At 46.5% G+C, this 263,952-nt stretch overlaps 3 protein-coding genes across 4 annotated transcripts; 1 reads left to right on the top strand and 2 right to left on the bottom strand.

Annotated features, from left to right (window-relative positions):
• Positions 1-13,634: 13,634 nt before the first annotated feature.
• EPOR (erythropoietin receptor) lies at positions 13,635-61,641 on the bottom strand. The gene is made up of 8 exons (XM_040346531.1): positions 61,406-61,641; positions 44,330-44,462; positions 35,146-35,318; positions 34,868-35,040; positions 25,934-26,081; positions 16,102-16,189; positions 15,934-16,021; positions 13,635-14,675 (listed from the first exon to the last, which is right to left on the bottom strand). The coding sequence occupies exons 1-8, from the start codon at positions 61,614-61,616 to the stop codon at positions 14,022-14,024; spliced, it is 1,668 nt and encodes a 555-aa protein (XP_040202465.1). The 5' UTR covers positions 61,617-61,641; the 3' UTR covers positions 13,635-14,021.
• A 17,363-nt stretch (positions 61,642-79,004) lies between these two features.
• Positions 79,005-84,893, top strand: SWSAP1 (SWIM-type zinc finger 7 associated protein 1). Its single transcript, XM_040342059.1, has 2 exons — positions 79,005-79,335; positions 84,342-84,893. Exons 1-2 carry the CDS (start codon positions 79,060-79,062, stop codon positions 84,792-84,794), a joined length of 729 nt encoding a protein of 242 aa, XP_040197993.1. The 5' UTR covers positions 79,005-79,059; the 3' UTR covers positions 84,795-84,893.
• Positions 84,894-98,090: 13,197 nt separating this feature from the next.
• On the bottom strand, positions 98,091-256,004 carry RGL3 (ral guanine nucleotide dissociation stimulator like 3). 2 transcript variants are annotated; one of them, XM_040346529.1, is made up of 19 exons: positions 255,766-256,004; positions 238,740-238,867; positions 182,285-182,383; positions 180,241-180,446; positions 176,977-177,051; positions 168,328-168,509; positions 168,137-168,252; positions 148,811-149,026; positions 147,664-147,767; positions 147,459-147,543; positions 140,917-141,000; positions 118,294-118,380; positions 114,725-114,757; positions 114,525-114,646; positions 110,233-110,322; positions 104,528-104,663; positions 104,254-104,445; positions 101,494-101,608; positions 98,091-98,625 (listed from the first exon to the last, which is right to left on the bottom strand). In XM_040346529.1, the coding sequence occupies exons 2-19, from the start codon at positions 238,857-238,859 to the stop codon at positions 98,531-98,533; spliced, it is 2,157 nt and encodes a 718-aa protein (XP_040202463.1). In that variant the 5' UTR covers positions 238,860-238,867; positions 255,766-256,004; the 3' UTR covers positions 98,091-98,530. The 2 variants fall into 2 exon arrangements, with proteins under 2 accessions (XP_040202463.1, XP_040202464.1); XM_040346530.1 differs by lacking the exons at positions 238,740-238,867; positions 255,766-256,004 and adding an exon at positions 219,856-220,116.
• Between the last annotated feature and the right edge of the window lie 7,948 nt (positions 256,005-263,952).

Genomic DNA, 263,952 nt, shown 5'->3' with positions numbered 1-263,952 from the left:
GGCAACATAATGTGAGATGTTTTCCAGACTTTGACACCAAATTCTCACAGATCAAAAGTGATTTCATCATAGTAGTGTTATTTACCACGCTCGCCATTCGTATGTGTGCGTTCATACCTTCATTTTTGCAACATAAGGAGCACCTATGACCTTCCTCTGTTTCCTTACAGATGTTCAGTTGCAGCAATTCTGTATATAAAACGTAGGGCCTATTTATATATGAAATCCCTTGTGGGTGATCATCAATTCCCGCAGCTTCGGCTGTTTTTTTGAGCTGTTTGGTGATAATTGGTCACAAATTTTTACTGTATTTTAAAAAATATGGTTCAGTGAAATCTATTTTGTAGCTAACAGAAATGTATATAGGCCCCAAGGGGGCAGTCAGCAGAAAAAAAAAAAAAAATCATAGAATCAATTATACAAAAAATACAAAATGTATTGATACATAAACAGTATTAGGTAGATTCAGGTAGAGTTAGGCCGACTTATCAGTAGATAAGCCGGCCTAACTCAGAATCTACGCCGACTTATGTTTAAGCGTATGCTCAAACAGAGATACGCTTAAACATATCTAAGATACGACGTCCTATCTTAGATTGCAATATTTTGGATGGCCGCTAGGTGGCGCTTCCATCGCGGTCGGCGTAGAATATGTAAATGAGGAGATACGCCGATTCACGAACGTACGCCCGGCCGACACAGTACTTTTACGCCGTTTGCGTAAGAGATAGGCCGCGTAAAGTTAGAGCTAGACCCTAGTGGAATAGTAATGTTAAGTATGGCCGCCGTTCCCGCCGCGAAATTCGAAATTTTTACGTCGTTTGCGTAAGTCGTCCGCGAATCGGGATTTACGTAGTTTACTTCCACGTCAAAATCAATAAGCCCGTGCGGCGTACTTAGCCGCAATGCACACTGGGAAATGTAGGCGCCCGGCGCATGCGCTGTTTAAGAAAATGTAAAAAACGTAAGGTCAAGCCTTATTACCATTAAACACGCCCCCCTAACACAGATTTGAATTTGGCGCCCTTACGCCCGCCCGCTTTAGGCTACGCCGCCGTATATTAGCAGGCAAGTACATTGAGAATCATTACTTGCCTAGCTAACTTACGGCGGCGTAGCCTAAACACGCTAAGCTACGCCGCCGTAACTTTATTCCATTCTACCTGAATCTACCTATAAAAAAATACTTATACAATTAGGGCTATAGATAGCCCAATGGTCATATTACAAAAGAATAGTTGCCTCTACATGTTTCACCAAAAACATGGCTTCTTCTGGAGCTTTTGTAGGACCTTTATTTTAAAACATTACCACCTGTTGGCTGTGGCCACTTAGCCTGCTGTCGGTGAGGCTCAATACTAATTTCCCCAAAAGGTTTAATCCCTTGGGACAGATCAAATTTCTTTGATCCTCCCTGGGTATATGGGGCCAGATTCACAAAGGGGATACGTCGTCGTATCTCAGTTTCTATCTATGCGACTGATTCATAGAATCAGTTACGCATAGATAGCCCTAAGATCCGACAGGTGTAATTGTTTTACACTGTCGGATCTTAGGATGCAGTACCGCGGCCGCCGCTGGGGGGAGTTTGCGTCGTAAACCAGCGTCGGGTATGCAAATTAGGAGTTACGGCAATCCACGACGGATTTTCGCGGTCGCTACGTCGCCGCTAGTCTAGTTTCCCGTCGCAAATTTAGTCGTCGTTTTGGGTGCCCTAACTTTAGTCAGCAATCGTATTGCTGTCTAAAGTATGGCCGTCGTTCCCGCGTCGAAATTTAAAATTTAACGTCGTTTGCGTAACACGTCCGGGAATACGGAAGTACGCTACGCGCGTCGCCGTTCGAAAAAATGACGTCACGGTGCGCAAAGCACGACGGGAATTGCGAAACGGAGCATGCTCAGTAGGTCCGGTGCGGGAGCGCGCCTAATTTAAATGGCATACGTCCATTTGAATTGGCCCGGAGGCCGCCGGCGTAGTTTTCATCGCAAGTGCTTTGTGAATCAGGCACTTGCGATGAAAACTTGCGGCGGTGTAACGTATCTACGATATGTTACGCCGCCACGATTCTACGTGAATCTGGCCCATGGTGTCATTCTCAGACACTGAGTCAAGCAACGGTGGCAAAGTGAAATAAAGAAAATGTTTGGAGGGTACAAGCACCTTGAAGTATGCTGGTAATGGATGAAGTCTGTTTATGGGGAAAGATTAAATATTGATCGATCGATTTGCCAAAACTTCTTGTAACTATAGGGCAACTGTTTTCCTTTCACTCTTGTGGCACAGACGTCCCCCATTGGACCTCTTGGTGGGTCTTGGGGAGTATCCGGAATCGTGACCATTCAACAGGTGGTAATGTTTTAAAATAAAGGTCCTACAAAAGCTCCAGAAGAAGCCACGTTTGTGGTGAAACATGTAGAGGCAACCATTCTTTTGTATAATGACCATTGGTCTATCTATAGCCCTAAGTGTATAAGTAGTTTTATACTGTTTATGTATCAATAAATTTAGTTTTTTATGTATAATTGATTCTTTTGCACCTTGGGGCCTATATACTTTTTTGTAATACTTTATAGGAGGTGGTGCATTTAATCTCTGGGCTTCATGAATAATTTGTCAAACTATTTTGTAGCTAACTTTCTTCAGTCTGCAAAACCTTCTGGCCAGTTTTATTTTACTGAAATTGTCAAAAATGTTCCCCACCCTAAACCTGTTCTAATCCATATTTATCCAAAGTCTTCATTGGTTTAAGTATATCTACCCAATCTTGTAGATGTGGATAAAAAAGCAGATGGAATTTCACAGAGAATCATAAAATAAGTTATTGAATAGGACCCCTAGTCTCCTTAAAGTGTACCTGTCAGTATGCAAAAGAAGATGATAGGAGAGGGTCGGAACTACCCTCTTTTTTTTTTTTTCCATTTATGAAGGTTTTAGAGTATTTTGAAAGTCAGAATGTTAAAGTGGACCTGACCCAGACTTAAGCTGTGTTTTTTTACAAATTGATCCTTGTGTCCCTGTGAAGCCCCCTGGATCCTAGGGCCAGATTGTACTCCGCATTTACTCTGCATGACCAGACTGTCATTCCACTGAAAGATACCAGAATGTCAGTGGAGAGTAGAGGCTTTGGCATCTGATAGTTGAATGCTGAGACTCACAGTAAAACTTAATTAAAAAAATGTAAAAAAAAAAAAAACACATACTGCATAGGAGAGAATGTCACAAATTCAACTCTTTAACTGGTATAAAAGTGGCTTTTGTGCCTCTACTGCTTTAGCTTTAATTTTCTCCTGGAGTTCCTTGACTTTGCACCTTAGCTTCATCAGCTGATACCCTCTTGTCTTTATTTCTTTATTTATTATAGGTACTTATATAGCGTTGTCTGTCAATTTACACAGCGCTTTATACAGTACAGGCATATCCCACTTTTAGGTACACAATGGGACCAGAGCATGTATGTAAAATGAAAACGTACTTAAAGTGAACCAATACATTTTTCCACTTCTCAATGCTTGTAAGTACACAAGCTCTTTTGGAAATCTTGGTCAGCTTGACATGGCACAGCTCCCGAAACCATAAGTGACAGGGACACCAAACTTGGGGAGCACTGAGAGGGGACCTAGCACTACAACATGGTAGATTACCTAGGCAAGCTGGTCGGCCCTAAAATAAGATATGCTGTAGTCCTTGGTTCCCTCTCAGTGCTCCCCAAGTTTGGTGTCCCTGTCACTTATGGTTCAGGAGCAGTGCCATGTCAAGCTGACCAAGATTTAACATGGACGTCAATGGTAAATACAGAGAACAGTGCCATGTCAAGCTGACCAAGATTTAACATAGACGTCAATGGTAAATGCAGAGAACAGTGCCATGTCAAGCTGACCAAGATTTAACATAGACGTCAATGGTAAATACCGAGAACAGTGCCATGTCAAGCTGACCAAGATTAAACGTAGACACCAAAGTTAAAAACTGTGAGCAGTGCCATGTCAAGCTGACCAAGATTTTCCCTAGAAGGCGGTACTCACGAGTGTACGTAAAGTGAGGTATGCCTGTATATATATTGTACATTCACATCAGTCCGTTCTCTCAAGGGCATTACAATGTAAGGTCCCTAACTCACATTCATACATACACATATTAGGGCCAATTTAGACAGAAGCTATTTAACCTATCAGCATGTCTTTGGAGTATGAGAGGAAAAAAGGAGTACCTGGAGAAAACCCAAGCACAGGGAGATCATGCAAACTTCAGTCAAATAGTGCAGTGATTGGGATTCAAACCAATTGCTGTCTTTTGAGAAGTTTTCTGGCCACTAGTGAACCTCCCTGTACAATGGAATGGTAAAGGGTGAAGCTTAGCTATGAAGTCAGAAGAAGATCTTTCCTCACATCAACTGCCTATTAGAAGTTGCAACATGATTTTTCCAGGGTTGATCCTACCATAAGGGGAAGAGGTTTGTTCTATGTGGTGTCTTCTAAGAGCAGAGTGGAGGATGTTCTTTCACTTCTTTATGACCCTTACCCCCAGACAGAGACGGCTCTAGGCTTTGCAAGGCCTTAGGCAAAACTTGACATGGGGCCCCACTCTCGCCCATGATGGGAAAAATAATTCAAGGACAAATGCCTCTTCCCCACAACCCTGGCCAGTGGTTGTGGGGGGCTTATCGGAATCTGAAAGTCCTCCCAGATCCTGCTCTTTAATAACTAAGGAGTGGGGGCCACCCAGTGATTTCACCTGGTGAACCTGTCCCCTTGTGACATCATTGACTGAGGGCATGCTGGGTCATTGACGTCACAAGGGGTTGCGTCACCGATATTCACTGGTTGTTAGGGACACTGGCGGCCCCACTCCTGAGTCAGGGCTCTTAATGCTGCCTGAGCACAGCAGCAGTAAGGTCCCCTGTCCCTCAAAACTGGGGTAATGCATTGGGTAAGTTAGGCGACCGCGAGTCCCCTGTAAGTGCGAGGCCTTAGCCGGCGCCTAATTTGCCTAATTAAAGAGTTGCCTCTGCCCCCAGATAACAGATTCAGAATCTGCTGGATTTTTTTTCTAGCCCAGTAAGACCTAATTCATGTGGACCTCAAAAGAGGATGTTTGGGGGGCATTTTTAGTGCTTTCCAACTGCCAAATGGCTCTGTATGTCACCTTTACTAGGCTTTGCTTTGCACTTTAACAACCCAACCATTGCATGCAACATTCGGGCCACATTTTTCTATTCATTTTCATTGTCTCCCTTTAGTTGGGAAACGTTGACAGGGTGAGCCAATAGTACCTGCATGGGTGTGCTAGTTTCCCATTTATATCCATGGTCTGCATGAACTTAACCTAACAGCAACTACCTTCATCAAGGTTGGTTGAATGAGCTAGGGCAGGGATATGCAATTAGCGGACCTACAGCTGTTGCAAAACTACAAGTCCCATCATGCCTCTGCCTCTGGGTGTCATGCTTGTGACTGTCAGAGTCTTGCTAAGCATCATGGGAGTTGTAGTTCTGCAACAGCTGGAGGTCCACTAATTGCATATCCCTGAGCTAGGGCATTATTTCATGTGTAGGAAAGCTCCTGCACCTAACTCACCTAACCTAACATTCTAACACTGCCACAGAGGAGTTTAATGGTGTGGTTGGGCAGGGCAGAACTTCTGTCAAATACACTAAAACCTTCAACTTGATTACAACAAAAGCAGAACCAGCCTTCTCCGCTTCTTGGCAGCTTGCTGTATGCTGCAATGTAATAGGTGTACATTGAGGTTAAGCGGCACTGGGGGTCTCTGTGGGACTCCCCAAGCCTCATCTTGTGTGATGTTGCACGAATAGCTATCACAGTGCAAATCCCACTGCATGTGTACCAACCAGGCCGGCTGCAGCCTAACCAAGCTCAATTGCTGCATTTGTATTTCCCCTCTCATTGGTGATATCAGACCACTCATTGACTTCTGCCCATGTAGCTGCACCTTTCATGAAATAACTACCTTTCCAACAACAAAGAGCATTGTAAGGGTCCTTCAGACCGTTGCATTGTGTTACCATTTTGAATGGACCATCAACGAACCTACATAGTGGTACCATTTGGAATGGACCATCAATGGACCTACATAGTGGTACAATTTTGAAAGGGACTCCAATGAAGTTTCACAGTGGAACTATTTTGATTGGAATTCACAGTGTGCCAGATTCACGTAGAACTGCGGCGGCGTAACGTATCGTAGATACGTTACACCGCCGCAAGTTTTCATCGCAAGTGCCTGATTCACAAAGCACTTGCAATGAAAACCTACGCTGACGGCCTCCGGCGTAAGCCCGCATAATTTAAAGGGGCGTGTGCCCTTTAAATTAGGCGCGCTCCCGCGCCGGACCTACTGCGCATGCTCCGTTTCGAAATTCCTGCCGTGCTTCGCGCAAACTGACGTCATTTGTTCGATCGGCGACGTGTGTAGCATACTTCCGTATTCCCGGACGTCTTACGCAAACAACGTGAATTTTTAAAATTCGACGCGGGAACGACGGCCATACTTTATACAGCACATACGTGTGCTGTGTAAAGTTAAGGCACCAAAAACGACGACTAACTTTGCGACGGGAAACTAGACTAGCGGCGACGTAGCGAACGCGAAAAACCGTTGTGGATCGCCGTAACTCCTAATTTGCATACCCGACGCTGGTTTACGACGCAAACTCCCCCCAGCGGCGGCCGCGGTATTGCATCCTAAGATCCGACAGTGTAAAACAATTACACCTGTCGGATCTTAGGGATATCTATGCGTAACTGATTCTATGAATCAGTCGCATAGATACTCTGAAGCCTCGTACACACGGCCGAGGAACTCGACGTGCCAAACACATCGAGTTCCTCGGCCAGTTCAGCACTGAAGCCGCCGAGGAGCTCGGCGGGACGAGAGCTCCCATAGAACAACGAGGAAATAGAGAACATGTTCTCTATTTCCTCGTCGAGCTCCTCGTCGGCTTCCTCGGCCGAAAGTGTACACACGACCAGTTTCCTCGGCAGAATTCAGCCAGAAACTCGGTCGGAAGCTGAATTCTGCCGAGGAAACTGGTCGTGTGTACGAGGCCTGAGAGATACGACGGAGTATCTGAGGCTGTGAATCTGGCCCAATGAACCTAATCAGTGGTACCATTTTGAATGGCACTCCAATAAAGTTTCACAGTGGAACTATTTTGAATGGCACTTCAATGACCTACGCAGTGGTACCATTTTGAGTGGAACAGTGCACCGCAACACATATCCATTTCAGCCGCCCTACAATGCACAGATGGTTCATATCTGTGCATTATGGTACGAAGCTTTGGGAAAAAAGTGCAGATCTGGTAAATCCTGCATTGCCATCTGTTGACAACCCATTTAAAATGAAAAAGATGAAGGTGGTAGCACATTGCATCATGTGATCAGTGGAGCTGAAGGAGAGATGTACTTAAAAAACAGTGACTTCCAGGCCCAGATGCTTTTAATCAGAGAAAAAAGTTTCTACTAAAAGAGCTTTTTTCAGGTGGAAAGCTTAAAGTAGGCCTTGTGGCATATATAATTTTAAGTGCACGCATGTTACAAAATGTGCACGCTTTATACTTACAGGTATTTTTTTTACCTCTTGCGCCCTGATGCGTTTTGTCTAAAGAGACGTCATCTCTCTAGGACCCTGTTATATTGTACTCTTCTGTACCTTGTTATCTTGTACCCTATTGTCCCCTTCTGTTCTTGGCATGAAAAACTGGACTAAACTTTTCAGGTATGCACCCAATCCAGGTGGTACATACAAGTGTAAGTTCTCTGTATATTCCAATGAAATAGCTATTAAAGGATGACTGGTGCACAAGTTCTGTCTCCTAGGCCCTTAGTGGGTTCTCCATAGGAATACAAAGAAAACATAAAGGCTGATGCTATATTCTATACATAGTTTAGAATATTCTATACCTAGGTTAGAATATCCTTGGACCTCAGCAGCAAGGCAATTGTTTTGGCATTCTTACCCTCATATACTGCACAAAACTGTAGCCCAGTATCCCAAGTGAATATCAGCAGTTGATGGGCGTGAAGATGATTGCCTGAAGTCCAAAGATGATCTCTGTACAGAAATATACAGAGAATTTACATTTGTATGTACCACCTGAATTGGGTGCATACCTGGAAAGCTCAGCCTAGGTTTTCATAGCCATGTCAAGGACATATGAAGACAACAGGGTACAAAAGTGCTATGTCAGGGTCAGGGTACATGTCAGGGTACAAGAGAGCCGTGAAGATCCTGATGGGGAAGAATTCTGTTTCACCCGACCTAAACTGTCAAAAAAAAAATGTATTAAATGAATATTAGCATTTGGGATCCTGACGGGAGTCACTTCTGGTTTACCAGCCTGTAGCCGTTAGGTGATGCCTCCACGGAGATAAACTTTGATATCCCACCAGTAGAGGGAGCATGCTGACTGTGGATAAGCAAATGACTGTTATTTACACCTTAGGCTCCCCTCCTCTCTGATCCACCTATGAGCTTTGAGCAGTATTTCCCTTTAATTTAACACTTGAGATGGTGCAGCCTTCACAACAGGCAGCTATGAATGCAGACATGTAGCTGTATCACTTTCTTACGTTGTGATTTATATTATTTGTACATTTTTGTATGTGCTGCACACAATGATGGCTTCTATTAAAATTGATACTGTCTTGTAATATTTAAGTTTACATGATTTCATTTTTGTCCTGATACATTCCCCCCCCCCCTTTTCTTTTTTTGTGGGGTGAGATATGCCTTGTGTCAATGCAGTCTTAAAAAAGATGCTTTTTTGTGAATATGGGGCTCGTCCATCGGACGAGCCCCATATTCACATGGATGAGTGTACCCATATCGCATATCTGAGAGACTGATATCGCCTTATAGGCATATCTATGGTCACATACATACCGTGTTTCCCTGAAAATAAGCCTGGGTCTTATATTAATTTTGGCAACAAAAGACACAGTAGGGCTTATTTTCGGGGTAGGTCTTACCATGTAATGTGCTGTCTTCTCTCCCTCTCTCTCCCTGCCTGTTACGAATCCCCAGTGTGAACTGAGTTAAAATGCTTGTAAAATCCTATAATCCACTCTATTACAGTAGTATATAATGTACAATGTGTGTGTTTCTGTAATTTAATTGTGTCAAATACCTTTGTATAGCGCCGTTCTGTGCTTCTGTGACCCGTCGGAGCTCTCTTCCCCGCAATTATATTACAGAAACACACACATTGTACATTATATACTACTGTAATAGAGTGGGTTATAGGATTTAAGCATTTTAAACTAGGGCTTATTTTCGGGGTAGGGCTTATATTGCAGCCCTCCTGGAAAATAACGCTAGGTCTTACTTTCGGGGTAGGTCTTATTTTCGGGGAAACACGGTACCTTTTACGATCTACAATATAAGCCTTAGACAAGTGGCATTTGGTGCTCAGGGCAGAGCATCCTCGTCTAGTTTTATTTATTCGATGCCACAGTGAAGGTCATTAATAAATAATAACACAGGCATTTGTATATTTGTCTTGTGATAATGCTTTGCAGTTGTTTCTGAGTGCACCTTTAGGCTGGGTTCACACCTATGCGATTTGAAAGCAGGTTTCCCTGCATCCAATTTGCATAGCAGGATAATGTGACTCTATGGTGCCGGTTCACATATTTCCGCAGCAGGTGCGTTTTGCAGGAAAAATGTGTGCTTTTTTGGTCCGTTTCAGGTCAGAATTCAGCCCAAAATTTGAGCTGAAATCGGACCTGAAACGGTGAACCAGGACGCACCAGACCCCTACTGCGCGACGAACCCGCCTTAGGTGTGAACCCAACCTAACCATGTGGATATAACAGGACACAGAGAGGAAAAATATTACAATTTTGGGATTCTCTAATGCCTAGTACACACGATTTTCCCGGCGGTCAAAAGTCCACCGGGAAAACCCAGAACCTGCTCGGTTGCTTTTCCCCGTGTACACACGGCCGGTTTTCCCAACAGGAAAACTCCCATGACAGCTTTGGTCGGGAAAACCGGGCGTGTGTATGCTCCACTGCAGTGTTTCCCATAGGAAAACTGCCGAGCAAAAAAACGCAGAGAATCGCGGCGGGAAAAAAGAGAACAAGTTCTCATTTTTTTTGCTCGCAGTTTTCCTGTCGGGAAAACTGCTGTGGAGCATACACACGGCCAGTTTTCCTGCTCAAAAGCAAAAATGGCAGTTTTCCCGTCGGGAAAACCGGTCGTGTGTACGAGGCATAATTAATACAGGCAAATTAGCAAAATAAGGGACTGAACCACACAGTGAACCACACTGAGCACCAGATTTGCCTGTGCTGTTATAGGTCAAGAAACCTATGCCTGTCCTGTTAATGCACATCTGACCAGGGCGTAAAAAAATAAAATAATTCTGCAACATCTGGGCTTGCTAAAGGATTTTTAAAGGGCTTTTTACAGGCTGCATACATTCCTAAAGGCCACCATTTTGTAACGTTAGGCTGCGTATGCTGCATGCATCTTGAATGTATCTCAGAGTGTGCCTTTAGGGCTAAACATTCAAATATATTCCTCAATAGCTACAAATGATAAAAATCCACTTTGTGTTCACCAAATGCAACCTCAGACCTTGCAAAAGTAGTGGAGAGATCATCACTGTGCTGTACACTGGCGGCCTGTCCATTAGGGGCGCACAGGCGGTGCTACCCCATCCATGCGCCCGGCCCCTAATCTACATGCAGGGCGCCGGATGCATGGATTCTAATGGGGGGGGAGTTTTTTTTTTTGAAGGACGTGATTAGAGCCAGCTTCAAAAAAGTATGGGCTCGGGGTGCAGAGCACTGCACATGAAAGCCCACCCAGTTGTGTGACAATGGCGAATGAAAATTCGCTATTTTAACACTGATTCTCCTCCCAGCCAATCAAGAAGCAGATTGGCTGAAAAGGAGAAGCAATCTTATTGGCCAAGTGGGAAGACCGGCCGACCCACCAGCCGCTACGTTGGCTCAGCCATCCAGCACTCCCCGCCTCGGACAAGGGAGGGAGGAGAAGGGGAGATCGGAGTCATCCCGGGCAGGACATCTGCCTCCTAGGGTAAGAAGGCCATCCGTCTCCCGCGTGGGGGGGTGTTCCCCACATTCATGTCTGTCTCCAGGGGGTGGCGTTGGATTGACCCCCCCCCAAAAAAATTATCGAGCACCAGCCGCCACTGGTGCTGTACATATCCTGTGCAGAGAGTAGAGCTGTGGGAGGGAGCCAGTACAACCACCCACTACAGGCTGCCTGGATAAAACTACAGGAGGGGGCGGAGACAAGACCAGTCCCCCTGCACAGGGAAAGAAAGCAGCAGTGACTGGTCTTTATTACAGGAAAATCCTACTGAGAAGTGAGCGGTTTGCTCCTGGATTACTGCACAGATCTGGAAGAATTACACAGAAGACAAGATTAAGTCAAGCTCTGTGTATCGCCAATGTTTGTTATACTGTATTTCAGCTTTAACACCCCCCCCCCCCCCCCCCCCCCGTTTGCCCACCTGTGTCATCCCTTTAACTGGGTCTTTATGCTGGGGGAGAGGGGCTGCTTGATCACATGACCACCGTGATTGACTGTCACAGTGGGCACATGATTGGGAGCCAAATCCTGACGCCTCCTCATCATTACTAGAGACTGTAAGCTGTCAAACTAACAGCTTGATCACTGTGTTGGGAGCACATAGTGAGTGCGCTCTCAGCACAGAAACCTCGGCCATCCATTGATGCATATGTGCAGTGTGAGGGCATTAAAGACCCCCATCTTCTTTTTAACAGAAAAGAAAGACCACCCTCTTTACCACAGCACATATGCATTACATGGACAGTAAAAGGTTAAATAAATTAGTACACACAGGATTTTTTTTTTTAAAACATTTATTATAAAAAGTATAAACACAAATTTCAAACATTTAGCTATAAAACAAAATAACTGGCTGAGGGGAAATATTTACACCAGGGGGTTCTATGTACAAAATACAGAATAAAAAGTGGAACAGGAAGGAATCAATTGATTTATAGTTGGGTTGTCCATCTCTGTCCTTGAGGTCATTCCACCAAGATATCTCTGTCTTTCAGGTCATTCCACCAAGACATCTCTGTCTTTCAGGTCAATCCATCAAGACATCTCTGTCCTTCAGGTCAGTCCATCAAGACACAACGGTGGATCCAGGGGGGGGCAACAGGGCAATTGCCCCCCCCCCCCCCGAGACAACCATGTCACATTGGCTTTTTTAAAAAAAGTCTCTCACTCTCTCTCTCTCATCACCAGGGCCGGACTGGCACAGCCCGGTAGGCTGCCTGTCCTGAGGCTGCTTTGAGCTGTAGCTGACTGCAGCGCTCCGCCTCTCTCCTGCGTGTATGACACCGGGCATCTCTCGCTGTGTGTGAGAGCTGGGTCTGTGTTCATATACAAAAGTGGGACTGCATTCATATACAAAAGTGGGGCTGTATTTATATATACAGTGGGGCTGCATTTATATACAAAAGTGGGACTGCATTTACAGTATATACAATTTTATTTTTATTAAAGGGCCCAGAGGTCCCGGATGGCAACCCCCCTTTTTTTGTAATTTATTTTTATAAAAAAATTAAAATAAAGGGCCCAGAGGTCCCCAGATGGCAACCCCCCTTTTTAAAAATAAATAAATATATATTTTTTATATATATATATTATTTCTTTTTATTAAATGGCCCAGAGGTCCCCAGGGCCCCGGATGGCTACCCCCCTTTTTTTTTATATATATTTTTCTCTATTTCTTCTTTTTTTTGTAAAGGGCCCCCCGCTTCTCAATTTGCGGCACCCCGCGGCATACGTATTCTTCTACATATTTTTCGTAAAAAAAAAAATTGCAATGAGCGTTTATTGATTGGTTTCCGCAAAAGTTATAGCGTTTACAAAATAGGGGGTAGTTTTATGGCATTTTTATTAATATTTTTTTTTTACTAGTAATGACGGCGATCAGCGTTTTTTTTTTCGGTACCACGACATTATGGCGGACACTTTTGACACATTTTTGGGACCATTGACATTTTTATAGCGATCAGTGCTATAAAAATGCCACTGGCAGGGAAGGGGTTAACACTAGGGGGTGGAGAAGGGGTTAAGTATGTTCCCTGGGTGTGTTCTAACTGTAGGGGGGGTGGACTCACTAGGGGAAATGACTGATTGCTGTTCATACATTGTATGAACAGACCGGGAGCTGTGTGTTTACACACACACAGCTCCCAGGTTCTTGCTCTGCAACGAGCGATCGCGGGTGCCCGGCGGTGATCGCGACCACTGGGCACGCGCGCGGGAGTCACGCGCGCCCCTATTGGCTGCTGGGAGAGATGACGTATAGCTACGTGCTCTCGCCCAGCAGAGCCGACCTGCCGCCGTATAACTGCGGCGGCTGGTCGGCAAGCAGGTAATCAAAGTTTGATTTGAAAATCGAACGACCCTAAAGCTAAAGATTTTGAATCAAATTCTAATAGTGTATAGCCAGCTTAAGCCAGCAAAGATTATTTCTGCACAGAGGCCACTGACATCAGGAATTTCACCATTTCAGGTCCTATTTCAGCCCAAATTATGGGCTGAATTCGGACCTCAAACAGACCAGAAGATGCACAGGACTCCTTTGCAATTCGCACCGGAGCCGCTTCGGAAATGTGTGAACCGGCTTCGCACCCAATTCGCAATAGTGTGAACCCAGCCTAAGCTGTTTTTTTAAGATAATCCTCTGCGTTATGCAAGCCAAGGAGAGAACAGGCAAACAGAGACCCCATTGTATTGATGAAGCAGGTAGATGTAGATGTGTCAGTAAACATAAGGCACCAGTGAAGGACTCAACCATCCAGGGTGCTTCCATAACTAAAATGCCTATTACAAGTGACCTGATCCATTACTGTCCTCATATGCAGTGGTTCACTTTACTTCCTTTGTTTTATATTATTGTCAGAGTTACATCTTTCTCAGTTGAGGAAGACTTTTTCTTGGCCACATGCAAGTCCACATCTTCCATCATAAGGACCAGTTTCTAGCACTGGGAGTAAACAGGGGCTGGAAATTGACCACAGAAGCTGTTCTGGTAAATGTTCGGTGAGGGAGGAGGACTTTCCTCCCCAGATTCAGACATCAGAAGGTAGGCATATTTCAGAGGCTGGCGAGGAGGAATTGAGCGGGTTCTGGGGCTTAAAAGTCCCTCACACGTCTCTAAAACGGTGTACTCAAAACTGGATGCAGGGCTGTGCTTCCCCTGCTCTGAATTTAGAGAGTCCTCTCTGAGAATGGCCCTACAGCTAGGCAAACCTTTCAGTGTCATTATCTCAGTGCCATTTGTGACTGGCTCCTCTGCAGTAGTCAGCTGCCTGGCCTCCTCTGACTCCACTGGACTTCCCTCTGCCTCTTGTGGCATTCCCTCGCTCCTGATGATCTTCCCCTCATCTGCTGGGTTGGACTGAGCTCTCAGTGCATTGTCTTGTCTCGAAAATACCATCCATGACATCAAAGGGGGTAAAATATGCTCATCCAAAGCAACATAGCTGTCTTTCGGTGGCAGTGGTACAGGAGGCAAGAAGGATGGAGGAGCGTTAGGAAGTTCTGATAATACTTCCAGAGTCGTGATGGGACCTTCATGAAAAATATTTCTTGAGATCCACGTAAGGTATGAGTCCGTATGGCCTAGCCAGGTCTGCAAATGAATAACAAAGCAAATGCCTAGTTAATATCCAACTGAAGAAAACAAAAACATTCAACATTATTAAAATTTCTGAAAAAAAAAAAAAAATCTATTGACTTTCATGGATCAATTTCCTTCTTTGCTCTTCCATACCGCTATTAGGAGCGTGGAGAACTCCTGATCCTTCACAGCTCTCATTCCAGCATTCTAGATTTGGTTGTTATACATTCTCCCTGTCTGTCCACCTGCAAGGTGATTGATGTTGTCAGTCTCTGGGTGGAGACCAAATCTGATTTAAGCCAGCCAAGCCTGCAGTCTCATGCCTGTGATATTGTGCTTGTTACACATGTTACAAGCTCCCAGTTTGTTTGCCCTGTTCTTCTAGATTGGATTCCCTTGTTGATGACCTCAGATCAGATATTGACTATTCTGAACCTTGCCTATTTGCCAACCACAAGTACCTGTTTGCTTTGTTTCATTTTCACATGCCCTGGCATGGTAGCCAAGCACTACAGCATTGTGCATAAGTCCTGGGGGCAAACGAGTACCAGTAGGCCTGCTTGCTTTACGGGAAAGGGCGCTGCTATAGGCGAAGAACATATAGTCCAATTTTGGTGTCTGACCACCTGTGTAAGGCCCCATACACACGATAGAATCCATCCGCAGATAAATCCCAGCAAATGGGTTTCTGCGGATAGATCCTATTGTGTGTACACGCCAGCGGATCTGTTTCCGCGGAGAAATCTCCTTTGGGATGGATTCCAGCAGATCGGATATTTGCTGACATGCACAACAAATCCATCTGCTGGAATCCATTCCAACGGATGGATCCGCTCGTCTGTACAGACTCACCGGATACATCCGTCCAAAGGGATTCCCCGCACGCGTCGTAATGATTTGACGCATGCGTGGAATTCTTTATATGACAGCGTCGCGCCCGTCGCCGCGTCATAATCGCGGCGACGGCGCGACACGTCATCGCCAGAGGATTTCCGTGCGGATTTCAATGCGATGTTGTGTACACTCCATCGCATCGAAATCTGCGGAAATCTTTGAGAGGATTTATCCGTGGAAACGGTCCGCTGGACCGTATCCGCGGATAAATTCTCTCGTGTGTATGGGGCCTTAGAGGTAAGCGTGACAACCACACTGGGGAGAAGAAAGGGAGTAATATGATTGTTTTCTAACAGTATAAAGCAAAATAATTCCTGTAATTGAGACTTACACTAAAAAGGCCTTACTTTATTATAACACTCTACAGTATGGTTACCTTGAAATTCCCTTTATGCGTGGTGTAAAGTTCCTTAAAGTGGTGTTCTGGAGTCGGAATATCTGGCCACATCTTACTCTTGAGGAACCTACAAGGACAGACATGAGTCAGTTAAATAGCACCCAGCATGCAGGTATCATACACTACTTCTTTAATGGTTTCATTTACCTTCTTTGATAAGCAGCCACCAAAATGATGGCAATTAGTGCCACAATACCGGCCAAAACAAACAACACGATGTGAATGTCATCAAACCCTTGGGGAAAAAAAATCCAAAATTAATAATTATTCACTTAGTTCGTCTTTTTTTGTGTTTAATACTAAATACCTATTCTAGGATTACATCAAAAGCTAGACTAAAGCCCAACTCCAGCAAATATTATTTGAAGTCTTGACTAGATTGGGAGAGGGCTCTGTCAAGTTTTTCTTGCTGTCTATGTCCCTGTTTCGGTGAAGTTGGTCTTACATGGGATGTAACATTAACCACTTAAGGACCGCCTCCTGCAGATATACGTCGGCAGAATGGCACGGCTGGGCATAAGCACGTACCTGTACGTCCTCTTTAAGTGCCCAGCGGTTCGAAGCTCCGCGCCCGCGGATCCCGATCGCGGCCAGAGTCCCACGATCGGTCCCCGGAGCTGAAGAACGGGGAGAGCTGTGTGTAAACACAGCTTCCCCGTTCTTCACACTGGCAGCTTCATTGATAGTGTGTTTCCTAATATAGGGAAACACGATCAATGACGTCACACGTCCAGCCCCGCCCCCCTGCAGTTAGAAAAACATATGAGGTCACACAACCCCTACAACGCCCCCTAGTGGTTAACTCTCAAACTGCAATTGTCATTTTCACAGTAAACAATGCAATTTTATAGCATTTTTTGCTGTGAAAATTACAATGGTCCCTAAAATTTGTCAAAATTGTCCGATGTGTCCGCCATAATGTCGCAGTCATGAAAAAAATCGCTGGTCGTCGCCATTAGTAGTAAAAAATTTTTTTTTATAAAAATACAAATAAAACTATCTCCTATTTTGTAAACGCTATAAATTTTGCGCAAACCAATCGATAAATTGTCACTCTATTTTTGTTTATAGCGCAAAAAATAAAAACTGCAGAGGTGATCAAATACCACCAAAAGAAAGCTCCAGGAGTTGTCAGTTAAAGCGACGCAGTGCCGAATCGCTAAAACTGGCCAGGTCCTTTTCTGTGCATAAAGGCCGGGGTCTTAAGTGGTTAAGCCTCTTCCTAATTGTTCTGTGGCTCAATATGAAAATGTTGACTCAAAGAGCTTTGACTTAACCCCAATGACCCACTCTGTAACCTATGCTTGTAATTGACATTCTCTGGACTTCGCCTTCTCATACACTGGACTGGAGAGTCTGGACTCTCTTACTTCATACACTATATGCTGGAAGCTCCACTCCATACACTGTGATGAAAGAACGTGTTGCTGTACATGACATAATCCAGACTACCCCACTCCACACACTGGGAGAGATTTATTAAAACAGGAGCACACTGAATTTAGTGCAGCTCTGCATAGAAACCAATCAGCTTCCAGGTTTTATTGTCAAAGTTTAATTGAACAGGCTAAAGATAGAAGCTGATTGGTTACTATTAGACATGTGCAATGGAAAAATAGTTTCCAAAAGATTTGTTATGTTACTAATTTCATTTTTGATAGATTCATTATGTTACTAATTTTGTTTCATTGATTCGTTTCGGAATTCGTTTTATTTTGTTTTCATTAAATTTAATTTTCCCTTATTAATTTTCTACCGAATTCCAAATTTTCGTAACGATTTGAATTTGGAATGGTTGAAAAATTATTGACTGATTCGAATCCTGTGTGAAGAATAGCCTGCATGCGTTCAGGAGCCGCCGATAATGGCACGTCAGCTGAAGCAACAGCACGAACGAGCCGTTGGTTCAGTGCGCATGTGCCATTGACGTCAGCACATGCTGATACAGGGGATATCTCCTAAACCGTGGTAGCTACAGGTAAGCCTTTTTATAGGCTTACCTGTAGTAAAAAGTGTATTGTAAGGGTTTAGAACCACTTTAAGCAGTGGGCCAGTAAGCTAAAATGTAAACAAAAGAATGCTGGCAATAGATAATTTCTAAAAAGTGTGGTCCCCTCAAATCCATACCAGGCACTTTAGGTCTGGTATGCATCTTAAGGTGAACCCCCACACAAAAAAAAAATGTCCCCCCCCCAATCCATACCAGACCCTTATCTAAGCATGCAGCTAGGCAGGTCATTAAAGGGGGGGGACGAGCAAGCGCCCCCCTAAACCATGTCAGGCCACATACCCTCAACATAGGGGGTGCTTTTGGGTAGACATTTCTTAAGAAATTTTATTTTTGCTGCAGCAGGTTCTATACATGGTACAAATGCTCCACTTTGTAGGCAGGCTAATGCTGGTCATACACCAGACGAAAAATCGTCCAAAAACGGTCATTTGGACAGTTTGTTTGTTTGTCGGCCAGTTAATGGGCACAAAACATTAATCATTTAGTGAGTTTTTTTAGCCAAACCAAGGACACGTTTGGAAACATTTTTCTGTATGAACGACAAATCGTCAAATTAATGTTATTTTCGGGCGGCAATAAATCGCTGTGTGTAATGCGCGTGACGTAAAGAAGTACCCTGAAGTTCAGTTCCTTTGCACGAATGTTCATTCCCAAAATCATCAACTATCCTCAAAACATGAGCAAAGTCATGAGCAAACACAGCATGAGAAAGATAACCAAACCAAAAAAAGAACATCAATTACTGCAATAATAAAACTTTAATAAAACTTTATTGCAAAGGAGAGTCCAGCAACATAGCAGAAGATTTTACATTTCAAAAAAGGTTTACAAAATGATATTGTTTTGGAAAAGTAGTATTACAAAATACCAACATACATATATCTTTGTTAAAGTTATCACTGATTTTTGTGTTCAAAACAGACCTTGCAATGATTTTTACTGTAATGTTTGTTCCCAAAAATATTAGCAATGATTTCCATAATAATAGCTTTCTTTAAAACAAAAAATAAATAGTATGCCTGCCTTTTTGTTATTGTGATGAAAAATGAGAACCAGTGGTTCATGCGCCGCAGATATTTTGAAAGGTGGCACATGCATTGAGATATGAGCCCTGGAGCCACATATCTACATGTGCAAATATTGGATGTCATACAAAAGTGACAAATGGCAAGTGCAAAACTTCAATAAAGTTTACCTTAAAAAAAAAAAAGCCATGGATCATAAAACATAAAACACTCTTCAATAAAGCCAAAAAAGGATCATTAACATATTTAAACTTTAGCAAGGGTATCAAGAACATCCACTAAAGTTTGAATTACAGAGCACACATGATCCTTAATTTTTTCCAAGTCAGCTTTGCATTTTAAAATGGCAGAAGATAACATCTGTGCGGTGGACCTATCCATAGTGTTCTCTTCCGAGGGTGGATTGACTGTAAAAAATAAATAAAAAATGGACTGTAAATAAAGCTGCAAAAATTCAAAGTGGTATGCATGTACTGTGTGTTTTTGCAGACATACCTGTGCCGCTAGTAATCTCCCTGGACAATGCTATAGGATCTTGTCCCTCCAAATCACGTTCAGTTGTTGGCAAAGCTAGGGCATCTCTGTTGTCATCATGCAGTGGAATGACATCAAACTTTTCAGTCTCGGGAACAGAAGCCAAAGCAGATTTCCTTTGTCTCTGAGTTTAAAAAAAGAATAATAATAATAATAATAATAATAATAAATCCACAGCAATATCCAATTTTAAATCACAATAATACAAAGTAAAAAAAAAAAAAATTAGCGCCTGGTTACTTTTCATAACCGGTGCTAGTTACATTTAGAGGGGGTCAGAGAGTTAAGTGACTCTGACCATTGTGAATTGGTCCAAATTTGGGTCTCTGTTTCAGCTGGGCTCTGCCGTGGGCTCGTTCTGTTGTTGCTGGGGTGTTATACCACTCCGGGGCGACAGGTGGCGCCAGTGGAGTCCAGGTTTGGGTGCCTCTTGCCAGCAGCCAATCAGGAGGGAGTTTCTCTCGCTGGGCATGCTGGGAAAGGGTACTTATGAGCAGACGCCATTTTAGGTGGGGTCTTCTTCCTGTGTGGCGCCCACCTTTAGGGTGGCCACACCACAGCGCTCAGTGTTATGGCCTACCTGGCCGGAGCGATCGTGCTAAGCGGTGTTCCTGGCTTCGGGCCTAAGTTGGTCCGGAGCATTCAAGCAGGACGGGGACTCAGTAATTGACTGGGTTCCCACTTTTGAAGATCCCAAGCAAGTGTAGCTGTTCGGTAGGGAGTCCATCTGAGGGGCGCCAATGAGAGACTGGCGGTCCAATAGGATTCTGGCGAACCACTGGGGATCGAGGTGACCGGACACTGAAGGATTGACTCCTCTTTCAGTTGGTACCTGTGACGACGTTACAAAGAAGATTCAGGCGCAACTTTATTGAAAGAGGGGGGTTCTCTCCGTATCCACAATTCTAGTCAGGTCTGTGGCAGAGACCATTGAAACATACAATTTCTTCAGGTCTGTGGCAGAGACCATTGAAACAATTCCATTTCTCCAAGTCTGTGGCAGAGACTTTGTCTTAAAGAGGTTCGAGCGGGGTCCCGGCTGCAAGGTCAGTGAGAGAGGCCTATCCGGGCACGCTAAATCCACTCATGTAGGAGTGGTAAAGAAAGTGTTAAAGTATTACGCATTGGGAACAGGACTGTTCCAGATACTACGCCTGAATCTGCTGTTCTCCTCCTCATCTCTATCCCTTTCATCACTTGTTAACTGTTTTTTACCCGGCTGGGTAATAAAGAGCACATAAAAGACATTTAGTCGTGGACATTCCTTTGCTGCTGCTGCATACATCATTCACCCCTAGACGTACGGAAAGAGCTATGAGGTAAATCAGCCATCCCATCTATTCTCAGCGGTTCCTCCGGGGGGGGGGGGGGGGGAGCGCTACAAAAAGATAAAAAGTTCTGTTATGCAAAAGAAGGTAGGATATGTATAGCTAGGGAAATATGTCCAGACATTACCTACCAAGTGTGATCTGAAAAAATTAGAACATATAAGTGCAGGAAACAAGCTACAGCATGAGCATGCACAAGCACATCTCAATGCAACATAGCATTGAGATGCAAGACCTCTAATTAAAGATATTCTGACTCAGAAAGCATTGCGCCATAATTAAATAGACGTTAATTACCTTTTTTTAATGATTTTTGGATTCTGTGAAGTTGTCCATGCTCTCTCCGCTTTAGGTTTGGCCACCTTTCCCTTGGAACGGTTGGGTGTCGGCTCTCCCTCTCCCTTAAGCATGCAGGTAGCAGCTGTCTGCACACAGGGTTCTTTAATCGGCTGGATGTGTGTCTATCGCTCTGAAGCTCATAGAAGTGTGGACTCGCTTTTTGAGATTGGAAATACTGACCACCTGGCTTCATCACCAAACTGACTCAGGACCATCTTCAGTCTGGACTATGTCGGTGAAGTGATTTTCTGCACTATACAGTGGTCCCACTGATCCAAGTTCCCATTTGGGGTTATAGCCATATTCTATCATCACACAGTCCCCGTCTCTTCCAACCTCATCCTGGGGAAATCTCTGCAGGTCTGTTCCGAGTGTTCACATCGGGCTGAGTGTCAGGGAACAACAACACATGGCCCGATGATGCATGTTAAGCATAAGCTTCACGATATGATTTATCACTCAAAAATTTGGAAAGTTTTATATACTGTATATTGAAGACACCTCTGAAGAAGGAGTCCCGAAACGTGTTAGTGGCTGTATCTAATCTTTCCAACATTCATGTATGGCTGTCTTACACCATTTTCACTTGATGTTTTGTATATGTACAGTTTGTAATACAATTTGATATTTTTCAATTTTTTACTACCTCTTTGTCTTCAATCTACCAGTGTCACTATAGTCCCACCCCTTGAGGAATTTCTCAATTTCCTTTGAATGTTGTACATCATGTTTACTGTACAGGGACTCCACCACCTTCTGCATAATTCTGTCTTTTTATGGTATTTGGCTTTGGATAATTTGCCAATCTGCCATCATAATCCTTTATTTCCAAAATATCTTCACCATGGTGACCATCTCTTCAAAAAACATAGCTGTGGCTTAAAAAATCCAAAAAATCTGGAGCAGGTGCAGATGAAATCTATGTTCCAGATGATGCAAGACCCTCAGTTTCCAGTTTGATGTCAACTGAATCCATGTCACCTGAGCTTGAGGTCGTGAGCACAGAGCAAAACACAGACAGTCAGGTACACTAATTTACTTTATTATAATACATTTTAGTTTTCCTTGTGTTGTAGGAATATGCAGGACTTTAAATTCACATGAAACTATGAATGTCAAAAATAAATATATTTGTATAATTAATGGCAACATCACATAAAAATCTAGTGTTATGAACATACAGGCTTTATTTCTTATGCAACTACATAAACTTTATATATATTCAGCATTAACAACAGCATTATACATTTATCTAAAATGATTAAATATTGTTCTGCCATTCAACAGCTCCACGTCCAAAAAATGAGTCCATGTAGTCCCTCCGTGTCATTTCTCCACTCCCCAAGTGTGACATTTCCTGCAACAGTATCTTCCCTGTCAAGATGAGTCTGTGGCATGTAGGAGGCACTAGTGTACAATCGTATCAATTTTGTGAATACAAAGGTTGATTGCCATGTAAAAAAATCGAAATCGATTAGACATGATTCCAAAAACGTTCTCAAAGACACGCCTTGTGCTGAATAGTCTGTAATTGAAGATTGTTTGCTCCCTTGAGAGGTTCTTTAGGGAAAAAGGTTTCAAAATATGCTCCCCCAGAGCAAATGCATCATCTGCCACGAATATGAAGCTCAAACCTTCGAACGTCTACTCTTTTGTGGGTAGATGTAATGTTCCTTTTCTCAAACGGGTGTGGAATTCAGTTTTGTCAATTACTCCTCTATCAGAAGTTCTTCCATTTTTGCCAATAACAAGAATAGGAATTCATATTTGGCATTGACTAGAGCCATTAGAATTATACTGATAAATTCATTGTAGTTGTAGTAATAAGATACCAAATTTGCAGGAGGTAGGATCCTTACATGTTTGCCATGTAGGGCTCATCCACAGTTTGGGATCCTGGAATTGCTTGGCTATTATTTTATATTCACTGGATGATGATGGGAACTGTAAAAGGAAAATAAATACAGGATCTATTTTTAATCTTCTAGTTTTAATCTTTGCTTTATTACACAGGATATGACAAATACAACTTCACCAAGCATCCTTCCTGCATCAGCAACAACACCAAGTTATAGGAAAAAAAGGTCATACCAAGACTCAAACAATTTATTTTTACAAGCACCTGCTGCTCTTAATCAGAAGAGAGATGAATACGATGATTTGAATGGCCTAACCGCTAACATTCTTTGCAGGATGTCAGATGACCAGAAACATCTTCTTGAGCCAATATTAATTCAGCTACTTAATAAGGGACTGAAGGGTGAATTAACCAAGAATACACACTTGGCTGAGTGCAACACCTCTTATAGCAATCCTCCAGTACAACCTCAGCACCAAAATCAGTGGCATGCTCCATTAGCGCAAGAACATCTGCAAAGCAGCTGGATGCCAGAATATCATTACACATCCTTGTAAAATATGTTTGGGTATTGAGGTTTATTTTTACAATAAAATAAAACATGCCACGTTTCTTTTTGTACACATTTTCACTATATCATGTTTAAAATATTTGGTTATTGAGATTAGATTGTCCATGATGACATATGACAAACTGTTCTGGTTTTAATTGACATCTTATTGAATTTATGTGCGCAGTTGAACTATTGCATGGTTCAAAATTTAACTAACTAACTAACTATCTATCAATATACTGTTGTCAGGCTGTGGTGGGGACTAAACCACATTTGTTCTGTCTAGTTTTATTTCCAATAAACAAATAATGAAAACAATTTTTTACCTTCAAATATTAATTTTCAACATATTTATGATGGCTTCACAGGTTTCAGGAATTATGCATCCCAATGACTATGCAGAGATCCATGTGCTGAACTTTAGGTCCTCCAAACTCCTACCAATGGCTAGGAAACGGAAGGTTGTGATGAGTCCTGGGGTTATGGAGCGTCTCAAAACTTGTGTCTTGTTTGGTTATTAGTGGTGACACCAATCTGGCTCACGTAGATAGTTCTTAAAGTCATCAGGATTATTTTCCTTCAATTCCTTTTAGTAATTTCATGTGGGGAAAACGCTCTGTTTCTTAGCCAATCCTTGCTCCATATTCTTCTCCTTTTATGTTGCTCTTTCTCCGTGCAAACGACCACGATGGAAAATGTCCTGCTACCACAAACTATCGACCGCCCCCACTGGAAATGTTCGGGTGTGAATGTTAAATCGTGACATAGTATGGCACTCAAACAGTTTATCGGTTCAAATTTCGAAACTGCATGATGATAGAGTCATTAGCTCTAAACAACCGATTTATCGTTTATACTGAACTTAACCGGCCGATTTTTCGTCTAGTGTATGGCCAGCATAAGGGGATTTTTATTGTTTTTTTTTTGCATTTTTGTACTGCCGGAATTGTTTTGTTTACATTTCAGCTCTCAGTGGGAAAGCCCGCTGGCAGCTGATGAGTCATAAGTTGTTAAGGACGCGGCGGCTGGCTTCCCAGGCCGCTGCTTAACAACCAGCTATTCGTCACACAGAATTCAAATTGGTTTAACATTTTGGGGGTCTGCCGATGGGGGGCTTATCGGAATCTGGAAGCCACCTTTAAAAAGGGGGCCCCATATCCCAGCCCCCCCCCCTATATGAATCAGTATGGGGTACATCATACCCTTTAACCATTCACCAAAAAAAAGTTGTGTAGTGTGAAAAAATACAGTAGACAGTTTTTGACAAGTCTTTTATTAATATCTTCTTCCTCTGGTCTTCCCACATTTTCCCCCTCCAGGGGTTCTCCCACTTCTTCTTCTTCTGCTGCCGCTCCCGCCGCCAATCCTCCTCCGAAGGTGTGTCACGCTGATCTGTCCACGCTGATATCAAGCATTTCTTAGATAACGATGGGGGCGTGGACACCGGATGACGTCATCTGATGTCCACGACCCCATCATTATCTAAGCTTTCCAGGCTGCATGCTCGGATAAGGGTCTAGTATAAATTTTGAGGGGGACCCCACGCCATTTTTTAAAACAATTTTGGTGTGGGGGTCCCCTCTGAATCCATACTAGACCCAAGGGCCTGGTATGGACCTGGGAGGGGGACCTCACGCTGTTTTTTTCACAATTTTTTTTTAGCCAGCAATTATTATTTTTTTACATTCAGCTGTCAGCAGGGAAGCCGGCTGACAGCTGATGACCCATCGGTTGCTAAGGACGTGGCGGCCGGCTTCCTGGCCCCCCCTTAGCAACAAGCTATATACAGTGTAAAAAACAAAATGCATGTCCCAAAACACGCCAAGCACTGCAGAAAAGCTCAACAGCAACATGCATAGATGTGAATCGAGCCTTAAATAAAGCTTTCTTTTTTTTTTACATTTTTAGAAAGTCAGACACCACACCGGACTGTGACACATCTTACCTTGAAAAGTAGGAGTTGCTTTACAAACAACATGATTCTCTTACATTGATGTGGATTTAGGCTCTTATGCAGGTTTGATGATGCGCATGCATTTTGGTGCATCTTGCTTACGTATGAAAATTGCACCTTGCAAGCACATGTTTTTAAAATAGCGACACACTGAAATTCATGGCTCTTTGTTACACTGCGTGATTTCACATGCAAGGTGCGTTGGGGTGCTATTGGAATTGAATGGCACACCACGTGCATGCAAAAGGGATGCATGCTTTTTATTCACTGTGGGAATGCACGCAATTTTGCATGCATTCCTACAAATGTGAACCTAGCCTTGGAACACATAAAAGAGGATTAGAGAAAATATGGCCCATGTATTGGGACAAACTCACCATTGGATGTCTGATAAGTAGTAACAGCCCAATCGCTCCAATATCCATCAAATGGATCGTCTGCTTTCGCTCTCACACTAATTGTATACTCAGCTTCCCTTTTAATGTCATCAAGAAAAAGCGTCACAAAACCATTCTCTGAATTCACCTAAAATGAAGAAATTATACTGTTTATAAAATTATACTAATATACAGGCTGTGTAGATCTACTGTATACCAAATGTACTGTTATGCCCCGTACACACGATCGGATTTTCCGACAGCAAAAGTCCGATGTGAGCTTCTGAACGGAAATTCCGACCGTGTGTATGCTCCATCGGACTTTTGCTGTCGGAATTTCTACCAACAAAAGATTGAGAGCTGGTTCTCAATTTTTCAGACGGAAAAAATTCCTATTGGAAAATCCGGTCGTCTGTAGCGATTCCGATGCGCAAAATTCTGATGCATGCTCGGAAGTATTGAACTTCATTTTCTCGGCTCGTTGTTGTAATATTAATACATCACCGCGTGTGTATGCAAGCCAAGCTTTAGCGTAATTCCGTCGGAAAAAACATACAAGGTTTTTCTGACGAAAAATCTGATCGTGTGTACGGGGCATAAGATATGGTATTTGTATGTGTAGGGCCGGATTCAGATACATTGGCGTATCTGTCCGGCCCGCGTAACGTATCTCCGATACGTTACGCCGTTCTAACTTTGGGCGCAAGTTCTTTATTCACAAAGAACTTGCGCCCTTAGTTAGAGCGGCGTAGCGTATGTGTTGCGGCGTAAGGCCACGTAATTCAAATGAGGATGTAGGGGGCGTGTTTTATTTAAATTTCCCTTGACTCCGCGTTTTTACGTTTTACTTGAACGACGTAAAAATTTCAAAACTCAGCGCGGGAACGACGGCCATACTTAACATTGGCTGCGCCTCATAGACTCAGGGGTAACTATACGCCGGAAAAAGCCGAACGCAAACGACGTAAAAAAAAAGCGCCGGGCAGTCGTTAGTTTCTGAATCGGCGTAACTCCTCATTTGCATATTCATCGCGTAATAATACGGAAGCGCCTCCTAGCGGCCGGCCTGGAATTGCAGCCTAAGATCCGACGGTGTAAGACACTTACACCTGTCAGATCTTAGGGATATCTATGCGTAACCTGATTCTATGAATCAGACGCATAGATACGACCGTCGGAACTCGGAGATACGACGGCGTATCAGGAGATACGCCGTCGTATCTCTTTCTGAATCCGGCCCAACATGTTTTAGTAAATAGTTTTTAATAAAATAATGTAGTTTCCATATGTGATAGAGCAGTGGTTCTCCCACCTCAATCCTCAAGTACCTCCAACAGGCCACGTTTTCAGGTTTTCCTTTACTTTGCACAGCTGCTTTAAATCAATATCAATTACATTGTATTGATAAGAGCTATTTTATCTAAGGGAAGTTCCCAAAACATGGTCCATTGGGAGTCCTTGAGGATTGAAGTTGAGAACCACTGTGATAGACAGGCCCGTCGGAACAAGACAGGCAAAGGAGGCAATTGCTTGGGGCCTCGAGCTGGCCAGGGGCCCCAGCATCCAGCGGCACAGGCAGCAGGATTTTTGTATCTTTAATGGGGATAATAACAACACTGACTGTACTCTGTACACACAACAAAATGCAGCTTCACCGAGCCGCCGATCCGCCGCGTCCTATGCTGCATCCCACGCCGCGCGGTACTGGAGATTCAGTTTGTTGTACCCGGCCGTACTGCAGATTGACAGGAAGTGCACACACTGAGTGCTCTGCCTCTGTGCTCACTTCCTTTCAGTCCGGCCGGCCAGGAACAACAAACTGAATCTCCTGCCGGCTGCCGCGCGGTATGCGGTACTGTAGCCTGTAGGGAGGGGGGTTAAAAAGAACAGGGGGGGGGGGGGGACTGCCATTACAAAAATATGTTAGCCGACAGACAGTGATCATAATTAATAACCCCACTTATGTATTATAAACAAAACAATTACGGTACCACCATAGATTTCTTTCCATTATATTTACCATCCCATTTCCATCTTATAGCTTCTATTTTGAATCAGGTCATATTTATTAAAGCTTTTTGCAAAAATGTACAAAGCAGAGAAAAGACTCTGCTTTGTAAATTTTTGCAAAAATCTTTAATAAATATGACCTGATTCAAAAAAGAAGCTATAAGATGGAAATGGCATGGTATAAAAATGGAAAGAAATCTATGGTAATTGTTTTGTATATATTACCGGATTAAAAAAAGAAGCAATAAGACCCCTTTCACACTGGAGCGTATTGCAGGCGCTATAAGATTAAGGGTGGTTTGCAGGCGCTATTTTTAATCTTATAGCGCCTGTAATACGCTCCAGTGTAAAAGGGGTCTTATTGCTTCTTTTTTAAATCAGGTAATATATACAAAACAATTACCATAGATTTCTTTCCATTTTCTTTACCATCCCATTTCCATCTAAGAGTCCTTTCACACTGAGCCGCTCATAGCGTCGGCGGTAAAACTCTGCTATTTTTACTGCCAACGCTATGGGCGGATTTGCTAGCGCCCGAGGAAGGGTTAAAACCGCCCGCAATGCGCTGCTGCAGCAACGCATTGCCAGCGGTATAGCTGCGCTGTCCCATTGATTTCAATGGGCAGCAGCGGTGAAGGAGCGGTAAATACACCGCTCCTTCTCCGCTCCAAAGATGTGGCTAGCAGGACTTTTTTTTTTACACTTTTTTTTACCATCCTGCTGGCACAATTCTCCAGTGTGAAAGCCAGAGGGCTTTCACACTGGAGACAATTGAGCAGCTTCTTAAAAATAGCACCTGCAAAACGCCCTTAAGAAGCTGCTCAATTGTCTCCAGTGTGAAAGCCCTCGGGCTCCCACTGGAGCATTGCGCCAGCAGGACGGTAAAAAAGTCCTGCTAGCCGCATTTTTGGAGCGGAGAAGGGGCGGTGTATTTTACCGCTCCTTCACCGCTGCTGAGCATTGAAATCAATGGGACAGCGCAGCTATACCGCTGGCAATGCGCTGCTGCAGCAGCGCATTGCGGGCGGTTTTAACCCTTCCTTGGGCACTAGCAAATCCGCCCATAGCGTTGGCGGTAAAAATAGCGGAGTTTTACCGCCGACGCTATGAGCGGCTCAGTGTGAAAGGACTCTTAGATGGAAATGGGATGGTAAAGAAAGAAAACGCAAAGAAAGCTATGGTAATTGTTTCTATGGTAAAGCTATGGTAAATCTTTTTTTTTTTTGCTCTCCTCATTAGATGTCATTAGATATACTGTGTCCACTGTACAAGATGTTTATCCTAGTATCCATAATTCTTGTAGGCTTTGTGTGCGTGCATGGGGGGGGGGGGCCTCCATGTCCATTTTGCTTGGGGCCCCCAAATTCCTTCAAACGGCCCTGGTGATAGAGGAACAGTCATGAATGTAGTAGTTCCACCTGTCACTCTGCCCAGCCTGGCATTTCCTTCAAACACTCTCCAGACAATGAATAGTCCATCAGCTTTATTCTTGTATTTTTATTGAGGGATTAAACTTGGATGGGGTGAGGGAATTATGGGATGCCCAGAATCAATAGTAGAAATCGATAATTGGAACCTCTATTCACATACTCTAAAGCTCCAGCCTCTTCCAGCACAACGCAAATAAGCTAGACTGTTACTTTCCCCCCCTTCCTGCCCAGGACAATTTTCAGCTTGCAGCGCTGTTGCACTTTGAATGACAATTGCGCCGTCATGCAACACTGTACCCAAACAACATTTTTATAATTTTCTTCGCACAAATAGAGCTTTCTTTTGGTTGTATTTGCTGCCGATTGGCTCTCCCTGTCAGCGCTTACTGAGGAAAGCCGTTTACCGGCACTTCCTGGTTCACGCTGTGATCAGCTGTGATTGGTCACAGCTGATCATGGGGTAAGGAGCCTCTGTCAGCGGCTCCTTACTATAATCGGAGATGTAGTGTGTCAGAGTGACACACAGCCAGGGGAGGGCTGGCAGGGGGGGCAGGGTGGAAATCTCCCCCCGGGCTGGTGACACTATGCACAGCCACCGGCCGCCACTACCAAATGCTGTTTTTACAGAGCAGGAATATGCCTGCTGGAGCTCTGTTAACACAGGTCACGGCCGCTGCTCACCTCCCATTGTGCATCCGTGCCTGTGTCAGCTCCGAGGTAGATGGCTGCAGAGCTGAGCTATGTCTCGTCTCACACATAGCTCAGCCTCAGCGCACACCAGCGCTGACATCACCTTCTCTCTCTGCACAGACACGAAGAGAGATAGAGCTCCTCCTTCTGAGTCTGCTCTGCCCACACTCCCCGGGCATGTGTGGGCACTGGACAGGAAGTTTGAACCCAAAAAAGCATCAGACAGCCTGCCTGCGCCTCAGCCTCCATCCTGGTAAGCTCACACTCTCTAGTCTCTCCTGCCTCCCAGTGTATAAAAAGGGGTACTCTGTGGACTTTGTTAAAGGGGAGGGGGGGCAGGCTTTGGTGAGCAGAGACCCTCTTTACACAATAGTCCACAGCATGCACCCTTAAATCAAGTTTCCCAGAACACCCCTTACATCAGATCTGATGTATATGGGGTCTGTGCAGACTCTGATGAAAGGGGGGCCTCTGTGTGGACTCTGATGTAGGGGGGGGCCTCTGTGCGGACTTTGATGTAGGGGGGGCCTCTGTGCGGACTTTGATGTAGGGGGGGCCTCTGTGCGGACTTTGACGTAAGGGGAGGCTCTGTGCGGACTCTGACGTAAGGGGAGGCTCTGTGCGGACTCTGACGTAAGGGGAGGCTCTGTGCGGACTCTGACGTAAGGGGAGGCTCTGTGCGGACTCTGACGTAAGGGGAGGCTCTGTGCGGACTCTGACGTAAGGGGAGGCTCTGTGCGGACTCTGACGTAAGGGGAGGCTCTGTGCGGACTCTGACGTAAGGGGAGGCTCTGTGCGGACTCTGACGTAAGGGGAGGCTCTGTGCGGACTCTGACGTAAGGGGAGGCTCTGTGCGGACTCTGACGTAAGGGGAGGCTCTGTGCGGACTCTGATGTAAGGGGGGCTCTGTGCGGACTCTGATGTAAGGGGAGCCTCTGTGCGGACTCTTGTGATCATGAAAAATCTTAGACTGTTTTCCTCGATCCATCACTTTTCCACGCTCTATGGGCCACTTGACTGGACTTGCCCCCCAGGCCTAAGGCTGCCAGCCCTCCCCTGCACACAGCACCACTGATCGCCGCTCTGTGTGCACCGGCATGTTATCCTGCTGGAGGTCATATGACGCCCAGTCAGGATAACTGAACCACCACCCAGCCGTCATTCTACTATAGGCTGAGCGGGAAGTGGTTAAGGGGGTCTGCCCCCCCAAGTTGGAGATTGGTCAGGGTTGCTTAGAACACCCCAGCTCCAACTCCACCTCTCTTCCCCTCCTCTTTTCTAGGGAGCCAGATGGAGGTAACCAAAAGGTGATACTATCTGTGAGTCACCAGCCTACTCTGAGCCACTCCCAGCCCCACAGATCTAGCTTTCAGCTAGGCCTGCTTAAATTTCCCTGCACTGGTCAAAAATCTAACTCTAACACCTACCTAAAGTAGAGGGTGCTACACAAGTGTAGCGAGTGCCGCTCAGCCTGCCCGCAGCCCCGCACCCCCTGCCAGATAAAAAGGAACACAAGCAGGCAGCCAGGGACATTCCCCCCCTCCCTTTCCTCTTCACTCTACAGTATGTGAGTCGCACTGGTACAAGCAGCCGCCTGCTCTGTGTCCCCCCCCCCCCCCGGTTCCTCATTGGCAGGGGGAGCGAGCCTATCGCCAGTCAGAGCTGCAAGAGCAGAAAAGGATCTATAGACATGTAGTCTCCAATACAGACAGCCTCATAACAATCCCTAGGGGGCACAACTACACACCTCAGCATGCCCTGGCAAGACAGAAGAAATAAACACCAGGAGGCTGCCTGGAAGCTGGGCACAGACCACAAGGCGAGGGAGAAGAGCGGATTCAAGAGAGAGGTGTTGCCTTCCTGGGTCAGTGTGCCCGTTTCCATCCCCAGATCCACGGCCGGTTGGGAACATCCTGCCTGAGAGGGGGATTTCCAGGTGCCTCTCCAGATGCACCTGTACAGATGGTACATAAGAGCTCTGGTTGTGGGGTAGCCAGTTGGGCAGGACATCACCTTTGGGGCCTCGGTAACAGGATTTTTGAGCGGGCACTTGCCCAATCCTTCATAAGATAGAACACTGCATGCAGACACCGGTGTTGTCTCTCATCTACTGGGAGGATTTGTGCCCCACTTACATTCTGCTGGGCAGTCACAGTACCTGCCTTGCTTACCTGAGTACTGCCAGCACACTGTACACCACTCCTGCCAAACAGGAAACCCAAGTGCACCAACATAACTACCTGAAGATTCAAGGCCTTCTTTCGTCCAATGGACTACAACCCATTTCCCCTCAAGGGATTAAAGTCAATGGTGCCATACGGGCCCAAACATACACCCAGGGCTCAGGATATATGGTAAATGAGCGGGGTAATCTGGCTTGGAAATTACATTATTGAACTGAACTAGGTACAGTCTTTGTGGTTCTCTGTGATTGTAGTGTCAGGGGACAGAAGAGAGAGGTCTGACATAAGGGTCATTCCTCTGCCCTCCTCCTGCCTGGACTCATAGAGCCCAACTTAAAGCGGGGGTTCACCCTATCGACGAAAAAAAAAAGTTTTTTTTTCTTTTACCATAAAATCAGGCATTGTAGCGCGAGCTACAGTATGCCTGTCCCGAATTTTTTACCCCCGTACTCACCTTGTACGCGTAGATCGAAGATACCGGGGAATGGGCGTGCCTATGGAGACGGAGGATGATTGACGGCCGGCTCTGGCGCGTCACGCTTCTCCGGAAATAGCCGAAATAGGCTTGGTCTTCACGACGCGTGCGCATAGCCTGTGCGCAGGCGCCGTGAAGAGCCGAGACCTACTCCGGCTGTCTTCGGGGAGAGTGACGTGCCAGGGCCGGCCGTCAATCATCCTCCCTCTCCATAGGCACGCCCATTCCCCGCGGGAGCCGAAAAATACGATCTCCGATTACAAGGTGAGTCCGGGGTTAAAAAAATCGGGACAGGCATACTGTAGCTCGCGCTACAATGCCTGTCTCGATGGTAAAATCGTGTCGGGGGGGGGGGGTGAACTACCGCTTTAAGCAGTGCTGGCGATTATCCTATTGAAGTATTATTGTTCATACTGCAATTTGTCATTTGTGTGGGGTTACCTCTGCTTTTGGGGTTATTCGCATTGAGGAGTCTCCTGAAAGCAACCAGACAGTATCATTGAGTTTATTGCTCAAAGCTTCAGTCATATTCACTTAGTTGATTCGCTTATATTTGTCTAATATTCAGTTATACTGCTACTATTTTGTTCTATTCCTAAGAAATTTCACAGCAAAGATAATTTTGGTGTTGTGCTACAATGCATTTCATAGCATTCAGCTATCTATAAGCATTGAGTGAGTGTGAAACGTGTTAGCTGCTCTCTACCTTGTCTGTAGAATTATGATTGTACTCATGTGATTCTTAATTAAGAAGATTTTAGCCGTGCGGCCAACCAGATTTGCTCTACTTATCTATGAAGACAGCTTCGAGCTGAGCTGGCACCTATCATTGTGGTAGCAGAGGAGGATCAATAAACTGACCTTGATTAGTGCTTATCCTTCCTTTGCATAGCAATGGGGTGATTCAGACAAATGTTTAGACATTAGACAAAATCTCATATCTATGGATGCCTACAGACACCTTCAAAAAAGTCTTGGAGGAGAAAATAGAACGTAGATAAAAAAATGTATTGTTTTAGGTGATACTAGGGGCTACTTTACACATATGGCAATGGTTGCCTCTCCTCTGAAAAGTGATCTAAATTTGGATCACTTTTCACAGGCATTTGACAGATGGTGAGGAAGCTATATTTTGCCTACTCACTGCTTTTGTTAACACACTACATGCCGCCAGTGTTGCCAACTGTCAGTATTTTTACTTACAGCCAGTAAGAAACTGGCACTTTTCTCCTCCCAGTACAGGAAAATGTGACCAGCTAAAAATGCGGCTGTGACACTCTGCGCAGTTCTGATCCAGAGCCAGCCGAGACCATCCCAGTGCCTGCTACAGCGTGTCCAGGCAGCGCCAGAGGGGGCGGGTCTGGTGGAGGTGGTGCCATAGCCTGTTGTGTGATGTCATGGTGCAGGGAAGTCGAGAGTAGCAGGCGGAGCCTCGTGTGGGGGTCTGTAGGATGGATCAAGGCAAGCCGGGTGCGGGACTCTCAGTGCTGTTTGGACTGGAGTGGACTGAAATGACTACCTGGTGTGGCGAGACACTGTCACTGATTTAGGAGGGAACATATCATGTCAGTGAGGTGTCATCATCACCATCTGTGCTGCGGCACACAGTGTCACAGTGTCACTATGAGAGTCAATTTCATGTGTGTGCGCGCCGCCCATTCAAATTTCTTGCCCCCCTGAGTCCTTTCCCTGAGCTACTTTCTTACTATATTGAAAATAAAATATGTTTTTTTGCCTCAATATCTACCTTAAACCACATTGCTAATTGCATATTGTACTTGTTTGTACCCTAAATACTAAAATTTCCACTTACAACTGGTAATTTTGTAACATTTGGAAATGTCTGTGCCAGTAAACTGGTGGGTTGGCTGGATGCCGCACTACCATACAGCAACTGCGTGGATTGCATGCTGTTGTGGAGTGGTTGCACCTTGGACCCTTTTTAAATGGGTCAGGGTTGGTGGGACTTGGAAGTTGGCAGTGGCACTGGCAGTGTCTACTCCAGCTTCTACGGATCCCACAGGTTTGGTATATACAAATGTTACAATGGCCCACCTGGACCAATGTAACTATGCAAAAATATCCATACCTGGAATTATTTAGTTAACACACTGAAAGTTAAACTAAAGATAAATGAATGAAGTACCTTGTCCTTGTTAAATGTCATGAAATTATTCCCTTTGGGGCTTGTATAATCAACTTGATACATAATACAATCTCTGAGAGTCTGGTCCATCTCTGGGTTCGTGAAGTTGATCAGCAATCCAATTGGGCTTTTCTGTTCTTCCACTGCGATACTGGTTGGGGGCTCTACATAGACTAAAAACAGAGGGCCGAGTGAGACCTTTGAACTGGAACTTTTACTAGAAAAATTTCTAAACTCTACACCATTCTAACCATGAAGAGAACTGTGAAATGTCTTACCGACATGCTCTTGGGTGAGATTTCGTCTGTATAAAGTGGTATTATTCTCGTTGTCCCACACAGATATGATGTAGGGTTTTAGACCAAAAATACTGACGTAGTCCTGTGGAAACTGACACAAGTGCCACCAGGATTCTTCTGCGGCATTCACTGTTGATAATTTGCATGTCACCCTGTGGGATTAAACAATGATTTTAGCAAACTTCAACAGTTTCTGTAATTGTGCAAGCAAACTTTATTAGATAATAGTACACCTTGTTCTCAGCTCCTACTGTACCAAAGTGCAGAGTGCCCACCCTCTATTGGACCACAGTGCACAGTATATCCACCTTCTATTGGACCACAGTGCACAGTATATCCACCTTCTATTGGACCACAGTGCACAGTATATCCACCTTCTATTGGACCACAGTGTATCCACCTTCTATTGGACCACAGTGCACAGTGTATCCACCTTCTATTGGACCACAGTGCACAGTGTATCCACCTTCTATTGGACCACAGTATATCCACCTTCTATTGGACCACAGTGCACAGTATATCCACCTTCTATTGGACCACAGTATATCCACCTTCTATTGGACCACAGTGCACAGTATATCCACCTTCTATTGGATCACAGTGTATCCACCTTCTATTGGACCACAGTGTATCCACCTTCTATTGGACCACAGTGCACAGTGTACCCACCTTCTATTGGACCACAGTGTATCCACCTTCTATTGGACCACAGTGCACAGTGTATCCACCTTCTATTGGACCACAGTGCACAGTGTATCCACCTTCTATTGGACCACAGTGCACAGTATATCCACCTTCTATTGGACCACAGTATATCCACCTTCTATTGGACCACAGTGCACAGTATATCCACCTTCTATTGGATCACAGTGTATCCACCTTCTATTGGACCACAGTGTATCCACCTTCTATTGGACCACAGTGTATCCACCTTCTATTGGACCACAGTGCACAGTGTATCCACCTTCTATTGGACCACAGTGTATCCACCTTCTATTGGACCACAGTGTATCCACCTTCTATTGGACCACAGTGTATCCACCTTCTATTGGACCACAGTGCACAGTGTATCCACCTTCTATTGGACCACAGTGCACAGTGTATCCACCTTCTATTGGACCACAGTGCACAGTATATCCACCTTATATTGGATAATGCACAGTGCACAAGGTGTCAACCTTCTATAGGACAACAGTTCCTCGTACATCCACTCTATGTTTGGATTACAGTGCACAAGGTGTCCACCTTCTATTGGACCATAGTGCACAGTACAACCCACTTTCTATTGGACCACAGTGCACAGTAAATCCATTTTCTATTGGACCACAGTGCACAGTAAATCCATTTTCTATTAGACCACAATGCACAGTATATCCACTTTGTATTGGACCACAATGCACATTATATCCACTTTGTATTGGACCACAATGCACAGTATATCCACTTTGCATTGGACTATAGTGCACAGTATATCCACTTTCTATTGGACCACAGCACACAGTATATCCACCTTCTATTGAACTACAGTGCACAGTGCATCCACCTTCTATTGGTCCACAGTGAGTGCACAATGTGCTAACCTTCTGTTGTAACACAGTGCATACTGTATCCACCTTTTATTAGACCACAGTACACAACGTGCTAACCTTCTATTGGACCACACAGTACAGTGCACTTTTATTTGGACCACAGTGCACAGTACATCCAGCTTATATTGGACCACAGTGCACTTCTATTGGACCACAGTGCACAGAACATCCAGCTTATATTGGACCACAGTGCACTTCTATCGGACCACAATGCACAGTACTTTCACCTTCTATTGGACCACAGTGCACAGTAAATCCACGTTCCTTTGGACCACAGAGCATGGTGTATCCACTTTATATTGGTACATTGTGCACAGTATATCTATTTTGTATTGGACCAGAGTGCACAGTATATCCACTGTGTATTGGACCACAGTGCACAAGGTGTCCACCTTCTATTGGTCCACAGTGCACGATGTGCTAACCTTCTGTTGTACCACAGTGCACACTGCATCCACCTTCTATCAGACCACAATGCACAGTACATACACCTTTTATTTAATTAAAGCGCACAGTACATCCACCTTCTATTGGACTAAAGTGCACTATAAATCCACCTTCTATTGGGCTATAGTACATCCACCTTCAGTTGTATTAAAGCGCATGTGACGGTATTGGTATGATATCCCCGTCAATGTTCCCTTCTTCCCATAACGAAAATCACCCCAATATTCCACGAGGAGGGATATCCCTGGAATCGCCCAGAAAGCCACACATGCCAAGCTTACTGCTAGAACAAGACAGACTTTAATGGTTTTTCTTCTCAGCTTTTTATACAGTCCAAGACATTGAAGCAACAATGAAATCTCCACCCCCCCAATCACACACTAAGGCTAATTACTAAAACATTCCAGACAGGTCGGCACCGACCGACAATTATCATGTCTAATCACTGCACATTCCTTAAACAACAAACCATCTTCACACACTGAGTTTCCTAAGCAGACGTTTCGTCTGCTTCCAGTTTGACACCTATTAACACCTCTGAGAATCACTAGGTTGTAGACAGGGTTATCACACAATTAAAGGCCTTTCACAAGCTAGCCTTATTTAACATATGAACAGTCCTTACAGAGAGAGATGAATCACACATGAAACACCTGTTACCTGTAACCCACAGCATTAAATTAGCAGGGAGAGCATTAGACTGAAGCATATAGGCAATTGCATCACAATGGCCCCCCCTTTTCTCCCTGCTACGGCAAACCCGGTTGGACCTTCCCTGGTCCAGTAGGGTTGACGGGTTCAGAGCTTTTAGTCCGAGGTTAACTCCGTTTGGCGTAACTGACCTCCCTTGGCAACTGCTTCAGACTCAGGTATGCCACCGGGTCGTCAGATCACACGCCGTTCAGTCCCCAAGTCTTTGTGCGATCTGCAGAGTCACCAGAAGTCAGTGTGAAGACGGCGAATGGGTCTGTGCGCCGCCATCTAGGTGTCCCGCTATGGGAGGGGCAGGTTATGGCTCTGAAGTGACAGTCACAGGAGATTCATAAAAAGAAAAAGTTATATTTGTTGAAATGCTGTAGCACTGGTGCTCAGAGTCCGGGGGGGGGGAGGGGACTCAGAGCCCCATAAGGTCAGCCACCCCCTGCTCCCTCCGCAGCCGCCGGTTCTCCTCTTTGAGCTTCTCCAGCTCCATCTCCAGTTCATGGAGCCTGGGGGGGTCAGCCCGCTGTGACCTCAGGTGGTTGTTCTCCTCCTCCATGCGGCTTATGCACTCCTCCAGCTCTATGTACTCACGGATCAGATCCTGCTTGCTCATGTCCTGCAGGCTTTCCACGTGGTCCTTCATCATCAGGAACTGGGTGGTGGTGTAAGGGGCCACCGGTGGGCCCTTGGCGAACATCTCGGCCCGCATCTGGGGCGCCCGCTGCGATTCCATCTCCTCCAGTCGCTTCTTCTCCTCCCAGGTCCGCTGGTTATATGACTTCCAGGACCTCTTCTTCTTGGAGGGTAGCTGGCGGTGCCTCTTTCTGCCCAGCTCCCTCCAAGGCCCCTCCGGCTCATGGCTGTCGCCCATGAAGAGCTGACAATGGTGTTCCCTGTTGTCCGTAATAACAGATTGTACCATGAGGGCTTCGTAAGGGGTGCCCAATGGTTCTTCCTGACCCAGCTCCTGGGGATCCCAAGCCGAGTCTACACAATGGGCTGCTGCTGGTGGGCGGTACCCAGGTTGAGACCAATTTGACCTGGTGTTGTCATTCATGGGGCAATTCTGCTTGAAGTGACCCAACTGTTTGCACCGGAAGCAGCGTTGTTCGTTGTCCTCCTGGCGTGGGTAGCGAGGGCTATATGTCATCGGTCTGTTAGGCGGTTGGTATCTAGCGGCTGGTGGGTGTGAGGGCGCCGTTGGTTGTGGGGGTTGTACCCGTGGTGTGACCTGGTTTGTCTTGCGAGTATCCGCATATTCATCCGCCAACTTCGCAGCCTCTGGTAGAGTCATGGGCCTGCGATCTCTCACCCAATCTTTGACGTCCGTCTGGATGCGATTGTAAAATTGCTCCAGGAGCATTAGTTGCAAAATGTCCTCTGCGGTGGTGGCCTGGCTGCTGTTAACCCAGTTAGAGGCCGACAGGGACAACTGGCATGCCCATTCCGCGTAAGAGTCTTTCGTGGTTTTGCGTGAGTCCCTGAACTTCTGTCGGTGGGACTCTGGGGTTACCGCATAACGAGCCAGGAGCACTTCTTTAACCCTGGCGTAGCTATGGATATCCTGATCTGGCACGGTCCGGAAAGCATCAGAAGCTTTGCCTGACAGTTTGCCTGACAATATTGCAACCCACTCTCTTCTAGCTATTCGGTGCAGGTTACATTGTCGCTCAAAATCCGCCAGGTAGTTATCAATCTCACAGTCCTTTTCATCAAAAGCTTTAAAAGCGCTAAACGGAATCTTCCTTGCGTCTGCTGTGCTGTACTCACTGTTCGGAGAAGGTGCGGCTGCTTGTTGGACTACTGCCAGTTTTAACTGTAGTTCTGCGTCCCTTATTTGTTTATCCTCCTTCGCTAACAGGTCCATCACTCTCAGCACCACATCTGCCGTTGGGTTCGGGCCGAACCACGCTAGCTTCTCTCTCATTAGCTTGTTGGCTGGCGATTCCTCCTCCTGAATCACTGGTGTCTCCATCTCTTGTACTGCTGGCGTTGCTGCAATCCCGTCTTCCTGGTCTATCTCCATTGATTCTGCTATGATGACCCGCTTGGTTTTGTTGCTAGCAATCCTTCCACGAACTTCCAGTAGTTCTTCCAGTGTCTGCTTGGAATCCGGGTGTGAAGGGGAATAGAAGGGAAAAATCCCACCGCTGCCAACCAATTGTGACGGTATTGGTATGATATCCCCGTCAATGTTCCCTTCTTCCCATAACGAAAATCACCCCAATATTCCACGAGGAGGGATATCCCTGGAATCGCCCAGAAAGCCACACATGCCAAGCTTACTGCTAGAACAAGACAGACTTTAATGGTTTTTCTTCTCAGCTTTTTATACAGTCCAAGACATTGAAGCAACAATGAAATCTCCACCCCCCCAATCACACACTAAGGCTAATTACTAAAACATTCCAGACAGGTCGGCACCGACCGACAATTATCATGTCTAATCACTGCACATTCCTTAAACAACAAACCATCTTCACACACTGAGTTTCCTAAGCAGACGTTTCGTCTGCTTCCAGTTTGACACCTATTAACACCTCTGAGAATCACTAGGTTGTAGACAGGGTTATCACACAATTAAAGGCCTTTCACAAGCTAGCCTTATTTAACATATGAACAGTCCTTACAGAGAGAGATGAATCACACATGAAACACCTGTTACCTGTAACCCACAGCATTAAATTAGCAGGGAGAGCATTAGACTGAAGCATATAGGCAATTGCATCACAGCGCACATCTCATCTAACTTCTCACTTGGGCAATGGTGCACAATTTACTCATCTTCTAATGGACTGCGGTGCTCAATGTACCCACCTTCTGTTGGGTCACTGCGCACAATGTACCCACCTTCTGTTGGGCCACAGTGCATCAACATACATTAGACATTAGTGCACAGTGTATTCGCCTTGTATTTTGCCATAGGACACATCTAAACACTAATAAACCATTAGCATCCTCTAGTTAGATAGGTGCTAGAGTGAGTTTTTTTTTAGAGAGTAAGAAAATGTAGGCAGGCCTAGCTGGTGGCTAGGCCTGTTTGTTTTCATTCTGGGCTGGGAGTGGCCTAGGGCAGGGCTGGGTGACTCACAGGTTGCATCACTGTTGCCTCCCTCTTCTTTCTAGAAGATGCTAGGAGGAAAAGAGGAGAGGAGCGGTCAGGCTGCCTGGGGTGTTTTGAGGAGCCTTGACCAATCCCCAACTTGGATTGGCAGGGGCCAGGCCTCATACCTGGGGTTGGCCCTGTTGGGGAGGAGTTGTCGGGTGGAAGACCTGCTGTGAGAGTGTGGAGGTTTTCAGGGCCCACGGGAGCTCCCCAGTCTGGGGGGGGGGGGGATTAGCTGGGACTGGTAATTTTGCATCATTTTTGTACATGTGCTGTTTAACCCCTTCAATACAGGACTTTTATACCACTTCCATACCGGGCCTATTCTGACACTCCTCTCCTACATGTAGAAATCATCATTCTTTTGCTGAGAAAATTACTCAGAACCCCCAAACATTATATATGTTTTTTTTAGCAGACACCCTAGGGAATAAAATGACGGCCATTGGAACTTTTTATCATGCACGGTATTTGCGCAATCATTTTTCAAACGCCTTTTTTGTGGAAAAAAATTGTTTCATGGACTGTATACAGTGCTGGGATGGGGAAAAGGCTCTGCCAAGTGACCTGCCAGGGGTCCCTGTCCTCTGATTCTCAAGCGGTGAGCCCTGTCCTCTGATTCTCAAGCGGTGATCCCTAAACCTCTGATTCTCAAGCAGTGATCCCTGTCCTCTGATTCTCAAGCAGTGTTTCCTGTTCTCTGATTCTCAAGCGGTGATCCCTGTCCTCTGATTCTCAAGCGGTGATCCCTAAACCTCTGATTCTCAAGCAGTGATCCCTGTCCTCTGATTCTCAAGCAGTGTTTCCTGTTCTCTGATTCTCAAGCGGTGATCCCTGTCCTCTGATTCTCAAGTTGTGATCCCTGTCCTCTGATTCTCAAGTTGTGATCCCTGTCCTCAGATTCTCAAGTTGTGATCCCTGTCCTCAGATTCTCAAGTTGTGATCCCTGTCCTCAGATTCTCAAGCTGTGATCCCTGTCCTCTGATTCTCAAGCGGTGATCCCTGTCCTCTGATTCTCAAGCGGTGATCCCTGTCCTCTGATTCTCAAGCGGTGATCCCTGTCCTCTGATTCTCAAGTGGTGATCCCTGTCCTCTGATTCTCAAGTGGTGATCCCTGTCCTCTGATTCTCAAGTGGTGATCCCTGTCCTCTGATTCTCAAGTGGTGATCCCTGTCCTCTGATTCTCAAGTGGTGATCCCTGTCCTCTGATTCTCAAGTGGTGATCCCTGTCCTCTGATTCTCAAGTGGTGATCCCTGTCCTCTGATTCTCAAGTGGTGATCCCTGTCCTCTGATTCTCAAGTGGTGATCCCTGTCCTCTGATTCTCAAGTGGTGATCCCTGTCCTCTGATTCTCAAGTGGTGATCCCTGTCCTCTGATTCTCAAGTGGTGATCCCTGTCCTCTGATTCTCAAGTGGTGATCCCTGTCCTCTGATTCTCAAGTGGTGATCCCTGTCCTCTGATTCTCAAGTGGTGATCCCTGTCCTCTGATTCTCAAGTGGTGATCCCTGTCCTCTGATTCTCAAGTGGTGATCCCTGTCCTCTGATTCTCAAGTGGTGATCCCTGTCCTCTGATTCTCAAGCGGTGATCCCTGTCCTCTGATTCTCAAGCGGTGATCCCTGTCCTCTGATTCTCAAGCGGTGATCCCTGTCCTCTGATTCTCAAGCGGTGAGCCCTGTCCTCTGATTCTCAAGCGGTGAGCCCTGTCCTCTGATTCTCAAGCGGTGAGCCCTGTCCTCTGATTCTCAAGCGGTGAGCCCTGTCCTCTGATTCTCAAGCGGTGAGCCCTGTCCTCTGATTCTCAAGCGGTGAGCCCTGACCTCTGATTCTCAAGCGGTGATCCCTGTCCTCTGATTCTCAAGCGGTGAGCCCTGTCCTCTGATTCTCAAGCGGTGAGCCCTGTCCTCTGATTTTCAAGCGGTGAGCCCTGACCTCTGATTCTCAAGCGGTGATCCCTGACCTCTGATTCTCAAGCGGTGATCCCTGTCCTCTGATTCTCAAGCGGTGATCCCTGTCCTCTGATTCTCAAGCGGTGAGCCCTGTCCTCTGATTCTCAAGCGGTGAGCCCTGTCCTCTGATTTTCAAGCAGTGAGCCCTGACCTCTGATTCTCAAGCGGTGATCCCTGTCATCTGATTTTTAAGCGGTGAGCCCTGACCTCTGATTCTCAAGCGGTGAGCCCTGACCTCTGATTCTCAAGTGGTGATCCCTGTCCTCGGATTCTCAAGTGGTGATCCCTGTCCTCTGATTCTCAAGCAGTGTTTCCTTTCCTCTGATTCTCAAGCGGTGATCCATGTCCTCTGATTCTCAAGTGGTGATCCCTGTCCTCTGATTCTCAAGTGGTGATCCCTATCCTCTAATTCTCAAGCAGTGTTTCCTTTCCTCTGATTCTCAAGCGGTGATCCATGTCCTCTGATTCTCAAGTGGTGATCCCTGTCCTCTGATTCTCAAGTGGTGATCCCTATCCTCTAATTCTCAAGTGGTGATCCCTGTCCTCTGATTCTCAAGCGGTGAGCCCTGTCCTCTGATTCTCAAGCGGTGAGCCCTGTCCTCTGATTTTCAAGCGGTGAGCCCTGACCTCTGATTCTCAAGCGGTGAGCCCTGACCTCTGATTCTCAAGCGGTGATCCCTGTCCTCTGATTCTCAAGCGGTGAGCCCTGTCCTCTGATTTTCAAGCAGTGAGCCCTGACCTCTGATTCTCAAGCGGTGATCCCTGTCATCTGATTTTTAAGCGGTGAGCCCTGACCTCTGATTCTCAAGCGGTGAGCCCTGACCTCTGATTCTCAAGCGGTGAGCCCTGACCTCTGATTCTCAAGTGGTGATCCCTGTCCTCGGATTCTCAAGTGGTGATCCCTGTCCTCGGATTCTCAAGTGGTGATCCCTGTCCTCTGATTCTCAAGCAGTGTTTCCTTTCCTCTGATTCTCAAGTGGTGATCCCTGTCCTCTGATTCTCAAGTGGTGATCCCTGTCCTCTGATTCTCAAGTGGTGAGCCCTGTCCTCTGATTCTCAAGCGGTGAGCCCTGTCCTCTGATTCTCAAGCGGTGAGCCCTGTCCTCTGATTCTCAAGCGGTGAGCCCTGTCCTCTGATTCTCAAGTGGTGATCCCTGTCCTCTGATGTAAAGGGGAACTCAAAACTCTTAAGCCACTTTGAGTATCTTGGCTTGCTGTGGGTGTATCTGCACACGGTGGAGTGGAAATGGAGGGTGGCCCAGGTCAACTTTTGCATCGGGGGCCCACAAGCTTCAAGCTACGCCTCTGGTGGTAGCAGAGCAGATCAGACTTTGAGAGGGACGAAGTGCACAGACTCAGTTTTATACTCACTCAGAGTCAAGTGTGATATTCAGGGTGAATTTGGAGGCATCAGATGTGTTGCTTTCCCAGAAACAAAAAACATTCTGTAAGCCCCTTGTGAAACAGAAAGGCATCACTTCCTTGTTGTCGATGGACCTGTACACTGAAAGGAAAAAAAAAAATAAGTTAGTAAATGATAGTATTTAGTATATCAATTCCTTTTTCCATAGTTGCCAACATTTGAAAAAAAATTCCAGGGACACTTTGCAGCACAGCTATTAATTACCACACTCACTTCCCCGAAGCTCCACCCACTCCGCATAATCTTCGCCTAACCCTGCATCACTAGACCCCTTTACATTACACAGAACACTGCACCTCTGGGCCCCTTTACATTACACTGCACCCCCTTTACATTACACAGCACCCTGCACCTCTGGACCCTCTTTACATTACACAGCACCCTGCACCTCTGGGCCCCTTTACATTACACAGCACCCTGCACCCCCTTTACATTACACAGAACACTGCACCTCTGGGCCCCTTTACATTACACAGCACCCTGCACCTCTGGACCCCCTTTACATTACACAGCACCCTGCACCTCTGGGCCCCTTTACATTACACAGCACCCTGCACCCCCTTTACATTACACAGAACACTGCACCTCTGGGCCCCTTTACATTACACAGCACCCTGCACCCCCTTTACATTACACAGAACACTGCACCTCTGGGCCCCTTTACATTACACAGCACCCTGCACCTCTGGACCCCCTTTACATTACACAGCACCCTGCACCTCTGGGCCCCTTTACATTACACAGCACCCTGCACCCCCTTTACATTACACAGAACACTGCACCTCTGGGCCCCTTTACATTACACAGCACCCTGCACCTCTGGACCCCCTTTACATTACACAGCACCCTGCACCTCTGGGCCCCTTTACATTACACAGCACCCTGCACCCCCTTTACATTACACAGCACCCTGCACCTCTGGGCCCCTTTACATTACACAGCACCCTGAACCTCTGGACCCCTTTACATTACACAGCACCCTGCACCTCTGGACCCCTTTACATTACATAGCACCGCACCTCTGGGCCCCTTTACATTACACAGCACCCTGCACCTCTGGGCCCCTTAAAATTACACAGCACCCTGCACCTCTGGACCCCCTTTACATTACACAGCACCCTGCACCTCTGGACCCCCTTTACATTACACAGCACCCTGCACCTCTGGGCCCCTTTACATTACACAGCACCCTGCACCCCCTTTACATTACACAGAACACTGCACCTCTGGGCCCCTTTACATTACACAGCACCCTGCACCTCTGGACCCCCTTTACATTACACAGCACCCTGCACCTCTGGGCCCCTTTACATTACACAGCACCCTGCACCTCTGGACCCCCTTTACATTACACAGCACCCTGCACCTCTGGGCCCCTTTACATTACACAGCACCCTGCACCTCTGAACCCCCTTTACATTACACAGCACCCTGCACCTCTGGACCCCTTTACATTACACAGCACCCTGCACCTCTGGACCCCTTTACATTACACAGCACCCTGCACCTCTGGACCCCTTTACTTTACACAGCACCCTGCACCTCTGAACCCCCTTTACATTACACAGCACCCTGCACCTCTGGACCCCTTTACATTACACAGCACCCTGCACCTCTGGACCCCTTTACATTACACAGCACCCTGCACCTCTGGACCCCTTTACATTACACAGCACCCTGCACCTCTGGACCCCTTTACTTTACACAGCACCCTGCACCCCTGGACCCCCTTTACTTTACACAGCACCCTGCACCCCTGGACCCCTTTACATTACACAGCACCCTGTATCACTGGCCCCTTTACATTACACTGCACTTCTGGACCCCTTTACACTAGACTGCACCTCTGGACAGTGCAGACCCCTCCCTACAATACAGACCCCCCTACAATACAGACCCACCACTACCGTGCAGACCCCCCTACAATACAGAAGACCCCCCTACAATACAGACCCAACAACAATACAGAACCCCCCCATATACAGAACCCCCCTATACAGATACCACCCCCTACAATACAGAACCCCCCTACAGTGCAGACCCCCTACAATACAGAACACCCCCCCTACAATACAGACCCAACAATACAGAACCCCCCCCCCTAATACAGAACCCCCCTACAGTTCAGACCCCCCTACAATACAGAACACCCTCCTATACAGATACCACTCCCCTACCCTACAATACAGAACCCCCCCTCATATACAGAACACCCCCCACAATACAGAACACCCCCCCACATACAGAACACCCCCCCCCCCAAATACAGAACCCTCCCTCATATACAGAACACCCCCCCACAATACAGAACCCTCCCTCATATACAGAACACCCCCCCCCCCCACATACAGAACCCCCCCACAATACAGAACCCCCCCTCATATACAGAACACCCCCCCCATACAGAACACCCCCCCCCCCCACAATACAGAACCCCCCCCTCATATACAGAACCCCCCCCCCCCACACAAAGAACACCCCCCCCCACATACAGAACACCCCCCCCACACACAATACAGAACCCCCCCCCTCATATACAGAACCCCCCCCCACATACAGAACACCCCCCCCACACACAATACAGAACCCCCCCTCATATACAGAACCCCCCCTCATATACAGAACACCCCCCCCCCCCACAATACAGAAACCCCCCTCATATACAGAACACCCCCCCCTTTACTATAGTGCAGACAGGCACCCCCCTTGCCTTCAGTCCCGTAATGCTGATGTAATGATCAGCGCGCCGCATGTCACACAGAGCACTTGTAAGTTGTACGGAGGAGGAGGGAGAGGCGGCCGTAGCTTCACGCTGCTGGGCTGTGTGACTGTCAGACTCAGACAGTCACACAGCCGATAGTTTCAGAGCCGCGGCGCTGCGCTTCCACGAAGGGGATCATTGCGGCCGGCCCGGGTCCCGGGTATCACTCGGCACGCACCCCCCCCCCCCCCCCAATAGCCAGGCTGACAGTGTTACCTTACCTAGTATGCCGCTGCGCTGGAGGCGTGGCGCTGCCATGCTTTCCCCCCCCATGCTTTAGTCGCGGAGGGGGTGCGTTGGCCTGACACCCCCCCCCCCAGTGTGCTTAGTCCGCCGTTGCAACGTGCAGTAATGTAATCCCACCCCAGGCGGCGGGGAACAAATGTGATGTGCGCTCAGCTCTGCACTAGCCGGGACAAGTCCCGGCAGGCTAAATTAGCCGGGACTAGGTCCTATTTGACGGGACTGTCCCGTTAAAAACGGGACAGTTGGCAAGTATGTTTTTCTTTTCTTTTTTTTAGTTCACATTGGCTTTTAAATCCAGCTTTTGACAAAAAGTAGTAAATGCAGTAACAGTAATATTATGACCAATGTGCATTGACAACTTTTTTTTTTGTTGCATTGAAGCCTGCAGAGCATTGCACTAATGAGGCACGGATTACGCATGCAGGCTTCGGTGCTAGAAAGTCATTGGTTATACCCAGCCTCAGGTTGATATGGAGGTACTGACCTGCTGTTATGAGGCTGGAGAAAGTGTGGCTGGACTACAAGGGGGTGAGTGAGTTGGGATCGCAAGCGCAGCTCTGTACAGTCCTTCTACTGATATGGTACATGGGACATGTAGTCATTTTTTGGAAGCAATCCCAGTACATGAATGACACGGCTGTGTGGGCGGAGCCATGCACAGTCACGCTGTATAACCAAAAAAAATCAAAATTTTTGGGGGGGCGCAAACGAAAATAAAAATAAAAATTGCAGCCTCACTGTGCCTATCAAATGCAGCCACTGTGCCATCAATTGTCACCACTGTGCCATGCCATCAAACGCAGCCGCTGTGCCATCAATTGTCACCACTGTGCCATGCCATCAAACGCAGTCGCTGTGCCATCAATTGCCACCACTGTGCCATGCCATCAAACGCAGCCGCTGTGCCATCAATTGTCACCACTGTGCCATGCCATCAAACGCAGCCACTGTGCCATCAATTGTCACCACTGTGCCATGCCATCAAACGAAGCCCCTGTGCCATCAATTGTCACCACTGTGCCATGCCATCAATTGTCGACACTTTGCCATGCCATCAAACGCAGCCACTGTGCCAATTGTCACCACTGTGCCCATTGTTGCCACTGTGCATGTCACTGTGCTGTGCCCTTTAATTGTTGCCACTGTGCCCATTGTTGTCACTGTGCTGAAGGCACCCGCTAGAAGGCAAGGACGTATATATACGTCCTTCTGCCTGTACGTGCCATTTTGTGGACGTATATAGTCGTGCGGCGTGCGTTAAGGGGTTAACAGCATTTAACAGCGTCTCGCGTGCACGGGGCCTTAGCAGACATACTGTACAATATATTGTACTTTTTTCTGAACAAATAGATACAATAAAACCTTGGTTTGCGAGCATAATTCGTTCCAGGCACATGCTTGTAATCCAAAGCACTTGTATATCAAAGCATTTTTTTTACAGGGTATAAAAGAGAAGAGAGGCGCCTCTAAGTAGCAATAAGTTGCTAAATGTTGTACCTTCATTAAATGTAACCATATTGCTACACTTAGAGGCGCCTCTCTTCTTTTTTATACTCAGTTGTGACATGACGCTACTCTTATATCAAGACATCGCTTGTATATCAAGGCAAAATGTATGAAAACATGTTGCTTGTCTTGTAAAACACTCTCAAACCAAGTTACTCTCAAACCAAGGTTTTACTGTATTGTACTTTGTAGCTCCAGAATCGTTTTATTGAATCCTGTGTTATGTAATATAGTACTAGAGAATTGTAAGAGGAGGAAGTCCATGCCATATAAGTACATATTTTCCAGAACATTCTGTACCTAAATAGTAGGCATGGCCCTCGCAGCACCCCCCTCGCCCAGCATCTGGTGCGCCTGATAAGCAACGACTTTCTCAGGACACGCTCCTCGCCACCTTAAAAATATGTTTTTCTGCCTTCCTTACAAATGTTTTTGTTTTTCATTTAACTGAATTTTTTTTCAGGCCTGGTTCAAAATTGTACCCTTACATTCTGGTCAATCTATACATTTTTTTAATCATTTAAGGTTCCATTCACATCAGTGCGTCTCCAAAGCGGACTTTCGGCGCACGAGTTTGATGCAATTTACACTCAGTGGGCCGGATTCAGATACCTGATAGTGTTGAGCAGAATACGCCATATTCGATTTCGCGATATATCACGAATATATAGCCGAATATTCGAGAAATATTCGCTAAAATCGAATATTCGTGATATTTTTGTGAAATTTCGCTATTGCGAATGCGAAAATAATTGCGAAATTTCGACAAGTGCGGTAGGAGAACTCTGATTGGCTCATGCTGAAATCGAATATTCGTGATATATTATCGAAATTTCGCAAATGCGAATGCGAAATTGATTGCGGAATTTCGACAACTGTGGTAGGAGAACTCTGATTGGCTCCGATGCAAAAGAAGGGCGGAGAAAGTATTCGCTAATATTCTGAAATCGAATATTCGTGACATTTTATCCAAAAAACAATATTGCGAAATTGCGCTAATGCGGATGCGAAAATGATAGCGAAATTTTAACAACTGTGGTAGGAGAACTCTGATGCAAAAGAAGGGCGGAGAAAATAATCGCGCAATATTCCTATTGCCGAATATTCGCATTGCGAATATTCGGCAATATAAAATGATCGCTTCTGAATCGGCGTAAATGCTAATTTGCATATTCCTCGCGTAAACATACGGAAGCACTACCTAGCGGCCAGCTAGAAAATGCAGCCTAAGATACGACGGTGTAAGACACTCTGAATCAGGCGCATAGATACGACCTCCCGCACTCAGAGATACAACGGCGTATCAGGAGATACGCCGTCGTATCTTGTATCTGAATCTGGCCCAGTGGATCTAAAAGCCCATACACACAATCTGACTTTTTGACAACAAACCTCCGACGGACCTGTTTTAGCAGACAATCCGACCGTGTGTACGCTCCATCGGACAAACTTTTTCATCGGACAAGAACATGCAAACTTTCCGGCAACAAATGTCCTACATCGGCTAATCCGATCGTATGTACACAAGTCCATCGGACTAAAGTCCAAAGTACAAACACGCATGCTCCAAACCAATGCTAAAGATCAGACAACAATAGCAGAAGTTGCCCAAAGGCAAAAAAAACACGTAGTGCATCTAATACATCACTACATTCGTGTTTGTTGGCTGAAAAAGTCCTGCCTTGTGTATGTGTAGCACTACCCCCGAAGGAGCTGCTGGTTTGATTTGGGTGGCATGCTACCTCTATTTTCTCCGCCGTCTAGGGTACTAGATAAGAGCTGTAAGAAAGTCAATGTCCACACTGTAGGTATCTTTTCTCTGTGCTTTATTACCCAACGGGGTAAAAATGGTAAAAGTAGTAGTAGGCAGTGACGGTGCGTCTATAGAGGGCGCTGGAGTGCCACCCCCTCTGGCTCTCGCACCGCCACTGATTACAATAACATAGATTCATGCATTGCATGAATCTATGTTAATGTTGCCGGCCGCTGCCGCCGACTATTCAGATGGCCGCAAGGTGAACACCGGCCACCTGAATAAAGGCAGCTGGTTGGCAGTGCGGAAGTGCCTATCAGAACCGCTGGCTCTGATAGGCTTTCCGAGTACAGCCCTCGGCTCCCGGAAACATATTTAAGGGATGTACGGGTGGTGCGTTCCTTAGATAAGACTGACAGGCGTCTCAGCCAATCAGGTTCACCGGTTCTGGTTACCGGTAACCTGATTGGCTGAAGCGTCATCGAGGGCGGGAGAGGACATCGAGGGACGTGGAAGGAGGATGGCTGACCCCCAGAAAGGTAAGTGCCGGGCGGGTGGGAGGGGCATTATACAGGGCACAGTGACATCAATGGGCACAGTGGCAACAAAGGGCACAGTGGCGACAATTGACACAGTGGCTGCGTTTGATGGCATGGCACAGTGGCTGCATTTGATTGCATGGCACAGTGGTGACAATTGATGGCACAGTGGCTGCGTTTGATGGCATGGCACAGTGGTGACAATTGATGGCACAGAGGCTGCGTTTGATGGCATGGCACAGTGGTTGCGTTTGATGGCATGGCACAGTGGCTGCATTTGATGGCATGGCACAGTGGCTGCATTTGATGGCATGGCACAGTGGTGACAATTAATGGCACAGTGGCTGCATTTGATGGCATGGCACAGTGGTGACAATTGATGGCACAGTGGCTGTGTTTGATGGCATGGCACAGTGACTGCGTTTTATGTAATGGCACAGTGGTGACAATTTATGGCACAGTGGCTGTGTTTGATGGCATGGCACAGTGACTGCGTTTTATGTAATGGCAGAGTGGTGACAATTGATGGCACAGTGGCTGCGTTTGATGGCATGGCACAGTGGCTGCGTTTGATGGCATGGCACAGTGGTGACAATTAATGGCACAGTGGCTGCGTTTGATGGCATGGCACAGTGGTGACAATTGATGGCACAGTGGCTGTGTTTGATGGCATGGCACAGTGACTGCGTTTTATGTAATGGCACAGTGGTGACAATTGATGGCACAGTGGCTGTGTTTGATGGCATGGCACAGTGACTGCGTTTTATGTAATGGCAGAGTGGTGACAATTGATGGCACAGTGGCTGCGTTTGATGGCATGGCACAGTGGCTGCGTTTGATGGCATGGCACAGTGGTGACAATTAATGGCACAGTGGCTGCGTTTGATGGCATGGCACAGTGGTGACAATTGATGGCACAGTGGCTGTGTTTGATGGCATGGCACAGTGACTGCGTTTTATGTAATGGCACAGTGGTGACAATTGATGGCACAGTGGCTGTGTTTGATGGCATGGCACAGTGACTGCGTTTTATGTAATGGCACAGTGGTGACAATTGATGGCACAGTGGCTGCGTTTGATGGCATGGCACAGTGACTGCATTTGATGGCAAGGCACAGTGGTGACAATTGATGGCACAGTGGCTGCGTTTGATGGCATGGAACAGTGGTGACAATTGATGGCACAGTGGCTGCATTTGATGGGCCCAGGGAAAGGAAGTAACCGCTCCAGGTGGGTATGTTAAACAATCAGCAACAGTTCAGGAAATCAAGGGTGCCGGCAATGCACAAAGCAATCGGCAGAGGAAAAAAAGGATGGACAGCCACACTTTTTGTAGTGCATTTTTCCATTTTTATATTAAAGACAACCTTATGGTTTTTCGGAGAGCGGCTGTCCATCCTTTATTCCTCTGCCGATTTGATGGGCCCAGTGGCTGCATTTGATGGGCGCAGTGGCTGCATTTGATGGGCGCAGTGGCTGCATTTGATGGGCACAGTGGCTGCATTTGATGGGCACAGTGAGGCTGCAATTGTTTTTTTTTACGTTTGCGCCCCCCCCCAAATATTTTGAGCACCAGCCGCCACTGGTAGTAGGTGAGAAGATAGAAGAGGTGGTAGGTAATGGATTCAGGCGTATAACTGTGTTTCGGAAACAGTCCTGCTTCCAACGACAACTTTCGTCGCCACTCTAGCCAGAGTGGGTATAGTGCATCTGGATAGGCCGCTCTCACCGGACTAGCAGCCAGGGTGTCACTTGCAGCTTTAGCAAAGTCTCTGCCACAGACTTTCCCAAAGCTGGAGATATTCTCGGTCCAAAATCCTTCTCAACTCTGGATTAAGCACCCGGATCTCCCCTGAACAGCTTGTTTGATTTCAGGACTGATAGGCGACCACCGTCCAGCCTCTCAGCAACGATGTGTGCTTTGATGAAGCAGTAGGCCTCTCCTGAGATACCAGCTTCTTGTTCTGTATTCCCCCAGACAGGTTCTTCATTGGTCGGCTTCCTCCCTCGGGACGGACAGCACAAGACAACTCTGCAACCGCAGACTCCGTCTACCCACTGAGCCCACATGGTAGACTATCTGCTGGTCCCGGAGCCAGGCAAACTGAAACACACACACCCCGGCCAGGAGGGCCACACATGGAGGGGGTGGTGGGACTACTGCCCAGGCGGATGGCGGCAACGACGACCCCGAACCAATGGCGTCTGCTCTCTAAATACCCCTCCCCAGCATGCACAGTGAGGCGATCAACCCTCCTGATTGGCTGCCGAGGAGAAATATCCACGCTGCCCTGACTCTACTGCTGCCACCTGTCGGTCTGGGGTGGGACCAACTCCTCAGACAACGCCAGTGTACACACACAGTACAGCCAAAGCTGGAACAGAGGGCCAGATTCACAAAGCAGATACAACAGCGTATCTCCTGATACTCCGTCGTATCTCTGTTTCTATCTATGCGACTGATTCATAGAATCAGTTACGCATAGATATCCCTAAGATCCGACAGGTGTAATAGTTTTACACTGTCGGATCTTAAGATGCAATACCGCGGCCGCCGCTGGGGGGAGTTCGCGTCGTAAACCAGCGTCGGGTATGCAAATTAGGAGTTACGGCGATCCACGACGGTTTTTCGCGTTCGCTACATCGCCGCTAGTCTAGTTTCCCGTCGCAAAGTTACACTTTTTTTTTGGTGCCTTAACTTTAGTCAGCAAGTGTATTGCTGTCTAAAGTATGGCCGTCGTTCGAAATTTAAAAATCAACGTCGTTTGCGTAAGCCGTCCGGGAATACGGAATTACGCTACGCGCGTCGCCGTTCAAAAAAATGACGTCACGGCGCGCAAAGCACAGCGGTAGTTCGGAAACCGAGCATGCGCGGTAGGTCCGGCGCGGGCGCGCGCCTAATTTAAATGACACACGCCCATTTAAATTGGCCCGCCTTACGCCGGAGGCCGCCAACGTAGGTTTTCATCGCAAGTGCTTGGTGAATCAGGCACTTGCGATGAAAACTTGCGGCGGTGTAACGTATCTACGATACGTTACGCCGCCGCAATTATTTGTGAATCTGGCCCAGAGGCCCTAATTTTGGCCAAATAAACACAATCAGAGGCAACTAACTCTCTGACCACCCTCTATATTTACAGCAGCACTGGCTATGAACAGTAGCCGGGCGCTACACATGCATACCAAGTTCATGGACAATGCCCTTCGGAGCAAAAACAACAAAAAAGTCTGTTGGAAGTCCGATCGTGTGTATGAGGCTTTTAGTCGCATCAAAAGTCTTTAGGGCGCACCGATTTGAACGGATGCCATTAAAAAAGAATGGGGGTGTGACTTGTAATGCGACTTTGTTGTCCAAACTCGCATGACAAATCGCACGCGTGTAAATGGAGCCTAATGGCCGTACACACGATCCGAATATCTCACGACAGATCGTACTACTTTTTCCGCTTATTAGTCGCAATTAGAAATGAAATAGGGTAATAAAGTCCCGAAAATTTTCGGACGACAGAAAAAAAAAAACGGAAGTGATGTCATGTAGAGCTGGGCAATTTTGGCCAAAAAAAATCTGCGATTTAAAAAAAAAACATTGGTTCACGATTCGAATCGAGTTTTTTTTTCCTGATGAACACCGCACCAGCAGGAGTTTTTAGGCGAGGCCGCGGCTTAGGCCTGGTCCGCCGCGATCCTGGGAAAAGGCCGTGGACTAGGCCGAAGCCGCGGCCGAGCCTAAAAACTCCTGCCCATGGCCTTTTCCCAGGATCGTGGCGAGCTGCGGGCAGGATTTTTTAGGCGAGGCCGCGGCTTCGGCCTAGTCCGCGCCTAGCGCCGGTCTTATGAAAAAAATTTGATTCGGTCAAAATCTGATTCGATTTGCCCTTGCAACTCGAATCAGATTTTAAAGCGGGAGTTCACCCATGTATTAAATTTTTTTTTTTCTCCCCTTAGATTCCTGCTCGTTTTATCTAGGGGAATTGGCTATTTGTATTAAAATATGAGCAGTACTTACCCGTTTTCGAGCTGCATCTTCTTCCGTCGCTTCCGGGTATGGGTCTTCGGGAATGGGCGTTCCTTCTTGATTGACAGTCTTCCGAGAGGCTTCCGACGGTCGCATCCATCGCGTCACTCGTAGCCGAAAGAAGCCGAACGTCGGTGCGGCTCTATACTGCGCCTGCGCACCGACGTTCGACTTCTTTCGGAAAATCGTGACGCGATGGATGCGACCGTCGGAAGCCTCTCGGAAGACTGTCAATCAAGAAGGAACGCCCATTCCCGCAGCCCATACCCGGAAGCGACGGAGAGGATGCATCTCGTAAACGGGTAAGTACTGCACATATTTTAAAACAAATAAGGGGAAAAAGTGCCCTCTAAGGGTGAACCCCCGCTTTAAACCTATTTTTTCCCCAGCCCTAATGTCATGTGTTGTAATGTATTTGTATTGTATTTTAGGACGACAACTATACTGACTAAACGAAAATAATACGATCTGGTATTGTACGAGGACAATTTTCGTGCTGGTCCGATCGAATAATAATCGGATGAACTTTCGTGATGGGCTCTCGAACGTAGTGTACACACGATCCGAAAATCGTACGATTCTTCCTCGGACTAACGTTTTCGACGTAGCGATAGCGATAAGCGTAGCGATAAGTAGCAACACCAATCAAGTACATTAGTCCCTAACACCTGCGAGGCTCACAGTTTAATATCCTGACCACAGTCTTGCAGAGATTATTAGCTAGATTCAGGTAGCTTTACGCCGGCGTATCAGTAGATACGCCGACGTAACTCTGAATCTACGCCGTCCTTAATTTAAGCGTATACTGGAAACCAGATATGCTTAAATTAGGCTAAGATACGAGCGGCGTAAGTCTCCTACGCCGTCGTATCTTAGGGTGCAATATTTACGCTGGCCGCTAGGTGGCGCTTCCGTTGAGTTCGGCGTAGAATATGCAAATGACTAGATACGCCGATTCAGAATTTTTTTTTATGTTGTTTACGTACGGCTTTTTCCGGCGTAAAGTTAGTCGAACAAATAGCTGGCCTAGTCAATGTTAAGTATGGCCGTCGTTCCCGCGTCGAAATTTGAAATTTGAAATCCTGTACATCTACCCAGCCGTGGGTCGCGGGCGCGCGCTCGCGCACGCAACCCGGTTTCGAATCTCCGGGACCGTGGGACCCGAGGACCCGATCGCCGCTGGGGTCCCGCGATCGGTCCTCGGAACTGAAGAACGGGGAGAGCCGCGTGTAAACACGGCTTCCCCGTGCTTCACTGTGGCGGCTACATCGATCGTGTCATCCGCTTTATAGGGAGACTCAATCGATGACGTCACTCCTACAGCCACACCCCCCTACAGTTGTAAACACACACTAGGTGAAACATAACCCCTTCAGCGCCCCCTGTGGTTAAGTCCCAAACTGCAATTGTCATGTCCACAATAAAGAATGCATTTTTTTGCTGTGAAAATGACAATGGTCCCAAAAATGTGTCAAAATTGTCCGAAGTGTCCGCCATAATGTCGCAGTCACGAAAAAAATCGCTGATCGCCGCCACTAGTAGTAAAAAAAAAATAATGAATAAAAATGCAATAAAACTATGCCCTATTTTGTAAACGCTATAAATTTTGAGCAAACCAACCGATAAACGCTTATTGCGATTTTTTTTACCAAAAATAGTTAGAAGAATACGTATCGGCCTAAACTGAGGATTTTTTTTTTATATATATATGTTTTTGGGGGATATTTATTATAGCAAAAAGTAAAAAATATAGATTTTTTTTCAAAATTGTCGCTCTATTTTTGTTTATAGCGCAAAAAATAACAACCGCAGAGATGATCAAATACCACCAAAAGAAAGCTCTATTTGTGGGGAAAAAAGGACGCTAATTTTGTTTGGGAGCCACGTTGCACGACCGCGCAATTGTCTGTTAAAGCGACGCAGTCCCGAATCGCAAAAAGGGGCCTGGTCCTTTACCTGCATTTTGGTCCGGAGCTTAAGTGGTTAAAGTGGATGTAAACCCAAATTTATTTATTTATTTATTTTTTGATGTCACACTGTACAGTGTAAGATTTCCTATCATCTGTGCCCAGTCTTGCCACACAGAGTTAATTCAGATCTGAGCAATCCTCTTTTATTGTTAAGTGAAATAAAACGGACTTGCAGAGAAAAACCTTAGTCCGTTCCGCCCCCTTGCTGTGAGTGACAGGTTATTTACATATCTCATGTACTAGCGTGGAGACAGGCATTATTTTTAAATTCCCACCCCCACTCCTTTTCTAAAGTCATGTGGTTACTTTTCTGGATTTTGACTGGATGTTAGTGATCATAGCAGAATTCAGTGTAAGGAACACACAGGAAAAAATGCATGTTGACAAGGGGAGTGTAGAGGAGGGCGGGGAGTCTACTGACATCACGACTCCACCCACTGAACTCCAGACAACAGATCCACCCACAGAATCTGCAGTTTTTCAATTCTTATAACAGACAGAGGGGAGACATTTGACAGGTAAGGATACATGCAGGAGGCATCTATATCCCTATAGATCAGCACTATGGCAGTAGTTTAGAAAGGATGAGAGTGGAGTTACATCCACTTTAACCACTTAGTAACCGCCCTATAGCCGAAATATGGCTACAAGGCGGTTCCCTTACTCTGGGAGGGCATCAATATACGTCCTCCCGGAGAATCAGACCCGCGCGCCCGAGCGGGCGCGCACACGCGATCACCGGCGCTCGCGGGGTCCACGGGACCCGCAGAGACAAGGATCGCGGTAAGGAGCCAATGGAAGCGGCTCCTTACCACGTGATCGCGCCGTCCAATGACGGCGCGATCGCTTGTAAACAAACCCAGGCACACGCCCTTCGGACAAAAGTCAGTCGCTTTGCGGAAAATCCGATTGTGTGTACGAGGCTTAACTGTATACAAGACCTAGGAAACCAGATTTGGACTGACACTTTAAAGTGATTGTAAAGCTTTGTACACACGATCGGATTTTCCGCAGACAAAGCATCGGACTTTTGTCTGAAGGGCGTTAGCCAAAAACATGTCTTGCATACAAACGCCACACAATTGTCAGCCAACAAACACAAACGTAGTTACGTACTACGTGAATTTTCAGCTCTTGAGCACCACCCTTTTGGACACCTTCTGCTAATGTTGTGTTTGGTGAGCATTGCTTCCAAGCATGCATGTTTGTACTTTTTGTTGTCCGTGGAAAATTTTAAAGCCTGCCATCCAACGGAAAATCCGACAACCATTGTCCGATGGAGCGTACAAACAGTCGGATTTTAGGCCAACAGTCTGTCATCACACAATTTCCCTTGGGAAAATCGGATCGTGTGTATGAGGCTTTAGGCCCCATGCACACGAGACGCAGATGCAAACTCATCTAAACACACGTTTTCAAAAGCAAAAACCGGCGTTTAAAACGCCCGTTTTTGCCACGAATTTCGCTGTGTTTTACGCCGTTTGTGTTTATAAGCGTTTAGTTAAGAAACATCATAAGACCCTCCCTAAGCTCAAAAACAGTATTATGTAACCATTTCAGCCATTTTGTGAGACCAGAGTAAGTAGCAGCTGAGAGAGCAGCAGTGTACTTGTATTTAGCGTGTCACTTGCCACATCACCTGCCACAAGTTGTGAATTGTCCACTTGCCACGTCATCTGCCACATCACCTGGCCACGTCACCTGCCACAAGTTGTGCATTGTTCACTTGCCACGTCACCTGGCCACGTCACCTGTCACATCACCTGGCCACGCCACCTGCCACAAGTTGTGGATTGTCCACTGGCCACGTCACCTGCCACGTCAACTGACCACGTCACCTGCCACAAGTTGTGGATTGTCCACTGGCCACGTCACCTGGACACGTCACCTGCCACAAGTTGTGCATTATCTACTTGCCACGTCACCTGCTACAAGTTGTGGATTGTCCACTTGCCACATCACCTGCTCACATCACCTGACCACGTCACCTGCCACAAGTTGTGGATTGTCCACTTGCCACGTCACCAGGCCATGTCACCTGGCCACATCACCTGCCACGTCACCTGGCCACGTTACCTGCCACAAGTTGTGGATTGCCACTTGCCACGTCACCTGGCCACATCACCTGCCACAAGTTGTGGATTGTCCACTTGCCACATGACCTGGCCACGTCACCTGCCACGTCACCTGGCCATGTCAACTGCCACAAGTTGTGGATTGTCCACTGGCCACGTGACCTGCCACATCACCTGGCCACGTCACCTACCACAAGTTGTGGATTGTCCACTTGCCACATGACCTGGCCACGTCACCTGCCACATCACGTGGCCACGTCACCTACCACAAGTTGTGGATTGTCCACTTGCCACGTCACCTGGCCATGTCACCTGCCACAAGTTGTGGATTGTCCACTGGCCACATCACCTGCCACAAGTTGTTGATTGTCCACAATGCAATGCAAGCAATTATATTTTTTTTATGTTTTTTTATGAGATTTTTAATGTAAAAAAAATATGGCACCTTTAAAAACGCCTATAAACAAAATCGCGGCAAAACGGCGGTACCGCGTTTTTGCCGCGATTTGTCGCGTTTTGCGTCTGAAACGCGAAAACTTTTGCGTCTGAACCCATTTATTTGCTTCTGAAAAAACGAGCATAAACACAACTGCCGAAAAACGCAGAAAAACGTGACTGTGTGCATGGACACATAGGATAACATTGAATGTGTTCAGGGGCAGTTGAAAAAGCTTTCCAAATGCCTCTGAACTCGCGTTTACCAGCGTCTCGTGTGCATGGGGCCTTAGGCTTAGTTGTTGGCGGAATGTCCGATCGATTATGTAAGATTAGAGTTACAGAGGAGGTCTTGTGCTAGAATTATTGCTCTCACGCTGACGATCGCGACGATACCTCACATGTGTGATTTGAACACAGTTTACACGTGCGTGACTTACTTACGTATGTGTTTTCTTTGCTGCACGAGCATGCGGGGAGGGGGGCACTTTAAAAAAAATATATATATACATTGGGCCGGATTCACAGACGACTTACACCGACGTATCTATTGATACGCGCCGTAAGTTCTGAGATGCGCCGTCGTATCTATGCGCCCTATTCTGGGAACAAGATACGCCTGAATTTTGCCAAGATACGACCGACGTAAGCCTCCTACGCCGTCGTATTTTGGGTGCATATTTACGCTGGCCGCTAGGGGCGCTTCCGTAGATTTACGCATCGTATATGCAAATGACCTAGATACGCCGATTTACAAACGTACTTGCGCCCGCTACGCCGTTTACGTAAGGCTTACGTGCGGCGGAAAGTTACCACTGCTATATGAGGCGCAGGTAATGCTGCAGCGAGCAGCGAGCGATGCTGCGGGAGTACGGGTGGGTGCAGAGAACCTGGCCGGACAGGCTAATGTGGCTAATTCCCCCCTCACTGTCCCCAATGAAGGGGCACAATTCCTACCAATGACACCAATTATGGGGCAAAATTCCTTCCACTGATACCAACAATGGGGCATAATTCCCCCCTCACTGTCCCCAATGAAGGGGCACAATTCCTACCAATGACACCAATTATGGGGCAAAATTCCTTCCACTGATACCAACAATGGGACATAATTCCCCCCGCACTGTCCCCAATGAAGGGGCACAATTCCTACCAATGATGTGGCAAAATTCCTTCCACTGATACCAACAATGGGACATATTTCCCCCCTCACTGTCCCCAATGAAGGGGCACAATTCCTACCAATGATGTGGCAAAATTCCTTCCACTGATACCAACAATGGGGCATAATTCCCCCCTCACTGTTCCCAATGAAGGGGCACAATTCCTACCAATGACACCAATTATGGGGCAAAATTCCTTCCACTGATACCAACAATGGGGCATAATTCCCCCCGCACTGTCCCCAATGAAGGGGCACAATTCCTTCCAATGACACCAGTGATAAAGCACAATTCCTCCCAATGACACCAAAGATGGGGCATTGTATTTTTTCCACTGACATCAGGACCTTTTCTACTACCATTGGCCATAGTCCAGCCCCCCAAAAGTCTTAAGGACAGTAAACTGGCCTTTTGTTTAGAAAGTTTGGCAATCCCTGTCCTAGGGCAAGAAAGTTAATACAGTCGCTCTTCAATAATTTTGTGCACATGTCCCCCATGGGGACCATTAAGAAACAGTCGATGTAGACAAGGTAAAATAAAAATAAAAATAAAAAAACATACCGCTGTGAATAAATTCAGAGGTCATTTGATGCTTCTCAGGTCTGCAAGGCATCAGGCTCATGGCCAGTAGTAAAGAACACCAATGAAGGGTAATGGATAAGGTGGGTACCATGGTGGAGAATGGGCCCTTGCCAGCCTCTGTCCCTGTGCTCTGTCCCTGTGCTCTGTCCCTGTGCTCTGTCCCTGGGTGTATGTAAAAGTCTCTTGTCATATCTTAGTGTACACTTCTCGCCTGTCGGTGTGTTTCTTTATCTATACCCTTCAAGCTCCGCCTGCTCTATCTCTCCTATTCTCTATGCTGAGACAAGAATTTACCATACTTTCTTACTTGCAATGCCAGATAAGAAGGAAAATGAGAAATAAATATGTGAAACGTGTTATGTACATTTGTATAGCGCCCCCCTGAGTCAATACTTTGTAGAACCCCCCCCCCCCCCTGCTTTTTAACTTTTTTTTCTTTATATTTTTGGCAAAAATATCGGCCGCGACTCATCGCCCCCCCTGCTTTTTAACCTTTTTTTCCTTTATATTTTCGGGGGGAAATAGCGGCCGCGACTCACAATCCCCCCTCCCCGCTTATTAACTTTTTTTTTCTTTATATTTTCGGCAAAAATAGCGGCCGCGACTCGGCTAATCCCCCACCCTTTAATTAACTATTTTTTTTTATTTAAATATTTGTTGAAAATATTCCCTTTTTTTTTTTACTAAAATGTTTAGTGAAAATAGCGGCCATCCCGCCCACCCCCCGCCCGGATATTAAGATTTTTTTTTGAATTTTTTTGGAATTGCGGCCGCTATTTTGGGGGGCCAAAATAGCGGCCGCAAGGCCCCCCCAAGTCTTCCCACCCCCCCACCCCCTGCTTATTAACAATTTATCTTTTATATTTAAATTACCTGGTTATCTAAATTATCTGGTAATCTCATGCAGTAAATCACAGTCTCTGGTAATCTTGTGCAGAATGCAGGGTGCAGGGTGCAGGGGGGTACAGAGGGCAGGGTTCAGGGGAGTGCAGGGTGCAGGTGGGTACAGAGTGCAGGTAGGTGGTGGGTGCAAGTTGGTACAGAGTGCAGGGTGCAGGTGGGTTCAGGGTGCAGGTGAGTACAGAGTGCAGGGTGCAGGTGGATGCAGGGTGCAGGTGGGTGGTGGGTGCAGGGTACAGAGTGCAGGTGGGTGCAGGCAGTGGCGTCACTAGGGTTGGTGTCACCTGGTGCGGTAAAATATGGTGTCAACCCCCCCCCCCCCAATAACATTTTTCAAATATTTTTTACCCTACTGTTTGCTCTCTGTTCTCCTTTCTTCCCCTTTTCTCTCCCTATCCATCTTTCTTGTTCCTTCTATCCCTTCTTCTTTCTCTCCATTTTTCATTGTCCCCTCCCCCCACCTCTCTTTCTCCAGAACCGGAATTCACATCTCAGGAGCCTATAGGCCAGGGGCGTACCTAGAGCATTTGGCACCCAGGGCGGATCCAATATCTGGCACCCCCCCCCCCCACACGTTAAAATGTAAAAACACCCCACTGTGCCCCCTGCATACCTCTGCATCCTTCAATATCTTTTTGTTACTACTGTGTACCCCTCTCCACAACTGCACCTCTGGACCACTTTACATTGCACAGCACCCTGCACCTCTGGACCCCTTTACATTACACAGCCCCCTGCATCACTGGACCCCTTTACATTACACAGCACCGCACCTCTGGACCTCTTTACATTACACAGCACCCTGCACCACTGGACCCCTTTACATTACACAGCCCCCTGCATCACTGGACCCCTTTACATTACACAGCACCCTGCACCTCTGGACCCCTTTACATTACACAGCCCCCTGCATCACTGGACCCCTTTACATTACACAGCACCCTGCACCTCTGGACCCCTTTACATTACACAGCCCCCTGCATCACTGGACCCCTTTACATTACACAGCACCCTGCACCTCTGGACCTCTTTACATTACACAGCCCCCTGCATCACTGGACCCCTTTACATCACATAGCCCCCTGCATCACTGGACCCCTTTAAATTTACACAGTACCCTGCATCACTGCACCCCTTTACATTACACAACACCCTGCATCACTGGACCCCTTTACATTACACAGCCCCCTGCATCACTGGACCCCTTTAAATTTACACAGTACCCTGCATCACTGCACCCCTTTACATTACACAACACCCTGCACCACTGGACCCCTTTACATTACACAGCCCCCTGCACCTCTGGACCCTTTTACATTACACAGCCCCCTGCACCACTGGACCCCTTTACATCACATAGCCCCCTGCACCTCTGGACCCCTTTACATTACACAGCACCCTGCATCACTGGACCCCTTTACATTACACAGCACCCTGCACCTCTGGACCTCTTTACATTACACAGTACCCTGCATCACTGGACCCCTTTAAAATTACACAGCACCCTGCATCACTGGACCCCTTTACATCTCAAAGCCCCCTTCACCTCTGGACCCTTTTACATTACACAGCACCCTGCACCTCTGGGCCCCTTTACATTACACAGCACCCTGCACCTCTTTACATTACACAGCCCCTGCACCACTGGACCCCTTTACATCACATAGCCCCCTGCACCTCTGGACCTCTTTACATTACACAGCACCCTGCACCTCTGGACCCCTTAACATTACACAGCACCCTGCATCACTGGACCCCTTTACATTACACAGCACCCTGCATCACTGGACCCCTTTACATCTCATAGCACCCTGCATCTCTGGACCATTTTACATTACACAGCACCCTGCATCACTGCACCCCTTTTACATTACACAGCCGCCTGCACCTCTGGACCCCTTTACATCACATAGCCCCCTGCACCTCTGGACCCTTTTACACTACACAGCCCTCTGCACCCCTTTACATTACACAGCACCCTGCACCTCTGGACCCTTTTACATTACACAGCACCCTGCACCTCTGGACCCCTTTACATTACACAGCACCCTGCATCACTGGCCCCCTTTACATCTCATAGCCCCCTGCACCTCTGGACCCTTTTACATTACACAGCACCCTGCATCACTGCACCCCTTTTACATTACACAGCCACCTGCACCTCTGGACCCCTGCATGTTACACAGACCCCCTTCAGTGCAGACACCCCCTCAGTGCAGACACCCCCCCCCCCCTTGTGCAACCCCCCCTCAGTGCAAATCCCCCCCTCAGTGCAAACCCCCTTGGCCGCCCCCCCCCCCCCCCCCGCACGTGTCAGCTAAAAAAAAATATATATATATATTTTTTTTTTAAATCGGGATGGTGTCTAGTGGGTGTCACCCGGTGCGGCCCGCACCCCCCGCACCCCCCTAGCAACGCCTCTGGGTGCAGGGTGAAGAATGCAGGTGAGTACAGAGTGCAGATGGGTTCAGAGTGCAGGTGGGTGGTGGGTGCAGGGTACAGAGTGCAGGGTGCAGGTGGGTACAGAGTGCAGGGTGCAGGTGGTACAGAGGAGTGCAGGTGGGTGCAGGACACGCCCTGGTTGACAAAGGATGGCTTACATCAAGTGTCAAACACAAGGCCCACACGCCGAATCCGGCCCGCCAGGCCACACTTCTCCTGCAGCTGCGGCGCCCCTCTCAACTCCGCCCCACCTTGTCTCAGCAGTGGGTAGCAGAGAAAAAGTTAGAACTCTTCCACGAGATCCTGCACTTCTCCATGCAGCCACGGAGAGGCTCGTCTCTGCCCCCAATCCCCCCATCTCAGCAGTTGGCAGCAGAGAGAAGGACAGAATTCCTCCTTTAAATCCTGTGCCTGTCTGAGCAGCCGTGGCACCCCTTCCATCTCTGCCATCCCCTGGTCTCAGCATTCAGCAGACTCCAGCCCTCCTCAGGTCCTCCTCCAGACCCTGCACTTTCTGCTTCTCAGCACCACCCTAACTTCATCCTGGCAGCAGAACAAGGTAAGAGGAGGTGCACGGTGATGTAAGGGAGTATGGGGGACGCTTGATTTCTGATGGTGATCTTCCAGATACAACTGGACCTTTGAGGGGAACCATAATGTTAATGTGGCCCGCAATGAAATTGGGTTTTGACACCCCTGGTTTAGATTATCTCTTCCTGTGTGTAGCATTATCCCCGGAGGAGCTGCTGGATTTTTGGGCGGCACATTACCTCACGGCTCCTCCGAATCCCTAGGGGTGAATGATGTGTATTGCATATAGTAGAAGTAAAGGAATGTCCACGACAGGTGCTCTTTGCTGTGCTCTTTATTACCCAGCCGGGTAAAAACAGTAAACTTGTGGTAAGGAAAGTACAGTTGAAGAAGAAAGGAGAATAGCAGATTCAGGCGTAATGATAGGAAACAGTCCTGCTCCCAAACGTAACACTTCTCTGCGCCACTCCCGCCGGAATGGGTTTAGTGTACCCGGACAGGCCTCTCTCACTGACCTGGCAGCCGGAGTATCACTCGGACAATTATAGGAATAAGTCTCTGCCACAGACCCTCCTTGGTGAACTTGAGGAAAAGTCTCTGCCACAGACCCTCCTTGGTGAACTTGAACTTGAGGAAAAGTCTCTGCCACAGACCCTCCTTGGTGAACTTGAGGAAAAGTCTCTGCCACAGACCCCTCTCAATGAGCCTCAGAAAGATACCTCTGCCACAGGCCCTCTCTAGATTGAATTCTTGTAGATATCCCTCCTTGGATAAGTTATGCCTGGATCTCCTTCAACTTGTCGCCCAGGTGCCGACTGACAGGTGGTTAGTTCCTCAGTGTCCGGCTACCTTGATCCCCGGTGGTTTGTCCAGGCCCTTTTGGACCGCCAGCCTCACAATGGCGCTCCTCAGACTGACTCCCCACCGAACTGCAGTACAGCTTGGGATCCTTAGAAGTGGAAACCCAGTCACTCACTGGGTCCCTGTCGCTGTTCATATGTTCCCGGGCCAGCATGGTCCCGGAAGCAGGAACACAGCGTGGCACGCACGCCCCAGCCAGGTAGGCCGTGATGTGGTCACCCTAAAGGGGTGCCACACTCGATGAAGAAGACCCCGAACCAATGGCGTCTATCCTATAAATACCCCTCCCCAGCATGCACAGCAAGGACAAACCCTCCTGATTCGCCGCTGGGAAAGAGCACCCAAACCTTGACTCCACTGCTGCCACCTGCAGCACCGGGGCTGGAAGAACACCCCAGTAAAACAGAATAAGCCCACAGCACAGCCAAGCTGAGACAGAGACCCTGTTTTGCACTTAACAATCTGGATCAGAGTTTAACCACTTCCCGCCCGGCCTATGGCCGATTTACGTCCGGGAAGTGGTTGTGAAATCCTGACAGGATGTCCATGGATGTCCTGCAGGATTTCATGCCGCGCGCGCGATCGGTGATGCGGGGTGTCAGTCTGACACCCTGCATCACCGATCTCGGTAAAGAGCCTCCGGCGGAGACTCTTTACCACGTGATCAGCCGTGTCCAATCACGGCTGATCACGATGTAAACAGGAAGAGCCGTTGATGGCTCTTCCTCACTCGCGTCTGACAGACGCGAGTAGAGGAGAGCCGATCGGCGGCTCTCCTGACAGGGGGGGTTCGCGCTGATTGTTTATCAGCGCAGCCCCCCCTCGGATCGCCACATGGACCACCAGGGAAGCCCACCCTGGAACACCAGGGTGGGTCTAAAAAAAAAAAAAGCATGAAAAAAAAAAAGTCTTAAAAAAAAAAAAGCTTTTTTTAAAAAAAAAAAAGATGCCAATCAGTGCCCACAAATGGGCACTGACTGGCAACATGGGTAGATCAGTGCTGCCCCACAATGTCCATAAGTGCCACCCCAAGTGTCCATCAGTGCCACCCCACAGTGTCCATCAGTGCCACCCCACAGTGCCCATCCATGCCCAGTGCCCACCTATCAGTGCCCATCTGTGCCATCCATAAGTATCCATCAGTGCCACCCATAAGTGCCGCCCATGAGTGCCCATCTGTGCCGCCTATGAGTGCCCAGTGCCGCCCATGAGTGCCCATCAGTGCCGCCTATGTGTGCCCATCAGTGCCGCCTATGTGTGCCCATCAGTGCCGCCTATGTGTGCCCATCAGTGCCGCATACCAGCGCCGCCAATCAGTGCCACCTCATCTGTGCCCGTCAGTACTACCTCATCGATGTCCATCAGTGCCATCTCATCGGTGCCCATCAGTGCCGCCATATCAGTGCCCGTAATTGAAAGAGAAAACGTACTTATTTACAAAAAAATTAACAGAAAAAAATAAAAACATATTTTTTTTTCAAAATTTTCAGTCTTTTTTTAGTTTTTACGCAAAAAAAAATCGCAGAGGTGATCAAATACCAGCAAAAGAAAGCTCTATTTGTGGGGAAAAAAGGACGCCAATTTTGTTTGGGACCACGTCGCAGGACCACGCAATTGTCATTCAAAGTGCGACAGTGCTGAAAGCTGAAAATTGGCTTGGGCGGGAAGGTGCGTAAGTGCCTGGTATGGAAGTGGTTAACTACACTCTGATCTCCCTCTAAATGTAACTAGCACCGGTACTATAAAGTACACAGGCGCTACATGTGTATAAAGTGTGCTAGTGGAGGTGCGTTCAGGTACATTAGATGGATGAATAGTTCATAAGCGAGCTGTGACATGGCTTTGTGGAGTGAATGAAATACAGCCGTCTCCGGTGTACACACCACTACACCACAAACATCCAGTAGTGCTGGCAGAGAAGACGTCCAGATAAACAGACTTAATAAACTCTCCGCTTATCTAGGAAGGCAGATGCATCACCTTCCAAGGCTCACATCCAGTACACAGCCAGCACCGCCATGCTTCCCGCCATTAACAACGTGTGCCTTTAACCTTGTAGGAGTGATCTATGAAAAAAACATTTTCCTTTACAACTCCTTTAACCACTTCATTACTGGGCACTTAAACCCCCTTCGTGCCCAGACCAATTTTCAGCTTTCAGCGCTGACGCATTTTCAATGACAATAGCGCGGTCATACAACACTGTACCCAAATTATATTTTTATAATTTTTTCCCCACACATAGAGCTTTCTTTTGGTGGTATTTGATCATCTCTGCGATTTTTATTTTTTGCGCTATAAACAGAAAAAGACAGAACATTTTGAAAAAAAAACACAATGGGGTAGATTCAGGTACATTTGCGCAGTTCTTACGGAGGCGCAGCGCACCGTTTTGCCGCTGCGCCTCCGTAAATTACCTGCGCTACGCTTGATTCACGGAGCAGTAGCTCCGTAAATTGCGTGGGCGCTCCTGAAAAATGCCCGGCGTAAGAGCGCGCAATTTAAATGATCCGATAGGGGGCGTGGATCATTTAAATTAGGCGCGTTCCCGCCGTGCATTGCGGTAAATGACGTCGCAAGGACGTCATTTGCTTCAAAGTGAACGTGAATGGCGTCTAGCGCCATTCACGATTCACTTACGCAAACGACGTAATTTTTCAAAAACGCAACGCGGGAACGACGGGTATACGTAGCATTGGCTGCCCCTGCTAATAGCAGGGGCAGCCTTACGCAAAAACCGACGTACGCAAACGACGTAAACTGCGTACGCAGGGCTCGCGTAGGGTTGTGAATCGGCGTTAGTATGCAATTTGCATACTATACGCTGACCACTACGGGAACGCCCCCTAGCGGCCATCGTAAGAATGCAGCCTACGATATGACTGGCATAAGAGCCTTATGCCAGTCATATCTTAGGCTGCAGTCGGCGTAACGAGGTTCCTGAATCAGGAGCATTCGAAACGCCGGCGCAAGTAAGCAATTGTGCTGCGTAACTATGGTTACGCAGATGCAATTGCTACCTGAATCTACCTCAATATTTTTTATTTTTGTTCTAATAATATCCCATTTAAAAAAAAAAAAATGTTCCTCAGTTTAGGCCGATACGTATTCTTCTACATATTTTTGTTAAAAAAATCGCAATAAGCGTTTATTGATTGGTTTGCGCAAAAGTTATAGCGCCTACAAAATAGGGGATAGATTTATGATTTATTTTCTATTTTTAATTTTTTACTAGTAATGGAGGCGATCTGCGATTTTTTTTGTCAGGCCTGCGATATTGCGATATTGCGGCGGACATATCAGACACTTTTGACACAATTTTGGGACCATTCACATTTATACAGCGAGCAGTGCTATAAAAATGCACTAATTACTGTATAAATGTGACTGGCAGTGAAGGGGTTAACACTAGGGGGTGAGGAAGGGGTTAAATGTATTCCCTGGGTGTGTTCTTACTGTGTGGGGGGAGGGGGGTGACTGGGGGAGGTAACCGATGCTGTGTCTCTATGTACAAGGGACACAGATCGGTCTCCTCTCCTCTGACAGCACGTGGAGCTCTGTGTTTACACACAGAGCTCCACGTCCCTGCTGTGTTCCTGCCGATCGCGTGTACCCGGCGGACATCGCGGTTGCCATGTACACGCATCGGCTTCCCAATGATGCGCCGGGACAGTGTTTACCCGCTGCGCGCCCCCCCCCCCCCCCAGCGGCGCGCGCGGGTAATGCAAACAATAGGACGTCTAAAGACGTCCACTCGGCACTTCAGGTCCGCGCTGCAGACGTCTTTTGTCTATAGCGCGGATCTGTAGTGGTTAAGTAAAATAAAAAATAAAGTATATATATATTTTTTTTAAGTGCCCCTGTCCCCGATAGCTCGTGCTCAGAAGCGAACACGCATGTAAGTCCCACCCACATATGTAAACGCCGTTCATGTAAACCTCCTCTGTAACTCAAAAATAGTAACCTGTAAAACAATGTAAAGTGTCGCCTATGGAGCTTTTTAAGTACTGAAGTTTGTTGCCATTCCATGAGTGTGCGCAATTTTAAAGCGTGACATGTTAGGTATCTATTTACTCGACGTAACATCATCTTTCACATTATACTAAAAAATTGGGCTAACTTTAGTGGCCCAGATTCAGTAAGCAATTGCGCCTGCGTAACCATAGTTACGCAGCGCAACTGCTGACTTGCGCCGGCGTAACAAGTTCTCCTGATTCAGAGAACTTGTTACGCCGACTGCAGCCTAAAATCTGAGTGGCATAAGGCTCTTATGCCACGCAGATTTTAGGCTGCATTCTTGCGATGACCGCTAGGGGGCGTTCCCATTGTGGTCAGCGTATAGTATGCAAATTGCATACTTCCGCCGATTCACAATGTTGCGCGCCCCCTGCGTACGCAAGTTACGTCGTTTCCGTACGGCGTGTTTAGCGTAAGGCTGCCCCTTCTAATAGCAGGGGCAGCCAATGCTAAACTATACCCGGCGTTCCCGCGTCGCGACGTTCGAATTTTACGTCGTTTGCGTAAGTGAATGGTGCTGGACGCCATTCACGTTCACTTTGAAGCAAATGACGTCCTTGCGACATCATTTGCCGCAATGCACGTCGGGAAAGTTTCCCGACGGAGCATGCGCTCTACGCTCGGCGCGCCTAATTTAAATGATTCCCGCCCCCGGCGGGATTATTTACATTGCGCGCGCTTACACCGGGCAATTTTGCCGGCGCGCCCTCGCAATTTACGTAGCTACTGCTCCGTGAATCGAGGGCAGCGCAAAATATTTGCGGGGGCGCAGGGCAAAATCGTTGCCCTGCGCCTCCGCAAATAGAGCGCAATTCTTTCTGAATCCGGGCCATTGTTTTGTTATTTTTTAATTCATTTATGGCGTTTGAAAAATTATTGTGCAATTATTGTGCGAGATAAAAAATGTATTCCCTAGGGTGTCTGCTAAAATATATATATATGTTTGGGAGTTCTGACTAATTTTCTAGCAAAAAAATTATGATTTTTAAATGGAGAGAAGTGCCAGAATAGGCCTGGTATTAAAGTGGTTAAAGGATTAAGGCTCCATTCACACCTAGGCGTTTTCACACCCGACGCCCGACGCTATTGCAGCCTGCAATACGCTGGAGGGGTGATTTAACATTGTCGGCTATGAAGATGGTTCACATCTCCACGCCGAACGCCGAAACGCCGTACGCCTAAAGCTCAAAACAAGTCCCGGACCCTTTTTTCAGGCGGCTTTCGGCGTTCGGCATAGCCGACAATGTTAATCACCCCTCCGGCGTATGTAAAGGCTAAAAAACGCAGCATTTTGTCGCGGCAAATCGCGGGACAAAACGCCGCAATTTGTCACGGCAAATCGCGGTAAAATACGCCGCGTTCAGGTGTGAATGCAGCCTTAAAGAGTAAAGGACCTCAGGATCAGTGGGAAGGTTGCTTGTAAGATGGTTTCTTGCATAGGGGCTCTCAGGTTCTAGTTATGTCTCTGGATGGAGTTAAACCATCTTGGCACCTGTCTTCATTCCCGGGAACTGTTATGCCGTGTACACACGATCATTTTTCGGCATGAAAGAAAACAACGTTTTTCATCATGCTAAAAAACTACGTTTTTCCAACTTCATCATTAAAAACGACGTTGCCCACACACCATTGTTTTTTCAAAATGCTCTAGCAAAGCGTGGTGACGTACAACACGTACGACGGCACTTTAAAGGGAAAGTTCCATTCGCCTTTGGGCTGCTTTAGCTGATTCCGTGTTAGTAAAAGACGATTTGCGCTTTTCTGTCTGTTACAGCGTGATGAATGTGCTTACTCCATTATGAATGGTAGTTTTACCAGAACGAGCGCTCCCGTCTCATAACTTGCTTCTGAGCATGTGCGGGTTTTTAACGTTGTTTTAGCCCACACACGATTGTTTTTTACAACCCGAAAAACGACATTAAAAAATGCAGCATGTTCGAATTTTTTTTTTTGTCGTTTTTCAGAAGATGAAAAATGATGTGCAGCCCACACACGATCATTTTAAATGACGTTTTTTAACCACATCCATACCGCGTCATTGTAAAATGACGGCGGCAGGAACCCCTCCTCGATCCGGGTGGACGTCATATGACGTCCTGTGTTCCCGGCGAACTAGGGCGCGCGCGCGACGACGCTCGTGACCCGGCGCGGGTCCCCGGCGGCTAAGATTGCCGCCGGGTGCCCGCGATTGTCGGTAATCATGGCAGGAGTGTGGATCTGTGTGTGTAAACACACGGATCCACCTCCTGTCAGCGGTGAGGAGACCAGTACAGAGGAACACACATCAGTCTCCTCCCATTGTAAGTCCCCTCCCCCCTACAGTTAGAACACATCTTAGGGAACATATTGACCCCTTCAACGCCCCCTAGTGGTTAACCCCTTCCCTGCCAGTCACATTTACACAGTAATCAATGCATATTTATAGCACTAATCGCTGTATAAATGTGAATGGTCCCAAAAACGTGTCAAACGTGTCCGATGTGTTCGCCGTAATGTCACGGTGACAGTAAAAAATCGCAAATCACTGCCAATACTAGTAAAAAAATTAATAAAATAAAAATGCCATAAATCTATCACCTATTTTGTAGACGCTATAACTTTTGCGCAAACCAATCAATATATGATTATTGCGATTTTTTTTTAACCAAAAATATGTAGAAGAATATGTATCGGCCTAAACTGAGGAAAATTTTTATTTTATTTTTTAAATTGTCATATTTATTAAATAAAAAAGTAAAAAATATTGTGTTTTTTTTTAAATTGTCGCTCTTCTTTTGTTTTTTTCATGGTGAAAAATTATCGTGTGTACGCGGCATAAGATGCCAGGACTGTACACTGTACTACACATGAGCCACAAACAAGTGTAATATCTTCTCTCCTGACGCAGGGGGGGGCGCCTGTGGCCTGGACACGTTTTGTTTTTTTTTTAACTAATTTCAAAAAGGCGTGGTCTGAGGCTGCGAGTAGAGAGGCCGGAGAGCGGGAGATGGGTTAAGGATAAATGTTACTATGGTTTGTTTACCAACTTCCCACCAGAAAGCCATCCAGACTGTACAGACACTGCGTGCAGCGTGCTATCTATTAGATCCAGAGCCTATTTCAGGCTTAAAGGGACACGGACATTATTATTTTTATATTTATTATTTTGTTTTCATTTTGTAATTTTATGTTTTTGTATCAATATATATACTGTATATATAAAAACATGAAATCTAAATGCATCTTAAAGGGGTTGTAAAGGTCCAATTTTATTTTCCTAAATAGCTTCCTTTACCTCAGTGCAGTCCTCCTTCACTTACCTCATCCTTCCATTTTGCTTTTAAATGTCCTTATTTCTTCTGAGAAATCCTCACTTCCTGTTCTTCTGTCTGTAACTACACACAGTAATGTGAGGCTTTCTCCCTGGTGTGGAGTGTCGTGCTCGCCCCCTCCCTTGGACTACGGGAGAGTCAGGACGCTCTCTACATTGCAGATAGAGAAAGGAGCTGCAGTTTGTCGCCATTCCAGTCCACGGGCATGTGTGATTTTAAAGTGCAACACGTGTTGTATCTATTTACTTGGCGTAACCTAAACTTTTATATTTTACAAGAAATTGTGTTTGTGTTCACCAAAATTCATTAACCACTTAAGCCCCGGACCATTATGCAGCTAAAGGACCATGCCCCTTTTTGCGATTCGGCACTGTGTCGATTTAACTTACAATTGCGCGGTCGTGCGATGTGGCTCCCAAACAAAATTGGCAGCCTTTTTTCTCCACAAATAGAGCTTTCTTTTGGTGGTATTTGATCACCTCTGCGGTTTTTATTTTTTGCGCTATAAACAAAAATAGAGCGACAATTTTGAAAAAAATTCTATATTTTTAACTTTTTCCTATAGCAAATATCCCCCAAAAATATATATAAAAAAACTTTTTTTTTCCTCAGTTTAGGCCGATACGTATTCTTCTACATATTTTTGGTTTGCGCAATTATTGATTGGTTTGTGCAAAAGTTATAGCGTTTACAAAATAGGAGATAGTTTTATGCCATTTTTATTAATATTTTTTTTTTTACTAGTAATGGCGTCGATCTGCGATTTTTTTCGTGACTGTATCATTATGGCGGACACTTCAGACACTTTTGACATTTTTAGACCATTGTAATTTTTACAGCGACCAGTGCTATAAAAATGCACTGATTACTGTGAAAATGACACTGGCAGTGAAGTGGTTAACCTGTAGGGGCGCTAAAGGGGTTAAGTGTTCCCTAATGTGTTTTTCTTACTGTAGGGGGCATGGCTGAGTGTGTGATATCACTGATCGTCGTTCCCTATGACAGGGAACAGACGATCAGTGACAGTCTCACTAGGAAGCACGGGGAAAGGTTTATTTACACTTACCTCTCCCTGTTCTTCCTCTCTGTGACCCACGGCTGGGCTTCTTAACCGCTTAAGGACCGCCTCCTGCACATATACGTTGGCAGAATGGCACGGCTGGGCACAGGCACGTACAGGTACGTCCTCTTTAAGTGCCCAGCCGTGGGTCGCGGGCGCGCGCCCACGGTGCGCTCCCGCGACCCGTTCCAAAAGCTCCGTGGCCACGGGACCCGCAGACCTGATCGCCGCTGGAGTCCCGCGATCGGTCCCCGGAGCTGAAGAACGGGGAGAGCTGTGTGTAAACACAGCTTCCCCGTTCTTCACTGTGGCGCCATCATCGGTCGTGTGTTCCCTTATATAGGGAATCACAATCAATGACGTCACACCTACAGCCACACCCCCCCTACAGTTAGAAACAGATGAGGTCATACATAACATCTTCAGCGCCCCCTGTGGTTAACTCCCAAACTGCAATTGTCATTTTCACAATAAACAATGCATTTTAAATGCATTTTTTGCTGTGAAAATTACAATGGTCCCAAAAATGTGTCAAAATTGTTGGAAGTGTCCACTGTAATGTCGCAGTCATGAAAAAAAAAACGCTAATCGCCGCCATTAGTAAAAAAAAAAATATATGCAATAAAACTATCCCCTATTTTGTAAACGCTATAAATTTTGCGCAAACCAATCGGTAAACGCTTATTGTGTTTTTTTTACCAAACATAGGTAGAAGAATACGTATCGTCCTAAACTGAGGAAAACATTTTTTTTTATATATTTTTAGGGGATATTTATTATAGTAAAAAGTAAAAAATATTGCATTTTTTTCAAAATTGTCGCTCTATTTTTGTTTATAGCGCAAAAAATAAAAACCGCAGAGGCGATCAAATACCACCAAAAGAAAGCTCTATATGTGGGGAAAAAGGACATCAATTTAGTTTGGGAGCCACGTCGCACGACCGCGCAATTGTCAGTTACAGCTACGCAGTGCCGAATCGCAAAAAGAGGCAAGGTCCTTTAGCTGCATTTTGGTCCGGGTCTTAAGTGGTTAAGCCTATTTTAAGGCTTACCTGTAGCTACCCAAGATATCTCCTAAACCTGCACGGTTTAGGAGATATCCCCTGTAATTGCATGTGCCGATGTCATTGGCACATGCACACTGAAGCAACGGCATGTATGTCCCATTGCTTCAGTGAGTGTGCCTATAGCGTTGGTTCCCGCGGAGTGACGTCATCGCGGCTATGGCCAATCAAAGCGGCGGAGCCCGCGATACCCGTAAACAACTCCGGGAGAGATGTCGCCGTCCGGAGTGTGGTACGAGGACCGCTGCGGGGGCTTCGATGTAAGGTAAGTCATTCATAATGAGCTAAAATGCTGCGCATACTAGCTCATTATGCCTTTGTCTTGCAGTGTTTTTTTTTTTGTTTACAACCACTTTAAAGGGGTTGTAAAGGTAAAAGTTCCGACAATACTGGCCTCCCCAGCCCCCCCATTTACTTACCTGACCCCGTGAACGCGCTGGCATCTTGTTCGGCTTCCCGGCTCATTCATTGGTCGATTGAAGCAGCGCAGCCATTGGCTTGCGCTGCTGTCAATCACAACCAATGACGCAGTGCGCCGAGGGGCGGGCCGAGTGATACAGTCGGCGGCTGTATCACGGGAGCGCGCCCGCAAGGACTCCACACAATGCAAGCTCGCTCTCGTGAATGTGTGGAGCTCTTGCGGGGAGGACCAGAGACAGCCGCCGAGGGACCCCAGAAGACATGAATCAGGGCCACTCTGTGCAAAACGAGCTGCACAGTGGAGGTAAGTATAACATGTTTGTTATTTTAAAAAAATAAAAAAAATTCCTTTAGTGTTCCTTTAACCGCTTAAGGACCGCCTCTTGCACATATACGTCGGCAGAATGGCACGGCTGGGCACAAGCATGTACCTGTACATCCTCTTTAAGTGCCCATCCATGGGTCGCGGGCCCGTGGCGCGCTCCCGCGATCCCGTCCGAAGCTCCGTGACCGCGGGACGCGCTGACCCGATCGCCGCTGGAGTCCCGTGATCGCTCCCTGGAGCTGAAGAACGAGGAGAGGTGTGTGTAAACACAGCTTCCCCGTTCTTCACTGTGGCGCCGTCATTGATCGTGTGTTCCCTTATATAGGGAATCACAATCAATAACGTCACACCTACAACCACACCCCTCTACAGTTAGAAACACAAATGAGGTCACACATAACCCCTTCAGCGCCCCCTTGTGGTTAACTCCCAAACTGCAATTGTCATTTTCACAGTAAACAATGCATTTTAAATGCATTTTTTGCTGTGAAAATGACAATGGTCCCAAAAATGTGTCAAAATTGTCCGAAGTGTCCGCCATAATGTCGCAGTCACTAAAAAAATGCTGGTCGCCGCCATTAGTAGTAAAAAAATATTTTTTTATAAAAATGCAATAAAACTATCCCCTATTTTGTAAACGCTATAAATTTTGCGCAAACCAATCGATAAACGCTTATTGCGATTTTTTTTTACCAAAAATATGTAGAAGAATACGTATCGGCCTAAACTGAGGAAAACATTTTTTTTTTATATATTTTTGGGGGATATTTATTATAGCAAAAAGTAAAAAATATTGCATTTTTTTTCAAAATTGTCGTTCTATTTTTGTTTATAGCGCAAAAAATAAAAACCGCAGAGGTGATCAAATACCACCAAAAGAAAGCTCTATTTATGGGAAAAAAAGGACGCCAATTTTGTTTGGGAGCCACGTCGCACGACCGCGCAATTGTCAGTTAAAGCAACGCAGTGCCGAATCGCAAAAACTGGCCGGGTCCTTTAGCTGCCTAAAGGTCCGGGTCTTAACCACTTGCCGTCGCCGCACCGTCATTTTACGTCCACAAGGTGGCTCTCCTAGGCGAGACCACGTAAATGGACGTCCTACCTTTTAGCCGCCACTAGGGGCGCACGCGCGCCGCCGGAGGCGCGCGCGCGCGCCCCCCGCTCCCGTGCGTGTGCCCGGCGGGCGCGATCGCCGCCGGGCACACGCGATCGCTCGGTACAGAGCGGGGAACGGGAGCTGTGTGTGTAAACACACAGCTCTCGTTCCTGTCAGCAGGGGAAATGCTGATTTTCTGTTCATACAATGTATGAACAGAAAATCAGTGTTTCCCCTAGTGAGGCCACCCCCCCCCCCCCCCCCACAGTAAGAACACACCCAGGCATACTTAACCCCTTCCCCGCCCCCTAGTGTTAACCCCTTCACTGCCAGTGGCATTTTTATAGTAATCTAATGCATTTTTATAGCACTGATCGCTATAAAAATGCCAATGGTCCCAAAAATGTGTCAAAAATGTCCGAAGTGTCCGCCATAATGTCGCAATACCGAAAAAAAAATCGCTGATCGCCGCCATTACTAGTAAAAAAAATATTAATAAAAATGCCATAAAAATACCCCCTATTTTGTAAACGCTATAACTTTTGCGCAAACCAATCAATAAACGCTTATTGCGATTTTTTTTACGAAAAATATGTAGAAGAATACGTATCGGCCTAAACTGAGGAAAAAAAATGTTTTTTTATATATTTTTGGGGGATATTTATTACAGCAAAAAGTAAAAAATATTCATTTTTTTCAAAATTGTCGCTCTATTTTTGTTTATAGCGCAAAAAATAAAAAACGCAGAGGTGATCAAATACCACCAAAAGAAAGCTCTATTTGTGGGAAAAAAAGGACGCCAATTTTGTTTGGGAGCCACGTCGCACGACCGCGCAATTGTCTGTTAAAGCGACGCAGTCCCGAATCGCAAAAAGTACTCTGGTCTTTGGGCAGCAATATGGTCCGGGGGGTAAGTGGTTAAGTGGTTAAGCAGGAAGATCTTCCAATTTGTAAGCGGTTAAAGTGTGACATGTTAGGTATCTATTTACTCGGCATAATATTATCTTTCATATTTTACAAAGAAATTAGGGTAAATATTGTGTTTTGTACTTTTTCAAATCATTAAAATTTATTTTTTCCCCCCAAAAATTGGATTTGCAAAACCACTGCGCAAATTCCATGTGCCATTTTATTCTCTAGGGTGTCTGCTTAAAAAAATATATATATATATATATATATATATATATATATATAATGTTTGGGGGTTCTTATTTTCTAGCAACAAAATGTATAAATACCGGTTTTTCCATGTATGTGAGAAGTGCCAGAATTGGGCTGGGTAACAATGGGTTAATACATGATTACAATTACTTTTTAAAGTGGTTGTGTAGTCAGGTAAGTAACACTTGCACTGTGACAGGTAAGTGATGATTGCGGATACATTGTACACATTGTGGATTATCTATGATAGACCCTTTGCCTCTCTTTTTGTTTTGAATTCTAAGCTCCTCCAATCAGATCTTCTCCTGTCATACGAGGCATTGACAGAATCCACCAATGAGATCACAGAAGCCGTGTCACCACACCCACACAACAGACGCTCCACAAATCAGCGGCGCCTCTCCCACAGCGAGGCTTGGTCCGCACACATGGCGGCTCGCAGTGCATGCCGGGAGGCGCGATGTCCGCTCTGCTATTGCGGGTTTTCTCAGAGCTGGGCGGCGGGTCGGTACCGCCGGAGCCCGGGGGTGTGAACGCGGCAGGCTTCGGGGTTCCGGTGCTGTTGCTGGGCCCCCCGGGCTGCCGGAAGAGCGGCCTGCTGTTTATGGCGGCGGTGCTGGCGGCAGAGGAGGGAGCGGGGCCGGTGGTCTTCCTTTCCCGGGAGTCTCTGCAAGAAGTGCCCAGAGGAGGAAGGGCGGCCCGGGATCCCCTCATCCTCAAGGTGCACACCGGGCTCTGTACAGCTTCCTGTTTACCTTTGTGTTTCCATAGCAACGCCTCTCCAGCATGGGTCCCTGTATACAGGGGAATGGGTCTCATTCATTCAGCTCTGTTAGGTCTCATTCACACTTTGGTGTTCCAGGAATGAGCAGAGAATGGCACGTTTTATGTGTTTGTTTGTTTCTGGAACACTTGTGGTACGATTACCTACTTTGGCGTATTTGCAGCGTTTAGGGCGTCCCATTCAGGCACCAATCACACCCACACGTTTCGGGGATGCACCAAAATTTCGGTGGCTGAAAGCTACCGGCCAAAAATGGCGTTATCGACATTCGCCGATAGGAGAAAAAAGTACCAATAATGGCGTTGAAAACGCACGCAATTTTGCTGTGATTTTTAGCCTAGGTTCACACTGACATCAGGTGTCCTGTCAGATTAGGCAACCCATCAGATTTCATAACGGATGTCCGTCACACTGTTTTCATATTGAATTTAATGCCGCGTACACACGACCGTTTCTTTGGGTTGTAAAAAATGACGTTTTTTATTTTAAATGTCATTAAAAACGATTGTGTGTGGGCTCCAGAGCATTTTTCACGATGTAAAACGTGGCCATTAAAAATGTAGAACATGCTCTAATTTTTCATGTCGTTTTTTACGTCGTAAAAAATGGTCGTGTGTGGGCTTTAACGACGTGAAAATTCCACGCATGCTCAGAAGCAAGTTATGAGATGGGAGCGCTCGTTCTGGTAAAACTAGCGTTTGTAATGGAGATAGCACATTTTTCTAGACCATTAAAAATGTCATTTTTTTTACAACCTGAAAAACGGTCGTGTGTACACGGCATAAGTCGCACCCTGAAATCGCCAAAAGTAGTACAGAAACAACTTTTGGGAATCAGTGAGGCGCCGCACCATTTTTTTTTTTTTATACTGACCAAAAATGCAGCAAACAGGATTTTTATCACCACAATGGAAGCACGACGGACCAGTGTGAAGACATGCATAGAATTTTTTAAAAGCTAAAGGCGTTGATAATGGCCGACAATAAATTCATTCATTTACAGACTGGAAGATTTTTCCCCCTTCACAACCAGGCCATTTTTTTGCGATACGGCACTGCGTCGCTTTAACCACTTTGTTACCGGGCCTATTTTGGCACTTTTCTCCTTTATGTAAAAATCTAAATTTTTTTTGCTAGAAAATTAATCAGAACCTCCAAACATTATATATATATTTTTAGCAGACACCCTAGGGAATAAAATGGCAGTCATTGCAACTTTTTTTCTCGCACGGTATTTGCGCAATAATTTTTCAAACGCCTTTTTTTAGGGAAAAAAACTGTTTCATGAGTTAAAAAATAACAAAACAGTAAAGTTAGCCCAATTTTTTTGTATAATGTGAAAGACGGTGTTACGCCGAGTAAATAGATACCTAACATGTCACGCTTTAAAATTGCGCACACTCATGGAATGGCGCCAAACTTCGGTACTTAAAAATCTCCATAGGCGACGCTTTAATTTTTTTTACAGGTTACTATTTTTGAGTTGCAGAGGAGTTCTAGTGCTGGAATTGTTGCACACGCTCTAACGCACGCGATGATACCTCACATGTGGGGTTTGAACGGCGTTTACATATGTGGGCGGGACTTGCATGCACGTGAGCGACCGGGACAGGGGCGTTTAAATTTTTTTTTTTAATTATTATTTATTTTTATTTTTTTACTTAATTTTTAATTTTTAATTTTTTTTTATTTTTACACTTTTTTTTTTTATCACTTTTATTCCTATTACAAGGAATGTAAACATCCCTTGTAATAGGAATCACTGTGACAGGTCCTCTTTATGGAGAGATGTGAGGTCAATAAGACCCCACATCTCTCCTCCAGGCTTACAAGCATGAAATCGCAGATTACATGCCGACAGCCGCGATAGGGGTTAAATGTTGCCTGGGAGGTGTTTCATACTGTAGGGGGAGGGGACTGACTGGAGGAGGAAAGAGATTGTTGTTCCTAATCATTAGGCACAGCAGATCTCTACTTCCCTGTCATAACGGGGATCTGTCTGTTTACATTGACAGATCCCCATTCTGTCTCTGCGAGGAGCTTGATTGCGGGTTGTCCGCCGGCCACATGCATCGGCTCTAGAGTCGCGCTGCACGGCGCGCGTCCCCTATAGCCCGCAGGGGAGCCAACCCGCCACCGTATAATGACAGCGGCTGGTCGGCAAGTAGTTAGTTAACCACTTCCATACTGGGCATTTTCACCCCCTTCCTGTCCAGACCAATTTTCAGCGCTGTTACATTTTGAATGACAATTGCGCGGTCATGCTACGCTGTACCCATTTGAATTTTTATATTTTTTTCCCCACAAATAGAGCTTTCTTTTGGTAGTATTTGATCACCTCTGCGTTTTTAGTTTTTGCGCTATAAACAAACAAAGAGCGACAATTTTGAAAAAAAACACTATTTTGAACTTTTCGCTATAATAAATATCCCCAAAAAATATATAAACTTTTTTTTCCCTCAGTTTAGGCCGATACGTATTCTACATATTTTTGGTAAAAAAAAAACACAATTAGCTGGATTCAGGTAGGGACGCGCATCTTTGCGGCGGCGTAGCGTATTTACACTACGCCGCCGTAAGTCAGAGAGGCAAGTACTGTATTCACAAAGTACTTGCCTCCTAAGTTACGGTGGCGTAGCATGAATAGGCCGGCGTAAGCGCGCCTAATTCAAATGAGGATGTGGGGGGCGTGTTTTATGCATATTAACTGTGACCCGATGTGATTGACGTTTTTTACGAACGGCGCATGCGCCGTCCGTGTACATATCCCAGTGTGCATTGCGGCAAAGTACGCCACAAGGACATATTGGTTTCGACGTGGACGTAAATTACGTCCAGCCCTATTCACGGACGACTTACGCAAACAACACGGGGACGATGGCCATACTTAACATTACTAGTCCAGCTATTTGATGGAATAACTTTACGCCTGAAAATGCCTTACATAAACGGCGTATCTTTACTGCGACGGGCAAGCGTACGTTCGTGAATAGGCGTATCTAGTGATTTACATATTCTACGTCGAACTCAATGAAAGCGCCACCTAGCGGCCAGCCTAAATATTGCACCCTAAGATACGACGGCGCAAGCCGTCGTATCTTAGATAGGTTTAAGTGTATCTCTGTTTGAGAATACACTTAAACTTAGGACGGCGCAGATTCCGAGTTACGTCGGCGTATCTACTGATACGCCGGCCTAACTCTATGTGAATCTAGCTATGTAAGTGTATATTGATTGGTTTGCGCAAAGGTTATAGCGTCTACCAAATAGGGGGTAGTTTTATGGCATTTTTTTTTTACTAGTAATGGCGGCGATCTATGATTTTTATCCCTTTCTAGTTGACCCGGAAGTGACGTAATTTCCGGGTCCCTGGAAAGAATGTAATGTAGCGCGACGTGCATTGCGTTCCATTTAGTGGAGCACGGGGGAGACGTTAGGGGTCTTTTTAGACTCTGGATGTTTCATTAACCACTTCCTGCAAAATCAGGTACCTGTATGTGATTTTGCTGAAGTAGTTAAAGGATCACTAAAGGAATTTTTTTTTTTTTTAGCTAAATCGCTTCCTTTACCTTACTGCAGTACTGGTTTCATGTCCTTATTGTTCGTTTTTGCTTTGAAGTGGCTGTAATTCTGCTGTGATCTCCACACTTCCTGCTTGTCTGGCTCCTTATAACCACAGTACTGGGAGCTTTTCACGGTGGTCTAAGCTGTCATTACTGTGTGTCTAAAACTCCTCAGAACCAATCAGATTAATTTTAAAAACAAAACACTGCCCTGGATTTGTTTGTTTTTGTTCTGTGGGTCTCTTTACTTCACAGAAACATGAAACCAGTTTAAAACCGAAAGTGAAACTAGAGGCACATTATATGATTGCATTTAATCTATTTTTAATCATTTTTAAAAGGAATCAGTTAACTTTTATGTCTCTATACCCAATAAACAGTCATTTCAGCAAAAACATTTTTTTCCTTTAGTGACCCTTTAAGTGCAGGCATCACCCCGGTACAGCATTTTTTAGAGCGGACGGTTAGATTTCTTGTGATAACTGATGCGGCTAAGTAGCCACTTGGCTGTTCTCACAAGCAGCGGCAGGGGACTTCCCGCTGCTCCGCCCGAGTCTCCTGTCCCACCGGAAGACCCGAGCCACCAGCCTGCTGGCCTGAGTCCTGAACAAAGCCGATTGTCTACGATGTAGTAACCCGGAAGCAAATTCACTACCGAATTACTCTGCAGCCAATGGCGCCAGATGTAAAAAATCCACAATTTTGGCGTTTGAACACTTCAAAGGGCAGAGGAGGGGTTTGGGGTCTTTTAGACCCCCAATCCCTCCATAACGAGTACCTGTCACTGCCTATTATTGTCACAAGAGATGTTTACATTCCTTGTGAGCAATAAAAGTGATCAGGATTTTTTTTTAAAGGGACAGTGGAAAAATGTGCTCGCCAATTTGTCGCACCTGAACCAAACTGCACTGGACTCTTTTTACAAATGGCACTGAAACCGCCCCCGTACATATGTGAACCCGGTCTGAAGGTATCGGTTTTAGTATTGGAGCATTTGCACTAATATCGGTATTAGTACAAGGCTAGTTGGGGGGGGGGGGACAAGCAATTATTTATAATGCGGTCTGCAATGGGGATGGATTGCAGGTGCTGGACATCAAACAGAAAACACCTGCACTCTGGACACGGTAGGAAGCTCCGCCCTACGCGTTGCGTCATATTGTATTCTTCAAAGGGGCAGATGCAAAAAAAAAAAATGTCATCCAGTTAGGGGTTTAGATCTAACTTCCAGTATAACAGATGTTTAAAAATTGTTTTGAAAGGGGAGAATGTAGTGTGAAAATATGAGAACCGACTAAAAATATATTGGTTGCTTGTTTTAGCTGTATGTTTGTTAGTTATTAACCTTTTTTCTTAAGCCTTTTCTTATCTTTCTTTGCAGAAAATCCGATTTGTGTACCCCCCATCACTGAGGGAGCTGCTTCATTTCTTCTCCTGTCTTCATGAAGCATCTCCATTCCCATCGCTGATCATGGTTGATGGTCTAGAGAGATATCTGCCGTCCACTGCAAGCCTTACAGATGGAGCTCATCTATCTGCTCTCATGTTGGACTCTGCATCCCATCTCCGCTGCGGCCTTATAGTTTCCGCCGTTCCCAACTCTGACGGATCGGATTGTGCATTTACTGCTGTAGAAAGATACTTTCCAAACCAGTGTCTGCTCTGTCCTGTCATGTCAGCAGAGACCGAGGAGAGACAGTTTAGGGTTAGCTTTCCTTCTCCACACCTGCAGTGGAATCTACATGTGGAGCAAGATGGAGGTCTAAGAATCTCCCTTACTGCTTCTTCCCAAGAGGACAAATCGCCCAACAGTGAGGCTGAGGACAAAACGTAATGTGTAGTGTTTTCCCTCATTACTAAATGAAATTCCTTTCTAGGACTGTTGTATGAATTGAAGGATTTGAGCAAACCTCATTACAGTTTTACTTTCTTCTTCTTCCTATAAACTTCCTGAGTGCTACATAAATGTACTAGGAAAAGCAGAGAGAGACAATCGCATGACATGGAAGGTACGTTTCTGTGGATGTTCGCTACAGCAGTGGTCATCAACTCCTGTCCTCGGGGCCCACTAACAGGCTAGGTTTTATGTACCGTGTTTCCCCGAAAATAAGCCTGGGTCTTATATTAATTATGCCAACAAAAGACACAGTAGGGCTTATTTTCAGGGTAGGTCTTACCATGTAATGTGCTGTCTTCTCTCCCTCCCTGCCTGTCAGGAATCCCCAGTGTGAACTGAGTTAAAATGCTTGTACAATCCTATAATCCACTCTATTACAGTAGTATATAATGTACAATGTGTGCGTTTCTGTAATTTAATTGTGTCAAATACATTTGTTATAGCGCCGTTTTGCACGTCCGTTACCCGCCGCAGATCTCTTCCCCGCAATTATATTACAGAAACACACACATTGTACATTAAAAACTACTGTAATATAGTGGATTATAGGATTTTACAAGCATTTTTAACTAGGGCTTATTTTCGGGGTAGGGCTTATATTGCAGCCTTCCTGGAAATAGCACTAGGTCTTATTTTTAGGGTAGGTCTTATATTTGGGGAAACAGGGTATTACCTTGGGGAAATGCAGACTAGAATACTGCAATCACTGAGCAGCAAATTATATCACCTGTGATGTATTTCAGTTATCTTGCAAACCTGGCCTGTTAGTGGGCCCTGAGGACAGGAGTTGATGACCACTGCTCTACAGAGTTGCCATATTTTTTTTTTTTGTTTGTTATTCAGATGGCTAACATTGGAATAGGGAGATGCTATGATAAGCGCCCTTAATTTTGCAAGAAGAAACTCCATTCCAATGCAGGAGTGTCTTGTAAAATTTGTGCTGTCCTGCATTCCCCATAATCGGGGCTATATATATTTTCTTCCTGGTGGGGGGGTCAATCTTTGGGACCCACATGCAGAGAATTAGGAAAGCTCTTATCCCCCCTCCTCCCCATTATCTCCTGTACAGCTTCCCCACCTGATATCAGATTTCCACCCTGAGAATAACCCTTTCCCCCCCCATAATATACTCCAGACTAGGGCAGTTCAGAGGTAGGAAGGTCCTCCCTTGACCGGCTCAAGTGGTGGGAGAAGCTTCCCCTGCTCTACACTGACAGGCTGCAGAAGCGATTTCAGCTTCGGATGCTGGTGTGGCTCCACTGTGTCGCAGAGTGGTATTGGACACCTTCTCTACACCAATCATCTCGCTGGAAGGGGTGTGACCTCATCCTCTCCTAGGTGCTTTTGGGGTAAAACGCGTATATAATCTAACTTTTTTTTTTTCCCCTTCCATTTTTTTTGCAGGGTGAAGGGGCAGATGACCTTGCATTTTACTGCACATTCCACTTTTAAGAAATAGTTGGAAAATACTGTACGTTGTATAGATTGTTCTACACATTACATCATTTTATTTTTTATGAAATTAGAAATTTTCGTTTTAATGTGGAATGCTAGACTATTGCTAACTATGCTTAAAGCGGAGGTTCACCCTAAAAACATGTATTTAACATTCCATTCAGCATAATTCCAACATTTACACTATGCCGGTTTTTTTTTGTTGCTGTACATACCGTCTTATTGTTATTTTCCACCCGGCTTCCGGGTTCTCGCTGCCACGGGAGTAGGCGCTCCAATGCAGAGGCTAGATGATTGACGCCTTGTGAAAAACGTCCCCCCGGCGCATAAGGCGCGTCACCAGTTTTCCGAAAATAGCCTAACTGCTAGTCGGCTCTATAAGGCGCCTGCGCCTGCCGTGTAGAGCTGACTGCGCAGGCGCCGTATAGAGCCAGCTACTTTCAGAAAACTGGTGACGCGCCTTATGTGCCGGGGGAAGTTTTTCACAAGGCGTCAATCATCTAGCCTCTGCATAGGAACGCCTACTTCCGCGGGAGTAAGAAGCCGGAAGCTGGGTGGAAAATAACAATAAGACGGTATGTACAGCAAAAAAACAAAACAGCATAGTGTAAATGTTGGAATTATGCTGAATGGAATGTTAAATACATGTTTTTAGGGTGAACCTCCGCTTTAAACCTGGTCTCACCCTTCTACATTCTATTCAAACTACCCTGTGAAAGAAAGATGCTATTAGTAGGAGGGTGCTCCGATCAGGAAATGGGGTCTCCCCAGCTTCAGGGGAGAGGAGAGATGGCTGAAACGCCTGGGTGGTGATGTCACCCATAGGTTTATTATTGGCCATCCGTTGTCGATTGTCCCTCCTCTACACTGAAGACAGCTGCTTGGGAGTCGATCATGTGACCAGACCGGAGTGCCCTCAGAATAGGCAAGTATAAGCATCTTCCTTCTACAGGGTAATTGGGATAGGGGTTAGAAGGGGGTGGTAGCAGGTTTAAGCATTGTTAGACAATAACCTGAAAGTCCATTTGAAAGATAATAAAGGGAAAACCATTCTGCACTGATGTAATGTAATATGTTGCATTTTTATTTATTTTTGTATATATATTAAACATGTTTTATACTGCTCTGTGTCATTTGTATTGAAATTTTGAAAATAAGATACTTGCGTGGATATATTAGAGATGTAAAACTTGTTTGAAGGAGTTATCTGGTCACAGCATACACTTTTAATTTTATCCGCATTGTAATAACAATACAAGCAATAGTTATATTTGACAATCTCCGTTCATGTTGTGAGTTCTGCCTGTCTGCTGGTCATCTCTTTCCACAACTTCCTGGATTCCCAGCAATTTTTTTTTTTTTTTTATATATATTTTTTTTAAGGCCCAATTTTTTTTTAGGGGTATGGGGGGCCCCGGATGTCAACCCCCTTTTTTTTTTTTTTTTATAAAAAAAATATATATTTTTTATATTTTTTTAAATTTATTTTATATATATAATTTTTTTTTTAAAGGGCCCAGAGGTCCCCAGGGCCCCGGATGTCAACTCCCCTTTTTTTTTTTATATATATATATATATATATATATATATATATATATATTTTTTTTTTTTATTAAAGGGCTCAGAGGGCCCCATGTGGCAAACCCCCTTTTTTTTTTTTTTTTTTATAAATGTTTATTTTTTTACTTGTGTTTATATATATATATATATTCATTCTTTTTTTTTTTTTTTTTTTTTTTTTTTTTATTAAAGGGCACAGAGGCCCTGGATGGCAACCCCCCCCCTTATTTTTGTATAAATGTTTATTTAATTTTTATTAAAGGGCCCAGAGGTTTCTTCTTTTTTTATTATTATTAAAGGGCTCACAGGTCCCGGATGGCAACCCCCCTTTTTTGTAATTTATTTTTTATAACAAAATAATAATAATTTGTGTGTGTGTGTGTGTGTAAATATATAATATATATATATATATATATATATATATATATATATATATATATTTTTTTTTTCATTTTATTTATTTTTTATCAAAGGGCCCAGAGGTCGGCAGTGGGAGAGAGACTTCCCATCCAGTTCCCAGAACAAAATAGGCTGAGGGTTGCTCAGCCATTCACAAGAAGTTTTGTATTCTGTGAATGAATACAAATCTCCCTCTGGCTGAGGTGGACAGATGACATTGTGATCTCTGCCTCAGTCATACAGAGGAAGCTGATTTATTCATAGAATACAAAGCTTTCTGTGAATTTCAGAGCAGCCCTCAACCTGGCTGTTTTGTACCTGGAGAGAGATGGGAAGTCCCTGTGTCATTGCCAGAACAGGATGCTGTATACTATATGTAGCTAAGGCTACATATAGTTCATAGAGCGCGCTCAGCAAGCACACACCTGTTGGTGCAGTAAATACTTTGTTTGGCCCCAAGAAACTATTTAAAGATTCATTAAATGTGGAATTAGCTGCTAAAGGCTGAAAACCATTGAAAGAGCCATAATGAAAGAGACCCAAATTGGGTAACTTTTTGGTCACATGATCATGAGGCTGTGTCCTCATGAATATGAAGGGTCTCAGTGAATGGATAGGCTGTGTCCTCATGAATATGAAGGTCTCAGTGATGTCACTGGTCTCTAGTGGATGAATAGACTGTGTTCTCATGAAAATGAAGGGTCTCTAGTGAATGGATAGGCTGTGTTCTCATGAATATGAAGGTCTCAGTGATGTCACTGGTCTCTAGTTAATTTATAGGCTGTGTTCTCATGAATATGAAGGTCTCAGTGATGTCACTGGTCTCTAGTGAATGGATAGGCTGTGTTCTCATGAATATGAAGGTCTCAGTGATGTCATTGGTCTCTAGTGAATGGATAGGCTGTGTTCTCATGAATATGAAGGTCTCAGTGATGTCACTGGTCTCTAGTGAATGGATAGGCTGTGTTCTCATGAATATGAAGGTCTCGGTGATGTCATTGGTCTCTAGTGAATGGATAGGCTGTGTTCTCATGAATATGAAGGTCTCAGTGATGTCACTGGTCTCTAGTGAATGGATAGGCTGTGTTCTCATGAATATGAAGGGTCTCGTGATTGGATAGGCTGTGTTCTCATGAATATGAAGGTCTCAGTGATGTCATTGGTCTCTAGTGAATGGATAGGCTGTGTCCTCATGAAAATGAAGGGTCTCTAGTGACTGGATATGCTGTGTCCTCATGAATTTGAAGGTCTGAGTGATGTCACTGGTCTCTAGTGTGAATGGGATAGGCTGTGTTCTCATGAATATGAAGGTCTCAGTGATGTAACTGGTCTGTAATGAATGGATAGGCTATGTTTTTATGAATATGAAGGTTTCGGTGATGTCACTGGTCTCTTGTGAATGGATAGGCTGTGTTCTCATGAATATGAAGGTCTCAGTGATGTCACTGGTCTCTAGTTAATTTATAGGCTGTGTTCTCATGAATATGAAGGGTCTCGGTGATGTCATTGGTCTCTAGTGAATGGATAGGCTGTGTTCTCATGAATATGAAGGTCTCAGTGATGTCACTGGCCTCTAGTGAATGGATAGGCTGTGTTCTCATGAATATGAAGGTCTCAGTGATGTAACTGGTCTGTAATGAATGGATAGGCTATGTTTTTATGAATATGAAGGTTTCGGTGATGTCACTGGTCTCTAGTGAATGGATAGGTTGTGTCCTCATGAATATGAAGGTCTCAGTGATGTCACTGGTCTCTAGTGAATGGATAGGCTGTGTTCTCATGAATATGAAGGTCTCAGTGATGTCACTGGTCTCTAGTAAATGGATAGGCTGTGTCCTCGTGAATATGAAGGGTCTCGGTGATTGGATAGGCTGTGTTCTCATAAATATGAAGGTTTTAGTGATGTCACTGGTCTCTAGTGAATGGATAGATTTTTTTTTCTCCATAACTCAAAAAGACTCGGCCTTAATATTAAAGTGCTTTTTTTTTTATTGCATGACTCAAGTAGTTAGTGGTCACATTACTCAGACATGGAATTCCTTCTTACAGATCATCAATCATTGCATTATTAGTGCTCATGTTATTTGGTCTTTATGACATTTTAAATAGACAAAACAAAAGAACTTAAAATACAAATGACAGTCGCAATTTATCTAATCATTATAAATGAGCCACACTAATATGCAGAAACCTTTTTGTTCCTTATGTATCTTTAAGGATCTCCTAGAGAACCTCAGGGACCTTGATTTCCAGGGTGCGCTAATATGTCATAGCTGTCCTATAGTATTAGGGGCTGGCCCTCTCTCTTTCACAAGTTTCTACTGGTCATTAAAGCAGTCAAGTGTTTTGATTTGTCATTAGGAGGGTAAAGGACGGACAGGCCAGGCCCCCACACTACAGGAAAGTGTTGTGATTTGCATACTAGATCACATCGGGATTCAGGACTCGGGTACTTGAGAAAGACCATTACAGAGCTGTAGCGTGTTCATGAAGATCAGGGCACTGACTGGTAATCTTTACATACTAAGAAAGGCATTCTTTGTCACTTTGGTTGCAATAAGTTGTCCTAGTGACAAAAGACCTAAGAGTATGCATGGTCACAGAACGGATTGGTCACAATATTCATGATAAGCCCTTGAGAACAGAACTTAAATGGGTTTTACAGCATAAATTAAAGATTGACAGACGCCCCATCTTGTTTATCTCCTGGATTGCAGGCCTGGTCTTTTCTTCTGCTGTGCAGCAGAGGAAATAAACAAAGTACCATGTGTGCACCAGTGTTACCATTGACAAGTATAGCCCCGGTTTGTGGCACTTAGATGATTTGTTTGGGAACCGAAAGGTTAAGAGGCATCTATCATGATTACATAAGACTTTGCGGAAGACCGGGCCCCCGCTAGTAAAAGAGCAGCAAGAAGATAGCGGAGAAGCCCGCCAGAACACTGGAGAAGAGAGAAGAAGACGAAGTCAAAGACCGGACCCCCTGCTAGTAAAAGAGCTCCAAGAACATAGCGGAGAAGCCTGGCAGAAGGAAGAAGGCACTGGAGAGCAGAAGAAGAGACCCCCGAAGTCAGAAGAAAACCCCCGAAGTTGGAAGAAGACCCCCGGAGCTGCCTAATAATTACTTTTAAAACCTGTTTGGTGTTTTTTTCCCTCCAGGTGAATAGGTAGGGGTACGATGTACCCCATACTCATTCACCTAGGGTGGGGGCAGCGGGATCTGGGGGCCCCCTTATTAAAGGGGGCTCCCGGGTTCTGATAAGCTCCCTGCACGCAAACCCCAACAACCAACGGCCAGGGTTGTCGGGAAGAGGCCCTTGTCCCCCATCAACATGGGGACACTGTGCTTTGGAGTGGGGGAGCCGCAGGGTGCCCCAAAGCACCCACCCCCATGTTGAGGGCATGCGGCCTGGTACAGTTCAGGAGGGGGGGGCGCTAGCTCGTCCTCTTCCCCTTTCCTGACTGACTGGGCTGCGTGCTCGGATAAAGGTCTGGTATGGATTTTGGGGGGACCCCACAACGTTTTTTTCGGAGTAGGGGTTCCCCTTAAAATCCATAGCAGACCTAAGGGCCTGATATGTTCTTGGATGGGAACCCATGCTGTTTTTTTATTAAAAATTTGGCATGGAGTTCCCCCTAAAGATTCATACCAAAGCAGCTGACACAGTGCACTGCGATTACCTGCGGTTATGTGCAGATAGCTGCGCCAAATCGCTCCTGGACGCACCAAACCACAGGTAACGAAACCGCAGCTAAACGCAGTGTGTGAAGGGGGCCATAGGAAAGCATTGTGTGCTTCTAGCTGCGGTAGAATTCGCAGCTAAAAGCACCATCATTCTATCCGTCTGTGTGAAAGGGGCCTAAATACCAAATTCAGGTTAACTTCAAAATTACATCAACATTTCTTATGAGATCAACTGATCTGGCTAATAATATCATGTCTATGGGCAGTTGCACACCAACCTGACAGATTTCAGGGGAAATTTTGATCACCTCTGGTTGGTTTGCAACATGCCTACCCCCACTCACCCCTCTCCACAGACATTAACACAGATAACACAGATGCAATCTTCAAGATATAAGAACGGTCACAAAGAGTTCTCATGTCAAGGCACAGCAACAGGATTCATCTGTAGGTGGTGCTCTATTAAATATATAGTCAATATTCTCAGCTCCAACAAAACAGGACACATGGAGCGGATTTATGAAATGGAATGTTCTAAGGTTGGTGTGCAATTTAAACTTGTGCTGGAACAAAAATCGAAAAAAATCGAGTACAAGCAAAGGTTAATATTTTGGTTATTAAACTGCACAACACAGCAGCCCTGAGTGTCTTATTGATTCATAATGTATTTTATTGGAAATTATATTTACATAATTGTATAATGTGTTGGTTGGTCAGGAAAGCCATGCAGGGAACAATGAGGGGGTGCAACTCTGTCATTGTAAACCCTAGCGGCCAATCAGAAATTGTATCCTTAGGGGCAGATCCACAAAGCGAGTACGGCGGCGTATCTACTGATACGCCGGCGTACTTTCAAATTTCCCGCATCCTATCTTTGTTTTGAATCCTCAAAACAAGATACGACGGCATCTGGGTTAGATCCGACAGGCGTACGTCTTTGCAATTCTTCGGCGTCCGCTGGGTGGCGTTCCCGTCGTAATCCGCATCAAGTATGCAAATTAGCTATTTCCGACGATTCACGAACGTATGAGCGGCCGTCGCATTCTTTTACATCGTCTCTTGTCGGCTTTTTCCGGCTTATAGTTAAAGCTGCTGTTTGGTGGCGCAGCCAATGTTAAGTATGGCCGTCGTTCCCGCGTATAATTTAAAAAAAAAAATGTTCGTTTGCGTAAGTCGTCCGTGAATCGGGCTGGACGTAATTTACGTCCACGTCAAAACAATGACGTCCTTGCGACGTCATTTAGCGCAATGCACGGTGGGAAATTTAGGGACGGCCCCCCTACTCGCCGATTTGAATTAATCTCTAAAAATGATGCTTGACATTCACGCAATGGATGTTTTATAAATGGACTGCTTAACCTGTGTTCCTCAAATACTGGTAGAAAGGTCAATGAAGGTGTCGCCTTTACCCACCAATCAGATTGCAGTTGATATTTTCCCGTTACAGGCTAGACAATGAAAGACAGTATCCAATTGGTTTCTCAGCCGCTATCTTGGCCACCTCTAATTATGTCCAGTGGTTACCTTGGTCAATCTTTGAAATGTCATACGCAGCAAAAGCCTTCACTCTTTTGCAGCCTCTAAATCTCCTGACCTGAAGAGCTGAGCACTGCCACATATTGTACACCACCATGATGTGCGTATGTTGTGTAGCGCACCAATCCAAATCATGAAAAAAAAAAGCGAATTCAGCAAGACGATTCAAGAAATCGTAGTGCCAAGTGTAGTAATCCATAACAATCAAGCAAGTGACCAAACGCCTAGGCTTTAAGTCATGTGAACGGCTCTGGAGGGAACCTGCAACAGCACTTTCTCCTAGACAATCACGTTTTTAAGCCCTTCTATTACCTTATATTTAATTTCAACAAAACTGTTAACATACTGTACGTTCAACTGATCATTTGAATGTAAGTCTGCTTATGATTTTGTATTGGTTATTATGGGTTACTGCACTTTGCATAATCCTGATACTTCTTTGCACTGATTTTATTAAAGGAGTTGTAAAGGAAATTTATTTTTTGTGCTGAAATGACTGTTTACAGGGTATAGAGACATAATAGTTAACTGATTCCTTTTAAAAAAAATGATTAAAAACAGATACAAATCAATCATATAATGTACCTGTAGTTTCTAGTTTCGTTTTTGCATGTTGTTTCCTGCTTCTGTGATGTACAGAGCCACAGAGCCAATACAGGGCAGTGATGGTTTGTAAAACGAAACTGATTGGTGCTGTGGGGTTTTAGACACACAGTAATCACACCTCCTTGATTAGTGACCACAGAGAGAAAGCTCCCAGTACTGTGGTCATCAGGAAACAGACAACCAGGAAGTGTGGAGATCAGAGAAGAATTACAGCAACTTGAGAGCAAAAACTAACAATGAGGACATGAAAACAGCACTGCATTAAGGTAAAGGAAGCTATTAAGATAAAAAAAAAATTCTTTACAAACCCTTTAAGACTGATACTGTCTGAATTGATCATAGCAACCAATCAATTTTCAAAATTGTATTATAAGAATAGCAGGTGTAGCAGGGGTTGCTATGTAGAGCACAGGTATTTCCAATAGTAACAAGAGGCTCCTTATGTGACCTGTCCAAAATTCCCTGCAGAACTGAAAAAAACAGAATATAATGATTTTCGTTCATTGGTGTCCGTGGGATGAATAGTGCTCATTCATTAGTGTCAGCGGGAGGAATAGCGCCCATTCATTAGTGTCAGCGGGAGGAATAGTGCCCATTCATTAGTGTCAGCGGGAGGAATTCTCCCTCAAGGCTGGGATACGGGCAAGCAAAAGGCCACATCTGGCCCGTGGGCCACAATTTGGAGACCACTGCTCTAAATGATGCTGGATTGGTGCCATGCATAGGTGTGCGCACAGGGTGTGCCAGGTGTGCCTGGGCACACCCTAATCACCCTGTGCTATGCAGATTCCCCCTGCTGCTTGGCTGCCTAGAAAGAGACTGTGGAATCTCTGTCCTCAGTCTTTTTCTCTATCTCAAAAGTGAGACATCAGGGGTCTGTTTAGACCCCTGATTTTTCACCAAAGCCCCCCAACGGGGCTCCTAAAAAATCTTAATTTTTTTTTGTAAAAGAGCAAAAATAAAAAAGAATTGAAATAAACTACTGACACCAATCTCTGCCCTACTGATATATATATACCGTATTTATCGGCACTTTTTTGCCCTGAAAATCAGGGCAAAATCGTGGGTGCGCGGTATACGCCGATACCCGCGCCGAGTTTGAATACTGCGCCGACATATACCGAGTGCAGTACACTTGTGTATTGTCGGGCAGTCTCGGGTCCTCTCGCGCTGACGTCCTGGACGTACAGGACGTCAGCGCGAGAGTTGCCGAGCCTGCCCGACGATACACGAGTGTACTGCGCTCTGTATATGTCGGCGCAGTATTCAAACTCGGCGCGGGAAACGAGCGGGGAGGACGCCGCAGAAGGACGCCGAACCCGACGAAGAGGACACCTGAAGCCGCAGATGGACGCCGGACCCGACGAGGCCACCGATGGACGCCGAGCAAGACACCAAAACCCAAAACTGTAAGTACAAAAAAACTTTTTTCTACAGGAATTCGGGGCAACTTTAGGGGTGCGCGCTATACACGGGAGCGCTCTATACCCCGATAAATACGATATATATATATATATATATACACACACACACACACGCATGTGTGTTTGAGCTATGGGGTGCACACCCTAATACAATAGGCTGCGCACACCTATGGTGCCACGATAGAAACGGTTTTAGGAAAAGCCTACATAAATGGGCCTGACAGAACCATCTAGTTCAACCAATAGATCTAATAAATAAATAGAATAGAGTAAAAAAAAAAACCCATGCATAAATCCCACAGCTAATCCAGTGGAAGGCAAAAAAAAAAAAAACATATAAGGCACGTCCTTCAATTCCCCCTATTGGTGACCTTAATAACCCATCAAACAGCATGAAAGAGAGAAATCACCGCTCTAGGATACTAATCAAGAAGTCTCCTCACCTGATCCAAAGCCACGGGTGCTGGCAATGCATGGAATAATGCAAAAATGGAGGAAGAACGTTCTGGACAGCCGCACTCCAAAAATGAATTGCTTTTATTATAAAATCAAAAAACACACAAAAAGCATGCCACAGCAGACGGGGTAAAAATCTGACGCGTTTCACACCAAACTTTAGCGCTTATTCATAGCTATGGCATGCTTTTTGTGTGTTTTTTGATTTTATAATAAAAGCAATTAATTTTTGGAGTGCGGCTGTCCAGAACGCTCTTCCTCCATTTTTCCATTAAACAGCATGGGCTAGATTCACGTAGCTCGGCGTATAGTTTGGCCGGTGTAGCGCATCTCATATGCGCTACGCCGACGTAAAATAGTGAGCCCAGACCAGTATTCAGAAAGATCTGGCACCGTACGTTGCGCCGGCCTAGTTACACTACGCCGGCGCAACGTACGGTGACAGATCTTTCTGAAGCCCGCCTAATTTAAATGTGGAAGAGGTGGGCGTGTTTTATGGAAATGAATCGTGACCTCACGTAAATGACGCTTCGAACGAACGGCGCATGCGCCGTCCGTGAAAGTATCCCAGTGCGCATGCTCCAAATCACGTCGCAAAAAGTCAATGCTTCCGACGTGAACGTAACTTACGCCCAGCCCCATTCACGGACGAGTTACGCAAACGACGTAAAACGTGAAAAATTTGACGGCTGTCCGACGTCCATACTTAACATTGGCTGCGCCATGTTTTTGGTGGTTTATCTTTACGCCTGAAAACGCCTTACGTAAACAGCATATCTTTACTGCGACGGCCGTGCGTACGTTCGTGAATAGGCGTATCTTGCTGATTTACATATTCTAGGCGTAAATCAGCGTACACGCCCCTAGCGGCCAGCGTAAATAGACAGCTAAGATACGACGGCGTAGGAGACTTACGCCGGTCGTATCTTAGCAACATTTAAGCGTATCTCAATTTGAGCATACGCTTAAATATACGACGGCGCGGATTCGGACTTACGACGGCGTATCTACTGATACGCCCGTCGTAAGTCTAGCTGAATCTAGCCCCATGTTCTGATGTAGTGGATGACTCTCTTCTAACCGTGTCTGTCTCCAGATTTTACAGATACAGTACCTTAATGCTGGCTTATGATTGGTCTGTGCCAACAGCTAATCAGAAGCTGGAACTCCGTGTTCAGTAAAGACCGAGCTTTGATTAGACGATGGATACCTTCTATAGCGGACTAATGTAGGTATGTATGTGCCAGACCTCTGAGATGTCCCTGGAAGATGGAAATCGCTGTAATAGAGAGTGAGCTCTGGGGTTTATTTCATGAAACAGGGCTCGACAAATCCCGGTCGCCAGGTCGTCATGGTGACTAGAAATAGGGTCCTGGCGACTTGGCTTGGAAGGGGGGCAAAAAAAAAATATATTTTTTTTTTTGGGGAGCTGGCTCCATCTGGTGGTGAGCCGTTGGTATTACAAGTTATTACCACCAGATGTGTAAGCTGGCGCCATCTGGTGGTGGCCGTTGGTATTACAAGTTAAACAGCAATTCTAATGTCATTTTTCACTATTTTCACTGCCATCTTCTTCCCTCTAATTAGAACCCCCAAACATTATATATATTTTTTATCCTAACACCCTAGAGAATAAAATGGCGATCGTTGCAATACTTTCTGTCACGCCGTATTTGCGCAGCGGTCTTACAAGCGCACTTTTTTAAATTAAAAAATAAGACAACAGTAAAGTTATCCCCATTTTTTTTAATATTATGAAAGATAATGTTACGCCGAGTAAATTCATACCCAACATGTCACGCTTCAAAATTGCGTCCGCTCGTGGAATGCCGACAAACTTTTACCCTTTAAAATCTTCATAGGCGACGTTTAAAAAAATCTACAGGTTGCATGTTTTGAGTTAGAGGAGGTCTAGGGCTAGAATTATTACTCTCGCTCTACCAATCGCGGCGATACCTCACATGTGTGGTTTGAACACCGTTTACATATGCGGGCGCTACTCACGTATGTGTTTGCTTCTGCGCGCAAGCTCGTCGGGACGGGGCGCGTTTTCTGGCTCCTAACTTTTTTAGCTGGCTCCTAGATTCCAAGCAAATTTGTCAAACCCTGAATTGGAAGATTCTCTTATCTTTTATGAGTGTTGGCACACTGCGGTGTAAATTAAAGCTTATGATTGCCTCAATGGGGGAGTTCATGGCCTGAAGGTTTTTGAGATCTCGCCCAAAGACCGTGACTGCAAATATACCCATAGCTGCGTGGAACTGATTTGTAACTTTCAGTGCAGGAACTCACAATACAGTACATAACCTGATATAAGCACACTAGTGATTAAAAAAATATATACTATTATATTATAACTGGAGTGTGGTATGACGAGGCCTCTTGCGGCAGGCTAGGTAAGGAGTGTGTAATAATCCTGTATATTATAATACAGGTGTAATACGAGGAGGATCCAAGTCTCTTGTGATACATGTAACAATCATGTATAGTAGATCTGCTGAGCAGGGGGAAGCTCGCTCCGGTCTTTTACCCCCGGATGACGTTGTGTAAGGTCAGCTGTACCTTACTCTTCTTCTCAGGACAAAGTCAAAATTGGCGGAGGTGTTCATGGCGTAGTACACATTGGCCGTGTCCGGGATGGTCAGTTCTGCAAGGCGGATACAAGAACGGCGTGTCAGTTCATAAAAAGCCACACACAAAAAAAAACAATTCATGACATTTTAACCACATGCCACCAAGGCCAATTCTCACACTTCTCTCCTACATGTAAAAATCATCATTTTATCTTGCACAGTTTTTGCGCAGAATTTTTTTAAACATGTTTTTTTTTTTTTGTCAAACGACTGTTTCATGAATTAAAAAAAAAAAAGTTTTTTTTGTAATGTGAAAGATGATTTTACGCTGAGAAAATAGATACCTAACATGTCATGCTTTAAAGTGATTGTAAAGGCTTTTTTAACCTCTTGCCGACCGCCCACCAGTGCCGATCCTGACCTCCCTGTGGCCCTAAGCAAAATAACATGGCACATTAAAAATGAGAAGCGGGGGGCGCTGATGACAGTGACATGTCACATTAAAGAGAGTTGAGAAGCGGGGGGAGGGGGTGTTTTGCTGTCCGAAATGACATCTTACATGAAATTGAGAAGCGGGGGGTGCTGACTTCTTACCTCTTCTCCCATGCAGCCAGCGAGTTGAGAAGCGGGGTGAGGGGGCGAAAATGACTTCTCACCAGGCGGGGCCTCTATTAATTTGGGGGGCCCTTTGCAGCTTTGCGGGGCCCTAAGCGCCTTGCATAGTGAGCCTATAGGACGGATCGGCCCTACCGCCCCTGGTGCCGATGCGAGTGCCCAGCGGGCGCGATCACCGCCGGGCAACCGTGATCGCTCGTTACAGAGCGAGAACCGGGAGCTGTGTGTGTAAACACACAGCTCCCGGTCCTTTCAGAGGGAGAAATTACTGATCGCATGTTCATACAATGTGTGAACAGCGATCTGTCATTTCCTCTAGTCAGTCCCACCCCCCCTTCTGTTAGAACACACCTAAGGAACATAATTAACCCCTTCCTCGCCCCCCTAGTGTTAACCCCTTCCCTGCCAGTGACATTTTTACAGTAATCCATGCATTTTTATAGCACTGATCGCTATAAAAATGCCAATGGTCCCAAAAATGTGTCAAAAGTGTCCGAAGTGTCTGCCATAAGGTCGCAAGTACCGATAAAAATCGCAGATCGCCGCCATTACTAGTAAAAAAAAAAAAATATTAATAAAAATGCCATAAATCTATCCCCTATTTTGTAGACGCTATAACTTTTGCGCAAACCAATCAATAAACGCTTATTGCGATTTTTTTTTACGAAAAATATGTAGAAGAATACGCATCGGCCTAAACTGAGGAAAAAAATAGTTTTTTTATATATTTTTGGGGAATATTTATTACAGCAAAAAGTAAAAAATATTTTATAACTCCTTTAAAATTGCGCACACTCGTGGAATGGCACCAAACTTCGGTCCTTAAAAATCTCCATAGGCGACACTTTAAAAGATTTTACAGGTTACCTATTTAGAGTTCCAGAGGTGGTCTTGGGATAGAATTATTGCTCCCGCTCTAACGTTCGCGTCGATATCTATATGTGACAATTAAACGCAGTTTACATATACGGGCGCGACGTACATATTCATTCGCTTCTGCGAACAAGCACACAGGGACGGGGGCGCTTTCTGTTTTTCAAAACACCAATGTATTTGTTTTTTTTTTTTTTTTTTTTTTTTTTTTTTTACTTCAGACTCCACCTCCTAGAGTGTGCATTTACATGCTCATGTTCTGCGTACCGGCCCATTGCATCTCTATTTCGGTTTTGCATCATTAGTGTCTCTATTTTTTATGCTGGTTGTTTTTGTTTTGTTTTCCACTTTTGTGTTTTTTTTTTTTTTTTATATTATATATATATTGTATTATTTTCTTGGGTACATTTTTAACTTCTTTTGCTAGGCATATACAAAAGTTTTCCCTTAATACTTCCCCTCCCCTTACCCGTGTGTATTTGTTTTTTAAATAATATTTTGTACAATAAAAATGTATGATTTTATATAAGACCCCATGTTTGGCTAATGTTGGTTTATCTACATAACACGGATGTTGGCCTTAAGTGTCACATTAATATTTACCCAATAAAGTACCAAGTTGAACAGAATGAATATCACACAATGGTGTTACATTGCACTGCAGAAAAATGTGTTCATTTTCATTTCATTCTTTTTTTATTTTTTCGTCTTTCGGGTCATCTAAAAAATGGAACTTAACGAATTAAAAATAAATAGTAATACAAAGTTTTTATTATTATTGTTCTTTATTATTATTAATCCATTACGTTGCATTCGTTTAGATACAGCGTTTGTTATTTCGGATAATTCGTAACATGTTAACTTTCAGCTGTACCCCACACTGTGTGTGATGTTTTTATAGACGATGCAATAAAGGTTGACCAAGTGCAGCGGATTCCTGATTTTTTTTTCCTTTTTGTGCAAATTGGGCACTGCCACCGCTCCTCCTGGTTCCTTACCCCACGCCGAGCATTTGCCCTGCTGCATTCTAAAACAAAGGTTGTGGACTGCTCAGCATGGGTGCCATTTAGAGAATGCTTTGCATTTTCTTAATGAATGCAAAGCATTCTGTGATTGGACAAGGTGGACAGAGTGTGATGTCACTGCCCCTTCTTCACCTTGTCCAATCAGAGAACACTTTGCATTTATTTAGAAAATGCAAAGTGTTCCCTGAACGGTACAAAGTGGCCGACCTCTTGTGTTCAGAATGCAGCAGGGCAATCGCTCAGCACAGGACCCGGAAGCAATGGAAATCACTTGAGCAGTGGTGTCTACTTCAGTGATTTCCAGTTTCCAGGAGGATCAACCAGTTATGGTGTATACTGTACATATATTGGTCCAAGCTGGACCATCGTAACTGTATAAAATATCCATACCTGAAATTCTTCTTTAATAAAATATAGATTCATCCTTACCTTTACCCTCTGATAGTAACTGTACCAACTGGAAGTCATCAGGGCCATAGGATTCTATGTTGTGTTTATGGAGAGCCCTCTGTATGACTACCCGAGACTTGTCCTGGCTGGTGAGCTGCAGAGGAACAGTACACATAAATCATTAATAATAGAAACATATCATCTCACCTAAAGTTTTATGTATTATATCAGGGGGTCTCCAAACTTTTCCGTACAAGGGCCACGTTATATATTTTACAAATATTCACAGGTAAAAAAAAACAGTTTAATACGTTTTACTTTAGCCTTTTTGGAAGCAACATGACATCAATGCTCCTCTTACATCAGGTTCCCCATCAATGCTCCTCTTACATCAGAGTCCAATTTACATCGGAGTTCCCCCTTACATCAGGTTCCCCATAAAAGCTCCCCTTACATCAGGGTCCCCATCAAAGCTCCCCTTACATCAGGGTCCCCATCAATGCTCCCCTTACATCAGGTTCCCCATCAAAGCTCCCCTTACATCACGGTCCCCATCAAAGCTCCCCTTAAATCAGGTTCCCCATCAAAGGTCCTCTTACATCAGAGTCCAATTTACATCAAAGCTCCCCTACATCAGGGTCCCCTTCAAAGCTCCCCTTAAATCAGGTTCCCCATCAAAGGTCATCTTACATCAGGGTCCCCATCAATGCTCCCCTTACATCAGGGTCCCCATAAAAGCTCCCCTTACATCAGGTTTCCCATCAAAGCTCCCCTTACATCAGGGTCCCCATCAAAGCTCCCCTTACATCAGGGTCTTCATCAAAGCTCCCCTTACATCAGGGTCCCCATTAAAGCTCCCCTTACATCAGGTTCCCCATCAAAGGTCCCCTTACATCAGGTTCCCCATCGATATTCCCCTTACATCAGGGTCCCCATCAAAGCTCCCCTTACATCAGGGTCCCCATCAAAGCTCCCCTTACATCAGGGTCCCCATCAAATCTCCTCTTACATCAGGTTTCCCATCAAAGCTCCCCTTACATCAGGGTCCCCATCAAAGCTCCCCTTACATCAGGGTCTTCATCAAAGCTCCCCTTACATCAGGGTCCCCATTAAAGCTCCCCTTACATCAGGTTCCCCATCAAAGGTCCCCTTACATCAGGTTCCCCATCGATGCTCCCCTTACATCAGGGTCCCCATCAAAGCTCCCCTTACATCAGGGTCCCCATCAAATCTCCTCTTACATCAGGTTCCCCATTAATGCTCCTCTTACATCAGAGTCCAATTTACATCAGAGTTCCCCCTTACATCAAGTTCCCCATCAAAGGTCCTCTTACATCAGGGTCCCCATCAATGCTCCCCTTACATCAGGGTCCCCATAAAATCTCACCTTACATCAGGTTTCCCATCAAAGCTCACCTTACATCAGGGTCCCCATCAAAGCTCCCCTTACATCAGGGTCCCCATCAAAGCTCCCCTTACATCAGGGTCCCCATCAAAGCAACCCTTACATCAGGTTCCCCATCAAAGGTCCCCTTACATCAGGTTCCCCATCAAAGCTCCCCTTACATCAGGTTCCCCATCAAAGCTCCCCTTACATCAGGGTCCCCATCAAAGCTCCCCTTTTTTTTTTTTAAATCAGAAAAGTTTTTATTTTGAAAAAGAAAAACATTAGCAGTACAGAATACCAGGCATGTACAGCGCATATAAGCGACCCAAAGGAAACAAGGCCACACAGGGTACATATTTAGTTGAACAAAAAGCCAAGGAGCAATACATAATCTCAATAACAGTACTGAAGCGATCTTTCCGTACAACTGGTATTCTACCTTTAGGTACATTAAACAGGAGAGAAATAAAAATAATAAAAAAATCAAATAACAGGGGAGAAAGAAAAAACAAAAACAATAAGGGGGGGAAACCAGCCCAGCCTGATGCCATAGGTACAATGTTTGTTAGACCACACATCCCATTAACTTATCAAAGCTCCCCTTACATCAGGTTCCCCATCAAAGCTCCTCTTACATCAGGTTCCCCATCAATGCTCCTCTTACATCAGGGTCCCCATCAAAGCTCCCCTTACATCAGGTTCCCCATCAATGCTCCCCTTACATCAGAGTCCCCATCAATGCTCCCCTTACATCAGGGTCCCCATCAAAGCTCCCCTTACATTAGGGTCCCCATCAGAGTTTTCCTTTACAATAGGGTCCTTATCGGAGTCCCCCCTTACATCAGGGTCCTGTTTTATGTCAGAATCCCCCCTTACATCAGAGTGCCCCCTGTGGAACCTGCACTGGAAACCAGAGGGAGGGAGGTAGTGGATGTTGGTGAGAAGCGAAGACTGACCTGAAGACCTGTTAAAAGCAGCCATTGACTTTAGCTGTGAGCCAGATAAAATCTTGTAGTGCCCAGATTTAGCCCACGGGCCATAGTTTGGAGATTTTAATATAAAAAGAAGGTATCATTTATTTATTAAAATGCCATTTGCAGTAAGAATAGTTCAGAAAGTGCACATGCATGCAGACCGCAGATATCAAGGTCCCAGATAACAGATTTGTCTGTGCATGTACGGAAAACCAGCATGCATGCACAGATGTGCCACAGGTTCATGCCATGTCCTAGAGACCTGACAGGCCTTTAGCACATCTACATACTGTACAGTATGTGCAAGATAAATAAAGCTGGGAGCTGAATCAAAGATCAGGGGATAATTAAAGACTGGGGAACTGAAGTGCTTCTTTAATGAAAATGCAATATTAAAAAATGAGAACGAATGCCCAAGAATTGTCATTGAGTTCTTACCAGTATACTCTTGTACAAATTCCCATGAGTGTTCTCCATGCTAACCCGGATAATACACAGGTCAGCGATTTGCTGGTTGTACACTGGGAGTGATGGGGAGACTGGGGAACGGGGTGAAGGGACAGATCGGAGAGCTTCCTCTCGTCCTGGAGTGCCTGGCGGAGTCAGAACTTCCTGTGTGCTTCCTCTGTCCTGTAATGACCATATCACAATGACAGGAAATTGACGCAAAATACAAAATGTCATCACAGCGTTCTGTATCACATGCAGTTACCTTATTGGTGGCCGTCTCTGCAGGACACAGAGCTGCTATAAGTCCTTCATCAATCTCACAGCTGCTGCAGGATCCCGACGGAGACACACGATCCCCATTCATCTTAGGACTAAACACTTCAGAACCTAATAACAAGCTGTGTGTAAAACAGAACAAGTACAGAACAATTAATAAAATAGCCACACTATACAGGCAAGAATACAACTATGACTTGTTTAATGATGAGCCTCAAGACTGGAATGAGTGGGCCCAGTGGAAGGACAGGAGATAAGGGTGTGAGTGGGCTCAGTGGAAGGACAGGAGATAAGGTAGTGAGTGGGCCCAGGGAAAGGACAGGAGATAAGGGAGTGAGTGGGTCCAGGGAAAGGACAGGAGATAAGGTAGTGAGAGGGCCCAGTGGAAAGACAGGAGATAACGGGTGAGTGGGCCCAGGGAAAGGACAGGAGATAAGTGAGTGAGTGGGCCCAGGGAAAGGACAGGAAATAAGGTAGTGAGTGGGCCCAGTGGAAGGACAGGAGATAACGGGGTGAGTGGGCCCAGGGAGAGGACAGGAGATAAGGGAGTGAGTGGGCCCAGGGAGAGGACAGGAGATAAGGGAGTGAGTGGGCTCAGTGGGAGAGCAGGAGATAAGGGTGTGAGTGGGCTCAGTGAAAGTACAGGAGATATGGTGGTGAGTGAGCCCAGTGGAAGGACAAGAGATAATGTTGTGAGTGGACCCAGTGGAAGGACAGGAGATAAGGTAGTGAGTGGGTCCAGGGAAAGGACAGGAGATAAGGTAGTGAGTGGACCCAGGGAAAGGACAGGAGATAAGGTAGTGAGAGGGCCCAGTGGAAAGACAGGAGATAACGTGCGAGTGGGCCCAGGGAGAAGACAGGAGATAAGGGAGTGAGTGGGCCCAGGGAAAGGACAGGAGATAAGGTAGTGAGTGGGCCCAGTGGAAAGACAGGAGATAACGTGCGAGTGGGCCCAGGGAGAAGACAGGAGATAAGGGAGTGAGTGGGCCCAGGGAAAGGACAGGAGATAAGGTAGTGAGTGGGCCCAGTGGAAGGACAGGAGATAACGGGCGAGTGGGCCCAGGGAGAGGACAGGAGATAAGGGAGTGAGTGGGCCCAGGGAAAGGACAGGAGATAAGGGAGTGAGTGGGCCCAGTGGAAGGACAGGAGATAACGGGGCAAGTGGGCCCAGGGAGAGGACAGGAGATAAGGTAGTGAGTGGGTCCAGGGAAAGGACAGGAGATAAGGTAGTGAGAGGGCCCAGTGGAAAGACAGGAGATAACGGGTGAGTGGGCCCAGGGAAAGGACAGGAGATAAGTGAGTGAGTGGGCCCAGGGAAAGGACAGGAAATAAGGTAGTGAGTGGGCCCAGTGGAAGGACAGGAGATAACGGGGTGAGTGGGCCCAGGGAGAGGACAGGAGATAAGGGAGTGAGTGGGCCCAGGGAGAGGACAGGAGATAAGGGAGTGAGTGGGCTCAGTGGGAGAGCAGGAGATAAGGGTGTGAGTGGGCTCAGTGAAAGTACAGGAGATATGGTGGTGAGTGAGCCCAGTGGAAGGACAAGAGATAATGTTGTGAGTGGACCCAGTGGAAGGACAGGAGATAAGGTAGTGAGTGGGTCCAGGGAAAGGACAGGAGATAAGGTAGTGAGTGGACCCAGGGAAAGGACAGGAGATAAGGTAGTGAGAGGGCCCAGTGGAAAGACAGGAGATAACGTGCGAGTGGGCCCAGGGAGAAGACAGGAGATAAGGGAGTGAGTGGGCCCAGGGAAAGGACAGGAGATAAGGTAGTGAGTGGGCCCAGTGGAAAGACAGGAGATAACGTGCGAGTGGGCCCAGGGAGAAGACAGGAGATAAGGGAGTGAGTGGGCCCAGGGAAAGGACAGGAGATAAGGTAGTGAGTGGGCCCAGTGGAAGGACAGGAGATAACGGGCGAGTGGGCCCAGGGAGAGGACAGGAGATAAGGGAGTGAGTGGGCCCAGGGAAAGGACAGGAGATAAGGGAGTGAGTGGGCCCAGTGGAAGGACAGGAGATAACGGGGCAAGTGGGCCCAGGGAGAGGACAGGAGATAAGGGAGTGAGTGGGCCCAGGGAGAGGACAGGCAGGAGATAAGGGAGTGAGTGGGCTCAGTGGGAGAGCAGGAGATAAGGGTGTGAGTGGGCTCAGTGAAAGTACAGGAGATAGGGTGGTGAGTGAGCCCAGTGGAAGGACAAGAGCTAATGTTGTGAGTGGACCCAGTGGAAGGGCAGGAGATAATGTTGTGAGTGGACCCAGTGGAAGAACAGGAGATAATGTTGTGAGTGGACCCAGTGGAAGGACAGGAGATAATGTTGTGAGTGGGCCCAGTAGGACATGAGATAAGGTGGTGAGTGGGCTCTGTGGAAGCACATGAGATAAGGGGGTGAGTGGGCCCAGTGGAAGGACAAGAGATAATGGGGTGAGTGGGCTCAATGAAAGGACAGGAGAATAGGTTGTGAGTAGACCCAGTGGGAGGACAGGAGAAAATAGTGGGCCCTGACATTGTGCAAATTATAGGGGAGCGTAATTGCAATGAGGGAGCAGGAAATCGGGGTAAGAAGCACATAGGGGTCATATGAGTGGACAAGCAGTAAAAGGTTTAGAACCCTGATGCCCAACCTATCTTTCTTTGGTACTTACCGTGCAGCCCCTGTGCCCCAGCAGCCAGTATGAAATGTGATCTATGAATAATGGGGGAGCAGATCAATCAATCATCTGCCCATCCTCCATTCATTTATGGAAGCCGTAATACGGCTTATATGATTGGTGGAGCTGAGCAGAAAGGGTGGGCACAGTTGAGCACTCTTAATGAGTGGCTGTGACAACTCCTTAGTTCTATTAACCCCCCTGCCACACCAGATGGCGGGAGGGAAGCATGGACAGAGGAATATTTGAACTAAAACAAGAGGCATCAGTACAAGGGACACATCCTACTGACTGTGAGTTATGTCCCTTGTGCTGATTTTTCATTTTTTTACTTAGGTTGCACTTATTTTTTTTTAATCTTTTTGGCAAGTGAGAGAAAACAAACCCAGAACCTCATACAACCTTCATCCAGTAGAAAGGGCTCCAGGGTTTGTGTTTGAGATAGAGAAAACAAACTTTTTGTTTCTTCAGATCTTAAAAAAATTCCGTCTGGGTCCTGGAGACTGGGCACTTAGTAGAACTTTCAGGAGGATAAAGCCTTTTCCGAAGTCCAAGACCTCATTTTTGGATTTGGCTGTCCACAAGCCTTTATAACTGACTGATGCTTAGGGCTTTCTCCCTCTTTCTCGCTCTGCTGTGGGACCCTTCTGCTGAGTGAAAAGGCTGAACACTGACAGAGCACTGAAAAAATCCAAGTGCTCTGTGTTTGTTTTGGAGGAACCCATTAGGGGAAACCTTGTTATCCAGAAACTGGCCTAGTATTTTTTGTGTAATGCTATGCTCTATGCCCTTCTGCCTTGAAACGGTTGCCCAGATTCACGTAGGAGATACGACGGCGTTTCTCCAGATACGCCGTCGTATCTCTGAGTGTGAGGCGTCGTATCTTGGCGCCTGATTCAAAGAATCAGATACGCCAGAATTTGTATAAGATACGACCAGCATAAGTCTCCTACGCCGTTGTATCTTAACTGCATATTTACGCTGGCCGCTAGGGGCGTGTACGCTGATTTACGCCTAGAAATATGTAAATCAGCTAGATACGCCTATTCACGAACGTACGCCCGGCCGCCGCAGTACAGATACGCCGTTTACGTAAGGCTTTTTCCGGCGTAAAGTTACCCCTGCTCTATGAGGCGTAGATGAGGCGTACCAATGTTAGGTATGGACGTCGGAACAGCGTAAAATTTTCCGTCTATTACGTTGTTTGCGTAAGTCCTTCGCGAATAGGGCTGTGTGTCATTTACGTTCACGTCGAAAGCATTGGCTTTTTGCGGGTTAATTTGGAGCAATGCGCACTGGGATACTTTCACGGACGGCGCATGCGCCGTTCGTAAAAAGCGTCATTTACGTGGGGTCATATTAAATTTACATAACACAAGCCCACATGTTCCACATTTGAATTAGGCGGGCTTACGCCGGCCTATTTACGCTATGCCGCCGCAACTTTGCTTTGTGAATACTGCACTTGCCTGTCAAAGTTGCAGAGGCGTAACGTAAATAGGATAGGTTACGCCTGCTCACAAATACGCGCTCCTACGTGAATCTGGCCCTGTGTTTGTTTGCTGTCTAAAAATACAGGACAAACCTGCTTGAACTGTTCCTGGGTGTTCTTGCCTTGTGCATAGTTTATTTCTGCCATTGTCAGCTGAGCATGTTTTTATTGTCAAAAGTATTGGGACACCTGCCTTTACACGCACATGAACTTTAATGGCATCCCAGTCTTCATCTGTAGGGTTCAATATTGAGTTGGCCCTCCCTTTGCGGCTATAACAGCTTCAACTCTTCTGGGAAGACTGTCCACAAGGTTTAGGAGTGTCTATGGGAACGTTTGACCATTCTTCCAGAAGCACATTTGGGAGGTCAGGCACTGATGTTGGATGAGAAGGTCTGGCTCGCAGTCTTCTCTCTAATTCATCCCAAAGGTGTTCAATGCGGTAGAGGTCAGGACTCTGTGCAAGCCAGTCAATTTCCTCCACCCCTCTACCTGATAGAACACCTTTGGGATAAATTAGAGCAGACACTTCTCATCCAACATCAGTGCCTGACCTCACAAATGTGCTTCTGGAAAAATGGTCAAACATTCCCATAGACACACTCCTAAACCTTGTGGACAGCCTTCCCAGAAGAGTTGAAGCTGTTATAGCTGCAAAGAGTGGGCAACTCAATATTGATCCCTACAGACTAATACCTAGATTCATAGACGCCGCCGCAACTTTAAGGCGGCGTAGCGTATCGTATTTACGCTACGCCGCCTTAAGTCAGAGAGGCAAGTGCTGTATTCACAGAGTACTTGCCTCCTAACTTACGGCGGCGTAGCGTAAATGCGGCCGGCGTTCAATTCAAATGAGGATGGGGGGCGTGTTTTATGTTAATTACTCGTGACCCGACGTGATTGACGTTTTTTACGAACTGCGCATGCGCCATCCGTGTACATATCCCAGTGTGCATTGCTCCAAAGTACGCCGCAAGGACGCATTGGTTTCGACGTGAACGTAAATTACGTCCAGCCCCATTCACGGATGACTTACGCAAACGACGTAAAATTTTCAAATTTCGACACCGGAACGACGGCCATACTTAACATTGACTAGGCCACCTAGGGGCAGCTTTATCTTTACGCGCGTATCTCTTACGGAAACGGCGTATCTTTACTGCGACGGGCACACGTACGTTCGTGAATCGGCTTATCTAGTCATTTACATATTCTACGCCGAACTCAATGGAAGTGCCACCTAGCGGCCAGCCTAAATATTGCACCCTAAGATACGACGGCGCAGGCTGTCGTATCTTAGCTAGGCTTAAGTGTATCTCAGTTTGAGAATACACTTAAACTTAGGACGGCGCAGATTCCGAGTTAGGTCGGCGTATCTACTGATACGCCGGCCTAACTCTCTCTGAATCTAGCTATTGGACTGGGATACCATTAAAGTTCATATGCGTGTAAAGGCAGGTGTCCCAATACTTTTGACAATATAGTGTCTATCTATATAGATATCTATCTATATTACACACACTTACACAGGTAAATAAAGCATGCATGGAGAACTTACGAGCTGAACCTCTTGGTCAGTTTCCTGCGGATACGAGGGGAATTTGGACAGGAATCTGCCGGCGGCTCAATAGTGCGAGAGATTCTGTAGCTGTAAGGACAGGGAATAAAATGGTTTGAAAATACTATCTTACATTATGCCACCTGACTGCACTGCTGGAACTCTTGTTAACAGAGTGGGGCTTCCAGGTACGGGTGAGCATGTGGCCTTTCATATATAACAGTGCTCAGGCCTCAGCATCTAATCTCTTATACTACTAGTACTAGGGATGCACCAATACCATTTTTTTCTACGAGTATCGAAACTTTTTTTTTTTTTAGTACTCACTAGGGATGAGCTTCGAGTTCGAGTCAAACTCATGTTCGACTCGAACATTGCCTGTTCGGCGAACAACGAACAATTAGGGGTGTTCGCGGCAAATTCGAAAAGTCGCGGAACACCCTGTTAAAGTCTATGGGAGAAATCTAAAGTGTTAATTTTAAAGGCTAATATGCAATTTATTGTCCTAAAAAGTGTTTGGGGACCTGGGTCCTGTCCCAGGAGACATGTATAAATGCAAAAAAAAGTTTTAAAAACGGACGTTTTTTCAGGAGCAGTGAATTTAATAATGCTAAAAGTGAAACAATAAAAGTGTAATATTACTTTAAATTTCGTACCTAGGGGGGGTGTAAAGTCCCTGCACAAAGTGTCATTTCTGAAAGGAAAAAAGGCATTTAAAACCGGCTTTGCGGCTCTAATGAATTGTCGGCTCTGGCAATTCAGAGATGATTCATTCATAAAAAATAAAAATAAAAAAGCTGGGGGTCCCCCCAAATTCCATTAACAGGCCCTTCAGGTCTGATATGGATATTAAGGGGAACCCCGCCGTCAATTTAAAAAAAAAATGACGTGGGGGTTCCCCTCAAATATCCATACCAGACCCTTCAGGTCTGGTGTGGATTTTAAGGGGAACTCCACCCCAAATTAAAAAAAAAATGGCGTGGAGTTCCCCCAAAAATCCACACCAGACCCTTATCCGAGCACGTTAACCTGGCCGGCCGCAGAAAAGAACCCTCTCCTGAACCGCACCAGGCCACATGTCCCCATGTTGATGGGGACAAGGGCCTCATCCCCACAACCCTTGCCCGGTGGTTGTGGGGGTCTGCGGGCGGGGGGCTTATCAGAATCTGGAAGACCCCTTTAACAAAGGGGACCCCCAGATCCTGCCCCCCCCTATGTGAATTGGTAATGGGGTACACTGTACCTCTACCATTTCACGAAGGAAGTGTAAATAGTTAAAAAAAAAACACACAAACGCCCCCTCTGACGCACCCTCGTACGTCACTGTTAAAGGGGTCTTCCAGATTCTGATAAGCCCCCCGCCCGCAGACCCCCACAACCACCGGGCAAGGGTTGTGGGGATGAGGCCCTTGTCCCCATCAACATGGGGACATCCTCCCCATGTTGATGGCATGTGGCCTGGTGCGGTTCAGGAGAGGGGGGGCCGCACTCTGTCCCCCCTTCTTTTCTGCGGCCGGCCAGGTTAACGTTCTCGGATAAGGGTCTGGTGTGGATTTTTGGGGGGATCCCCACGTCATTTTTTTTTAAATTTGGGGTGGAGTTCCCCTTAAAATCCACACCAGACCTGAAGGGTCTGGTATGGATATTTGGGGGAAACCCCACGTCATTTTTTTTTAAATTGACGGCGGGGTTCCCCTTAATATCCATAACAGGCCGTTAATGGAATTTGGGGGGACCCCCAGCTTTTTTATTTTTATTTTTTATGAATGAATCATCTCTGAATTGCCAGAGCCGACAATTCATTAGAGCCGCTTTAAATGCCTTTTTTCCTTTCAGAAATGACACTTTGTGCAGGGACAGTTCTATGTACGGGAAACTTGCGCTTTTTCACATGCTGACACCCCCCCTAGGTACGAAATTTAAAGTAATATTACACTTTTATTGTTTCACTTTTAGCATTATTAAATTCACTGCTCCTGAAAAAACTGCAGTTTTTCAAACTTTTTTTTGCATTGATAGATGTCCCCTGGGACAGGACCCAGGCCTCCAAACACTTTTTAGGACAATAACTTGCATATTAGCCTTTAAAATTAACACTTTAGATTTCAAATGTTCGAGTCCCATAGACTTTAACGGGGTTCTAAAGTTCACAAGAACATTTGGTGTGTTCGCAAGTTCTGATGCAAACCGAACAGGGGGGTGTTCGGCTCATCCTTAGTACTCACCAATACCTACCTCAACTGTTTTGTTTTCACTTCAGCTGTCAGCAATGATACGAAGCATTTAAAAGTTATTTACAAATTAAATAATAAAAAAATAAATGTTAATTTTGCACTTTTTCAATATGAAATGTGTAAATATATGTTAATATATATGTGTAAAAATATTCACTAACAAAGCAAACAAAAACATTTTTTTTTAATTGTTTATCGTTTATAAAATAGACGTGAACAAAAAAAAAAAAAGCAGGAAAATAATAATTAAATGGAGGAGAATAGGGAGTTAAATAAGGCTGATTAGAGTAAATTAAGAGTTAATAAGGGATTAAACAGAGGAACATTTGTTCATCCCTTTGATCTGCAGATGAAGAAACAGAAAGATACAAAAAGAAACAATGTTTATTTTTATTTTAATGTTTCAGCAGCTAAACAATGTTGTTAATAAACATTGCTGGCTGCTTTTTTTGACAGCCCCAATTGCCAGACTTCTTTAACACTTCAGCTGTCAACAGGGAAGACCCACTGACAGCTTAAAGAACCGAGCCTGAAAGTATCGGTTTCAGGCAGAGGCGTCTTTAGGGGTGGGCTGTGGAGGCTGGAGCCCCGAATAGCCCCGAGTCTCAGGTATGCGGTATTTTATTACTTAGCCCCGAGCGCTGCCATTTGCCAAGCAGGTACAATTCTGTTTCTGACAGCCGCCAAGCGCCGCCGAGTGTGGCCGAGAGACATAGCGGGTCACGCCTTCTGGAGCCTGCAGCGCCTATGATGGACTTCCCACTGGTCCAATGCCGAGAACGTGGGACGTGTGACGTCCATCATAAGAGCTGCAAGCTCAGAAGGCGGGCATTACAATGCCGCCCCCCGCACAATGCGACATACCCGCTCCCTGCTCGGTACGGCGCTCTCCTCCTCGGCTCCTGAGCCTCCTCTGGCGACTGGCTGCATTTCTCTGACAGGCACATTGGGCGCGCCGCACACCCCACACCACAGCCGGCTGCTGAGGTAGGTCAGTGATTTAACCATAACAGCAAATATTGGGCATCAAAATCTAACACTTTCAGATTTTCCTAAATCCCTGTTATCCAAAGCCGGTACTAAAGTATGTCTTGCCACTTATGTCTGTGCAATGGTGACCCCCATGCTAATATCTCATATTTTGTCGAGGTGGGGGACTCCCCCACCTCGACAGAATATGATATATTAGCATGGGGGGTCAGTGATTGTGCATGTAGGTCATGTTACTGCATGTAGGTCATGTCTGTGCATGTAGGTCATGTCAGTGCATGTAGCTCATGTCAGTGCATGTAGGTCATGTCTCTGCATGTAGGTCATGTTACTGCATGTAGGTCATGTCTGTGTATGTAGGTCATGTCTGTGCATGTAGGTCATGTCTGTGTATGTAGGTCATGTCACTGCATGTAGGTCACAGGTAGGTCACGGTACTGCATGTAGGTCACACGTAGGTCATGTTACTGCATGTAGGTCATGTCTGTAGGTCATTTTACTGTATGTAGGTCATGTGTCAGAAACAACTCTGAAAGACATGCTAGTGTCCCTAAGAGCTTCCTTACATGCTAATCACATGGAATGTGTAACTGACATACATACACACACTGACTTACACGTCGGTGTGTGTGTGTGTACTGACATACATATATATACTGTATATATATATATATACATACACACACACACACATAGGTCAGTGTATGTAGGTCAGGGTATGTGTGTCAGGTAGGTCACCCCGCGCCACCGCACCCAAACCCCCCCCCCCCCTTGTGCCGGCTTCGGGTTGAAGCCCCTGGTCTTTTTGACACCTAGCAACGCCCCCTGGTTTCAGGTATTGGTGCATTTGCACGAGTATCGATACTTGTGCAAATACTCGGTATCTGCACCTATACCGATACTAGTATCGGTGCAACCCTAACTAGTACTATGTAAAAGTACATTCATTGATATTGATTCATAAGAGGGTGATTTTTCTTTATTTACTTACATGCGAATATACAAAAAAAAAAAATAAGACTATAAGTCATAAAGGTTATAAAGAGAGTTTTTTTTAGGTCCCCTCACCTTTGGTCCTCGGTCAGCTGACGATGCATGTAAAAAGCTTGTAAGATTTCAGGCTTTGGCGTCAGGACAAAATGGCGACAGGTAAGCTGTAGCTTCTGAATTTTGGCCAGAACTTCGTATTCCTAGTAAGGCAAGAGTGTCAGCTTTTGGATCAAGGCTGCTGTAGGCAGTGTAAACTTATCTTAATTCTGCACACTCACCTTTCTCCTCTTCTCAAAGTTTATAAGCCCACCCTGTAAAATGATAAATAGCAGAGGAACTTATTTATAAAGCATCAGTATACACTCAATAACCACTTTATTAAACTGTGTAGAAAACCAAGGAACAGAAATGTAATATGTTGCAAGTTACCAGCCCTGAAAAGTGCTGGCTGTATTAGTTACTGTATTAGTTTTCTTTTTTTTGAGGCATTTTCTCCTTATTTTCACCTGGTGATCCTGCCAGTAAAGCTGGCCATACATTAGAAGAATTTACTGTATTTATCGGCGTATAACGCGCACTTTTTTCCCCTTAAAATCAGGGGGAAATCGTGGGTGCGCGATATACGCCGATCCCCGCTGTCTCTCCGAGAGCCGAGTGTACTGCGCACTCGGCTAGGCTTGGCCACGCTGGGCTCTGCCCGCCGCAGCCTAGAGCCGAGCCGAGTGTACTGCGCACTCGGCTAGGCTCGGCCACGCTCGGCTCCGCCCGCAGCCACGCGAGAGGAGCCGAGAGAAGCCGAGACAAGCCGAGAGGAGCCGAACACACAGGAAATCCGGCTCCTCTCGGCTCGCGCCAAAATCCAAAAACGAATACCGGACACGCTGGACGGAGATGGACACCTGGATGGAGGCCGCAGACGGACAAGCTGCACGGAGACGGACACCTGGATGGAGGCCGCAGACGCACACCTCCAAAGCCACAGACAGACCCCGCGCAAGGAAGCCGCAGACGGACACCTCCAAAGCCACAGACGGACCCCGCGCAAGGAAGCCGCACACGGACACCCACAAGGCCGCAGACAGACACCCACAAGGCCGCAGACAGATGCCGGACAAGGCCGCCGATGGACGCAGGGCAAAAATGTACGTTTTCTTTTTTTCCTTTTTTACCTTGCTCAGCTTGGGGTGCGCATTATACACCGGGGCGCGGTATACCCCGATAAATACGGTAGTTTGAAAACTATGATTTCGGGGAACAGTCGTTCGATTTTCGAATCCTTAGCGGGATCACAGCGACATTCGTTTGGACCATAGTGACCAAGAAATTCAAAGGAGCAGGATGGAAATTTTGTCTTGTATGAATGGATTTCTAACAGTGACTGTGGTTTTCATTGAGGAAATTACATTTATTTCAAAATCATATGTTAAAAGCACACAACGGGCCGGATTCAGAAAGAAGATACGACGGCGTATCTCCTGATACACCGTTGTATCTCTGAGTCCGGCCGTCGTATCTATGCGCCTGATTCATAGAATCAGTTACGCATAGGGTGACCACATTTCCAAACTGCCATTCAGGGACACCCCGTCCCCCTTAGCTTCCGAAAAAAAAGATGATGGGGAAATGTAGTCTCAGGGGTTGATGGGGAATTTGGCGGTGGGTTATTTGTCAGCTGAATGTGCCACTTGCCATCAGATGCAGTGCCGCTTGCCACCCATAGTACTGCTGTCACTCCCTTTGCATGAGTCCCGTGCATTACAGGAAAGGAGTGGAGTCGCTATCTGGAGAGTGAAGATCACACCAGTCCCTGCTGCTTGCCCCTAGGTGCCGGAGAAGGAGGAGGTGCCGAGGTGGGTGGGGATAGTAGTGCCTCGCTCCCGGCCTCACTGTCTGAGAGTAAATTGTCACTGGTTGCAAGACGCCAGGCAGCGCTGGCCCTAGCAACCAGTTCCGGAAATGTAGTTACTAGTTTGTAGGGGGTAACTGTGTCCTCTATTTCATTCCAGGACATTGCATTGTCCCGGAATGAAGGTGCCCGGGACCAGGGACAGACATGTCAATTGAGGGACAGTCCCGGGCAATCCGGGACACGTGGGCACCCTAGTTACGCATAGATATGCCTAAGATCCGACAGGTGTAAGTGACTTACACCGTCGGATCTTAGGCTGCAATTCCAGGCCGGCCGCTAGGTGGCGCTTCCGTATCTTTTACGCATCGAATATGCAAATGAGCATTTACGCCGATTCAGAAACGAACGACCGCCCGGTGCTTTTTTTTTACGTTGTTTGCGTTCGGCTTTTTTCCAGCGGAAAGTTATCCCGGCGGGTAAGTGCGGCGGATCCTATGTTAAGTATGGCCGTCGTTCCCGCGCCGAGTTTTGAATTTTTTACGTCGTTTGCGTAAGTCGTTCGCGAATACGGCCGGACGTAATTTACGTTAACGTCGAAACCAATGACGTCCTTGCGACGTCATTTGGAGCAATACACGCTGGGAAAATTTGCGGATGGCGCATGCGCTGTTCGATCGGCGCGGGGACGCGCCTGATTTAAATTATACACGCCCCCTAGCCGCGGAATTTGAATTCCGCCAGGGGATTTACGATACGCCGCCGCAACTTTAGAGGCAAGTGCTTTCTGAATAAAGCACTTGCCTCAAAAACTTGCGGCGGTGTAACGTAAATCAGATAGGTTACGCGGATCTAAAGATCCGCTGACCTATCTGAATCTGGCCCAACATGTTTAAGTACTTTAGAAGGACATTTGTCGTTCTAAATTCAGCAATTGTACTTAGAATTTTCCTACAAATGTTCATATGGAAATCTACTACTATATGGCCAACTTAACCCACTTCCTGGACAGGAACCAAGACTTTCATGATTGTCATCTCTGAGCATCTCAGTCCAGGAAGGAGTTGGTGACCCCGAATGATGCCGTGTCAGGGAGGTACTGTGTTCTCTATGAGCAAAAGGTGCTAGCCATATGCAGTGCCAGGACAAGGTCATCTAGAGCCCAGGGCAAAAATGCCAAATTGCACCCATTACGGGGTTGATTTACTAAAGGCTAATTATTACTTCTAATTACTACGCTCCAGAGCGTAGTAATGAGAAAAATGCTCTGCTGACTTCCATCATCCAATCATGTGCAAGAAAAAATGCTGTTTTTTTTTATTTCCTTGCACGTGATTGGATACTCCTTGCAAAGTAAAGCTTTACCTCATTTACTAAGCTCTGGAGCAACTGCACCTTGCAAACTGCACAGTCAATTCGCCTTTAGTAAATCAACCCATATTTCAGCAACCCCCCCCCCCCTCAAAGAAAACATTTACCCTCTACCAAATTACTTTTGTAGCACAAAATCCCCAAATCCCCCCTCCCAACACAATCACCCCCCCCCCCCCAAATCACCACTCCTAGCAAACCTCCCTATATTTGCCCTCCTAGAACAATTCTTATACCCTGTCACTCCCCAAATTCCCCTTCTCAACACAAATCCCCTCCCCCCCAATTAAGGTTTCCACCTCATCCCTTTAAACCTGAAGACATATGACTTACACAGGTTCTAAAGGCTAATTTAATGCAGATAAGGCATCAAGTGAGTTTAATTACCACCTTATTCAGCCACAGAACCTGTATAATTAATAAGTGTTCGGGTTTAAAGGGATGAGGTGGCAACCCTACCCCCAAACTCCTTGAGGTGCCCCACCCATTTCACATGATACAACAGTGCCCAGGGCATCCTCCCCTCCTGCCCACCTCTTGTCCCGTCCCTGACAATATGAGCCCCTTTATGAGTACTAGCTAGGTGACCACTGAGTGCAATAACTACGAATAAAGACAAGGCAGTCTCACCTCTACATAGTCAGGAAGTGCAGTGTCCAACATGACAAGGTCCGTCAAAAATGTTCCAAGATAAGGCACCGTACCCTGAGCTGGTCTCTGAAAAAGGAAGGAGTGTCAGGTTTTTTCAAGCTGTGTCCCATAGAAGGTAAGGTGAGATGTATGTATATATACAGATGTTCATATGTTCTTAGGTAGTATCCTCTAGAGAGGGCACCATGAGAAAAGGCCTCACTTAACCACTTAAGACCCGGACCTTTAGGCAGCTAAAGGACCTGGCCAGTTTTTGCGAATTCGGCACTGCGTCGCTTTCACTGACAATTGCGCGGTCGTGCGACGTGGCTCCCAAACAAAATTGGCGTCCTTTTTTTCCCACAAATAGAGCTTTCTTTTGGTGGTATTTGATCACCTCTGCGGTTTTCATTTTTTGCGCTATAAACAAAAATAGAGCGACAATTTTGAAAAAAATGCAATATTTTTTACTTTTTGCTATAATAAATATCCCCCAAAAACATATATAAAAATGTTTTTTTTCCTCAGTTTAGGCCGATACGTATTCTTCTACCAATTTTTGGTAAAAAAAATCCCAATAAGCGTTTATCGGTTGGTTTGCGCAAAATTTATAGCGTTTACAAAATAGGGGATAGTTTTATTGCATTTTTATAAAAAAAAATGTTTTTACTACTAATGGCGGCGATCAGCAATTTTTTTCGTGACTGCGACATTATGGCGGACACTTCGGACAATTTTGACACATTTTTGGGACCATTGTCATTTTCACAGCAAAAAATGCATTAAAAATGCATTGTTTACTGTGAAAATTACAATTGCAGTTTGGGAGTTAACCACAAGGGGGCACTGAAGGGGTTAAGTGTGACCTCATTTGTGTTTCTAACTGTAGAGGGGTGTGGCTGTAGGTGTGACGTCTTCGATTGTGTTTCCCTATATCAGGGAACACACGATCAATGACGGCGCCACAGTGAAGAACAGGGAAGCTGTGTTTACACACAGCTCTCCCCGTTCTTCAGCTCCAGGGACCGATCGCGGGACTCCAGCGGCGACCGGGTCCGCTGGTCCCGCGGTCACGGAGCTTCGGAACGGTTCGCGGGCACGTGCCCGCGACCCACGGCTGGGCACTTAAAGAGGACGTACAGGTATGTGCTTGTACCCAGCCGTGCCATTCTGCCGACGTATATGTGCAGGAGGCGGTCCTTAAGTGGGCAACCTCCATTTCCTATGGACACTGGAGAAGGGGTTATGATATTGACTACCAAACCCACTGCCCACTATCTACAAGGACAACTACAGCTTCAGTTTGAAGCAAATTGGCAGAAATGTTGCTTTACATGAAGGAGGAACGATTTGTACAGCCCACAATGATCAAAAAGATTCTTCTGTTCATGTTTCTAGTGCTTGGATATCCTGGTTAGAAAACATTGGGAGATCTTCCTTTGACAAAGTCCACTCTTTGTCACTATGTTGTCAGTAGCAGAGTTTTGTGCCAGGTTAGCCATCGATCAATGCAGAAAGTTTGTTGTTTTAGTGATACCTTTTATTGGCTAATCCAGAGGTCAGTACATTTTATTCACATTGTGAAATTCTATTTAAAACATTTCTGCACTCATAGTTGTACTGCTCCCAATTCATGCTCCTTCAAACCTCAAATCAGCCCTCATTCTTGCACCTTCAGACCCCACAAAAGCCTCAATAAATATACTACAGACCTTAGATCAGCCCCAATTCACGCTCCTTCAAACCTCAAATCTGCCCTCATTCTTGCACCTTCAGACCCCACAAAAGCCTCAATAAATATACTACAGATCTTAGGTCAGCCCCATTTCTTGCATCTTCATACCTCAGAACCGCCCCAATTCCTGGGCCTTCACACCTCAACTTCTTCTCGACACAGATCAACCCCAGTCCCCGCACCTTCAGAAGTCAGCTCAGCTCCAATTCCTGCACCTTCAGAGCTCAGATTAGTCCCAATTTCCCTGGTCTTCATACCTCAGATTAGCCCCAATTTCCCTGGTCTCCAGACCTCAGATTAGCCCCAATTTCCCTGGTCTTCAGAGCTCAGATTAGCCCCAATTTCCCTGGTCTTCAGACCTCAGATTAGCCCCAATTTCCCTGATCTTCATACCTCAGATTAGCCCCAATTTCCCTGGTCTCCAGACCTCAGATTAGCCCCAATTTCCCTGGTCTTCATACCTCAGATTATCCCCAATTTCCCTGGTCTCCAGACCTCAGATTAGCCCCAATTTCCCTGGTCATCAGAGCTCAGATTAGCCCCAATTTCCCTGGTCTTCAGAGCTCAGATTAGCCCCAATTTCCCTGGTCTTCAGAGCTCAGATCTACCCCAATTTCCCTGGTCTCCAGACCTCAGATTAGCCCCAATTTCTCTGGTCTTCAGACCTCAGATTAGCCCCAATTTCCCTGGTCTTCAGAGCTCAGATTAGCCACAATTTCCCTGGTCTTCAGACCTCAGATTAGCCCCGATTTCCCTGGTCTTCAGACCTCAGATTAGCCCCAATTTCCCTGGTCTTCAGACCTCAGATTAGCCCCAATTTCCCTGGTCTTCAGACCTCAGATTAGCCCCAATTTCCCTGGTCTTCAGACCTCAGATTAGCCCCAATTTCCCTGGTCTTCAGACCTCAGATTAGCCCCAATTTCCCTGGTCTTCAGACCTCAGATTAGCCCTAATTTCCCTGGTCTTCAGAGCTCAGATCTACCCCAATTTCCCTGGTCTCCAGACCTCAGATTAGCCCCAATTTCCCTGGTCTTCAGACCTCAGATTAGCCCCAATTTTCCTGGTCTTCAGAGCTCAGATCTACCCCAATTTCCCTGGTCTCCAGACCTCAGATTAGCCCCAATTTCCCTGGTCTTCAGAGCTCAGATCTACCCCAATTTCCCTGGTCTCCAGACCACAGATTAGCCCCAATTTCCCTGGTCTTCAGACCTCAGATTAGCCCCAATTTCCCTGGTCTTCAGAGCTCAGATTAACCCCAATTTCCCTGGTCTTCAGACCTCAGATTAGCCCCAATTTCCCTGGTCTTCATACCTCAGATTAGCCCCAATTTCCCTGGTCTCCAGACCTCAGATTAGCCCCAATTTCCCTGGTCTTCGGACCTCAGATTAGCCCCAATTTCCCTGGTCTCCAGACCTCAGATTAGCCCCAATTTCCCTGGTCTTCAGAGCTCAGATTAGCCCCAATTTCCCTGGTCTTCAGAGCTCAGATTAGCCCCAATTTCCCTGGTCTTCAGAGCTCAGATTAGCCCCAATTTCCCTGGTCTTCAGAGCTCAGATTAGCCCCAATTTCCCTGGTCTTCAGAGCTCAGATTAGCCCCAATTTCCCTGGTCTCCAGAGCTCAGATTAGCCCCAATTTCCCTGGTCTTCGGAGCTCAGATTAGCCCCAATTTCCCTGGTCTTCGGAGCTCAGATTAGCCCCAATTTCCCTGGTCTTCAGACCTCAGATTAGCCCCAATTTCCCTGGTCTTCAGACCTCAGATTAGCCCCAATTTCCCAGGTCTTCAGACCTCAGATTAGCCCCAATTTCCCTGGTCATCAGAGCTCAGATTAGCCCCAATTTCCCTGGTCTTCAGAGCTCAGATTAGCCCCAATTTCCCTGGTCTTCAGAGCTCAGATTAGCTCCAATTTCCCTGGTCTTCAGAGCTCAGATTAGCCCCAATTTCCCTGGTCTTCAGAGTTCAGATTAGCCCCAATTTCCCTGGTCTTCAGAGCTCAGATTAGCCCCAATTTCCCTGGTCTTCAGAGCTCAGATTAGCCCCAATTTCCCTGGTCTTCAGAGCTCAGATTAGCCCCAATTTCCCTGGTCTTCAGACCTCAGATTAGCCCCAATTTCCCTGGTCTTCAGACCTCAGATTAGCCCCAATTTCCCTGGTCTTCAGACCTCAGATTAGCCCCAATTTCCCTGGTCTTCAGAGCTCAGATTAGCCCCAATTTCCCTGGTCTTCAGAGCTCAGATTAGCCCCAATTTCCCTGGTCTTCAGAGCTCAGATCAGCCCCAATTTCTGTCTCTTGAGACCTCAGATCAGCCCCAGATCTTTTACCTTGAGACCTTAGATCAGACCCAATTCCTGCACCTTCAAACCTCAGATCAGCATCAATGAATGAACGTTAATCCTCAGTTTAGCCCAATTCCTGGGCTTTCATACCTCAAATCAGCCCCAATTCCTGCACTTTCAGACCTAAGATCAGCCCCAATTCTTAGGCTTTCATACCTCAGATTAGCCCCAGTCTCTGCGCCTTCAAATCTCAGATTAGCCCCAGTTTCTGCACCTTCAAATCTCAGATTAGCCCCAGTCTCTGCACCTTCAAATCTCAGATTACCCCCAGTTTCTGCACCTTCAAATCTCAGATTACCCCCAGTTTCTGCACCTTCAAATCTTAGATTAGCCCCAGTTTCTGCACCTTCAAATCTCAGATTAGCCCCAGTTTCTGCACCTTCAAATCTCAGATTAGCCCCAGTTTCTGCACCTTCAAATCTCAGATTAGCCCCAGTTTCTGCACCTTCAAATCTTAGATTAGCCCCAGTTTCTGCACCTTCAAATCTCAGATTAGCCCCAGTTTCTGCACCTTCAAATCTCAGATTAGCCCCAGTTTCTGCACCTTCAAATCTCAGATTAGCCCCAGTTTCTGCACCTTCAAATCTCAGATTAGCCCCAGTTTCTGCACCTTCAAATCTCAGATTAGCCCCAGTTTCTGCACCTTCAAATCTCAGATTAGCCCCAGTTTCTGCACCTTCAAATCTCAGATTAGCCCCAGTTTCTGCACCTTCAAATCTCAGATTAGCCCCAGTCTCTACACCTTCAAATCTCAGATTAGTTCCAATTCAGACCTCAGATCAGCCCCAATTCCTTCAGTTACTGCACCTTCAGACCTAAGATCAGCCCCAATTCCTTCAGTTACTGCACCTTCAGACCTAAGATCAGCCCCAATTCCTAGGCCTTTCAAGTGCACATGCAGTGCACTTGTAGTACAAAGTGGATTTGCCTTTAATAAACCCCAATGACTTTTGCTAAGCCCTGTCTCTGTGAGAACTAACAATGACTGGGGTAACATGGAGGATTAATGGAGGGTCTAGCTTGGACTAATCTAATTAGAACTAAACAGAAGGGGAGAATATAGGGACATTCCAAATCATATAGATAAAGCAAATTGTAGTGTTCTGAAACTGCCCCTAGGTGTCAGCATACTACAGAACAATAGAAAACGATGCAGTTCAAAACAACAATAGACAAAAATACAAATAGGTGGAACAGAACAATCCCTTCCATAAATATGTGTCTATTGCAGGTAAGGTCTTTCTCATTAATTGTACAAGGGCAGATTATGTCTCTCTGCGGAGTCTATACCTTTTTTAACCACTTCAGACCCAGGCTATAGCCGAAAGACGGCTACAATGCAGCTGTCTCATTCTGGGAGGGCGTCCATGGACATCCTACCAGAACCACGCCCCGATATGCCCCCTGGGGCATGCATCCTGCATGCTCTGTGATTGCTGTGTCCTTAGGCACAGCTGATCACAGATCGCAGTAAAGGGCCAATCACAGGGGCCCTTTACAATGTGATCAGCTGTGTCCAATCACAGCTGATCACATATACACAAACTTGCCGGTTATCGGCATTCCTTTCCTCACGAGCTGTCACAACCTGAGGAGAGGAGAGCCGGTAAACAGAAAGTGTTATAGGGGACAATTCGTTCCGCATTGACTTCAATAGCATGCAATACCATCTGCGGACAGAGGCGGGGGGGGGGGGCGCCGGAGAGCCTCGGAAACGGCCGAAAAGGCAAGAGGAAACTTCGGCTGACTTCGGCAAACCTCGGAAAGACTTAGTTCCCGAGATTTGCCGAGGTCAGTCGAGCTGTCCTCGGGCCTTTCCATGCATTTCTGAACGGCGCCAATCGGCGACGTTCGGCTCTGCTCGGCTCCGGCACCCCCCACCTCAGGCCAAATGCGGTACTGCAGGCCCCATTAGCGAGAATTCTGCTCGTTTTGCGAGACAACATTCGCAAACCGAGTCAGATCTCTTTTAAAAAAGTTGCTCGTCTTTTAAAAAGCTTGTTAACTGAGTCACTAGTAAACCGAGGTTCCACTGTACACTGATTATCAGGAGCAGTGCCTCCTCATCAGTGCCACATATCAGTGCAGTCTCATCAGTGCCCATCAGTGCAGCCTATCAGTGCCCATCAGTGCATCCTCATCAGTGCCCATCGGTGCAGCCTCATAAGGAGAAAAATATCTTTTTTTATCAAAATTTTGTTTCTTTTTTTTTGTTTGTTTAGCAAAAAATAAAAAATACCACCAAAAGAAAGCTCTCTCTGTCTCAAAAAAAGATAAAAGTTTCATATGGGTACAATGTTGCATCACCGCGCAATTGTCATTCAAAATGCGGCAGCGCTGAATGCTGAAAATTGGGCTGTGCAAGAAGGGTGTAAAAGTATGAAGCTGAAACTGAAGCTTTGCATTGAGTACTATGGGCCAGATTCACATACATTTGTGGCGGCGTAACGTATGTCATTTACGTTACACCGCCGCAAGTTTTCAGCGCAAGTGCTTGATTCACAAAGCACTTGCCTGTAAACTTGCGGCGGCGTAGCGTAAAGCCGTCCGGCGCAAGCCCGCCTAATTCAAATGGGGCGTGTATCATTTAAATTAGGCGCGTTCCCGCACCGAACGTACTGCGCATGCTCCGTTTTGAAATTTCCCGCCGTGCTTTGCGCGAAATGACGTCGCACCGACATAATTTTTTGAACGGCGACGTGCGTTACGTCCTTTCCTATTCCCGGACGTCTTACGCAAAAAAAAAAAAATATTTAATTCGATGCGGGAACGACGGCCATACTTTAACATGGGCTGTCTATTTTTACACCGCCTAAATAGCAATCGCAACTTTACGACGGGAAAAGCCGACTAGCGACGACGTAAGAGAATGCGACGGACGCGCGTACCTTCGTGGATCGCCGTAAACAGCTAATTAGCATACCCGACACGGAAAACTATGCAAACTCCACCCAGCGGGCGCCGAAGTATTGCATCCTAAGATCCGAAGGCATACGAAGCCGTACGCCTGTCGGATCTTAGCCAAATGCCGTCGTATCTTTGTTTGAGAATTCAAACTAAAGATACGACGCGGCAAATTTGAAAGTACGCCGGAGTAAGAGCAGATACTCCGGCATACTTTTTCTGTGAATCTGGCCCTATAAGTCTGTGATGTATCGGAACACCCAGATCCTTCTCAACCATGGACTCCCCCAGCTGCTCCCCTCTTAGAATGTACGGGCTCCAATAACGTATCCGGGACGGTTGCTGATTATCAGGGACAGCTGGTGATCTTCCCCTAGTGTACACAGAAGCATTTTATTGCAGTGACATTTCTGGTGCTCCGCGTTCTTTTCCTACGCCGTCATCGGACAGCGCTGTGTATTACACAACAAGGACTTATGTTTTGCATACGGGGAAATACAACGTAAATATATCAACACGGCGATCTGTATCTATATCCTGCAGAATGTAGACTGGAGATGGGTGGAAGGAGAAGTACACAGAGCCGGGTTATGCTGACTGGATAGGAAATCAATATTCTTTTTTTTTTAAAACTTAGAAGTAATCCTATGTGCTGCAGTTTGTCGGAACGCGTTGTGAAAAAAATGCAGCAAGTCCTTTTTTTTCCACTGCACACCAACCAAAAAGTGCATTGGTGTGATCTGAAGCCATAGGACATAAGGCAGATAGGCTTGTTCTTCTATTGGGAGTGCATTGGGCAATGATACCCAATGCTGCCTTTACTAGAAGTGAATGGACAATAGCAAGCAAATGCAAAGGGCCCATATAGATCTATGTACCGTATTTATCTTGCTATACCGCGCCCCGGCATATAGCGCTCACAAAAAAAAAATACTTACAGTTTGGATGCCCCTCGTCGGTGTCTTGCCCGTCGTCCATCGCGTCCTGCCCGTCGTCCATCGCGTCCATCGGCAGCCTCGTCCGGTCCGGCGTCCTTCTGCGGCCATCGTGGTGTCCTCCCCGCTCGATCCCCGCTTCCCGCGCTGTGTTTAAACCACTGCGCCGACATATACCGAGCGCAGTACACTCGGGTATAATCGGGCAGGCTCGGCTCCTCTCGCGTAAAGGACGTACAGGACGCACAGGACGTGACCGCGAGAGGAGCCGAGCCTGCCCGACTATACCCGAGTGTACTGCGCTCGGTATATGCCGGCGCAGTGGTTCAAACACAGCGCGGGAAGCAGGTATCGGCGTATATCGCGCACCCTCGATTTTGCGCGCAAAAAAGGGCAAAAAAGTGCGCAGTATACGCCGATAAATACGGTACTTGTATAGAGGTGCTCGGCAGGTGTATGTCATATGTCAGCATGCTTTTACTTTGTGCGTTGTTGACACGCATTTTAAGTGCGTTGTTGACACGCATTTTAAGTGCTGATGAGGCTGCATTGATGGGCGCTTCATTAGAAAGGTGGAGTATAAATGAGCAGAACAAAGGGGGTGGAGTCAGGGGTTGAGAGGGGGGGGGGGCAAAATGAGGTTTCGCCTAGGGTGTCAAAAATCCTTGTCTCAGCATCGGCAGGCAGCCACTGCTCCACTGGTGAGGCTGCATTGATGGGCGCTGGTGAGGCTGCATTTGATAGGCAGTGGTGAGGCTGCTTTTTATGGGCGCTGGTGAGCCTGCATTTGATGGGCAGTGGTGAGGCTGCAGTTGATGGGCGCTGGTGAGGCTGCTTTTTATGGGCGCTGGTGAGGCTGCATTTGATGGGCGCTGGTGAGGCTGCATTTGATGGGCACTTCATTAGAAAGGTGGGGTATAAATGTGCAGGACAAAGGGGGTGGAGTCAGGGGTTGAGCCAAGGGGGGGGGGGCGGCGGCAAAATAAGGTTTCACCTAGGGTGTTAAAAATCCTTGCCTCAGCATCAGCAGGCAGCCACCGCTCCGCTGGTGAGGCTGCAGTGATGGGCGCTGGTGAGGCTGCATTTGATGGGCGCTGGTGAGGCTGCATTTGATGGGCGCTGGTGAGGCTGCATTGATGGGCGCTTCATTAGAAAGGTGGGGTATACATGTGCAGGACAAAGGGGGTGGAGTCAGGGGTTGAGCCGGGGGGGGGGGGGGGGCAGCAAAATTAGGTTTCACCTAGGGTGTGAAAAATCCTTGCACCAGCCCTGCTTCCTGATGTGTCCCAGGAATAAAGTGAGGCCCGGAGTGGAAAAGCCAAAGGAAAAAATAACGGAGGGCTGGGCATGACCGTGTGGAATGGGAGCCTGCACAGGGTTAAAAAGTTCTGGGGAGGAAGTGGAAGGAGGAGCATAAAGAGAAAATGTGTGTGGAGGGGGAGGAGCAATATAAAATGGAGAGGCGGGGTTTTGGGGGCCACAGTCAGGCAGGGCGTTAGAGCAAAGGAGGCAGCTTTCCCACCCACCCTCCCTATGTTTGCATCTTTGTGTGGTTTGTGGTGTTCTTTTCTGTCTTTCAGGTCTCTGGATGCAGGTCGTCATAACAGCAGTGGAGCGGCGGTGTCCTTGGTCTTTGATGGTGGAAGATAACAGATATGATGGAAGTGTGGGGGTTCATATGTGTTATGGGCCCCTCTGGGGTATTCCAGTGGAACGGTGTCCGCTGGAATACGGGTATGGTGGCACTGCGGGGGGAAAGGGGGTTGTCTCCGAGCTGGGATACGGCTGGAGGCCTGGTATGGTAAATGGTCCTGCAGTGTAGTGGTGGTAATGTTGTTCAAGTTCGGGGTGCCGTCAAAGACCAACAGGCTGTGTGTGTTTAACCACTTAAGGACCCCTTCACGCCGATATACGTCGGCAGAATGGCACGGCTGGGCACATCAACGTATATGTACGTTGCCCTTTAAGCCCAGCCGTGGGGTTACGACCTGGTCCGAAGCTCTGTGACCGTGACCGCGGGACCCGATCGCCGCTGGAGTCCCGCGATCGGTCCCCGGAGCTGAAAAACGGGGACAGCTGTGTGTCAACACAGCTTCCCCGTTCTTTACTGTGGCGGCACATCGATCGTGTAATCCCTTTTATAGGAGGACACAATCGATGACGTCACACCTACAGCCACACCCCCCTACAGTTGTAAACACACTGAAGGTCACACATAACCCCATCGGCGCCCCCTGTGGTTAACTCCCAAACTGCAGTTGTCATTTTCACAATAAACAATGCATTTTAAATGCATTTTTTGCTGTGAAAATGACAATGGTCCCAAAAATGTGTCAAAATTGTCCGAAGTGTCCGCCATAAAGTCGCAGTCACGAAAAAAAAAATCGCTGATCGCCGCCATTAGTAGTAAAAAAATTTTTTTTTATAAAAATGCAATAAAACTATCCCCTATTTTGTAAACACTATAAATTTTGCGCAAACCAACCGATAAACGCTTATTGCGATGTTTGGGCCAGATTCACAAAAGAGATACGACGGCGTATCTCCTGATACGCCGTCGTATCTCTGTTTCTATCTATGCGACTGATTCATAGAATCAGTTACGCATAGATATCCATAAGATCCGACAGGTGTAATTGTTTTACACTGTCGGATCTTAGGATGCAGTACCGCGGCCACCGCTAGGGGGGAGTTTGCGTCGTAAACCACTGTCAGGTATGCAAATTAGGAGTTACGGCGATTCACGACGGATTTTCACGTTCGCTACGTCGCCGCTACTCTAGTTTCCCGTCGCAAAGTTAGTCGTCGTTTTTGGTGCCTTAACTTTACACAGCAATCGTATTGCTGTATAAAGTATGGCCGTCGTTCCCGCGTCGAAATTTAAAAATGAACGTCGTTTGCGTAAGCCGTCCGGGAATACGGAATTACGCTACGCGCGTCGCCGTTCGAAAAAATGACGTCACTGCGCGCAAAGCACGACGGGAATTGCGAAACGGAGCATGCGCCTAATTTAAATGGCGCACGCCCATTTGAATTGGCCCACCTTGCGCCGGACGTATTTACGATACACCGTTGCAAGTTTCCAGGTAAGTGCTTTGTGGATCGGGCACTTAAACTGGAAACTTGCGGTGGTGTAACGTAAACGGGTTACGTTACACGGCCGCAAATGTATGTGAATCTGGCCCCAAATTACCAAAAATAGGTAGAAGAATACGTATCGGCCTAAACTGAGGAAAACATTTTTTTATTTTTAGATATTTTTGGGGGATATTTATTATAGCAAAAAATAAAAAATATTGCATTTTTTTCAAAATTGTCGCTCTATTTTTGTTTATAGCGCAAAAAATAAAAACCGCAGAGGTGATCAAATACCACCAAAAGAAAGCTCTGTGGGAAAAAAAAGGACGCCAATTTTGTTTGGGAGCAACGTCGCACGACCGCGCAATTGTCAGTTAAAGTGACGCAGTGCCGAATCGCAAAAAGGGGCCTGGTCCTTTAGCTGCATTTTGGTCCGGGGTTTAAGTGGTTAAAAAGTGACTGTTAAAAATGTTATTTGGAAATTATTTCATTACTGTATTTATTGGGGTATAGCGCGATCCCGCGTATAGCGTGCACCCCTAAAATTGCCCCGAAATTCCTGTGGAATTCCGTCCGTCTACGGCTTTGGGTGTCCTCTTCGTCGGGTCCGGCGTCCTTCTGCGGCGTCCTCCCCGCTCGTTTCCCACGCCGAGTTTGAATACTGCGCCGGCATATACCGAGCGCAGTACACTCGTGTATAGTCGGGCAGGCTCGGCTACTGTCGCGCTCACGTCCTGTACGTCCAGGACGTGAGCGAGAGAGGAGCCGAGACTGCCCGACTATACACGAGTGTACTGCGCTCGGTATATGCCGGCGCAGTATTCAAACTCGGCGCGGGAAAGCGGGTATCGGCGTATATAGCGCACCCATGATTTTGCCCTGATTTTTAGGGCAAAAAAGTGCGCGGTATACGCCGATAAATACGGTATTTTGGTAATAATAAAAAGGCTGTTATTATGGCCAGTTTATACTCCAAACTCAGGTGTGGTCTCGTTATTATTATTTTATAGTATGGGAATGGGTAGGGGAGGGAAAGTTATTAGAGGGATATGGCAATAGGGGTATCCCGACTACACTGGTCAAGGAAAATCTCTGGTCTTAACCCTTCCCTATTCTATCCACACAAAAAAAAAAGTCTGGACATCACATCCACTTTTAAGTTGCACTTTCCCTTTAAGAAAGAATGCGACCTGCTGATTTGTGATATAACAGAATGCAGCGTTTGCATAATACTTTGTATTTCTCTGATCCGCTGAAAGGTTTAAAATTCCCAGCAGGTCGGCTAGAACACACAAAGAAGCGATTGTGAGCAGAACGTGAGATAAACATGGGCTGGCAGACAATATAACAGAAAATATTAATGGAAGCTTTAAGCCTAATGCAATTCAATAGACATTCCTGGACATTTTCCAGCTGACCCGACCCTTTCCAATATGACTGAGGCTGCATGGGTTATACTGCCATTAAGGCCAAAAGTGCTTCTGACACTTCTCTCATATACTGTATGTAAAAATCATTGGGTTTTTTTGCTAGAAAACTACTTAGAATCCCCAAAATGTATATACAATATTTATCGGCGTATACCGCGCACTTTTTTCCGCTTAAGATAAGGGGAAAACCGTGGGTGCGCGATATACGCCGATCCCCGCTTCCCGAGTGTACTGCGCTCGGTATATGTTGGCGGCGGCGTTCAAACACAAAGCGGGAAGCGGGGATCGACTCAGAAACGGCACGGGAGAAGCGGGGAGGACACCACCAGGGCCGCAGACGGACGCCGGACCGGACAAGGCCGCCGATGGACGCTGGGCAAGACACCGACGAGGGGCATTCAAACTGTAAGTATTTTCTTTTCCTGACGCATTCATGGCAGCACACACACTGGGTTGTGACTCCGCCTCCACAACCTGACAGGATTGGTTAGCTATAAATTTGAAGGGGAGACGCCCTGCACCATTCTTTTTTTTATCCTCACCTGACGGATTGGACGGACACGCAAGTAATGCCTCTTACCGCACATCGCCCCAGCAGGTTCATGCCTCTCCTGTTTGGAAGTCCCTCCTGTACAGTCTCTAAATGAGCTTTATGGTGGGAACCCCGCTCTGGTGGTCTCAGGGGCTCATGGAAATATCTGGCACATTTGTAGCAAGCTTTAAAGAAGCTTCAATTCTCGCAGTGACCCCCACTTTCCTCCTCTTCCTCTCCATTATGTACTGTCATGAATGTATTGTTTTCTAAAGCATTTACCATCAATTCATATTGCGGCAGTGTGCTATGGCACCCCCATACTGTCTGGGTCACCCCCACTATGTTTACTTCTGCCATGCAGTGTCTGTATTTATATCTGGTACCTTTTTACATCAGCTCTCGCCGAGCCTTGTAAAGCATTTACCATCAAGGTTATTTATATTGGTATCTTTGTGTTGGATCAGCTCTCTCGGCGGTGTGCTGTGGCACCCCCATACTGTCTGGGTCACCCCCACTATGTTTACTTCTGCCATGCAGTGTCTGTATTTATATCTGGTACCTTTTTACATCAGCTCTCGCCGAGCCTTGTAAAGCATTTACCATCAAGGTTATTTATATTGGTATCTTTGTGTTGGATCAGCTCTCTCGGCGGTGTGCTGTGGCACCCCCATACTGTCTGGGTCACCACCACTTATGTTTACTTCTGCCATACAGTGTTTTTATACCCGGTACCTTTTTGCATCAGCTCTCGCTGAGTCTTGTGGTTCCTCTGGCACCCCCATATTGTGTCATCACCACCGCGTCCTCCACGCCGGTCTGCGCATGCGCGCAGCACAACGATGACGCCGCCTGTCCCCTCTGCCCTCTTCCAAGATGGCGCCGGACGAGCGGGACGCTTCCGCGCATGCGCAAACGCGTCATCCGTGCCGCGACGGCAGCGGCGAATTAAAAAAAAAAAAAAAAAAAAAAACTTAGTCCTACGGTGGTGACTGGAAGCTGTCGTTTTGCTGCTCTGCCTTGCCAGAGTGAAGAATAATAAAGGTTGGTACACTGATGTCCCAGCCCAGCTGGCCCAAATGTATTTTACAGCCTAAATAAATAAATAAAGGGAAGTTTAAATGTATGAAGGAGAAAAAATATATATATAATTAATTATTAAAAAAAAAAAAATAAAATAAAAAGAATAATAAAAAATATAACTTTCTAATACTTAATGAATAAATAAAATTCATTGGGGGGGGGGGGGACGGACATATTTAACGTCTCGCCCTTTCTCTCCCTTCCCTATTTTTTCTGGGCTGTCTCTTCTATCTTCTCATGGGGGTCACTGCCCTCGCAGACCACCATTAACTACTAGGTATAGAGGCCGTCCAGTAGGTGGTAAGTAGAGAAGAGACAAAAGAGAGCCTGACCACCAACGCTACTTTTTGGTAGCCCCATCGGGTCACAAGACGCAAGTTCACGGCAGACGGGATCAAGCCATGCTTCCGGCAGGTCACGCAGAAGTCGCTCAAGGTCGTCTCTCGCTATCATCACTCATAGCATAGCCGTTCGCGTCACAGCCGCTCCCGTCATAGTCGGTTTCACCGCAGACGATCACCTTCATCCCACCATGAACGGAGCTATTATACCCGCCCCATGGCAAACGCTTGCTGAGTATGCGGGGCTCCAGTCTTGCCAGATAATCGGCTTACCGCCTTTGCTTCAACAAAGCAACCGAGGAGAAGGAATGGGATGCCAGAGGGGCTTCACCGGCCATTACGCTCAGGCTTCAGAGACCCTCTCGGAGATAGAGGGGCCCCAGCCGGCGTCCAGCTCCCTCTTCTGTCACAACGCGCCTACGGCCGATTCATTTTTAATGCAACTCGCTAGGCACATTATCCTACCGATTGAGGATGTAGTTACCTTCCGGCACGTACTCGGTCGTAAAATCGATCTAGAGCTGAGGGAAGCTTACTCCACAGCAGGAGGTGTTTGTAGGCCGGCTATCACCACGGCTGTAGTAGCTAAATCCATCACTACAGGGGCGGCTAACGTTGAGAAGTCCATTCCAGAAGGGGCCGACCAGGAGAAAGTAATTTTTTCCCTGCAGAAAATAAAGTTGGCAGGTGACTTCATGACAGGAGCCTCAGTCGGGACGCAGCATCAGGATCGAACTGGTGCAAATTCCATATGTCGGCTCAGATCTTTTGGCGCAAAGCTGGGCTCAGCCATCTCCAAGTACCGGAGGAACATTTGGGCTAATTCCCTCCGATAGGAGACCGAAGCCCCAGAGGGGCCCCGTTTACAGGTGTAATCTTCCTGACAAGTACAGGGATGTAGGATCCTACCGTCCCGACAGAAAGCTCTAGAGGGACCGGAGGAATACTCGACCCTCCTTCTCGAGGGTACAGAAAGCCAAGGCCATCACATCTGGGGAACAGCAGAAGTCCCTTTGAGGGTTCGCCCGCCCACCTAATCAGGTGGGCGACCAGGCTCAAGGGATTCGTTCAAATATGATCAAGTCATATAATAGACCCATGGACACTGTCCACTACCAAGACCGGTCACAGACGGAGGTTCAGGGGCACATTGCCGGAGAACACATTCCAGCCTACCAGAGTACCGTCTTCCCCAGACAAAAGAAGGTTACCTCTACAATATGTAACAGAACTGTCACAAAGGGGGCAATAATAGAAGTACCTCCGCACCAGGGAGTTTTATTCCTCCTTATTAAAAAAAAAAAAAAAAAGGAAACAGGGGACCTGCGTCCAGTCCTGGACCTAGGTAGGCTCAACAAGAAGATCAAAATGGAAGGTGGAAAGCCTTCACATCCCGATTCATCCCGCCTTCCAGGAGTTCCTTTGGTTCTCTATTAATCAGTCTCATTTCCATTTTCGGTGCCTCCCATTCGGCATCTCCTCGGCACTCAGAACATTCCCCAAAGTTCTCTTACCCCTGATTGCACTTCTCAGGGAGAAGGGGTTGCGGGTGCATCATTATTTGGATGACATCCTGCTCCTGGCGGAAAATCAAAGGACACTGACTAAGTCATCATCAGAAGATATTGCTCACGGTCCTGCAAGACTGCGGTTGGCTAGTCAACTTGGAAAGAAAAGGGGGGCAGTCCCCAGCCCAGCGTAAACCATGGTTTTCTAGGAGCAGAATTGACTACCAGGCTGAACCAGGTACAATTCCCTCAAGAGAGGCTGAAGCCCTTAGGACAGAAGATGCAGAATCTGCTATCATCCAGACGCCTACAGGCCAGAACCTTCCTCAGTATTTTGGGGTCCATGTTTGTGACCATACCCGTAGTACAGTGGTCCCATTGGCATGCGGGTCTTACAAGACTCCTTTTTAAGGCAGTGGAGTGAAACGTCAATGCTCCAGACCATTCACATTCAAAGCAATCAGTATGGCAGCGGACGCATCTGTCCAACCTCGGAATGTTCAGACGGATAGTTCCCCCAAGTCCAGAAGCAGCAGCATCGGATGCCAGCCAGCAGGAATGGAGAGCACATTATCCGGACCAGGTAGCTCAAGGCCAGTGGCACTTTCGAACCCAGGGCATAGGGTCAAATATTTTAGAGCTCAGGGCAGCCTCTCAAGTCCTCAGCACCTTTGCGACTCTTCTAAGAGGAGAGGAGTGCCCTTATCAGGATGGACAACAAGGTGACGGTGCCATATATCTAGAGACAGGGAGGCACCAGGAGTCGGACGCTTCTGGAGGAAGTTCGCCCCATGTTGTAGTGGGCACAAGTGCACCTGCTAGATCTAAAGGGCAGTGTATGTCTCGGCAGCACAGAATTTGTTGGCCGACTACCTAAGCTGAGAGACACTTTAAGCATTGAGTGGTCCCTGAACCAACAGGTACTCTCCATCATTATGAAAGTTGGGGAGTACCAGAAATCGACCTAGCGACCACGCCAGAAGACTTCAAGTGCCGGGGGTTCCTGTCCAGAGCCCACTTTCCACTAGTGGAAGGAGCAGAATGCCTAGTCCACCCATGGAACTTCGAGCTGGGGTACATTTTCCCTCCAGCTCCTCTAATCACGAGACCCCTGTCCCGACTTCGGAGGTCCTCAGCAATGGTTTTGCAGTAATTCTGTTCCGGCCAAGGAGGCCATGGGTTACGACCCTGCTACAACTCAGTACGCAGCCGCCAATTCATCTTCCAGTAACCAGGGATCTCCTATATCAATAGCAATTCCTCCATCTAGTCCAGAGAAGCTGCATCTGACAGCCTGGAAGTTGAGGAGGATAGGTTTTTGGGGGCAAGGATGCTCTCGGGGAATAAGATCGGCCCTAATGCAAGCTCAAGAGAACTCCACTAATGTCACCTACACTAGGATCGGGGAGAGGTTCGTGTCGATGTCGCAGGAAGAGATTGGAATCCTATCTCACAGAACCATCTCAGATTCTTGAATTTCTCCAGTCAGGACTTAACAAGGGCTGAGCTCGGGTACCCTGAGGGTGCAATTATCCGCCCGTTCAGCCAAAACGGGTGCTAGTTGGGTTCTTCATCCTCTGGTCACTCAATTCCTCAGAGCCTACGTAAAGATCAGGCACCTGAGAGGACAGTCTTTCCAACATGGGACCTACCAGAGGTACTCGAGGCCCTGTCCAATCCACCCTTTTCCGTTCAACTTAATCTCACTGTGGAACCCGACTCTGAAGATGGCTTTCCTTACCTCAGCTAAAGGGGTGTCGGAGAATCAAACCCTTCGGCTACGGATCCCTATTTAATGTTCTTCCTGGCAAAGTGGTACTGAAGCCTTCAGACCAATTTAGTCCAGAGGTAGCTTCCTCCTTTCATCATATCCAGGACATCGTTCTTCCATCTTTTTCTAATGGGAGGGGTGAGACCCATGCCTTGAATGTCAAGTCTACCATCTCCAGCTACCTCACAGCTACATCTCACCTGAGGAGGAAGGATTCTCTCCTGATTATCCCACACGGGAACAGACTAGGTCAGGCAGCTACCTCCCATACCATTTCCTCTGGCTTAGTTAAAGCTATCAGGGAGACCTATTCCATCCAGAAACTTACGGCTCCGGAGGGCATTAGGGCTCATTCGATAGAGGCAGTGGCCACTTCATGGGCAGCATATCGCGGATTTCACCAAAGACCATATGCAGAGCAACAACTTGGTCTTCCCGACACACCTTCATTTCTCACTACAGAGTGAATTCTGCTCACCTGGATACTGCCGACTTCGGCAGATCTGTTGGAACCAATTTCTCAGCGCTATAAAGAATAAATATTACTGTTTTCTTGCACCCTCCCGACTGGCGAGTTATTTCCCAGTGTGTGTGCTGCCATGAATGCGTCAGGAAAACGGAAAATTGTATACTCACCTTTCCGTAATTTTCCTTTCCTGACGCATCTTCATGGCAGCACACAGATGCCCACCCAACTGTTTTGTTTAGTGATGATATATACAGAGAATGGTGCAGGGCGTCTCCCCTTCAAATTTATAGCTAACCAATCCTGTCAGGTTGTGGAGGCGGAGTCACAACCCAGTGTGTGTGCTGCCATGAAGATGCGTCAGGAAAGGAAAATTACGGAAAGGTGAGTATACAATTTTCCGTTTTTTTCAGGAAATTTCCCTTCCAGGTTGGGGGTGTGCGCTATACGCCGGGGCACGCTATACGAAGATAAATATATATATTTTTTAGCAGAGACCCTAGAGAATAAAATGGCAATTGCAATTTATGTCACACTGTATTTGCGCTTCGGTTTTTCAAACGCAATTTAAAAAAAAAATACCTGACCAGGCCATTTTTTGCAATACAGCACTGCATCACTTTAACTGATGATTGCGCGGTCGTGCAACGCTGTACCCAAACAAATTTGACGTCCATTTTTTCCCACAAATAGAGCTTTCTTTTGGTGGTATATAATCATCTCTGCGGTTTTAATTTTTTGTGCTAAAGAACAAAAAATGACAGAATGACAGAATGTCGTGCCCGCGACCCGGTACGAAGCTCCGTGCCCGCGCACCTGATCGCCGCTGGAGTCCCGTGATCGGTCCCCGGAGCTGAAGAACGGGGAGAGCCGTGTGTAAACACACCTTCCCCGTTCTTCACTGTGGCGCTGTGATCGATCGTGTGTTCCCTTTTTATAGGGAAACACAATCGTTGACGTCACACCTACAGCCACACCACCCTACAGTTAGAAACCCAAATTAGGTCACACATAACCCCTTCAGCGCCCCCTTGTGGTTAACCCCCAAACTGCAATTGTCATTTTCACAGTAAACAATGCATTTTTAATGCATTTTTTCTGTGAAAATGACAATGGTCCCAAAAATGTGTCAAAATTGTCAGAAGTGTCCGCCATATTGTCGCAGTCACGAAAAAAAACGCTGATCGCCGCCATTAGTAGTAAAAAAAAGAAATTAATAAAAATGCAATAAAACTATCCCCTATTTTGTAAACGCTATAAATTTTGCACAAACCAATCGATAAACGCTTATTGCGATTTTTTTTACCAAAAATAGGTAGAAGAATACTTATCAGCCTAAACTGAGGAAAAACTATTTTTTTTATATATTTTTAGGGGATATTTATTATAGTAAAAAGTAAAAAATTTTGCATTTTTTTTTCAAAATTGTTGCTTTATTTTTGTTTATAGCGCAAAAAATAAAAACCGCAGAGGTGATCAAATACCACCAACAGAAAGCTCTATTTGTGGGAAAAAAAGGACGTCAATTTTGTTTGGGAGCCACGTCGCACGACCGCGCAATTGTCAGTTAAAGCGACGCAGTGGCGAATCGCAAAAACTGTCCGGGTCCTTTACCTGCCTAAAGGTCCGGGTCATAAGTGGTTAATAAAACTATACATGTTGTATTCTATCCTGTAACCTTGTATATACCAAGTTTTTTTTTAAAGCTAAAAAAAATAAAAAATGTAAATAAAAGAATAAAACCATACATATCACCACAACTACTTTGTGCATCCAGGTGGATTATACCTTGTTTTTTTTTCAGGACAAATTGGGCTTTCTTTTGGTGCTAAATAGTTATGGACATCTGATTTTTTTTTATTATTATTAATATTATCAAAGGAAAACTAGTAAAATACCAAAATAGTGAAAAAATAAAATCATGCTTTTTTTAATGTAGCTGTATATTTCTTGCTACAACCATAACCTTGCACCAAGGAACAACCCAAAATAAATTCTCCTGCTCCTGATGATCGCAGCCCAGAAACAATAGTGCGAATTTTGCATATTTTTTTAATTCTACCTAAAACACACCGACACTAATACTAATCTAAAAAAAAAAAATCTTCTCCCAAAAAATACCGACCTTTGACCCTGACCTTTGAAAATGACCTTGACCCACACACTAACCCTGGAACTCACCTAGATCAAATCTTGATCTAGATTTTTTTTTTTATATATATATATATTTATCTTTATTATTTTTTTACACACACTTTTTTTCTAAATCTTTCTCTAAAGTAATAGAGGGGAAATCTTCCAATGGGGACACTAGTTCTGGTGACCTGGGGGTCCCCAAGGAATTTCCTTAATTTGTCGAGATTACTTCTCACTTCCTGTTTGGCTATGGGACAGGAAGTAAACTGAAATCTCCGCAATGGGACATATAGGTGGATTCAGAGAGAGTTAGGCCGGTGTATCAGTAGATACGCCGACCTAACTCGGAATCTGCACCGTCCTAAGTTTAAGTGTATTCTCAAACTGAGATACACTTAAACCTATCTAAGATACGACAGCCTGCGCAGTCGTATCTTAGGGTGCAATATTTAGGCTGGCCGCTAGGTGGCGCTTCTGTTGAGTTCGGGTAGAATATGTAAATGCCTAGATACGCCGATTCACGAACGTACGTCCGCCCGTCGCAGTAAAGATACGCCGTTTACTTAAGGCATTTTCAGGCGTAAAGTTATTCCATCAAATAGCTGGACTAGTAATGTTAAGTATGGCCGTCGTTCCCGCGTCGAAATTTGAAAATTTTACGTCGTTTGCGTAAGTCGTCCGTGAGTAGGGCTGGACGTAATTTACGCCCACGTCAAAACCAATACGTCCTTGCGGCGTACTTTGCCGCAATGCACACTGGGATATGTACATGGACGGCGCATGCGCCGTTCGTAAAAAAACGTCAATCACGTCAGGTCACCTCCCCATTAACAAAACACGCCCCCTCAGCCTAATTTGAACTAGGCGCGCTTACGCCGGCCACATTTACGCTACGCCGCAGTAAGTTAGGAGGCAAGTACTTTGGGCCAGATTCACAGCGGAGATACGACGGAGTATCTCAGATACTCCGTCGTATCTCTCAGAGTATCTATGCGACTGATTCATAGAATCAGTTACGCATAGATATCCCTAAGATCCGACAGGTGTAATTGTTTTACACTGTCGGATCTTAGGATGCAATACTACAGTAAACCAGCGTCGGGTATGCAAATTAGTAGTTACGGCGATCCACGACGGATTTTCGCGTTCGCTACGTCGCTGCTAGTCTAGTTTCCCGTCGCAAAGTTAGTCGTCGTTTTAGGTGCCCTAACTTTAGTCAGCAAACGTATTGCTGTTTAAAGTATGGCCGTCGTTCCCGCGTCGAAATTTAAAAATTAACGTTGTTTGCGTAACACGTCCGGGAATACAAAAGTACGCTACGCACGTCGCCGTTCGAAAAAATTACGTCACTTCGCGCAAAGCACGGTGGGAATTTCGAAACGGAGCATGCGCAGTAGGTCCGTAGCACACGCCCATTTGAATTGGCCCGCCTTGCGCCGGACGTATTTTTACGATACACCACCGCAAGTTTCCAGGTAAGTGCTTTGTGGATCGGGCACTAAAACTGAAAACTTGCGGCGGTGTAACGTAAACGGGTTACGTTACACGGCCGCAAATGTATGTGAATCTGGCCCTTTGTGAATACAGTACTTGCCTAACTTATCGTATTTACGCTACGCCGCCTTAAAGATGCGCCGGTCTTTCTGAATCCACCTAATAGATGAAAAAAAATGGGGGGGGGTTATAACCCTCCCTTGCTCTATCCACAATGGAAAAAAAAAATTTTTTTTCCTTTAGTTCTACTTTTCGTCACATGTCTATATTTCTCATGTGCCTGTAGTAAGAAAACACATGTAAGGCTCTGTTTTCACTATTGCAACCCTAAAGTCGCGCGATTTTGCTCCAATTTTACTGCAATTTTTTTGCCGCGATTTTGATGCGACTTGAAGCAATGCCTGCATATTCTTGAGGTCTTTGGACCTCAAGTCGCATCAAAGTGGGACCAAAGTAGCGCAGGGACTACATTGAGGTCGCTGCGACTTGAAGTCGCACAGATATGAACGGTATTCATTGGAAATCATGGGGTAAGAGTTGTCATGCGACTTTGCAATCCCAAGTCGCATGACAAGTCGCACAAGTGGAAACCGAGCCTAAAATGAGTCTTGCGTTGCATTTTTTCCATACCTCCTGTTCCAATGATTGTAGAATGTGTAATGACAGAGGCATAAAATGATTTTCTTTTTTAAATGGAATAATTAAATATGTGAGATTTGGGGAGACAATCACTAAGCTTTAGAATGTAAAAAAACGTTGGCGTCTGCCGTTACAGGGTTAACATTCCAAGTTTATCTTAGTTACTCATTTCCATGTCACAGTAGACTGGATTGGCAGCCATCCGTGGAAGCGCGCTGTCAATTCCCATGCTTACCGTGGAGCGAACTTGTGACGCTGACCTCTGAAGTGGGCGGGGCTCGTTGCGTGCGCTGTGTGTCCTACGGAGCGGGATCTCGTCCTGTGAGCATAAAAGCAACCACTGAGGTCATTCGCTGAACAAAAACACCAGTCAGCATAAAAATACATTTTTATGAAATTTCAGTATTTAAAGACAACAATTCACTAAAGGCAAATAGGATGTGCACTTTGCAGGTGCACTCATTTCCCCCAGAGCTTAGTAAATGCGGTAAAGCTCTGCTGATTTCCATCAGCCAATCATGTGCAAGCAAAAATGCCTTTTTTTTTTTACATTTTCCTTGCACCGTGTTGGGTCTTCTTTACAAAGTGAAATTTCACCACAATACATTTTCTAGGCAAAATGGCCCAGATTCTCGTAGATGGGCGTAATACAAGTTTTACGGGCAAGTTTCACAAAGCACTTGCCTGTAAAGTTGCGGCGGCGTAGCGTAAATCCTCCAGCGCAAGCCCGCCTAATTCAAATGATCCGGGTAGGGGGCGTGGATCATTTAAATTAGGCGCGTTCCCGCGCCGATCGTACTGCGCATGCGCCGTCCCTAAAATTTCCCGACGTGCATTGCGCTAAATGACGTCGCAAGGACGTCATTGGTTTCGACGTTAACGTAAATGGCGTCCAGCGCCATTCACGGACGACTTACGGAAACAACGTAAATTTTTAAATTTCGACGCGGCAACGACGGCCATACTTAACATTGGTTGTCCCTCATATAGCAGGGGCAACTTTACGCGTCGCAAAAGATAAGGAAACGTTTTAACTTCACTGCGTCGACCACGCGTACGTTCGGGAATTTCGCGTAAATAGCTCATTTGCATCGACGACGGGGAAAACGACGGAGGCGACAAAAAAAAAATTACATTTAAGATCCGACAGCGTAAGAGCCTTACGCCTGTCAGATCTAATGGATATCTATGCGTAACTGATTCTAAGAATCAGTCGCATAGATACGACGGCCCAGATTAGGACTTACGACGGCGCAAATGGCGTTGCGCCGTCGTAAGCCCTTTGAGAATCTGGGCCAATGAGTGCAACTGCACTTGCAAAGTGCACAGTCTATTTGCCTTTAGTAAATCAACCCAGCATGTGTTTATACAGTGAGGGGAAAAAAGTATTTGATCCCCTGCTGATTTTCTACCTTACTGACAAAAAAATGATCAGGCTATAATGGTAATGGTAGGTTTATAACAGTGAGAGACAGAATAACAACAAAAATATCCAAAAAAACACATTTATAAAAAGTTATAAATTGATTTGCATTTTAATGAGTGAAATAATTATTTGATTCCCTATCAATCAGCAAGATTTCTGGCTCCCATGCAGGGGCGTTGGGAGGGGGGGCTGGACCTCCGAAAGGGTCGCCGAAAACCCCCGGGTCTCAGGCAACAACCGTTGCATTGTAAGCCCAGAGCGCCGTCGCCGAGTGGGGTTCGATCTTATCCTGAGTGCCGCTAAGCACCACCGAGTGCGGCCAAGTGTGGCCGAGTAACATAGCAGGTCCCGCCTTCTGGAGCCTGCAGCGCCTATGATGGACATCCCACTGGTCCATTGCCGGGACCGTGGGACGTGTGACGTCCATCATAGGCGTGATAAAGCTCCAGAAGGCAGGAATTAAAATGCCGCTGCGCCACATCAGTATGAGAACCCCACTTGGCGCTTGGCTCTTCTCTCCTCCTTTGGCTGCCCACTGTAATGAAGATAGGCTCAGCTGCAGGCCACATGAAGTCTGTCTCTTGGTCAGGTAGGTCAGTGTATGTAGGTCAGTGTATGTACATATGTCAGGTAGGTCAGTGTATGTATGTCAGGTAGGTCAGTGTATGTAGGTCAGTGTATGTACATATGTCAGGTAGGTCAGTGTATGTATGTCAGGTAGGTCAGTGTATGTAGGTCAGTGTATGTACATATGTCAGGTAGGTCAGTGTATGTATGTCAGGTAGGTCAGTGTATGTTGGTCAGTTTATGTAGGTCAGTGTATATAGGTCAGGTAGGTCTGTGTATATATGTCAGGTAGGTCAGTGTATGGCAGGTAGGTCAGTGTCTGTATGTCAGGTAGGTCAGTGTATGTCAGCCATCAGGTAGGTCAGTGTATGTATGTCAGGTAGGTCAGTGTATGTAGGTCAATGTATGTACGTCAGGTAGGTCAGTGTATGTCAAGTAGTTCAGTGTGTGTGTGTGTCAGGTGGGTCACACAACCCCACCACCCAGCCCAAAAAAAACGTGCCACTGATCATGTCAATGATCTCAAGGCAGATGGGACCATAGTCACCAAGAAAACAATTGGTAACACACTACGCTGTGAAGGACTGAAATCCTGCAGCGCCCGCAAGGTCCCCCTGCTTAAGAAAGCACATGTACAGGTCCATCTGAAGTTTGCTAATGAACATCTGAATGATTCAGAGGAGAACGGGGTGAAAGTGTTGTGGTCAGATGCAGGGCCGGACTTACCATTGGCCTTGACTGGGCTCAAGCCCAGGGGCCCCACCCAATAGGGGGCCCCCTTTAAAAAAAAAAAAAAAATTTTTAGGGGTCCGGAGGTCCCCAGGGGCCCGGAGGCCCCCAGGGCCCCGGACGGCAACCCCCCTTTTTTTTATTTATTTTTTGTAAAAAAATGTTTTTTTTTATATATTTTTTATTTTTATATATATAATATATATATATATATATATATATATATATATATATATATATATATATATATATATATATATATATATATTTTATTATTATTATTAAAGGGCCCAGGGGTCTCCAGGGCCCCGGACGGCAACCCCCCTTTTTTTTATTTATTTTTTGTAAAAAAATGTTTTTTTTATATATATAATATATATATATGTATATATATATATATATATATATATATATATATATATATATATATTTTATTATTATTATTAAAGGGCCCAGGGGTCTCCAGGGCCCCCGGATGGCAACCCACCTTTTTTATTTTTTTATAAAAAAAATTACATTTTTTTTATATATATATTTTTTTTTTTTTATTAAAGGGCTCAGAGGTCCCCAGAGCCCCATGTGGCAACCCCCCCTTTTTTTATTTTTTTTATAAATGTTTATTTTTTTATTTTTGTTTATTTTTTTATTTTTTATTAAAAGGCCCAGAGGTTCCCAGGGGCCCAGAGGTCCCCAGGGCCCCCGGGTTTGGCAACCTCCCTTTTTTTATGTATTTTTTATAAATGTTTTTTTTTTTATTATTAAAGGGCCCAGAGGTTTATTTTTTCTTTTTATTAAAAGGCCCAGAGGTCCCCAGGGCCCCGGGTGGCTACATATATTTATATATATTTGTTTTCTTCTTTATTTCTTCTTTGTTTTGTAAAGGCCCCCCCGCTTCTCAATTTGTGGCAGCCCCCACGCTTCTCAATTTCAGGCGGCAGCACCCCCACCCCCCCTAGGTTCTCTGCTTCAGGGGGCCCATGCCTTAAGCTGTGCAAGGGGCCCCAAAATTCCTGATGGCGGCCCTGCGCATACCTCCCAACACGCACGGATTCTGTGGGACTTTCCCGCACAGACAGCTTCTTCCCGCAGTCCCGCAAAAGGGATTTTCCCGCACTGCAAGAGGAGGCAGCACGGAAGCAGGAGGAACCGGAGTGGTGTGTGGAGGACTGTGGCTGCTGAAGGGAAGAAAGCCGACAGCCGGGCTAATGACAGTCTGTGGCCCCGGCTGTTGGCACAGGTGAGAGGCACTCCCCCCCCCTCAACAACTGCAAAATACTTTAATGCGCTCCCCCCCGCTCAACAACTTCAATTCGCCCCCCCCCCCGCTCAACAACTTCGATCCCCCCCAATTCTCGGCTCCAGGGGGCCCCTTCAACACTCAAGCCCAGGGGCCCCCACCACCCTAAGTCCTGCCCTGGTCAGATGAGACAAAAATCAAGCTCTTTGGCATTAACTCAACTCGCTGTGTTTGGAGGAAGAGGAATGCTGCCTATGACCTCAAGAACATCATCCCCACCGTCAAACATGGATATAGAAACATTATGCTTTGGGGGGGGGGGGGGGTTTCTGCTAAGGGGACAGGACAACTTCACTGCATCAAAGGGACAATGGATGGGGCCATGTACCGTCAAATCTTGGGTGAGAACCTCCTTCCCTCAGCCAGGGCAGTGAAAATGGGTCAAAGATGGGTCTTCCAGCATGACAATGACCCAAAACACACGGCCAAGGCAACAAATAAGTGGCTCAAGAAGAAGCACATTAAGGTCCTGGAGTGGCCTAGCCAGTCTCAAGACCTTAATCCCATAGAAAATATGTGGAGGGAGCTAAAGGTTTGAGTTACCAAATGTTAGCCTCAAAACCTTAATGACTTGGAGAGGATCTGCAAAGAGGAGTGGGACAAAATCCCTCCTGAGATGTGCAAACCTGGTGGCCAACTACAAGAAACGTCTGACCTCTGTGATTGCCAACAAGGGTTTTGCCACCAAGTACCAAGTCCTGTTTTGCGAAGGGATCAAATACTTATTTCACTCATTAAAATGCAAATCAATTTATAACTTCTGGATATTTTCTCCTGGATATTTTTGTTGTTATTCTGTCTCTCGCGGTTAAAATAAACCGACCATTAAAATTATAGACTGATCATTTCTTTGTCAGTGAGCAAACGTACAAAATCAGCAGGGGGTCAAATAATTTTTTCCCTCACTGTATTGTGCCTGTATACTATCATTTGAACATAAAAGAAATTGTGTACAGGCAGACTTTTTAATACAGTAGCAACATACCGTATATACTCGAGTATAAGCCGAGTTTTTCAGCAAACTTTTTTGTGCTGAAAATGCCTCCCCCGGCTTATACGCGAGTCAACTTTTTGTGCCTGATCTCCCAGACTTTGGGGACCCGGTACCGGCCGGCTTGGCACACATGTAGCCCCACTCTTCCTCTACAAGTGTGCAAAGTTTGTTGTCCAGGAGACCTACGGCCGGAGAGCACTGATTTTTCAAAGCCGGGCATCCCTTCCATAGACTCCCATGTTAAACGGTAATTTCTCCGGGGACCCGGTACCAGCCGGTCGTAGGTCCCCTGGGCCCCAAACTTAGCACACATGTAGCCCAATTTCCATAGACTCCCATGTTAAAGATCAGTCTAGTCATGGACACAGTGAGGCAAAGTGAGGCACAGTGAGGCATGCAGATGGACACCCTAGGCTTATACTCGAGCCAATAAGTTTTCCCATTTTTTTGTGGTAAAATTAGGTGCTTCGGCTTATATTCGGGTCGGCTTATGCTCGAGTATATACGGTACTATGGGGAACAGACTGTTCCCATTGAAAGGGAAGTTGCAATTTGCAAGGAAATCTTCCCCAGAGCTTAGTGAATGCAAAAAATCGCTGCTGACTTCTATCATCTAATCAATTGCAAGCAAAAACTTTATTTGTTTTAAATTTCCCCTGCATTTCATTGGGTATTCTTCGCAAAGTGACATTTTAAGACATTCACTAAGCTCTGGGGAAAATTCGATAGAAAAGTGCAAGTTCCCTTGCAAAGTGTGTTCTTTTTTGTCTTACCTGCTTTGTGCAGCGGTTTTGCACAGAGCAGCCTCGATCCTCTTCTTCTCAGGTCTCCTGTCGGCGCTCCAGTCCCCTCCCTCCTGCCTAGTGCCCCCATAACAATCAGCTTGCTATGGGGGCACCCAAGAAAACTCACACCCGAGCCGCTGCTCCGTGTGTCCATTCACACATGGAGCGCTGCTCTGTCCCTCCACCCCTCTCTTCTCATTGGCTGAGATTGACAGTAGTGGGAGCCAATGACTGCTGTTGCTGTCTCAGCCAATGAAGCGGGAGAGACCTAGAAAAGCCCGAGGCTCTCATGCACATTGCTGGACTGAGATGGGGCTTAGGTGAGTTTTAGGGGGGTGGCGCACTGCTGCACACAGAAGGTTTTTGACAATGCATGAAGGTCAAAAACCTAGAGCCTTTACAACTACTTTAAAGTATCCTTACCTGCCTGTTCACAGTGAGATAAATGAACTACCGTGCATGTGCAGGAGTGGCATCATCTCGGCCTGGCCAATAAAAAAAGCCAAACATTGGAAGCCGGAAGAAGACTGGCGGATGATGTCAGCGGCCTGCAGGTAGCTGGACACTGCATCACTAGAGTGAAGGTCAAGACTCACAATGCACCTTAGACAATGCAATTTGTAACTTTTCTCAGCAACTGCTGTGAGAAAGCAGTTCTTTCTGTTGTTTCACGTTAACATGCATTGCATTTAGGCCAATGCACCATATCATGGTAAAAATCATAAAGGACCCTTTTTTGGCAATGCAACTCACAACAACACACTACTGTGTTACCTAAGGGCTAGTTCAGATATGCGGTCAGGGGGTGCTACAAGCAGGCGGTTGAGCCACGGTTATAGTCAGCACCATATGATACCACCCATGATGAAACACCCATAATCTTGACAATTTTTTTCTTGGTTTGAATTCAATGGCACTGGCACTGGCTGGAAGCACCCTTAAGGGCATGCCGTTAGTATACGAAGGATGCCTTATATACCTTTGTCAGGATTTCACGGCTCATCTCATGGTTATTTTCATCTGAGAAGATGGCGGATAACTTGTGGAAGATGTTTAGGTTGTCCCTGGGAAGACAGGATGTACAGTTTTAGGTGTGCAGGGTATATTCTTTAGTAAGGTGTTTGATTTGGACATCTCATGTTTGATATGGACAGTTGTCAAGTATGTGGCCCAATGTCATTTACCTGCTGACTGCGGCCCATGTCCTCTTTAGCCGATAGATGGAATTTGACTGAAGAGCAGATAGAATGGCTCGGAGAGAGGAGAAGTTCCGCAAAAACCTGCAGTACTGGGGCAGAAGAACATCTGGTTAAGGTCACTGCTTTAGTGGGAGGGACAAACCCCATGTCACATAGCTCCTTCTGTCCATGTCACCCTGAAATGGGAAGGGCATACCCCATGTCACATAGTTCATCCTGGGTGGTGTCACCCTATGGTAGGAGGGTCACACTTCATGTCACATAGCTTCTCCTGTCTGTGTCACCCTGTAATGGGAAGGACATACCCCATGTCACATAGCTCCTCATGGGCGGTGTCAACCTGTGATGGGAGGAACACACTCCATGTCACATAGTTCCTCCTGTGTGTGTCACCCTATAGTGAGAGGGACAGAGTTCTTGTCACATAGCTCCTCCTGTCTGTGTCACCATGTGGTGAAATGGACAGACTCCATGTCACATAGCTCCTCCTGTCCATGTCACCCTGTGGTAAAAGGGACAGACTCCATGTCACATAGCTCCTCCTGTCCATGTCACCCTGTAATGGGACGGACATACCCTATATCGCAGAGCTCCTCCTGGGTGGTATCACCCTGTAGTGGGAGGGACACACTCTATGTCACATAGCTTCTCTTGGGTGGTGTCACCCTGTGGTAGGAGGGTCAGACTCCATGTCACATAGCTCCTCCTGTCTGTGTCATCCTGTGGTGGGAGGGACAGACTCCATGTCACATAGCTCCTTCTGGGTGGTGTCACCATGTGGTAGGAGCGTCAGACTCCATATCACATAGCTCCTCTGGGGTTGTGTCACCCTGTGGTAGGAGGGTCAGACTCCATGTCACATAGCTCCTCCTGGGTGGTGTCACCCTGTGGTAGGAGGGTCAGACTCCATGTCACATAGCTCCTCCTGTCTGTGACATCCTGTGGTGGGAGGGACAGACTCCATGTCACATAGCTCGTCCTGGGTGGTGCCACCCTGTGGTAGGAGGGACAGACTCTGTGTCACATAGCTCCTCCTGGGTGGTGCCACCCTGTGGTAGGTAGGAGGCACAGACTCTGTCACATAGCTCCTTCTTTCTGTATCACCCTCTAGTTGGATAGACATACTACACACCTGGGCTATAGAAATCCATTTCTCCAGCACTTTTGCCCTCACTTGGGGTTTCAGCTGAATGTCGCTCAGGACGGATGCCGTCACACACGCTGTCACTGCATTAAATTGGGCAACTGTAGCTCTAATACTGGGGGCCACGTGCTTGTTCTCCTTTTTGTCACGTTGCGACCAAATGCTTCCCAGACAATGGCAGGACTGCAGTCTTTGAAAGAGATCCTACCAAAGGACAAGAAAGATATAATAATACAATGAAATGGCAACTCAGAATAAAGAAACAGTCTTTTAAATGCCAGAGCTGTACTGGGAACATTGCAGCTGTACTAATGTCAGAAAATCCAGTCAATCTACCTTGATACTATTTTTATATAATTCAGTGCTAGGTTTATACCGGGACTACAATTAATTTCTTTTTGAGTGATTGGGTGCTTATATAATTAGAATGGGGTGCTTCCGAGGCATGCAAAATTTGATAAATTGAGGGTATTATGATGGATGCAGCCTGTATGTTTTCAGGTGGGCGGAGTTGGGAATTTGGGACTGTTAAGAAACAGGGAGTTCCAGAAGAGCAAATTACCAGATGGCGTGTTTCACAAAGCATGTCAGAAACAACCGAGCACAGATGCCTGTGTATATAGATATTTACTCACGATCCCATTAAACTGGTAGGAGGCCCATGCATTGGGCACAGTCTTGAGCCCATAGTACAATGAATCTGCCACTGAATGTTTTCAATTTGTTCACCTAAATTAGCCATTCTCAACCAGGGTGCTGTGAACCCTAAGACCCCTTTCAGACCAGAGCGCCATTAAAACAGCGAAAAAGCGCCAGTCGTTTTTTCCGTACTCATTTTAGCTGCGCTTTTGCGCCGGTTTTCAGGCGCTAGCAGGTAGTTTCTTTTAAGGTCACGTGACAACTTGCCCCTAAAATAACACAAAAAGACCCATTGCAAAGAATGGGAGGTGCTTTTCATGCTCTTTTCAGAGGCTATTTCCAGTGCTAAAATGCCTGAAAACCGCCTCAGTGTGAAAGTGGTCTAAGGGTCTTCCAGAGCTCACTAGGGGTTTCATCTAATGGCGCCTACATAGTTATTAAGCTAACACCACTTAGCAGAGACATGACACCAGTGCTCTTTTTAGCTCACCTCATTGGACATTCTACCCCCCCTAACACCCAATGAAATGGTGCATTCTTTCAACTGACCTTCAGTGTAAGGGGCATTAATCCTCTTGCTGACCATAATGTAAGAAGGTACTTCTCCATTGACCACCAATGTTGGGACCCTTCACTGAACATCAACGTACAAAGTTCTTTCTCCTCTGTGCACCAATGTAATGGAGCACCTCTTCCACTGACCAACAATGAAAAAAAAAAGATTCTTAACTGACCACCAATGTAAGGGGGACCCCTAACTCTCCACCAATGAAAAAGAGACCCCTAACTCTCCACCAATGAAAGGGGACCCCTAACTCTCCACCAATGAAAGGGGGACCCTTAACTCTCCACCAATGTTAGGGGACTCGTTAACTAACCATCAATGTAAGGGGACCCACCGCTAATGTAAGGGGGACACTTAAGTAACCACCAATGATAAGGAGATCCACCACCAATGTAAGGAGATCCTTTACTGATCAACAATTTAAGGAGACATTTACTGACCTTTACGGTAAGGAGACCATTTAATGACAACCAATGTAAGGAGACGATTAACTGACCAACAATGCAAGGAGACCCTTTACTGATCACTAATATTAGGAAAACCTTTAATGACCACCATTGTAATGAGACTCTTAACTTACCACCAATGCAAGGAGACCCTTTACTGGCCACCAATGCAACGAGACCCTTAACTGACCACCAATGCAAGGAGACCCTTAACTGACCACCAATGCAAGGAAACCGTTTACTGGCCACCAGTGCAAAGAGACTCTTTATTGGCCACCAATGCAAGGAGACCCTTAACTGACCACCAATGCAAGGAGACCCTTTACTGACCACCAATGCAAGGAGACCCTTTACTGGCCACCAGTGCAAGGAGACTCTTTATTGGCCACCAATGCAAGGAGACCCTTAACTGACCACATATGCAAGGAGACCCTTTACTGGCCATCAGTGCAAGGAGACTCTTTTTTGGCCACCAATGCAAGTAGACCCTTAACTGACAACCAATGCAAGGAGACCTTTAACTGACCACCAATGCAAGGAGACCCTTAACTGACCACCAATGCAAGGAGACCTTTAACTGACAACCAATGTGTCATGGTCTTACCTCTCTCCTGTCTCCTTCGTTTGACATGTGCTGGCGGCCATCTTGGTTTCTAGGTCTCTTGTAGCCTCCCACCCTGCGGCTCCTCCTTCCCACTGGGAGGAGCTGGATACCTGGCTCACATATATAGGAGGTCTGTGACTTCAGTTCCTTGCTTGGTCCTCCTGTGTGCACATGCTTCTAAGACTGCTGCTGCTTCTGGTTCCGATCCTGGCTTCGTCTGACTTCTCTGCTGGTTCCTGATCCTGGCTTCGTCTGACTTCCCTGCTGGTTCCTGATCCTGGCTTCGTCTGACTACTCTTCTGGTTCCTGACCTCTGGTTTCACCATCCGTTGGACTTTTGCTTTACAGCTTGATTTTCAATAAAGCCTTCTTATTTTCACTTATCTCTTGTTGTACGTCTGGTTCATGGTTCCGTAACATTAGGACCAAGCCATGAATTTTGACGGTACAGAGCCATCCTCGCTACCCACGCTGGTTGCCAGACTTGATCAGCTGGAGTCCCTGTTGGGTCAGTTCGCCGTGGCGTTGCAAACCCTGCTTGAACGCACGGTTCATGTCGCTCCTGTTGCCGATGGGTCGGTTGTCGCTCCTGGGCCCGCTCCTACTGCCGCTCCGGTTGTTGCGCCAGAGTCTACCCCGACACCTGATGTTGCGCCTGCGGTGTTTCGGGGTATGTCCGGTTCTGCCCCCCTTCCACAGCGATTTGGGGGAGAGCCAACTCAGTGCCGAGGTTTCCTTAACCAAGTGGGCATTTATTTCGAGTTGCTGCCACATGCCTTTCCCACTGAGAGATCAAAGGTGGGGTTCTTGATCTCGCTGCTCTCTGACAAGGCCTTGTCCTGGGCCAGTCCTTTATGGGAGAACAACAATCCGGTGGTTGCCGAGTTTTCCGGTTTTGTTGCTTCTCTTCGGAAGGTATTCGATGTGCCGGCTCGCGCCGCCTCTGCTGCGAAGCTCCTTATGTCCGTCAGACAGGGTTCACGATCCGTAGCCGAATACGCCATTGAGTTTCGTACCCTGGCAGCAGAGGTAGGTTGGAATAATGAGGCCCTGGTCGCTGCTTTCTCTCATGGTCTCTCGGATGCCTTGAAGGATGAGGTTGCAGCTAAGGACCTACCAGTGGAGCTCGAGGCTCTTATTTCTTTCCTGATTTTGATTGACACCAGACTCAGGGAGAGACCTTCCTTTAAGGAGTGCCTGCGGAGGTCTCCTAACAGTTTGGCGCCTAAGTTTGCTGTCCCACCCGTGCCTCCCTCTCCTCCCACGCCTCCTGGGGTTGACTTGTCTGGGGGTGAACCCTCGCAGCTGGGGTTTGCTCGCTTGTCCGAGGGGGAGAGGGTACTCCGGAGACGCGAGGGCCGATGCATGTACTGTGGTCTCGATGGGCATTTTCGGTTGGCATGTCCGAACCGTCCGGGAAACGCTCGCACCTGAGATCCTGTCGGGGGCAGATCTTGGGTGGAGTCTCCTCGTCCCCGGTTTCCCGTGTTGATAAACCACTGATCACTGTTGTCCTCTCCTGGGTCGGGGGCTCGGTGACGACCCAGGCGTTGGTGGACTCTGGTGCTGGTGGTTTTTTCATTGATAGTGAGTTCGCTGCCGCCAATTCCATTCCTCTACAGGCTCGAGGTTCCCCGCTGGCTCTAGAGGCGATAGACGGCAGACCCCTCCAACCGTCACACGTGACTCATGAGACCCTTCCAGTGGGGGTAGCCATTGGTGCCGCTCACAGAGAGTCGGTCTGCTTCCAAGTTATTTCGTCTCCACACTACTCGGTGGTCTTGGGGTACCCCTGGCTCCAGAAGCATAATCCGACTTTTGACTGGAGATCGGCCGAGATCCTCTCATGGTCACCACAGTGTGGGGCTAAGTGCATCCATGGGCCTGTCAAGTTGCTGTGTACTTCCTCGGACTCTCTGTTGCCTCCTGAATACGAGCAGTACCGGGATGTATTCGATAAGGTACGCGCAGTTGCCCTACCTCCGCACCGCCCATATGATTGTGCCATTGAGTTACAACCTGGTGCCGTTCCTCCTCGCGGCAAGGTCTATCCACTGTCGGTTGCGGAGAATGAGGCCATGGAGGAGTACGTGATGGAGGCGCTGTCCCGTGGTCACATTCGCAAATCCTCGTCCCCGGCAGGGGCTGGATTTTTCTTTGTGAAAAAGAAGGGCGGTGAGTTGAGGCCTTGCATCGATTACAGGGGTCTCAATCGCATCACGATCAAGAACGCTTACCCGATACCCTTGATTTCCGAGCTGTTCGATCGCCTTAAAGGGGCCACGGTCTTTACCAAACTCGACCTGAGGGCGGCATATAACCTGGTAAGGATCAAGGCGGGCGATGAGTGGAAGACCGCCTTTAACACCAGGACCGGTCATTATGAATCCTTGGTTATGCCCTTTGGGTTGTGCAATGCGCCCGCAGTCTTTCAGGAATTCATCAACGATGTTTTCCGTGACCTGTTGCAGCAGTGTGTGGTGGTCTATTTGGATGACATCTTGGTATATTCTGAATCCAGGGAGGCCCACATTCTGGATGTCAAACGAGTGTTGCAACGGTTACGAGAGAACAAGCTGTTCGGTAAGCTTGAGAAATGCGAATTTCACCGATCCCAGGTAACCTTCCTAGGTTACATCATTTCCGCTGAGGGGTTCTCCATGGATCCTGAGAAGGTTTCGGCTGTCTTACAGTGGCCTCAGCCCAGTGGTCTTCGTTCCTTGCAGCGTTTTTTGGGCTTCGCCAATTATTATCGGAAGTTCATCAGGGACTTCTCCATGCTGGCCAAGCCTCTCACGGATCTGACCAGGAAGGGCAGTAATTCCCAGGTCTGGCCGCTCGAGGCCATCCGGGCTTTTGAGGCCCTAAAATCCGCCTTTGTGTCAGCTCCGATTCTGTCTCATCCCAACCCTGGGTTGCCCTTTGTCCTCGAGGTGGACGCGTCCGAGACGGGAGTAGGCGCCCTTCTGTCTCAGCGTAGGACACCAGAGGGTCCGCTGCTTCCTTGTGGGTTTTACTCCCGGAAACTGTCATCCGCGGAGTGCAACTATCAGATTGGTGACAGGGAGTTATTGGCCATAGTGCAGGCTCTCAAAGAGTGGAGGCACTTGCTCGAGGGCTCGGTGGTTCCGGTTCTCATCCTGACGGACCACAAGAATCTGACCTACCTTTCTGAGGCCAAGAGATTGACACCACGTCAGGCCAGATGGGCTCTGTTCTTGTCACGTTTTAATTACGTGGTCTCCTACCTACCTGGTTCCAAGAACATCAGGGCGGATGCCTTATCACGGCAGTACTCCGAGCTGTCCAGGGAGGAATCTATACCGACTTCGGTCATACCTCCGAATCAGATCCTGGCCGCCATTCGCACCAGCCTGACCTCTCCCCTTGGTGTGCAGATTTTGGCGGCTCAGTCTGGTGCTCCCTCTGGGACACCCAACGGCAGATGTTTTGTGCCTGAGGAGTTGCGCACTCGGTTGTTGCGAACCTACCATAACTCCAAGACCGCGGGGCATCCTGGTAAGAATCAGCTGTCCTGGGCTGTTTCACGTCTGTTCTGGTGGCCTTCCCTACGTTCCGACATCGCCGCATATGTAGCGGCATGCTCTGTTTGTGCCCAAAGTAAGTCCCCTCGGCACCTTCCGTTGGGCCTGCTGCAACCCATAGCCACCGGGGAGCGCCCATGGTCACACCTGGGGATGGATTTCATTGTGGACCTCCCTGCATCCCGAGGCCATACGGTCATTCTCATGATTGTGGATCGGTTTTCCAAAATGTGCCACTGTGTTCCTCTCAAGAAGTTACCCTCTGCACAAGAGTTGGCCACGATTTTTGCCCGGGAGGTCTTCCGGTTGCACGGTTTGCCCAAAGAGATAGTGTCGGATCGGGGGAGTCAGTTTGTGTCCAGGTTCTGGCGCGCCTTTTGCTCCCAGTTGGGGATTCATCTCTCCTTCTCCTCGGCCTACCACCCTCAGTCCAATGGGGCCGCAGAACGATCCAATCAGGCCTTGGAGCAATTCCTTCGTTGCTATGTCTCCGATCACCAGGACAATTGGGTTGACCTCCTGCCTTGGGCTGAGTTTGCCAGGAACACGGCTGTGAACTCTTCCTCTGGGACGTCTCCCTTCATGGCCAATTATGGGTTCCAACCTGCCGTGTTACCGGAGGCATTCTCTCCCCAGGATATTCCGGCTGTGGAGGATCACCTTTCTGCTCTACGTGCTTCTTGGGTACAGATCCAGAGGTCCCTTGAGGTCTCTGCGCAGCGCCAGAAACTCCAGGCTGATCGCAGACGAGCGCCTGCTCCTTCCTACCAGGTCGGAGACCGTGTATGGTTGTCCACCCGCAACCTCAACCTTCGAGTGCCCACTCCCAAGCTGGCTCCTCGCTTTGTTGGTCCCTTCCGAGTGCTTCGCAGGGTAAACCCGGTAGCCTATGCCCTTGCGCTTCCACCTAGCATGCGGATCTCCAACGTGTTTCATGTCTCCCTGTTGAAGCCACTGGTGTGCAATCGCTTCACTTCCTCGGTTCCTCGGCCTCGTCCGGTCCAAGTGGGCAATCACGAGGAGTATGAGGTGAGCAATATCCTGGACTCACGCCTGGTTCGCGGTCGGGTGCAGTTTTTGGTCCACTGGCGTGGTTATGGTCCTGAGGAGCGTTCCTGGGTTCCCTCCGCAGATGTCCATGCTCCTGCCTTGCTCCGAGCCTTCCACGCACGCTTCCCTCAGAAACCGTTTTTTGCACCGCGGAGGAGGGGCCCTTGAGGGGGAGGTACTGTCATGGTCTTACCTCTCTCCTGTCTCCTTCGTTTGACATGTGCTGGCGGCCATCTTGGTTTCTAGGTCTCTTGTAGCCTCCCACCCTGCGGCTCCTCCTTCCCACTGGGAGGAGCTGGATACCTGGCTCACATATATAGGAGGTCTGTGACTTCAGTTCCTTGCTTGGTCCTCCTGTGTGCACATGCTTCTAAGACTGCTGCTGCTTCTGGTTCCGATCCTGGCTTCGTCTGACTTCTCTGCTGGTTCCTGATCCTGGCTTCGTCTGACTTCCCTGCTGGTTCCTGATCCTGGCTTCGTCTGACTACTCTTCTGGTTCCTGACCTCTGGTTTCACCATCCGTTGGACTTTTGCTTTACAGCTTGATTTTCAATAAAGCCTTCTTATTTTCACTTATCTCTTGTTGTACGTCTGGTTCATGGTTCCGTAACACAATGCAAGGAGACCCTTAACTGACCACCAATGCAAGGAGACCCTTAACTGACCACCAATGCAAGGAGACCCTTAACTGACCACCAATGCAAGGAGACCTTTAACTGACCACCAATGCAAGGAGACCCTTAACTGACCACCAATGCAAGGAGACCCTTTACTGACCACCATTGTAAGGGTGTCTGTCGGCATTTCTTTTCTGGTCAATATAATTTTCTATTATAATTTTGTACTGCAAATTATTTTACCATGTAGAGAAGAGCGGTGATAAAAATGATCCACTTTGGGTATTAAATGCTCTAAGTATGTCACATTCTTTATTCTTTTATACTATTATATCAATAATTTACTGTTCCTGTCCTGTGAGCTATAACATTTTTCATCTGAGGTTTCCTAAGACCTGGATAATATTTCATGGGTTCCTCTGGGGTTTAAAGGTTCAGTTATGCCGTATACACACGGTTGGAATTTCCGATGGAAAACGTCCGATGGGAGCTTTACGTCGGATATTCAGACCGTGTGTATGCCCCATCTGACTTTTTCTGTCGGAATTTCCAAAGGAACTTAGATAGAGAGCAGGTTCTCTATTCTTCTGACAGAAAAAATTTCTATCTGAAAATCCGTTCGTCTGTATGCAATTCCGAAGCACCAAAAACCATGCATGCTCGGAATCAAGTCGACGCATGCTCGGAAGCATTAAACTTCATTTTTCTCGGCTCGTCATAGTGTTGTACGTCACCGCGTTCTTGACGGAATTTTGTGTGACGTGTGTATGCAAGTCAAGCTTAAGCGGAATTCCGTTGGAAAAAAACAGCATTACGCAGCATTAGGCTGTCCTGGTTTATCCTGAATTCACTGGCCTTTTGCTGTCACTTCCCCCAATATTCCCAGTAATTTATATTAATTTGTCCTATATTCTGTCGTTATAATATTGCGGTCTCTGATGCTGTCTGCAACCATGTACGTTTGTGTATAGTATTCACCGGGGACCTGTTTCCTGGTTACATCACCACTTGTGTGGCAACTGCAACATGGGAGGTTGGGAAGAAGCCTAATTGTAGACGAGGGTGGAGAACATGGAGCAAGAGGGTTTAATTGTTTCGTCTCAACGCCCTGAGCTCTGGCAAAACAGAAGAAAGTGCATCAAAACACGCTAATCCTTCAGGGAAATGACTAGACAAAATTAGGGCAACAGGAACTTTGCGACATCAAGCGTATTCAATCTCCTCTAGACTTACCAAAACCATGTAATATAAGGACAAACCCCCACAACCCATTACATTTCAATTATCCAATCAAACAGGCCCTTGGGCTACAGAGTTGACGATGAGTCTAAAGATATTGTACATTTATGGGCATCTTAATAGAATAGAATAGAGATTGTGCAATCAGATTGCATTATAAAAACAAACTAGAAAATCCCCGCTCACTGACCAGCCAGTCTGCAGCAAACCAAATTGTCCTACCGTGTTTCCCCGAAAATAAGACCTAACGTTATTTTCCAGGAGGGCTGCAATATAAGCCCTACCCCGAAAATAAGCCCTAGTTTCAAATGCTTGTAAAATCCTACAATCCATTCTATTACAGTAGTATATAATGTACAATGTGTGTGTTTCTGTAATATAAATGCGGGTAAGAGAGCTCCGGAGGGTCACAGAAGTGCATAACGAAAGTATTTGGCACAATTATATTACAGAAACACACACATTGTACATTATATACTACTGTAATACTATGGATTATAGGATTTTACAAGCATTTTAACTCAGTTCACACTGAGGATTCGTAACAGGCAGAGAGAGAGAGAGAGAGGGGGAGAGAAGATAGGACATTACATGTTAAGACCTACCCCCAAAATAAGCCCTACTGTGTTATTTGTTGCCAAAATTAATATAAGACCCGGGATTATTTTCGGGGAAACACGGGGTAACAGTTCACATTAAAACCAAGGGTTTTAGTTTGCACACATTTGTAACTACAGTAAAACCTTGGATTGAGAGTAAATTGAGAGTGTTTTGCAAGACAAGCTAATTTTTTTTATAAAATTTGACTTGATAAACAAGCGATGTCTTGATATACAAGTAGCATCATGTCGCAACTGAGTATAAAAGAGAAGAGAGGTGCCTCTAAGTGTAGCAATATGGTTACATTTAATGAAGGTACAACACTTAGCAAGTCACATGGTTGATTATTAAAAGAGGTACATCTAAGTATAGAGTCATCTGGGATAAAGTTGTCCACATAGACCGTCCTCTACACCGACATTTACATCATCCCTTCCACGCTGCCCTCCACGAGCACTTCAAGCCTCGCTTTCACTGCAGGGTAGTCTTTCCGATTGCAGGCTGACAGTGGTGAGAGCCAGCGGTGCGGCTTTGGACAGCTTTACCCCGGATACCTCCATACTTAGATGTGCCTATTTTAATCATCAACCATGTGAGTTGTTAAATGTTGTACGTTCCGTACACTTCCACACTAAGGCTGCATTCACACCTGAGCGCAGCGTATTTTACCGCAGCGTTTTGTCCCGCGATTTGCCGCGACAAAACGCAGCGTTTTTTAAGCCTAACATACGCCGGAGGGGTGATTAACATTGTCGGCTATGCCGAACGCTGAAAGCCACCTGAAAAAAAGGGTCCGGGACTTGTTTTGAGCTTCAGGCATACGGCGTTCGGCGTTCGGCATAGCCGAGATGTGAACCATCTCCATAGCCGACAATGTTAAATCACCCCTCCAGCGTATTGCAGGCTGCACTAGCTACGGGCTTCAGGCGTTTAAACGCCTAGGTGTGAATGGAGCCTTAGGCCCCATTCACACCTAGGCGTTTTTACGCCTGAAGCGCACTGCTCACAAATGCCAGAGGGGAGAATTAACATTATTCCCTATGGTGACTGTTCACACCTGAACGCCTGAACGCCCAAACGCCTGTCGCACGAAGCTCAAACAAGTCCCGGACCTTTTTTTGTCACGCGTATCGTGCGGTTTGGGCGTATTTGAGCGTTTTTTTCCCCATAGAAAGTAATTGGAAACACGCGAATTGAGCGTATCGCGCGACAACGGGCGTTTGCTACGGGCGTTTCGTCGCTTTAATAAATAGAACTTGTCGCCCATGCAGAAGATTAAAAAAATCTACCAACATAGCAACAAGTGATGAAAAGATGATCATTTTTCCTATTGGCTAAAATAAAAAACGCCGAAGTACAAAAACGTCGCACGACGCTGTATGCAAACGCGCAACAAAACGCCAGAAAAAAACGCCCCAAAAAACGACCGAACGACCGACGCTCAGGTGTGAATGCAGCCTTAGGCTGCTTTCACATTGGGCGGTGGAGCCGCGGTGACGGTATAGCCGCGCTATTTGTAGCGCCGCTATACCGTTGTATTTACCACGATATTTGGGCGCTAGCGGTGAGGTTTTAACCCCCGCTAGCGGCCGAAAAAGGGTTGATTTCAATGGGAAGGCGCGGTATAAGAGCGGTAAACACACCGCTCCTATACCGCTCCAAAGATGCGGCTAGCAGGACTTTTGGAGCGGTCCTGCTACCGCACCGCTTCAGTGTGAAAGCCTTCAGGCTTTCACATTAAAGCCTGCAGGGCATGATTTTTTCATGCAGTATAGCAGCGCTATTTTTAGCGCTGTACTGCATGAAAAACGCCTCAATGTGAAAGGGGCCTTAGAGGCGCCTCTCTTCTCTTTTATACTCTGTAGCTCCTGCTGGATTTTGCTTCTAATCCCCTTGTGGAGGCTTCCATTTGTGGATGGACATTTTATGGTTACACAACCTATCACATTGCTATAATCTTTTTATATGGACTATAAACTGAAGGACTTATGAATAAATGGTTGTGGAACGAATCATCGGAGTTTCCATTATTTCTTATGGCGAAATTCGCTTTGATATACAAGTGCTTTGGATTACAAGCATGTTTCCGGAACGGACTTTGCTTGCAATCCAAGGTTTTACTGTATATGCATAAGCTGCAGCGGCCACGTCACAGCACCCCAGTATACGGCAGTCCTAACTCTATAATTTTGAGAGTCCCCCCATATATAATCATGGATAGATTTGGGGACGGTTTTCCTAGAGGGAGCCCACCCCTCCTTGGAGGTATAGGGACGCACTGGACACCCAGAAAAAGCACAGGGGCAACAAAAGGCTGGCTGGTAAGTGAGTTGGAAATGTTAGTTTTTTGACGTGTCGCCCTTCCATGTGCCCCTTGCTGCAAAGGCCAGTTATAGGTTGGGGCAGTTGCCATGTGTTTGTACTGTTGGTGAATTGGTGACGGGACCAACTGGATACCTTCGCTGCTTTTGCTGGGTGTCCAGGGCGTCCCTAGTGGCTTGGATAAGCTATGACATATCTTCAACATTACAGAACAAGACTATTTAAATGTGATTATCTACTACTACTAGCCGTTCACAAAAATAACAATTTGGTTAGAAAAACTGAATACAGTGAGGCACAATGCCAAACATACTGAAAATTTGATTTTAGATTTACATAAATGTACAAATGAGAAAAAATAGCTAAGGCCGGGTCATAGACGGATCAAAATTTGGCCTGTTCAGTGGGAACCGGCGGAATTGTGATCCAGCTATAGACAGGCTGGTTGTACTGAAGTTGATCTATCGATTGAGGTTGGGTTTTTCTTGTGCGATTACTGCTGGTGGCTATAGGTGCCCGCAGTGATCATTGTATTCTGACGGCATGGAAACCTCCCACTGTCATTGTAAAATAGTGCAGCGGGAGGGATTCCCCAATCAACAGTGACTGTGCTGATGGGCAAATTGAGAAATTTCTTTCCTTCTTTCCTCCTTTTCTTTCCTTGTGACTATACAGATGGCTCCCTACTGCACTAGCACTCTGCACTTTGTGAATGGCTTGGCAACGGGAGGAGGAGGGGGCCGTACTTCCAGGGGACTTCGCAGTGGAAGTGGGAGTGGGTACCTTTTAATAACAGGTATGCGCTCCCCCAGCCGGCACCGCCCCCCTAAACTCTGTGTGCCGGCTCTTAATCTCTATGCGGGGCGCCGGACGCATAGATTTCTATGAGGTTTTTTTTTCTTTTTATGAACCACATGATTAGAGCCTGATGCCCCGTACACACGATCACTTTTTGTGATGAAAAAAAATTTAATTTTTTATCATGAAAAAAAAATGAAATTTTTCCAACTTCATCATTAAAAATTATGTTGCCCACACACCATCGTTTTTGAAAAATGATGAACAAAGTGACGGCACTCTAAAGAGGAAGTTCTTTTCGCCTTGAGGCTGCTTTTAGCTGGTTACTTGTTAGTAAAAGATGATTCATGCTTTTTTGTCTGTTACAGCGTGATGAATGTGCTTACTCCATTATGAATGGTAGTTTTACCTCCCGTCTCAAAACTTGCTTCTGGGCATGTGCAGGTTTAAAATGTCATTTTTGCCCACACACGATCATTTTTTATGACACAAAAAATTACATTTTAAAAAATTACATAAAAAATTCAAGCATGTTCGAATTTTTTTTTTGTCATTTTTCAGAAGACATAAAATGACATTTTGCCCACACACGATCATTTTAAATTACATTTTTAAAAATGTCATTTTATTTTATCACAAAAAGTGATCGTGTGTACAGGGCATGAGGCTCTATCAACAATGACTGTGTTGATTTGGAAATGATGCAATTTTCTGCCCCCCTAATCCATGCACCCGCCCCCTAATCTACATGCAGGGTGCCAGATACATAGGGCCAGATCCACAAAGCGTTTACGCTGGCGTATCTATTGATACGCCGCGTAACTTCTAGTTACTTCTGCCGACACAGTTACACTACGCCGCCGTAACTTACGGCGCAAATTCTTTGAGAAATTCTTTGAGAAATTTTGCGTCGTTTGCGTAACTCGTCCGTGAATGGGGCTGGACGTAATTTACGTCCACGTCAAAACCAATACGTCCTTGCGGCGTATTAGGAGCAATGCACACTGGGAGATTTCCACGAATCGTGAAAAACGTCAATCACGTCGGGTCACATACATTTACATAAAACACGCCCCCCTGATCCAAATTTGAATTAGGCGGGCTTACGCCGGCCAATTTACACTATGCCGCCGCAACTTACGGAGCAAGTGCTTTGAGAATACAGCACTTGCCCGTCTAAGTTGCGGCGTAATGTAAATCGGATACGTTATGCCGCCACAGAGATGCGCCGATCTACGTGAATCTGGGCCATAGAAAATAAAAAAAGAAAGTATGCAGTACTTAAAAATCATAAGTGTTCACAAACACCAGTATTCAAAACAACAAATATATTCATAAAAGTGAAAGACCATAAATCCTAGGGGACACCCAGGGTGCATAGCCAAATGAACTGCAGATGAATTAGAAGTCCTCCACCAACACACCAGCACACGGGCCTCTTACTTCAAGGTATGGACCACTAGATTATAGGTGATCATACAAGAATTCAGCACTCCTCTGGCTTGTCTCCACTCATCAATGATGACGCATGACTGGATTCTGTTAGCCCATCTGAGATAATCTCCACACAGGTCACATGTTTCCAGCGGATAGATTTCTTAGCATGCTAAGAAATTTTTATCCGCTTGAAAAACGGTCCGCTGGACAAATGTCCGCCGAAAAATGTCCGCTAGGCCGTACAGACGACCGGATTTGTCTGCTGGAACTGATCCGCGGATAAATCCCAGCGGACAGATCCGGTCGTGTGTACAGGGCCTAAGAGCGAGTGGGAGCGAGTGCTTAGTGAATCCAGTGCTTGCCTCTGTGCGCTGCGTCGGCGTAGCGTATATTAGATACGCTACGCCCGCATAAATATGCGCCGATGTATGTAAATCGGGGCCATTATATTTTTTTTTTAGGATTTTTTAGGAAATACATAACTGAGGAGATTTTATTTGCCTGTGTCCTCCTTAAAGGGGTTGTAAAGATTTGTGGTTTTCCCGAGCACCCGTTTTACTTACCTGAGACCCGAATCTCCTTGGGCGCGATCCCGCGTTGCTTTCACCGAGCTCTAGTTGGCTCTTCATTGGATGATTGATAGCAGCGCAGCTATTGGCAGCCATTGGCTATGGCCGCAGAGTGTATCACATGGGCCCGCGGAGCCATCTGCTCTGGAATGGGGGGTTTCCAGCATACCACAGCATACCACAGTAATTAGTGTTGTAAATGAAGCTGGTGGTAGAGGAAGAAAGCAGCTGCAAAGAAAAGCCCCATAAGCCAATGCTTCCTGTACAGCGCCGGCTTTTGCCACAGACGGAGTCTATGGCAAAGTTCAGCTAACCCGCAGGATAGACACAGGTGCACTATGCTGCACCCGCGGTGTGCGTAAACTGCAGCACATGAGTGTGAAAGCAGTCTTAGGCCCTTTTCACAAGATCGGCCCGACCCAATCGGATCCTCAATTCACCTCTATAGAGCGGCAGACGTAAACAGACTTTTTTCCATTTACGCCCGCCTACCTCCAATCCGATCCGCTAAAAAAAATAGAAGGGAATTTGTCCTGATCTGAGGGCCTATAAAATAGCCATGACCTGTCATCCACCTGCTCCGCTTATTGTGGCCTGCAACCTTGGTTACCAAGTTGCTTAAGTGTCCCTTGCTCTTCAAAAGGTTGGGCACCCCCAGTTTGGATCAAAGCATATTCATGTGTTAGAATGGCCCAGTCAAAGTCCAGACCTAAATCCCATTGAGAATCTGTGGCAAAACTTGAAAATTGCTGTTCGCAGCACCTCTACCTCCCTCTCTTATGTACTCAAATGGGAATGAGACCTGTCCCACATTGACCTTACAGACTGGAGTAAAGCCTGGTCCAGCATAGCGAAATGCTCATTTAACACAGCCACTTTAGAGGCTGCTTCGGTGGGTTCCAGCCCGTTTCGTCAAGTCAAAACCATCCCATAGTGATAGATATTTCCGGGGGTTCGGTCAGAGAGGAGATGAGATACACATCTGGTGGTCCTCTTCTCTCACCAGCAGAGACTAGCCACAAATTAGTGTCCATCAGTGAAGGAGAAAACTTAGGCCCGGATTCACGTAGAAGCGCGCATCTTTGTGCGGGCGTAACGTATCCTATTTACGTTACGCCTCCGCAACTTTGACAGGCAAGTGCCGTATTCTCAAACCAAAGTTGCGGCAGCGTAGCGTAAATAGGCCGGCGTAAGCCCGCCTAATTCAAATGTGGAAGATGTTGGCGTGTGTTATGTAAATTTAATGTGACCCCACGTAAATGACGCTTTTTACGAATGGCGCATGCGCCGTCCGTGAAAGTATCCCAGTGCGCATGCTCCAAATGAACCCGCAAGAAGCCAATGCTTTCGACGTGAACGTAAATGACGCCCAGCCCTATTCGTGAACGACTTACGCAAATGACGTAAAACGTGAAAAATTTTACGCTGTTCCGATGTCCATACTTAACATTGCTACGCCTCATCTAGGCCTCATATAGCAGGGGTAACTTTACGCTGGGAAAAGCCTAACGTAAACGGCGTATCTGTACTGCGTCGGCCGGGCGTACGTTCGTGAATTGGCGTATCTAGCTGATTTACATATTTCTAGGCGTAAATCAGCGTACACGCCCCTAGCGGCCAGCGTAAATATGCAGTTAAGATACGACGGCGTAAGAGACTTACGGTACTTTGGGTACAGATTAGCATGACCGCGCAATTGTCATTCAAAATGCGATAGCGCTGAAAGCTAAAAATTGGCCTGGGCAGGAAGGGGGGGAAAGTGCCTGGTATTGAAGTGGTTAAGGGTTAAAGTACTTACTGCTCTTTTTGTCTGTTTTGGATTTCAGCTCCAGCCCAATCACAGCGGAGAATTTTGTAATATGTTATTAGTGTCAATAATGCGTTGTGCTGTGCCTCATACAGGCGTGTCCTTACTGTCCCCGCTCAGTCCTAGGTCAGTGTTTGGGCTGGAAGTCACTGTCATAGAATCTGTGATCCCGGTGTTACAACATTCACTTGGCAGGACACAGCGGGCATGCCCAGATAAATTATACCCCTATCCAGGCGATCCCAGTTACACAATCTTCTCTCCCTCTTGTAGTGATTTATACAGGATGGCCTACTTGTATACGCAGAGGTTATGGCGTCATGATGTGTAGCTGTTGTCAGACACACATATTGTACTGATTTATCTTCCATGACCTGCCGTTCTGTTCAGCCACTTCTGTGATTTGCACACAACTGCCATAGACCACGGATGACCTCAATTTTCTCTGTTAAGCTATTCATACATGGCTTGATTGTAATCGTGGGCTGAGTGAGCGAAAATCAGTCAATTCCACACTAAACAGCGTGGATGGAGAATTCTCCACTTGTATTCAGTAGGGTTGTCCCGATACCACTTTTTTAAGACCGAGTACAAGTACTGATACTTTTTTTCAAGTACTCGCCGATACCGAATACCGATACTTATTTTTAATCTCATGTGACAGCGGCACATGTGTCAGTAGTTTTTTTTTTTTATCTTTAACAATTTGTTTTAAATTTTTAAATTTTTTTTTTATTTATAATGCTTTCTTTTTTTAAGGGGGGGGGGGGGGGGTGGACCGTGTCAGTGTGTTTTTTCTTTTATTTTTTTATTATTTTCTATAATATTTTTTTATTTATTTTTTTAGCCCTGTTGGGGGGCTTTGGTGAGATATTAGGGGTCTTAACAGACCTCTGACATCTCCCCTTCGAGACAGAGAAAGGGACTAGGAACACATGTTCCCCAGTCCCTTTCTCAGCAGCATTAGCTGCGCTGAAAATGAATGGAGTAAAGACAGCCGCTTCTCTTCATTCATAAACTGAAACATTGTAATCACAGTTACAATGTTTCAGTTATGTGAATAGACAGAGTCAGTGATTACTGACTCTGTCCATTCGGAGCAGTAAGGAGCCGGATTTACCGGCTCCTACCCCGCTCTCCATCCTGACAGTTCCAGGGGGTGGAGAGAGAAACACGGGGGGGGGACACGGAGGGATATACGGAGGGAGAGAGAAACACGGGGGGGACACAGAGGGAGAGAGAAACACTGGGGGGAACACGGGTGGACACGGAGGGATACACAGAGGGAGAGAGAAACACAGGGGGGACACGGAGGGATACACGGAGGGAGAGAGAAACACGGCGGGAGACATGGAGGGAGGGAGACTGCAGCAAAACGGAGGGGGGCTGGAGGAGGACACGGGACAGTCAGCGGTGATCGTGTGTGGGGGAGTTGCAAGCACCGATCACCGCTGATTTTAAAGCAGCTGAAAGCTGGGGGGGGGGGGAGAGAGGGAGAAGCGGATAAATTACTTTTTAATCTATACAGTGCTGATCAGTGCTTGTAACTTCCCCATGCACTGATCACCGCTGACAGTACAAGTATTGGGTGAAGCATCGGGAGCATTTGCCCGAGTACAATTACTCGGGCAAATGCTTGGTATCGGTTCCGATACCGATACTAGTATCGGTATCGGGACAACCCTAGTATTCAGCAAAGGCAGCTCTAGGCTTTGTGAGGCCTTAGGCAAAATTTAGACATGAGGCCCCACTTACATCCCCAAAATGGAAAAATAATTCAAGCAAGAAAAAAGGCCCGCAGAAAGATGCACAGATCTAGCACCCAGGTGATCAGCACCACTTCTAGGGCACCCTCCTTAACCATCATACATATATTAGGCAAATTAGTGGCCGCGGGGCCCCTGTGTGTGTGCAAGGCCTTAGGCGACCACCTAGTTTGCCTAATTAAAGAGCCACCTCTGGTATTCACGCAGCCCTGGGATATAATGGTACTGCTGAACAACTGCACTGTTCGGACAATAGTTTTCCACCTGCCCCATTTGATTTCTTAAATACATTTTTTTTGAGCCAGGTGGTGCTTGCAGGGTCAACCATGCAGGGCTGGGACAAGGGTTGGGCAGAAGGAACGGCTGCCCTGGGCGCAGCGAGTATTAAAGTAATGGAGCCACCGCAAATTCCTTCTACTATAGGGGCTGACAGGAGGATCCTCTCCTATGAACAGGAACATAACCCACCTGTCAAGACTTAAGGAGCTGTGTCCGTCCATGGACGATAAGAGAAAATAGGATTTTTTGTACTCACCGTAAAATCCTTTTCTCTGTCGTCCATGGACGGACACAACTCCTTAAATCTTGACAAGTGGGTTATGTTCCTGTTCATAGGAGAGGATCTTCTCCTAATGGATGGAACTCAACCCACTTGTCAAGATTTAAGGAGCTGTGTCTGTCCATGGACGAAAAGAGAAATACATTTTGTCCAATAAAGGAAAAAGTGTTGGCTCATAAAGAAAGAGTGATTCTCATAACAGGGAGTCAAAGGGAACCAGTGGCTCCAAAATTGAGATGTACTTGTATTATAGCCTCAATCAGGGGGTAAAAACTAGAGATGACCATAGAGGGTAAGGAATGACCCTAGGCGAAATCTTCCAGTCCAACATATCAAATAAACAAGTAAGTTCAGCTATATCCAGTCATAGGAGTATACCACAGTATACCAAAGCCATGCTACAGAAACTTGGTAGTGTTGAAATATCAAAATAGCCCCCTGGGAGAGAGCGGAATGCTTTTGTTCTTACAACAAACAAATCCCTAACCTGTCCTGACGAAGCTTAACGGCGAAACGCGTTGATGCACTTGGGCACACATCATATATCAGGTATTTTCATGTATATGTTTTTTAAACTTTTTCTTCGTGTCCTTTTGTACACCATGTATGTGTTTATGTTTTAATAAAGATAATTATTTTTCTATATCCTTATTGTTTACTGTGCCTTTAAAGTCGGAATGGTTAGGGAATTGTGTATTATGTATAAAATGTAATGTATAATATGTCTGTAAATTTGTACCCAAGTACTTACCACATCTATGAGGGTTAGTTGTTCTGCCACATCCTGGGGTGGGTTTGACAATAAGGAAGTACTATGTGCAGAGGGTTCACAGTCTCCCTCTGCTGGTCGGGTAATATGCCTCCAATCTAAAATAAAGAAAGAAGAGCAAGGTAAGGAACAAGCCTAGAGTATGCACAGACTCTTTGGTTAGCGGATCTTACCGTTCTGCGTTGGGTCCTGCTCTCCCTCCTCTTCTAGACTTTTAAGAAGGCGGAGTAGCTGGCTGGGTGTCTCTCGACAGTCCTGGCTTAGATAGTGGGAGACGAGTTGTAAACACTGTGGGGAGTCACGAAAGTCCTGAGGGTGTCTCTCCAGCCAGGTCTGGAGGAGGCCACGGACCACCCTAAAGTGAAAACAGGATCTAGTCAGTTCTTAGAGAAGAATTTTGAGAAAAGTGGACTAAAATCTAGACTGGCATTAAAGTGGAGTTCCACCCATAAATATAACATTACATCAGTAGTTTTAAAAAAAATGTCATTAGTCCTTTAAGAATTTTTTTTTTTTTTTAGATGCCTTTAAAGTGTTGTTGCTAGGCAGAATAGTTAATCTTCCCTCTTCCTGCACCTAGGTGCTTAAAGGGTAGGTTCACCCTTTAAAACATTTTTTGACACTACACAAAGTCGCGCCATCCTACCGACACAAGGCCGGTGTTTTTTTTTTGTTGTCAGCACATACCTGTTAATCCCGATTTTCACCTCACGGCGATCCCGCGGGAGTGGGCGTTCCCAAGCACTGCCTGTGATTGACAGGCTTCTGAACGGCGCATACTGCGCGTCACAGGTTGCCGACAGAACCCGAACGTCGGTGCGCAGGCGCCGTATAGAGCCGCACCGACGTTCGGGTTTTTCCGGCAACCTGTGACGCGCCGTTCGGAAGCCTGTCAATCACAGGCAGTGCTTGGGAACGCCCACTCCCGCGGGATCGCCGTGAGGTGAAAATCGGGATTAACAGGTATGTGCTGACAACAAAAAAAAAACACCGGCCTTGTGTCGGTAGGATGGCGCGACTTTGAAAAAAAAACAATATTTTTTACTTTTTGCTATAATAAATATCCCCAAAAAATATATATAAAAATTTTTTTTCCACAGTTTAGGCCAATACATATTCTTCTACATACTGTATCTTTGGTAAAAAAAATCGCAATAAGCGTTTATTGATTGGTTTGCGCAAAAGTTATAGCGTCTACAAAGTAGGGGACTGTTTTATGTCACTAGGCAGAATAGGGGAATGCCTTAATGTCTTAGTGTCACTAGGCAGAATAGGGGAATGCCTTGTTTACAAAGGCATTCCCCCGTTCTGCTCTTGCTGACCGCAATTATGGGACTTCCGGGAACATTGAGTTCCCGGGACCCGTGGCCGCACTCGAGAGGCACACGGTCGGCGCGCGCAGATTCAAATGGACGTACCTTTACACCAATCTGCCTGCCCATGCCATTCTCTCGACGTAAATAGGCGTGCGGCGGTCGGCAAGTGGTTAAAGCCTGGTACACGCCATCCGAAATTTGTATGAAAAATAAAACTTTTTAAAGCAATTCGTACGATAATCAGATCGTTAGTACACGGCTTTCGAGAATTTTTGAGTAACCTCTTCATTTTCGATATGAGACTAGCTTGCCAAAAAAAAAAAAATGGACGATCATTCGTCCGATATTCTCATTGTTTGTACAACCCTCAAGGAAGCGCAAACATGCAATATTCATTTTATGAAAAGGATGTACGAGACTGTAATGCCGCGTACACACGATCAGGCTTTTGCCCGGCCAAATCACATCGGAATTCCATCGGAAAAAAATAGTTCTATATCTAAACTCCGAATTCATCGGAATTTCTGACGAAAAAAACTCATATGGGGCTACACACGATCGGAAAATCCGATGGAAAAAGTCAGATGGACTTTTTCCATCAGATTTTCCGATCGTGTGTAGCCCCATATGAGTTTTTTCATCAGAAAATCCGATAGTGTGTACGGGGCATAATGCGTTTTTTTTTTTTCCATAATACATAGAAGTAGAACACATTGCAGTTTTTTTTTTATCAGTAATAATAAATTATGGCGCAGTGAGGTCATGCAAAACAGCTGTTGTTTTGGATGGATGGCCTTTCCTATATAGAAATATTCCATTTTGTTATATAGCAATGAATCATTGTGGAATTCCACAGAATGTTTTGTATTTCCTAGAAGGAATAGTGCATGGATCTGGTTAAATGAGGCCACCAGACACTGCAAAGAACACAATGTTCTCCATGTATCTCAGTCTGTGGCTCATTGATGAGATGAATCAGTTGGTTAGTACATCTGTATCAGGAATGATTCGGATGCAGCAGAGGGCCGGTATTGGACAGGAGTGTCTCCACTGGGTCTTCCTTTTAAGAAACCAGAGAGCAGTGAGATGATGAAAGCTTTTCATTTTGTACATATAGGGCCAGATTCTCAGAGACTTACGTCGGCGTATCAGTAGATACGCCGTCGTAAGTCTGAATCTGCGCCGATGGAAGGAAAATCATAAATTGTTTTCAATTTTTTTTTTTTACAAATAAGATGTGAAAAGTGTGGCGTGCATTTGTATTCAGCCCAGTGGCGGCTGGTGCTCAAAATTTTTGGGGGGGCGCAAACAAACGAAAAAAAAAACGATTGCAGCCTCACTATGTCCATCAAATGCAGCCACTGTGCCCATCAAATGCAGCCACTGTGCCCATCAAATGCAGCCACTGGGCCCATGAAACGCAGCCACTGGGCCATGCCATCAAACACAGCCACTGTGCCATGCCATCAAACAGTCACTGTGCCATCAATTGTCACCACTGTGCCATGCCATCAAACGCAGCCATTGTGCCATGCCATCAAACACAGCCACTGCGCCATCTATTGTCACCACTGTGCCATGCCATCAAACGCAGTCACTGTGCCATGCCATCAAACGCAGCCACTGTGCCATGCCATCAAACGCAGCCACTGTGCCAATCAATTGTCGCCACTGTGCCCTTTAATTGTCACCACTGTGCCCTTTGTCGCCACTATGCCCTTTGTCGCCACTGTGCCCTTTTATTGTTGCCACTGTGCCAATTATCGCCACTGTGCCCCAGTAATTATCACCACTGTGCCCTTTGTCGCCACTGTGCCCTTTAATTGTCGCCACTGTGCCCTTTAATTGTCGCCACTGTGCCCTTTGTCACCACTGTGCCAATTGTCACCACTGTGCCAATTATCGCCACTGTGCCCCAGTAATTATCGCCACTGTGCCCCTGTAATTATCGCCACTGTGCCCTGTAAAATTCTGCCCCCGCCCGGCACTTACCTTTCTGGTGCCTCGATGTCTTCTCCCGCCCAGAGCCGCTGGCTCTGATAGGCACTTCCACAGCCAACCAGCTGCCGTTATTCAGATGGCTGGCGCTCCCCAGGGGGCCGGCCATCTGAATAGTCTGCGGTAGTGGCAATACATTGATTCATGCAATGCATGAATCTATGTATTGTATCAGTGGCGGTGCGGAAGCGAGAGGGGGCGGCGCCCAGGCGCCCTCTATGGATGCACCGACACTGATTCAGCCCCCTTTACTTTGATACCTTTAACTAAAATCTAGTGGAGCCAATTACCTTCAGAAGTCACCTAACTAGTAAATAGAGTCCACCTGTGTGTAATTTAATCTCAGTAAAAATACAGCTGTTCTGTGAAGCCCTCAGGCTTTGTTAGAAAACCTTAGTGAACAATAAGCATCATGAAAGCCAAGGAAAACACCAGACAGGTCAGGGATAAAGTTGTGGAGGCATTTAAAGCAGGATTCGGTTATAAAGTATGCTGTTTTTTTTTTTTTTTTGCTGTACATACCGTTTTATACTTGTTTTTCTTTTCAGACTCCCGCGGGGAATAGACGTTCCTATGAAGAGGCGTAGATGATTAACGTGCGGCTAAGGCGCCTCACACTTTCCGAAAATAGCCGAACTGGGACGTATAGCACCGAGTCCCAGTCCGGACCTTTTCAGAACACGTGACGCGCCTTAGCCGCAGGTCAATCATCTACGCATCTTCATAGGAACGCCTATTCCCCCGCGGGAGTCTGAAAAGAAAAACAAGTATAAAATGGTATGTACAGCGGAAAAAAAAAAAACAGCATACTGTACATGTCGGCAGTATGCTGGTTGGAATGGTATATAAATGTTTTAGGGTGAACCTCCGCTTTAATAAATGAAATCATCATATAAAAAATTCATTTTGTATTTACTTGGGTTATCTTTATGTAAAATTAAAATTAATTTGATGATTTGAATCTTAAGTGTGACAAATATGCAAAAAATAAATAAAAAATCATGAAGGAGCAAATACCTTTTCACAGCACTGTATAAATAGTACAGCATGTTATCTATACATGCTTCAAGGAATTGGGAATATGTAGAATTCCATGTACATCCCAGGCTGGCACTATTGGTAGAAAAAGACATATAGGCCCGGGATTCAGAGAGATCGGCGCATCTTTAGAGGCAACATTGAGAGGCAAGCTGAGTATTCACAAAGCACTTCCTCCCATATTTACGCCGGCGTAACGTAAATGGGCCAGCGTAAGTCCGCGTAATTCAAAGTAGCAAGGCAGTGGGCGTGTTGTATTATAATGAAGCGTGACCCCATGTAAATGCATGGCCGAACGAACGGCGCATGCGTGCGCATGCTCAGGATCACGTCAAATTTACTCCCTAAGATACGCCGGGTCTATTCATGCGACGTTAACGTAACCTACGCCCAGCCCCATTCACGTACGACTTAAGTAAACGACGTAAAATACGCCGGACGTACGCCTTAAGTAAACGGCGTAGCTTACTGCGACGGGCACAAGTACGTTCGTCAATCGGCGTATCTAGGTAATTTACATATTCAACGCGTAAATCAACGGAAGCACCCCTAGCGGCCAGCGTAAATATGCACCCAAGATACGACGTCATAGGAGACTTACGTCGGTCGTATCTTGCCAAAAATCAGGCGTATCTGCTTTCCTGAATAAGCGTATAGATAGGACGGCGCACATTTGGACTTACGACGGCGTATCTGGAGATACGTTGTCGTAAGTCCTTTCTGAATCCGGGCCATACACTTCTTTGTCTTGTTTTGTACTTTAAGGAACCTTTCAAAAAATAAATACTGTGTGCCATTGGTAAAAATGTTGGATATCTATCTGGCCCTCTGGCTCTGTTGTTTTGTGAGTCACTGCAGCAGGACACAGATCTCCAGTTCTCTTGCCCCCTCAGTACTCCCATTTGCTCCCTGAACCTTCCCCTGTGCCTATACTTTAAATTTCTTACATACCTTAACTGAATCTATTTGTTGCTGGCCCAGGTGACATTATAGGTACTTACTCCTTTTATCTGGTAGTAAGAGTACTGCAACACTAAAGGGCACTTATGACATGTGAGCACTATTCAGTGCAGCAGTACTGTGAGCAAAGTCTGGTGTAATGAGGGGATGGGTCCATGACAGCCTGGGCTCACAGCAGTAGGTGGGCTGGCGCTGGCTGCCATTCAACCCAAAAGTGGGCAGCAATGAGCAGCAGAGAAGGGCAGCACTGAAGTATGGCAAGGGGAAGACATGTAAAGCAATTTTTTGGGGAATCCAGAAGGGGATTGGGGGGGGACATAGAAAAAAAAACGAAACAACAAAAACCTGACAGAGCTTTAACTATGCCCTTCTTTATCCAAAACTAAAAATAGAAAATAAAAACAGGCCTTAAATAGATGGTTTCTGGCTGGTTGGTACTGGTTACTGAACATTTTTTTTTTACATTTTGGATAGCATAAGGGAGGGTTGTAACTTCTGTTGGTTTTTTATTTATTTTTTGCCATCTGTGTCCCCAGAGGCGTAGCTTGAAGCTTGTGGGCCCCGATGCAAAAGTTGACCTGGCCAGTGGGCTGTTCTCACCCTGTGCTCCGAGTCCTCTACATTGAGGAAATGGCTCACAGCTTGTCCCCAGCCAATGAGAACGGAGGGGTGTGGACCGTGAAAGGCAAAGTGGAAGCCCAATACTGGAGCATGGCTGTGGGGCCCTTGGGCAGATCGGAGCTGGACTTTGTGGAGAATATGATAATATGACAGGGAGGCTGCAGGGGCCCCCTGGAGCTAGGGGGGGGTTGCGAATGTGAATGTTTTACTTACCTGACTCCTCGAAAGTCCCGCGCTCGCCCCCGACATCCTCTCTCGGCGCTCAGCCTGGCCGTTGATTGGTTACAGTGGATGGATTGAAAGCAGCGCAGACATTGGCTCGCGCTGCTGTCAATCACATCCAATGCTGCAGCGTGCCGGGGGGCGGGGCCGAGTGATACAGTGAGCAGCTATGGCCGCCGGCTGTATCACGGGAGCGCGCCCGCAAGAACCCAACACCATGCAAGCACGCTCGCATGAAGGTGTTAAATCCTTGTGGGGGGGAGCCGAGACAGCCGCCGAGGGACCCCAGAAGACCAGGTTTGGGGCCACTCGAGCTGCACAGTGGAGGTAAGTATAACATGTTTGTTGTTTAAAAAAATAAAATAAATTATCTTTAGTGATCCTTTAACCACTTCCCACCCTGCGGCCGACTACATACGGCCGCAAGGTGGCTCTGATCTGCAAGGAGGCCGTCTATATACCAGGCACAAGTGATCGGCAGTCACAGAGCCAGGGTAACCACAGAGCTCCACGTCCTGTCAGGGAGAGGAGACCAATGGTGTGTCCCTTGTACATAGGGACAACCATCGGTCACCTCCCCCAGTCACTCCCCCTCCCCCACAGTAAGAATCACTCCCAGGGTACATATTTAACCCCTTGATGCCCCCTAGTGTTAACCCCTTCCCTGCCAGTCACATTTATACAGTAACCAGTGCATTTTTCTAGCACTGTTCGCTGGATAAATGTGAATGGTCCCAAAAATGTGTCAAAAGTGTCCGACGTAATATCGCAGTCGTGAAAGTAAAAAAATAAAAACAAAAGTAATAATTCTATACCCTATTTTGTAGGCGTTTTAACGTTTGCGCAAACCAATTACTATACGCTTATTGTGATTTTTTTTTTTTTAACAAAAATATGTAGAAGAATACGTATCGGACTAAACTGAAAACATTTTTTTTTTCTTTTTTTAAATGGGATATTTATTATAGCAAAAACTAAAAAATATTGGCCCGGATTCACAAAGCACTTGCGCCGACGTATCTCGAGATACATCGCGTAAGTGCAAATATGCGCCGTCGTATCTGTGCGCCTGACTCAGAAACTAAGATACGCCTATAAATAGGCTTCATCCGACCGACGTAACTTGCCTACGCCGGCGTAGAGTGGGCGCATATTTACGCTGGTCGTATTTGGCGCTCCCATTGATTTTCTATTCACATATGCAAATGAGGGAGATACGCCGATTCACGAACGTACGTCCGTCCGACGCAGTGCGCGTAAAGTCGTACGTCCGGCGCAAAGTTATGCCCCATAAAGGAGGTGTAACTCAGCAGCATCCAAAAACACTAATAGCCAGATTCATAGAGAGTTACGCCGGCGTTTCAGTAGATATGCCGTCCTAACTCTGAATCTACGCCGGCGTTAATTTAAGCATATTCTGGAAACCAGATACGCTTAAATTAGGCTAAGATACAAGCGGCGTAAGTCTCCTACGCCGTCGTATCTTAAAGTGTAATTTTTAGGCTGGCCGCTAGGTGGCGCTTCCGTTGAGTTTGGCGTAGAATATGTAAATTACTAGATACGCCGATTCACGAACGTACGTGCGCCCGTCGCAGTAAAGATACGCCGTTTCCGTAAGAGATACGCACGTAAAGATAAAGCTGCCCCTAGTTGGCCTAGTCAATGTTAAGTATTGCCGTCGTTCCGGCGTCGAAAATAGAAAATTTTACGTCGTTTGCGTAAGTCATCCGTGAATGGGGCTGGACGTAATTTACGTTCAGGTCGAAACCAATGCGTCCTTGCGGCGTACTTTGGAGCAATGCACACTGGGATATGTACACGGACGGCGCATGCGCAGTTCGTAAAAACCGTCAATCACGTCGGGTCACGAGTAATTAACATAAAACACGCCCCCCCATCCTCATTTGAATTGGGGCGCGCTTACGCCGGCCGCATTTACGCTACGCCGCCGTAAGTTAGGAGGCAAGTACTTTGTGAATACAGTACTTGCCTCTCTGACTTTAGGCGGCGTAGCGTAAATACGATACGCTGCGCCGCCTTAAAGATACGCGCCCCTACCTGAATCCGGCTATATAATTTAGAAGGGAATACTATAATTATAAATAGGAAGACACATATAAATATAACATTTTAAACACAACCCCCTTTTTTTTTTGGGGGGGGGGGGTGTTTACCCCTCAATAAGGGAGGTAAACCTGAATCACAGACAAATAAATATAAGAAGGCACAGAGGAACATAATAAATAATAAATATCACAAGTATATAGCACTAGGAATACATATATATTAATACATTTTTTATAGTCACAAACGTATTCCTGCGTCGTCGTCGTCCCCCCCCCCCCCCCCCTTCATTTATTTTTGTTTGAGGAGGACCGGAAACCACCATATAGTAAAGGATGGTAGTATCGAGCTGCCTTTTAGGTGTTAAGGCATGTTAAATGTTATATGTAAAGAAAAACATTTAATAAAGTTTAATTATAAAAAAAAAGGAAGTTAAAGGCATGGCAGAAGCAAAGAGCTGCAGTGGCTGTTAAACCAAATTCACCCAGTAATGTTAATAAATGAATTGAAAAAGCAGTGTTCCATGACAGATTGCACAAACAGTGAAAGCAGCTTTCCTGCTGGAGGTAGGTGGCCTGGGTTGACACTGACAATAACACTGACCTCTGCACAGATGCCGTGTCTGGAACAGGGCTCCCAGGAGATGCGGATTCCTTGTCACCCAATCTTTCCACACGTCTGTTAAAGAAGAGAAGAGCCGATAATTGAGACACACTTTTACCAACAGTTATCTTAAAGGAACACTCCAATAAAACGTGAAAACATGGCAAATCCTAAGAGACCTAGCCAACCCACTCGAGGCTCTTGTGCTTCACAATGGACTTTAGTCAATCCACCAGTCCATTTTGATGTGTGTAACCCTTGGGTTAGAAGAGAGCTGAGGAGACCCATGGTTCGGGGGGCACCTAATCCCAAAAATTGTAATTCTGCAGAAACCAGTGTTTCTCAACCTTTTTTCAGTCAAGGCATCCTTTAAAATTATAGACAATCTCAAGGCACCCAATAAGATTATGGACAGTCTGAAGGCACTCAATTCTAAAATGTAAAAACAAACTACAGTGGAACCTCGGATTGCGAGTAACGCGGTTAACGAGCGTTTCGCAATACAAGCACTGCATTTTTAAAAATCCTGACTCGGTTTGCGAGTGTTGTCTCGCAAAACGAGCAGGATTCAGGCCACAGCGGTGTGCAGTACCGCGTTTGGCCTGAGGTAAGGGGGGCGCCGGAGCCGAGCGGCGCTGTTTGAAAATGCTCAGAAATACTCCGGGCCATATTCACGTATATTTTAGGCGGGCGGCGCGTAAGCCATTTACACTACGCCGCCCCAACCTACAGGAGCAATTGCCGTATTCCCCAAACACTTGCTCCGTAGTTTGGGGCGGCGTAGTGTAATTGGCCCGGCGTATCACCGCGTAAATCCAAGTGGGCGGCTTGTATTTAAATTAAGCGCGCCCCCAATTCGAACGAACTGCGCATGCGCCGGGCTTAAAATAGCCCAGTGCGCATGCTCCAGTTCTCGGCGTAAAACGTCAATGACGCCGACGTGTGCGTCATTGACGTAAAGTCGTATTCAAGAACGACTTAGTAAAACGACGTACCCGACGGGAAAACACGACGCGGACCCGACGCCATACTTAACATGGCCTACGTGGGACTGGCGTAAGGTTACCCCTCATATAGCAGGGGTAACCTTACGCCTACGCAAACGACGAAAGCGACGGTTACGCGATGCAATTTTGTTCGTGAATCGGCGTATCAGGCTCATTTGCATAAACAAATGAGACCTGAACGTAAACGCCACCTAGCGGCCGGCAGAGAATTACATTTAGGATCCGACAGTGTAAGTGTCTTACACTAGTCGGATCCTAGCCTAAATCCGGCCTATATTGTTTTGTGAATACAAAACAATGATACGCCGGCTGGAATTTCGAATTACGCCGGTGTATCAGTAGATACACCGGCGTAACTGTCCTCGGGTCTTTTCGGACGTTTCTGAGGATTTCAGCCGCCCCCCACCTCTGGCCGCATGCGGTACTGCAAATGCGGAACAAATTATTTTAGTTTCCATTGACTTCAATGGGGAAACTTGCTTTGATATGCGAGTACTTTGGATTTCGAGCATTCTCCTGGAATGCTCGTAATCCGAGGTTCCACTGTATTCTAATAGCTTTACATACAGCAACACCCACACATAGGACACCCAGTGTTAGAGGTGATTTATTCTTCCAAATCAAATACACTTTTTTACACTGGTACCGACTAGTATTCCTATGTTTCTCGCCCCCCCCCCCCCTAATCTCTCTCCATTAGTCAGCTAATGTCACTCCAGTGCTGAGGGAGAGGGGCACAGGGCACAGCAGGGTCAAACAAGGATTCTGTGGAGGCAACAGACATCCTCCTTGTCAACTGATGACATCATTGGTTGTTAGGATGCCAGTGTCTAGAAAGTCGTCATGGTGCAAAATGAAGCTTTGTGTAACTAAAAGGTAGGCTTGATTCACCTGCTGGCTGGTATACAATTTTCAGTAAAATTTTTGGCATTTTGCCTGGGCACCCTGGTTGAAAAAGGCCAGTCCAAAAGCCATACTTGAGTCCTTCATGCCTGTGCCCACCCTATGCAAGGGAGAATGAGGAGGGCACACCCATATAGTTCCAGAACTGACTTATCTAGGGGGTCCAGCACAATTAATGGAAGGTTTCCCAAACTCTGTAATCACTTTGGGCCAGATTCCCAAAAAATTGCGGCCGTGTAACGTAACTCGTTTACGTTACACCGCCGCAAGTTTTCAGTGTAAGTGCCCGATCCTCAAAGCACTTACCTGGAAACTTGCGGCGGTGTAACGTAAAGTCGTCCGGCGCAAGCCCGCCCAATTCAAATGGGGCGGGCACCATTTAAATTAGGCGCGCTCCCGCGCCGGACGTTCTGCGCATGCTCCGTTCGCAATTTTCCCGACGTGCTTTGCGCGAACTTACGGCGGCCCGACGTGTTTGTGAATCGTGACGTGCGTAACGTACTTACGCCGAAAAAAAAAAAATTCAAAAGCGACGCGGGAACGACGGGCATACTTTAACATGGTGGAGTAATTTTACACCATGTTAATAGCACACCTAACTTTGCGACGGGAAAAAAAGACTTGAGCCGACGTAACGACGGGAAAAACCTTCGTGGATCGCCGTAAATCCTCATTTGCATACCCGACGCTGGAATACGACGCGAACTCCCCCCAGCGGCGGCTGAAGTATTGCATCCTAAGATCCGACGGTGTAAGTCAATTACACCTGTCGGATCTTAGGGCTATCTATGCGGAACTGATTCTATGAATCAGCCGCATTGATATGACAAGAGATACGATCGGAAATTCTGCCAGCAAAAGTCCGATGGGAGCTTTTGAACGGAAATTCCGACCGTGTGTATGCTCCATCGGACTTTTGCTGTCGGAATTTCCGCCAGCAAAAGATTGAGAGCTGGTTCTCAAATATTCAGGACGGAAAAAATTCCCATCGGAAAATCCGATCGTCTGTAGCAATTCCGACAAGCAAAATTCCGACGCATGCTCGGAAACAATTCGACGCATGCTCGGAAGCATTGAACTTAATTTTCTCGGCTCGTCGTAGTGTTGTACGTCACCGCGTTCTTGACGGTCGGAATTTGGTGTGACCGTGTGTATGCAAGCCAAGCTTGAGCGGAAAATCCGATCGTGTGTACGCGGCATAAGAAAATACATAATCGCTCAGTCACTCAATTTGTGATCGACGAAGACCATTTCACATCTACCAACAGGTTAGAAAGTTGTATCATGAAAATGGAGGCTAAGAAGAACAGGATAGACAGAAAGGAAATTCTTAGAGAAGGAAGGAGGGTCACACCTGTCCAGTAGCAGCTCCAAGACCTTTTCAGCAGAGGTAAAGGCACGGTAGGTACTGAGGAAAGTGGGAACATAGCTAGATTCTGTACCCTGGTATTCCACCAATAGATTCTCTACCAGCTTCTGCAGCGTCCCAGCACGCAGGCTGCGCACCTTACACGTCTTATAATGAACATAGCCGGGAGAGCCGGGAGAGCCGGGGCTGACCTGAGGACAAGGAAAGCAAGTAATAAGGAAAACATAATAAGAAGGTGCAAAAGTGAATGGAGAACATGTACCAAACAGCAGGATAGAAGACCCAGCTAGGCAATATGGGCTGGATTCAGGTAGAATTGGGCGGGCGTAGCGTATCTCAGATACACTACGCCGCCGTAAGTTAGAGCACCAAGTCCTGTATTCACAAAGAACTTGCGCTGTAACTTACGGCGGCGTAGTGTAACTGGACCGGCGTAAGCCCACCTAATTCAAAATAGGCTGGTTGGGGGCGTGTTCTATGCAAAATACTAGCGACCCCACGTGTTTGACGTTTCTAACGAACGGCACATGCGCCGTCCATGGACGTATCCCAGTGTGCATGCTCCAAATGATGTCGGCAAATCGTCAATGCTTCGACGTGAACGGAAATTATGGCCAGCCCCATTCACGAACGAGTTACGCAAACTACGTAAAATTTGAAAAATTTTACGCGGTTCCGACGTCCATACTTAACATAGGCTGCGCCATCTTTTTGGTGGTTCATTTTTACGCCTGAAAACCCCTTACGTAAACGGCGTATCTTTACTGCGACGGACGGGCGTACGTTCGTGAATAGGCGTATCTAGCTGATTTACATATTCTAGGCGTAAATCAGCGTACACGCCCGTGGCGGCCAGCGTAAATATGCAGTTAAGATACGACGGCATAGGAGACTTACGCCCGTCGTAAGTCTTTATGAATCTGGCCCTATATGTGTATGGCCCAATCTGTTAAAGCGGGGTTCCAGGCATAATTGTTTTTTTTTTTGCAAGCTAAAATTAATCACATTAAATAGTCCCTAAAACATATTAATAGCTCCCCAATCCCTCCAGCAATCATTGCAAACACTTGCCTTATATCCTCCAGCTCATGTTGTGGCCGTATCCATCATATGTGTGGGCATGTGAAGCCCAGTTCCTTTTTCTTCCTGGTTTTCAGGGAGAGGTGCATGCTGGGTGATTTTTAGGCACAGTAATGCCCAGAGACTCCTGGGAAATGAGTGTCATCATTTCCCAGGAGGCAATGGGGTCTTAGGACAGGAAGTTGAACCACCTAGGACCAGGAACTAGGCAGTATATGAAATCTGCCTAGTAACAGTCAGATAGAAGTGAGTAAAATAAAATAAAATAAAAATTATTTATTTTTTACATTAAAGACAAGCTGTTAATAGATTTTTAGGGTGGAACTCCGCTTTAAGGAGCCCGGTTGAGTAGCCTATCATATTGGTGTGAGGCTGCATTCACACCTGAGCGTATCGTTTTTGGGCGTTTTTCCGACGTTTTGTCGCGCGTATTCACACGTATTCGCGCGTTTGCATACATCGTTGTCCGACGTTTTTGAACTTCAACGTTTTTTATTTTAGCCAATAGGAAAAATTATCATCTCTTTCATCACTTGTTGCTATGTTTGTAGATTTTTTTTATCTTCTGCCTGGGTGAAATGTTCTATTTCACAGAACAGATTAAAGCGACAAAACGCCCGTAGAAACGCTTGTTGTCTCGCTAGACGCTTGAATCGAGCGTTTCCATTACTTTCTATGGGAATACAAACGTTCTAAAACGCCCAAATCCGCCCAATTCGAGCAACAAAAAAGGGTCCGGAACTTGTTTGAGCTTCAGGAGTTCGGCTTCAGGCGTTTTGGAGTGGAGATGTGAACCATCTCCATTGAGAATAATTGATTTTTTCCCCTCTAGTGTTTTATAGCTTCAAGCTTCAGGCGACAAAACGCTCAGGTGTGAATGCAGCCGAGGGATAATGAGGACAAAATAGATGTGACAAGGAATGATAAATAGAACAAAGTATTTTATTACCAGGAATTCTCCAGAGGGTCTTTCTGTCCTCACCCGCCTCAGTGTCACACCATATACCGCCCCTTCTTCCACCTCTTCCCCCCACTCCTGCAATGGATTCTGGAAAGACAACAAAATGAAAATATAAATGAAATTATAATATATATATAAAAAAACTGTACTATGGAATCTTTCCATATGTGCTTCTAGATACAATGGGGGGCTATTTACGAAAGGCAAATCCACTTTGCACCATAGGTGCAAACTACAAGTACAAAGTGCACTTGAAATTGCACTGAATGTGCACTCGGAAGTGCAGTCGCTGTAAATCTGAGGGGTAGATCTGAAATGAGAGGGAAGCTCTGCTGATTTTATTATCCAATCATGTGCAAGCTAAAATGCTGTTTTTTTATTCTCCTTGCATTTCCCCCTCAGATCTACAGGGACTGCACTTCCAAGTGCACTTTCAGTGTAATTTCAAGTGCACTTTGTACTTGTAGTTTGCACTTGCAGTGCAAAGTGGATTTTCCTTTTTCGTAAATAACCCCCAATGTGTCCTTAGTGCAGTAATTATCAGAAATACATCTTTCAGATTCAAATACTGTATGACATACAATATTGCAACAACCGCCATTTTATTCTCTAGGGTCTCTGCTAAAAATTATATATATATATAATATATATATCATTTTTAGCAGAGACCCTAGAGAATAAAATGGCGGTTGTTGCAATATTTTATGTCATACAGTATTTGCGCAGCGGTATTTCAAACCCAGTTTTTGGGTAAAAAATACTTTTTTATAAATAAAAAAAAACGTAAAGTGTTACGCTGAGTAAATTGATATCTGACATGTCATGCTTTAAAATTGCGCACACTGGAATAGTTAAAAAGGCTTACCTACAGGTACTGTAAATATCTCCTAAATGTGCACTGTTAAGGAGATATTCACTTTAGATGCACCAGGTGATGTCACTGACGCATGCGTGACGAAAATGGGGGTTGGGGGCTGTTTGGGGGTTCTACGTAATTTTCTAGCAAAACTAACTTAACTTGTAAGCAACAAGTGTCAGAAAAAGGCTTGGTCTTCAAGGGGTTAAGGACATACAGTATATTGGTGGTTATTTTCTTCATTCATTCTATTACCACCACTGGTTTCCTTTTTCATGTTTGGGAGACACTAGAGCTGCACAATTCTGGCTAAAATGAGAGTTGTGATTTTTTTGCTTAGAAGATAGATCACGATTCTCTCTCGATTCTCGCTGTGTAACATCATCTTTCACATTAAAGCGGGGGTTCACCCTTAGAGGGCACTTTTCCCCCTTAGATGGATGCTCGTTTTCTCGAGGGGAATCGGCTATTTGTTTTAAAATATGTGCAGTACTTACCCGTTTACGAGATGCATCCTCTCCGCCGCTTCCGGGTATGGGCTTCGGGAATGGGCGTTCCTTCTTGATTGACAGTCTTCCGAGAGGCTTCCGACGGTTGCATCCATCGCGTCACGATTTTCCGAAAGAAGCCGAACGTCGGTGCGCAGGCGCAGTATAGAGCCGCACCGACGTTCGGCTTCTTTCGGCTACGAGTGACGCGATGGATGCGACCGTCGGAAGCCTCTCGGAAGAATGTCAATCAAGAAGGAACGCCCGCTCCCGAAGACCCATACCCGGAAGCGACGGAAGAAGATGCAGCTCGAAAACGGGTAAGTACGGATCATATTTTAATACAAGGGGAGAAAAAAAAAAATTTAACAAATGGGTGAACTCCCGCTTTAAACAAAAAAAGTTGGGCTAACTTTACTGTTTTTATTTTTATTTTATTTTGTATTTTTCCCCCAAAAAATTGCATTTGAAAGGCCTCTGGGCAAATACAGTGTAACATAAAACATTGTAGTAAGTGCCATTTTATTCCCTAGGCTAGGGTCTTTGCTAATTATATATTTTAGGGTTGTCCTGATACTAATACCATTATCGGTATCGGGACCCGATACCGAGTATTTGCGGGAGTACTCGTACTCCCGCAAATACCCCCGATACTGAAATAGAAAATGCCGCGTATAGACACTCCCCCTTGCGCGGGATTGGACGGATGATCTGTCCAATCCCGCGCAAGGGGGAGTGTCTATACGCGGCGGGGATACAGCTATTCAAACGAAAGCTGTAATGTTCCCCGCACACTGATTAACGGCGGCACGTGCGGCATCATCAAGGTATGTAGGACATGGCTGCATTATGTGGGGGACATGGCTGCATTATGTGGGGGACATGGCTTCATTATGTGGGGGACATGGCTGGAATATGTGGGGGACATGGCTGGAATATGTGGGGGACATGGCTGGAATATGTGGGGGACATGGCTGCATTATGTGGGGGACATGGCTGCATTATGTGGGGGACATGGCTGGAATATGTGGGGGACATGGCTGGAATATGTGGGGGACATGGCTGGAATATGTGGGGGACATGGCTGGAATATGTGGGGGACATGGCTGCAATATGTGGGGGAACATGGCTGCAATATGTGGGGGACATGGCTGCATTATGTGGGGGACATGGCTGCATTATGTGGGGGACATGGCTGGAATATGTGGGGGACATGGCTGGAATATGTGGGGGACATGGCTGCAATATGTGGGGGACATGGCTGTAATATGTGGGGGACATGGCGGCATTTGGGGACACATTTAAAAAAAGTATCGGTATTCGGTATCGGCGAGTACATAAAAAAAAGTATCCGTACTTGTACTCAGTCCTAAAAAAAGTGGTATCGGGACAACCCTAATATATATAATGTTCGGGGGTTCCAAGTAGTTTTCTAGCAAACAATATTGATTTTAACTTAAGAAACAAGTGTCAGAAAAATATTTGGACTTTAAGTGGTTAAACTTCCTGCATTTACACACAGAAGTTTGCTCTAAGAAGGAAGTTAGTTACAATGTTTCATGTTGTTACAAACTTGGCAGAGGATTTTTTCTTTACACACAGAAGTGTATCCCTTTGATCTAAGAAGGAAGCGTTAGTTACAATCTTTCATGATAAAAACTTGGCAGACTGCCCGGATATTTTCTTTTCACAGCTGATAAGTCTTTCCACTTGTTATATGAAAGAATCGGCAAACTCTGCATTGGAGATGATCAGGGGGGTTGAATCGAGATCGCGATTTTTTAACGATTAATTGTGCAGCTCTAGGAGACACTGATGGTCACATACCATACACTCTGAACTCTGAATTTGTGAACCTTTTTATTTTATATTGCCATAGAATTGTCCAGTCTATGGCCCATGGTGCCCCTTTAATTCCTTAGGGGCATCTTGGTGCTCGTCCCCGGGACCACTTCAGTGGCCATGTTCCTTGGAATCTGCAGTTATTGAATGTATAACAGACATTGGACTCTATGCAATTATGCAATGTTGATGAAAACTGGTGTATGTATCGATATACTTGTATGAATTATGTCTAGTAATTGCTTTTATGTCTAATACAAAAATAGCCTCTCTCATCCTGAGGAAGTGGAGTATATCCGAGAAATGCGTCGAAGAATAAAGATCCCTTTGTCCATTGTCTCATTAGTTGTAACATTGTACTGTGTATGCGACATATTGAAGGTGATGTGTTGATTACATGGGAATTATATTTAACCTTTTCATGCCTTATGCCGCATACACACGACCGTTATTCATAAGATGAAAAAAAACGATGTTTTTCTCGACGTGATTTGTCGTGAATCCTCACAAGCCCTGCCTTGCATACACACAATGGTGATAAAAAATGCTTGAGCAAAGCGCGGTGACGTACAACACGTACAACGGCACTATAAAGGGGAAGTTCCATTCAGATGGCGCCACCCTTTGGGCTGCTTTCGCTCATTTCCCTGTCGCATAACTTGCTTATGAGCATGCTCGTTTCCCCCCCCCCCCCCCGTTAAAGCGTACACACGACCGTTTTTCATAAGGTGAAAAAGAATGACGTTAAAAATGACGAGAAAAAAATTGAGCAGGTTCTAAAAAAAATCTGCCATTTTTCTCATTGAGAAAAATGCTCTGGAGCTTACACACGACCGTTTTTCACGACCAATTAAAGAAATGGCTTTTTTCTCGTCATTAAAAACAGTCGTGTGTACCTAAGCCTATTTCTGACATTTGTATTTCTTACAAGCTAAAATCCGTATTTTTTTGCTAGAAAATTACTTAGAACCCCCAAACATTATGGGGCAGATCCACAAAGAAAGTACTTTCAAAATTCCCGCGTCGTATCTTTGTTTTGAATCCTCAAAACAAGATACGACGGCATCTGGGTTAGATCCGACAGGCGTACGTCTTCGTACGCCTTCGGATCTTAGATGCAATTTTCCGGCGTCCGCTGGGCGGCGTTTCCGTCGTATTCCATGTCGAGTATGCAAATTAGCTATTTCCGACGATCCACGAACGTACGAGCGGCCGTCGCATTCTTTTACGTCGTTTCCGTTCGGCTTTTTCCGGCGTACAGGGAGTGCAGAATTATTAGGCAAGTTGTATTTTTGAGGATTCATTTTATTATTGAACAACAACCATGTTCTCAATGAACCCAAAAAACTCATTAATATCAAAGCTGAATATTTTTGGAAGTAGTTTTTAGTTTGTTTTTAGTTTTAGCTATTTTAGGGGGATATCTGTGTGTGCAGGTGACTATTACTGTGCATAATTATTAGGCAACTTAACAAAAAAAAAATATATACCCATTTCAATTGTTTATTTTTACCAGTGAAACCAATATAACATCTCAACATTCACAAATATACATTTCTGACATTCAAAAACAAAACAAAAACAAATCAGTGACCAATATAGCCACCTTTCTTTGCAAGGACACTCAAAAGCCTGCCATCCATGGATTCTGTCAGTGTTTTGATCTGTTCACCATCAACATTGCGTGCAGCAGCAACCACAGCCTCCCAGACACTGTTCAGAGAGGTGTACTGTTTTCCCTCCTTGTAAATCTCACATTTGATGATGGACCACAGGTTCTCAATGGGGTTCAGATCAGGTGAACAAGGAGGCCATGTCATTAGTTTTTCTTCTTATATACCCTTTCTTGCCAGCCACGCTGTGGAGTACTTGGACGCGTGTGATGGAGCATTGTCCTGCATGAAAATCATGTTTTTCTTGAAGGATGCAGACTTCTTCCTGTACCACTGCTTGAAGAAGGTTTCTTCCAGAAACTGGCAGTAGGACTGGGAGTTGAGCTTGACTCCATCCTCAACCCGAAAAGGCCCCACAAGCTCATCTTTGATGATACCAGCCCAAACCAGTACTCCACCTCCACCTTGCTGGCGTCTGAGTCGGACTGGAGCTCTCTGCCCTTTACCAATCCAGCCACGGCCCATCCATCTGGCCCATCAAGACTCACTCTCATTTCATCAGTCCATAAAACCTTAGAAAAATCAGTCTTGAGATATTTCTTGGCCCAGTCTTGACGTTTCAGCTTGTGTGTCTTGTTCAGTGCTGGTCGTCTTTCAGCCTTTCTTACCTTGGCCATGTCTCTGAGTATTGCACACCTTGTGCTTTTGGGCACCCCAGTGATGTTGCAGCTCTGAAATATGGCCAAACTGGTGGCAAGTGGCATCTTGGCAGCTGCACGCTTGACTTTTCTCAGTTCATGGGCAGTTATTTTGCACCTTGGTTTTTCCACACGCTTCTTGCGACCCTGTTGACTATTTTGAATGAAACGCTTGATTGTTCGATGATCACGCTTCAGAAGCTTTGCAATTTTAAGAGTGCTGCATCCCTCTGCAAGATATCTCACTATTTTTGACTTTTCTGAGCCTGTCAAGTCCTTCTTTTGACCCATTTTGCCAAAGGAAAGGAAGTTGACTAATAATCATGCACACCTGATATAGGGTGTTGATGTCATTAGACCACACCCCTTCTCATTACAGAGATGCACATCACCTAATATGCTTAATTGGTAGTAGGCTTTCGAGCCTATACAGCTTGGAGTAAGACAACATGCATAAAGAGGATGATGTGGTCAAAATACTCATTTGCCTAATAATTCTGCACTCCCTGTATAGTTAAAGCTGCTATTTGGTGGCGTACTCAATGTTAAGTATGGCCGTCGTTCCCGCGTAGAATTTTAACATTTTTATTTAGTTTGCGTAAGTCGTCCGTGAATGGGGCTGGACGCCATTTACGTTCACGTCAAAACCAATGACGTCCTTGCGACGTCATTTGGAGCAATGCACCCTGGGAGTTTTGAAGGACGGGGCATGCGCAGTTCGTTCAGCGCGGGGACACGCTTCATTTAAATGAAACACGCCCCCTACTCGCCGCATTTGAATTCCGCGCCCTTACGCCGCGAGAGATACACTACGCCGCCGTAACTTACGGCGCAAATTCTTTCAGGATTCAAACCAAAGCCAGGTAAGTTACGGCGGCGTAGCGTATCTCAGATACGCTGCGCGGGTGAAGATCTTTGTGGATCTGCCCCTGAATATATATAGATATATATTTATATATCTATCTATATATATATATATATATTTTTTTTTTTAGCAGAGAATCTAGAGAATAAAATGGCGATCGTTGCAATATTTTATATCACACTGTATTTGCACAGCGATCTTTTAATCGCAATTTTTTAGAAAAATATACAATTTTATGAATTAAAAAAAAAACTAAAGAGTTAAGTTAGCCCAATTTTTTTGTATAATGTGAAAGATGATATTACGCCAAGTAACTAGATACCTAACATGTCATGCTTTGAAATTGCGCACACTCCCCCTTGCTCGGGATTGGACAGATCACGATCACCCATCCAATCGCGAGCAAGGGGGAGTGTCTATACGCGCGGGCAAAACAGCTATTCAAATGAATGCTGTGATTTTCTCCATGCGGCGGCAAAGGTATGAGGGACATTGCTGCCAGAGGGACATTGCTGCATATGTGAGGGACATGGCTAGGGGGGACATGGCTGCATATGTGAGGGACATGGCTAGGGGGACATGGCTGCATATGTGAGGGACATGGCTAGAGGGACATGGCTGCATATGTGAGGGACATGGCTAGGGGGGACATGGCTGCATATGTGAGGGACATGGCTAGAGGGACATGGCTGCATAGTGAGGGACATGGCTAGAGGGACATGGCTGCATATGTGAGGGACATGGCTGGGGGGACATGGCTGCATATGTGGGGGACATGGCTGCATTTAGGGACACATTTAAAAAAAGTATCGGTATTCGGTATCGGCGACTACTTGAAAAAAGTATCGGTACTTGTACTCGGTCCTAAAAAAGTGGTATCGGGACAACCCTACTACAAAGCCATCCACGACTCTGCCCCGAGCTACATCACCAATCTTGTCTCCAAACATATCCCAAACCATCCTCTCCGCTCTTCTCAAGACCTCCTCGTCTCCTCCTCCCATGCTCGTCTCCATAATTTCTCCAGAGCCTCTCCCATCCTCTGGAACTCACTACCTCAACCTGTCCGGCTATCCTCTACTCTTGCTACCTTCAGGCGATCCCTGAAAACTCACCTCTTCAGGGAAGCCTATCACGTCTCCAACCAATCTTTTACCACTTCCATCAGCTCATTCCCCACAGTTACAACCTTTTGTACCACCTGCCCCACCCTATTAGATTGTAAGCTCTTCTGAGCAGGGCCCTCTTAATCCTCTTGTATTTTATTGTATTGTAACTGTATTGTCTCCCTTTTATATTGTAAAGCGCTGCATAAACTGTTGGCGCTATATAAATCCTGTATAATAATAATTAGGGTTGTCCCGATACCACTTTTTTAGGACCGAGTACAAGTACCGATACTTTTTTCAAGTAGTCGCCGATACCGAATACCGATACTTTTTTTAAATGTGTCCCTAAATGCAGCCATGTCCCCCACATATGCAGCCATGTCCCCCCAGCCATGTCCCTCACATATGCAGCCATGTCCCTCTAGCCATGTCCCTCACTATGCAGCCATGTCCCTCTAGCCATGTCCCTCACATATGCAGCCATGTCCCCCCTAGCCATGTCCCTCACATATGCAGCCATGTCCCTCTAGCCATGTCCCTCACATATGCAGCCATGTCCCCCTAGCCATGTCCCTCACATATGCAGCCATGTCCCCCCTAGCCATGTCCCTCACATATGCAGCAATGTCCCTCTGGCAGCAATGTCCCTCATACCTTTGCCGCCGCATGGAGAAAATCACAGCATTCATTTGAATAGCTGTTTTGCCCGCGCGTATAGACACTCCCCCTTGCTCGCGATTGGATGGGTGATCGTGATCTGTCCAATCCCGAGCAAGGGGGAGTGTGCGCAATTTCAAAGCATGACATGTTAGGTATCTAGTTACTTGGCGTAATATCATCTTTCACATTATACAAAAAAATTGGGCTAACTTAACTCTTTAGTTTTTTTTTTAATTCATAAAATTGTCCCCTCCTGCTCCTTCGGGATAACAGCCGAGCGTCTTTTATCCCCTGAAGAGCTGACGACCCGCTCTAAAAAAAACGGTACCGGGGTGATGCTTGCAGCTGCAGCGATCATCCCAGTATAACCTCTTATAGCCGAGTCTGCGTATGTACGGTCGGCGCTAAGGGGATAAAATGTGATGGAACATTGGACAGCGAATAACGACGGCATTTCAATGGCTGTATTTTTTGTATGACTTTTTAAAAAGGAATTAATAAAGCTTTGTAGTTTTTATTTGAATATAAGTTGTCATTTTTGGGTAGCTCCTAATTCTGTCTGTTTTGTGTTTTGTTGTCATTTCTTGCAGAACGAGTCCAGCTGAATACCATACAATGACCTGAATAAATAAAACCTTCACATTGTGTGACTGCTTTGTTTGTGTTTGAAATGCAGCACACAAGCCTATTGCCAATTAAAATTCCTGTAAGGAAGGGACATTTTATGACAGAACACTCACCCTCCATAAAAGGTATAACAAAAACGTAAAATAAGTTAAAAATATGCATATGAGTAAGCTGGCCATAGATGGGAAGAATTTTGAACAAAAATTTTTAGTAGAAGAATGTCCCAAGAAAGTTTGTTAATTTTTCTAATGAGTAGTGGGGTCAAACCAATATTCACTTTCGACTGCAGCGACGATTCCAGTGCACACCGGGGGGCATGCGCACGCCCCTAGTGGCCAAAAGGCAAAACGACATAACATAACGTTGTTTCACCCAGCCGTGCCATTCTGCCGCAGTAAAACTGTGGCGGCTGGACGGAAAGTGGTTAACTGACAATTGCGCGGTCATGCGACACTGTACCCATGCCACAATGTCCTTTTTTTTTTACAACAAATAGAGATTTCTTTTGGTGGTATTTGATCACCTCTGCGGTTTTTGTTTTTTTGTGCTATAAACAAAAAAAATACACCCCCTTCCTGCCCAGATGAAATTTCAGCTTTCGGCACTGCGTCGCTTTAACTGACAATTGCACGGTCGTGCGACGTGGCTCCCAAACAAAATTGACGTCCTTTTTTCCCCACAAATAGAGCTTTCTTTTGGTGGTATTTGATCGCCTCTGAGGTTTTTATTTTTTGGGCTATAAACAAAAAAAGAGCGTAAATTTTGAAAAAAAACACAAAGGGCCAGATTCAGGTACAAATGCGGCGGCGTAACGTATCGTCTTTACGTTACACCGCCGCAAGTTTTTTTCGTAAGTGCTTGATCCACAAAGCATTTGAGTATAAACTTGCGGCGAACAACATAAAGACGTCCGGCGCAAGCCCGCCTAATTCAAATGGGGCGTGTACCATTTAAATTAGGCGCGCTCCTGCGCCGAACGTTCTGCGCATGCTCCGTTAGTAAATTTCCCGACGTGCTTTGCGCGAAATTACGGCGCCCCTATGTGTTTGTGAATGGCGACGTGCGTAACGTACTTACGTAGAAAAAAAAAACATTTAAAATTCGACGCGGGAACGACGGCCATACTTTAACATGGCTGGTGTAAAGTTAAGCCATGAAAAAGATTGCTTAACTTTGCGATGGAAAAAAACGACGTTACGCACGCGAGTAGCTTCGTGGATCGCCGTAAAAGCTAATTTGCATACCCGACGCTGGAAAACGACGCGAACTCCACCCAGCGGAGGCCGAAGTATTGCAGCCTAAGATCCGAAGGCGTACGAAGCCGTAAGCCTGTCGGATCTTAGCCAAAAGCCGTCGTATCTTGTTTGTGAATCACAAATTAAGATACGACGCGGCAAATTTGAAAATACGCCGAAGTATCAGCAGATAATCCGGCGTATTTGTACTGTGAATCTGGCCCAATATTTTTTACTTTTTGCTATAATAAATATCCCATTTTTTAAAAAATAATTTTTTATCTCAGTTTAGGCTGATACGTATTCTACATATTTTTGGTAAAAAAAAAAAAAAAAAGAATCGCAATAACCGTATAGTGACTGGTTTGCGCAAAAGTTATATTGCCTACAAAATAGGGGACTTAATTTTGATTTTTTATTCTTTTTTTTTTTACTAGGAATGGCGGCGATCTGCGTTTTTTTTCGGGACTGCGACATTATAGTGGACACATTGGACACTTTTGACACATTTTTGGGACCATTCACATTTATACAGTGAACAGTGCTATAAATATGCATTGATTACTGTATAAATGTGACTGGCAGGGAAGGGGTTTACCACTAGGGGGCGGGGGAAGGGGTTAAATGTGTAGCTTAGTCAGTGTTCTAACTGTAGGGGGAGGGGGGTGACTGGGCGAGGTGAACGATCTGTGTCCCTATGTACAAGGGACACACAGAGATCCACGGTCCTGCTCAGTTACTGGGCAATCACGCCCCCTAGCGGCTTTAAATGACAGGACGTCATTTGACGGCAGGCGGGTGTTAAGCGGTTAAAAAATATACCGTATATACTCGAGTATAAGCCGAGTTTTTCAGCACTTTTTTTGTGGTAAAAATGCCCCCCTCGGCTTATACTCGAGTCACCTTTTTGCACCTGATCTCCCAGATTTGGGGACCCGGTACCAGCCGGCCGAAGGTCCTCTGGACCCCAAACTTGGAACACATGTAGCCCCACTCTTCCTCTACAAGTGTGCTAAGTTTTTCGTCCAGGGGACCTACGGCTGGGGAGTAACGATTTTTCAAAGCTGGGCACCCCTTCCATAGACTCCCATGTTAAACGGTAATTTCTCCAGTGACTTTGGGGACCCGGTACCGGCCGGCCGAAACTTGGCACACATGTAGCCCCAGTTCTCTTCTACAAGTGTGCAAAGTTTGCTGTCTGGCGGACCTACGGCGGGGGAGCAATGATTTTCAAACCGGGCACCCCTTTTACTCCTATGTTAAACGTAAGTCTAGTTATGGGCACAGTGAGGCAAAGTGAAGCACAGTGAGGCAAAGTGAGGCACAGTGAGGCATGGGCACAGTGAGGCATGCAGATGGACACCCTCGGCTTATACTCGAGTCAATACGTTTCCCCAATGTTTTTATGGTAAAATTAGGTGCCTCGGTTTATATTCTGGTCGGCTTATACTCGAGTATATACGGTATATATATATTTTACTTTCTGCTATAAAACAAATCCAATAAAAAAATTGAAAAAAAAAAAATTTCTTCATAAATGTATTTCAATACGTATTCTACTACATATTTTTAATTAAAAAAAGTCCCAATAAGTGTATATTGGTTGGTTTTACAGAAAAGTTATAGCGTCTAAAAACGATGGGATATTTTTTTTATTATTATTATTTTTTTTTTTACTAGTAATGGCAGCGAACAGCGACTTATAGTGAGACTGCGATATTGCGGAGGACAGTTGGGACACTAACTGATACTTTTTGGGGATCAGTGACACCAATGCAGTGATTAGTGCTAAACATATGCACTGTCACTGTACTAATGGCACTGCCTGGGAGGGGGTTAACATCAGGGGCGGTCAAAGGGTTAAATGTGTGCCTAGCTGGTGATTTTGTGTAGTGTGGTAGCAGCTTGTACTAGGGGAAGGCATGAATCCGTGTCCCTGCTTTGCAGGAACACAGGAACCATGCCTTCCTTAGTGACAGAACAGCAATCTGCCTTGTTTACATAGGCAGACCACCGTTCTACCTCAGTACCGAAGGATCGGCGGGTGCCAGCGGACATCGACTACCCGCCGATCAGCTCCTGCTGCTGTGTATAATCACAATCTATTAGCGCATGCACGACCCCTACCTGGAAGTGTCAGTTCACGCATTGCGTAGCAGGTCCACTTTGCCGCCGTATATGTAAGTTATACGATCGGCAAGTGGTTAATATAAATATGTAATGTGAGGACCTACCTAATCTATCCAATCATTTTGTATTCAATCAGACAGACACACTTGTTGGTAGATCTTGGGCTCCATTCACACTTGTGTAACTTGTCATGTGACTTTGGACACTAAAGTCACATGACAAGTCGCACCCCAAGTTTTTCAATGACAACCGTTCAAGTTTGTGCGACTTAAAGTGATTGTAAAGTCTCTTTTTTTCCCTATAAAAATAACAAACATGTTCTACTTGCCTGCTCTGGGCTAGCTGACTTTGATTGACAGCAGCGGCAGCCAATGGCGGGAGAATCTCAGACGGCTAAGGCACTTGTGGACATCGCTGGACAGAGAGGGACCTCAGGTAAGTGTTAGAGGGACTGCTGTACACAGAAGGCCTTTTATCTTAAAGCAGGGTTTGACAAATTTGCTTGGAATCTAGGAGCCAGCTAAAAAAATTAGGAGCCAGAAAACGCGCCCCGTCCCGCCAAGCTCGCGCGCAGAAGCGAACACATACGTGAGTAGCGCCCGCATGCGTAAACGGTATTCAAACCACACATGTGAGGTATCGCTGCGAATGTTAGAGCGAGAGCAATAATTCTAGCCCTAGACCTCCTCTGTAACTCAAAACATGCAACCTGTAGAATTTTTTAAATGTCGCCTATGGAGATTTTAAAGGGTAAAAGTTTGTCGGCATTCCACGAGCGGACGCAAATTTAAAGCGTGACATGTTGGGTATCAATTTACTCGGCGTAATATCATCTTTCACAATATAAAAAAGAAAATTGGGATAACTTTACTGTTGTCTTATTTTTTTAATTAAAAAAAGTGTATTTTTCCCCAAAAAAAGTGCGCTTGTAAGACCGCTGCGCAAATACGGTGTGACAGAAAGTATTGCAATGACCGCCATTTTATTCTCTAGGGTGTTAGAATTAAAAAATATATATAATGTTTGTGGGTTTTAATTAGAGGGAAGGAGATGGCAGTGAAAACAGTAACAGTGCCTCCGTGCGCCCCCCACCTCCCCAGCCGCGATCGTGCGGTAATTGAGGCCGCGGCCTTCTAGGCCTCAAAGCCTCGATTACCGGCGGGCGCCAGGTCACAATTTCTTGTCGCAATTGCGACCTGGCGCCCGGATTTTGTCGAGCCCTGTCTTAATGCATAGAGTAAGTTAAGATAAAAAAAGCTCCTGCCTTTACAACTCCTTTAAAGCCGCAGCAACTTTAAAAAAGTTCCTGCACTACTTTGATCCAGCTTTCATGCGACTTGAGTCCCATAGACTGCAATGTAAACCCTTTTATATATGCGACAGTTGAGCAACAGTTGTTCATTATCACTGGTCAAAGCCAAAGTGGCATCCAAGTGGCATCCATCCAAAGTTGCAGCAAAGTTGCACTCCAAAGTCGTTGTACAAGTGTGAATGGAGCAAGGAGATTGGAACATCAGATTGGAACATGAATGGTAAGTTTTAAGCCATAGGTGGTAGGAATCTTGGCTGGCTGGGCAGGCTGAATGTACCCACGTTAATCGATCAACTTGGGTACCACCACCCTATTTGGTTTTACATATGGCTGTTGTAGCCGCTAGCAATAACCACTGTGTTCTCCTGGTGGGGACGGCCTAAACCCCCCCCGCGCGTGCGTGACGGGAGAACACAATAGCTGTACGGGAGGGATTCCCTCATCAACACTAACTGTTTGATGGGGGAACCTAGCGATTTTCTGATTGCGGGAAATAAAATCGCGCCATCTATGGCCGGCCCTAGTTGTATAGACAGATAGGACAATGTGTACACAAGTATCCATACAATCCAGAATCTAGGACAGGCCCCCGGTATACAGGTGATCCCAGGACAGGACCCATCCAACAACAGGTGATTAACTAGTTAATCCTCCACATCTCTCCCAATCTAAAGTCGCCCGTCCGGTTTTGCCGGCTTCCCCTCCCCCCCACTGTCACTATTCCAGCCCGCTCTATGAACTCTCTGTGCCCCGATCAGCTCCAACCAGCATGCTGGCATTTCCACCATAACAGTGTACCTAGGTGCCAACTGGTTCTGGAGTGCGAGGAAACTTCGAGCCTGTGAAACTTTTGAAGTTATAGTCCCTGGAAATGTCCTCGGTTTTCAACAGTGTCCAAAAGCGTCATGCTGGACAGATAAACAGAGAAACACGCAGGTAAAATACATAGGAAGGAGACGCGTTACTGTCCAGCCAGTCCCGAGATGTAAACAGCTCGCTCACATAGCGCATTTAGGTGGATGACACCACTTACAGTTGGTGTCGTTGGTGTCAATGGGAGTAATTGTGCCCTATCGTTGGTGTCAATGGGAGTAATTGTGCCCCATCATTGGTGTCATTGGGATGGATTTTGCCCCATCGTTGGTGTCATTGGGAGGAATTGTGCTCCTTCATTGGGGTCAGTGTGTGTGTGTGGGGGGAGGGGGGGTGATTATGCCCCATTGATGAAATAGGGGGCGGATAAAAGAAAGCAAAGGGTCGCATCTGGCCCCAGGGCCGCAGTTTGGAGATCACTGAACTAAACTATCCAATCAGGCATTCTCTTGCAGTACTTGGTTTTTGGTAGATGTAAAGGCGATTGTACATTCAGACTGTAATGGGTATGGAGTGCTTCACACATAGGGCTCTTTCACACTTGTGCCTTGTGGTAACGCACGCCACAACGCACATATTAACACATTGCCACAATGCATTGCAACACAACTGCTCTCTGTGCCGTGCGTTGTGGTGTCACTCATCGCACCATGGAGCCCAATGCCATGCCTTGCCTTGTGGAGTCACTCATCGCACCATGGAGCCCAATGCCATGCCTTGCCTTGTGGTGTCACTCATTGCACCATGGAGCCCAATGCCATGCGTTGTGGTGTCACTCATTGCACCATGGAGCCCAATGCCATGCGTTGTGGCGTCACTCATCGCACCATGGATCCCAATGCATGCGTTGTGGTGTCACTCATCGCACCATGGAGCCCAATGCCATGCGTTGTGGTGTCACTCATCGCACCATGGAGCCCAATGCCATGCGTTGTGGTGTCACTCATTGCACCATGGATCCCAATGCCATGCGTTGTGGTGTCACGTGACTCATCGCACCATGGAGCCCAATGCCATGCGTTGTGGTGTCACTCATTGCACCATGGAGCCCAATGCCATGCGTTGTGGTGTCACTCATCGCACCATGGAGCCCAATGCCATGCGTTGTGGCGTCACTCATTGCACCATGGAGCCCAATGCCATGCATTATGGTGTCACTCATCGCACCATGGAGCCCAATGCCATGCGTTGTGGCGTCACTCATTGCACCATGGAGCCCAATGCCATGCGTTGTGGCGTCACTCATCGCACCATGGATCCCAATGCCATGCGTTGTGGTGTCACTCATTGCACCATGGAGCCCAATGCCATGCGTTGTGGTGTCACTCATCGCACCATGGAGCCCAATGCCATGCGTTGTGGTGTCACTCATCGCACCATGGAGCCCAATGCCATGCGTTGTGGTGTCACTCATTGCACCATGGAGCCCAATGCCATGCGTTGTGGTGTCACTCATCGCACCATGGAGCCCAATGCCATGCGTTGTGGTGTCACTCATCGCACCATGGAGCCCAATGCCATGCGTTGTGGTGTCACTCATCGCACCATGGAGCCCAATGCCATGCGTTGTGGTGTCACTCATCTCACCATGGAGCCCAATGCCATGCGTTGTGGTGTCACTCATTGCACCATGGAGCCCAATGCCATGCGTTGTGGTGTCACTCATTGCACCATGGAGCCAAATGCCATGCGTTGTGGTGTCACTCATCGCACCATGGAGCCCAATGCCATGCGTTGTGGTGTCACTCATCGCACCATGGAGTTCAATGCCATGCATTGTGGTGTCACTCATCGCACCATGGAGCCCAATGCCATGCGTTGTGGTGTCACTCATCGCACCATGGATCCCAATGCCATGCGTTGTGGTGTCACTCATCGCACCATGGATCCCAATGCATGCGTTGTGGTGTCACTCATCGCACCATGGAGCCCAATGCCATGCCTTGCCTTGTGGTGTCACTCATTGCACCATGGAGCCCAATGCCATGCGTTGTGGTGTCACTCATTGCACCATGGAGCCCAATGCCATGCGTTGTGGCGTCACTCATCGCACCATGGATCCCAATGCATGCGTTGTGGTGTCACTCATCGCACCATGGAGCCCAATGCCATGCGTTGTGGTGTCACTCATCGCACCATGGAGCCCAATGCCATGCGTTGTGGTGTCACTCATTGCACCATGGATCCCAATGCCATGCGTTGTGGTGTCACGTGACTCATCGCACCATGGAGCCCAATGCCATGCGTTGTGGTGTCACTCATTGCACCATGGAGCCCAATGCCATGCGTTGTGGTGTCACTCATCGCACCATGGAGCCCAATGCCATGCGTTGTGGCGTCACTCATTGCACCATGGAGCCCAATGCCATGCATTATGGTGTCACTCATCGCACCATGGAGCCCAATGCCATGCGTTGTGGCGTCACTCATTGCACCATGGAGCCCAATGCCATGCGTTGTGGCGTCACTCATCGCACCATGGATCCCAATGCCATGCGTTGTGGTGTCACTCATTGCACCATGGAGCCCAATGCCATGCGTTGTGGTGTCACTCATCGCACCATGGAGCCCAATGCCATGCGTTGTGGTGTCACTCATCGCACCATGGAGCCCAATGCCATGCGTTGTGGTGTCACTCATTGCACCATGGAGCCCAATGCCATGCGTTGTGGTGTCACTCATCGCACCATGGAGCCCAATGCCATGCGTTGTGGTGTCACTCATCGCACCATGGAGCCCAATGCCATGCGTTGTGGTGTCACTCATCGCACCATGGAGCCCAATGCCATGCGTTGTGGTGTCACTCATCTCACCATGGAGCCCAATGCCATGCGTTGTGGTGTCACTCATTGCACCATGGAGCCCAATGCCATGCGTTGTGGTGTCACTCATTGCACCATGGAGCCAAATGCCATGCGTTGTGGTGTCACTCATCGCACCATGGAGCCCAATGCCATGCGTTGTGGTGTCACTCATCGCACCATGGAGTTCAATGCCATGCATTGTGGTGTCACTCATCGCACCATGGAGCCCAATGCCATGCGTTGTGGTGTCACTCATCGCACCATGGATCCCAATGCCATGCGTTGTGGTGTCACTCATCGCACCATGGATCCCAATGCATGCGTTGTGGTGTCACTCATCGCACCATGGAGCCCAATGCCATGCGTTGTGGTGTCACTCATCGCACCATGGAGCCCAATGCCATGCGTTGTGGTGTCACTCATCGCACCATTGATCCCAATGCCATGCGTTGTGGTGTCACTCATTGCACCATGGATCCCAATGCATGCGTTGTGGTGTCACTCATCGCACCATGGAGCCCAATGCCATGCGTTGTGGTGTCACTCATCGCACCATGGAGCCCAATGCCATGCGTTGTGGTGTCACTCATCGCACCATGGAGCCCAATGCCATGCGTTGTGGTGTCACTCATCGCACCATGGAGCCCAATGCCATGCGTTGTATTGTCACTCATTGCACCATGGAGCCCAATGCCATGCGTTGTGGTGTCACTCATCGCACCATGGAGCCCAATGCCATGCTATGTGGTGTGTTGCATTTATAAAAAAAGGGTCCCGTGTGTTTTTTCATCCTTTGAGGTGCAATAACAAACTATTGATAATGAAAGGGCTGCCTTAGCACAGTGCATAGTAACGCATGTCATAATGCTCGTTCATGCGTGCCCAAGTGTGACTCATTACTTAGCATGCATTTGGCATTACAAATATATCTGATGCCAGGTCCACATTACAGTGAACCCAGTGAAATTCCACACTGGACACAAACGTGAGATGAGCGTCCTCAGGTCTGGCTGTTTTGGACCATCTCACATGTACAGCGGCGCCAGGTACCCTCCCCCCCCCCCCCCAGATTTTGGCAGAAAAGAGCAATCAGACAGGTTTGGGAATCCCGTCCATTCACTATTCTTACCTCCAAGATAAGCCAGAACTGGGAGGCATCTCCCCGCACCCCTCCTCCTCCTCCTCCTCCTCCTCCCGTCTCCATTCTCTGATAGTACAACTCCAGCCAAAACTTATTTTTAGGCTTCATTCACAGGGCCATAGACTGTCCAGGTGAATCCCGGACGGGCGGCAAGCCAAAACGCGTAAAGAAGCACATGCAGACATCATTTTTTTTTTTTACTTAACCACTTAAAGACCAGGCCTATTTTTCAAACTTTTTGTTTACAAGTAAAAAAAATAAAATTTCTAGTCCCCAAACATAGTGGCCGCGATTCAGATACATTGTCGTATCTTTGAGCGGGCGTAACGCATCTCCTATGCGATACGCCAACGTAACATTGAGAGGCAAGTACTGTATTCAGAACGCACTTACTCCCAAAGTTACGTCGGCGTATCGTAAATGGGCCGGCGTAAACCCGCGTAATTCAAAGTAGCAAGGAAGTGGGTGTGTTGTATTGTAATGAAGAGTGACCCCATGTAAATGCATGTCTGATCGAACGGCGCATGCTCAGAATCACGTCGCAAATACTCCCTAAGATACGTCAGCTCAATGCTTTGTCGACGTGAACGTAACCTACGCCCAGCCCCATTCACGTACGACTTACGCAAACGACGTAAAATACGACGCTGTTCCGACGTTTCCGACGTCCATACCTTAACATGACTTACCCCTGCTTTATGAGGGATAAACTTACGCCGGACATACGCCTTACGTAAACGGCGTAGCTAAATCCGACGGGCGCAAGTACGTTTCTGAATCGTAGTATCTAGGTCATTTGCATATTCAACGCGTAAATCTATGGAAGCGCCCCTAGCGGCCAGCGTAAATATGCACCCAAGATACGACGGCGTAGGAGACTTACGTCGGTCGTATCTTGGCCAAATTCAGGCGCATCTGATTTCCAGAATACTCTTAAAGATACGACGGCACACATTTGGACTTACGACGGCGTATCTGGAGCTACGCCGTTGTAAGTCCTTTCTGAATCCGGGCCTATATATATATATTTTTGGGGGAAAAAAATATACTTTTTTAAATAAAAAATAAGAAAACAGTAAAGTTAGCCCAATTTTTTTTTATATTGCGAAAGATAATGTTAAGTTGAGTAAATTGATACCCAGCATGTCACCCTTCAAAGTTGCACCCGCTCGTGGAATGGCGACAGACTTTGACACTTAAAAATCTCCATAGGCGACATTTTAAAAATTCCTATAGGTTACTGGTTTTGATGTACAAAGTGGGTCTTTTACTCTAATTATTGCTCTCGCTCTAACGATCGCGGTGATACCTCACATGTGTGGTTTGAACACTGCTTACATATGCGGGCGCCACTTATGTATGCGTTCGCTTCTGCGCAAGAGCACGACGCGATGGGGCTCTTTTTTTTGGGTCTTTTATTCCTATTAGAAGGAATCTAAACATCCCTTGTAATAGAAAAAAAAACATGACAGGACCTCTTTAATGTGAGATCTGGGGTCAAAAAAAGTGTCAGTTCTCACATTTACACTGAAATACGATAAAAATGTATTTAATTTTTTTTTTTATTAAAAAAAATGGCACTTTAAGGCCATTGGACGAAAGTGACATTTGAAGTCGCTGCCCTCATCTAACGTCACTGAGTCGAGCGGGGGTCGTCATTCCTTCACTTGACACAGATGGGAAAGGATCGGACGGTTACCAATGGCTCCGGTAAGCGGCGGAGACGACTGGAACATGGTGGGAGGGAGGGGCACCTCTCCTGCCGCCAATAAAAGTGATCTTGCGGCGAATCTGCCGTGGAGACCACTTTTATCTCAAAGCGGACTGCTCACCATTTAACCACTTAAGGACCCATTCACGTCGATATACGTCGGCAGAATGGCACGGCTGGGCACATCCACGTACATGTACGTGGCTCTTTAAGCCCAGCTGTGGGGTCGCGCGGGCGCGTGCACGCGACCCGGTCCGAAGCTCCGTGACCGCGGGACCTGATCGCCGCTGGAGTCCCGCGATCGGTCCCTGGAGCTGAAGAACGGGGAGAGCTGTATGTAAATACAGCTTCCCCCATCTCTGTTAAAAAAAAAAAAACACAGCTTCCCCGTTCTTCACTGTGGCGGCGTCATCGATCGTGTGATCCCTTTTATAGGGATACACAATCGATGACGTCACACCTACAGCCACACCCTCCTACAGTTAGGAACACAAATGAGGTCATACATAACCCCTTCAGCGCCCCCTTGTGGTTAACTCCCAAACTGCAACTGTCATTTTCACAGTAAACAATGCATTTTAACCACTTACCCCCCGGACCATATTGCTGCCCAAAGACCAGAGTACTTTTTGCGATTCGGGACTGCGTCGCTTTAACAGACAATTGCGCGGTCGTGCGACGTGGCTCCCAAACAAAATTGGCGTCCTTTTTTTCCCACAAATAGAGCTTTCTTTTGGTGGTATTTGATCACCTCTGCGTTTTTTATTTTTTGCGCTATAAACAAAAATAGAGCGACAATTTTGAAAAAAATGAATATTTTTTACTTTTTGCTGTAATAAATATCCCCCAAAAATATATAAAAAAACATTTTTTTTCCTCAGTTTAGGCCGATACGTATTCTTCTACATATTTTTCGTAAAAAAAATCGCAATAAGCGTTTATTGATTGGTTTGCGCAAAAGTTATAGCGTTTACAAAATAGGGGGTATTTTTATGGCATTTTTATTAATATTTTTTTTACTAGTAATGGCGGCGATCAGCGATTTTTTTTTCGGTATTGCAACATTATGGCGGACACTTCGGACATTTTTGACACATTTTTGGGACCATTGGCATTTTTATAGCGATCAGTGCTATAAAAATGCATTAGATTACTATAAAAATGCCACTGGCAGTGAAGGGGTTAACACTAGGGGGCGGGGAAGGGGTTAAGTATGCCTGGGTGTGTTCTTACTGTGGGGGGGGGGGTGGCCTCACTAGGGGAAACACTGATTTTCTGTTCATACATTGTATGAACAGAAAATCAGCATTTCCCCTGCTGACAGGAACGAGAGCTGTGTGTTTACACACACAGCTCCCGTTCCCCGCTCTGTACCGAGCGATCGCGTGTGCCCGGCGGCGATCGCGCCCGCCGGGCACACGCACGGGAGTCGGGGGCGAGCGGGGAGCGCGCGCCTCCGGCGGCGCGCACGCGCCCCCTAGTGGCGGCTATACGATAGGACGTATAGCTACGGGCTCTCGCCCAGGAGAGCCGACCTGCCGCCGTATAATGACGGTGCGCGGTCGGCTAGTGGTTAAAAATGCCATGTGACATTTTATTCCCTAGGGTCTCTGCTAAAAAAAACATATATAATGTTTTGGGGTTCTGAGTAATTTTGTAGCAAAAAAAATGATAATTTTTACATGTAGGAGAGGAGTGCCAGAATTGGCTTGAGTTGGAAGTGGTTAAACAGTGAACTAACTTACTTTTGACCTACTAGAGCAAGAAGCAGCACAAAGAGCCAATGCGTTAATTTGCTGACAAGAAGTATGCTGATAGGAGGAGAAAGCAGAGTAACAGAGAGATGAGCTCAGCACTGTTCTGCTTCTCCTTTCAGTGTCACAACCTGGGTTTAGAGGAAGTGGGTTGAATGATGCTGGCCGTCAGACTGAAGTCATCTAGTGGCAGGAAAAAGTACTGCAGGAGTAATGTCAGGATTGAAGCTGTACTATAGTAACGAAAGCTGTTTTTTCCATTTCATATTTTAATGAGCTGTTCAATATCTTGTAATTTTTTGGGCTTGAGTTTCAGCTTTAAATTTGACAATAAACCGTTTTCCAGGCCAAGAGTGCATCTGTTTTTTGTGCCTGCTTTTTCCAATCTGTTACAATCCATATGTTCCAGCAATGGACAGACAGACATAAAGTAACTGATTGCATCAGTCAATGAATATTTTCCACTATGTGTAACATTTCTACTGTCTTATCTGTTAAAAAGAGGAAAAACTATTTTTTACAGAGGGCAGGAATAGTCTGCTGCATTTACAGTGCTCTATACAAATTCTGAAAAGCTAGAAACTTATATTAACGGCCTATTTATGTGAAAAATAAAGCTATAACTAGTCTAGAGAGCACGCTAGGAGAATGGCTAGGATATGGTGCAATGTCCCCTGAGATGTACCTCTTAGCATAAGCAATAGGTGAAGGTCCCTGTGAAGTAGCTGTAAAGGGACAGTCTTTAGTCCTAACTTTTCAGTTGGCTAGTGTTGGGGCCCAGTTGTACCTTTGGTACACGTGAGCAGTGGCGGCTGGTGCTCCAAATTTTTTGGGAGGCGCAAACAAAAAAAAAACATCAATTGCAGCCACTGTGCCCATCAATTGTTGCCACTGTGCCATGCCATCAAACGCAGCCACTGTGCCATCAATTGTCGCCACTGTGCCATGCCATTGTCGCCACTGTGCCCATGAATTGTCGCCACTGTGCCATGCCAAACGCAGCCACTGTGCCATGAATTGTCGCCACTGTGCCATGCCAAGTGCCATTGTGCCCCCTCAAAAACCGCCAGATTGCTTCCCCCCCCCCCCCTGTCTCCTGGCAGCCATCCTCCCTCCACACTCCCTCGCTGGCTCTGATAGGCACTTCCGCACAGCCAACCTGCTGCTGTTATTCAGCTGGCCGGCGCTCACATCCGGCCATCTGAATAGTCGGCGGCAACCGGCAACAATAACATAGATTCATGCAATGCATGAATCTATGTTATTATCAGTGGCGGTGCGAGAGCCAGAGGGGGCGGCGCTCCAGCGCCCCCTATAGACGCATCGCCACTGCACGTGAGAATAGTCCCAGTAAAGACTGCAGGCAGCAAAAAGGCTACTAGATGGCTTTCTGGTCAGTTCTTAAAGGGGTCAGTCTCTCTATCAGTAGATAGTAAATCCCCACAACAGCAGCTCTCCAGTCCCAGTGATATTGCAGCTCATTACCCGGTCAAAAAAAGCAATTAGTCCACTCTCTCCTCTGCACCCAGATGACTTAGGCTGTCGTTACCCCTAAACTCAGCGCTTTGGATACCGCTCTGCCTGCTGATATGAAGCAGTGATGGTATAAACTGGACAGCGATGTGCACTCTCCAGTCTCCCTCCCAGCAAGAGGAAGCTGTGTACTGTACAGCCTGAGAAAATACAGCTCTTTCCCATCCTCCTGGCAATCACCTTCTGAGAAATGCAGTTCAAAGGCTCTTGATTACAGTAGAGTCTCTTTCCTGTGGACTACAGTTCCCACAGTGCAGTGCTGTCTGACTCAGTCTATTAAACTCTTCCTGCTCAGCAGCTCCCTCCTCTCACTGATACAACTGTAACTAAGTTCAGCACTGCAGGGCAGGAGCCACAGAGAGAAGCTGCAGCCAGTGTTTTTCTCACTCTCCATTCTTAGCCAAGCACCTGGCTACACATAGATGTGAATCTGCCTTTAAATCTTTAGGCCCCATTCACACCTGAGCATAGTGTGAATGGGGCCTATGTTTTTCATGTCACGTCTAGGGCAGCCTATTCACTTGAACAAATTACCCCAAAGTAGCTCCAGGCCCTTTTTGGTCGTGGAGCATCGGGCTGATCCTGCCTGTGTTCTCCCCCCCTCTGTTAACTGACCACAATGTATCATGGCTGCTGAGACCAGACCAGACCCCGTGGTCAGCTTAGGTGCCTCTGTCATCAGCAGCCTGCTCTCTGCTCTGCCCCTGTGTCCTCCTCCCCCTCCCCCTGTGTGTGAGCCGCCCCTCCCCCCTCCTCTCATAACACTAACCTGTATCCACCATCAGCACTGCCTCCTATTGCAGTGTCCCCCTCTGTGAATGAGTTATAAATATAAATGCTGTAAATACCTCATTTAACCACTTAAGGACCGCCTCCTGCACATATACGTCGGAAGAATGGCACGGCTGGACACAAGCACGTACCTGTACGTCCTCTTTAAGTGCCCAGCCGGGGGTCGCGGGCGCGTGCTCAAGACCTGGTCCGAAGCTCCGTGACCGCGGCCACGGGACCCGCGGAACCGATCGCTGCCGGAGTCCCGCTATCGGTCCCCGGAGCTGAAGAGTGCGGAGAGCTGTGTGTAAGCACAGCTTCCCCATTCTTCACTGTGGCGCTGTCATTGATCATCTGTTCCCTGATATAGGGAAAGGCGATCAATGACGTCACACGTCCAGCCCCGCCCCCCTACAGTTAGAAACACAGATAAGGTCACACTTAACCCCTTCAGCACCCCCTAGTGGTTAACTCCCAAACTGCAATTGTCATTTTCACAGTAAACAATGCATTTGTATAGCATTTTTTGCTGTGAAAATGACAATGGTCCCAAAAATGTGTCAAAATTGTCCAATGTGTCCGCCATAATGTCGCAGTCACGAAAAAAAATCGCTGATCGCCGCCATTAGTAGTAAAAAATAAAATAAAACTAACTATCCCCTATTTTGTAAAGGCTATACATTTTGCGCAAACCAATCGATAAACGCTTATTGCGTTTTTTTTTACCAAAAATAGGTAGAATACATATCGGCCTAAACTGAGGAAAAAAAATTTGTAGATCTATTTTTGGGGGATATTTATTATAGCAAAAAGTAAAAAATATCGAATTTTTTTCAAAATTGTCGCTTTATTTTTGTTTATAGCACAAAAAATAAAAACCGCAGAGGTGATCAAATACCACCAAAAGAAAGCTCTATTTGTGGGGGGAAAAAGACGCCAATCTTGTTTGGGAGCCACGTCGCACGACCTCGCAATTGTCAGTTAAAGCGACGCAGTGCCGAATCGCAAAAAGGGGCCTGGTCCTTTACCTGCATTTTGGTCCGGGTCTTAAGTGGTTAAGAGCCGATCACATGACCAGCCACCTCTCTCCTCCTCCCCTCCAGACTGACATCAGCAGAGGAATCTCAGCCCCGCCCACTGCATCTTTCAGAGGCGGAAAGGAGAAAGCTGGCCAGTCACGTGATCACAATCTCGACTGTGAAATGAGGTATTTGCAGCATTTATTTTTCTAAATCACACACAGAGGGGGATATTATAATAGGAGACAGTGCTGATGGTGTATACAGGTTATAGTAGCTTTACAACCACTTTACCATTGAGAGAGTTCATTAAGCCTCGTACACACGATCGGATATCTGATGGAATCTAATCTGATGGATTTTTTCGTCGGATATCCGACAAAGCTGACTTTCATGAGTCTTGCCTACACGCCATTGGTCAAAAATGTGACCGTGCCAAAACGTGGTGACATAAAACACTACGAAGTGCTGAGAAAAATGAAGTTCAATGCTTCCGAGCATGCGTCGACTTGATTCTGAGAATGCGTGGATTTTTGACCAATGGACTTCCACACAGACGATCGTTTTTTTCTATCGTTTTTTTATCCATAGGAAAAATTTAAAACATGTTCTATTTTTTTTTTGCCGATGGATAACAAACCAATGGGGCCCACACACGATCGGTTTGTCCGATGAAAACAGTCCATCGGTCTGTTTTCATCGGACAAACCGATTGTGTGCTTTAGAGTTCAGTCGCCTGTGTAAAGTTACCCCATGTGTAAGAAAGTGACCCCATCCAACCTGCCTTGCGTAGTCCAGAAGAACCCACCCTGGTACAGGCCTCTTATGTGACCCTTGCTTGGCGCCCAACTAGGAGGGGAGCATGGAGAATGTGACAACCCCCCCACTACCCTACCCCCCTACAGAAATGTCTCCATCCACATAAACAAGGTGGATGGAGGAATCCCCCACCGCTGGGACATTGTATTCTCAGTGAGATCCACCACTCTCAGAATGCGCCGATCAGTGGCTGCAGGTCGATAAAGATTCTCCAACACGTCCCTTCAACAGAAGTCAATCAAATGGTTGAGCAGTGACTGCCACACACTGAGTGAAATTCAATCAGTCCCTGCTGAACCATCTGAATTCCGATCAGTGTATGGTCAGCTTATGTTTTTTTTTTTTTAGTAGACCACTAAAGTTGGGAAGGTACGTACAGATTTCTTATGTTCAGCCATGCTAAATAGCATAGATGGACGAATCTCCTACCGACTGTCAGAACGCCCATCTGATTGGATGCAGGAACTACATGGCCACTAGGATCTTTTCAAAAAAAAAAAAAAGGTCTTTGGTTGATCTGGAAGTTGCCAAGAGGGCCACCAACTGAGCAAATTTACCAGATTCAGCAGTAATTGACTAAAATTGGATGTGTGTTTGGCCCCTTACAGGTGTACTGCCTGTACCCCCCTGATGGCGGCCCTGGTGATGGTATAAACTGGACAGCGATGTGCACTCTCCAGTCTCCCTCCCAGCAAGAGGAAGCTGTGTACTGTACAGCCTGAGAAAATACAGCTCTTTCCCATCCTCCTGGCAATCAACTTCTGGGAAATTTCTTATAGGTAAGCTTTATTATAAGCTTACCTATAGATAAAATTCATGCATGGGAGTTTACTTCTACTTTAAGGCCTTGTTTAGACTTGCGGTAGGAGGGTAGCAAAAATGCGCGGTTAAAGCGGATGTGCCACTAAAAAACTATATTAAAAGCCAGCAGCTACAAATACTGCAGCTGCTGACTTTTAATATAAGGACACTTACCTGTCCTGGAGTCCAGCGGTGATCGCAGCAGATGACGAGCCGATCGCTCGTCACCCTGCTGCTCCCCCCTCCATCCACGGTGAGGGAACCAGGAAGTGAAGCGCTCCGGCTTCACTGCCCGGTTCCCTACGGCGCATGCGCGAGTCGCGCTGCGCCCGCCGATTGGCTCCCGCTGTGTGCTGGGAGCCGAGTGTTCCCAGCATACAACGGGGGACGGACGGGAAGCGGAGAAAAAACCCGTCTTTTGCCCGTATCGTAGGGCCGGAAGTGGGTGCAGATACCTGTCTGTAGACAGGTATCTGCACCCCCCTCCCCCCTGAAAGGTGTCAAATGTGACACCGGAGGGGGGGAGGGTGCCGATCAGCGGGACTCCACTTTAGAGTGGAGATCCGCTTTAAGAGAAATGTTTTGACTTCACCCCCCCAGTGGGCAGTAGACTGGGTGTTTGACCTGACTTGTAGCGATCAGTGGGTGGCCGAACACTACACATTCAAGTCAATAGGTAAGTGCTGCAAACGTCCCGCAAACGGGTGCAATGCACGCGGTTGGAGTGTGTTTTTCGACAAAAATGGGGTTAAAGCAGACAGTGAGGAGGTGTTGCATCACTTCCTCACCACCTGTCAGTAGCCTCTGGACTGCAAATCCGAGCACAGATCGGGCTTCAGAGGCCAGGGATATTTAGACCCCTTTCACACTGGGGTCATGCTTTGCAGGCGCTATAATGCAAAAAATAGCACCTGCAAAGCGCCCTGAAAGAGCCGTTGCTGTCTCTCTGGTGCGCTAGCAGGACGGTAAAAAAAGTCTTGCTAGCAGCATCTTTGGAGCGGTGGAGGAGTGGTGTGTATACCGCTCCTTCACCGCTCATGCCCATTGAAATCAATTGGCAGCGCAGCTATACCACCAGCAGCGCTTTGCAGTGGTTTTAACCCTTTCTCGGCCGCTAGCAGGGGGTAAAAGCACCCTGCTAGCGGCTGAATAGCACAGCGAAATTGACACTAAAGCGCCGCTAAAAAGAGCGGCGCTTTACCGCCGACGCACCCACCGCCCCAGTGTGAAAGGGGGCCTTAGACGTATATCTTAATCTACCCCAAGTGCCAGTTCACACCGCATGCAGTCCAGTGCATTTTCTTTTCTGCATCAAAAACGCATGGAAAGTAGGGTATATGGTTTCCAATGGCATAGTTCACATCAGTGCGGTCAGTTCCAGAACAAAAAGTAGAACATGCTGCATTTTTTCTGCACTGGACTGTACTGGAATGCGATAAAATGTATCAAAAACACACTGGAACAAATCAAAAACGCAACAAAAATTCACCAGACCCCAGTACAGCGGGAAAAACATCCTTAATCACTTAAGACCCGGACTTTTATGCAGCTAAAGGACCCGGGCAGGTTTTGCGATTCGGCACTGCGTCGCTTTAACAGACAATTGCGCGGTCGTGCTACGTGGCTCCCAAACAAAATTGGCATCCTTTTTTTTCCACAAATAGAGATTTCTTTTGGTGGTATTTGATCACCTCTACGGTTTTTATTTTTTGCGCTATAAACAAAAATAGAGCGACAATTTTGAAAAAAAATCAATATTTTTTACTTTTTGCTATAATAAATATCCCCGAAAATATATAAAAAAAAATTTTTTTCCTCAGTTTAGGCCGATATGTATTCTTCTACATATTTTTGGTAAAAAAAATCGCAATAAGCGTTTATCGGTTGGTTTGTGCAACATTTATAGCGTTTACAAAATAGGGGATAGTTTTATTGCATTTTTATAAAAAAAAAATTTTTATACTACTAATGGCGGCGATCAGCGATTTTTTTTTGTGACTGCGACATTATAGCGGACACTTCGGACAATTTTGACACATTTTTGGGACCATTGTCATTTTCACAGCAAAAAATGCATTTAAAATGCATTGTTTACTGTGAAAATGACAATTGCAGTTTGGGAGTTAACCACAAGGGGGCACTGAAGGGGTTATGTATGACCTTATCTGTGTTTCTAACTGTAGGGGGGTGTGGCTGTAGGTGTGACGTCATTGATTGTGGTTCCCTATAAAAGGAATAACACGATCGATGAAGCCGCCACAGTGAAGAACGGGGAAGCTGTGTTTACACACGGCTCTCCCCGTTCTTCAGCTCCGGGGACCGATCGCGGGACTCCAGCGGCAATCGGGTCCTTGGGTCCCACGGTCACGGAGCTTCGAACCGGGTCGCGGGCGCGCGCCCGCGACTGGGTACTAGCACAGGACGTACCTATACGTGCATGTGCCCAGCCGTCCCATTCTGCCAACGTAAATGTGCAGGAGGCTGTCCTTAAGTGGTTAAACGCACCAAAATTGCAATTAAAAACTTGCATGCAGAAACGCATCCGGGAAACGGATCTGGAGTGCGTTTTTGTGCCCGTTTAGGTGCCGGTACTCAGGCACGAAGCTTGTTCTTCTATTAGATTCAGCAGAGAAGTAAACACATGCTAAATTGATTACATGAATGATATGTGCGTCAAGTGAGAAATAGGGGGCTTCCAATAATGACTTCCTCCTGAAAATAATATCTGCCTGGCTGTTATGCTGAGCCTCTGGCTTTAATATTTTACTGTCCTGTTCTTTTTATAACCATACTACTTTAAAGCTGATCTGGAACTTTAAGTTAAATATATTTTCTTCAATAGCCACAACAGCTCTAGATGTGCTTTGTGTACACCAAATGCCTTTGCGAACCAGATATTATCTTGTAAAAGTACCAGTGACCTCATCACTGTGCTGTACATTGTTTGTACAGAGAGCAGAGCTGTGGGAGGGGCCCAGCAGGCCCCACCCGCTACAGAATGCCTGCAGAAAATGACAGCAGGGGGCGGAGACAAGACCAGTCACCCTGCACAAGGAGAAAGCACAGCGGTGACTGGTATTACAGAAAACTTGAATAGAGCAGAATTTGTTTCATCTGAATTACATCACAAATCTGTAAAAAGTACACAAAAGATACTAAAATTCAAGTAAGAATATACATTATTCAACTCCCCGAAAATAAGCCAGGTCTTATATTAATTTTGGCAACAAAAGACACAGTAGGGCTTATTTTCGGGGTAGGTCTTACCATGTAATGTCTTCTCTTCCCCTCTCTCTCTCTGCCTGAAAGGAGTCCCCAGTGTGAACTAAGTTAAAATGCTTGCAATATCCTATAATCCACTCTATTACAGTAGCATATAATGTACAATGTGTGTGTTTCTGTAATATAATTGTGCCAAATACCTTTGTTATAGCGGTGATCTGCGCTTCTGTGACCCCCCGGAGCTCTCTTCCCCGCAATTAAAATACAGAAACACACATATTGTACATTATATACTACTGTAATAGAGTAGATTATAGGATTTTACAAGCTTTTTAAACTAGGGCTTATTTTTGGGGTAGGACTTATATTACAGCCCTCCTGGAAAATAACGCTAGGTCTTATTTTCGGGGAAGGTCTTATTTTTGGGGAAACACGAAAACCAACTAAATTCAAGCTCTTTAAACCACAGATAAAAAAGTAGATGTAGAAAAACCAATACCACGGTGAGTTCTTTGCCCATTGCTCAAGGGGTCTTTACCACCGTGGACTGCTCTTCATCGGACATCGGTGACTTTGGGTTGTTGGTGCCTTTGCGGACACCACGTCACAAATAAAGGCATGGCGAGCAGGCATAAAGCGTCTTCTGTTCCCTGACAACCATCCCAACTCTTTTGAAGTTAGGTACACTTGGAAATCCAAGAGATCACAGCCAGATCAATAACGAGAAGCCGTTCTGCGCTTCTGTGACCCGCCGGAGCTCTATTCCCCGCAATTATATTACAGAAACACACACATTGTACATTTATATACTACTGTAATAGTGTGGATTATAGGATTTGTGACGCTATGCGAGGTGCGATACACGATCATAGGTACATTTCACCTCGCATACGTTCTATCATGAGAGACTGAACCGGAATCCATTCCGGGTTTTACAGCCTCTGTGCCTGGCTAGGATTCCGGTCCGGATGTTTGGGTCCACTGGAGTCCACAATCAGCTGGACTTTAAATGTCCAGGAAGAGAGCACAACAGAGCTCTGGCTTGAAACTCAGGAAGGGACCTGAGTGAGGGGAGCGCTGGGTGCTGGACTGAAAAGGTTTGCTACTGAATGTTTTGTGGGTGTCAGGGACTAGCCCCACACTGTATAGAGAGGAGATCCTGTTTGTTTAGTTTAGCGCCGGACGGCAAGGATTTAATTTACTGTTTTTGTTTATTTTAATCTGCAAACCGTTTATAAATAAAATCTGGCATCCGCCAGACTTAAAAGAAAGTGCCTGCTTACAGACTGTGATTTCAGAAAAGGTGATCCCCACGAGCTAATCCCTCACACGTGGTGGATTCAGCGGGCACTTTTCTGAAAATGGAAGAAATGTTAAAGGCCCTGCTACAGGCCAATGCAGCCCAGCGGGAAACCAACCGCCAAGTCGCAGAGGCCGCTGCAGCACAACGAGAGGCCGCTGCAGCACAACAGGCTGCCCAGCAGGAGATAAACCGCCAAGTCGCAGAGGCCGCTGCAGCACAACACCGCCAAGTCGCAGAGGCCGTTGCAGCACAACACGCTGCCCAGCAGGAGATGAACCGACAGTTCGCCGAAGCTCTGGTGGAACTGAAAAAGGGGTCCGCACCTCCGGTGTTACCGGAACCAAAGATTGTACGTGCTTCCTACCACCTGCAAAAGATGACACCGGCGCATGATGTTGAGGCGTACATGGCGACTTTCGAGAGAGTCGCTGACCGCGAAGGATGGCCAAAAGAGCAGTGGGCGGGACTATTGGCCCCATTCCTAACAGGAGAACCCCAAAAGGCCTATTTTGACCTAGAACCAGATAAGGCCCAGGACTATGAGACTCTAAAGACAGAAATACTCGCACGCTTGGGTGTCACCATGGCAGTCCGTGCCCAGCGCGTGCATCAGTGGTCCTATTCCAGCAACAAGCCACCCCGGTCACAAATGTTTGACCTGGTCCACCTCACCAGGAAGTGGTTGCAGCCAGAGACTCTGACCAGCCCTCAGATTGTGGAGCGTATGGTAATGGACCGGTACCTGCGTGCGCTCCCTGCTACCCTGAGAAAGTGGGTCGGACAGGGGGACCCCAACACTGCAGCCCAAATGGTGGACCTAGTGGAGAGGTACAGTGCTACTGAGGACTTGATAAACCCACCTACGCCCCACTTCGGTGTGTCTCGGGGTGCAAGATCTCCCAACGGTTCGGGTAAGACTGTTCCGGGGTTCAAGAGTTTGGGGAGAGTGGATAAGGCTGTTGTTACAGCAGATGAGACTGTAGGTCCTAGACCTGGAGACTGGCCAAAGAAGCCAGGAAGGTTTTTGGGACCGGTAAGAGGACTGGGGGTAGGGCAAATACGGTGTTTTCGTTGCCATGCATTAGGCCATATTGCTGCAGACTGCCCTCTAAATGATGAACCTATGCAATGTGATTATGTTGATAGGGTAAGACGCCTTTCTCTGTTTGCACAGGTCGCATGCGTTGCGACAGGTCAGCGTCGCCTGGAAAAACAAATGTGCGTTATTTCAGTAGATGGCAAGCCTCTTACAGCCCTGCTAGACTCTGGTAGTGTGGTGACCTTAGTCAGGAGTGTGTGTGTAGACCCCGCAAAACTACACCCCAGTTGTATTGGGGTAATATGCATCCATGGGGACACTCTGGACTACCAGACAGCGGTGGTTGAGGTTGATACCCCCTGGGGCTGTGTAACACATTCAGTGGGGGTGGTACCTTCACTGCTCCATGAAGCCTTAGTGGGGAGGGGCTTTCCTCATTTTTGGAAGTTATGGGAGAGTGAAGGGAGGCCCGTAGATAGCGCTCCCCCTACTGGGGAAACTCGAGAACTCTCACCAGACCCGTTTTGCCAAAGGGAAGGGCATGCTGTTGGTGGAATCGAGGAGGCCGGAGATCCTCCACCATTCCCTGCCATGGCTGGGGAACCGGAGGACTTAGAAGCTAGCACCCAGCCTGAGGGTAACGAACAGGAAACCTCGCCTGACCCTGACATGGAGAGTAGCCAAAATGTGGTACCCGACTTGGAGGTCAGGAGGGAGGATTTCTGTACCGAGCAGCTGCGAGAGCCCACCCTCATGAATGCCAGGGAAAATGTTAAGGTGTTGGATGGGGAACTGGTGGATCCTAATTGGGTGGTGTCCTTTCCCTACATGGCAATTAAAAACAATTTGTTATATCGTGTGATAAAACATGGAGAGGAAGAGGTAGAACAGCTACTGGTTCCCAAACCCTTTCGCAGGGTGGTGCTAGACCTGGCTCATGGTCACGGAATGGGGGGACATCTCGGGGTCGAAAAAACCAGAGAGAGAATCACCCAAAGATTCTTCTGGCCCGGTTTGCATGCAGAGGTCAAGGAGTACTGTGAATCGTGCCCCGAGTGCCAAATGTCAGCACCATCGCCCCATTTTCGCAGCCCCCTTGTTCCTCTACCAATAATAGAGGTCCCCTTTGAAAGGATTGGCATGGACCTGGTGGGGCCGGTCGTGAAATCTGCCCGAGGTCACCAGCATATTCTGGTGATCCTGGACTATGCGACTCGCTATCCTGAGGCCATACCCTTGCGTAACACCTCCGCCAAGGTTATTGCCAAGGAATTAGTCCAGGTGTTTAGTCGAGTGGGGATCCCAAAAGAGATCTTGACCGATCAAGGCACCCCTTTTATGTCAAGGGTTACCAAGGAATTGTGTAGATTGTACAAAATCTCCCATCTCCGTACTTCTGTCTACCACCCCCAGACAGATGGTCTGGTCGAAAGGTTTAATAAAACATTGAAGAGTATGTTGAAAAAGGTGGTCGACAAGGATGGGAGAGACTGGGATTTTTTGCTACCATATCTCCTGTTTGCCATACGAGAGGTTCCACAGGCCTCCACAGGCTATTCCCCCTTTGAGCTCTTGTATGGTAGGCATCCCAGGGGCCTGCTAGATATTGCTAAAGAAACGTGGGAAGGAGAGGTCAGCCCATATAGGAGCATCATAGAGCATGTCTCCTTGATGCAGGACCGAATCGCAGCCGTTCTGCCCCTAGTACGGGAACATATGGAGCGAGCCCAGGAGGCCCAAAGGAGGGTCTATAACCGGGGTGCCAAGGTCCGTACTTTCAACCCGGGGGACAGAGTGTTGGTACTGGTTCCCACGGTAGAAAGTAAGTTTTTAGCCAAGTGGCAGGGTCCCTTTGAGGTTGTCCAAAGGGTGGGGGAGGTAAACTACAAAGTCTACCAGCCAGGGAAAAGGAAACCACACCAAATTTACCATGTAAATCTCTTAAAGCCCTGGAAGGACCGAGAGACTTTACTGGCCACGTCCCCACTTCCAACAGACCGGATACCCGTGATACCTGACGTTCCCATCGCGGATTCCCTGTCCGTAGCACAGCAAAGTGACGTTAGGGCATTCGTGCAGAAAAATAGAGACTTTTTCTCCCCCTTACCCGGACTGACCAACACGATCCAACATGACATAGTGACGGAACCAGGGGTTCGGGTAAATGTAAAACCATATAGAATTCCAGAGGCCCGGCGAGAGGCAGTTGCGGAAGAAATAAAAAATATGTTAGAGTTGGATGTGATCGAGGAGTCTCACAGTGAGTGGTCAAGTCCCATAGTGCTGGTCCCAAAACCTGATGGCAGTATTAGGTTTTGTAATGATTTTAGAAAACTTAACAGTGTGTCCAAATTTGACGCCTACCCGATGCCCCGGGTCGACGAACTTGTGGACAGGTTGGGACAGGCTCGCTACATAACGACCCTAGACCTAACGAAAGGTTATTGGCAGATACCGCTTACTGAATCGGCCAAGGAGAAGACTGCCTTTTCCACTCCTGAGGGCTCGTTTCAGTATAAGCGGATGCCGTTTGGTCTGCACGGAGCCCCTGCATCATTCCAGCGAATGATGGACAAAATTTTGAGACCACATCGCTCGTATGCAGCGGCGTACTTGGACGATGTGGTCATCCACAGCCCAGATTGGGAATCGCACCTGCTCCGTGTACAAGCGGTCGTAGATTCCCTAAGGGAAGCACGTCTCACGGCCAATCCAAAGAAATGTGCCATAGGCCTGGAGGAGGCCAAATACCTTGGGTACGTTATTGGCCGGGGGATGGTCAAGCCGCAGACCAATAAGATTGAGGCAATTCAAAAATGGCCCCAACCAGTCAATAAAAAACAAGTGAGGGCCTTCCTGGGCATTACGGGGTATTACAGGCGTTTTATACCCAATTTTGCCACCATTGCCGCCCCCTTGACCGATCTAACGAAGGGTAAGGGGTCGGTCATGGTCAAATGGAACCCCGAAGCCGAGGGGGCATTTCAGAAGTTAAAACAGGCTCTTTGTATGGTACCCGTACTAGTAACCCCGGATTTTAGCCAGGAGTTTGTTATACAGACGGATGCCTCTGAGGTGGGACTAGGGGCCGTACTGTCACAGATCAGGGATGGTGAGGAGCACCCAGTGGTATACCTGAGCAGGAAGCTGAACAAGCACGAGAAAAATTATGCCATCGTAGAAAAGGAGTGTCTCGCCATTAAGTGGGCCTTAGACTCCCTGAGGTATTACCTACTGGGGAGGTCATTTAAGCTGGTCACAGACCATGCTCCCCTGAAGTGGATGTGTGATAACAGGGAGAAAAATGCTCGTGTGACAAGGTGGTTCCTGGCTCTACAGCCTTTTAAATTTGCGGTGGAGCACAGGCCAGGGAAGCTCCAAAATAATGCAGATGCCCTCTCCCGTGTGCACTGTATGGTTGGGTCAAGTGCTCAGCCGCAGGGGCTTGAGCAGAGGGGGAGGATATGTGACGCTATGCGAGGTGCGATACACGATCATAGGTACATTTCACCTCGCATACGTTCTATCATGAGAGACTGAACCGGAATCCATTCCGGGTTTTACAGCCTCTGTGCCTGGCTAGGATTCCGGTCCGGATGTTTGGGTCCACTGGAGTCCACAATCAGCTGGACTTTAAATGTCCAGGAAGAGAGCACAACAGAGCTCTGGCTTGAAACTCAGGAAGGGACCTGAGTGAGGGGAGCGCTGGGTGCTGGACTGAAAAGGTTTGCTACTGAATGTTTTGTGGGTGTCAGGGACTAGCCCCACACTGTATAGAGAGGAGATCCTGTTTGTTTAGTTTAGCGCCGGACGGCAAGGATTTAATTTACTGTTTTTGTTTATTTTAATCTGCAAACCGTTTATAAATAAAATCTGGCATCCGCCAGACTTAAAAGAAAGTGCCTGCTTACAGACTGTGATTTCAGAAAAGGTGATCCCCACGAGCTAATCCCTCACAGATTTTACAAGCATTTTAAACTAGGGCTTATTTTGCAGCCCTCCTGGAAAATAACACTAGGTCTTATTTTCGGGGTAGGTCTTATTTTCGGGGGAAATACGGTACCCAACTAAATTCAAGCTCTTTAAACCACACATAAAAAAGTAGATGTAGAAAAACCAATACCACGTTGAGTTCTTTGCCCATTGCTCAAGGGGTCTTTACCACAGTGGACTGCTCTTCATCGGACATCGGTAACTTTGGGTTGTTGGTGCCTTTGCGGACACCACGTCACAAATAAAGGCATGGCGGGCAGGCATAAAGCATCTTCTGTTCCCTGACAACAATCCCAACTCTTTTGAAGTTAGGTACACTTGGATCCAAGAGATCACAGCCAGATCACTAACGAGAAGCCGCTCTGCGCTTCTGTGACCGGCCGGAGCTCTATTCCCCGCAATTATATTACAGAAACACACACATTGTACATTATATACTACTGTAATAGTGTGTATTATAGGATTTTACAAGCATTTTAAACTAGGGCTTATTTTTGGGGTAGGGCTTATTTTGCAGCCCTCCTGGAAAATAACACTAGTAGCCAGATTCACAAATAGTTATGCCGGCATATCAGTAGATACGCCGACGTAACTCGGAATCTGCGCCGTCGTAAGTTTAAGTGTATTCTCAAACTGAGATACACTTAAACCTGCAATATTTAAGCTGGCCGTTAGGTGGCGCTTCCGTTGAGTTCGGCGTAGAATATGTAAATGCCTAGATACGCCGATTCACAAATGTATGTGCGCCCGTCGCAGTAAAGATACGCCGTTTACGTAAGGCGTTTTCCGGCATAAAGTTATTCCATCAAATAGCTGGCCTAGTCAATGTTAAGTATGGCCGTCGTTCCCGCGTCTAAATTTGTAAATTTTACGTAGTTTGCGTAAGTCGTCCGTGAATAGGGCTGGACGTAATTTACGTTCACGTCGAAACCAATACGTCCTTGCGGCGTACTTTGGAGCAATGCACACTGGGATATGTACACGGACGGCGCATGCGCCGTTCCTAAAAAATGTCAATCACGTCGGGTCACCCACCATTAACATAAAACACGCCCCCTCATCCTCATTTGAATTAGGCGCGCTTACGCCGGCCCCATTTACGCTACGCCGCCGTAAGTTAGGAGGCAAGTACTTTGTGAATACAGTACTTGCCTCTCTGACTTAAGGCGGCGTAGCGTAAATACGGTACGCTACGCCGCCTTAAAGATGCGCGCCCCTACCTGAATCTGGCTATAGGTCTTATTTTCGGGGTAGGTCTTATTTTCGAGGGAAATACGGTACCCAACTAAATTCAAGCTCTTTAAACCACACATAAAAAAGTAGATGTAGAAAAACCAATACCATGGTGAGTTCTTTGCCCATTGCTCGAGGGGTCTTTACCACCGGGGACTGCTCTTTATCGGACATCGGTGACTTTGGGTTGTTGGTGCCTTTGCGGACACCACGTCACAAATAAAGGCACGGCGGGCAGGCATAAAGCGTCTTCTGTTCCCTGACAACCATTCCAACTCTTTTGAAGTTAGGTACACTTGAATCTAGGAGATCACAGCCAGATCAATAACGAGAAGCCGCTCTGCGCTTCTGTGACCCGCCGGAGCTCTATACCCCGCAATTATATTACAGAAACACACACATTGTACATTATATACTACTGTAATACTATGGATTATAGGATTTTACAAGCATTTTAAACTAGGGCTTATTTTTGGGGTAGGGCTTATTTTGCAGCCCTCCTGGAAAATAACACTAGGTCTTATTTTCGGGGTAGGTCTTATTTCCGGGGGAAATACGGTACCCAACTAAATTCAAGCTCCTTAAACCACACATAAAAAAGTAGATGTAGAAAAACCAATACCATGGTGAGTTCTTTGCCCATTGCTCGAGGGGTCTTTACCACCGGGGACTGCTCTTCATCGGACATCGGTGACTTTGGGTTGTTGGTGCCTTTGCGGACACCACGTCACAAATAAAGGCACGGCGGGCAGGCATAAAGCGTCTTCTGTTCCCTGACAACCATTCCAACTCTTTTGAAGTTAGGTACACTTGGATCCAAGAGATCACAGCCAGATAAATAATGAGAGAGAGAGGAGATCTGGATGGTGGCCAAGAGTAGACCTCCGTAATCCACGCTTTCTTATAATATCCTTTTGTTCAGGTAATCCCAGGTGAGATAGGCTGCTTGTGATCCCTTATCAGCCTCACTGTTGTTTTTCTTTGTAAATGATCCTACCACCACCAAGACGTCGCTTAAGAATTCCAGTCTATTGGTGTTAAGTCTCTAAATTTGGAACTCATCAAGGCTTTGCAAAACAAAACCTTTACCGACTTAACTAAAAAATGAAGCCGGGATGATCTGCTCATTCCATAAATGAAAACTGATCCCCCTCGGACTTATCACGCCAAATTCCCAGCGGAGCCAAGGATAATCCTAGAACAGAACGTGTAAATCCCACCGGGAAGGTTGGTGACCATTTCTGGATGATCCGGTGTAAATCCTCCTATCATCTTCTTGGGTTGACCCAGGTGGCGCGAACTTGGGTCTAGGCTCTTCCTGCAAGAATTATCTCGCCAACATTTCGTTTTTCCTCTTTATAAGCTTTTTGTGTCTTTCATTGACTCGCCTGCCTGTTCCTGTACTTCTACATTGTTGTCTATCCACCTTTTGTCTCTGGCAGGCTTATTCTTGTCGGTTGCAGCTTTGCCTCTGTCTGCTGCCCTTGAGGTCCCCTCTCTTGTATGGTCAGCCTGTTGTGGAAAGTTTTTTTCCTTTTGAAATCCTCAGACTGATATCATCAAGGGATTAAATCCCAGCCCTCCACAGAGGGAGAGGGGAGGAGGAGAGGAGGAGGAGGAGGAGGAGGAGGAGGAGAGGAGAGCAGGAGGAGAGGAGAGCAGGAGGCAAGGGAGGGGAGACCAGTCCTAGAAGGGAGGAGAGGAGAGAAGCAGTACAGGAGAGATAGTAGAAGGGGGATTCTGGGGTAGGTAGGTAGAGGACATCTCAGGACAAAGTGGGAATTTAAGGACAGAAGAGAGAATATTTGGGTAGGTTGGCTGGACGGGGTGCAGCAAGGGAAGGAAGGAGTGAAGGAGGAGGGAGCAGCTGATATGGCAAAAGTTCAGAACAAGGTTACTCAGTTCTTGTGGGAATAGGCGCTGACGGAAATTGTGAGTTTGAATGAGTTATCAATTAAAAGAAACGGGGTCTGTAAACCTATAAAGCAAGCTTGAAAATTGTTACAACTACTGTATATATAAAGGATGGGCATGCACGGGTAGAAGTAACAACTGTCTGTCCTCGAAACGATCTGCGCACTGCCAGGGACCGACTACAATCTGTTTAATTATTTGGCTGATGGTGCAAAACAAAAAGCAGCGCTAATAGAGATTCAATTATCAACATATGACATATAATCAAAATTACAATTACGTAAAAGCGTACATATTCACCGGCCACTTTATTAGGTACACCTGTTCAATTAAATTTAACAACAAAAATACTGCGCTTGTGTATAAAGTGCAAACAGGTAAGCAGCAACAACAAATGTGAGAAATATACACATAAACAAACATAGAATACAAAGTAAGCTGCGCTAAGTGAACATATTATAAATGTGGATGGATGGTAAAGTCCAAAAAAAATGTCAGCAAAATAAATTAATAAGTCCAATTCCTTGAAACATATGCTGAATAAAGTGTTGGGTGCTGTGACCTCCAAATGGTATTCTCCACCAGGTGAATCACCAACATAAAGTAAGGCTGTCCTCTTACCGCACACGGTGGACCCTCTGTTAGGGAAGGTCAGACAAGCATAGGAAATTGTCAGCTCCTGGTGCCAAGGGAAAACGGTGGTATAAGGAATACTGTATACCATATTTTTCGGACTATAAGACGCACTTTTTTCCCCCAAATGTATGGGGGAAAAGGTCTCTGCGTCTTATAGTCCGAATACTGAATGGACAGCCCCCCCCCCCCGTCTCCGCCATTTCACATACCGGTGGTCTGGGTTGGTCAGAAAACACAGGCAGGCAGCCGGAACCATCAGCGGGTTAATCAGTGGGGATCAGGCTCAGGATCAGGCTGGTCCATGGCGGAATTAGCGGCAGGGCGGCACGGCGACATTTCGGAATAGCGGGCGGCACGGCGACATGGCAGAATAGCGGGCAGCATGGAGAGTGGACGGCATTGCGGTACGGAGAGCGGGCGGCATGGAGGTACGGAGAGCGGGCAGCATGGAGGTATGGAGAGCGGGCGGCCTACAAAGAAGCCCCAGGAAGCTTTGCGCCTTGTCCAGTGCACGGAGATACGCCCACACAACGTCACATCGTATTGCTCCGTGCACAGACGCTCTCCTGAGTCAGCTGACCAATATAGAGTTACCTAATTGGTCGCTCCCTCACAGCATTTGTAAACAGCATCTAAACAGCATCTGTACAGCATACGGTATACGCCAGTGCCATAAATTTACAGAATACTGAAATTTAACTGAATTCTGGTACCTTAAATATTTCAGCACATATTTGGGTCAGAATCTTTTTTTTCTAATATTTCTCCTCTAAAACCAAGGTGCGTCTTATGGTCAGGTGCGTCTTATGGTCCGAAAAATATGGTACCTATGTCCAACAGCTCCTCCAGATGACTGGATCAGAACCTCATGTCCGCCCAAACAGATTCCCAAAAGAAACAAGAAGGGGGGCTTCCAATAGTGTAAAAACAACTTTTAAAAGGTGTTTTATTCAGACACTGTGCACAACATAAAATACACAGTGCATATAAAGCATAAAAACTGCAGTTTCAAATTAAGTTTAAAAGAACTTGCAGTGGTCTAGATAGCGTCTCGTCACCCGACAGGTTTCGTCACTACAAGGACTTCTTCCTGAAATGAGGTTCTGATCCAGTCATCTGGAGGAGCTGTTGGAGATAGGCATATTCCTTATACCATCGTTTTCCCTTGGCGCCAAGAGCTGACAATTTCCTATGCTTGTCTGACCCTCCATAACAGAGGGTCCACCGTGTGAGGTAAGAAGAAAGCCTTACTTTATGTTGGTGATTTACCTGATGAAGGATACCAGGGCTGGACTGGGACAAACATTTGGCCCTGGACTTCATCCAGACCGGCCCACTTTAATTCAATAAATAAAAATCACGCCCACCAAAAGGCCCCTACAACAATTATTGTATATCATGAGAGGGTGAGAGAGAGAGGGGAATGAGAGAGAGAGGGAGGGTTGAGGGAAAGGGGGTGAGAGAGGGGGGTGAGTGTAAGAAAAAGAGAGTGAGTGTAAAAGAGAGGGGGTAAGTGTAGGACCCCTTTTTACACTGAGGCGTTTTTAGGCACCTTTGGGCTAAATATAGCGCCTGTAAAGCGACTGAAAAACGCTTCCGCTGCAGTCCCAGTGTGAAAGCCTAAGTGCTTTCACACTGGGGTGCTGCCAGGGTGTTAGAAAAAGTCCTCCAAGCAGCATCTCTGTTTTAAAAAACGGCCCACTGAGCCATCGGCCCACCGGGAAACTCCCTGTAGTCCCTATGGCCAGTCCATCCCTGAAGGATACCATTTGGAGTTCACAGCATCCAATACTTTATTTTGCTGACATTTTTTGGGGACTTTACCATCCATCCACATTTATATTATGTTCACTTAGCGCAGCTTACTTTGTATTCTACACCTGTTCAATTGCTCAGTAATACAAATTGCTAACCAGTTAATCGCGTGGCAGCAACTCAATGCATTTAGGCATCTAGACGTGGAAAAGGCAACTTGCTGAAGTTCAAGCCCAGCATCAGAATGGGGGGAAAAAAGGGGATTTAAGTGACTTTGAACATGGTATGGCTGTTGGTGCCAGATGGGCTGGTCTGAGGATTTCAAAAACTGCTCATCTACTGGGATTTTCACGCACAACCATCTTTAGTATTTACAGAGAATGGTCCCAAAAAGAGAAAATATCCAGTGAGTGGCAGTTGTGTGGAGGAAAACGCCTTGTTGATGTCAGAGGTCAAAAGAGAATGGGGAGACTGGTTTGAGATGATTGAAAGGCAACAGTAATGCCGCGTACACACAATCGGATTTTCCGATGAAAAAAGTCTGATGGGAAATTCCGATCATCTGTGTGGAATTTCGTCAGAGAAAAATCCATGCATTCTCAGAATCAAGCCGACGCATGCTCGGAAGCATTGAACTTCATTTTTCTTGGCTCGTCAGTGTTTTATGTCACCGCGTTTTGGACAGTCGGAATTTAGTCTCACAGTGTGTATGCAAGACATCTTGAACGGAATTCCGATGAAAAAATCCATCGGATTTTAGACCATCGGATACTCTGATCATTTGTAAGTGGCATTAGTCAAATAATCACTCGTTACAATCAAGGTATGCAGAATACCATCTCTGAACGCACAACACATCGAACCTTGAAGCAGATGGGCTACAGTGGAAGCGCATGTATTGTAATTGATAGGCAGAGGGCAGGTGAACTTGGAAGGAGTCCACTCCCCCTTAAAGGCACAGGGGCGCACTGCACTCCGGTTTCCTCCCACATTCCAAAGACATGCTGGTAGGTTAATTGGCTCCATTCCTAATTGACCCTCAGCATGGGATTTATTCATGTGAGATGGAGACTTTAGATTGTCAGCTCCTTTAGGGCAGGGACTGATCTGAATGTGCAGTAAAGTGCTGCAAAAGTGTCAGTATATAAAAACCTGTAAATATGTCTCTTAACTGCCAAACACTTAAAGGAGTTGTAAAGGGAAAAAAATGTCACCTTAAAGCAGAGGTTCACCCAAAAAACAAGTATATAACATTACATTCAGTATACCTCAAACATGTACAGTATGCGGGAGCGAGTACCCGGAAGCCGGGAGGAAAATACCGATAATACCGTATGTACACCCCCCCAAAAAAAAAAAAACGGCATACTGTACATGTTTGAGGTATACTGAATGTAATATTATATACTTGTTTTTTGGGTGAACCTCCACTTTAATGCAATCTATGCATTAAGATGAAAAAACATCTGATGATGCCGCCCCCCCCGAGCCCCCGTTTTACTTACCTGACCCGTCAAAAGTCCCGCGCTCGGTCCCGAGATCCTCTTCGCCGCTCAGCCTGGCCACTGATTGGCTAGAGCGGATGGATTGAGATCAACGCACCCATTGGCTGGCGCTGCTGTCAATCACATCCAGTGACGCGGCGTGCCCATGGGCGGGGCCGAGTGATATAGTGATACTATTGGCCGCTCGCTGTATCACAGGAGCGCGCCCGCAAGGACTCATCACCATGCGAGCTCTCTTGCATGAATGTGGTGAGTTCTTGCGAGGAGCACCAGGGACAGCCGCCGAGGGACCCCAGGAGACGTGGATCGGGGCCACTCTGTGCAAATCGAACTGCACAGTGGAGGTAAGTATAAGATGTTTTCCTTATCAGTGGCACTGCATTAGAGCTTGTGGTTGCCATAGCCAGCACTGAATATATCTGTTCATCAGGTTCCTCAGAATGTTTTTTTTTTACTGACTGCTAAACCATCTCTTTGAGAAGTTAGATCTGCGATGTTGAAAAAGACACTGAACTGGAAAATGTTAAAGTTAATTCTCTTTACTGATGTCCCTCATTTCTGACAAATTCTGTTCACAGGCCTGATCTGTAGTACTTTGCTCATGGCTGGCTCCTCTGACTTTTTTAGTTTTAGACATACTTTATGTTAAAGTGGATGTAAACCCTCCATACACCCAGTGAAGTGAACAGCCTCAGATGATACACAGAGATAAAACAAATCTCCCTACATACGTTTTACATGTATATCTGCTGTCTTCATCTCTATAGTATATACTGTTTAGAAAGTTCAGATTGTGTTATGAGATTTTCTCTTCCTGTTCAGCACTGCAGTAAAGCCTGGACACACAGCCAAGACAGCTGATTGGAGCAAAGGCACACACCCCCTCTCCTCATAGGTAGAAACTTTCAGCTCTGATTGTTGAATATTTCAGCTCTCTGCTAATCTATTTATAACCCCCTCCCCAACACAAAACTCCAGCTTCTTTTATCATGTGATGGAAGAACTTTTTTTTTAAATAACAAACATGTTATACTTACCTCCACTGTGCAGCTCGTTTTGCACAGAGTGGCCCCGGTCCTGGTCTTCTGGGGTTCCCTCGCGGCTGTCTCGGCTCCCCCCGCAAGGACTCAACACCTTCATGCAAGCTCGCTCTCTTGGTGTTGAGTGCTTACGGGTGCGCTACCGTGATACAGCAGGCGGTCACTGTATCACTCGGCCCCGCTCCCAGTGCGCCGCGTCATTGGATGTGATTGACAGCAGCGTGAGCCAATGGCTGCGCTGCTTTCAATCAACCAATGAATGAGCCGGGAAGACGGCCGAGAAGCCTGCTCATTCACAGCGCGGGACTTTTCGAGGGGTCAGGTAAGTAATCAGGGGGGGTGGGGGGGGGTGCTAATACTTGAATGTTTTTTCACCTTAATGCATAGAATGCATTAAGGTGAAAAAACATTTACCTTTACAACCCCTTTAATGCGAGTTACCGCATTTACAAGCTACTACAGGCCTTTGGTGTTTCAAGTGCCCCTGAACGCATTTTTTTGCTTTCCAAAAAACGGTTCTAAACTCAATTGCCTAGAACAGGGGTCCTCAAACTACGGCCCCATGCGGCCCGCCGAGGACATTTATCCTGCCCACCGGGTGTTTTTGCCGCCGCTGCCTGTCCGTTACTTTTTTTCCCAACATAAGAGATGGACGGTCCGGCAGCCGGCCTATCATTGGTGGAAGAGGGAGAGGGGGCGGCGGCCGCCGATTGACTGGCTGGCTGAAGCGCTGGATCATGGGAATTGTAGTCCGGCCACATTGAACACAGTCGTTTTGTGTATACAATTTACCAATTGGAACTGGCTGAACTGCAGAATTGTGACTCCCTGAAAGACGCATTCAAGTCAAGCAATCTTCCTAATTTCTATGCATCTCTCCCCTCTGAGACGTATCCTAATCTCACGAACCATGCACTCAAAATGGCAAACATCTTTGGCAGCACTTATGTCTCTGACTAGACTTTTTCCAGAATGAAACATTTGAAATCTCCAATCTGATCTAGACTAACTGATGCACACTTGCATCTCTTGTTAGGACTAGCAGTGACAAATATGCCATCGGACATTGACCATCTCATTAGCCAAAAGCAGGCCCATAGGGCCAGATTCAGGTAGCTCGGCGTTTCTTTGAGCGGGCGTAGCGCATCTCATATGCGCTACGCCGACGTAACATAGAGAGGCAAGTACAGTATTCACAAAGCACTTGCTCCCTAAGTTACGGTGGCGTAGCGTAAATGGGCCGGCGTAAGCCCGCCTAATTCAAATTTGGAAGGTAGTGGGCGTGTTGTATTAAAATGAACCGTGACCCCATGTAAATGAATGGCCGAACGAACGGCGCATGCTCAGAATCACGTCGCATATACTCCCTAAAATACGACGGCTCAATGTGTACGACGTGAATGTAACCTACGCACAGCCCATTCACGTACGACTTACGCAAATGACGTAAAATCCGACGGCTGTTCCGACGTCCATACCCTAACATGACTTACCCCTGCTTTATGAGGGATAACTTTACGCCGGACGTACGCCTTACGTAAACGGCGTAGCTTACTGCGACGGGCGCAAGTACGTTCGTGAATCGCCGTATCTAGGTCATTTACATATTCGATGCGTAAATCAATGGAAGCGCCCCTAGCGGCCAGCGTAAATATGCACCCAAGATACGACGGCGTAGGAGACTTATGCCGGTCGGATGGAGCCAGAATTCAGGCATATCTGGTTTTAAGAATACGGCGCATAGAAACGACGACGCATCATAAAACTTACGCGGCGTATAAGAAGATACGTCGGCGTAAGTCGTTTGTGAATCTGGGCCATAGTTCCCAATGAAATACTGGTAAGTTTGTTGATTTAACTTTACTTGTTCTTCATTTTAAATATTGTATTTGTTCCCGTTTTGTTTTTTCACTGCAAAATAAGATATGTGCAGTGTGCATAGGAATTTGTTCATAGTTTTTTTTTTTTTTTTTTTAATTATAGTCAGGCCCTCTAAGAGCCGGTTCACACACAGGCGGCACGACTTTGGGGGCGACTCGGAAAGGTGATCTCAAGATGACTTGAGAGGCAACTTGCAAAAAGACTTCTGTATTGAAGTCAATGCAAGTCGCCCCTAAAGTTGTACAGGAACCTTTTTCTAAGTCGGAGCGACTTGCGGCGCTCCTATTAGAACGGTTCCATTGAATAGAGCGGATCGCGACTTGTCAGGCGGCTGAGTCGCCTGACAGGTCGCCCCTTTGTTAACCGGTGTCTTGTCGATCTACTTCCCCTATTGAGATGGTTCCCTGCTTCACTGTGCAGGCGCAGACGAAGCCCACGGAAATCTCCGAACCTCGGGCAGCATCCAGGCTCATTCCTTAACATCCCCGTAGATTGGAGGATGTTAAAAAAAAGAGCCAGGAGCCGTCCGAGTGAAGCGAGGACGTGAGGCCGTCTGGCCACTTACAGCAAATTTCACGCTGCCCTGGACCTCTTGCTACAGCTGCTCAGGTTCGGTGATTTCCGTTGGCTCGGATTGCGCCTGCGCAGTCAAGAGGGGAACCATATCGATAGGTATATTGGCAGATCACCGTCTCTCACAGTCTGAGGGACAGTGAACTGGGCCAGTTTAAAAAGTTTAAAAAGTTTGAGGACCCCTGGCCTAGAAATGACTTATAAATGACCCTGTGTACATGTACTGATAAGATAACATAGAGGAGAGTTCAGGGGCAGCTGAAAAAACACCCAACTGCTCCTAAACGTCCGTTTACCAGAACTAGTGTACACAAAGCCTTAAAGGTTTGTTCCATCTCACCTTCTAAGATTTTTGTTGACCTTCATTTTGGAATAAATGTTATACAATATCATTAAATACCCACATGAGAACTTAAAGTTGAGCACAGCATAATCAAAAACACCAAACTACCAACACCAAACAAACCAAACCAAATTTGTTGCGCAATCTCACCCTGCTGGAGCTTTTCCCGATCGTTGTCGCCGTGGAGCTGTGGGGTGACCGGTTGCGCAACCACCAGGTCGTTTTCTGGACTGACAACATGAGCGTGGTTCAGGTGGTCAACCGACAGTCAGCCAGCTCCCCTCCCGTCGTGTCGCTGCTGCGTTTTTTGGTTTTAAAATGTTTGCAATTTAACATTTGTTTTAGGGCCAAGCATGTCCCCGGGGTGGATAATGATATCGCTGATGCTCTCTCCCGTTCGCAGGTCGATCGGTTTCGCTCCCTGGCTCCGTCGGCTTCCCTGGAGGGCCTCCCCTGTCCGGCCTACTTGTGGAACCTCGTTTCCGAGGTTTGCTAGATCTCCTCCAGGCGTCGTTGTCCCCGCAAACATGGTCGTCGTACTGTCGGGTGTGGGACGAATGGGTCCAAGCGTCGGGCGGTGAGTTTTCATTTTCTTCCCCTTTCGACAGACGCATGGCTTTGTTTACATACCTGGTTCACTTACAGCAAAAAGGTGCTTCAGGTTCCTCGGTTTCATCCAACATGTCGGCGCTATCTTTCTGGTTCCAACTCCTCGGTTGGGAAGACCCCACAAAATCTTTTTCGGTCCGACGGGTTCTCCGGGGCTGGAGGCGAGTCACCCATCTCCCCGATTCCCGGCGGCCGGTTTCCATTCAGATCCTCTCCAGTATTCTTTCTCTGCTGCCATCCGTGTGCTCCTCGTCGTTTGAGACGCTTCTTTTTCGCGTGGCCTTTTCTTGGGCGTTCTTTGGGGCCTTTCGCATTGGCGAACTGGTGTCAAAATCCACGTCCTCGGCGGGCGGCGTCCTAGCGGAGGACGTCTCGGTCTCCGAGCGCTGCGTATCGGTGCTATTGCGCACCTCGAAGACTGACAGCCTCGGCAAAGGCAAGAGGATCGTTCTGTACCCTTGCGGCGGCCCATTTTGCCCTGTGGCATTAGCCTCCCCTTTCGTGGCTGCACGCCCCCCGTCCCCCACTTTTTTCGTCCATGAGGATTCATCGTCCCTGAGCAGGTTCCAATTTTTACGGGTTTTCCGGCGTTGCCTCGATTTGTTGGGCCTTCCGTCGCGCGAATTTGCCACCCACTCGTTTCGCATCGGGGCTGCCACCGCTGCTTCTGGTATGGGTTTTTCCGATACGGAGCTTCAGCGTCTGGGTAGGTGGGAATCGTCTCGTTTTTCTCTGTACGTCCGCCCACACTTGTTATTTTGATTTCAGATCGCCGCCCGGCACAAGTATGGATACTGGGGGACTCCTTTATCTACTGGGCCGCTCGGAGGTCGGCATGCCGGAACGGCGACAGGAATTTGGGTTTCGACGATGGTCTTGCCAGGATCCGTTGGCTCGGGCTCCGTGGTTTACGCTGGTATCAGGTCCTTCCGGAATGCTTGCGTCTCCGGGCTCACGTTTCTGGCCCCATCGTCTTAGTTCTACACGCCGGCGGGAACGACGTCGGTTACGCCCGTTCCGTGGATCTGATTTCCGCGATCAAAAGCGACATTGCCCAGTGTTTCGCAACGTTTACTAATTTGGTCCTGGTATGGTCGGAAATCGTGCCTCGTCTGCTTTGGGCTCGGGAAATACCTGGCCCACAACTGGAACGCTTTCGGCGAAAGGTCAATGCCCAGGTCTCCAAGTTCATTCGCCAGATGGGGGGGTTTGTGATCCGACACAGGGATTTGGAAGGTGCCAATGGAGATCTGCTAAGATCGGACGGTGTCCACCTGAATGACATTGGCCTGGATATATTTAACCTGGGCCTTCAGCGTGGGGTGGAACAGGCGCTGGCTGCGGTGGGGCGCCCCGTCAGTTAGCCACTGACGGGCGGTGGCGGTTTTTCTTGACCTTGCCAGCGGAAAATGGCCGTAGTGGGCCATGCCCCTTTATGGACACCGGAAGTAGGCGGCCTGTCCAGCACTTATGGTAAGGACAGGCCCCTCCCCTTCCCTTCTGGAATGGTGCTCACAGTAGAACTGTGACTGGCACGGGTTACAAATGGTTAAAATTGTTATGTTGCTTAATAAAGCTGTGGCCTTGCCCTTTCCAACTTAATGGTTGTAAGAGTGTTTATTTATTGGATGAAGGGGCAAGGGGGAAGGTTTATGGACTAAGTTTGTATTAAGGGGTACCTGGGCGTATTGCGCCTCAGCAGTCATGAAGGCCTCTTGAGCCCCCCTAGGGAAAGAGAGCCTTGACTGATGGGGGCATGGCCAGGTACTGGACAAGGCGGTGGCCATGGCAGGATTGGCTACTAGGGGGGTGGGGTCGGGCCGGAGTTCAAATAAAAGGGACCCCCCCAGGGAATTCTGGGTCTTTTGGAAGCCCGCTGGGAAGAGCTGCCCACCCTCCCGCCCCTTTTTTGGGTTATGGTACATCACAGCTTGCTGCGGTTTTTCTTGACCTTGCCAGCGGAAAATGGCCGTAGTGGGCCATGCCCCTTTATGGACACCGGAAGTAGGCGGCCTGTCCAGCACTTATGGTAAGGACAGGCCCCTCCCCTTCCCTTCTGGAATGGTGCTCACAGTAGAACTGTGACTGGCACGGGTTACAAATGGTTAAAATTGTTATGTTGCTTAATAAAGCTGTGGCCTTGCCCTTTCCAACTTAATGGTTGTAAGAGTGTTTATTTATTGGATGAAGGGGCAAGGGGGAAGGTTTATGGACTAAGTTCGTATTAAGGGGTACCTGGGCGTATTGCGCCTCAGCAGTCATGCCTGTTCTGTGAGGATGATTTAATATGGCTAAAAACTGCATTATGTTATGTATAAACAAGCAATCTCAGCTTATTTGTTGCCAAAACACAACAATTCAAAGCAAAACTCAAGTCAAACAGTGAGAGAAGAGACATACCAACTACAGTCATATTTTATGATGTTATAGGAGGAATAAGACACTCAGGAGCTGGGTTACTGTAATAAGAGATTACAGGGGGAATAAGACACTCTGGAGTCGGGTTACTGTAATAAGATATTACAGGGGTAATAAGACACTCAGGAGCTGGGTTACTGTAATAAGATATTACAGGGGTAATAAGACACTCTGGAGCTGGGTTACTGTAATAAGATATTACAGGGGTAATAAGACACTCAGGAGCCGGGTTACTGTAATAAGATATTACAGAGGTAATCGGACACTTAGGAGCCGGGTTACTGTAATAAGATATTACAGGGGTAATAAGACACTCAGGAGACGGGTTACTGTAATAAGATATTACAGGGGTAATAAGACACTCAGGAGCTGGGTTACTGTAATAAGATATTACAGGGTAATAAGACACTCAGGAGCCGGGTTACTGTAATAAGATGTTACAGAGTTAATAGGACACTCAGGAGCTGGGTTACTGTAATAAGATATTACAGGGGTAATAAGACACTCGGGAGCTGGGTTACTGTAATAAGATGTTAGAGGTAATAGGACACTCAGGAGCCGGGTTACTGTAATAAGATATTACAGGGGTAATAAGACACTCAGGAGCCGGGTTACTGTAATAAGATGTTAGAGGTAATAAGACACTCGGGAGCTGGGTTACTGTAATAAGATATTACAGGGGTAATAAGACACTCGGGAGCTGGGTTACTGTAATAAGATATTACAGGGGTAATAAGACACTCAGGAGCCGGGTTACTGTAATAAGATATTACAGGGGTAATAAGACACTCGGGAGCTGGGTTACTGTAATAAGATAGTATAGGAGTAATAGGACACTCGGGAGCTGGGTTACTGTAATAATATATTACAGGGGGTAATAAGACACTCAGGAGCTGGGTTACTGTAATAAGATATTACAGGGGTGATAAGACACTCAGGAGCCGGGTTACTGTAATAATATATTACAGGGGGTAATAAGACAAACATGAGCTGGGTTACTGTAATAAGATATTACAGGGGTAATAAGACACTCAGGAGCCGGGTCACTGTAATAGGATATTACAGGGGTAATAAGACACTCAGGAGCTGGGTTACAGTAATAAGATATTACAGGGGTAATAAGACACTCAGGAGCCGGGTTACTGTAATAGGATATTACAGGGGTAATAAGACACTCGGGAGCTGGGTTACTGTAATAAGATATTACAGGAGTAATAGGACACTCAGGAGCTGGGTTACTGTAATACGATATTACAGGGGTAATAAGACACACATGAGCTGGGTTACTGTAATAAGATATTACAGGGGTAAAGACACTCAGGAGATGGGTTACTGTAATAAGATATTACAGGGGTAATAAGACACTCTGGATTTGGATTAGGGCTTATGTTGATGGGCTTTGGGCTGGTGTGTCGGTTTGAGAAACGGCTGGGATCATTATATTATTACCAGGTGCACATGACCTGCAGTTGACTTCTGTCTGATTTGCGTTTGCCTTGCTTCAAGCGGGTTTTGCTTTCCATAGACTTGTATAAGAATGCAAAACCTGCTTACAGTGAACACGGTGCCGTCAGTAGAGCCCTTCAGTAAGATCCTTTGGGGTTTGTGTCTTTCCTATAATACTGCTTGTGTCCTACACAGTCATATTGACACATAGTTTAAATAGCTAGCACACTACTAGGGAACAATTTAAAAGCCATAGAGATTTTATCTGGGTGTCATAAAAGACATTCACATGTCATGCTATCATACTTTAACATTTTAAAACCTTTAATTAATGTGAAGAAAACAGTAATTACTCGGTATGTTGTCCTCAAACTGGTCAAATGACCTACATCACATACCAGCATTGCTGCCCCTCTCTGTTGCTCATTGCCATCTTAGCTTCTGTGCCCACTTTGCTAGCTTCCTATGCCACCCAGCATGTGTTCTCTCAACATGGCGTTGTACCAGTCTTTCATCACATCATGTCAGTCATTCTCAGATGATATTTGGGTTTGAGGTGAATTCTGCAGATTTATTTATTTATTTTATGTTGATTGGGCCCTAAGTTTGGGTCAAGCCCTTTTTGGCTTCATTTGATGTTGATCGGGCTTTTTTTAACCACCTCAATACCACACCATAGCTGATAGATGGCTACAGCGCAGCTCTCTAGTTCTAAGACATCCTTCTAGAACACGCCCCTGGGGCAGGCATCGGGCATGCTCTGTGACTGCTGTGTCCTCTGCACACAGCTGATCAACGATCGAGGTAAAGGGCCAATCACAATGGCCCTTTAACATATGATCAGCTGTGTCCAATCACAGCTGATCACATGTAAAGAGATTTGCCGGTTATTGGCATTGCTTGGCATTCCTTCCATACTGGCATTCCTTTCCTCATGCGCCGTCACTATGTGAGGGAAGGAGAAGAAAGGAGAGTCGATAACTGGAAAAGCTGATAGGGAACATTTACACGGAAAATCAGGGCTGCCCCATCAGTGACCATCCGTCCAGCTTATCAGTGCTGCCTTTCAGTGCTCAGTGCCACCTATCAGTGCCACCTGGTCAGTGCCTCCTCATCAGTGCAACCTCATCAGTGCCTATCAGTGCAGCCTCATCAGTACCCATTAGTGCAGCTTCGTCAATACACAACAGTGCAGCCTCATCAGTGCTCATCATTTCTGCCTCATCAGTGCAGCTTCAGAGCTGCGGTGGCTCAACGCGATTGGCACTGCGCTGACAAGCCATTCACCTCTGCAGCTAGGGGTTCGGATCCCGGTCTCAGCTACATGTGAATTGAGTTTGGTGGTCTCAGCCCGGCTCCCGGTGGGTGTGTTATGCGAGGTAAGCCTGCGCTTAGTACGCCCACCCCCCTCCCACAAAAACCACCACACTTACACACACTCAAAATTGGGTTAACATGCACGCACTTTGACCACGCAGTCTCTAAAAAGAGAGGCAAAGGACTAACGGGGCTGGTTGAGCGGGCTAGATCCTCTCACTCCCTTATAGGGAGTCCCTCTGCCCTGTTGGGCTTCAAAGCGGAGCAGGTAGGGCGGGCTGTGTGGGAGGACCCCCTCACACACCCACCATTGCCACCCAGGGCATGGAGAAAGGTGGCAGATTGCCTCTGGGGGAGGCCTGCCTACTCCCAACTCCTGCAGTCCGGCTCCTCTCTCGAGTACACGCACAAAATACACAAAAAAAAAAAAACAACTAAAAAAAAAAAAAATCAGTGCAGCTTCATCAGTGCAGCTTCATCCGTGCACAACAGTGAAGCCTCATCAGTGCGCATCAGTATAAAAGAAAAATCACTTATTTGTAAAATTTTAAAACAGAAACTTTTTTTTTTTTTCACAATTTTTGGTCTTTTCTTTGTTTAGCAAAAAATAAAAAAAAACAGTGGTGATTAAATACCACGAAAAAAAAGCTCTATCCGTCTCAATTTTTTTTATAAAAATGTCATATGGGTACAGTTTTGCATGACCGTGAAATTGTCATTCAAAGTGTGGACAGCACTGAAAGCTGAAAACTGGCCTGGGCAGAAAGGGGGTGAAAGTGCCCGGTGTTGAAGTGGTTAAGCATAGCACCTATACTACTTTACTTTAAATCACTCATATTCGATTCTTACCCTGAGTGAGTGAGTAACTTGTGTAGCGCAACAAATGCGAACTTAATCGCCTCAATAAATGTAATCCCATGTAATAAAATAAAAGTTAGGCATATACCAGTTCGGCCTATTATTCATTATTTGTTTTAAACTGTATTACTGCTGGACAATTTTACACTGATTCCCGCCCGATTCCCTACTGCGCATGCGCGAGCCACGCGGCTCTACGTGAATGGATGATGTCTCCTGGGACACACAGCTAGCAAGATATTCCTGCCGACATATATATATATAGTGGCCGGTCCGGAAGTGGTTAATCTTTATACTAGTATCCAAATAGCAAAGTTTTGAACAATCTGCCGGAGGGAGAAGAAGCCTCTGCAAGTTTTTGAAAATATCACCATATAAAAAATCTGTTAGATTGTGTTTATCGCCTTCCAACTCACCACTACATAATGAGCTATGTGCCATGAGGTGCTGCTGGCAATGGCCCAACTTAAAGGGGTTGTAAAGGTAAAAAAATATTTCCCTTAACAGCTTCCCTTACCTTAGTGCAGTCCTCCTTCACTTACCTCATCCTTCCATTTTGCTTTTAAATGTCCTTATTTTATCTGAGAAATCCTCACTTCCTGTTCTTCTGTCTGTAACTCACCACCGTAATGCCAAACTCTATTGTAACTCCAAAATATATCAATATCCTGACACATAAATGCATTTTAAAACTGTTACCCCGAAACACAAACACAACGGCTGATACAGTAACCATCAATTACCGTATTTATCGGCGTATACAGCGCACTTTTTTGCCCTAAAAATCGTAGGTGCGCGATATGCGCCGATACCTGCTTCCCGCGCTGTGTTTGAACCACTGCGCCGGCATATACCGAGCGCAGTACACTCGGGTATAGTCAGGCAGGCTCGGCTCCTCTCGCGGTCACGTCCTGTGCGTCCTGTACGTCCTTTACGCGAGAGGAGTCGAGCCTGCCCGACTATACCTGAGTGTACTGCGCTCGGTATATGTCGGCGCAGTGGTTCAAACACAGCGCGGGAAGCGGGGAATCGAGCGGGGAGGACACCACCATGGCCGCAGAAGGACGCCTGACGAGGCCGCTGATGAACGCGATGGACGACGGGCAGGACGCGATGGACGACGGGCAAGACACCGACAAGGGGCATCCAAACTGTAAGTATTTTTTTTTTCCAGGAATTTTCCTTCAAGTTCGGGGGTGCACGCTATACGCCGGGGCGCGTTATAGTAAGATAAATACGGTACTAATCTATGCAGTGCATATTTATCCCTCAATTGTATTACCTCGGTAGCCAATATTTTAGGGCAACAATAGGAAAACATGTGTAGACCCAGTTATAAAAAAATATATTGAGCGCCAAACATGCTTAAAGCACCAAAACAATGTAAAATATAATATATAATCAGATAGACTAACCCGTAATGCACAAAAATTATATAAAATGTCAATAGAAATAAGAAAATAAAATGATACCATTGTAAGTTATACACAAATGAGAAGAACGTGAACATTAGTCATTTAGAGTTGTGGTCTCCAAGCTGCACCCCATGGGCCGTATGTGACCAGTATCCGGCCACTGGGGCATTAATCCTCCCACTAATACAAGCTACTGTTCCTCACACTTACACCAATAGTGGGGCATAATTCCTTCAACTGACACCTACAATGGGGTGCTATTCCGAATCCTCCTACTGATACCAATAACAAGGCCATAGGCGTGCGCACAGGGTGTGCCAGGTGTGCCTGGGCACACCCTAATCACCCTATACTGCACAGATTCCCCCTGCTGCTTGGCTGCAGAGAAAGAGACTGGGGAATCTCTGTCCTCAGTCCCCTTCTCTGTCTCAAAAGTGAGACATCAGGGGTCTGTTTAGACCCCTGATATTTCACCAAATATTTAACTATTAATTGTAAAAAAAAAAAAAAAAAAATTGTAAAAGAGAAAAAAAAAAAAATTATTAAAATAAACTACTGACACCAATCTCTGCCCTACTGACATCGTCCACTGCTATACTGGCACTGTCCATTGCTATATATATATATATACACACATATGTGTTTGAGCTTTGGGGGGCACACCCTAATGCAATAGGCTGCGCACACCTATGAACAAGGCACTATTCCTCCTACTGATACCAATAACAAGGCACTATTCCTGCCACTGATAACAATGATGGGGCACTATTCCTGCCACTGATATCAATGAAGGGGCACTAATTATTCCCACTGATGCCAATGATGAGGCACTATTCCTCCCGCTGATACCAATGATGGGGCACTATTCCACACACATATACCAATGACGGGGCAATATTTCTCCCACTCGTTCCAATAATGGGACACTATTGCTCTGACTAATACCAATGACGGGGCACTATTCCTCCTGCTGATACCAATGATGGGGCACTATTTCCCCCCGCTGACATCAATCAGGTGGCACTATTCCTCCCGCTGATACCAATGACGGGCACTATTCCTCCCACTGACACCAATCACGGGTCACTATTCCTACTGACCTCAGGTGCTGTGTAACTTATTTGCACCTACTGACCACCAGCCCCCCTAAAGTCTGCAGGACAGTAAACTGGCCCTTCGTTTACAAAGTTAGGAGACCCCTGACATAGGGGAATGAAAAACTAAAATCATCATGGAAGTCTCTGGATGGATGAAAAATCTCATCAGGGAGATTGTTACTCACCCTATGCCTGGTATCATCCTCTCCGTCTATTGTCAGGCATCGATAGGCTTGTAGAACAATACCCCAACTCATATCAAGATCCAAAGACAGGCTACTGCGTGAGCCTGGGTCCCCAAACATAGCGTCCCCTGGAAAACATTAAGTAATGGATACGGTTGTAAGGAAAGCTGGACAGTGTGGCTTATTTGGTTTTGTCTTACATTTTTCTGAGTAGGACTAAAATAATAACATTTGATTTTTATTTTTTTTTCCTTTTTAAGTCAGGTACCTATGAAAAACTTTATGTGTATAGTAGGTATTTTTTTAATCCAGCCTGCAGGTGGCACTTTAGGCTATTGAACATATTTCTAGTTTCTCCTTAACTCCTGGATGTTTGCAGAGCTCAGTAGCTCAAGTTGAAATTTACACACGTACGTGAAAGAGTAGGAGGAGTGACACATCCCTTATCAGTTGGCCCATCTGAATATTTAATTGCACTTTATATTCTTTAAAGCGGATGTGCCACTAAAACAATATATTAAAAGCTAGCAGCTACAAATACTGCAGCTGCTGACTTTTAATATAAGGACACTTACCTGTCCTGGAGTCCAGCGGTGATCGCAGCAGAGGATGAGCCGATCGCTCGTCACCCTGCTGCTCCCCCCTCCATCCACGGTGAGGGAACCAGGAAGTGAAGCGCTGCGGCTTCACTGCCCGGTTCCCTACGGCGCATGCGCGAGTCGCGCTGCGCCCGCCGATTGGCTCACACGCTGTGTGCTGGGAGCCGAGTGTTCCCAGCACACAACGGGCGACAGACGGGATGTGACGGAATGCCCGTCTTTCGCCCGTAGCGTGTGGCCGGAAGTGGGTGCAAATACCTGTCTTTAGACAGGTGTCTGCACCCCCCTCCCCCCTGAAAGGTGTCAAATGTGACACCGGAGGGGGGGAGGGTTCCGATCAGCGGGACTCCACTTTAGGGTGGAGGACCGCTTTAAGCCGGGTGTGCTAGTAAACTCCCAAATGGTGTTGTCTCCTTAAAGGTGTTGTAAAGAAAAAAAAAATAACAAACATGTTATACTTACCTCCACTGTGCAAGTCGTCTTGCACAGAGTGGCCCCGATCCACGTCTTCTGGTGTCCTTCGGCGGCTGTCTCTGATCCTCCCCAAGCTCGCATGGTGTGGAGTCCTTGCGGGCGCGGTCCCGTGATACAGCGAGCGGCCATAGCCGCTCACTGTATCACTCGGCCCCGCCCCCGTGAGCCGCATCATTGGATGTGATTGACAGCAGCGCCAGCCAATGGCTGCGCTGCTTTCAATCCATCTGCTCTAGCCAATTAACGGCCAGGCTGAGCGGCGAAGAGGATGTCGGGGCCGAGCGCTGGACTTTCGAGGGGCCAGGTAAGTATAACGGTTTTTACCTTAACCACTTCCCGCCCAGTCAATGGTCAATTGACGTCCTGCATGATTTCATGCCGGCGTGCGCCCATGGGGGTGCGCAGCGATCGGTGATGCGGGGTGTCAGTCTGACACCCTGCATCTCCGATCTCGGTAAAGAGCCTCCGGTGGAGGCTCTTCATCACGTGATCAGCCGTGTCCAATCACGGCTGTTCACGATGTAAACGGGAAGAGCCGTTGATCGGCTCTTCCTCACTCGCGTCTGACAGACACGAGTAGAGGAGAGCCGATCGGCGGCTCTCCTGACAGGGGGGTTTGCGCTGATTGTTTATCAGCGCAGCCCCCCTTAGGATCGCCACACTGGACCACCAGGGAGTGCCCCCCGGTGCTCAATAGAGCACAGATTGATAAAAAAAACAACAATAAATAAAACAAAATTGAATACAATCAATGCCAATCAGTGCCCACAAATGGGCACTGACTGGCAACATGGGCACTGACTAATGATGCCCAGCAATGCCATCAGTGCCACCCCTCAGTGTCACCCAGTGTCCATCAGTGCCACCCAGTGTCCATCAGTGCCACCTCTTAGTGCCCATCTATGCCCAGTGCCCACCTATCAGTGCCCATCTGTGCCACCCATAAGTGCCCATCAGTGCCACCCATCAGTGCCGCCCATGAGTGCCCATCAGTGCCGCCAAAGAGTGCCCAGTGCGCCTATGAGTGCCCATCAGTGCCGCCTATAAGTGCCCATTAGTGCCACCTATGAGTGCCCATCAGTGCCGCATAACTGCGCCGCCTATCAGTGCCCATCAGTGCCGCATATCGGTGCCCATCAGTGCCACCTCATCGGTGCCCATCAGTGCCACCTCATCGGTGCCCATAATTGAAGAAGAAAACTTACTTATTTACAAAAAAAAATACAGAAAAAAAAAAAAAAAAAAATTTTTTTTCAAAAATGTCGGTCTTTTTTTAGTTGTTGCGCAAAAAATAAAAATCGCAGAGGTGATCAAATACCACCAAAAGAAAGCTCTATTTGTGAGAAAAAAATGATAAAAATTTCATTTGGGTACAGTGTAGCACGACCGCGCTCAATTGTCATTCAAATTGCGACAGTGCTGAAAGCTGAAAATTGGCTTGGGCGGGAACGTGCGTAAGTGCCTGGTATGGAAGTGGTTAATGCATAGGATGAATTAAGGTGAAAAAACTTTTACCTTTACAACCCCTTTAAAGGGCATTAAACCCGAAAAGCAAACATTTATTATATTGCAGCTTCCCAATCCTTGGATGTGATGGCTGCATTAGTTTCCTTTTTTTACGCTTTCTTTCTTGTATTTGAATATGGAGATCCAGCCAGTAAGTCTGCTGTTTTTCAAAAGAACAAGCTCTCTTGCAATTACAGGGATGAGACAAACGATTTACCACTGACTGGGGTGCTTAAAACAATCAGCTTTTATTTATTTATGTAAAACTTTTATCCCAAAAGGAAATAAAAAGGTTTGATGTAACTGATTATAAAGTGTTAGCTAGAGTTTGGCTTCAATTTTATACTGTACCTAAATCTGCTAGCACGTCTAACACTTCCCTCCCCCCAGACTGACAATGCCGCTGTCCAAATGTTCCCCCTGTGCTCCTTCATCCAGAGTGGAGGCACTCCAATACAGGAGGTGTGTTACTGGCCTGATCCGCAGGTGAAAAAAGAGTGAAAGAAACCTTAACCACTTAACGACCGACGCACGACGATGAACGTCGGCAGAATGGCACGGCTGGGCAGATCGACGTACCGGCACGTCGTTTACATCTACCCGTCGTTTACATCTACCCAGAAGCTCCGGGACCGCGAGACCCGATCGCCGCTGGGGTCCCGCGATCGCTCCCCGGAGCTGAAGAACGGGGAGAGCCGTGTGTAACCACGGCTTCCCCGTGCTTCACTGTGGCGGCGCATCGATCGAGTGATCCCCTTTATAGGGAGACTCGATCGATGACGTCAGACCTACAGCCACACCCCCCTACAGTTGTAAACACACACTAGGTGAACACTAACTCCTACAGCGCCCCCTAGTGGTTAACTCCCAAACTGCAACTGTCATTTTCACAATAAAGAATGCATTTTAAATGCATTTTTTGCTGTGAAAATGACAATGGTCCCAAAAATGGGTCAAAATTGTCCGAAGTGTCCGCCATAATGTCGCAGTCACGAAAAAAATCGCTGATCGCCGTCATTAGTAGTAAAAAAAAAAAAATGTATTAAAAATGCAATAAAACTATCCCCTATTTTGTAAACGCTATAAATTTTGCGCAAACCAACCGATAAACGCTTATTGCAATTTTTTTTTCCAAAAATAGGTAGAAGAATACGTATCGGCCTAAACTGAGGAAAAATTGTTTTTTTATATCTTTTTTGGGGATATTTATTATAGAAAAAAGTAAAAAATATTGCATTTTTTTCAAAATTGTCGCTCTATTTTTGTTTATAGCGCAAAAAATAAAGACCGCAGAGGTGATCAAATACCACCAAAAGAAAGCTCTATTTGTGGGGAAAAAAGGACGTCAATTTTGTTTGGGAGCCTTGTCGCAAGACCGCTAAATTGTCTGTTAAAGCGACGCAGTGCCGAATCGCAAAACCTGGCCTGGGCATTTAGCTGCCTAAAGGTCCGGGGCTTAAGTGGTTAGAAATGAAAACGAATGCAGCCACCACATCTAATGAGTGGCAGTATATGACATCTTTAGTTTTGGGTTTAATACCGCTTTACCAAACCACATTGGCAAAAACTAAATAAGAACAAACAGAAGACTGATGATGGGATGAACTCGAAAACTTGCGCCTCCATCTACTTCCCCCCGAGCGCGGTGTAAAGAGATGACCGCCGTGATGAAGAACGGCCTTGCATTGTATTGTAGAGCCAGGAAAGAGCAGAAGAAATAAAACTTGATGATGAAACCTTCATGTGGACAAACAGGAGGCTGGAGACGAGGGGCGCTCAGAGTTGGAGTTTCCTGCTTTTATAATGAAAGGCATTGAAAACAGATCAAAGCCTGCGGGGGAGGGGGGGCGCATTTAAAAATATAAATAAATAATGGCTAAACCTCGGCACGTTCTCTTCCCTGAATTCCTTGACTTCCTTCGTCCATTTACTACACTATTCTTAAGTAAGTGCTTGAGTGCAACTGACCTTGCATTGGATTATATTAGGGTTGCACCAATACCGGTGCCGGTTCTAAGCATTTGCACGAGTATCTGTAGTCATGCAAATGCTCTGATACCTGAAACCGATACTTTCAGGCTCGGTTCTTTCCACCACTGACAGCCAGGGTAGGTGCTACCACTAGGCAAACTAGGCAGCCGCCTAGGGCACACTGCTGCCTAGTGGCGCCCGGCCACTGGTGTTCCTACTCTCTTCTCTCTGGAACAACTAACTACATCTCAGCATCAGCAGGCAGCCGCCGCTCCATTCGTACACAGTGTCAGAGGCGCAGTGGCGGCGGAGGACTGTGTCTGTGTCCCAACTCCTGAATGAATGAAAGCAAGCAAACATTCATTGAAGGGCACGAGTAGGATGCATTGATGGGCGCTGGTGAAGCTGCATTGATGGGCGCTGGTGAGGCTGCATTGATGTGCACTGGTGAGGCTGCATTGATGGGCGCTTCAATAAAAAGGTGGGGTATACGTGGTCAGAGCAAAGGTGGTGGAGCCAGGGGGGGGGCGGAAAAATTAGGTTTTTGCCTAGGGTGTCAAAAATCCTTGCACCAGCCCTGACTGACAGCTGACATGTAAAAAGAAAGCCAGAAATTATCGGTTGTTTAGGAGCAAGGCCATTGCGTCTTTAACAACCATTCAGCTGTCAGTTGGTTGCCCTGTTGACAGCTGAAGTGTAAACAAAAAAATAAAATAAACAGCAGCCAATGTTTAACAGCAACATTGCTCAGCCACTAAAACAGAGAGATAAAAAGAAACATTGTTTTTTTCTTGTATCTTTCTGCTTATTCATCTGCAGATCAAAGGGATGAACTTCTATCTGCAGATGAAGTCAGTTTAACGATTTGCCTACCACACGCCACAGTTGTACTGCAGCAGGCAGGGCAGTCTTAATGGGAGGGCACACCTGGGCACTGCCCAGGGGCCCCAGCTGCATGGGGGCCCCTGCCCTTTCCCCAAAGCAGCTGGTGCTTGAGCCCGGGCTGCAGCGAAATTGGGGCTGCCCCTCTACACCCCAGATATCCCCCCAACACTCTGACCCCTCTACACCCCAGATATCCCCCAGAACTCTGATCCCTCTACACCCCAGATATCCCCCAGAACTCTGATCCCTCTACACCCCAGATATCCCCCCAGCACTCTGACCCCTCTACACCCCAGATATCCTCCAGCACACTGATCCCTCTACACCCCAGATACCCCCCAGCACTCTGACCCCTCTACACCCCAGATATCCCCCCAGCACTCTGACCCCTCTACACCCCAGATAACCCCCCAGCACTCTGACCCCTCTACACCCCAGATACCCCCCAGCACTCTGACCCCTCTACACCCCAGATATCCCCCCCCCCCAGCACTCTGACCCCTCTACACCCCAGATATCCCCCCAGCACTCTGACCCCTCTACACCCCAGATATCTTCCCCCAGCACTCTGACCCCTCTACACCCTAGATATCCCCTCAGCACTCTGACCCCTCTACACCCCAGATATCCCCCCAGCACTCTGACCCCTCTACACCCCAGATATCCCCTCAGCACTCTGACCCCTCTACACCCCAGATATCCCCCCAACACTCTGACCCCTCTACACCCCAGATATCCCCCAGAACTCTGATCCCTCTACACCCCAGATATCCCCCAGAACTCTGATCCCTCTACACCCCAGATACCCCCCAGCACACTGATCCCTCTACACCCCAGATACCCCCCAGCACTCTGACCCCTCTACACCCCAGATATCCCCCCAGCACTCTGACCCCTCTACACCCCAGATAACCCCCCAGCACTCTGACCCCTCTACACCCCAGATACCCCCCAGCACTCTGACCCCTCTACACCCCAGATATCCCCCCAGTACTCTGACCCCCTCTACACCCCAGATATCCCCCCAGCACTCTGACCCCTCTACACCCCAGATATCCCCCCCAGCACTCTGACCCCTCTACACCCCAGATATCCCCCCAGCACTCTGACCCCTCTACACCCCAGATATCTTCCCCCAGCACTCTGACCCCTCTACACCCTAGATATCCCCCAGCACTCTGACCCCTCTACACCCCTGATATCCCCCCAGCACTTTGACCCCTCTACACCCCAGATATCTTCCCCCAGCACTCTGACCCCTCTACACCCTAGATATCCCCTACCTCCTACCTACTTGATTTCTGTTTACCTGCACTGTCTCCATTGTAGGGGCCCCAGAGCATTACTTTGCCCAGGGGCCCATGATGTTATTAAGACGGCACTGGCAGCAGGTTGGCACGGCTGCGTGAATAGTCATCATTGCACGTCGGCTCTTTAAAAAGGCTGTAGCAGGCGTGTCCCCGGAGCGGATGCGCGTGGCCAGCGGAGATTTCCGCCATCCACCCGCGATCGCTCCTCACAGAGACAGAACAGGCATCTGTCAATGTAAACAGACAGATCCCCGCTCTGTCAGGGAAGTAGAGAGAGATCTGCTGTTCCTAGTGATCAGGAACCGCTTTCTATCTCTCTACTGCCTGTCAGTCCCCTCCCCCCACAGTTAGAAACACCTTCCTAGGACACAGTTAACCCCTTGATCGCCCTCTAGTGTTAAGCCCTTCCCTGCCAGTGACATTTATACAGTAATCTGTGACTATTTTTAGCTCTGATTACTGTATAAATGTCACTGGTCACAAAAAAGTGTCAAAGGTGTCTGATCTATCCATCGCAATGTCGCAGTGCTGCTAAAAATTGCAGATCACCTCCATTACTAGTAAAAAAAATGCCCTAAGTCTATCCCCAATTTTGTAGACGCTATAACTTTTGCGCTGGACTTCAAGGGGTTATACCGGATGATGCCCACAGCTGCAGGTATCATTCCCATACAGTTTTTGTTAAAGCCAACGCCCAGCTCTCTTCTAAAAGCAATCCTAGTGGCTAACTAGTCGCTGGATTGCGTTTACAAGCAGCGGGAGGGGATGTCGCCCCCACTCACCACCCCCGCCTTCCGCAGCGATTATTTTAGTAAATATAAACTGCTAAATAGTGTTTCTCATCAGCAGTATATATAGCAGTCTTGTGACTTCTATCAGTGTCCAGCTGGGCACTGGGTAAAGCTTGTAGGAGTTTTCACCCTCTTCTGACTGTCCCATGAGACTGCAGGACCCCTGACCCTCTGTATAGACAGTGCTGATTTGACCTGTGCTGATCACATGTACTCTCCCAAGAAGAAAAAACTCTCTAGCAATACACACCAATCTGAGCATGTGCAGCTTGCCCCAAGGCTCTGTTCTATAAGGAAATGGATTTGGGACTGTTGAAGAAGGGGAGTATCAGAGAAGACAGGATCAAACAGCCTTTTTACACAATGCGGAGGATTAACCCCTTATGTTCCATAGTGAGTATAACAAGCATGCTTTACTGCATATACAGACTGATTTTACTGTTGTGGGTTTAGTAACAGTTTAAATTAGAACTATAGACAAACCTTTTATTTTCATTTTGGATAGAGTAAGAGGGGGAGTATAACCTCTGCCTGTTTATTTTTTTGCCATCTGTGTCCTATTGGGGAGATTTTCTTCACTTCCTTACCCATAGCCAAAATAGGAAGTGAGTTGGAAATCCCTGCAAATTAAGGACCTTCACTTCCTGTCCCCTAGCCAAAACAGGAAGTGAGGGGAAAAACACCTGCAAATTAAGAACCTTCACTTCCTGTCCCATAGCAGAACAGGAAGTGAGGGGCAAAACACCTTCAAATTAAGAACCTACACTTCGTGTCCCATAGCCATAACAGGAAGTGAATGGGAAATCCCTGCAAATTAAGGACCTTCACTTCCTGTCCCATAGCCAAAACAGAAAGTGAGGCGGAAATCCCTGCAAATTAAGAACCTTCACTTCCTGTCCCATAGCCAAAACAGAAAGTGAGGGGGAAAACACCTGCAAATTAAAGCGGGAGTTCACCCATTTATTAAAAAAAAAAAAAAATTCCCTTTTTTCCCCCTTAGATGGATGCTCGTTTGGTCTAGGGGAATCGGCTATTTGTTTTAAAATATGAACAGTACTTACCGTTTTCGAGATGCATCTTCTTCCGTCGCTTCCGGGTATGGGTCTTCGGGAGCGGGCGTTCCTTCTTGATTGACAGTCTTCCGAGAGGCTTCCGACGGTCGCATCCATCGCGTCACTCGTAGCCGAAAGAAGCCAAACGTCGGTGCAGCACTATACTGCGCCTGCGCACCGACGTTCGGCTTCTTTCGGAAAATCGTGACGCGATGGATGCGACCGTCGGAAGCCTCTCGGAAGACTGTCAATCAAGAAGGAACGCCCATTCCCACAGCCCATACCCGGAAGCGACGGAGAGGATGCATCTCGTAAACGGGTAAGTACGGATCATATTTTAAAACAAATAGCCGATTCCCCTAGACAAAACGAGCAGGAATCTAAGGGGAAAATGTGCTGTCTAAGGTTGAACCTCCACTTTAAGAACCTTCACTTCCTGTCCCATAGCCAAAACAGAAAGTGATCGGGAAAACACCTGCAAATTAAGAACCTTCACTTCCTGTCCCATAGCTAAAACATGAAGTGAGTGGGAAATCTCTGCATATTAACCACTTACCCCCCGGACCATATTGCTGCCCAAAGACCAGAGTACTTTTTGCGATTCGGGACTGCGTCGCTTTAACAGACAATTGCGCGGTCGTGCGACGTGGCTCCCAAACAAAATTGGCTTCCTTTTTTTCCCACAAATAGAGCTTTCTTTTGGTGGTATTTGATCACCTCTGCGTTTTTTATTTTTTGCGCTATAAACAAAAATAGAACGACAATTTTGAAAAAAATGAATATTTTTTACTTTTTGCTGTAATAAATATCCCCCAAAAATATATAAAAAAACATTTTTTTTCCTCAGTTTAGGCCGATACGTATTGTTCTACATATTTTTCGTAAAAAAAAATCGCAATAAGCATTTATTGATTGGTTTGCGCAAAAGTTATAGCGTTTACAAAATAGGGGGTATTTTTATGGCATTTTTATTAATATTTTTTTTTACTAGTAATGGCGGCGATCAGCGATTTTTTTTTCGGTATTGCGACATTATGGCGGACACTTCGGACATTTTTGACACATTTTTGGGACCATTGGCATTTTTATAGCGATCAGTGCTATAAAAATGCATTAGATTACTATAAAAATGCCACTGGCAGTGAAGGGGTTAACACTAGGGGGCGGGGAAGGGGTTAAGTATGCCTGGGTGTGTTCTTACTGTGGGGGGGGGGGGGGGCCCCACTAGGGGAAACACTGATCTTCTGTTCATACATTGTATGAACAGAAAATCAGCATTTCCCCCCCTGACAGGACCGGGAGCTGTGTGTTTACACACACAGCTCCCGTTCCCCGCTCTGTACCGAGTGATCGCGTGTGCCCGGCGGCGATCGCGCCCGCCGGGCACACGCACGGGAGTCGGGGGCGAGCGGGGGGGCGCGCGCGCGCGCCTCCGGCGGCGCGCGTGCGCCCCTAGTGGCGGCTAAAAGGTAGGACGTCATAATACGTGATCTCGCCTAGGAGAGCCACCTTGTGGACGTATTATGACGGTGCGGCGACGGCAAGTGGTTAAGGAACTTCGCTTCCTATCCCATAGCCAAAACAGGAAGTGAATGGGAAATCCCTGCAAATTAAAGTGGTTGTTAACCCTCTGGGGGAAGTTATACCTACAGGTAAGACTAGATTAAGGCTTACCTGTAGGTGTTTGCCATATCTCCTAAACCTTAGGAGATATTTGGCAAAAAGAATACACCGATGACATCAGTGCAGGGGCACTGAAAATGCCGGTTTTATGAATCGATAATGCCGGCGTCATCGCCGCTCCGGCCAATCACAGCGCCGGAGCGGCGATACCCAGAAGTAACCTTTCGGAGAGATGTCTGCGGGGGAGACGAGGACGGCTTTAAGGGGCTTCAATCTAAGGTAAGTAATTCTTACTAGCTCATTATGCCTTTGTCTTGCAGGTTTTTATTTAAAAAAAAAAAAAAATCTGGGTTTACAACCACTTTAAGAACCTTCACTTCCTGTCCCATACATACCTCCCAACTTTTTGAGATGCAGGCATAGGACACACTCCCTTGCCACGCCCCCTTAAAGGAGAATTGTACAAAAAAGACAAGATTGGTTAAACCCACGAGTGCTTTTTTACTACTACTATTCCTTTATATTGGCTTTTGGAATTTACAAATGCAGCCATTTAGAAATCAGATGAAAGGTTTGGCACTGGGAAACACTTTTTGATAGATAAAAAGTGCATTTTATATAGAACTATATGGATCAGACCAAAATGAGGGACACATGAGGAGGAAAGAGGGACAGAGCTCCAAAGGACAGTCCGTCGAAATCAGGGACAGTTGGGAGCTATGCTCATAGCCAAAACAGGAAGTGAGGGGCAAAACACCTGCAAATTAAGAACCTTCACTTCCTGTCCCATAGCCATAACAGGAAGTGATGGGGAAACACCTGCAATTAAGGGAATCCCTTGGGGGGGCCCCAGGCCACTAAACCTAGTGTCCCCATTGGAAGATTTCCCCTCTATTACTTTTCTGGGGACAACCCAAAATGTGGGAATTTTTCTTTTACTTTTACTTGGACATAGACATGGGATCTCCCACAATGGGTGTTGTACTGCACCCTTGGTACAATCGCCCTTTGATCATATCCCCCCAATGTAAATACCTTCCTCCTCCATCTGGAGGTCTTCACTGATCTGTGGCCTGGTGGCTGCGTTGGTCTTCTGGACCTGGCCATGAGTACGGCTCACCCATAGCAATCAGTGGGGCACACAGGCACCCGGAGAGGGAGAGCCGCTGGGGACATTGCTGCTGGGGAGGCTGTGTGGCTCTGGGCAGGGCTGTACTGAGAAGATGGCTGGATGGACGGGGAAGATAAGTACGTGAGCTGGTGACAGAGGGGGTGGAGAGAACTGAGGAGAATTGTACAGAAGAGTCCCTGTCACCAAATGTCACCAAAAAAATTACTTTAAAGCAAAGTCGCATGACAAGTCGTACCCTATTTCTGTCTATGGAATTATTCATACTGGTGAAACTCTGACTTGCACCGATTTTACAAAGGCTCCTGCACTATTTTTGCCAATTTCATGTGTGACTTGCATTGATGTCTGTGCATGAAGACGCATAGATGTAGCCGTACATGAAATCGCACTGACCGGAGGCTTTAAAATTGCCCTGAAGTAGTGCGATTTCAAAGCAGGGGTTGGGAGGGTGTAATGTAACCTACCTAAAACACACTGACACCAATACTAATTTTTAAAAAAATGCTTATTTGTTTATTTTTTTTACAATTCTTTTTTTTTTCTTTTGCAATCTATCAGTTTTACCTCAATTCCCCAGCACAGCGCCCCCTTTCTTTCAAGCAGGTCAAAGCTCTCTTTTCTCCTTGGAGTGTCTTTGTGTTGTGCCAGCTCCTCTGCCCCTCCCCTCCAGAAGGGGCGGTGGTGGAGGCGGAGACAGAGCGGCACAGTAAGGGGAAGACGTTAATGCCTATGCTCAGACTGGCCGCGCATGTGCTAATTTGCCGCGCAGCTCGCGGGACTGGGGCTGGAAACCCAACCTGGCAAAATGAGGAAGCTGCTGTGCGGACCACATTACAAGGTCCGGCGGGATGTTATAGAGACTACAGAGAGCTACAGAGAGCTGGGACTGTTGACGTCACATCCAAGATGGCGGCACCCTACAGAGAGCTACAGAGAGCTGGGACTGTTGACGTCACATCCAAGATGGCGGCACCCTACAGAAATCTCTGGGCTTTTGGATGTCTACAGACAGGAGGGGGAGGTTTACAGTTGTACACAGTACTGGGAGAGGGTTGTCTAGCTCCCAGGGCATCCAGAACTGTGCCCCCTTCTCCTATTGTTAATACTTGCCACCCTGCATTCGTTCTTTGCCCCCTTGCTTCACTGCGCCCGGGGCAGCTATCCCTCCTGCCCACCCCTTGTCCTGGCCCTTCTCCTCTCTTGTACTGAAATTACTTTCTTTGATCTCACTTCAAGTTAAAAACATTTATGTTTTGCTAGAAAATTACTTAGAACCCCCAAACATTATAAAAAAAAATTCTAACATCATAGAGAATAAAATGGCGGTCGTTGCAATACTTTCTGTCACACTGTATTTGCGCAGCGGTCTTACAAGCGCACTTTTTTGGGAAAAAATACACTTTTTTTTATTAAAAAATAAGGCCCAGATTCTCAAAGGAGATACGCCATCGTATCTCTGAGTCTGAGCAGTCGTATCTATGCGCCTGATTCTTAGAATCAGTTACGCATAGATTTGTATTAGATCCGACCGGCGTAAGTCTCTTACGCCGTCGTATCTTAACTGCATATTTACGCTGGCCGCTAGGGGCGTGTACGCTGATTTACGCCTAGAAATATGTAAATCAGCGAGATACGCAGATTCACGAACGTACGCCTGGCCGACGCAGTACAGATACGCCGTTTACGTAAGGCTTTTCCCGGCATAAAGTTACCCCAGCTATATGGAGGCGTACATTCGGCATACCAATGTTAAGTATGGAAGTCGTTCCCGCGTCGAATTTTGAAAATTTTAAGTCGTTCGCGAATAGGGCTGGGCGTCATTTACGTTCACGTCGAAAGCATTGGCTTCTTGCGGGTTAATTTGGAGCATGCACACTGGGATACTTTCAAGGACGGCGCATGCGCCGTTCGTAAAAAGCGTCATTTACGTGGGGTCACATAAAATTAACATAACACACGCCCACATCTACCACATTTGAATTAGGCGGGCTTACGCCGGCCTATTTACGCTACGCCGCCGCAACTTTCGTTTGAGAATACGGCACTTGCCTGTAAAAGTTGCGGAGGCGTAACGTAAATGGGATACGTTACGCCCGCACAAAGATACGTCATTCTACGTGAATCCGGGCCTAAGACTACAGTAAAGTTAGCCCAATTTGTTTTATATTGTGAAGGATAATGTTACACTGAGTAAATTGATACCCAACATGTCACGCTTCAAAATTGCGCCCGCTCATGGAATGGCGACAAACTTTTACCCTTAAAAATCTCCATAGGTGACGTTTACAAAATTCTACAGGTTGGATGTTTTGAGTTACGGAGGAGATCTAGGGCTGGAATTATTGCTCTCACTCTACCGATCGCGGCGATATCTCACATGTGTGGTTTGAACACCGTTTTCATATGTGGGCGCTGCTCATGTATGTGTTCGCTTCTGTGCGCAAGCTCGGCCGGGACGGGACGTGTTTACATTTTTTTTTTAATACTTCTTTTTACCTTTTAATTTTTATTTTATTTTTACACTTCTTTAAAAAAAATTGTTTCACTTTTATTCCTATTACAAGGAATGTAAACATCCCTTGTAATAGAAAAAAAGCATGACAGGTCCTCTTAAATATGAGATCTGGGGTCAAAAAGACCTCACGTCTCATATTTACACTAAAATGCAATAAAAAAAAAAAAAAAAACGTCCCTATGGGCGGAAGTGACGTTTGATGCCGCTTCCGCCCTGCAATGGTATGGAGACGGGTGGGGGCCATCTTCCCCTAACTCATCTCCATACCAACCATAGAAGAGGATCCGATCGCCTCCGCCGCTGCTGACGACTTCGGTAATCGGCGGGGGGCCCCCTCTCCCACCGCCGATAAAAGTGTTCTTGCAGCGAATCCACCGCAGACACCACTTTTATCTTAAACCGGACCGCTCACTGAAGAAGAGGATATCTGGGATAGGGCAGCTAGCTGCTGCATGACAAAGATATCCCTCTTCAAAGTGCCGACGTATATCGGTGTGAGCCGGTCCGGAAGTGGCTAATAACAAGTAATGGGATCACAATCGTGTCCCCCATTTTGCCACGTCTCTGCAATTCCGAATCGCCTAGGTGTGAATGGAGTCTAATATACAAATCAGATTTTGAGCATCCCCTGCAACAAAAATATAATTTTTGGTGAGATACTCCCAAAGGAAAATCACGTCTAGAGGCATGCAGACCCTGTCACTTCCCTCATTAGATCCCTGCAGGTGCAGCAGCTTATTGATAGTCATAAAACCACTCCCATACAGATTCACTGTGAACAGACAGACAAACAGCTATTTCTTCACAATAACAAAAGGTAGGAGTCTGCAACAAAGTGTGTTGGAATTCTTGTAATGTACAGAGATCACCCAGAGGGGAAGGTCTTTTTCGCAACAAAAGTGAAGCAAACCTCTGCTTTTGCCACCTCCAGCATCATATACAGATGGAAATACATGGTACTTCCTGGTATGGAGGAGCATGTGATTCACCCCATGTGACAGGGCTGAGCCAATCAGTGCAAGCTACAACTCCAGCATCATATACAGAATATTCGAATTTTCAAATTTCAAATTTCGAATATTCGAATTTTCAAATTTTTTATTTTTCGAATTTTCGAACTTTTCAATTTTCGAATTTTTCATTTTCGAATTTTCGAATATTCGAATTTTTTCTTTTTCGAATTTTCGAATTTTTCAATTTCGAATTTTCGAATTTTTCAATTTCGAATTTTCGAATTTTTCAATTTCGAATTTTCGAATTTTTCAATTTCGAATTTTTCATTTTCGAATTTTTCATTTTCGAATTTTTCATTTTCGAATTTTCGAAATTTTGAATTTTCAAATTACGAATTTTTCAATTTTCGAAAATTCGAATTTTCAATTTTTTTATTTTTCGAATTTTCGAATTTTTCTTTTTCGAATATTCAAATTTCGAATATTCGAATTTTCGATTTTTTTCTTTTTCGAATTTTCGATTTTTTTAATTTCGAATTTTAGAATTTTTCAATTTCGAATTTTAGAATTTTTCATTTTAGAATTTTTCATTTTAGGATTTTTCATTTTAGAATTTTTCATTTTAGAATTTTAAACTTTAAAATTTTCGATTTTTCGAATTTTCGAATTTTTCATTTTCGAATTTTCGAAAATGAAAAATTCGAAAAATAAAAAATTCGAAAATTCGAAAATTAAAAAATCGAAAATTCGAAATTTCGAAATTGTAACATTCAAAAATCTAAAGCTCGAACATCTAAAATTCGAAAATGGGAAATTTCCGAATTTTTAGAATTTCCGATTTTTTTTTTTCATTTTCGTTTCATTCGGGTTTTTTTTTTGGAAATGTCGTTTTTTCCGTTTTTTTGCTTTTTTTGCTTTTTCGGAAATCTGAAAATTCAGAATTTTCAAATTTCCGAATTCCGAATTTTCGATTTTCCCGAATTTACGAAAAAAGCCAAAAAACGAATGAAACAGAAAAAAAAAAGTTTTTTCGATTTTCCCGAATTTACGAATTTTTGAAAAAACAAAAAAAAAAGAATGAAACAAAAAAAGGAAAAAAAAAAGAATTTTTTGGCAGTGCACATGTCTAGTCATAACGAGTATATAGAGTAAACTAATCTTAGGGTTTATTTGAAATTGCAAAACCATCATCATAAATAAGCATAGTCATAAAAACATCATGAAGCAAAAAGCTTACAACCATAGACATGTTGATACATTGATAGAAGTATAAAGAATGCATATACATCTGTATACTCTACGCGTTTCACAGGCTCTGCTCGCTTCATCAGGAGTTGATGCATGTGCAGGGTATCTATGAGATAAGTATCAAAAAGATATAGCATACAGAAATGGTTGTGGTTAGAGAGGAAGCAGGGGGCCAATGCAGGGAGCCCCATACTTACAATTTGGTCAATTGGTCCCAAAGAGCTACACCTGCAGCATCATATACAGACAGAAGTACCTGGTACTTCCTGGTATGGAGGAGCATGTGACTCACCCCCATGTGACAGGACTGGGCCAATCAGTGCTAGTAGTAGCTATGACTAAGCACTGAAGCTACAGTGTGAAACGTTAGCTTTTGTTCCAATTTTATTGCTGTGGCATGTTTATTTTGTGATCGATTTTAATTAAAAGAACATTTTTGGAGTGCGGCGGCGAAGTTTCCTTCGTATTTTTGCATCACTATTGCATTGCCGGCACCCATGGTTTGGTTCCAGTGAGGAGGTTCTTTGAAGACTACTATGCGGTTATTTTCTCTCTCTACAACTCCAGCATCATATACAGACAAAAGTACCTGGTACTTCCCGGTATGGAGAAGCATGTGACTCATCCCCATGTGACAGGACTGGGCCAATCAGTGCAAGCTACAACTCCAGCATCATATACAGACAGAAGTACCTGGTACTTCCCGGTATGGAGGAGCATGTGACTCACCCCCATGTGACAAGACTTGGCCAATCAGTGCAAGCTACAACTACAGCTCCCCCCTCAGCTGGAGTTGAAGGTAGGTATATGCAGCAAAGTGAACCTCAGGCACCAGCCATGGTCCTCCCAGTGTCAGTGTGTAGTAACACTCAGGATCTGGTTGGTTAATGGGTAACACAGACATTTCAGCTTTCAGACTCTGTGAATAATAAAATTTGAATAACACATGCACGGATTTTTTGCTCACCTCAGTTCCTGACTTCCCGATAACAAGCGTCAGAATCTCCCGGTTTAGAGGAAGTCAGTAATGTTCCATTTCGGGACTCGAGTCGGCATGGCGTCCCCCCCAGATGTGCGCCCCGCAGAGCGGCAGCTGTGTGAGCCCACCGATTGGACGGGAAGTGGAGATGTTGCCCTGTTACCTTTGATCTGTGTATATCCCTGTTCTCCCTCCTCTCTCTCCCTTCCTCCGTCTATCCTGCCGTCCTTGGAGCTTTTCCTGGTACATCCTGCCCCCCCCCCCCCTGGACTGATTACTGCAGACTCAGGAGAGGGTGGTGGACCGGGGTGGACAGTCACTTCCTCTGACCCCCTCTCCCTCTATTATGCTTTCCCAGGACACAAAAACAATGGCAGTTCTGCTCCATTACTGAGATCATAAGAAAGCAAAAAGTTTGCAGCGAGCACCCCTGTTTGCTTAAAGTTTGCCTTCCCCGCTTCCTCATGTCCCCCTCATCAACACAATCACAATATTTTTAATAAAACCGTCACGTTTTGATTACACACTTTATTTTAGAACGTGCAACCTTATCACTGGGTCTCTGTGCTTCTCTATACGATAGGGTGACCAGACATCCCCGGTTTCAGGGGACAGTCCCCGGATTGAGGACACTGTCCCCGGACCAAGTCTGTCCCGGTTTTGTCCCCGGATTGGATTTGAACAGGGGCTGGGGCAATTTGAAAGACAGTGGGCCGGATTCAGATACAATGGTGTATCTGTCCGGCCGGCGTTACGTATCTTAGATACGTTACGCCGCTGTAACTTTGGGCGCAAGTTCCGTATTCAGAAAGAACTTGTGCCCTAAGTTACGGCGGTGTAACGTATGTGGGCCGGCGTAAGCCCGCCTAATTTAAATGGGGATGTTGGGGGCGTGTTTTATTTAAATTTGGCTTGACCCCGCGTATTTTAGGTTTTTTTGGAACGGCGCTTGCACCGTTCGTGAAAACATCCCAGTGCGCATGCTTGAAAATCCGCCGCAAAACGTCATTGCTTTCGACGTGAACGTAAATTACATCCAGCCCTATTCGCGAACGACTTACGCAAACGACGTAAAACAATTTCAAAACTCGACGCGGGAACGACGGCCATACTTAACATAGGATACGCCGCACATACCCCTCATATAGCAGGGGTAACTTTACGCCGGAAAAAAGCCGAACGCAAACGACGTAAAAAAAAAGCGCCGGGCGGTCGTTTGTTTCTGAATTGGCGTAAATAGCTCATTTGCATATTCCTAGCGTAACTATACAGAAGCGACACCTAGCGGCCAGTGAGAATATGCAGCCTAAGATACGACGGCGTAAGACACTTACACCAGTCGGATCTTAGGGATATCTATGCGTAACTGATTCTCTGAATCAGGCGCATAGATACGACCGGCCGGACTCAGAGATACGATGGCGTATCAGGAGATATGCCGTCGTATCTCGTTTCTGAATCCGGCCCTGTTAGTGCAGAATTAAAAAAGAAAAATCTGAATTACACACCCCTGCTCTGCCGCTCCCACTATCTATGGGGGATGTATTTTTCCCATTATCTGAGCCCCTTTCTGATGATCATGTGCTGGTCGGAGCGGAGGGAATATTTCTTCAGTTTCGGGTGCATGCCCGTTCTGCCCCCGCTCGTATGTTCTTCTGCCTCGGCTCAAGTCCCAGCCAGCTGCCTGCCTATCTCCTTGCCTTCCCTGGCGGAGTGATCTTCCTCCGCTCCCCATCCAGAAGTAGCCGGGGGGGCCCGGAGGGTAAGACTTGACAGGCTGTGAGGGGGGCAGCGACGGGCAGAGAGTCGCTGATTGCCGCCATTACTAGTAAAAAAAAAAAAATATGTCCCCGGATTTCATTTTAAAAATCGAGTCACCTTACTATACGATGCAGGCAGATTGTGGCGGGTGGGAGGGACCAGCAGGGTGCTGTACATAGCTCCCTGAAGACATCACAGCACCCTGACCTTAAAGCGGGGTTCCAAACACAATTATATATCTACACCGTTGTCATTTTGCTTGTGGGCATTGTGAAGCCCACAAACACTTACTTCCTGGAAGTCTTGGATGGGGAGTGATAATTGGGTAGCGCACTGCATCCTGGGAAATGATGACACACATTTCCCAGGAGCATTAGAGGGAGATGATGTCAGAATCCTAGGTGATTCCAAAGGCAGATTTCGTGGGACCGCATAGCAACATGCATTTCCAGATGAGTAAAAAAAATGTTTTTTTTTTTCTTTTTAAGGTCTAATGAGCACAATAATGAAAAAAAAAAATTTTGGGATGGAAACTCCACTTTAATTCAAGCGGTGGGCTGTTTTTTTATAAATATCAAAACACCTTTAGGCCCTGGTCACAGTTTTAATGCTCCTGAAATGCCTTGTAAAGCCGTCTGCAATTGATAATATGGACAGCGCACAGAACTATTCACATTATGAAAATATGAAGTGTTTACGTTGCGTCACGCCGCTGCGCTTCTAAAATGAAACGACATGTAAAACGGAAGCTTACTGTGCCCCCCCTCCCTGCAGACTTTAATTAAACTCCTGTTTAAAGGGAAACCTGGCTGAGGTTGACAAGACCTAATGTGCCGGTGGGTTTATGGTTCCTCACCTTAATGAATGGAAGGTGTTGAGATGCTTCAAGCATCTCCACGCCTTCCATTCATTAAGGTGAGGAACCATAAACCCACCGGCACATTAGGTCTTGTTCACACAAAAAAAGGCGGTGCGTTTTTAGCCTGCGTCTAACGCACACGGGGGATTTTGGGAGTGTTTTTAACATGCGGCAAATGAGCTGAACAAGGCTTTAGGCTGCATTCACATTTGATGCATTTGCTGGGGAATGGGGAGTCCAATGTGAGGTGGGGACTGAGGGCTCTAATGTGAGTAAGGGGGGGGAGCACTCCACTGTGAGGCGAGGACTGAGGGCCCTAATGTGAGTAAGGGGGTGAGCACTCCACTGTGAAGTGGGGACTGAGGGCTCTAATGTGAGTAAGGGGGGGGGAGCACTCCACTGTGAGGTGGGGACTGAGGGCCCTAATGTGGGTAAGGGGGGGGGGGGGGAGCACTCCACTGTGAGGTGGGGACTGAGGGCCCTAATGTGGGTAAGGGGGGGGGGGAGCACTCCACTGTGAAGTGGGGACTGAGGGCTCTAATGTGAGTAAGGGGGGGGGGGAGCATGCCACTGTGAGGTGGGGACTGAGAGCTCTAATGTGAGTAAGGGGGGGGGGGGCACTCCACTGTGAGGTGGGGACTGAGGGCCCTAATGTGGGTAAGGGGGGGGGGGGAGCACTCCACTGTGAAGTGGGGACTGAGGGCTCTAATGTGAGTAAGGGGGGGGGCACTCCACTGTGAGGTGGGGACTGAGGGCCCTAATGTGAGTAAGGGGGGGGGGGAGCACTCCACTGTGAGGTGGGGACTGAGGGCCCTAATGTGAAGAAGGAGGGGGGGGGCTGAGCATTCCAATGTGAAGTGGGGACTGAGGGCTCTAATGTGAGTAAGGGGGGGGGCACTCCACTGTGAGGTGGGGACTGAGGGCCCTAATGTGAAGAAGGAGGGGGGGGGGCTGAGCATTCCAATGTGAAGTGGGGACTGAGGGCTCTAAGGTGAAGAAGGGGGGCTGAGCATCCCAATGTGAAATGGGGACAGAGGACTCCAATGTGAAGGGGGGGGGGACGAAGGACTCTGGTGTGATAGGAGCAGGAGACTCTCCTGTGAATTGAAGGAACTGGGGACTCCAATATGAAGGGGGGAACTGAGGGCTCTAATGTGAAGACAGGGCTGAGGACTCTAATATGAAGGGGGGGGGGGGCTGAGGAATCTAATGTGAAGGGGATGGAACTGGGGACTCCAATGTGAAGTTGGAAACTGGTGGATCTAATGTTACGGGGGGGGGGGGGGAAGACTCTAATGTGAAGGGAATGGAACTGGGGACTCCAATGTGAAGTTGTAAACTGAGGGCTCTAATGTGAAGGGAGGGAACTGAGGACTCTAATCAGACTGGGGGGGGATAAAGACTCTAATGTGGGGGGGGGGGCAAAGGGCTCTTATGAAAAATGGAGGGACTAAGGACTCTGATGTGGAGAGAGGCAGGAGGCACTTCTGTGAATGGAAGGGACTGGGGATTCCAATTTAAAGAGGAGGACAGAGGGCTCTAATGTGAAGGGGGGACTGATTACTCTAATGTGAAGGGGGGGGCTGATTACTCTAATGTGAAGGGGGGGGACTGAATACTCTAATGTGAAGGGGGGGGCATTCTATTTGTGAAGTTGGGGGGACTGGGGACTCCAATGTGAAGAAGAGGAATGAGGACTCTAGTGTGAAGGAGGGACTAAGGACTCCAATGTGATGGGGAGGACTAAGGGCTCTGTTGTGAAGGGGGGCTCCTGAGGGCTCAAATGTTAGGGAGGGGTACTGAAGACTCTAATGTGAGGGGGAACTGAGGGCTCTGTTGTTTGTGCAAAATTGTGAGCACCAGCCGCCACTGAGTGGAACAAACTGCCTTCAGAAGTCACCAAATTTGTAAATAGAGTCCACCTGTGTAATTTAATCTCAGTATAAATACAGCTGTTCTGTGAAGCCCCCAGAGATTTGTTAGAGAACCTTAGTGAACAAACAGCATCATGAAGACCAAGGAACACACCAGACAGGTCAGGGATAACGTTGTGGACAAGTGTAAAGCAGGGTTAGGTTCTAAAAAAATATCCCAAGCTTTGAACATCTCACGGAGCACTGTTCAATCCATCATCCGAAAATAGAAAGAGTATGGCACAACTGCCAACCTACCAAGACATGGCCGTCCACCTAAACTGACAGGCCGGGCAAGGAGAACATTCATCAGAGAAGCAGCCAAGAGGCCCATGGTAACTCTGGAGGAGCTGCAGAGATCCACAGCTCAGGTGGGAGAATCTGTCCACAGGACAACTATTAGTCGTGCTCTCCACAAATCTGCCCTTTATGGAAGAGTGGCAAGAAGAAAGACATTGTTGAAAGAAAGACATAAGAAGTCCCGTTTGCAGTTTGTGAGAAGCCATGTGGGGGACACAGCAAACATGTGGAAGAAGGTGCTCTGGTCACATGAGACCAAAATTGAACTTTTTGGCCTAAAAGCAAAACGCTATGTGTGGCAGAAAAATAACACTGCACGTCACCCTGAACACACCATCCCCACTGTGAAACATGGTGGTGGCAGCATCATGTTGTGGGGATGCTTTTCTTCAGCAGGGACAGGGAAGCTGGTCAGAGTTGATGGAAAGATGGATGGAGCCAAATACAAGGCAATCTTAGAAGAAAACCTGTGATGCCTTGTACACACGAGTGGAATTTCCGACGGAAAAAGTCAGACGGAAGCTTTTCATCAGATATTCTGTCCGTGTGTATGCCCCATCTGACTTTTTCCATCTTAAATTCTGACGGAATTCGATAGAGAACATGTTCTCAATTTTTCAGATGAAAAAAAAATTCTGTCGGAATTTCTGTTCGTCTGGATGCAATTGCGACGGGCTAAAAATAGGGCGCAAATCACAGGTGCATGTTACACATCGATCGTGTACCTTAAAGGAGGGGGACGAGCTCCGCCGGAATCACCAAGCTGTTATCGCCTGTTTACTCGGCTCTCACTTGGCTCTGATGTCACACATATAGTGCCGCCTCTGCCACCGGCATTGGACCAGTGTTCTGTCAATCACAGGAGCTGGTCCAATGCCGATGTGTATGTGACAGCCAAGTAAATAGGAGATGATGGCTCGGTGATTCCAGGCTGCAATGGTGAGGCTGCAGATGGGCATCAGGCTGCATTGATGGGAGATCGGCTGCAGATGGGCACAGATCAGGCTACAGATGGGCGCATATCAGGCTGCAGATGGGCGCATATCAGGCTACATATGGGCGCATATCAGGCTGCAGATGGGCACAGATCAGGCTGAATTGAGGCTGCAGATCGGCACAGATCAGGCTGCATTGAGGCTGCAGATGGGCACAGATCAGGCTGCATTGAGGCTGCAGATGGGCACAGATCAGGCTGCATTGAGGCTCAAAATGGGCACAGATCAGGCTGCATTGAAGCTGCAGATGGGCACAGATCAGACTGCATTGAGGCTGAAGATGGGCACAGATCAGGCTGCATTGAGGCTGAAGATGGGCACAGATCAGGCTGCATTAAGGCTGCAGATGGGCACAGATCAGGCTGCATTGAGGCTGCAGATGGGCACAGATCAGGCTGCATTGAGGCTGAAAATAGGCACAGATCAGGCTGCATTGAAGCTGCAGATGGGCACAGATCAGACTGCATTGAGGCTGAAGATGGGCACAGATCAGACTGCATTGAGGCTGCAGATGGGCACTAATCAGGCTGCAGATGGGCACAGATCAGGCTGCAGATGGGCACAGATTAGGCTGCATTAAGGCTGCAGATGGGCACAGATCAGGCTGCATTGAGGCTGCAGATGGGCACAGATCAGGCTGCATTGAGGCTGCAGATGGGCACAGATCAGGCTGCATTGAGCCTGCAGATGGGCACAGATCAGGCTGCATTGAGACTGCAGATGGGCACAGATCAGGCTGCATTGAGGCTGCAGATGGGCACAGAAAAGGCTGCATATGGGCACTAATCAGGCTGCATTGATGGGCACAGATCAGGCTGCACTGAGGCTGCAGATGGGCACAGATGAGGCTGCATTGATGGGCACTGACCATTATATTGCTTCAAAGTGGTTTATTTAAAAAAAGTTTTTTTCCTGAAACGTCCTTCTTAAATTGAAGGTGCGTGTTATACGCCGATAAATACGGTATATACCACTTCCTGTTGGTCTATCACATAAAATCCCAATAAAATACATTTACGTTTTTAGTTCTAACATGACAATGTGGAACATTTAAGGGGTATGAATACTTTTTCAAGGCACTGTAAGACACTGAATACCCCTTTGTTTTGATGCACTGCATATTTAGCTGATTTAAAGTAAAAATTCAGTTTCAGACTTTAATATAGAAATGATAGCTAGGGGAGTTTTTTGTGTGATTTCTGTTTAGCAATGATTTACATGTAGTTTCAGTGTTCTTGTAAACACACTAAGAAGCGCACTGAAGATTGATATCACCAGGAATGCGCAACGCAAGAAAATATATATTTTTTTTTCAGAGAACTGATGTTTATTTGTTATGGAGTAGACAGAAGAAATGACATTTCAGCATCACTCCCCCCTGCGCGTTACGTCACCAGACGCTGTTCCCATAACACTTCTGATCCCCAGCAGCGTCAGTAGACTGTGATCCTGTAGCCCAGATGTGATCATCCAGAAGGAGAAGGACAGAGGAGACGTAGAGACTGAGACAAGCACTGAGGCCAATGGAGGGGGCGAGGGAGGAGGGCTCAGAAAAAGCCTGTGATTGTTCTCTTAGGCCACGGATCAATGTCTGGGGGGGTCAAGTGGTAAGGTCATAGCTAAGAAATAGATCTGTGCAGCAGACAGAGGGGGTGTACAACTATATCCTACTACTTCCTACTAAAATGCTGCTGTGAAGACTGAAAAAAATACAAGACATTTAAATCTCTTATAAGATATAAAATGTTTGCCTCATTTCAGTCGTCACTTTTTAACATTTTAACCCTTTTACTGCCAGAGCAGTTTTTGCATTGTTGTTTTTTTATTTTTTTGCACCATTTGCATCATTTTAGGTCTGAAGAAGGGTTGTCACCTTATCTTCGAATCAAACCAGAACACTTTAGCGGTGCACAGCGATTTTTTTTAATCGTATAAACTATATATATTGCGATTAAATAACGTTTCTAAAGTTAATCGCAAGAGTCCCCTTTTACATCTGAATCCACAGAGTTCCCCTTTTATATCTGAATCTGCAGAGTTCCCCTTTTATATCTGAATCTGCAGCGTTCCTCTTTTACATCTGAATCCGCAGAGTTCCCCTTTTACATCTGAATCCACAGAGTTCCCCCTTTACATCTGAATCCGCAGAGTTCCCTTTTACATCTGAATCCGCAGAGTTCCCCTTTTACACCTGAATCTGCAAAGTTCCCCTTTTATATCTGAATCTGCAGAGTTCCTATTTTACATCTGCATCCGCAAAGTTCTCCTTTTACATCTGAATCTGCAGAGTTCCCCTTTTACATCTGAATCTGCAGAGTTCCCCTTTTACATCTGAATCTGAAAGCCT

Source organism: Rana temporaria, chromosome 3 (assembly GCF_905171775.1).
Source record: "Rana temporaria chromosome 3, aRanTem1.1, whole genome shotgun sequence".
NCBI classification, from domain to species: Eukaryota; Metazoa; Chordata; class Amphibia; order Anura; family Ranidae; genus Rana; species Rana temporaria.
This window is presented reverse-complemented; position numbering and strand designations above follow the sequence as displayed.

Excerpts from the sequence above, each read along its gene's own strand:
- EPOR (XM_040346531.1), bottom strand. The coding sequence starts at position 61,616 with ATGACAAGAGACTTTTACATACACCCAGGGACAGAGCACAGGGACAGA. Across the intron at positions 26,082-34,867 it reads TGACATTTAACAAGGACAAG|GTGAATTCAGAGAATGGTTT; the intron begins GTACTTCATTCA and ends TCTTCATTTTAG. Across the intron at positions 16,190-25,933 it reads TACTTATCAGACATCCAATG|GGTTTGATGACATTCACATC; the intron begins GTGAGTTTGTCC and ends TTTTTCCCCAAG.
- SWSAP1 (XM_040342059.1), top strand. The coding sequence starts at position 79,060 with ATGCCGGGAGGCGCGATGTCCGCTCTGCTATTGCGGGTTTTCTCAGAG. Across the intron at positions 79,336-84,341 it reads GGGATCCCCTCATCCTCAAG|AAAATCCGATTTGTGTACCC; the intron begins GTGCACACCGGG and ends CTTTCTTTGCAG.
- RGL3 (XM_040346529.1), bottom strand. The coding sequence starts at position 238,859 with ATGTTTGGGGACCCAGGCTCACGCAGTAGCCTGTCTTTGGATCTTGAT. Across the intron at positions 168,510-176,976 it reads GACACGGCATCTGTGCAGAG|GGTGGTCCGTGGCCTCCTCC; the intron begins GTCAGTGTTATT and ends TTTTCACTTTAG. Across the intron at positions 141,001-147,458 it reads GCCGTGAAATCCTGACAAAG|GACGAGATCCCGCTCCGTAG; the intron begins GTATATAAGGCA and ends TTATGCTCACAG.